Raw genomic sequence first — 288,358 nt, forward strand, 5'->3', positions numbered from 1 at the left:
TTTACATCAAGAATGCATTTTTGAACTCTTGAAACCTCATGTTTGTTATATCAATGTTTAAGCCCCATCGCTTAGGCTCGTCAGCTAACACATTGATTACTGCACTTATTTTTCTCTTGTGTGTCCATGATTCCGGCAATACCCTTTCACAATTTTTAATGAAGTCGGTAGCGTGCAGTCCACCCTGCTTTTTGAGGGGATCGAAACGCTCCTTCTTCGCTAATATTTCAGCGCTATGTGCGTGGTATGACACATAGTGTTGATTTTCTCCTAATCGTTTCTCTAACTCATTTATCCTTGTAACTACTTGGCAAGTGGTAACTGATAACGTTTCCACTTCCTGCTTCCTTTCATTACACAAAACCGATTGTTTATTTACTTTGGCACCTATGTCAGATACTAAAGTATGTAAACTCGTTATTTTCCCTGCGTTCTCTTCTTGAGTTACTTGCACTTTTTCAGCTACTTTGCTCTCTGTTGTGGGACTAACAGTTTCTACCAGTTCCTGTTCGGTTCTCCTTACTTCAGTTTCGAAACGACTATTTATGTATCCTATCTTTGTTTGGGCTTACTCCACGTCACGCTTCAGATCACCGATTTCGGTACTCAATGCTACTACTTCTGCTCCAATTTTATCTACCTAGGTGTTAACAATTCCAATATTACTGTTAACAGTTTGAATTGCGCTATTATGGTCAGTTATTTTTGCTGATTGAGCATCCATTTTAGCATTCATTGTTGCCAACTGGGTATCTATTTTACTGATTAACAAACTGAACAAATCTTTTATATTTCCGGAAACAGTGTTCATACCATACTTGCAGATTCTCTTGTGCCCATTTTTCCACTCTTGCTTGCTGTGACGTAAATTCTCGCTACTGCTCTTGCAAGTTGACGCACACGAGAAAGAAGTGTAGGGGCAGAGCACCTCTAACTTCTCGCAGCACAATAAATAACTTTTCAGCCAATTTAATATCCAGATTAACAGTCGGCGTAATTGAATACGAATGGGTTCAGACATTGGTGTCAGTTGGCCGTTATACAACTCTCTTCGTATCTCTTATTTCCAGGGTTTCTTTCATATGCGGTTGCTATTCAAATCGCGATTGCTCGGAGTTGAAAACAAATTTCTTACTGAACGATAGGATAAGTCTGTATATCTCATCTACAAATATTCGGGCCGATCCACAGTTTGCTGTGCATCGTCACGTTGGCGCTTCGTCTGAAATTTCGTTATCTTACGCCATGCAGTTCTGTGGCACTGTTTGAAGTTATGCAACCATCCACTGCTTCCCTCTAAAGCACTGTAGTCTATGTAGAGCGCAATTGGATGTGCATAACGTAGTAGGTTGAAAGTTAGCTGTCTCATTTGTCATTAAGATTGTCAGGTAGTTTTAGCCATAATGTGAATGAAGTTGTAAATTTGATAAATGTGCTCGACCTCTGTTGTGTTGATATAATCGTCCGTGTGTGTTGGACAGTCTGGCGATGTACTTTGTTTGAGAAGGATGAAAGCTGGCCTGCCGTATAGCGGAGGCAATATTATTTAAAAAGGGATTTTGTTCTAACATTTTACGAGGAGAGAAAACGAGACTGTATGAGCGTAAGACTGATAAATCCAGTTGTTAACATAATCCAATTATTTATGTATTTATATGTAACTCTGTAGTGTCTTATTGTTAGAACACTGTGTATGGTTAAAATTTGCTGCAGAAATTTTACAGTGAAGCACATGGATTTGTCTGATAGCTCAAATAAGTGTCTAGGAAAGCAGTTGTACACAATAGAGTTATTAAGAAATATTTTTGCTTACTTGTCTAGGTGTGAGAAATTTATGAAAAGGTGTAATATTGTTATTCCATAATGAAGCAGAGTTATATTTGGAGTCTTTGTTCTCGTTTATTAGTCGTAAAGTTCAATTTCTCATTTTTCATTCTTTACTTTCGTGATTGTGTTTTGTATACCCGCACTTCATATAGAGAGTTGTGTGCGGAGAGGGATTTGTATGAAAATTGTTTAGATACTGTCTTGCATTACACATCGCAAGTACAGTAAATGAAATTCGATTTTTGACAGTCTCATCATTATCCTAATAGTGATACGTTCCAGAGCAGACAAGCGTTCCCTGCGCACAGGTGTGCCAATAAATGTAATTGCCATCAGAGCTCATGTCCACTGTAAAGCACAGTGCCTGTAAGAGTACTTTTGTTAAAATATCAGTATCGGTTCTGGCGCTTAATACCAGTAACAGATTTCAGTATATTCCTATCTTGTGAATTTTCAAGCGATTTTATCAGAAACACAGATGCGTTAATTTTTATGTTATTGTCTCTGTAATTACAATAACAGCTGTAGTACTGTAACTGTTTACAGGACTAAGATAAATATTAGCTATTTTCAGGACCAATATTTTAATTAAATCATTTGTTTTGCAGTGAGATAGCATATGTAAATTTAATTGAAAACGGGTTGCTTTCTCGCAGAATTGTTTGATGTAACGGTTAGTCTGGATTCCCCATATATCAAAATACGTTTTACATATTTCTTAGATACCAACTAGGCACTTACAAACATGAGTTTAGAAATATAACAACAAATTTTCTGCTGGCGACCTTTTCTGCCAGGATACATATTTATATGGTAGTCTGCTGATTTTTGCAGTCAGATAAAGATCTGTTCTGAAACCACAAATTAAAATTTCAATTATATGCTTTGGCTTACCAATTACTTTCAAGATTTGTGACGCAACAATTGATGTTGTTGTACTCTCTGTGCCATTAGAGTAACACTGTTTATTTTGCGTATTTATTGCCATTGAACAATATAGACTAATTATCTGGAGAACAGCTAAAGTTTACTTGTGAAGGACTAGAAATTTTGTGTATTTTCTGCAATTTTGAACACTGGTTTCTCGTAAGTATTTTACAGACTGTATTACAAATGAGAGTGTCTCATTTTATGCATTTGTGCTTAGAATAAGTGTTTTTTGCAAGTGATATTTGCTATTGCTAATGACAACTCTCCTGTTAAAATTGTTCTTCTTTATTGAGTCTTGAAGTATTATATTGTTAGATAGACAGTGACTTTTTATGGTACATACTACTTTGTGTCCTTTACTGAAGTGCAGGTATTCCATTGCGACAGTGATATTATAAAAAGCTTGGATTTGCACGTATTCAGCGAATTTTGTGAATGATAATTTAAATAATTTCTGTTTTCATTAATATTTATAGGAATTGATTTTAGTAGTTATCTAGGCAGTGCACATCTTCTGTGTGTCAGAGTTTCTTTCTTGTTTGCTGTGTTACTGTAACTGCATTGAAATATCTAAGACTACCAGAGACAGGTCAAATGTCAGAGCTGCAGCTGATGCAACTTCTGGTAATTCTGTAGACAGAGAAGGCATAATTAAACAGGGATCCTCTCACAATATTGATTTAACTGAGACAGATAGGACAATGCCTGACTGAATTGGTCAGGATAATTTGTCATTATTAGACATGGAGCAAAAAAGTGCAGATGGGGATTCTGCTTTGGAAACTGAGTTTGTAGGATGTAATTTGTCACAACAGTCATATTTCGTAGTTAAAGATTCAGGTTCTGCCTCCGCTACTGTTGACTCTACCCCTTCGCATAGTAATGCCAAAGATGGGAACAATGATATTTTGCAAAGTATTCTAAAGGTATAATCAGAGCACAATAAAGAACATGACAAAAAACTTATGAAGGTGTTATCAGAATAAAAGGAAGAACAGGATAGAAAATTTGCAGATCGTGATAGAAATTTGAAGAACGTGACAGAAGTGATTAATGAATATGCTTAGAAAGAGACTAAGTGCTTCAAGGCTGAGAAGAAACAGATTAGGCACGATGTACATGACGAGTTCAGCCCCGTAATAAATGAGGCACATGCATCTAATGACTCATTTGTCTATACAGCGAATACCTCCATTCACACCACAGAAATCATAGGTTGTGAACCGGTTAGTGAGCAAAATGAATAATATGAGGCTATTAGTAACCAAAATAAGGAAAAGATGTTGGTTGAAACCGATCATAATTGACGCTATGAGGAAATCAGTGTTTTTGACTGGATAACTATTACATGCCTGGGTCAGATGATGACAGTGAATTTGAGACATCCACGAGCAGTAGGAAACATAACTACTTATGTGGTAATGGATTTTGGTGACAGTTTCCTTGGAGAAGTATTTTGCGACATGGATTCAGAGGAGAGACGAATAAGGTTTGTCCAGTTTCATGGTATTACATATATCTTGTTGGAAGAGAAGGCAGACATTAAGCCATCTTACAGTGTCAATTTCTGTTGGAAAAGTTTTTTATCAGCGGTATTAGACTCGCCTTGCCCTATTTCAGTTACGATTTAGGTAGTTTTCAGTAAATGTCAGGGATCAGCTGTCCATCATTTCCATTCCAACGAACCAAAATTAAGGGTGTTACTACTGGTAAAACTATAGAAGTTAAGAAACAGATTTCATTTGCCAAGGTCATCAGTTTTCTACCAATATATTCATTGTGCCCCTTCGTTCTACGGAAAGGATACTAGGTGTTGATTTCTTGACTGAATACAAGGCTATTCTAAACTTAAACGATGCTAAGGCGAAAGCTGAAGTTGATGGCAGGTTAGTCTGTTTGCAGTTCCAGGATTGGCTTTGAAAGGAGGAAGAAGAAATGAACTGTTTGAAATTTTTATTTTCGTCAAAATCACAACCTCCCACTGAACCTATCAGTCATAAATCAATTACATTTCGCGAAATGGAACAGTCTTTTGATATCTCTGAAATGATACATGTTAAAGTAGACAGTGTGTACAGAAAGCTTCTGAAGCAGATAGGCAGGAGCTATTGGATATCATGCAGTCACATTGTGCAGTCTTTGTGAACAAACTGGTACCATATGAAATTTTCTGTGTGAATTTAAAGTCAAGGAGCACACGAAGTTCTTTGGTACACCTTATGCTATTCCATTGATACACGAGGAAAAAGGAAAAAATGAGATTCAGTGTAGGTAAAGGATCAATCTCTCTATGGTAGATACATAAAAAAATGGCTCTGAGCACTATGGGACTTAATTTCTGAGGTCATCAGTCCCCTAGAACTTAGAACTACTTAAACCTAACTAACCTAAGGACGTCACACACATCCATGCCCGAGGCAGGATTCGAACCAGCGACCGTAGCGGTCGCCCGGTTCCAGACTGTAGCGCCTAGAACCACTCGGCCACACAATGGATACATCAACTGGCGACATATGCCTTCTCGAAATGGCCCTATTTCGTCTCTTATTTCATGGTGCACTCCACTTCTTCTATTGTCCCATTTCGGTCATAGTTGTAAATGACTCTCTCCCCAAGTATATTCAAGTAAGTTTTGGAACTAGTTGACCTTCCACTAAAAAAAATTGTTTTCCTAACTGGTACATATGTAATTTGCTATGAATTTTTGGTAGTTTGGGAATGATGTTTTTAGAGGTCTACTGTATCGATGCTATTTTGAAAATACTTGAAATTAACAATTCTCAGCTATTGACTATTCGTGTTATAGAGATATTAATTGACAATTTCAACCGAATATGTATATTTTGAGACACTGGACACTGCATAAAGAATGACACTGATAGCGTATACTATGACATTTATGTAAAAAAAAAAAATACTGAAACCAAATGGTAAGAAATGATGTGATTATGATGTAGCTGTACTTTTGTGATGGAATAATATGTTGATATTATTCAGTATTGTAAATGGTTCTTATGCTGAGCAGTAATGAAGGAATAATATGTATTTTATTATGATGTATATCTGTGTGAAGACATTTTTTCAAGATTAAGTGTTTCAGGAAGCCAATGAGGAGCAGAAGATGATGTTATTGCAGTAGTGGCGATGTATGGGGGTGTTTTATGGATTATTACTCCAGGTATCCAATTAGGGGTGTATTAACTTTACAGGTGCATTGTGTAACAGTGGAATCAGGAACCAAAATACATTTAACATGAACATTTTTCTTTCAGTACTTTACTCTGTATGTATGTCATTGTGATAATAGAGCTACGTTGTGGCGGATACTGATCTTTGAATTTTCAGGAACTTGCATCTTGTTAATGAAAATATTGTTAACATCAGTCATGACAACGGTTTTGTAGTCATAAAGATACCAGTGAATTTGACAAATGCTATGATGATGTTCCACCTAAGATTTTAGTTCCAATAGTATAAAAAATTGGCTGAAACATGAGTGACATTAACTGTTGTCTAATATGGTTTCCTATTCTGAGAGTGTGTTTACAATAATTTGCTATTTTGATGCTTACCATTCTTATTCTTGATGTTATTGTACATGAGATATAGGGTAGTTACCATTCTGACCACACAGATGAATGTACCTCATTTAAGAAACTGGATCAAAGTCTTTTCATTTATCTGAGAAATTTTAAAAAATGGAGATACGTATTCAAGACTGACATTTAATACCAGGTTGATGATCAACTCAAAGCCACATCTCAACTAGAATTGTATTGAAACAAATGTCTGTCTTTTTGCAGATGCAGATACTGTATCCATGAAAAATTCCAGTGTGTGCATGTAAATAATAAGCCACCAGCAATTCAAAAACAGCAATGATTTGATATTGTTGCGAACACATCCAGATAGCAGCGCGCATTAACACGTCACTCGCGCGATACGAAGAACGGCGCTGGCCCCGGATCGAATCTGGCCAGCAGAGGAGGGCCATCGTGGATGCGGTTTTTAGGCGGTTTTCCACATCAGAGCAGGTGAATAACAGGTTATTACCCATGTCACAACTCAATTATAAGATTAGCAAATGTTTAGAATAACATTTATACACTTTATCATCGGATAACACTAGAACGGTGCTCGTCAAATATTTGCTCAAGAGCCTCGGACCGCACATATGCCGATCTTATTATTAACTGGTCGTCTATGTAATTCAGTATTTCATGAGGCCCCAATGGACTAGCTATAGTAAGGGCGTGATACGACGGCCGCCGACCGCCAGGTGCAGATCGTAGGAAGTCGGCACCATTCAGAAGCTTCACGTTTGCTGTTCTCTGTATCGAATTGCTACCACCCTCAGCTATGTAATTGCCTCACGAACTGTTTTTGTGTTGCCTGTGTGAGTGGATTATTAACTGATTAATAACAGTAATTTTACTTTTATCTGAACGCCTTACGCAGTCAGAGACGTGATTCAATATGTTTGTTAAATGTTTTGATCGTCATTTTTCTTCTACTTACTGTATTTCATTACAACAGCCTTAATATAATACCAAATTCCTTGCTACAAACAAATAACACGCATTCACAAATTCACATTACTTACATGTCAAAATTTACACCACAGCAGCTGACTGGACGCGTCGCGCATGCCCTTGAGTTGTCAACACTGGAAGACTTATAGTATATTATCATTCCCCCTCTCACATCGCGTAACTCCGCAGTTGCCGCGCTGCTTACCCCTCTGGCCCTGAGGTGAGAGATCAGTTTTAAATAGCTCACGGCCGAATTGACCAACGTCATCTACAATTAGACGTATCTTAAAACATTACTATCTCTCTTAAGTATTTTTGTTTGTTAGTGATCAGGAAAACAACACTCTTAAGAATGTCAAAGAGTGGCAAGACATCAAACAGGCCGACTTGGAGCAGGAGAGGCACCACATAACATTTTAATTTTCACTGTCTATACTTTTGCAAATAAATCCATAAAACTTTGTCAGCACGACCAGGAAGGAAAGATTGAGGATTCACACTCATAGCAGTGGAAGTTCAAAAACATCACAAAATAATTTTTTTACGTGTGAAATTTCATCATTTTTTACTTACTACTGGCTACATTTGTTGGTATAAGTACACATTTCTTCATAAATAAGAGAGATTGTTTGTGAATTTTGCACAGCATATAAACCATACTTACAGGTCTATGAAACTATAGAATTTTTCAAGTCTGTTAAAAAGTATGGGAATGATTGAGCTAATGAACTATAAAATTTGAGTCATTTCTAAACATGGAGTTTAAAATGTAAAAGCCCATTCATTTTTTCATACATTAAATAAATTCTAGAGTTTCATAGCCATTTAAGTATGGTTTGAATGCTGTACAAAATTCACCGAAGAATCTGTTTTTCTTAATGAAGAAAATGTACCTATACCGACAAAGGAAGCCAATAGAAAGTCAAAAAAATGTTGAAATTTCATATGTTATAACATTAATTTTGGATGGATATCTCTTATTTTTATATCTTTTCTTATGTATATTTCTTCTTTAGTGAGTTATTATAGAGAGGATTATATATCAGGAGAGAAGAGTTACACTGCTATGAGTGTCAGTCCTGAATCCTTCCTGGTCTTGTTGACAATTTTTTCTGAATTTATTTGAAAAAGTATAAACAGTGGAAATTAAAATGTCCTGTGGTGCCTCTCCCGCCCCAAGTCGGGCAGTCTGACGTCCTACCCACCCTTAAAGTTAGTTGACGTGCTCGGATTCGGGTGTTAGTTGCGAGATACATATTATTATAAAATACGACTGAGAACCACGGACTGCACGAATACTTGTTTGGGGCCGTCTGTGGCCCAGGGGCCTCAGTTTGACGACCACCGCACTAGACACAGGCAGTTGGGGTACACAGATTCTGTTCTGACGGAAACGGCTGGTGGCAGGAAGGACATCAGACCACCCTCTACCACTAACGTCGCCAAATGTAAAAATTAAAATGGTGACCCCATGGAGATACGGTATAAAGGCTAGGAAAAAGAAGTGAGTGTTGTATACCACCTCGCACACAACGGTAAGGTGAGGTGGGCAACAGAGTGGCGCGGCAACTGTCGTAGGAAAGCTGGACAGGGGCAGAAGTGATTAGTGTGCAAGTAACACAGTACGCAAAAGGTTTAGTTAACCTTTATTTATCCAAGTGACGCTAATATCCGTCACCTGGATAACACAATCCACGCACATTTGCGTGGTAGAATTAAAAAATTTTACCGTTGCACACATTTCGCTTGATCGTACTTTTTGTAATAAGCATAGATGTGGAACTGAGTCAGATGCTTTTCGAAATCAAGAAATACTGCACCTACCCACCCGACTGACTTCATGCAAAGCTATCAGTACGTCATGTGAGAAAAATGTGAATTGGGTTTCGCATGATCTATATTTTCGGAATCCCTGCTGACTGGCATGGAGGTCATTTTGTTCGAGATATTATGTTTAAGCTTACGATATTTTCATCGATGTCACGCATATTGGACGGTAGTTTTGAGGATCATTTCTTCTAAACCTCTTGTAAACAGGTGTGATCTGTGCTTTCTTCTAACTACTGAGCGCAGTTTTGTTTTCGAGGGATCTACGATAGACTATAGTTGAAACAGTAGCTAACTTATACGCAAATTCACTATAGGATCTGACAGGGATTCCGTCAGGCCTTAGAGCTCTGTTCAACTTTAACTATCGCAGATGTTTCTCAACACCACTGACTCTAACACATGTTTCGCTCATCTTTTCAGTGCTACGAAAATTAAATTGGGGCAGTTCTTCTTGCTTTTCCTTTGTAAAGGAACTTCTTATAACTTCTTTCACCTTTTACTTTGCTACCATCAGGTTCTGTTCCTATCCCATTCTCGAGTGACTGTCACTAACAGGCTTTACATACAGTCATAATTTATTTGAGTTTTCTGCCAAATCATTTACAATATTCTGCTACAGAAGACCTTGAAGGCTCCACGCATTCCTCTTTTGACAGCCAAAAGCTTTTCATTCAGCACCTCGCCGTCTATAGTCCTATGCTTTGTTTTACCTGTATTATACATCAGTCTGTGTATCTTTAGAAGTTTCTTCACAATGATGGTGTGCCAGGGGGATTGCTCCCATTATGATCTGGTCTACTAGGTACACATCTGTCCAGTGTGTTGTCAACTATTCTTTCAAATTAGACCCATAGTTCCGCTGCATGCTTCTACCCTGTGCTGAAAGTTTCAATTTCCTCATTGAGATATGACTCTAGTTAGCTGTCCTCTGTATTTTGTTAATCATTGTTGTCACGATTGTCTCATGGTCACTGATACCAGTTTCAGTGCGGACATCCTCAAAGAGGTCCGGCTAATTTGTTGCCATTACATTTAATATTTTTCCTTATCGGTGGTGCTTTGGTTGAGATTGTGCATGATGTCATTATCTGTTCCATGCTGCAGTATCTTTTAGGCGCGTGAATAATCTCTTGTTTGATTTTCAGCCGCAAATTACTGTCTTCATTAAACCAGGTGCCCAGGTACTACTCAGAGATTTCCACTTCAGCGAACTGCAAATCTCCAGCTTGCAGTGGGTCTCCATTCACGTCTTCCTGGACAACCTCGTCACTTCCGTCTTCTGAGCGTTGGTTTTCAGGACGACTTCGATTTCGTTTTGGGCTAGGCCTCCTCTGTTTCTATAATCCCAGATTCCGAATCTGCCAGGGCTGCGATGTCATCAGAATATGCATTTTTCACAGTTCCATTTAAATCTTAATTATTACGTAGGAAATTATGTGATCAAAATTAATAGAACTTGTATTGGAAGTGCTGCAGTGTAGTAAGATGTTGCCAAGTGAGTCACGATATCCTCTATATTTACCGAATGTCGAAGATGTTATGACGAACGTCCGTCAATTATTTAGTAAAAGATAAGACAAAAATGCAGCGAATCCCGCAGAGATGCGTTTCAATAACTGGCCCAATGAACTCAGTATGCTACGCGCGACAAATAAAAACATAAAGCTGACAATGTTAAATAGTCTTATTGTCGCATGCTTAACGACATCCGCCTAGCTGTCCGACTGGTTTGGAGAGTTCCTAGCAAACAGTACACCACAGAAATCTGCAGATGTAAAAGTAACTAGAGGCATACCCGAAGCGACTGTTATTAGTCCACTACTTTTGGCAGCATACATAGATGAGTTAGTGACTAACCCTGAATGTTCCTTGACGGTTTCCGCGGAGATTGCTGTTACATATAGAGACGTTACTGCGCTAGAACATTTTAGGGAAATGCACAAAGACCTGCAGTCGCTCGACGCTTCGTACGGCGATTGCCAGTTGAGTCTCAGGATAAACAAATGTAACGTACTGCGAATAAATGGGCAGTAAGACCCATTGTTGTTTGATTACACGGGTGCAGACTACTCACTGGAAGTAATCACATCGATGAAATATATAGGAGAGGCGTACGGAGTGACTGAAAGTGCAACAACGACATAAAACTCATAGCAGATGAGGCAGATGCCACACTGGCACTCATTGGAGGAATCCTCAGAAAATCTAGCCCAGACACGAAGGAGATAGTCTCACAAGCCTCTTTCTGCCAACACTTGAATACTGCTGGTCAGTATCGGATCCATATCAGACAAGATTCATAAATAAAATAGAGAAGATGCAAGGAAGAGCAGCTACGTTTCGTTGCAGGTTCTTTTAGTAAACACGAAAGCGTCACAGACATGATTCATCCAAACTACTGTTTCCTCCTACGTGTATCTCGCGGAAAGACCATGAAAATAAAATAAGAGAACTTCGAACTCACACGGGATGCCTACCAAGAATGTTTCTTCCAGCGAACCTGTCGCCACTTGCCCAGGAGAGTAAGGAAGTGAAAGTGGTACACATCCTACCCTCCGCCACATGCCGTAAGGTACCTTGCTGACTGTAGATGGTGATGAAAATGTAGAGACTGTTGACTATGGAATCATTTCTATTACTGTACTTACATCACCTATGTGCTACTTCGAATATTATGTCGTATGTGTCACCTGTTCTCATGGCTAATCCCACACACAAATGTAGTCTTTTCTGTTTCCCTTATCACTATTAGTACTTCAATTTATCGAGGAAAGAAGGAAGTACAAAAACGTTCAGGGAAATTCAGAAATACAAGTCGCTGAGGAATGAAATTAACAGGAAGTGCAGAGACGCAAGGACGTAATGGCTACATGAAAAACGTGAAGTAATCGAAAAAGATATCGAAAAGACTGACTCAGAATATAAGAAAGTATAAATAACCTTAGTTTAAATTAAAGGCAAGGCTGGTAACATTAAGAGTGCAACGGAAATTCCACTGTTAAATGCAGAGGAGAGAGCAGATTGGTGGAAAGAGTACACTGAAAACCTCTATGACGGCGGAGATTGATGTGATAGAAGGACAAACAGGTGTAGATATAGATGAGATAGGATATACAGTATTAGAAACAGAATTTAAGAAAACTATGGAGGACTTACGATCAAATAATGCAGAAAGAACAGATAATGTTCCATCTATATTTCTAAAGTCAATGGTGGAAGTGGCAACAAAACGACTATTTGCGTTGGTGTGCAGAATGTATGAGTCTGGTGACATGCCATCTGACTTTAGGAAAAATATCATCCACACAACTCCGAAGACTGCAAGAACTGACAAGTGCGAGAATTATCGCACAATCAGCTAAACAGATCGTGCATCCAAGTTTCTTACAAGAATAATGTATAGAAGAATGGAAAAGAACATTGAGGATGTATTAGATGACAATAAGTTTGGCTACAGCAAAGGTAAAGGCACAAGCGGAAATTCTGACGTGGCGGTTGAAAATGGAAGCAAGGCATGGTCATAGGATTTGTTGTCTGGAAAAAGCGTTCGAGAATGTAAAATCGTGCAATATGTTCAAAATTCTGAGAAAAATAGGGGTAAGCTGCGGTGAGAGACAAGTAATGTACACTACTGGCCATTAAAATTGCTACACCAGGAAGAAATGCAGATGATAAACGGGTATTCATTGCACAAATATTTTATACTAGAACTGACAAGTGATTACATTTCCACGCAATTTGGGTGCGTAGATCCTGAGAAATCAGTACCCAGAACAACAACTTCTGGCTGTAATAACGGCCTTGATACGCTCTGGGCATTGAGTCAAACAGGGCTTCGATGGCGTGTACAGGTACAGCTGTCACGCAGCTTCAACACGATACCACAGTTCATCAAGAGCAGTGACTGGCGTATTGTGACGAACCAGTTGCTCGGCCACCATTGACCAGACGTTTTCAATTGGTGAGAGATCTGGAGAATTTGCTGACCAGGACAGCAGTCGAACATTTTCTGTATCCAGAAAGGTCCGTACAGGACCTGCAACATGCATTCGTGCATTATCCTGCTGAAATGTAGGGTTTTGCATGGATCGAATGAAGGGTAGAGCCACGGGTCGTAACACATCTGAAATGTAACGCCGTCAATGGGAACAAAATGTGACCAAGACGTGTAACCAATGGCACCCCATACCATCACGACGGGTGATACACCAGTATGGCGATGACAAATACACGCTTCCAATGTGCGTTCACCGCGATGTCGCCAAACACGGATACGACCATCATGATGCTGTAAACAGAACCTGGATTCATCCGAAAAAATGACGATTTGCCATTCGTGCACCCAGGTTCTTCGTTGAGTACACCATCGCAGGGGCTTCTGTCTGTGATGCAGCGTCAAGGGTAACCGCACCGATGGTCTCCGAGCTGATAGTTCATGCTGCTGCAAACGTCGTCGAACTGTTCGTGCAGATGGTTGTTGTCTTGCGAACGTGCCCATCTGTTGACTCAGGGATGGAGACGTGGCTGCACGATCCGTTACAGCCATGCGGATAAGATGCCTGTCATCTTGCTTGCTAGTGATACGAGGCCGTTGGGATCCAGCACGGCGTTGCGTATTACCCTCCTGAACCCACCGATTCCATATTCTGCTAAGAGTCATTGGATCTCGACCAACGCGAGCAGCAATGTCGGGATACCATAAACCCCAATCGCGATGGGCTACAATCCGACCTTTATCAAAACCGGAAACGTGATGGTACGTACTTCTCCTCCTTATGGTACGTATTTCTCCTTCTTACACGAGGCATCACAACAACGTTTCACCAGGCAACGCCGGTCAACTACTGTTTGTGTATGAGAAATCGGTTGGAAACTTTCCCCATGTCAGCACGTTGTAAGTGTCGCCACCGGCGCCAACCTTGTGTGAATGCTCTGAAAAGCTAATCATCTGCATATTACAGCATCTTCTTCCTGTCGGTTAAATTTCCCGTCTGTAGCACGTCATCTTCGTGTGTAGCAGATTTAATGGCCAGTAGTGTACAACACGTACAAGAGCCAAAAGGTAATAATAATAAGGGCGGACGACCAAGAACCAATTGCTCGGATTACAAAGGCTGTAAGACAGGGATTTAGTCTTTGGCCCCTACTGTTTAATCTGCACATTGAAGGAGCGATGATGAAAATAAAAGAAAGGTCTACGAGTGGAAATAAAGTTCAAGGTGAAAGGAAACTCAACGATACGATTCGCTTAGGACATTGCTATTCTGCGTGAAAGTGAAGAAGAATTACATGATCTGCTGAATGGAGTGAACAGTCTAATGAGTACAGAATATGGATTGAGAGTAAATCGAAGACAGACAAAAGTAATGTGAGGTAGGAGGAATGAGAACAGTGACAAAGTTAACACCAGGACTGACGGTCACGAAGTATATAAGTTTAAGGAATTCTGCTACCTAGGTAGCAAAATAACCAATAACGGACGGACCAAGGAGGACATGAATATCAGACCAGCACTGGACATTGCTATTCTGTGTGAAAGTGAAGAAGAATTACATGATCTGCTGAATGGAGTGAACAGTATAATGAGTACAGAATATGGATTGAGAGTAAATCGAAGACAGACAAAAGTAATGTGAGGTAGGAGGAATGAGAACAGTGACAAAGTTAACACCAGGATTGACGGTCACGAAGTATATAAGTTTAAGGAATTCTGCTACCTAGGTAGCAAAATAACCAATAACGGACGGACCAAGGAGGACATCAATATCAGACCAGCACTGTCAAAAAAGGGGATTCCTGGCCAAAAGTAGTCTACTAATATCAAACAGAGACCTTACTTTGAGGAAGACGTTTCTGAGGATGTACGTTTGGAGCACAGCATTGTGTGGGAATGGAATATGGACTGTGGGAAAACCATTGAGATGTGGTGCTACAGACGAATGTTGAAAATTAGGTGGCCTGATAAGGTAAAGAAGGAGGAGGTTCTGCACAGAACCGGAGAGGAAAGGAGTATGTGGGAAACACTGAGAAGAAGAAGTGACAGGATGATAGCTCATCTGTTAAGACACCAGGGACTGACTTCCATTGTACTAGAGGGAGCTGTAGAGGGCAAGAACTGTAGAGGAAGACATAGATTGAAATATATCCAGCAAATAATTGAGGACTTAGGTTTCAAGTGCTACTCTGAGATGAAGAGGTTAAAGAGGAGCGTAATTCGTGGTGGGCCACATCAAAGCAGTCAGGAGACTGATGACTCAAAAATATATGTTCGCTATTCACTATTCATCACTCACGTTTGGTTTCTATCAGTTTTATACTCCAGTCAGTCAGAACATTATGACCACCGACATACTATCGATATAAGCCAGTCCAGCTGGCGAGGAGTGAGTGCTTCTCAGACACAAGTACTGTGCATGTAGCATCAGTGAGCGCCCCGTCTGCGTGTAGAATGGGGAAGGCATGTGATCTGTCTGAATTTGAGTGGGCACACTGTAATGGCCCAGAGGCTCGGCACGAGCATTTGGAAACCTACATGACTTGGGTGTTCGAGGAGTGCCATGGTGAGTGTCTTCAACACATGACGAAACAGCGGTGAAACCACGTCCAGACGTCGTTGGGTTGGGCGGCCACCCTTCGTTACAGATGTCGGAAGTCGTAGGCTGGGCTGAATGGTAAAAACAGGAGAGGCGGTGTACTGTGGCGGAAATAGCTTCAGACTTTAATGCTGGGCAGAGTGCAAGTGTGTCTGAGCCCGCAGTGCACCGAACACTCCTAGTGATGAGCCTCCACAGCCGACGACCCATGCATGTGAAAATGTTAACACCACGACAGCGGCAACTACGATTTAAATGTGCAGGTGACCATCGTCAATAGACGTTGATGCAGTGGCAGAGCGTTGCATAGCCTGATGAGTCATGATACCCTCTTCATTATGGGAGGGCGCGGATCCGTCGTCTTCCAGGCCAACAGCTCCTTGACACCTGTACTGCAGGACAGAGATAACCTGGTGGCATTGTGCTCTGGGGAACATTCACGTGGGCATCCATGGGTCCAGTGGAGCTCGTGCATGGAACCATGAAGGACAGGGAGTATCATACACTGGCTGCAGACCACTTACACCCCTTCACGACGATCATGTATCTACATCTACATCTACATTTATACTCCGCAAGCCACCCAACGGTGTGTGGAGGAGGGCACTTTATGTGCCACTGTCATTACCTCCCTTTCCTGTTCCAGTCGCATATGGTTCGCGGGAAGAACGCCTGCCGGAAAGCCTCCGTGCGCGCTCGAATCTCTCTAATTTTATATTCGTCATCTCCTCGGGAGGTATAAGTAGGGGGAAGCAATATATTCAATACCTCATCCAGAAATGCACCCTCTCGAAACCTGGACAGCAAGCTACATCGCGATGCAGAGCGCCTCTCTTGCAGAGTTTGCCACTTGAGTTTGCTAAACAACTCCGTAAAGCTATCACGCTTACCAAATAACCCTGTGACGAAACGCCCCGCTCTTCTTTGGATCCTCTCTACCTCCTCTGTCAACACGACTTGGTACGGATCCCACACTGATGAGCAATACTCAAGTATAGGTCGAACGAGTGTTTTGTAAGTCATCTCCTTTGTTGATGGACTACATTTTCTAAGGACTTTCCCAATGAATCTCACCCTGGCACCCGCCTTACCAACAATTAATTTTATTTGATCATTCCACTTCAAATTGTTCCGTACGCATACTCCCCGATATTTTACAGAATAACTGCTACCAGTGTTTGTTCCGCTATCATATAATCATACAATAGCCGCAAGGAACTTCAGACACTATGTACTAGGTCATTTATATACATTGTGTAAAGCAATGGTCTCGTGATGGCAGTGGCGTTTTTCAACAAGATAATGCACCACGTCACAAGGCCATGAGTGTGATGTTCGGGGGACACAATGGTGAGATCCAGTTGATATGCTGGCCCTCAATATCGCCATATCTGAACCCAATCGAACACATATCGGATGTGACTGAATGCTGAGTCAGAACGCATCTCTCCCTCCCCGGAATTTTCAGAAATTAGGTGACGCGTGCATGCAGATGTGGTGCCAGCTCTCTCCACCGACCTGCCAAGGCCTCATTGCTTCTGGCCCATAATGCGTCACCACTGTTATCCTCGGCAAAGGTGGACATGTAGGTTATTAAGTAAATGGTCATAATGTTCTGGCTGATCTATGGATGTATAGAGTTCATTTAGAAGTTATATTTGAACCTGTAAGAAGTCACAATATCATAATCCAACTTCCCTCTTTCCATAACCAATAATCAGTCTGTAACTGTGTCTTCGATGTGGGAACGAGACTCTCAGTGTAGCCTTATCACAGGTTTTTCCACAGCAATGCTTGCAAGCTCACTTACTGGCTCTCTGGTGAACACACACTATGTACACCCACTGAACTAAGCTGCGCCTGACACGACCACCTCCAGATCTCTCCAGCCACAATTCAAGGTTCGCCCCTCACAGGTTCACTTTCGCCAGTACCTTCCAGCTGCTCCACTCAAGCTCTCCAGCATAGTTTTCTGCACAAGCATTGCATGGAAAAAGGGTATTCCGGAGAATCCGTTGAACTACAGCGTAGGTGATTATTTCCAGGAACATTCTTTTTCTGTAAGTGCTGAACCAGCAAGAGATGCAGGACACCTTGCGTGAAGCAGCAGGGAGGTACCGGAGTAAGTGAATCGGTGGGCAGCGATTGTCAATCATGTCTTCATAGAATGAGCCACACAGTCGAGCACACGGTACTGCGGCCCTCCACAAGAGTCTATCAATATTTAACTGTACATTAGATGTTCACAAAGTTTACTCAATGAAAGTCACAAGTTGGGATAAATTTCTAGGTGAAGATTTTGTCCACGAACATCAGAGCTATTTGGCTCGATGTCTTGACGGAATCATACCAAAATCCGTGCTTGGAATTGTAAGATTAAAACCAGCCGTATGACATTATATGTTTGTAATTTTGAAGCTGAAACGATTTCCATTTGATACGTTGTTGTTATTGTGGCCTTCAGTCTGAAGACTGGTTTGATGCAGCTCTCTATGCTACTGCGTCCCGTGCAAGCATCTTCATCTCCAAGTAACTACTGCAACCTAATCTTTCAGAATCTGCTTACTGTATTCACCTCTTGGTCTCCCTCTACGATTTTTAACCCCCGCACTTCTCTCCAGTAATAAATTGGTGATTCCTTGATTTCTCATAATCTGTCCTATCAACCGATCCCTTCTTTTAGTCAAGTTTTGCCCCAAATTTCTTTTCTCTCCAGTCCTATTCAGTACCTCTCCATTAGTTATGTGAAGTAGCCGTCTTCAGTGTTCTTCTGTAGCACCAATTTGAAAACATTTTATTCTCTTCTTGTCTAAACTTCATATCGTCAACGTTTTACTTCCACACTTGGCTACACTCCATACAAATACTTTCAGAAAAGACGTCCTAACACTTGAATCAATATTCGATGTTACCCAAATACTTTTTGTCTCATTGCAACCCCACACTTTATATCCTTTCTGCTAAGGCCATCATCAGCTATTTTGCTGCTTCAATAGCAAAATTCATCTATTACTTCGTTTCTTGTTTCCTAATCTAATACCCTTAGCATCACCTGATTTAGCTGAACTACATTCTATTACCCATGTTTTACTTTTGATGATGTTCATCTTATACCCACGTCTGAAGACACTGTCCTTTCCGTTCAGCTGCTCTTCCAAGCCGTTTGTTGTCGCTGACAGAATTACGATGTATCGGCTAATCTCAATGTTTTTATTTCTTCTACCTGAACTTTAATTCCTTCTCCAATTTTTTGTTTTTTGTTTCCTTTACTGCTTGCTCAGTATAGAGATTGAATAACATCAAGGATAAGCTACAACACTGTCTGACTTCCTTCTCAACGACTGTTTTTTTTTTTCATGCTCCTCCACTCTTACAACCGCTGTCTGGTTTCTGCACAAGTTGTAAACGGCCTTTCGCTCTATGAATTTTATCACTGCTATTTTCAGAATTTTAAAGAGAATATTCCAGTCAACATTGTGAAAAACTTTCTTTACGTTTAGAAATGCTCTAGATGGTTTGTCTATCCTTAACTTCTCTTCTAGGGTAATTCGTAGGGTAAGTATTTGTTTATCGTGTGCTTACATTTCTTCCGAATCCAAATTAATTTCTGAAGTCGGCTTCTACCAGTTTTTCCATTCTTCTGTAGAGAATTCGTGTTTCTATTTTGCAATCATGAGTTATCATACTGGTACTTTATAACAATCACAAATATATGTGAAGATGATATCTGTTTTTTCGGACATGTCCGAAAGAACAGATACCATCGGTGACCATGCAGTTCGTTAGAATGAAATTACAGTGAAATGAACACCCCTACCTGCGTACAGGCGTTGATGTAAGTCAACGGGGACAGTTTAAAATGTGGGCCCCGACAGGAACTCGAACCCGGGATCTCCTGCTTACGTGGCAGACGCTGTATCCACCTGAGCCACCGAGGACACAGAGAATAGTGCCACTGGCACGCCTCCCGTGAGACCCACATTCGCGGTCGGTTGACGTTGTGAAGTGATCCTGGGCCTCGACTTCAGTTACGTAGCTTTAATTCGACATGGTACCATGGTACTATAGGTTTTAATTTTTAATGTTGACTGTGCCTTACTCTGGCATGTTATAGTAATTTTATGCTTCTGAAGAAGGCTAGATTATTCTTGCCAAAACCTGGGTAAAGACCAGAAAATTTTTGCAACTGAGGCGAATTTTCCGATATATTACAATGCAAAGAATTAAAATGGAAACGTTTTTCAATGTGTATTAAATGGAGAGAAGAGTACTCTTTTCATCGTCTCCGGTTCATGTCCTCTAAAGATGAGAAGGAAACTGCATATTATATTGCAGGTCTTAATTCTAGCATATGTTAAGTTTAGTCAACTAGAATTTTGATAAATCAGTCTTATCGACAACAAATTTGAACGAATTATATATATATTTCAACATTAATATCGCTTCTAATCTGCCGTGCAGTAAACTTGACTTCTTCTGTTTAAAACAAATGAAATAGATCAGTTCAACGATACATCAACATAGCACAAAGAACTCTTTTGTTTGAAAGAAATTAAGTTAATTAATTAATTAATTAATTAATTTGTTGACACTGTTAATATTTGCGGCCATTATTTCAAATTTGGTGTTTCAGTTATTTTCTCCATGTGCACAATAGTAAATATTATTAATCTTCTGCAACAGAATATTTTGTTTTTAACCAAACATCTGTAGTCCCCCGCCCCCCCACCCTCATGAACCATGGACCTTGCCGTTGGTGGGGAGCCTTGCGTGTCTCAGCGATACAGATTGCCGTACCGTAGGTGCAACCACAACGGGGGGGTATCTGTTGAGAGGCCAGACAAACGTGTGGTTCCTGAAGAGGGGCAGCAGCCTTTTCAGTAGTTGCAGGGGCAACAGTCTGGATGATTGACTGATCTGACCTTGTAACACTAACCAAAACGGCCTTGCTGTGCTGGTACTGCGAACGGCTGAAAGCAAGGGGAAACTACAGCCGTAATTTTTCCCGAGGGCATGCAGCTTTACTGTATGGTTAAATGATGATGGCGTCCTCTTGGCTAAAATATTCCGGAGTTAAAATAGTCCCCCATTCGGATCTCCGGGCGAGGACTACTCAAGAGGATGTCATTATCAGGAGAAAGAAAACTGGCGTTCTACGGATCGGAGAGTGGAATGTCAGATCCCTTAATCGGGCAGGTAGGTTAGAAAATTTAAAAAGGGAAATGGATAGGTTGAAGTTAGATATAGTGGGAATTAGTGAAGTTCGGTGGCAGGAGGAACAAGACTTCTGGTCAGGTGACTACAGGGTTATAAACACAAAATGAAATAGGGGTAATGCAGGAGTAGGTTTAATAATGAATAGGAAAATAGGAATGCGGGTAAGCTACTACAAACAGCATAGTGAACGCATTATTGTGGCCCACGCCTACGACAGTAGTACAATGTTATATGCCGACTAGCTCTGCAGATAATGAAGAAATTGAAGAAATGTATGATGAAATAAAGGAAATTATTCAGATACTGAAGGGAGACGAAAATTTGATAATCATGGGTGACTGGAATATGAGAGTAGGAAAAGGGAGAGAATGAAACGTAGTAGGTGAATATGGACTGGGGCTAAGAAATGAAAGAGGAAGCCGCTTGGTAGAATTTTGCACAGAGCATAACTTAATCATAGCTAACACTTGGTTCAAGAATCATGAAAGAGGGCTGTATACATGGAAGAAGCCTGGAGATACTGACAGGTTTCAGATAGATTATATAATGGTAAGACAGAGATTTAGGAACCAGGTTTTAAATTGTAAGACATTTTCAGGGGCAGATGTGGATTCTGACCACAATCTGTTGGTTATGAACTGTAGATTAAAACTGAAGAAACTACAAAAAGGGGGGAATATAAGGAGATGGGACCTGGATAAACTGACTAAACCAGAGGTCGTACAGAGTTTCAGGGAGAGCATAAGGGAACAATTGACAAGAATGGGGGAAAGAAATACAGTAGAAGAAGAATGGGTAGCTTTGAGGGATGAAGTAGTGAAGGCAGCAGAGGATCAAGTAGGTAAAAGGACGAGGGCTAGTAGAAATCCTTGGGTAACAGAAGAAATATTGAATTTAATTGATGAAAGGAGAAAATATAAAAATGCAGTAAGTGAAACAGGCAAAAAGGAATACAAACGTCTCAAAAATGAGGTCGACAGGAAGTGCAAAATGGCTAAGCAGGGATGGCTAGAGGACAAATGTAAGGATGTTGAGGCTTATCTCACTAGGGGTAAGATAGATACCGTCTACAGGAAAATTAAAGAGACCTTTGGAGAAAAGAATACCACTTGTATGAATATCAAGAGATCAGATGGAAACCCAGTTCTAAGCAAAGAAGGGAAAGCAGAAAGATGGAAGGAGTATATAGAGGGTCTATACAAGGGCGATGTACTTGAGGACAATATTATGGAAATGGAAGAGGATGTAGATGAATATGAAATGGGAGATATGATAATGCGTGAAGAATTTGACAGAGCACTGAAAGACCTGAGTCGAAACAAGGCCCCGGGAGTAGAAAACATTCCATTACAACTACTGATGGTCTTGGGAGAGCCAGTCATGACAAAACTCTACCATCTGGTGAGCAAGACGTATGAGACAGGCGAAATACCCACAGACATCAAGAAGAATATAATAATTCCAATCCAAAAGAAAGCAGGTGTTAACAGATGTGAAAAAACTATCAGTTTAATAAGTCACGGCTGCAAAATACTAGTAGAAGCCGATTTTGGGGAAGATCAGTTTGGATTCCGTAGAAATATCGGAACACGTGAGGCAATACTGACCATACGACTTATCTTAGAAGCTAAATTAAGGAAAGGCAAACCTACGTTTCTCGCATTTGTAGACTTAGAGAAAGCTTTTGACAATGTTGACTGGAATAATCTCTTTCAAATTCTGAAGGTGGCAGGGGTAAAATACAGGTAGCGAGAGACTATTTACAATTTGTACAGAAACCAGATGGAGTTATAAGAGTCGAGGGACATGAAAGGGAAGCAGTGGTTGGGAAGGGAGTGAGACAGGGTTGTAGCCTCTCCCCGATGTTATTCAATCTCTATATTGAGCAAGCACTGAAGGAATCAAAAGAAAAACTCGGAGTAGGTATTAAAATCCATGGAGAAGAAATAAAAACTTTGAGGTTCGCCGATGACATTGTAATTCTGTCGGAGACAGCAAAGGACTTGGAAGATCAGTTGAACGGAATAGACAGTGCCTTGAAAGGAGGGTATAAGATGAACATCAACAAAAACAAAACGAGGATAATGGAACGTAGTCGAATTAAGTCGGGTGATGCTGAGGAAATTAGATTGGGAAATGAGACACTTAAAGTAGTAAAGGAGTTTTGCTATTTGGGGAGCAAAGTAACTGATGATGGTCGAAGTAGTGTGGATATAAAATGTAGACTGGCAATGGCAAGGAAAGCATTTCTGAAGAAGAGAAATTTGTTAACATCGAGTATAGATTTCGGTGTCAGGAAGTCGTTTCTGAAAGTATTTGTATGGAGTGTAGCCATGTATGGAAGTGAAACATGGACGATAAATAGTTTGGAAAGAAGAGAATAGAAGCTTTTGAAATGTGGTGCTACAGAAGAATGCTGAAGATTAGATGGGTAGATCACATAACTAATGAGGAAGTACTGAATAGGATTGGGGAGAAGAGAAGTTTGTGGCACAACTTGACTAGAAGAAGGGATCGGTTGGTAGGACATGTTCTGAGGCATCAAGGGATCACCAATTTGGTATTGGAGGGCAGCGCGGAGGGTAAAAATCGTAGAGGGAGATCAAGTGATGAATACACCAAACAGATACAGAAGGATGTAGGTTGTAGTAGGTACTGGGAGATGAAGAAGCTTGCACAAGATAGAGTAGCATGGAGAGCTGCATCAAACCAGTCTCAGGACTGAAGACCACAACAATGAACATCTGTAGTCAATGAAATAAACGATAATTGTTTGATTCTGTACAGTTTGATATGAGTCGTATGGTGTTTCGTGGTGCATATTTAGGCTATTTAACTATTTACAGTTACACAGTTGTTATTTATCATTACCATACTATCATGAAAACAACAGTGTTTTCGTATACCCACTGCCACACTATACTTACTTGGAAATTCATATTACGGTCATCCAACATCTACAGAAGAGCCAAGGGTACACAAAAAGGATAGCAAATACAAAAGATAAGTGATGTCATAAAAATGTGTGCTGTTAAAGAATTATCTCTATTTTATAGTTTACTTATGATGCCTAATACAAATAACTAAAACATGTTTGATTGAAACATAATAATTACTCAGCTGTGAAAGTTCATTGATATTTACTCTCATACACAAATGAAAATAATTTATTAATATTGTTTAAACTAAATATATGCGTTTTCTGACAGACAAATGTATACTGCATTTTCCATTTTTTCAACTCTTTATTTATTTGAAAAAAAAAAATCTCAAGGATGTGTTGATAATGGTTTAACAATGTATCAACAGTTGTATTATATGACAATGGACTACTAAATCCAAGGAAACATAGTTCAGCATTCTCTTTGAGAGGTAGGATTCAGGTCTGAGATAAAATCAAGCAGACAGTTTCAATAAACATGGAAGTTGTAATTATTATAGTTTTTAATTTCTTTGGTGGAATTATACAACAATAAATTGTATGTTCCTACGTAATCAGCTCTGAAGAGCAACCTGAGAATATTATTTTTATGTTGAGGAGAGTACACAACATTAAGGAGAATTGTATCACGTGTTCACTATTGTTTTCTGGAGATGTAGACATTGCATTTCATGTTTGACATACCAAGTACTTGTTGTAGAACGGTCTATATTTTTCTGAAATCCAGTATTCCACATATGTGGAATCTCATCTGAAGTGGATAACAACGCCCTGAAATTAAAAATATCTGTGATGCGCTGAGATTAATGTTTAACTACTCGCATAAGAAGAGTTACAAATTTGATACTACAATTTTGACCTTATGATTGGCCTTCAGTATTTCACTACATAATTTTAATGTCATTTCCAAGATGAGAGCATCAAATGGCTGAGTACTTATACCCATGTACCCAAGTTGGAGCATTTTGTACCTTCTTTGACCATATTCACTTTTGTTGAAAGTTTCGTATTATTATCACAGCAAATTACCGGATCAGCTTTCAGTTGGCTCAAGAAGTGGAAATGTACAGAAAAATTTCACTTAGTCTACCAGATGTTTCTTCAGCGTGGTTCATCCTATTAATTCTTAGCTCATCATATATTGTGAGATGCTCATGAACTCACATGAACTGCTGCCAGCTAGACTTTCGTTACAGCTTCTGGTGGGCGAGAACAACCACAGAGCTTTTGACACCAATAATGTCATAAGATACTACTTTAAATCACGTGTTGCAGGTAGACAGCTACTGTGTAGCTACATCTGAGAATGGGTCTCACATCAGAATGACACGTGGTGTTAAGTCTCAAAGCAACTGATATCTTCTACTAATACTGTATAATAAGCAGGAAGACTCCATAGAGTAATTTTCGTAAGACATTTTTGAGTGTACATCTACTCACTCAACACAACAATACACACATTCCTGAGCTTTCCATTGCTGTTCGTTCCTCACATGGACTGAACAGCAACTGTGATCAATATCTTACCACCACTTCTGGAAATGAAAATTTTCGTCTTATTTAATTACTTGTTACCTTCTTAGTTTTCACACAACTGCTTAGCCACTCCTTATACAGATTTGCAATATTAATCTTGACAATAAAACTTTAAGCATAAATGACACTACAAATTTGTATTGTACAAGCCTTGTGTGTCATTCCACCCTGATTTAAACATGCATTGCAGTAATGTCCTTTTGTGGTTAAATGATTTTAATTTGCTGTGTATACAAATATTACAGCAATGCTACAATACGTTCAGTATATTATTACAGAGAGCACTTTGTGAACTGTTTAAAATAGCAGTGAAACGTAATTGAATCATATCGAGAGATAAAAAGGAATTCTACGGCATTCCAAGGTTCACAACGTTTAAGATGCAAACTGATGTTAAAAAGAATTATTGAACAAGTTAACATCTGCAGATTCTTGGGCTGTGACATACCACAGCTCGCCGAAGTGGATAATGAAAAAAACATTTAGAGATTTAATGTGACGTATGGTTCTATCAAAAGTACGAAAGGACACCATGCTAAAATTTTATAAAGTTATTGTAGTTCACTGTGGACTATATGAAAGTGAAAACTGGACTATGAACTCTAGCACACATTAGCCGACTCCAAGCAGCCGACATGAGATTGTTGAGAGCAGTCCAGGCAGTAACAAGAGGAGGCGAATGAAGAAACGAGATAATCTGGAGAAATGTAGGAATTTACAATTTAAATGAAAGGATTAAGGAATGAAAAGAACGTATAGAATGAGGGATTAACGTGCTGCAAAACAACTGCTGTAACAAAATTCTAAAGAAAGAATGAACGTTGGTAGACTCCACAGAAGATGACTGAATCAAGAAGTCGCAAAGTACTGATTGGTCTAATGCTTGAGGGAGACCATGAAGAAAAGAGAGAGATTTTATATTGTATTCAGATCTATATACACCCACGCACGGAACAATGGTCTTCGTTTTTACGGAATGTAAAAATTCATTATCTGTAAATCCAAAAAGCTATGGCACCGTTTTGAAATAATTACCTTTGTGGAAGATTTCTGCACCAAACATAAATATATTTCTTACTTTAGTTGTCTTTTTCTTGTCACTCTTCATTTTATACCCCTAAGTACACAGAGTGCGGTTCAATACTGAGTCCATTGCAGACTTAGAGTCTTCTCAGCCGAGATGGTAGTGTATATATATATATATATATATATATATATATATATATGATGTATGTGTCTCCAGACTGAAATCTATGACTCGCTCTATATTTACAGTGTGCCTATATCGCTACCGATCGCAGCCGTTGCGATGGATAGCGACCATTGTATTAGGATTATTTATAACTTTTGTTTTTATTTTTGACTTTTAATCCTCTGTTGAAAGGAACAGAGCGATTCGTTATGCGGCCTATTGCACAGTCAAACGTCCCAGTATCAGGCAGAGGAATTCTCAACTGGGACAAATATATTTCCCACGCATTTAGAACGAGATGATACGCTGGATGACTAGTGAAATCTGTTTATGTGTATTTCCGAAACATCACACGATGAAATGCAAAGCATTCTCTAGACACATCCCCAATCACACAATCAGACACTCTTCAGAATCGACTGCGTTCACGCAATTGTTCGTCTACTATAGATAAGTGCACAGAAGTTTCGCAACAGGAACTACGGCTATTGACTGTGCCGCGACCAGGCCTTTTACGATCGAAACCGAAGTTGTTTCGAAAAGGCGGTAACGTGTAAAGTTCTCGAGGTACTTATTATGTCAGTTTTAATTTGACGTTTTCCTCCTGCCCTCGAAATAAGACCCGCAGCACTAGTTTCGAGAAGAGGTAGAGCGCTGATATGACGCAGCACGACGCAGCCACCACGCAGGCAGCGACGTCTAGCAGCAGGTACTGGTACCAGGCCAGGTCCAGCGCGGCGGACCTCATGTGCGGCGCCCCCTGGTGCCTGATGACGTACTCCACCCAGTACACCGCCTCCTCCAGCGGCGGCCGGGGGCGGTCCCGGAACAGCTGCGACCGGTGTTTGGCGCGTTCGCGGAACCTGCAACAGAAACAACAACCTGAGCCCCACACAGGAAACAGCCTATCGTCTCCGTTATATTTGTTTTGCATAAGTTGGAATATCACGACATTACAGGTAACTCTCAATAATGATACTTTTCACATTTAGAAAGTAGGAAACAGAAAGTATCAACAAACAGGGGACAGAGGTGAATATTACTTCAGTGCTGTAGATTGAGAGAGAAAGAAATGGATAGATAGCACACGGTTCTGGGTCCACTAATGTTTTAACACGTTGTACACTACTGGCCATTAAAATTGCTACACCACGAAGATGGCGTGCTACAGACGCGAAATTTAACCGACAGGAAGCAGATGCTGTGATATGCAAATGATTAGCTTTTCAGAGCATTCACACAAGGTTGGCGTCGGTGGCGACACTTACAACGTGCTGACATGACGAAAGTTTCCAACCGATTTCTCATACACAAACAGCAGTTGACCAGTGTTGCCTGGTGAAACGTTGTTGTGATGCCTCGTGTAAGGAGAAGAAATGCGCACCATCACGTTTCCGACTTTGATAAAGGTCGGATTGTAGCCTATCGCGATTGCAGTTTATCGTATCGCGACATTGCTGCTCGCGTTGGAATATGGAATCTGTGGGTTCAGGAGGGTAATACTGAACGCCGTGCTGGATCCCAACGACCACGTATCACTAGGACTCAAGATGACAGGCATCTTATCCGCAACGGATCGTGCAGCCACGTCTCGATCCCTGAGTCAACAGATGAGCACGTTTGCAAGACAACAATCATCTGCACGAACAGTTCGCCGACGTTTGCAGCAGCATGGACTATGAGCTCGGAGACCATCGCTGCGGTTACCCTTCACGCTGCATCACAAACAGGAGCGCCTGCGATGGTGTACTCAACGACGAACCTGGGTGCACGAATGGCAAAACGTCACTTTTTCGGATGAATCCAGATTCTGTTTACAGCATCATGATGGTCGCATCCGTGTTTGGCGACATCACGGTGAACGCACATTGGGAGCGTGTATTCGTCATCGCCATACTGGCGTATCACCCGGCGTGATGGTATGGGGTGCTATTGGTTACACGTCTCGGTCACCGCTTGTTCACATTGACGGAACTTTGAACAGTGGACGTTACATTTCAGATGTGTTACGACCCGTGGCTCTACCCCTCATTCGATCCCTGCAAAACCCTACTTTTCGGCGGGATAATGCACGACCGCATGTTGCAGGTATTGTAACGGGCCTTTCTGGATACAGAAAATGTTCGACTGCTGCCCTGGCCAGCACATTCTACAGATCCCTCAGCAAATGAAAACGTCTTGTCAATGGTGGCCGAGCAACTGGCACGTCACAACAAGCCAGTCACTACTCTTGATGAACTGTGGTATCGTGTTGAAGCTGCATGGGCGGCTGTATCTGTACACGCCATCCAAGCTCTGTTTGACTCAGTGCCCAGGCGTATCAAAGCTGTTATTACGGCCAGAGGTGGTTGTTCTGGGTACTGGTTTCGCAGGATCTATGCACCCAAATTGCGTGAAAATGTAATCACATGTCAGTTCTAGTATAATATCTTTGCTCAATGAATACCCGTTAGTCATCTGCATTTCTTCTTGGTGTAGCAATTTTAATGGCCAGTAGTGTATATAAGCCGTCGAGTTATCGTGGCGGACAAGTCGCTAACAAAGCAGCTGATGCGATACAGCACTTATACGACAGCAGTGATACGACGCAGCCAGCATGAAGGTGGCGGTACCTGTGAGTAGGTACTGGTACCAGGCATGGTCCGTGGCGGTGGACCTCAGGTGCGCAATGCTGGAGGGATTTCCGTGTAATATATTTGAAAACTCCTCGGTTGGTTTTCGGAGGCATGTGCCACCGGCTGCCCACACACAGATAACGCAGTTCCTGCGCTTAAGTGGCCGGTGGTTTCGTGACAGCGGAGCTGTCAACTGACAGAGCTTCAGACGTGTTCCATCAGGTGTAGATCAGGCGAATTTGGTGGCCAAAAACATGAACGAGACTTCTTCGTTATCATGCTCGTCAAACCATTCAATACAACGATGTTTTTCTGTCTGTTTTCGTACAGTCACTAGCAGCGGCCTGTTCTCGTCCAGCCACTTTTTTCTTTGACCGTAGAGTTGGCGCATTACTGCACCCCTCCTCTGTACTTCCACCGTCTGAGGGTGGGACGGAACTTAATGCTCCACCACCACACCTGCAAGGTGCTAAGCTGGGCTGTTATTCAGCCGTTGCTTTGAATATCCTCTCACTTGCCCACCGAGACAGTTGGACCCGATCTGAACCGGTGGCGCTGTGTATAGGCAAAAAAAAAAAAAAAAAAAAAATCCGCCACTGTATGATGATTGTGGCCTTGCAGAGGCAGCTGCTATTGGGGAATACATTAATCGTGAAGGGACACACCTGCTCCACAATAATGGTCGTAATGGTTCATATATTCATACATACATACTCGGCAAGCCACTGTTCGGTGCATCGCTGAGAGTACCCTGTACCAATAGTAGACGCTTGCTTTCCTGTTGCATACGTAGACATCTACATCTACATTTATACTCCGCAAGCCACCCGACGGTGTGTGGCGGAGGGCACTTTACGTGCCACTGTCATTACCTCCCTTTCCTGTTCCAGTCGCGTATGGTTCGCGGGAAGAACGACTGTCTGAAAGCCTCCGTGAGCGCTCGAATCTCTCTACTTTTACATTCGTGATCTCCTCGGGAGGTATAAGTAGGTGGAAGCAATATATTCGATACCTCATCCAGAAACGCACCCTCTCGAAACCTGGCGAGCAAGCTACACCGCGATGCAGAGCGCCTCTCTTGCAGAGTCTGCCACTTGAGTTTATTAAACATCTCCGTAACGCTATCACGGTTACCAAATAACCCTTTGACGAAACGCGCCGCTCTTCTATGGATCTTCTCTATCTCCTCCGTCAAACCGATCTGGTACGGATCCCACACTGATGAGCAATACTCAAGTATAGGTCGAACGAGTGTTTTGTAAGCCACATCCTATGTTGATGGACTACATTTTCTAAGCACTCTCCCAATGAATCTCAACCTGGTACCCGCCTTACCAACAATTAATTTTATATGATCATTTCACTTCAAATCGTTCCGCACGCATACTCCCAGATATTTTACAGAAGTAACTGCTACCAGTGTTTGTTCCGCTATCATATAATCATCCAATAAAGGATCCTTCTTTCTATGTATTCGCAATACATTACATTTGTTTATGTTAAGAGTCAATTGCCACTCCCTGCACCAAGTGCCTATCCGCTGCAGATCTTCCTGCATTTCGCTACAATTTTCTAATGCTGCAACTTCTCTGTATACTACAGCATCATCCGCGAAAAGCCGCATGGAACTTCCGACACTATCTACCAGGTCATTTATATATATTGTGAAAAGCAATGGTCCCATAACACTCCCATGTGGCACGCCAGAGGTTACTTTAACGTCTGTAGACGTCTCTCCATTGATAACAACATGCTGTGTTCTGTTTGCTAAAAACTCTTCAATCCAGCCACACAGCTGGTCTGATATTCCGTAGGCTCTTACTTTGTTTATCAGGCGACAGTGCGGAACTGTATCGAACGCCTTCCGGAAGTCAAGAAAAATAGCATCTACCTGGGAGCCTGTATCTAATATTTTCTGGGTCTCATGAACAAATAAACCGAGTTGGGTCTCACACGATCGCTGTTTCCGGAATCCATGTTGATTCCTACATAGTAGATTCTGGGTTTCCAAAAACGACATGATACTCGAGCAAAAAACATGTTCTAAAATTCTACAACAGATCGACGTCAGAGATATAGGTCTATAGTTTTGCGCGTCTGCTCGACGACCCTTCTTGAAGACTGGGACTATCTGTGCTCTTTTCCAATCATTTGGAACCCTCCGTTCCTCTAGAGACTTGCGGTACACGGCTGTTAGAAGGGGGGCAAGTTCTTTCGCGTACTCTGTGTAGAATCGAATTGGTGTCCCGTCAGGTCCAGTGGACTTTCCTCTATTGAGTGATTCCAGTTGCTTTTCTATTCCTTGGACACTTATTTCGATGTCAGCCATTTTTTCGTTTGTGCGAGGATTTAGAGAAGGAACTGCAGTGCGGTCTTCCTCTGTGAAACAGCTTTGGAAAAGGGGTTTAGTATTTCAGCTTTACGCGTGTCATCCTCTGTTTCAATGCCATCATCATCCCGTAGTGTCTGGATATGCTGTTTCGAGCCACTTACTGATTTAACGTAAGACCAGAACTTCCTAGGATTTTCTGTCAAGTCGGTACATAGAATTTTACTTTCGAATTCACTGAACGCTTCACGCATAGCCCTCCTTACGCTAACTTTGACATCGTTTAGCTTCTGTTTGTCTAAGAGGTTTTGGCTGCGTTTAAACTTGGAGTGGAGCTCTCTTTGCTTTCGCAGTAGTTTCCTAACTTTGTTGTTGTACCACGGTGGGTTTTTCCCGTCCCTCACAGTTTTACTCGGCACGTACCTGTCTAAAACGCATTTTACGATTGCCTTGAACTTTTTCCATGAACACTCAACATTGTCAGTGTCGGAACAGAAATTTTCGTTTTGATCTGTTAGGTAGTCTGAAATCTGCCTTCTATTACTCTTGCTAAACAGATAAACCTTCCTCCCTTTTTTTATATCCCTATTAACTTCCATATTCAGGGATGCTGCAACGGCCTTATGATCACTGATTCCCTGTTCTGTACATACAGAGTCTGTCTACACAGACAGACAGAGAGAAAGAGAGAGAGAGAGAGAGAGAGAGAGAGAGAGAGAGAGAGAGAGAGAAACGACTGTCTATACAGCTCCGTATGATCTCTACTGGTAGCTTATCTTCGGCGTCTTTACGCAAAATCTACACTCCTGGAAATTGAAATAAGAACACCGTGAATTCATTGTCCCAGGAAGGGGAAACTTTATTGACACATTCCTGGGGTCAGATACATCACATGATCACACTGACTGAACCACAGGCACATAGACACAGGCAACAGAGCATGCACAATGTCGGCACTAGTACAGTGTATATCCACCTTTCACAGCAATGCAGGCTGCTATTCTCCCATGGAGACGATCGTAGAGATGCTGGATGTAGTCCTGTGGAACGGCTTGCCATGCCATTTCCACCTGGCGCCTCAGTTGGACCAGCGTTCGTGCTGGACGTGCAGACCGCGTGAGACGACGCTTCATCCAGTCCCAAACATGCTCAATGGGGGACAGATCCGGAGATCTTGCTGGCCAGGATAGTTGACTTACACCTTCTAGAGCACGTTGGGTGGCACGGGATACATGCGGACGTGCATTGTCCTGTTGGAACAGCAAGTTCCCTTGCCGGTCTAGGAATGGTAGACCGATGGGTTCGATGACGGTTTGGATGTACCGTGCACTATTCAGTGTCCCCTCGATGATCACCAGTGGTGTACGGCCAGTGTAGGAGATCGCTCCCCACACCATGATGCCGGGTGTTGGCCCTGTGTGCCTCGGTCGTATGCAGTCCTGATTGTGGCGCTCACCTGCACGGCGCCAAACACGCATACGACCATCATTGGCACCAAGGCAGAAGCGACTCTCATCGCTGAAGACGACACGTCTCCATTCGTCCCTCCATTCACGCCTGTCGCGACACCACTGGAGGCGGGCTGCACGATGTTGGGGCGTGAGCGGAAGACGGCCTAACGGTGTGCCGGCCGCGGTGGTCTAGCGGTTCTAGGCGCGCAGTCCGGTACCGCGCGACTGCTACGGTCGCAGGTTCGAATCCTGCCTCGGGCATGGATGTTTGTGATGTCCTTAGGTTAGTTAGGTTTAAGTAGTTCTTAGTTCTAGGGGACTGATGACCGCAGATGTTAAGTCCCATAGTACTCAGAACCATTTGAACCATTTGAACCTAACGGTGTGCGGGACCGTAGCCCAGCTTCATGGAGACGGTTGCGAATGGTCCTCGCCGATACCCCAGGAGCAACAGTGTCCCTAATTTGCTGGGAAGTGGCGGTGCGGTCCCCTACGGCACTGCGTAGGATCCTACGGTCTTGGCGTGCATCCGTGCGTCGCTGCGGTCCGGTCCCAGGTCGACGGGCACGTGCACCTTCCGCCGACCACTGGCGACAACATCGATGTACTGTGGAGACCTCACGCCCCACGTGTTGAGCAATTCGGCGGTACGTCCACTCGGCCTCCCGCATGCCCACTATACGCCCTCGCTCAAAGTCCGTCAACTGCACATACGGTTCACGTCCACGCTGTCGCGGCATGCTACCAGTGTTAAAGACTGCGATGGAGCTCCGTATGCCACGGCAAACTGGCTGACACTGACGGCGGCGGTGCACAAATGCTGCGCAGGTAGCGCCATTCGACGGCCAACACCGCGGTTCCTGGTGTGTCCGCTGTGCCGTGCGTGTGATCATTGCTTGTACAGCCCTCTCGCAGTGTCCGGAGCAAGTATGGTGGGTCTGACACACCGGTGTCAATGTGTTCTTTTTTCCATTTCCAGGAGTGTATGTGGGCGAGAGTAGGATCGCTATGCAGGCAGCTTCAAACCTATATCGACCATTCGCCTCTCCTACCACGATCCTCGCAAGCTCGTTCCATTTAATATCGCTTTGCGATGTTATGGCCAGATTTTTAAACGGCGTTCCTTCGATTTGCGCCACATTTGCCTTGGAAGCCCAAGTGAATGTCCCCCATAGCACAATACTGCCACTCCATGTGAACAGCCGAGGCGTAGTGTATTTTTTTGATCAGCCATTCACCTGCATCGTGTGTCTACCTGGAGTAACAAAAACGCGATTCATTCCATCGGGCGACCATTTCCATTGAACCACGGTTCAATGTCGATCGTCGTGTGCCCACTGAAATGTTAATTACCGATGTCGTCCACTCATTATGGGAATACGTGAGGTTCGCCTGCTACAGAACCCCATGTCCAACAGTGTGCTTTGAATGGTGTCCTCAGAAACACATTTGCCTGCACCAGCATTGTAATGTGGCATCGTACTTGTCACAGATCGCAGCCTACTATGCTTTACTTCAAGCCTCCGCCCTCCAAATTTGGTGATAAAGTAAGGACATTCAGGAGTTTGTCACCTACCCGTGATTTCTCCGTCCTGCAGCCACATTCCACAGAAGCTCACGACAGATACTACACAGACACCATACCAGCTTCGCCATCTCCGACATGCTGGTACCCAGGCGCAGGGCCATGGCAGTCACCCTTACATCACAATGGATATACCCACCTGCTCTCCGTACCGTCACTAGAATGATTCCCCACTTGGCTCTGCTCCACTTATATACTCCTGTCATCTTGTAACTTTTGTAAGAACCCATCGCTCTTACTAAAACTCCAGAAATATCTGAGTTTAATCTGTTAGTCCGTAGAGGATGGTATAAGAGGAGTACAGTATGATTGGCTGTGTTTTTGCATCTGAGGTATGCGGAGATTAAGACAACCCTTCTTTGGACTCTCTTAGTGAGTACTCGTGTAGGATTCTTTCAGTCAGCCAGTCAGCAACAGCCGGCAGAGATACACGCAGAAACAGGGTTGTAACCGATTTTGTGACTTTTACGACTTCCCAACTGGGATCGAATTTTTATGATATAATCTGTGAGCTTTAATAGTTTACTTTCTTGAGTTTCTGAGTGTTAATTTAATATCTAATAGCCACAGTTTCGTTAACGTCGGAAAAAAATCGATTTTATGACATATTACAAGTTCCTAATCACGGGCGAATTATATAGTTTCGCCTTAGTGCTTCGGTGGTTAGGTTTTTGAATCTCTGTGTATTGAACTAATTGACTAGACACAGTGCCGATAGTTCGATTATATGGGTACTTTAGTTTTCCACGTTCTTTAGTATGGATAGAGACTGTGATTGTTTTGTGCTGATGCGAGCAGAGTTGGTGACACTTCGCTCTCAGCTCCATGCTGTACTGGCTTCAAATACACAGCTTGAGACTGCAGTAGATGGGCACCACTGTTGTGGGCCAGCCGTGGATCCAATGGACGTCAAGTCCGTCAGAGTCCTCCCGTCGACAACCAAACATGCTGTAAGGTGACGAAGAGCGTAGCGGCAAAGGAAGTTCTAAGAAGATCAATCATCAGGAGTTGGAGTATGCAGGACCGATGACTCGATCCCGGACTAGGACGACGTAACACCGAGACGCTGTTCTCTTAAGAAGAAAACAATGTCGCAAAATAAGCTGAGTAGCACAGTCACTGTGGTGTAGTGGATGTGATACTAGACTGTTGCACGGAGGGTCGTGAGTTCAAAACTCACCTGAACTGTAAAATCTTAATTTCTATATTCGGTTCGAGTACATTCTAGAAGTATTTGAGAATCATTGTACTGGAATGTTCTGTAACTGTATATATAGCGTATGTGTTCTGGCCGGAGGGAGTTCGCTCCACGCTCTTGTATGTGCAAGTGCTGAATAAACCTTCGTTAAGTGAAGTTAGTGTTCGTCATTCATCTAATTACACCTTCTTCTACGTGACAGTATAAACCAATGATTCGTCCAGGAATCAACTTATAATGTGTTCAAAAATGTTCAAAGACCAACATGGATGCGTTTCAACATCAGATGAGCAATCGATGGACCAATTGCGCTGGATGCTAGGTGCTTTGTGAAACCATATTTTTTCTTCAAGAATATGAATTTGGCGCCCCATGAAATTGTGCCGTACGGGACAGATACGCCGGTTTGCCCCTCTCCCTTCTCTTCCCCTTCCCCTTCCCCTCCGCCCTACGGATCCGGGCCGTAGCTCGGCGGTCGGCACGTCTGACTGCTATCCGACGTACTCGTGTTCAGTTCCCGACACTACCAAGCACTGTCCTCTGGTAGGTACAGTCAGCCTCGAAGCTGCAACCGAGGATCTACTCAAAGCCGACATACCCGACAACGGTCGGGAACACAGTGTGCGCACCCCGTGCCCCTTCATGTTGTTGTTGATGTTGCTGTTGTGCTGTTCATGCAGATGTCGATAGTAGTCTCTCCTGTGCAAACCTCTTCATCTCTGCATGACTAGCGCATCCTACATTTACTTCAACCCGTTTACTGTATTCAAGCTGGGACTCCGTCTACAGTTCTTACCCGCACACACTTACTTCCGTTTTCAAATTGATCGTTTCTTGATGCCTGAAAATCTGTCCTATCAGCCTATCCCTTCTTTTTGTTAAAATATGCTGTAAATGTTTGTTCTGTACCTCCTCATTTCTTATTCAGTGGTCACAGTCTAATCTCCAACGTTCTTCTGCAGCACCGCAAATCGGAAGTACATGAAATGCATTCGCAATTGCCAATATGGAAAGCTATCAGTTGTATGATGGAACGACAGCAATGGAAATTTGTGCAGGGCCGCGACTCGAAGCCGGATTTCCCGCTTATCGAGAGCGGTCGCCTTACCATTAGGCTATCCGAGGACGGCTCACGGCAAGAAGCAAACTTCCATACAAAGTCAGCCATGTATATACAACGCGCACTCGTACGTCCACTTCGTACATTCCCGTACATGCATGGCATTTTACTTTAAAGTCGCTTGTCCGATGTCGGCAGATAAATACAATAGTGCAGTGCCTGTGTTATTCCAAATTACCGATCACTGTTCCTTTGGACAAGTGTTATTCCGAATTGCGATGTAAAGTTCCTTAGGACATGCGTGCGTATCCAAAGGAGCGTTGTACCGTAATTCGGAATACACAGGTACTGCAATATCCTACATATCAGAAGCTTCTACTCTCTTGTTGTCTGAACTGTTTATCGCCCACTTCGATACGAAACTTCACTCCAGTCTAATCCTTTCTAAACACTTAATTTGGTACTATGTAATCCAGTGGCTTTGTCAAGCATAAAACGAACGCGGCAAGGTCACAGCGTCCGTCCAGACCAATCATCGGCACAAAGGTACAGACGGTCATAAAATTAATCCTCTAAGTCTGATCACAGATGCAAACTCCAAATAATATTACGAGTAAACGGATACCTAACTCAGACCAGTCGATTAATTAATAAACAATTGATCATACTTAAGTACTGAACTGATTCTACTAAATTAATTTTCCCAAATCGACAGTCTACATAGAGAACCATCGGTTGGAGGGGGCAGGGTAAATTTAACATTCCCCGTTTAATAATTCAGAAAACGCCTAAGATGGCGAAATCTAGCTTAGTTTTCTGGCCGTTATTTCGAATCATCGATGCAGTCACAAATTGTCGGAGACACACACCGTTCTCCCGCATTTTGAGAATTCGTTCCACTTCAGGTCTGGCAACTTGAGGGTCGTAAGTCGACCACTGCGGGCGGCCAGGACGGCAGCAACGAATGACTCGGAGCACTATGGGACTAAGGTCATCAGTCCACTAGAACTTAGAACTACTTAAACCTAACTAACCTAAGGACATCACACACATCCATGCCGGAGGCAGGATTCGAACCTGCGACCGTAGCGGTCGCGCGGTTCCAGACTGAAGCGCCCAGAACCGCTCAACCACTCGGCCGGCTCGGCAGCAACGGTTCCACGTCTCACACCAGTTATGCCTTTTCGTGTACTGGGGACGTGCATCAGCTCTTCCCCCACTCCACTGCAGCTTCCTGAGGTGTCAACAACGCGACGTTCAGTGTACGGCAGTTACCACCGTTTAGTGGCTAGTGCTTCCCATTACCTTGGGAACGGTGTAGGTTAGTCATCGGCGAATCACTCGAGATATTTAGAGCTACCAAGCACATCACAATTGCAGTGGTCACGACACTACCACCACTACGTCTGCGCGGCAGTTCACTGGCGCTGCAGATGGACATGTTGCGTGCCGACCCCTGTTGCTGTCATCGTGAGCGCGAGCTGTGGTTAGTTTCTTCTGTTATACTGGTATCTCTTATTTCATTTCTGTGCTGTCTCTTGTAAGAGATCTTTATTCTGAAGACGGTTTTATTGTCTTAACTTGTGTACTTTCAAATTGTTCTACAGCAGTTCTTTTTCTCGTCAGCGGTTACATTCCGAGAGTGATAATTTATGGAGACTTGTGACAGCACTAACTCTCATTTAATTTTTCATTTTCGAATGTATGTTCGTCCAGATTATCCTGACTTCCATTATCTGTAACTTCCCTATTGCCCCTTTCGTAAATCAGTTCCTTATTAGGAGATGAAATACATGCTGTAAGGAACAAAGTCCAATGCCTGGGACGGAAGATCCGCAGGTCAGTGATCTGCTAGCGAACAATGTTAGTCGATCCTTCTTTGTCAAGCCTCTGCAGTTACATCCACCAACACCCGGAGACTAGAATTAGATGCTAAGAAATTTCTCTTTTTCAATAATGCTTTCCTTGTTGGTGCCAGTGCACATTTTATGTGGTGTCATCGCCAGACACCACACTTGCTAGGTGGTAACCTTTAAATCGGCCGCGGTCAGTTAGTATACGTCGGACCCGCGTGTCGCCACTATCAGTGATTGCAGACCGAGCGCCGCCACACGGCAGGTCTAGTCTAGAGAGACTTCCTAGCACTCGTCCCAGTTGTGCAGCCGACTTTGCTAGCGATGGTTCACTGTCTACATACACTCTCATTTGCAGAGACGACAGTTTAGCATAGCCTTCCGCTACGTCATTTGCTACGACCTAGCAAGGCGCCATATTCAGTTACTATAATTACTACAAGAATGTATTCTGAAGAGATAATATTGTGAATCACGTACCGTCAAGAGCGACGTTCATCATTAATGGATTAAAGTTATCAAACTAATTACGTCCGCTTTCTGAATTCTCATTCCCTGTCATGTTCCAGACCTCACGTCAGTATAGTTCTTCCCTCCTCACGCCAGCCTGCGTGAGCTAAAACGCGTGCATTTCGGCCTCCACTCGTAACACGGTGTTGGCTCTTCTGCTAACACAAAATTTTGTATCCTATGTACTTCTGCCATTGTCAGTTATTTTGGTGCCTAAATAGCGAAACTCATCGACTAGTCATACTGTCTCGTTTCCTAATCTAATTCTCTTAGTATCGCCAAATTTTATTCCACTAAACTTCATTTCCTTTTCTTGATGTTCATCTAATAACCTGTTTCTAACACGGTGTTCACACCTTTCATCCCCCTTCCAAGTCGTTTGCTGTGTGTGACAGAACTGCAATCTAACAGACAAACCTAGAAGTTTTTATTTCTTCTCCCTGAACTTTAATTGCCTTTCCAAATTTCTTTTTTGTTGCCTTCCTTGCTTGCTCAATGGATATAGTCTAGTCATACTCTATACGTTATTAATCTCCAATCATCATCAATGAAAATCATAATGTGAAATCACACATTCGCGCTTTCATCTAGTGAAAAATAAATATGGCTGTGGTCCATGGAATTCTTCTATTCCTATTGTTTCGTCCAATACTACGTTGGACATCCTCAGAGGTACGGCTGGTCCTGTTGAGTCCTGCCGACTGACGAGTCGGGCGTCGGAGAGCGACCTAAATACCGAGGAAAGTGGGCGTGGTCTAGCTCGCACATAGTAGCAGAGAGAAAACTAGTCAAAGATAAAATGTAACTATCGATAATAGTCCGTCATAGATACAAATCTCTCATCGATTCTATAACGCCACTGTTCATATCTCGTTTAATTTCAAGGCCTCTTCTTGTCTATTAAAATTATCTTCATGTTTATAAATTTCAATAGCCTACCTATACAGTCGTGGATAATAGTTCGTGGTAGCACTTAAAACTGTAGTTTCAGAAAACTTAACTACATGGTCACCTGACTGAAGTGCATGTTCCGCAACGGCCGATTTATCTATTTTTCCCAGTCAGCAAAGACTTTTATGCTCCTTTACCCTCGTATTCACACTTCTTTTCGTAGTACCAATGTAGACCTTGCCACAAGTACACGGAATTTTATACACACTGCTAGATGATAATGGTGGCCTTCTATCTTTAACAGAATTAAGTACTTGTCCTTGTACTCTCCCCGTAGAGTCTTCTAATCGTGCAATGAAACTACAGTTTTGAGTGCTACCACGAACTATTATCCACGACTGTATAGGGAGGCCATTGAAATTTATAAACATGAAGATAATTTTAATAGACAAGAAGAATCCTTGAAATTAAGCGAGATATGGACAGTGGCGTTACAGAATCGATAAGTGATTTGTATCTATGACGGACTATTATCGATAGTTACATTTTATCTGTGACTAGTTTTCTCTCTGCTACTATGTGCAAGCTAGACCACGCCCACTTTCCTCGGTATTTAGGCCGCTCTCCGACGCCCGACTCGAACCTCCCGCAAACTCGATCCTCCTCATCCTCTTGTCTCACCCATCCTCTCCCACCCCGCCCGCTGCCGCGCCTGTATTCCCACGTCCCACCCGGTCTCCATCTCTCCACCCTCCTCACCCTCTCCCGAGGTGGCTTCCGCCAGCTCCCCTTCCTGATGATGTCCTCCTCCCCTCCATCTACCCCTCCTACCAACTTTGATCCTCCCTCCTTCTTCCTATGTCTGTTCCTTTGGGCACCCTCCCTCCCTCCTTTCTCCCTCCTCCCTTTCTCCCCACTCCTCCCCTGGGCCTCCCCTCCCCTGTCCCTCTACTCCTCCTCCCATCTCCTCAGCCATTGGCATCTTTGTTCTCCCCTCTCCACCCCCCTCAACCTTCTTCCCCTCTTGGCAGGTCCCCGGACTCGCACACGCTACGTGGACTTTCGCACGCCGGAGATCATCGCCATCAGTGTCTCGTGTGTGTGCCTTCGTTTTGTGTTTTTAGTGTCTGCCGTCACGCTTCTCCGTTCACTTGTGTCGTCGGATTCATCAGTGTTATGTGCGCCGTGTCAACGTGTTTTCAGTGTCGTTATCGTCGAGTGTGAACGGCTCCGTGTTTTTTGTGTATCTGTGACCACTACTTTTTGCCCATCACTATGTTCTTTCTAATTCTCCATTCTGTGTACTGTTATTGTTACCACTATGGCTGAAGAGCGGCGTAGCATGCCGCTGACAGCCTACCTGATTGTTCAGGTATTGAAATTACAATAAAGAAAAAAAAAAAGGAGCCCGACTCGTCAGTCGGCAGGACTCAGCAGGACCAGCCATACCTCTGAGGATGTCCAACGTAGTACTGGACGAAACGTTAGGAATAGAAGAATTCCATGGACCACGGCCATATAACCTGTAAGGATTATCAACAACAGTTCCATCCGGTTGTGAAAGCCTTCATTAAGTGATGAAAAATAAATAAATAAATCCCAAGAATGAGAGAAGACATGGCCTGAATCACACCAAAGCAGCGACTGAGTCCAGTTACTGTACATTGCTGCACCATCGAGACATCATCAGATTTTCATAACAACAACAACTGTTTTGGAAAATATCAGTTTCATTGAAATTTGGAGTAATATAAAAAATACAGTAAAGGTGCGTTCACGCGATGTTTTTTTTCTGTTCAGCTTCGCGCGCACCAACATTTCCGAAAGTGCAACTACGCATGCGCATTTGTGTACACCACATTTCCTCGAAATGGAGACCGTGCGTAAAAGCGCATTGTTTTGCGGGAAGGTTCGGTGGGAAACTCTTGCGCTGTGTAGCAGACGTCAGACAGCTGCCGCCCATGTGTGTTTCGTGGTGCAGTGTAGTGTGTTGCTTTAAAGCGGTTTCTGTTCAATAATGTCCGTTGACTACAAAGAAAGCTCGCTTAAGTCTGTAGATGCTTACAGTTGTGGTGAGCGTACTGTAAGACCTTCAGTACACACACCATCAGATTATTTGACCTGTCGCTCTAACGAACTAGGCGAGTGTCAGCAATATGTCTCGTGGTCTTATCGTGGCGTGTTTATCTTCTGCCGTTAGGTCAGACGACAGAAATGCCACTTGCACGCTTAGAGTAGCAGATTGACGGTGACCAAATTTAAACAGAACTTAATTAATTTTCACACACATTTATTAAAATAATAACAAGTATAAAAATTACTTAACTTGGTTCTGGATCCATATTTACAATTGACAATCTGAAGTTCCCTTGGTATTGGTACATTAATCTTAGTCTCACATACATCTCTGATACTTGACAAAAGTGTCTATACATTTATCTTCATGGCTATGTACAGGAATATGGTAATCTTATCAGGCGCAGACTGAAACTTGACTATAGACTGGTACCGACAAATGTAGAACTCGTACAGACTGGTACAGACTAATGCAGACTGTAAGAGACTGGTGCAGACAAATGTAGACCGACTAATCGGAGGTCTATACACTTGTTATAATACCTCGCGCTTTCATGTATCACTGTGCGAGTGTGATCCACGAGGAGAAAAGGTTCTACGTTAGCAGCAATCTCATTGACTGCGTTACATATTATTACGCGGATCGGTGGAAGCAGAATTTGTTCCGTCTCTATGGCAACGCCATCTCGTAGTGCGGAGACAGACGAGCGCTGCGCTTGCGCTGTTGTGCTTAGTGGGGCGCCCTCTATTGGAAAAGTTGTGTACGCACTGACTACGCGGAACTATGTACTCAACAGTCATACGGAATGCTGCTCTAAGGATTACGCGAATAAAAATTTGAAGCGTGGTGCGATGAGCGTCTTCGATCATGTTAGCGCAAAGACTAAGTCTCGAAGCAGGAAGAAACAACCTATAAACCTATGAAAATTGTTTATAAATACTTTGGACAAATATTAATGTTATGGCAACTTAATAGCAGAACATTTGAAGACGTAACGGCTGTGCTCACCGCAGTTCCAGTTCTTTCGGACTTGCATGCATCGTAATTCGGAATAATACAGGCACTGTAACACCGTAACATTTGAAGAGCCTGACATCTGGACGAAAGAAAATACGGGACAGGTAGAACTTCTCAATCTACACTACCCGTACTAGAGATAGAAATCAACAGCCCTGATGATGTAAAAAAATACACAATTGCAAAACACAACCTCCAGCCTAGTGGGTCCTGGTGTCTACGGCAGTACCTAATTTATCGAGCATGAGTTAGGTGTGTGTGGCTCGTGTTCGTGCCATTCCTTATTTTACATCGGGTTTTTAACGTACTGCCGCCTCGTTATGTTAATTTTCAATTATTGGTGTCACTGAGTTCCTGCCTTGCCTGACCGTGAGCGGCACCAGCAGCGCTTATCGATATAGGCCCTGCCGTATTATCTTTGCTGGACTGTTATTACTTTCCGGTCGTCGAGAGTTGTTAGTTCGGACCTGGCACGGTTTGAGTTGGCACGCGGCACAAGTTCAGTCGGGGCGCGGCAGCAGTGAGGTCCGGACCGCCTTCACTCGCCCGACGGTTGCCGACACACATGATTGGAGTGGCGACGACTTTGGTTGGTCGTCGGTCGGTCGTCTTGCCGGACGACGTGTATTTGACTCGCGATCGCATATGGGTTGGTTGTGTGTGCCGACTCGTGATTCGTCCCTGTTATCATAGAGACACTGCCATTAGCATTGTCTGGTTGTTCGTGCAGGTGTTCGTGGAACTGTGTGATTTTGATTGACAAGTTGTTTTAAATGTTGTCGGCGTACTGGCTCTGAGGAGTGGGTCGTTTGGCGAGGAGCAGTGTGAACTATCGGCGGGGCGTAGTTTCACCGGGGCCCGCTGACAGTCTCTACGCGGACAGTGTAGCTACGAGATCCGTGGCTCACCGACCCTGGACACGAAAGTTGAGTTTTGATTTAACCTACCAGCAAGTCAAGACTGTTCACATTGTGTCGTTTGGAGTTCGTTGTCGGCTGTTGGGATATTCCAGCGAGCAACAATGTGGTTTTCAAGTTGGAAAATTGTAGCCACCCTCCGGTGGAGTTTCACTGTACTTGGTTATTTTGAATTGAAGTGCACCAACGGAATCTTCTGCCTTGTGGCCGCTAACGTACCGGTTACCGGCCCCGGCCGTTGACTTAAATTTCAGGCAGTGTAGTTTCCTCATCGTGTTGTTGCTGTCCCGCATGGTCTGTAGTTTAACAGCTCCGTGTATGATTGGTTGTGGGCGCCAATATCTGTGTTTTAATCTGCCAGAAAGTTTCGTATCAGCGAACACTCCGCTGCAGAGTGAAAATCTCATTCTGGAAACACCCCAGGCTGTGGCTAAGCCATGTCTCCGCAATATCCTTTCTTTCAGGAGTGCTAGTTCTGCAAGGTTCGTAGGAGAGCTTCTGTAAAGTTTGGAAGGTAGGAGGCGAGGTACTGGCAGAAGTAAAGCTGTGAGTACCGGGCGTGAGTCGTGCTTGGGTAGCTCAGTTGGTAGAGCGCTTGTCCGCGAAAGGCAAAGGTCCCGAGTTCGAGTCTCGGTCCGGCACACAGTTTTAATCTGCCAGGAAGTTTCTTCTTCTACGTTGTTCCTTTGAACTACCTGTTGTGTCCTGGTATGGTGAAGTGGAAGTTATCTTGTCGGTGGGTCCGTTGACTGTCGGTTGGTTGGGTTGTCGCCAGATCCAGAATGGTTGGCCTGACTGCCTCTCTCACCTAAGCGAGCATTAGTGTTTGAATTACAGGCCGACCCCCGAACATCTGTGCGCTCTTATGTGTACTGCCTTTTTTTTTTAAATTTGTTCTTGTTGTTGGTACTTGTATGGCTTCTAGCCGGTTTTGTGTTTTAAACTAGAGGTGTTTTACTCTTATGGCCTTCTGCCGAGTTTAAACTACTGTTTAAAGTACTCTTTCAGGACCGCATTTAAAAAAAATTGAATTTTTAAGTCTTCGGCTTTCAGCCGATTTCAATTTAACTTGTTTACTTCGGCCTAACTGAAGAACTGTTTTAACCCTCTAACGGTAAGTTTGGGGTTGGATCCGACCCCACCGAGTCTGTTTTGTTTATAACTCCCCGCTCCCTTTTCTGAGAGCGCTGTGGTTCCAGCTACCCTACCAGCCAGTCGTCCCGAGAACGCCGAGGAGGCCACGTCAGTCTGGTGAGTGACGTGCAGCTACCCTCTCTATCCGAAACCTACATTACCCGCGCTCGGGTTGGATCCGACCCCACCTTACTGTTTACGTCACACTTATTAGTTTCTATTGTGGGGAGGATTCAACCCCATATTGATGTTTATATTACATCTAAGTTTTGTTTTCTCTTCTAGTGTCTTACTAAAATGGCGCATCAACTCCTTAGAACTCCTGAGGAGATATACAACGAGTTTCTCCGACAGGAGGCTGAGTCAGAGGATGGCGACAATATCGATGCAGAAAACTGTTCAGAAACCACCTATTACATTATATGTACAAAGACATTTATTATTGAGAACTTTATATTTCGAAACTGCTGACACTATAATTATTTTCTACAAGTAGTAAGAGATGTTTCTCATTTAGTTCCTATCTGTAGAATTTCTAAAGCATTCAAGTTTCTAGTTGATGACTGAATCTATTGATTTTTTAATTTTGTAGAGAATATTTCTATTAAGGTATTTTTTTGTAATCAAATTCCTATTTTTTTCCAAAGTACTTTATCTTCTTACTTATTGACTATAAAAATAAAAAAACTTGTTATAACAAATATTATATGTGTTCAATTGATAATAAAACTTTTTCCCATTATTCATTTCTTATTTTACCCCGAAAAATCGATATTTGGAGGGTGGGGTCTGATCCAACCCCACCTTACCGTTTATGTCAGGAAACTTCACCTTACCGTTAGAGGGTTAAGATAAGACTTGCCTTTCAAATTTCTGATTATGGTTGCGTTTTAAGTTATTGGCCTTCAGCCGTTTTTAAATTAAAGTGGCTTTCAGCCGGTAATTAAGTCCCAAAGATTAAAGATCTGTGTTTAAAAAAAATTTTTTGCTCTTGTTATATTTGATGAAATAATAAAATTGTATGTTCGAGTGTAACTGACACACCCTTATTTGGGCCTCTTTCCACAATTTATTCTGTCCGTCCTGTCCTGCTGGTTAAGGAGGGCATTTCAATGTGGATGTGAACCTATATATAATATCTCTTGCATTAAACTGTGTAAACAATTTTTTATAAAACGAAAATGACGTAATACATAATGGATATAAAAGTACAGGTTGTAGACGCATGGTTGACGAGATATGGAAGTTTGGGTCTGTCTGCGAGACGTGCACGGATAGCCAAATGGTAAGGGACCGCTCGCGATAAGTGGGAAATATGGGTTCGTGTCCCTATCCGGCACAAATTTTCATTGTCACCATTCCATTACACATCTGACGATAGTCCGTATTCGCAACTGCGAATACATTGGGAAGAAGAAAAGTGGGAAGTGGTGCACGAAGTTCCCCCGTCACACACAGTAACGTGGCCTGCAGAGTACACATGTTGAAGTAGGTGTAGATGTTGTTGTTGTTGTTGTGGTCTTCAGTCGTGAGACTGGTTTGAAGTAGCTCTCCATGCTACTCTATCCTGTGCAAGCTTCTTCATCTGCCAGTACCTATTGCCGCCTACATCCTTCTGAATCTGCTTAGTGTATTCATCTCTTGGTCTCCCTCTACGGTTTTTACCCTCCACGCTGCCCTCCAATACTAAATTGGTGATCCCTCGATGTCTCAAAACATGTCCTACCAACCGATCCCTTCTTCTAGTCAAGTTGTGCCACAAGCTCCTCTTCTCCCCAATACCTCCTCATTAGTTATGTGATCTACCCATCTAATCTTTAGCATTCTTCTGTAGCACCACATTTCGAAAGCTTCTATTCTCTTTTTGTCCAAACTATTTATCGTCCATGTTTCACATGGCTACACTCCATACAATTACTTTCAGAAACGATTTCCTGACACTTAAATCTATACTCCATGTTAACAAATTTTTCTTCTTCAGAAACGCTTTCCTTGCCATTGCCAGTCTACATTTTATATCCTCTCTACTTCGACCATCATCAGTTATTTTGCTCCCCAAATAGCAAAATCCCTTTACTACTTTAAGTGTCTCATTTCCCAATCTAATTCCCTCAGCATGACCCGACTTAAGTCGACTACATTCCATAATCCTTGTTTTGCTTTTGATGATGTTCATCTTACACCCTCCTTTCAAGACACTGTCCATTCCGTTCAACTGCTCTTCCAAGTCCTTTGCTGTTTCTGACAGGATTACAATGTCATTGGCGAACCTCAAAATTTTTATTTCTTCTCCATGGATTTTAATACCTACTCCGAACTTTTCTTTTGTTTCCTTTACTGCTTTCTCAATATACAGATTGAAGAACATCGAGGAGAGGCTACAACCCTGTCTCACTCCCTTCCCAACCGCTGCTTCCCTTTCATGCCCCTCGACTCTTATAACTGCCATCTGCTTTCTGTACAATTTGTAAATGGCCTTTCGCTCCCTGTATTTTACCTCTGCCACCTTCAGAATTTGAAAGAGAGTATTCCAGCCAACATTGTCAAAAGCTTTCTCTAAAGTCTACAAATGCTAGAAACGTAGGTTTGCCTTTTCTTAATCTAGCTTCTAAGATAAGCCGTAGGGTCAGTACTGCCTCACGTGTTGCAATATTTCTACGGAATCCAAACTGATCTTCCCCGAGGTCGGCTTCGGTGTAGATATAGATGTGTAAAATTTTAAACTTCAATTACGCGGCTGTTTGGCTAACGCGAAAGTCTGAAGTGTCTTTTGAGGTTCAACGCTATCCTCTACTAGAGACGGAGGGACCCCCAAATGAAGGAAAGGAAGGGAAACATTAAAGCGGCAGCACGATCCTGGGTTGACAATTCTAGGGTCACCTCCCCGCGGTCCTCACCTGGAGTCGCTGAGCAGCCGCTGGAGCGCCTCGCGGAACGAGCGGTCGTCGATGTCGTCGTAGAGCAGCTGGAGGCCGCTGCCGGCGGCGACCGCCCTGGCCGAGTTGACGAACTGGTCCGAGAACAGCGGCAGCGTCAGAGTCGGCACCCCCGCAGCCACCGCCTCCTGCATGCCCAGCAGCCCGCCGTGCGATATGAAGAGCCGCACGTTGGGGTCATCTGCAAGGCAGGGCGATCTTCTGCAGGCAAGGTGCCAGGCAAAGTGCTACGGAAGCGTCTCTTCCGTCTTGGTAGCGCACCTTACATACTCCCTTTGTCAGAAAAGTTCCAGGACAGGCATTTTTTATTCCTGAGTTTGCAATATTAAAAGGGAACAAATGTTGCTTTTGTGTTACCAGGTGTGTGTGCGTCCTTGAAATGACCTTGGCCATGCTTCCGCACAAACTCACTAGGTGGCATGCCTGTGCTTAGCAACACACTGTTTGGGTTCTAGGCGCATTACTTACAGTGACACAGTGGATGCTCAATCTGAGCATAGAGTGAACATCTGCGTTAAGCTTGTAAGTAGGCTGTTTAGGTAACGTCACGTAGTACTCTGTATGACAATCACTGGCTGTGCTGTGTGGAGTCTGTGGCTGGATGGCATTATTGAAATATTCGCTATTGTAGTGTTGGGCAGTTGGATGTGAACAGCGTTGTAGCGTTGTACAGTTGGAGGTGAGCCGCTAGCAGTTGTGGATGTGGGGAGAGAGATGGCAGAGTTTTGAGAGCGGATGATCTGGAATTGTGTCCATCAGAGACAGTAAATTTGTAAGACTGGATGTCATGAACTGATATATATATTACGACTTTTGAACACTATTAAGGTAAATACATTGTTTGTTCTCTATCAAAATCTTTCATTTGCTAAGTATGCCTATCAGTAGTTACTGCCTTCAGTAGTTAGAATCTTTTATTTAGCTGGCAGTATTGGCGCTCGCTGTATTGCAGTAGTTCGATTAACGAAGATTTTTGTGAGGTAAGTGATCCATGAAAGGTATAGGTTATTGTTAGTCAGGTCCATTCTTTTGTGGAGATTATTGAAAGTCAGTTTGCATTGCGCTAAAAATATTGTGTTAGTTTAGTGTTGATCAGAATAAGTAAAGAGAGAAATGTCTGAGTACGTTCAGTTATGCTCAGCTGTTTGAAAATAAAATTACGTAAGAGGTTTACCAGCACAGTAGTTCATAAATTTTTCTAATGGGACGTTTCAAGCTTCGGAAAACACCTAGTGAAACCTGGATAGTGGTGAAGCAAGCGTATGCAGGCGAGGGACATACAAGATTTCGTGTTTGACAGTGTCACAAAAGGTTTCGTGAAGGCAGAGATTCGGTGCAAGACGATCTCACAGCTTGGCGGCGTCCGTCTAGAACAGATACCGATGCAAATGTGGTTCAAATGGCTCTGAGCACTATGGGACTTAACATCGGAGGTCATCAGCCCCCCAGAACTTAGAACTACTTAAACCTAACTAACGTAAGTACATCACACACACCCATGCCTGAGGCAGGATTCTAACCTGCGACCGTAGCAGTCGCGCGGTTCCGGACTGAAGCGCCTAGAACCGCTAAGCCACCGCGGCCGGCGCAAATGTGAAGCGTCTAAGGCAGTCATTGCAAGAAAACCGTCACGTAACTGTGCTTGCGACATCAGAAGAACTAGGCACCTTGCCATGTTTCGCGCGAGTCGCCCCGTCCGAAGTTGGAGTCCTCCCTCGGTCATTGGTGTGTGTGTTGTCCTTAGGATAAGTTAGTTTGAGTTATATTAACTAGTGTGCAAGCCGATGACCTCAGCAGTTTGGTCCCATAGGAACTTACCACAAATTTCCAATTTAAGAAGAACCTAATGTGAATCGTGATGTGTGTCTTAAGATTTGATGCGAAAATTTAGCGAAACAGAAACTTAATGCAATATTCATCCCTCACCTACTATCTGTCGAACAGGAAGAAGAAGGACGAAGAATTTCTGTTGAACTACTGGATAGAGCAAGATGTAATTCTACATCTGTGTCGAAGATTATTGTGAGGGATGAAAATTGGTTCTGCCAGAATGACTCTCACACGAGGGGTGAAAGTGCTGAACGTCGGAGTCCTGGATTACCAGCTTCAAAAGAAGTATAGTGACAACCTGCCAGAACAAAGACAATGTTGATCGCATTCTTTGAGAGTAAAGGATTAGTTCTCCAGCAGTACGTTCCTCCATGTCAAACAATGAATTGAACTCTTTACATCAAAATCTTTAAATGTTTGCGACAAGCATTTCGACGTCGCCGCCGTGATTTGTGACATTATCAGGATTGGTTCTTACTGTATGACAATATAAGACCCCATACTGCTTTGTCTGTTACCGAGTATCTGGCCAGACATTCTGTTATTGCCATCCCACATCCACCACATTTGCCCGACGTCCCATCTTCCGATTTTTTCTTGCTTCCGTGAATGAAAAGGCGACTGAAAGGAAGGCTTCGTGAAAATATCGCAAGCAACCAACGGGCTATGACAAATGAACTTACATGCATTGCACTCGAATATTTCCCTGCTTGCTTCCAAGACCTCCAGAAACGTTGGTCTTCATACATACATATTTAAATTAGACGAAGGTGGGACACAGCTGGTATACTTTTTACTAAAAGTGAAACTCCTCCGGCTGTACTTAAGATTTTATATTTATTCGGCAACTGGTTTCGACGCTGCATCAACGTCATCTTCAGGTCCGTACACTTTGATGAAATCAACTGTGTGTGACTCAGTACTAGAAGTCCGCAGTGAGACCCACACGTGTTCTACATACAACGTCGAAACTAGTTGCCGAATAAATATACAATCTTAAGTACAGCTAGAGTAGTTTGATTTTGAATAAAATAAGCATTGGTAGTTCTGTACAGGTAGCCACGGGGACTATTTCGGTAGGATCTAGTATTGTTACTTGGGAAATAAAAAAAAAGAGGAACACCTCTCCTGGGGGTATTCTGACGAAGTAAGAGTGCATTCAGGTCTACATATGGAGGATGGACCAAAATACGTAAAACTCAAAGACACAAGACATCACAATACCTAAAGTGGTGTAGAAAACCTGTTTGCATTTAAAAAGGCCTCCAGACGTCTCGGAATGGATAACAACAGGTGTTTAATGGTTTTAACGGTAATCGTGTGCTATCTCTTCCTCCAAAACACTTGCCACTTCAGGTAACGATATTTCAGGTGAATAGAGATCAAGTAGCCTTTCTCTCCAAAGCAAACCACAAATACTCAATAATATTGTGATCTGGCGACTGTGAAGGCGAAAATTCATCCTTGTGCTCACGAAACCAGCCTTGGATGGTGCGAACCGTCTCAGCAGAGGCCATATCACCTTCGAACACAGCATCATCACTAGAGACGAAATATTGTACCATGCGACGGGTCTAGTCAGCCAAAATGGCGAGACAATGTTCGGCAGAAATGGAGCTTTGCAGAGTACCCGTAGTTCCCACAGAATACAACAATATGGCTGCACAAAACACCTCGGAAACCCTCTCATGTTTCAGTTTTGAAACGTAAATTCAGCCAGAAGTTGGAAACAGTGTGAAACGAGACTCATCTGGCCAAATGACGTTCTTCCACTGCTCTATAGTCCAGGTTTCATGGCTTCGGCATGACGTTTTCATGTTTTGGACATTTGCATTATTGACGAGTGGTTTTGAATTTCCAGCTCGCCCTGCAGATCCCTGCTTAAGGAGCTGCCTTCTTGTTGTTTCGGTGCTGACAGGCTTCGCGAGTGCGACGTTCAGTTCCGCAGCGACTTATGCAGCTGTTTCCCTCTTACTTTCCGTCGCAAGCCTCGTGAACGGTACTATGTCACGATCACTTGACGCACAGTTTCGTCCACGTTGTGACCTAGCGCGTGATATTTTTTCACTTTCGTTGTATGTGGTATAAATCTTCCCACACGGTGCCTCTGGAGGCACCAAAAACTTCAGCTCCCTTTTTTACGGAAGCACCTTCCATAAGACCACCAACACTTTGCCCGCGTTTGAATTCGCTTAGCTCCGACACAACGTACTCATAAGTACACAGAACACAGTTCTGACCACTACTGACACTCGCAACATGTTGAGAACACCGCACAGGTGTTGTTCATGGTCAGATGCAATTTGTGTTCAAGCATGGATTTCTCGCTGTGTTTTCATATTTTTGTCCATCACCTGTATATGACTCTCATCATACTGCTGATGACATACTTTGGTCAAGTCGTGTGTTACTCAGCTCAACTACATCTACACCAGATGATATATTACGAGGCAACTAGACAAAACTCCAATTTTTCTAAATTTCTCGCAGTAATGTTATAATAATCACTGTTTAAATCTAATTCAAGCGTATCTTTAAAAGTCTCAAATAATACTTCAAAACTCAGGCTGAACGGAAAATTCACAAAGTCAAAAATTTTCAAACTATTTTTAATTTGATACGTTTTTCAAAAATCAACCTAAGCAATATATTTAGAATTGAAAAATGTAAAAAATACGTGAAAAAACGCTTATTTATCTACATTCTTGAACTAAACCAAACAAAAACTCAAATTATTATAAAAATCAATAAAAATAAAGAAAGCTTAAATAGTTTATTTGCCAACAAAAATTAAAGCCTGGAAATAATTGAACAAAAATTCAGAACGAAACAAAAAGGAAGAAAATGTAGACCCACCGTTGGTTTGAACTAGTCAGTAACGAAGGGAGGAACCGAAAAAGTAGTGCAGTGAGTGAATAAAAACAAATAGTGAAGTGTGAATAGTCAGAGTGATACAATGACTGAATATAAATCGAAAATAAAGAGTGAAAAGTATGTAAAGTGTACTTAGTGTATTTGTTAATAGAAAGTTGGGCAATGCTCAAACGTAAAGGAGGAGCAGATCTTGCCATTCCTGAAGCAAAGCAGTGAAAACAAAAACGACAGTGAAAAACCGAAACATATGAAGAGTGCGAAGTACGTTATAAGTTCCCAACGAATGAGAATGAGCACCGTGAGAAGCAGAGAAATCGAAGAACAATGAAATGAACGGACTGAAGAATCAATTGCGATGCAGTCTTATAGTAAAAGACGGCAGTCTTGAAAATATCACCCCACGACAAGCGCGCACGCCGACAAGTAAACACTACAACCTAAAAAATGAAACATTCCACTACCACAAACATGTTGTAATCGGAAAAATGGATAACATCTGCCAGTTTTGCAACGCGAAAAAAATTCAGTAGAGAAACACAAGGACTCTGTTGCGTGAATCGAAAATTCGATTGCCACCACTGGAGCCACCTCTGCAGGAAATTTTACGTTACATGATGGGGTATACTCCAGAATCAAAACACGTTCCTCAAAATATGAAAGCACACAACGCGTGCTTCCAAATGGCATCTGTAGGTGTCACTTCGATCAACGTTAGCACAGATGAAATGGATTATGTTTCCCCATCCAAGTACAAATCTATCATAACTTGGGACTATTACCACCACTACTCATAGAAGACCACAAATTTCTGCAAGTATATTTAATCAGAAATGAAGAAACAGAAACTGATCAACCATGCACAAATACCAGTGGATTGAGACGACAAGTAGTCCAAGATATGCAGAGAGTCTTACAGAAGTACAGTCAACTGATTCACACATTCAGGATAGCACTAGATCACATGATTTTTGATGACCACAAAATTATAATTCGAGCCTTGAAAGACCAGTTGGAGAACTCGTACGTCGATTTAATTCATCTCGGAGACACGAAGTCGCCATCGTAATTGTGGACAATGAAATCTCAAGGCGTGACATAATTGTATAACGAAGAAGACGAGGACTATAACGCATTTCAGAGACACACCGTTCATATGATGCCTTCCAATATCCATTAATATTTCTGTACGGAGGGGACGGAAATCATTTTAATGTCAAACAAATCAAACCTGAAACAGGCGTAGAAATAAGCAAAATATTCACTTCCAAGGGGTTCTATGCTTACCACTTAATGATCAAAGAGTGATGGAAAATGTACAAAAACCGCACTTGAACGACACACAAACCGGAGTTGATGGCTATCCCAAATATAGAAGACAATCACCCAAAAATCTTAAGTACAGCTGGAGAAATTTCATTTTTATTAAAAATTATACCAGATGTGTCCCACCTTCATCCAATTTAAATATGGATGTACGAAGACAAAAACACTGGCTTCACACCAAAAATACGAATACGAGGCAGCGACGCACTGGAAATAGATAATCAACACATACTTTCCAAGATGTTCCAAGCACACATAAACGTAGTATACTGCAGTTCAGTGAAATCCATCATATACGCCTGTAAGTATAGAAGCAAAGGCAGTGACATGGCAGTATTTCAGATAACCAAAGACAGTGACACACACAAAAAAAAAAACAGAGCCGACAGAATCCTCTTGTACCAAAATGGGAAGATACATCAACAGTAATGAAGCAGTGTGGCGCATTTTCGGTTTTCCCATGCACGAACGCGAACCAAGTGTACAAGATGTAGCAGTGGATTTGGAGAACAGGTAGAGAGTTTACTTCACAGAAGACACCGCCAGATAAATTGCAAGCGAACAACCTCAGAACACAACATTAACTAGTTTTTACCAACTGTGTCAAACGAATCCATTCGCCAAAACATTACTATATGTGGACGTCCCTACCTATAATACATGGAACACAAGACAAATCTTTCAACGACGAGTACAAGGAATTCCAGTAGTTGATCATCCAGGAGCCATGAAAACTGGCGCACTAGACCGAGTACACACCGTACATCCGAAAAACACCGAATGTTTCTGTCTCCGGATGTTGCTATGCGAAATACGGGGACCAACAAGATACATAGATATCAACACTGCTGACGGTTGCCTATGCCAGATGTACAGAGAAACAGGCCAACGATTAGGTCCACTGGAAAACAACAACCTCTGCAAATAAACAACACAAGAAGCCCCAATCAAGGCCTCAGCTGAATAAATTCGCCATAATTCTAATAACATGTAACCCATCAAATCCAAAACAACTATGGGACTCCAGAATGAGATTTTCACTCTGCAGCGGAGTGTGCGCTGATATGAAACTTCCTGGCAGGTTAAAACTGTGTGCCGAGTTCGAATCACGGTTCGGCACACAGTTTTAATCTGCCAGGAAGTTTCAACTATGAGACTCCTTCAAAAAGGATATGAATGATGACGTACTGTACCAAATCGAAATCAACCACGACACCTTCAATGAAGCACTCATTCGCCTAGAAGACAATTGTTCAGCAATAAACAACGAGACCTCAGTACAACTTGGTATTCAAGCACCATAAAAAGATGCTGCCCAAGAATGCCTCCCGTGGAGAAGACGTCATCACCTGGCTTCAACCTCCCTCGCAGACAATGGTCCACACTAAACAGAATCCGAACCAACCATGGGAATTGTGCAGCCTCCCACTTCAAAAGTGGTACGTAATTTCAACACTTGAGTGTTACTGAGGTGCTACACAGCAGACGATCCAGCACAGCATCACCGAATGCAGGACAAGAAAGTATAATTTTATATTAAAAATGAAGAAATTCCTCCAGCTGTATTTAAGGTGTTGATTTCACTTTGGCAACTAGTTTCAACGCTGTAACGTCATCTTCAGGCCCAACACTTGTTGACGTCAACTGCGTGCGGCTGATACTGGAAGTCAGTGGTGAGATATGGACGTCCATATCTCACCACTGACTTCTAGTATCGGCCACACGCAGTTGACGTCAGTAAGTGTTGGGCCTGAAGATGACGTTGTTACAACGTTGAAACTAGTTGCCAAAATAAAATCGACACCTTCAATACAACTGGAGGAATTTCTTCATTTTTAATATAAATTTAAACTAGCTGATGTCCCACTGTCTCCATTTCAACTATGGATGAACGAAGAAAGTATAATGGCAGTGCTAATGAATTTGCTCTCGCGACTCCACAAACTATAGACTGCATTCGTAATCTATACATACAAGTGTAAATTTCAATCATGGCAGATGTTGTATCTCCAGCCACACGCTAAGTAAATAAATAAGTGTGCCAAACTTCGAAATTACGAAGGAAAAAAGCTACAACATAAACGAACTACTTCAATACATTGCTGACAACGAACCACTTCTCATCGACAATCAAAAGGAAACTTACAACGTTATCATGGGCCACATCGACAACAACAATGGCGGAATTATTTACTTGTCGCACCAGGCGGCAGTGGGTAAACGTTTCTAACAACTCCATTACTGGCGAACATACGTGCTAAACAAACATCGCACTTCCACAGGCATCATCCGTCGTTGCAGTCACAATTATGGAAGGACGAACTGCCCATTCCGCCCTATAAGTACCGTTGAATATATCGAAAGAACAAAGCCCGGAACGTAAAATCTCAAGAGCATTTGGACGGGGTGAATTAAAACAAGCTAAAATTATCTTCTGGGACGAGTGCACAATGGCACATAGAAAAACCACTCGAAACCATGGACAGAACATAGCAAGACTTGCGAGGGAACTCTGAAGCAATGGCAAGAGCTCTATTCATACTTCCAGGAGATTTTCGACAAGCCCTTCCAGTTATCCCCAAGCAGTCGAGATCAATGCATGCTTTAGAAAATCACATCTCTGGCCACACATACAAATACTGCAGCTAACAAGAAATATGAGAGTTGAACTATCGAAAGACGAAACAGCAGAACATTTTGCTCAACAGCTTCTACAAGTAGGCAAAGGCACATATCCTACTGACCAGATGACAGGCCTTATTAAAGTCAGCAGTGATTTCTGCAACATAGCCATCGCTGAAAAAACGAACTCATCGACCAAATTTATCCAAACAATGTTCACAACTATATCGATTCGGACTGCCTATTTGAAATGGTAATTTTGGCAACTAAATATAATATTGTCGATGACGTCAACATAAATATTGAAAAGAAAATTCCCGTTGAAGATAGAATGTACAAATCGATCGAGACGATAATAAACGTTGAAGAAAGTGTGACCTTCCGTACAGAATTTCTAAACTCTTTGCAAGTATCAGGACTGTCACTACACTGTCTTCGACATAAAATTGTATCTCCTCTCACACTACTCAGAAATATCTACTCACCAAAACTATGTAATGGAACAGCTATCGGATAACATCACTGAAGCCGAAATGATGACTGGTAAGTATAAAGGACACACACCATTTATCACTAGAATACAACTGATGTCTACTGGACTGCTATTCAAATTTAAAAGACTGCAATTTTCAATCAAATTAACATACAGTTTTACAATTAACAAAGCGCAAGGATAAACTTTAAAATATTGTGGCAGCAACTTCAAAGAATCCTTCTTCTCTCAAGGTCAACTATACGAGAGTGGGAAATTGGAAAAATTTATATATATATATATATATATATATATATATATATATATATATATATATATATATATATATATATATATATATATATATACCGGATAACAAAATGAAAAATGTTGTTTGTGAACAATTATTGTAAATAGTTAGAACATTTTTCAATATCTTTTTTACCTCTTATACTTTAAAGTTTATCCTTTCATTGCAACTACCACACAATCTTTCATCAACACCGTGAGCGAAGTAGGGTACGGCAGCTAGTTCATTACAGGCAGAGGCTTCTTAAAATAGCTGTAAGATGTCCCTTACTCAGAACATCGTTCTGTGGGATCCACTTCTGAGCTCTGACGTTCGGCGGCAGTCCCGGGAGGTTGACCGGGTCGGCTTTCCAGAGAACGCGTTGGGGTACGGACGCGAAGGCGTCCACAATCGCTTTGAACTTCTCCGGGTCGAAGGTCTCAACTCGCACCATCGATCCCAAGCTGAAGTAGATCACACCGTGTGGACTGTCGTCCAGGAACTTCTGTATGTCCTACGCAAAAGAAACAATCTATGTACACGATATGCTCCCATGTTTTCGTATTTTCCTTAACGTCTGAAAAGCTTATTGTTAAGTAGGTAGATCCCTTTGTCCAATGAAAGAACAAACATGTAGCTCACAGGTGTTTCAATGATAGTACAACTATGCCTTTAATATAACGCTTAAATCGTAGAAGTTCGTATAAAACACAGGATGCTTCACAAACGAAGCGGCCAAATACACCACCTAACGGAGGCAGCTGACGCAGCTGAAATTGTAAGAGACTGATGCTAATTATGAACATTAAAGTACATAAGCCTAGCAACACACAAAAAAGGAAGGGCACGTTGGGTTTAATGTCCAATCGATGCACACATCGCTGGCCGGTGTGGACGAGCGGTTCTAGGAGCTTCAGTCTGGAACCACGCGACCGCTACGGTCACAGGTTCGAATCCTGCCTCGGGCATGAATGTGTGTGTGATGTCCTTAGGTTAGTTAGGTTTAATTAGTTCTAAGTTCTAGGGGACTGATGACCACAGATGTTAAGTCCCATAGGGCTCAGAGCCATTTGAACCAATTTTCTTGATGCACACGTCACTAGAAACTCAGCACAAACTTGGGAAGGAAAGAGATAGTATGCTTTACTGATGAACCATTCCAGCGTTTGCATAAAGCGATTTAGCAAAATCCGAGTGTCGTTGGTCGTAAGGGTATACGAACCACCGTCCTCCGGAATGTTAGTGCCGTGTGTCAGCGCTGCAACAACTCGCTCGGTGGATTTGGAAGACTCATCCAGTGCGAGACACACATATATCGAGTTACGTGTTGTTTAATGTATAAGCAACACAGGAAAGTTGACTGCCAAAAAGATATTACGAACAATATTACTTGCGCATGCGTTTAGAGAAGAGGTAAAATTTTTGTGTACTATCTCTTTGGAAATGACTTTTAGTTGTCTTTCATTATGTATAGTTGTCTAGTATTAATAGATGTACACTGTTACACTGATCTAGATGTCATGTGCTTTAGACACAAATAATAATCATCATCATCATCTTCTTCTTCTTCTTCTTCTTCTTCTTCTTGTTCATCATAATGTTCCTTCCGCCAGCCGAAAAGTAGTCCGTTGGTTCGCCTTTTAGTTCTTTCATGTGCAGTTATCATCTAATTTAATTTTCGATGCCCCCCACACAATACTTCTGTGGACGTTATAAAACACCTTAACTGATAGATTTTCCTCCTGAAACAATGCATAAAATCAAAAGAAGGAAACACGAAAAATGCAGAGCAATTTCCCTTACCTTCTGATTAAGAGTAAAGTCATATGACATTGTAGACGGTGAGACGTTGACCGACACGGACAACCGACTAGACGGGGAACATTCCTTTCTCTGACAGCAGTTGCACCTTTATGTGAATGGTGTCTTAAGTGCAACCTTTACATTGACATTATAATGGGTACGTCTGAAGTTTAGAGTCTTATTCTGTGCTGTTATAGGCGTTGAAACAGAATGGCCGGCCGGTGTGGCCGAGTGGTTCTAGGCACTTCAGCCTGGAACCGCGCACCCGCTACGGTCGCAGGTTCTAATCCTGCCTCGGGCATGGATGTGAGTGATGTCCTTAGTTTAGTTAGGTTTAAGTAGTTCTATGTTCTACGGGACTGATGCCCTCAAAAGTTAAGTTCCATAGTGCTTAGAGCCATTTGAACCATTTTTCATAAATTTTAGTTCAATCTGCTCGCTCTTCCATCTTCTTCCGTTCTTCAATATATATGTCATGCTGATGTTCTAAGAACTGCGTCAGTCGAATCGCTTCTTCAACTCACCCTTTGTCTCTGGCTTCACTCCAGAGTGGGGTTCAACAGCCGTAAAGTATTTGTAAAATGCATTTTAATCATCAGCTATTTGTTTGTCCCACTAGTCATCTACCGGTTTCTGTTATTAACCATCACCCAGGATGTCTATCACGATCAACATTAAAAAATAGCAAAACTCAACAAATATGGGTGCAAAATTCCATTTGTATACTTACAGGGTACAACAGATTAGCAAAAAACATCACATAATACTTTGAAGCTGAACAATATCGAAATTATCCAGTGAAATTGTACAAACATCTGACAATTATGTCAGGTGTTTGTACAATTTCACTGGATATGTCAGGTGTTTGAACAGTTTCACTAGATAATTTCGACATCTTCAGCTTCAAAGTAATATGTGATGTTTTTAAATAATCTGTTGTAACGTGTAAGTATACGAATGGAATTTTGCATCCATATATTTGTAGAGTTTTGCAATTTTTGTACGCACTGTACTTTCATAATTTTTTAATGTTGATGTTGATGAGCATCCTGGATGATGTTTAATAACCGAAACTGGTAGATGACTTATGGTACGATGTTTAAATGCATTTTATATAACAAAAAAAGTATTTACAGAGGTAGGCACTTGCTGGAAATGAGGCACAAAGAATATCTGATGGCCACTTGCTGTCCACCTCAGTAATTTGTCCCACCACTTTATGCACAAGCTGCTCTGAAGCCGCCATCGATCTAGATCGAGGGACATAACGTACTGGGAGATGCCATGCAGAAAATGCGCAGCTGGCACCGGTCTGGTCAGTGGAACATACGTAGCGCTTTCTCTACTTCTTGGTGGGCCTTGCAGAAGAATCGTTTTTTTGGATGTAGTAAAAGTTTTACTGTAGTTGCCAAAAACAGAAAACAGTCTCCGTTGCGAGTGGTTTATTAATAATGGCGTGTTTCGTGAGGTTAAAACATCTTCAGATTATCCGTAATTAGTAACAACGATATTGTCACATAACAGTTAATTCGCGAACCTATCTAGCACCTATCAATAGGATAGCTAAGCTAAAGGTGAGAAGTAAAGTGATTCATTTCCCTTGAACAGCGCAGAGCCAGCCGCCGTGGCTGAGCGGTTCTAGGCGCTTCGGGCCGGAACCGGGCTGCTATTACGGTCGCAGGTTCGAATCCTGCCTCTGGTATGGATGTGTGTGATGTTCTTAGGTTAGTTAGGTTTAGGTAGTTCTAAGTCTAAGGGACTGATGACCTCAGATGTCCCATAGTGCTTACAAGGGAACATCCCCATCGCACCCCCCTCAGATTTAGTTATAAGTTGGCACAGTGGATAGGCCTTGAAAAACTGAACACAGATCAATCGAGAAAACAGGAAGAAGTTCTGTGGAACTATGAAAAAATAAACAAAATATACAAACTGAGTAATTCATGCTCAATATAAGCAATATTAAGGAGAGTGTGAGCTCAGGAGCGCCGTGGTCCCGTGGTTAGCGTGAGCAGCAGCGGGACGGAAGGTCTTTGGTTCAAATCTTCCCTCGACTGAAAATTTTACTTTCTTTAATTTTCGCAAAGTTATGATCTGTCCGTTCGTTTATTGACGTCTCTGTTCACTGTAATAAGTTTAGTCTCTGTATTTTGCGATCGCACCGCAAAACCGTGCGATTAGTTGTGTGGTGTCACCGCCAGACACCACACTTGCTAGGTGGTAGTTTAAATCGGCCGCGGTCCATGTAGTACATGTCGGACCCGCGTGTCGCCACTGTGATCGCAGACCTAGCGCCACCACCAAGGCAGGTCTCGTGATACGAGAGTGGACTCGACCCCAGTTGTACGAGAACCAAACTACCGCCCAGTTGTACGCGAACCTAGCTATCGCCCAGTTGGACGAAGCCTTTCTCTCTCATTAGCCGAGAGACAGAATAGCCATCAGCTAAGTTAATGGCTACGAACTAGCAAGGAGCCATTTGTATCAGTGCCTATAGCTTACGAGTATTCAAGAGAGATGTATTCCAAGGAATTAATAAAAGATAAGTAAAAAGCATCTACATACTTTTCTTCGTATTCATTTATAAGTTCTCATGTTCCAGACTTCACGCCCGTCTGTTTTATGCTGTGCGTGCACTATCGGCCCCAGCATTAGTCTAGCGTGCCTTTCTTTTGGCTACTACCGTGTGGCGTAACAGTCTTGTTACGTCACTACAAGTTGACGAAAGGACGTGCCTCTCCAATGGGAACCGAAAACATTTGATCGCAAGGTCATAGGTCAACCGATTCCTCCACAGGAAAACACGTCTGATATATTCTATACGACACTGGTGACTGCATGTGCGTCACATGACAGGAATATGTTGTCGACCAACCTAACTAGTACACTTGGCGAATGGGTAAAATGATCTTCTACCTTGCCCGATTTAGGTTTTCTTGTGGATGTGATAATCACTCCCAAAAAAGTGATGAAAACATAAGAGTTTGTCACATAAACGAAAACAAAAAGTTTTCACTCGAGGGAAGACTCGAACCAAGGACCTCTCATTCCGCAGCTCGTCACGCTAACCACAGGACCACGGCGCTCCTGAGCTCACCACTCCCCGACATTCCTTATCTTGCACATGGACTACTCAGTTTGTATATTTTGCTTATTTTTTCATAATTCCACAGAACTTCTTCCTGTTTTCTCGATCGATCAGTGTTCAGTTTTTCAAGGGCTATCCACTGTGCCAACTTATAACTAAATCTAAGGGGGATGCGATGGGGAGGTTCCCATGTTAGAGCCATTTGAAAAGTGCAGAACGCATTTGTCACATTTAAAAGCTGATGTTACGATGGCGTTAAAGCGAAAACCGCAATCGCCAAATATGGGCACAGGAAAGCCTGGATTGTTATGTGAAAATCTCTAAATTAAAGACGTAAAATTACAGCATAAATAAGAAATTAAATCTGCGGGAGCGCAGGACTAGAAACTAAATACGCGATTCAAAGACAGGTTGGTGGTTACAGCCATGAATCACACTGGTAAATAAACACTGTACTAGACGACGTATATGCTGGACGGAGTGGGTCGCGTAGTAGACTGACGTTAATGAAACCACCCAGTGTCGGCGATGATAGTAAAGACAAATTGAAATAAGGTATGTGCTTAACAGGGCCAATGATGGAATGAATGAAATATTCTTAAAAATTTAAAAGCAAACAAACCGGTGGTAACACGGAAACTAACTCCTTCACTGAAGTGCCAACCGCATTACTGGCCATTAAAATTGCAGATGATAAACGGGTATTCATTGGACGAATATATTATACTAGAACTGACATGTGATTACATCTTCACGCAATTTGCGTGCATAGATCCTGAGAAATCAGTACCCAGAATAACCGCCTCTGGCCGTAATAACGGCCTTGATACGCTTGGGCATTGGGTCAAACACAGTTGGATAGCGTGTGCACGTTCAGCTGCCCATGAAGCTTCAACACGATACCACAGTTCATCAAGAGTAGTGACTGGCGTATTGTGACGATCCAGTTGCTCGGTCACCACTGACTAGACGTTTCCAATTGGTGACAGATGTGGAGAATGTGCTGGCCATGGCAGCAGTCGAACATTTTCTGTATGCAGAAAGGTCCGTCCAGGACCTGCAACATGCGGTCGTGCATTATCCTGCTGAAATGTAGGGTTTCGCAGGGATCGAATGAAGGGTAGAGCCACGGGTCGTAACACATCTGAAATGTAACGTCCACTGTTCAAAGTGCCGTCAGTGCGAACAAGAGGTGACCGAGACGTGTAACCAATGGCACCCCATACCATCACGTCGGTTGATATGCCAGTATGGCGATAACGAATACAAGCTTCCAATGTGCGTTCACCGCGATGTCGCCAAACACGAATGCGACCATCATGATGCTGTAAACAGAACCTGGATTCATCCGAAAAAATGACGTTTTGCCATTCGTGCACCCAGGTTCGTCGTTGAGTACACCATCACAGGCGCTCCTGTCTGTGATGCAGCGTAAAGGGTAACAGCAGCCAGGTCTCCGAGCTGATAGTCCGTGCTGTTACAAACGTCGTCGAACTGTTCGTGCAGATGATTGTTGTCTTGCAAACGTCCCCATCTGTTGACTCAGGGATCGAGACGTGGCTGCACGATCCGTTATAGCCATGGGGATAAGATGACTGTCATCTCGACTGCTAGTGATACGAGGCCAGCACGGCGTTTCGTATTATCCTCCTGAACACACTGATTCCATATTTTGCTAACAGTCATTGGATCTCGACGAACGCGAGCAACAATGTCGCGATACGTTAAACCGCAATCGCGATAGGCTACAATCCGACCTTTATCAAAGTCGGAAACGTGATGGTACGCATTTCTTCTTCTTACACGAGGCATCACAACAACGTTTCACCAGGCAACGCCAGTCAACTGCTGTTTTTGTATGAGAAAACTTTCCTCATGTCAGCACGTTGTAGGTGTCCCCACCGGCGCCAACCTTGTGTGAATGCTCTGAAAAGCTAATCATTTGCATATCACAGCATCTTCTTCCTGTCGTTTAAATTTCGCGCCTGTAGCACGTCATCTTCGTGGTGTAGCAATTTTAATGGCCAGTAGTGTATTAAGATGAACCGAAACGTCAATGTAAATGAATATGGAGAAGGAGGATGGGATGGTGGTGTGAGTATAAGAGGGGAAAGGATAGCGAATGCTAAATAATCAAAGGGAGAAGGGGGAAGGGAAAAAAACCCACACAAAAGCTTAAAAGATTTTGGGGTGATAGGAAAACCGAACATGAAGCGACGATGGCAGGAGACAAAGGCAGAAAACGAAGAAAGGAATCTATCTAAATTTTGATAAAGCAGACATAATGGTATGGTAGACAATTTAGTTTTCTGTGCCCATCTGATCATCGAGGCTCAAGTTTTCCAACTGCTTGAGAAATTTAGTTATCTCTACTTCTTTGAAAAGGATAATTTCTTTCCTTTTAGATATTATATGTAGGACCTGGAGAGAATCTTACTTCGTTCACAATGGCCGCTAACCCGAAAGCCCTAAAAAAACGCAGTGAGAATAAATTTTTCTCTTTCTTTCGCTGAACATCTTAGGGCTAGTGTTCATTGTTAACACTTGCAACAGAGTTTTCTGTTTTTGAAATTTCGTACTTCTGTTACTGCATCAGACTTAAATGGAGTGGAATAACCTGTATTTAATATAGGTGGCTATTTCTTAATATGTGGGTTCCGGTGCAGTCGTTTTAGAATAATAGAAGGATGAGAATTCGTTGTTATTTATTGTACAAAGCCCAGTGCACTGCTCCCGTGAACTTCAACGGTGTACAAATGTCTCTTCCACCTGTTTCACTTCTCTCACAAATATAACAGATTTCACATAATGAGGCAATAGTTACAACTAAGTGTTCACCGGGCTTCAGTTACATGTTCTCACAAGAGAATTACCGCAAGTGACAGTCAACTTTACCTCTGCCAGGCTTAGTGTCTGAGGTCGTGCAGCATGTTAAATTTCAGTACAACATTTTCATAAGCCATCGTGATAACTTCTGATCTTCTTGTACTGGAAGAATACTGCCTATTGGATCATAAAGTATCTGATTCAATATAATTAAAATTACTTGTACTACAGTAGACCTATGTCCAGTTTGCCCTGAACTAAAAAAGGGAACGCGTCAGACATGGCTAACCTATTTGGCTTCTGTGTGGCAGGTGACATGGGTACAACCTATAATGAAAGACTCGTAAGATATTTTGGCTCAATACCCACCTGTTTCTGAGAAACCCACACCTAAAGTTCATGACGAGCAGTCGAATCAAAATTGACGCGATAGATAGGTAATTGAAAACAGTATTTTTCATCATCGCACATGGGGTCAGCAAACGCATATTTTTGCTATAAATGGAGGTAAACGCTATTTAGCGTTGGCGTAAGAATCTGGATGGGAGGGGGATGGGGGACAGGGTGTCAGTGTTCGGTTCCCAAATGTATTGAGCCCCTTTTTTCGTTTGTATTTCTTCCTGCATCGAAACTGATGGGAATGGGAGGGTTAATAAGGCTGGTATATCAATAACGAATAAACAAATTTCTCAAAGGGTGTGGATTAGTAAAGAATTAATATTTTCGTTCTGGTTACTTTTCAATGTCTCTTTCACTCACTCTATTACATATTCTCATTTTCCGTCGAACAACTAGTTCGATGACACTTGTCATATAAACATTTCAAGCAAATGTAGTAGTAGCACAAACAGTATCTAATGAATGCAGTCTTGCTGCAATAACATCGTTGTTTCCGCAGAGCCGATGGAAAACATATCTGATTTACATTTTAAAATATTTCGTTTCCGAGAATTAATACTGATCCGTACCACGCCGCTGACAATCGTAAACAAACGTCGTGCTGTCGGCTTCTGAGATCGCTCGTGACGAATTCGCAACAGTCTTGCTCGGAATTATTTTTATACAACTAGCCACAACATTATGACCACATACCCACAACCAATATAAGGTCCTCCGGGTATCTGTACCGTCATATGATGAGCAATGGCTGCTAGTCAGACACACGCACGGTACATCTAGTATCAGTAAACGTGCTGTCCGTGTGTAGAATGGGGAAACCGCACGATCTATCTGAGTTTGACCGAGGGCAGAGTGTGATGGCCTGGAGGCTCGGCACGAGCATTCTGGGAACTGCACGACTTATCGGGTGTTCTAGGAGTGCTGTAGTGAATGTCTTCAACACATGGCGAAACCGAGGTGAAACCACATCCAGATATCGTGGGGTTCGGCGACCACCCCTCATTACAGATGTCAGACTGCTATAACAGGACAGGCGGCGAACTGTGGTGTAATTAATATCAGACTTCAATGCTGGGCAGTGTATAAGTGTGTCTGAACACACAGTCCACCGAACACTGCTAACGATTGACCTCCGCTGCCGAAGACCCATGCATGAGCCAATGTTAACACCACGACATCGGCAACTGGGACTGAAATGGGTCCGTGCCCATCGGCACTCTAGTACCTTCCGCCGCGGAAGTCGAACACGCGGCAGAACAAATGGACGTGGTCAGCCCATAGAGGGCTCCTCCTCCGCGGCGGCTATTCCACGCAGCGATGGCGTCACCGCTAAGCCACGTGCAGACAGCGGCCAATAGCCGCTCCCTCCGGTTGCGTATATAGGGACCCACTCTGCCCTAGTACAGCTCGTGTGTGTGCCTTCGTTTGTGTTTAGTGTTTGTTCGCCGTCACGCCACCCCTGTTCACGTGTACCGTCGCCATCATCCCTGTTATGTGCGCCGTGTCAACTAGTGTCAGTGATGTTTTCTCGTCCAGCGTGAACGGCTCCATGTTTTTTTTGTTTTTTAAGTGTCTACATTTTTTGCCCACCGTTTAGATTGTATTCTCTGTGCCACCTACATGTATTACGTATTGTACAACTCAAGGCTGAAGAGCGGCGTACCCTGCTGCTGACAGCCCGCCTTGTGTAAGGTGATCAAAATCACAATAAAGAAAAAAAAAAAACCTAGTCCAGCCAGTCTGGTACTCGCTCTGGATTTCGTTTCTATCTCGGCGGTACTGCGTTCTGGTCGTTGCTCGTTGTTGACATTTGCCTGGCTCTGGTTCCGAGTGGGTTTACGTTTGGTGTTTGGTGTTGTGGTTTCCACAAGCCTCCGTTGTTTATCTCTTCCTTGTTGTGTCGCTCATAGTGGGTCGTGGTCGGCTGTTGTCAGTTGTCGTTGGTCTGTCGCCCGACTCGTCCCGTGTTTACCCGGTGCTGCGTGCTCCAGCGCCGGCGGCTTCCCCACCTGGCGGCTCCGATCCGCAGCCCAAGGCGTTCCCGCTGTTGGTTGTGGTTACTACACTTGGCGACGAGGTAAACGGAGCATAGGAGTATGGAAGGGAAATTACTCACTCACGTAGAGCAACAGCAGCAGCTCATGCGACAGCAGCAGCAGCAGCAGCAGCAATTGGAGGTCTTACAGACCTCACTGCAGTTGCTCGCGGACAGGGTCAATAAGCGGGATTCCCTCCCACCTCTTTCCCCAGGTGCTCCGCTTTCAGACACGTTCCCACGTCCACCGTCGTTCCCACCGTTCAAGACGCGTCGCCGCTGTTACCCGTGGCAAAGGTGGACATATCGGGTCTGTTCTGGATGATCGGTGTAAGTCGTTTGAGAATTTATTTGCCTACTTCGTTACTATTCCTTACATACCTTTTCAACACTTCTGTTCCTAAGAAGTAAGAAGTGGTAAAAACTACCAATGAAAAAGAAAACTGCAGAATGCATTTTCGAATCGAACACAGGTCCTCCGTTCCTCAGCCAGTTGCCTTAGCCGTCATGCCAGCGGCGTTTCTGTTGAACAGTGTTCACGTTATGGCCACATGAGCGGCCGTTGTAAAGGGTTTTTTCCTCTATTTCTAACACAACATGCGTTTTCCGATCCTATAACTACGGTGAAAAATATACAGTTGAGTCAATTCTAGGTCGCTCGTGCTTCGTGAAACGGTTGGGTACTGAGACTAAGTACATTATTGCCTTTCATTTTAGATTCTACACGATTGATTTGCCAAATATGAGACGAATCTGTTGGCCGAAACTGAGGTCTTAAAAAAAAAAAAAAAAAAAAAAAAAAAACGGTGGGTAGGGAAAGCTCTTGCAGAGATACAGGTGCGAATAAAGCCTAGCCAAGTAAATAGCCGCGGATCAATTGACGCGAAAATAACATCGGTAAACGGCACCGAAGGCGGAAGAAGAACATTCTCAGAGAGGGCGGAAGAATTGGCTCTGAGGCTTACACACACATACACTGATGAGCTGAAACATTTAACCACCTGAATGAGATTTTCACTCTGCAGTGTGCGCTGATATGAAACTTCCTAACAGATTAAAAATGTGTGCCCGTCCGAGACTCGAACTCGGGACTTTTGCATTTCGCGGGAAAGTGCTCTACCGACTGAGCTACCCAAGCACGACTCACGGCCCGTCCTCACAGCTTCAATTCTGCCAGTACATCGTCTCCTACCTTCCAAACTTCACAGAAGCTCTCCTGCGAACCTTGCAGAACTAGCACTCCTGAAAGAAAGGATACTGCGGAGACATGGCTTAGCCACAGCCTGGGGGATGTTTCCAGAATGATATTTTCACTCTGCAGCGGAGTGTGCGCTGATATCAAACTTCCTGGCAGATTAAAACTGTGTGCCCGACCGAGAGTGCTAGTTCTGCAAGGTTCGCAGGAGAGCTTCTGTAAAGTTTGGAAGGTAGGAGACAAGATACTATCAGAAGTAAAGCTGTGAGACCGGGCGTGAGTCGTGCTTCGGTAGCTCAGATGGTAGAGCACTTGCCCGCGAAAGGCACAGGTCCCGAGTTCGAGTCTCGGTCGGGCACACAGTTTTAATCTGCCAGGAAGTTTCATTTAACCACCTGTTTAACAGCTTGTTTGTCCGTCTTTGGAACGAAATACTGACTTTGTGTATCAAGGATCCGACAGTTTGTTGATAGGTTTGTGGAGGAATGTGGCTTCAAATGGCCCTGAGCCCTAATGGAACTTAACTGCTGAGGTCATCAGTTCCCTAGAACTTAGAACTACTTAAACCTAACTGACCTAAGGACATCACACACATCCATGCTGGAGGCAGGATTCGAACCTGCGACAGTAGCGGTCGCGCGGTTCCAGACTGTAGCGCCTAGAACCGCTCGGAGGAATGTGGCGTTAGAGGTCTACGCTCAGGTCATATAAGTCATGTAAACAACGGGCCGCTGATTTCTGTACGCAGTGATGGCGCCCAACAGCGACTCAGAGGGTTCAATAGCATTTACATCAAGCGAAATTGGCCAAAGCATCAACGTCAGTTCACTATAGCGCTCCTCAAACCACTTAGCACGTTCTGGCTCCGAGTCACGGACAATTGTACTGCTGAAAGATGACATCGCCGTCGGGGCAGACACGAAGCGTGAAAGGATGCTGGTGGTTCGCTGCTATCAGCGTATCCTCGATAACCACCAGAGATCCCATGCAACATAAAAGAATGTCTTCCACAGGATACTACTGCTCCCACCAGCCTACGTCGGTGGCGCGCTGCACGTTTCGAGCCGCCGTTCACCTCCATGATGGCGTCTGCGGAGACGACCATCGACCTAGTGTTCCAAAAATGTGATTCACCCAAACAATGGACTCGTTTTCATTGATAAACCGTCTAATTGCGATGGTCCCGTGCCCACTGCAGCAGTAATTGGCGATTTCGTTGGGTTATCGTGTGAACATGTAGGGATGGTCTGCTGCGGAGCTCCATGTTCAACAATGTACGATGAACGGTGTTCCCCGAAACACTTATAAGTGCACCAGCACTTCTTTCGGTAGAGATACCACAGATCACCATCTATCCTACTTTACAGAGCAGACAAGCTTCCAAATCCCACAATCTGCGAAGAGAAGAGTCGTGGACGTCCAAACATTTAGCACCTAGTAGTAGTTTCACTGTCGTCCTGCTTCTTTCCGTAGCTGTTCACGACCGTAGCACATCAACATTCGACCAGCTTCGCAGTTTTCGAGATACTGCCTAATAACAATCTGCCCTTTCCCAAAGTCGGTTATCTCAATAGGCTTACCGATCTGCGGCCTATATCTTCGGTTACATACTTTTGCTACCGCATCAAGTGCACACAATGCCACCAAGCGGCAAGCAACGTTGCTGTGTGCAGTGGTCATACTGTTTTGGCTTATCAGTGTATCCCGTGTATCCCCGCCCCTCCCCCCCCCCAAAAAAAAAGCATAATATGAAGAAAAAGCACGTATGCATGATGCAAATACTTTCAGAAAGAACTACCCGAAGTGGTAACAGGTAACGGGGATCCAGCATAACTCTGGGCTGTGCGCACAGGTCTTCGGATTCTTGGTTGGCGGAGGGGGTGCGGGGGGCTGTACTGGCAAACAAGGTGTAGTGGGAGGCATTTGGAGGCCTTCAAGCAGTAGAAAGTAGAAATGAGAGCAACACATTGGTCGATGAAACCACGTCTAACGTATAAGCTAAGAAGCGTTAATATCTAGACACACTTGTTGCTTCTTGGTATACTATCTTGGACACTACTTCAGAACGAACTGTAGTGACACAGAAAAGCAGAACATTCAGATTCTTTCGTTACACGAGACGCGATTTACAGGTTCAAACATCTTTCACTCAGAGAGTTGCAAAATGTTCAAAGGGAAACGTGGTCGAAGCATCGTAGTGTATCTTACGGAGATCGGCATAGCATTCTATATTCACAAACCAGTAGCAGACCCCAAACCCTCTGCAGACAGACTCTCTGCTGCCACATTGAAATGTGGAAAAAAAAGCTACACGTTGTTCAGTGCCCACGCATGCATAAAAGAAAATAACTGAAGACACATTAAAAATGCAGTCATATCCTAGGAGCAGGTAGGGAGCTAATTACAAAGAAGCCAGACTGGGAACGTCAAAATTCTAGTGTGCGATTTGAACGCACAAGTTGGAAAGGAACTACAGTTTCGAAATATCGTTGGCATCTACACGCCGTACAGTAGAACAAATAAAAATGGCAGAAGACATGTTTGCGGGTGTGGTGGCTTTGATCTTAAACTTGCACCTACTTATTTTAAAAGTCATACCAAGTGGGAAAAAACTAGGCGCTCTCCACGAGAATATTTTGGTGAATTCCAGTTGGACCACGTCGCAATACTTGCAGGATTTGAGTGACACTGCCGGAAATCAGTGTCCAACAGCAGCACGGCATTCGTCAGTAGCTCAGCGCCTGACGTAATTGCCTTGTAATTATAAAGTCACTGGTTCGAATCTGGATGGTAGCTTTTTTTCATCTTTTAATTCGACATTTGTTAACAAAGGCAAATATCACATTGACAGATATGGTATCCTGACTTTTAATCAAAATAACGTCTTATTTAATTATATTTGCATGAAAATTCCAGTATTCACAGTAAATTAAAATTTGATTCAAAAATGCGAAACATCAAATTAGCAAAGCAAATACTGTTATATTTCTAGAGATGATTACTGCACACAATTTTTCTCATTCAAAAAGGCGTTTAGCATGTCTGTATTACATTTTAATATCTGACATACATCTATTAGGGTTAATTAAAATGTTCATAACTTTCATTAAAATTATGATTCGATATTTGTTAATTAACATTTCCCTTTTTAACTGTTATGGAAGTAAAAAAAAATGTGTCAATAGCCAGGTTCGTTCCATAGACTTACGAGACGCACAGAGCTACCGACAAATTCTTTGTCATTGTTTATTTATTTATTGTTTAGCTAATTCAGCCTTTACAAGATGTACCCTCTTTAACCTTAAGCTAACAAATACAATTTCAGCCGCTGTTTCCACGCTGTCTCCTGCTGTTCTCTAAATGAAGCCTGCAACTCTCTTCATTTCCTTATCACAGCGGTCGGCCGGTCTTCCCTCCAACTTGCTGCCACTTTTGTCTGTCTTCCACCATTTTTCCGTGCGATGAATCCTGCTAGTTTCCGCTTTAGAGCCTTTACCATTTCCCAAACATCGTGAACTCCTGTTATCAGTCTTATCTCTTCACTTATTTTCCTATTTTTCTCATGAGGACCTGGAAGTGACATTTCCATAGCTCCTTGAGCTCGTTTAAATCCAATTTCACAGCCATATGTTACACAGCAAGAACACACCGAAAATAAACTTCCTTAAAAAGTTTCTTGGCATATTAGATTTAAAAACCGCTTCGTGTCTTCCATAAGCCTTACAACCTTGTTGGTTTCTGGAAAATTTGCATATTTAAATCTTCTTGGATATTAATTAACTGACCACTATAAACATATTCGTCAACTTTCTTTAGACAGTTGTTGTTCAGTATTATTTGTATTGCTGTTAACCTACTTATACATTGCATTTATTTTAGACAGATTTATATGAAGGTCAATTTTTCCCAGCTGCCTGATAAATCCTTTATAGAGGATTGCAGTTTTGTGATGCTGTTGGCTGTGACTGCTATATAATCTGCAAATCTCAAGTTAGTGAGTCTTTTTTCGCATTCATTCTAATTTCTGTTTCCTTCTAATTCAAAAATGTGTGTGAAATGTTATGGGACTTAACTGCTAAGGTCATCAGTCCCTAAGCTTACACACTACATAACCTAAATTATCCTAAGGACAAACACACACACCCATGCGCGAGGGGGGACTTGAACCTCCGCCGGGACCTGCCGCACAGTCCAGCACTGCAGCGCCTCAGACCGCTCCGCTAATCCCGCGAGGCTCCTTCTAATTATTTTTGCACACAGCCCTGTCAAGAACTGTTATAAATAGTTTCGGGGACTTAGGGTTCCCTCGCTTTACTCCTCTTTCACTGGAAAACTCCTTTCTGTGTTTTCCTCTGCCGACAGGAGCCGTCGAGGTATCATATATGTTACATAATGTGTTTATGTATTTTGTTTCGGCCCCTCCCGCCGGAGGTTCGAGTCCTCCCTCGGGCATGGGTGTGTGTGTTGTTCTTAGCTTAAGTTAGTTTTAGTGTGTAAGTCTAGGGACCGATGACCTTAGCAGTTTGGTCCCTTAGGAATTCACACATTTTATTTTGTTTCCACACCTTGTTCTGTCAGTGCCTGTGTAACAGCAATGTGACTGAAACAATGAAAGGCGTTTTCAAAAGGCTGCAAAACTATGTATAGTGCCATTTAGTATTCATTGGCTGGACTAGTTGCTTCACGCATGGAGTGTGTATGATCAACTGTGCTACAAGCAGTGCGTACTCATGCTTGTTCTAGGGGTTGTGCTTTATCCGCAATAGCGCTGATGCGATTTTTCAAGACTTTAGTGAAAATCTGTAAGTAAGAGGAAGTAAACTGATGGGACGGTAATTCTCCAAGGATACAAACAAGAAGTATAGAAGTGGCAGGAATCCAAAACCATCTACACAAAACACTTCATAATTACTAGAAAATCTTATTTCAGTTAAGGGAAGGAACATAACTTGATTCTTACGCTTCCTGTGCCTCCTACATACAAGCACTACTCGCAGAACGCAGGCTAAGTATTGGTTTGCTATTACTCTGTACTGATGCTCTCATACTCTGCGACCGTACTGTGCCGACCAGCGATGGGCGGCTGGTTAAGACAGCGATGACAGGGGTCGCTGAACTCTGTCTTCCTGGAGGTGTGGCGCTGCCTGCTCATTCCTTAGGCACGCGGGTCAGCGCCTTCTTAATGCGGTTTCGCGGAGCTGCGCTGGTCGGCGTGCTGTCGATGCTCTAGGACTGCAAACTACCTTTTTTTATACGATCACTAAAGATTGTAACCACGTGTTTTTCTATTTCTTCATCAATAAGCTTAGGCATCTCAATCATCAGACCGCCATGACACTTTGCAACCCTGCATTTCATTTATAGCTTTCCTTATTTCATTCGGGAGTTTTTCTGGGACTTTTTCATTTTCTTTTACGTAACATGCTTTTAGTGATACACCAGTTTTCTCATATAGTTTGCTGGTATAATTATATGCTGTACAATTTCTTCTGTATCTGTTGTGCGCCGTTTATCGAAATCAGTTGCTATTATTTACTTTATACCAATCATAAGCTTTTGTTTAATTTACTTGCAGCTCCTTCTATTCTCTGTTCCTGATTTTATACCATTGTATATAACTTTTAAGGAACTGCACTCGAAAATCTTCTAATACACTACTGGCCATTAAAAATGCTACACCAAGAAGAAATGCAGATGATAAACGGGTATTCATTGGACGAATATATTATACTAGAACTGACATGTGATTACATTTTCACACAATTTGGGAGCATAGATCCTGAGAAATCAATACCCAGAACAACCACCTCTGGCCGTAATAACGGCCTTGATACGCCTGATCATTGAGTCAAACAGAGCTAGGATGGCGTGCACAGGTACAGCTGCCCATGCAACTTCAACACGATAACACAGTTCATCAAGAGTAGTGACTGGAGTATTGCGACGAGCCAGTTGCTCGGCCACCATTGACCAGACGTTTGCAATTGGGGAGAGATCTGGAGAATGTGCTGGTCAGGGCAGCAGTCGAACATTTTCTGTATCCAAAAAGGCCCATACAGGAACTGCAACGTCTGGTCGTGCATTATCCTGCTGAAATATAGGGTTTCGCAAGCATCGAATGAAGGGTAGAGCCGCGGGTCGTAACACATCTCACATGTAACGTCCACTGTTCGAAGTGCCGTCAGTGCTAACAAGAGGTGACCGAGACGTAACCAATGGCACCCCATACCATCACGTCGGGTGATGCGCCGGTATGTGGAAGACGAATACACGCTTCCAATGTCCGTTCGCCGCGATGTCAGCAAACACGGATGCGACCATCATGATGCTGTAAACAGAGCCTGGATTCATCCGAAAAATGGACTTTTGCCATTCGTGCACCCAGGTTCGTCGTTGAGTACACCATCGCAGGCGCTCCTGTCTGTGATGCAGCGTGAAGGGTATCCGCAGCAACGGTCTCCGAGCTGATAGTCCATGCTGGCGCAAACGTCGTCGAACTGTTCGTGCAGATGGTTGTTGTCTTGCAAACGTCCCCATCTGTTGACTCAGGGATCGAGGTGTGGCTGTACGATCCGTTACAGCCATGCGGGTAAGATGCCTGACATCTCGACTGCTAATGATACGAGGTCGTTGGGATCCAGCACGGCGTTCCGTATTACCCTCCTGAACCCACCGATTCCATATTCTGCTAACAGTCATTGGATCTCGACCAACGCGAGCAGCCATGTCGCAATACGTTAAACCGCAATCGCGATAGGCTACAATCCGACCTTTATCAAAGTCGGAGACGTGATGGTACGCGTTTCACCTCCTTACACGAGGCATCACAACAACGTTTCACCAGGCAACGCCGGTCAACTGCTCTTTGTGTATGAGAAATCGGTTGGAAGCTTTCCTCATGTCAGCACGTTGTAGGTGTCGCCACCGGCGCCAACCTCGTGTAAATGCTCTAAAAAGCATGTCACAGCATCTTCTTCCTGTTGGTTAAATTTCGCTTCTGTAGCACGTCATCTTCGTGGTGTAGCAGTGGTGTGGCCAGTAGTGTATTCGAACAGAAATTTTTCTGGGCCCTGATCTTGAGATCCTGTAAGTCTGAAGAACGTTGAAGACGTCAGAACAGTTGAGGGTAAACCACAGCTTCTGCGCGTAAAGATTAGATTGTTTCTATCATATAACTTAAGAATAAAGTTGTAAGAATCGACCCTGAAAAACTATGGGGAAATAAAGCTAATTTTCAACATCTGTTACAATAAATAGAATCACAGGCCTGGCAGGATATGGGGAAAGATGTGGCGCATGTCGGAAAAGAGGTAGCGTCTTTACGACCGAACTGACGGAAGAGCAATGGCCTATAAGGTCAGTACTCAGACAGAGGAATAGGTGAGCTCTTAGTGTACAAAGAAGTACGGAAACAGGCTGCAAAATCGCTCCACAAGCCAAAAGAACCGAAATCACACAATAATTCGAGAGCTTTGAGTCATAATTCGAAAGGATCAGCAACAGGTACTTTCATGGGACTTTCGAGCACCATATACAGGATGGTCCATTGATAGTGACCGGGCCAAATATCTCACGAAATAAGCATTAAACGAAAAAACTACAAAGAACAAAACTCGTCTAGCTTGAAGGAAAAAACCAGATTTCGCTATGGTTGGCCCGCTAGATGGCGCTGCCATAGGCCAAACGGATATCAACTGCATTTTTTAAAAATAGGAACTCCCATTTTTATTACATATTCGTGTAGTACGTAAAGAAATATGAATGTTTTAGTTGGAGCACTTTCTTCGCTTTGTGATAGATTGCACTGTAATAGTCACAAACGTATAAGTACGTGGAATCACGTAACATTCCACCAGTGCGGACGGTATTTGCTTCGTGATACATTCATTACCCGTGTAAAATAGACCGTTTGCAAATTGCGGATAAGGTCGATATCGTTTTGATGTATGGATATTGTGTCAAAATGCCCAACGGGCGTGTGCTATGTATGCTGCTCGGTATCCTCGACGACATCATCCAAGTGTCCGGACCGTTCGCCGGATAGTCACGTTATTTAAGGAAACAGGAAGTGTTAAGCCACATGTGAAACGTCAACCACTACCTACAACAAATGATGATGCCCAAGTAGATTATTTAGCTGGTGTCGAGGCTAATCCACACATCAGTAGCAGACAAATTGCGCGAGAATCGGGAATCTCAAAAACGTCGGTGCTGAGAATGCTACATCAACATCGATTGCACCCGTACCATATTTCTATGCACCAGGAATTGCAGCCGGCCGCAGTGGTCTAGCGGTTCTGGCGCTGCAGTCTGGAACCGCGGGACTGCTACGGTCGCAGGTTCGTATCCTGCCTCGGGCATGGGTGTGTGTGATGTCCTTAGGTTAGTTAGGTTTAAGTAGTTCTAAGTTCTAGGGGACTTATGACCTAAGATGTTGAGTCCCATAGTGCTCAGAGCCATTTGAACCATTTTTTTGAATTGCATGGCGACGACTTTGAACGTCGTGTACAGTTCCGCCACTGGGCACAAGAGAAATTACGGGCCGATGACAGATTTTTTGCACGCATTCTATATAGCGACGAAGCGTCATTCACCAACAGCGGTAACGTAAACCGGCATAATATGCACTGTTGGGCAACGGCAAATCCACGATGGCTGCAAGTGGAACATCAGCGACCTTCGCGGGTTAATGTATGATGCGAAATTATGAGAGGAAGGATAATTGGCCCCCATTTTATCGATGGCAATCTAAATGCTGCAGTGTATGCTGATTTCCTACGTAATGTTCTACCGATGTTCCTTCAGGATGTTTCACTGCACGACAGAATGGCGATGTACTTCCAACATGATGGATGTCTGGCACATAGCTCGCGTGCGGTTGAAGCGGTATTGAATAGCATATTTCATGACAGGTGGATTGGTCGTCGAAGCACCGCACGTTCTCCGGATCTGACGTACCCGGATTTCTTTCTGTGGGGAAAGATGAAGGAAATTTGCTATCGCGATCCACCGACAACGCCTGACAACATGCGTCAGCGCATTGTCAATGCATGTGCGAACATTACGGAAGGCGAACTACTCGCTGTGGAGAAGAATGTCGTTACACGTATTGGCAAATACATTGCGGTTGACGGTCATCATTTTGAGCATTTATTGCATTAATGTGGTATTTGCAGGTAATCACGCTGTAACAGCATGCGTTCTCAGAAATGATAAGTTCACAAAGGTACATGTATCACATTGGAACAACCGAAATAAAACGTTCAAACGTACCTACGTTCTGTATTTTAATTTAAAAAACCTACCTGTTACCAACCGTTCGTCTAAAAATGTGAGCCGTATGATTGTGACTATTACAGCGCCATCTATCACGAAGCGAATTAAAGTGGTCCAACTAAAACATTCATATTTCTTTACGTACTACACGAATATGTAATAAAGAATGGGGGTTCCTATTTTAAACAACGCAGTTGATAGCCGTTTGACCTATGGCAGCGCCATCTACCGGGCCAATCATAGCGCCATCTGGTTTCCCCCTTCAAGCTAGACAAGTTTCGTTCTTTGTAGTTTTTTCGTTTGACACTTATTTCGTGAGATATTTGGCCCGGTCACGATCAATGGACCACCCCGTATATTGCAATCAATCAGCAAGTTTGACCTTCGAGAGGGGCGGGAGGAAACTGGTAGTGAACAATAAAGCAAAAGTATGAGAGTCTAGGCAAGTGCAGCGAGGCACTGATTAACTGCCAATAACCAAGAGGAATATGGCCGAGAATCGTCTCAGCAAATAAAGAGTTCGGCTCCTTCTGCTCCTGACGGAATCATGAGGGTAAACCCGGAACTGAAGAAGAAGAAAGCCATCAGGGAAGACTCGATCGCAGTAGAAATGTTGGAAAATTGAAGAGGAATACCCATTAATGTTCTGAATCGAAAAATAGAAAATATTTGCGAAAGTGGAAAAGTAATTGGCGATTGGAAAACAACATTGATTCGCCCTTTATACAAAAAGATAGACAGAACAGACGTAAAGGATTACTGCGTTACTTCCATCGTACCTCTGACTCAGGGTAGTAAGTTATCAAATTACCAAACATCAAGCTGGATTCAGGAAAGTGGTGTCCTGCGTCGAGCAGGTCTGCGGTCTGAAAAGTGTGCTAGAAAATTACGTCTCTAAGGATAGGTAATCGTCTCCGTCAAGTCGAAGGAAGCTTATGATTCGGTAAATCGAAAAGTATAGTTTGACACCTTAATAGAGTTTGGAATGGACCCAAAAACTGAACAAATTGCCAGGCAAGTCCTAACAAAGACACATTCAAAAGTAAGATTCATGGGAGGAGAGCACAAAGTATTCTTAATTAAAACTGAGGTGCGCAAATGTGACGTACTCTCCCCCGTTCTCTTTACGTTGGTATTAGAGAATGTTACCTGAAAACGGGAAAAGGAATTAGCTGGGAAGTGCTTACTGAACGAAGTTCACATTGGAGGTTCAAAGAACGGTTTTGTAATGGAGTGCCTCGCATTTGCCGATGACTTTATGAACCTATTAAGAAACACAGAGAAGCTCTGAAACAGATGAATACCTTGAAGGAACAAGCAGGTAAAGCTATCGAGACAGTGCCTCATCACTTAACGACAGAGAACAAATAAAAAGAAAATGTGGACTGTTTCAGATACCATTGTGAAACATTACAGGTGGAAATTCTTGGAAAAGAAGCGAACGACAGCAGAAGAGATAAGATTGCCATTGGTTTCCGTACGCAGTATAAGACAGAGACAATCTCAGCTAAAGCTAAACTTGGTTACTATAACACGATGATGTACGCAAGAGAATGCCTTCGTTCGATGGGGAAGTCTCGACAGAGAGAAGCCGAGGATGAGAGTGAAATGATGGCATTACTGGCAGAGAGATTCCCATCTGTGGGTATTCGGTCGCCTGGTGCAAGTTTTTTTACTGTACGCCACTTCGCCGATTTGCGCCTCGATGATGATGATGATGATGAGGAGGACAACACAACACACAGCCATCGAGAGCTAATAAAATCTGCCATCCGACCGCGAATAGAACCTGGGCCCCACCACATGGCAGTCAGCTGTGCCCCTCTTTTTTCCAGCATTCGAAATTGTTCTCGTCATCTGATCGGGGCGGACATCGCTTATTCATCATATTAAGATCTTCACTGACTACGTCATTCACTCAGTCTTTTCATTACACAGGGCAGCCAGCTCCTCGGTCGAACATGCCGAGTTACCGCGTCGCCTGCCACTCAGCTATCGATCAAGTTTTAGCCAACAGTCTACGAGGAGTAATGGGTCCTAAGATTACAGAATGATAGTAGAGACAGTGAGGAAGAGGAAAGTCATACAGGGGAAATGGACGGCTGGTGGAGATCATAAAGAAAACAACGACTAAGTTGACATGTGTGTGAATTCCTAAGGGGCGAAACTGCTGAGGTTATCGGTCCCTAGAGTTACACATTACTTAAACTAACATATCTACATCTACATCTGTACTCCGCAAGCCACCTAATGGTGTGTGGCGGAGGGTACTTTGAATACCTCTGTCGGTTCTCCCTTCTATTCCAGTCTCGTATTGTTCGTGGAAAGAAAGATTGTCGGTATGCCTCTGTGTGGGCTCTAATCTCTCTAATTTTATCCTCATGGTCTCTTCGGTCCTCGGTGACGGTATGTTCTCGAAACTTCAACAAAAGCCCGTACCGAGCTACTGAGCGTCTCTCCTGCAGAGCCTTCCACTGTAGTTTATCTATCATCTCCGTAACGCTTTCGCAATTGCTAATTGATCCTGTAACGAAGCGCGCTGCTGTCCGTTGGATCTTCTCTATCTCTTCTATCAACCCTATCTGGTAAGGATCCCACACTGCTGAGCAGTATTCAAGCAATGGGCGAACAAGCGTACCGTAACCTACTTCCTTTATTTTCGGATTGCATTTCCTTACGATTCTTCCAATGAATCTCAGTCTGGCATCTGCTTTACCAGCGATCAACTTTATATGATCATTCCATTTTAAATCACTCCTAATGCGTACTCCCAGATAATTTATGGAATTAAGTGCTTCCAGTTTCTCACCTGCTATATTGTAGCTAAATGATAAAGAATCTTTCTTTCTATGCATTCGCAGCACATTACACTTGTCTACATTGAGACTCAATTGCCATTCCCTGCACCATGCGTCAATTCGTTGCAGATCCTCCTGCATTTCAGTACAATTTTCCATAGCTACAACATCTCGATATACCACAGCATCATCCGAAAAAAGCCTCAGTGAACTTCAGATGTTATCCACAAGGTCATTTATGTATATTGTGAATAGCAACGGTCCTACGACACTCCCCTGCGGCACACTTAAAATCACTCTTACTTCGGAAGACTTCTCTCCATTGAGCATGACATGCTGCGTTCTGTTATCTAGGAACTCTTCAATCCAATCACACAATTGGTCTGATAGTCCATATGTTCTTACTTTGTTCATTAAACGACTGTGGGGAACTGTATCGAACGCCTTGCGAAAGTCAAGAAACACGGCATCTGCCTGGGAACCCGTGTCTATGGCCGTCTGAGTCTCGTGGACGAATAGCGCGAGCTGGGTTTCACACGATCGTCTTTTTCGAAACCCATGCTGATTCCTACAGAGTAGATTTCTGGTCTCCAGAAAAGTCAGTATACTCGAACATAATACGTGTTCCAAAATTCTACAAGTGATCGACGTTAGAGATATAGGTCTATAGTTCTGCACATCTGTTCGACGTCCCTTCTTGAAAACGGGGATGACCTGTGCCCTTTTCGAATCCTTTGGAACGCTACGCTCTTCTAGAGATATGCTAACAACAAGACACACCCAAGCCCGACGGAAGACTCGAAACTGCGGTAAGAGGTGCCGCGCAATGCGTGGCATGGCGCCTGTAACTGCGCGTCCACTCCGCGCGGCAATGGCTGAACTTCTACGGACATCTGTTCAGGACGGATGTAACGTGACTAACGAACAGACTTTTTAACGTACTGAGCAACACACCTGAAGTCACTGATAAATGGTTCAAGGAAGTAAGGAAGATCCTCAAAAGTATCGGACTGTATCAGGAAGATGTTTCTAATCGATCAGACTGCGGGTAACTGATCAACAGCTTTAAGGGCTTCCGCGATGAGCAAAAACAGAATAGTCTGTGGACGAGGGAGAGAATTCAGGCGACTAGAGAGAGGATGCAGCGCTTCCTAGTTACAAACCATTATTCCAGAGGTGACTCATAGTTATTTGACGTGATCTCCAATGGCCCTAGATGAAAAAGAGGCACTTAAGCATTGTAAATTGCCTAATATAGTTGTTATTTATGAAATCCTTTCCATTATGACCTGAACTGCAAACATCGCCGCACAGCTACTCATACCAATAGATTTTTCTCACGAGCTCGGCCGGTCCCAATCCCACTGCTCTCGGCTACGTGAGCATCTCTGTGCTCACCTATCAGTGGGAATAACCAGAACAGTCAGCTCTCCATAACTGCAGCTCTGTACCCCAGCAAGAGATGTCTATAATGGGTGTTGAAATCCAGTTGTAACACATCTTTCCCCTTCCAAAAGCCCTTCAGATGGTGCACAGTAAGATGATTTCTAGTATAAAAGACTTGAATTTTGGGGACTGATCGGTTTATTAGCAACAGTAGGACTGCGATGCACACAGTTCCACATCATGTACCATGAAACAACTGTTTCAGAGGAAAGTAAGTTTCTTATCAAGTTTTACATGGAGGACGCTAGTTGGAGTGATTCCAACATTAGACCGAGAGCGTTCGTAGCCAGTATAAAAGTCATCGAAAGTCCACACAATAGAGCCGGAATAGATGCGATGCAAGCAGACAGCGTCAGTTGCCACCCGTATGTTCCAGTACCGTTGACGCAACCAGTCGCACCCTACATTGCTGATTCAGGTGAATAATGCTCCCCTGTGCTATATTACGATTAAACTATGTATCTTGCATTTAGTTGAAGTGAAATTAATAAGAATCCTTCACATGCCAATGCATTGCCATGAGAACGATCACACCGGATCTAAAAGATGGCCCCCAAATATTATCTTCGAAGGTGGCCGCTAAGACAGAAACATCACGATGGCTGCATGTAACTAACGTCAAATTGGCGTGTAATGAACAAGACGCTTGGATATGCAGATGACTAGCATTTTAGCCGAACTGCACAAACGAGGCAACGCCATATATGTTATGCGCATAAGGACAGGTTATGCAATATAGTGGGGTAACAAAAGTCGTGGGATACCTCCTGATATGTGACGGACCTCCTTTTTCGCGTCGCACTGCAGCACTTCGACGAGCCGTGGACTTAACAAGTCTCTGGAAGTCCCCTGCAGAAATATCGAGCCATGCTGCCTTTACAGCCGTCCATAATTGGAAAGTACTGCCGGTACAGCATTTTGTGGACATACTAAACCCTCGATTATGTCCCATAAATGTTCGATGAAATTCATGACAGCCGATCTGAGTGGCCAAATCATACGCTCGAACTGTCCAGAGTGTTCTTCAAACCAATCGGGGACAACTGTGGCCTGTGGCAGGCGTATTGGCATGCTTAAAATTCGCATTGTTGTTTGGGAATATTACTTCCATGAATGGTTGAAAATGATCTTCAAGTAGTCGAACATCCAGAGAACCCATTCCATACCATTTAAACATAGCTCACACCATTATGGAGCCACCATGAGCTTGCACAGTGCGTTATTGACAACTTGGGCCATGGCTTCGTGGGATCTGCGCCACACTCGAACCTCACTATCAGCTCTTACTAACTGAAATCGGGCTCATCTGACCAGATCACTGTTTTTCAGGCATCTAGGGTCCAACCGATATGGTCACGAGCCCGGGAGAGCCCTGCAGGCTATGTCGTGGTGTTAGCAAAGGCACTTCCATCGATCCTGCTGCCATAGCCCATTAACGCTATATTTCGCCGCAATGTTTTAACGGACACGTTCGTCGTAAGTTTCACATAGATTTCTGCGGTTGTTTCACGCAGTGTTGGTTGTCTGTTAGCGCTGACAACTCTAGTCAAACGCCACTGCTCTAGGCCGTTAAGTGAAGTTCTTCGGCCACTCCGTTTTGTGCGTGAGGGGCAATGCCTGAAATATGTTATTCTCGGCACGCTATTGACACTGTGGATCACGGAATATTGAATTCCCTACGATTTCTGTAATGGTATGTTCAAATGGCTCTGAGCACTATGGGACTCAACTTCTGAGGTCATTAGTCCCCTAGGACTTAGAACTAGTTAAACCTAACTAACCTAAGGACATCACAAACATCCATGCCCGAGACAGCAAAGGACTTGGAAGAGCAGTTGAACGGAATGGATGGTGTCTTGAAGGGAGGATATAAGATGAACATCAACAGAAGCAAAACGAGGATAATGGAATGTAGTCGAATTAAGTCGGGTGATGCTGAGGGAATTAGATTCGGAAATGAGACACTTAAAGTAGTAAAGGAGGTTTGCTATTTGGGGAGCAAAATAACTGATGATGGTCGAAGTAGAGAAGATATAAAATGTAGACTGGCAATGGCAAGGAAAGCGTTTCTGAAGAGAAATTTGTTAACATGGAGTATAGATTTAAGTGTCGGGAAGTCGTTTCTGAAAGTATTTGTATGGAGTGTAGATATGTATGGAAGTGAAACATGGACGATAAATAGTTTGGACAAGAAGAGAATAGAAGCTTTCGAAATGTGGTGCTACAGAAGAATGCTGAAGATTACATGGGTAGATCACATAACTAATGATGAAGTATTGAATAGAATTGGGGAGAAGAGGAGTATGTGGCACAACTTGACAAAAAGAAGGGACCGGTTAGTAGGACATGTTCTGAGGCATCAAGGGATCATAAATTTAACATTGGAGGGCAGCGTGGAGGGCAAAAATCGTAGAGGGAGACCAAGAGATGAATACACTAAGCAGATTCAGAAGGATGTGGGTTGCAGTAAGTACTGGGAGATGAAGAAGCTTGCACAGGATAGGGTAGCATGGAGAGCTGCATCAAACCAGTCTCAGGACCGAAGACCACAACAACAACAATAGGGTCTGTGGCTGTGCCCTGCCTTCTACGTCTCCAGGACATCATATTTCAACAAGATAACGCAACACCGCATGCTACCGGTGCTGTCTTGCCCTACCTCGATACACAGGGTGTTCTACTGTTGCCTTCTGGATCTCTTAACCACCGAAAACGTCTGGTCTCGGGGTACCGGGAGAGGTGCACACAACCATTCACCAACCTCTACGATTCAAGAATTCTGGTGTAGAGGTGAAATAGCAAGAGCTGATTTAGATGTGTCTGTCACACAAGTTCACTACGACTAGATTCCCAGCTGCGTTAGACCTGTTGCTGCAGCTCTGGTACTGATTACCCGCAAATCACATACAAAGGTAGTAGTATGTTATTCCTACGATGCTGTGCACGCAGGATAAATAAAATTTCCTTTATTGCTAGCCTTGCTGATGTTACATTTTCAGTTGGCAATAGTGTACTCACGTCTGGCAATGGTTTGGGCTCTTCCAAGTGCAGTCCGCCCACCTCGACGAAGGCGGGCACTGTGGGGAGAGGCTGGTCCATGCTCCAGTGGCTGTTCACCAGCACCAGGCTCGTGTTCCGGAACACGTGTTCTAGTGGAGGCGTGTCCTCACCGAACACTTCCCGCACTTTGCTGTCGACGCGTGCGTCCGTCGCCCACCAGTCCAGGATGCGGAACGCCTGGTGCATCACTGTGCCGTAGACTCTCTCCCAGAAGCTGAACGGCGCCTTTAGAGCGAGGTCGTATTGTTCTGTGTAGGCAGGATGCTCAGGATTACCAACCTGCAAAAGAGAAACGGAAATGTACTGGGTGGTTACAAAATACGAGTGGTGTTCAGTAAGTAATGCAACACTTTTTTTCTCATTCAGTTTCAGTTAAATGCAGTATTTGTTGTGGGACGTTGTGGAATATTCCTGCTTCACACCCTATAGTTCCGTGAAGTTCCAATGGGTGGCGACGCTATACGTTTTGCGTGTGTGTGTGTGTGTGTGTGTGTGTGTGTGTGAATGTGTTAGGGCTTATGGGCTCTCAACGTCGAGGTCATCAGCGCCTTGACACACATTAAAAGGAACGATTGTGGACAGATCTAATAAAACTGAAGCACACACGCAAAGGAAGCAGGAAAAGAAGGAAAATGCTACATAAGAAAGTAGAACGTAAGGAAAGGGAAAACGTAGCAGCAAGAATGCCACAGGAAATTGTCATTGGCTGGCCACTTATATAAAATATAGGCGAGCTTGTAACACAGTGAGCAAATTAAGACCCTCTCCCTAAAATCTTTGTAAAAACATTTGACATGGCACAGAACTTTAAAACTTCAACCACATTCGTCGAACTATACGTTGTGTTCAGTAAGTAATGTAACACTTTTTTTTCTCAGCCAGTTTCAATTGAAAAAATGCAGTATTTGTTGTGGGACGTCGTGGAATATTCCTGCTTCAGACCCTATAGTTTCATGAAGTTCCAATGGGTGCCGACGATATACGTGGGCTTCAAAATGGCGTCTGTAACGGAGGTACATTCCAAGCCGAGATATGTAAATGAGTTTCTTTCGGCGGAAAACCACAGCGTAGCAAATGTTCACATGAGCTTGCAGAATGTCTACGGAGACCTCTGAGTGAACAAAAGCACGGTGAGTCGTCTGTTATCATCGCAACAAGGTCGCGCAAACCTGTTCGATCTCGTGCGTGCCGTGCAGCCGCACGCAGATGTGACTCCTGCAGTGTTGGAGCGTGCGCACGCCTTCATTCGCGGTGGACGACGGAACGCAGTCAAACAATTGGCTGCTGAAATGGGCGTCTCTGTTGGTTGTGTTGCCACAAACTTCCTCCAATTGGAATGAACGCCCGCTGGGTTTCTCGCGGCGTAATAGAAGACCACAAAGAGCAACGAGGGATCATCTGTGCGGAATTTCTTGCGCGTTTCGAGGATGATCGTGACAATTTTCTGTCGACTATCATCATAGGTGGCGAAACATGGGTTCATCACTTCGAACCGGAAGAAAACGGTAATCCGTGGAGTGGCGGCGCACCATCGCTCCTCCGAAGGAAAAGTTCAAAAACCACCCTCAGCCGGTGAAGTTATGGCGACGGTCTTCTGGAAGTTTGAAGTGCTTATTGTGTATGATGCCCTTCATGGTGCAATTATCAACTCTGAAATCAATTGTATTACCCTCGGAAAATTGAAGAAACTACTTCAGCCTGTTCGTCGCCACAGAACTGCGAACGAACTTCTCCTTCTCCATGATAACACATGGCCTCAGACAAGTCTGTGCACCCGCCAGGAGCAAGCAGAATTTCATTGGACTGTTCTCAAAAATGGTTCAAATGGCTCTGAGCACTATGGGACTTAACTTCTGTGGTCATCAGTCCCCTAGAACTTAGAACTACTTAAACCTAACTAACCTAAGGACATCACACACATCCATGCCCGAGGCAGGATTCGAACCTGCGACCGTAGCAGTCGCGCGGTTCCGGACTGAGCGCCTTAACCGCGAGACCACCGCGGCTGGCGACTGTTCTCCCTTACACACCTTACAGCCCGCATCTCGCACTTTCGACCACCATCAGTTTACCCAATGAAGCATTACATGAATGGTGGGGAGCATATTGATACAGCAAGACGTTGGGTTCGACGTCGACCAGTAGAGTTGTACAATGCAGGCACACAGTAAGGTGGCGTAATGCTGTCGCATTGAATGGAGATTATATTGAAAAATAGGCTCTTGTAGCTAAAAGAGTGAGGAATAATATGATGTATTGGAATCCTGAATAAAGCCTATCTGCTTTCAGAAAACAGTGTTGCATTACTTATTGAACGCCCCTCGCCTTAAGGGGAAGACGGTAACTTCACGTTACATATTTCTCTTCAGAACGTATCTAGAGCCGAATCAGGCTAACTTTACAAGATGCCAGTTTTGTAGTTGAAAGATGGAAAGATAAATTTTTGAATAAATTTCTCTCGTGTCACGTCTGTGGTCACAAACTTGTAGGTCCTCAGACTACCGGTTTCGGTAAGCAATGACCATCTTCAGATCTGTTTTATAAAAACATGTCCTAATATACTGGAGCCATACTGGCATCGTCAAACATATATAAATAATAGTACGGTTGGTCCTGGCGGAGGTTCGAGTCCTTCCTCGGGCATGGGTGTGTGTGTTTGTCCTTAGGATAATTTAGGTTAAGTAGTGTGTAAGCTTAGGGACTGATGACCTTAGCAGTTAAGTCCCATAAGATTTCACAAACATTTGAACATTTGCACATAAATAATAGTATACACAAGAGTATTCTTGTCAACAGCACTACTGGTCGAAACAAACTGCCGTACAGTCATTATGCGGCAGTTTGTTTTGAACGTTACTGCTACTTGAGGCGTGGCGCCATACATTGCTCCTGTCTAGAGAATGACTCATGCGTGCACAGTGACAGATAGTCTGCAGCGGGTTCAGTCGAGTAAGTAGTTCTAATTTTCATCTGTTAGAGGACAGTAGCGCACAGAGACATTCAAATGGTTCAAATGGCCCTGAGCACTATGGGACTCAACTGCTGTGGTCATAAGTCCCCTAGAATTTAGAACTACTTAAACCTAACTAACCTAAGGACATCACACACATCCATGCCCGAGGCAGGATTCGAACCTGTGACCGTAGCGGTCGTGCGGTTCCAGACTGTAGCGCCTTTAACCGCTCGGCCACTCCGGCCGGCAGAGACATTCAAGAAACAGGTTAAGGGAATGTTTTTGTGAATTGTTCTGTTTATTTCTTGAAGGTTTTTTTGTTTATTTATGTTTGTACAGTTTTGTATATGCTTCTAGTAGTGTGAATGATGCGTGAATGTGGTCTAAAGTAAATATGTAGATCATTGTTCTCCTGATGAACGCTGTACGGTCTAGTGTGAGAAAGCTTTAAGACAGTGTGAACGCAGACGACGGGGAATTTTGTATCATAATATGCAAAATAAGTTTATGGTAAAAGGAAAGCTAATTCGAGTGCAAATGAAAATAGTTAATAACGCAAAGTATAAACAAAATATCAGAATGTTAAATATTTATTTCGGGAAAAAGTACATTCGAAAGTGTGTTATTTGTTGATTGGTAAGTCATGAAAATCCCGGTCTAACGTGGGAGAATAATGTTTTTCTATTGGCCTCAAAGAAAACTGACCAATCAGAATGAAGTATTCTTGACGCGTCTTTTCTCTTGGAGATATAGCATGCTTAAAGTAGTCTAGAGTCGGGGCCCAGCCCCGACCTCCGAAGGAAGTTATAATTTGCCGATTTCAGTTGTACTACATATTTCAAAAGTGTTTTAAAGTGAAGGAATATTTATTCCGGTGAGTTTCTCAGAAGGTATGGATTTTTTAATTAATTCTGTGTATAAGAAACGACAGTGATTCCGCGTGACATATTCAGCAGATCGGTGACTAAAAACTTGAGTGCATTAGACATCGATAAACTTAATAGTATGGCGAGCATTTTAATTTAAAAACAATCCGTGCTTAGTAGCTGTTCAGATTTCGGAAAATAGTTACCATAAACTTGCTAAGGCGAATGAAAGGGTTTGTGCATGACTGTGTTAAGATTAGCACGGGCTTGGTAGCGAACGTGTACATTATCAAGGTTCACAATATATCGACGTTTTGCCAGTATTTCCACCTTTCATTCAAACTTAAGACCATTTCCAGATTCTTTGAACAGTTACGTTGTATGGAGCCTGCTGCGAGTTGTAGTACGGTTAATCTCTTCTCGGCTTTCCTACTGGTGATCAGCTGTAACGAGTTCACAGGTAGGTGCAGGTAAAGGACGAAATAAACTGCGCCGCCGCATACTGACAAGATGACTCTTGTGCAAACTACTATTTATACATGTGTGTGACTATGATGACGCTGATTTTTTGTTTAGCTTTTGACGATGCCACTATGGCTCCAGTATATTAGGACGTGTATTTTATAAAGCAGATCTGAAGATGGTCATCGCTGACCGAAACCGGTAGTCTGAGGACCTACAAGTTTGTGACCATACATGTGAAATAAAAGAAATTTATTCTACATTTTCGGGTCATTGTTCCATTCGCGACCATGTCACACCCTGTGCTGATAAATTTTAGTTGTTCATTTGGCACACATATATCGAAATATATCTTTTTATTTGCTGGCTTTATGAAGTTGATGCCAAGCTATAAACACTGACGAAAACTTTTAATAGGCCTCGAAAGTAAAACAACTGAGGATGTTTTTTATTTTATTTTTATGGACATAATGGTAAGGTTGCACTGTAGACACTCGCGTTATTATTTTTTCTATGTTGAATTATGTTATGACAGTTCCATGAGAAGGTTCTCCACATATCGTTGTTGGGATAGACTGATGAGCAAAACATTATGGCCACCTGTTTAATAGCTTGTTTGTCAGTCTTTGAAACGAAATACGTCACTGATTCTGCAGGGATCCGACAGTTTGTTGGTAGGTTTGTGGAGGTATGTAGGATTAGATGTTTATGTACAGGTCATGTAATTCGCGTAAATAACGGGCTGCTGATTTGCGTACTCGGTGATGGTGCCCGATAGCGACGCAGATTGATGCCTTACAATTTACATCAGGCGAATTTGATCACCGAGACATCAACGTGAGTTCACTATAATGCTCTTCAAATCACTGTTCTGGCTCCGGGGACGGTCAATTATACTGCTCAAAGATGACATCAGCGTCGGGGAAGACATCAATCATGAAGAGATGCAGATGGTTCGCAGCTCACAGCGTGTTTTGGTTTACTACCAAAGGCCCCATGCAAGCGCAGGAGAATGTCTCCCATAGCATAGTACTGCTCCCACCAGCCTGCGTCCGCGGCGCACTGTACGGTTCCAGCCGCCGTTCACCTCGGTGACGGCGTTCGTAGAGAGGACCAGTGACCATTTTAGCAAAAATGTGATTCACCCGAAGAAACGACACGTTTCCAATGGTGTGCCGGCGAATCACGATGGTTCCATTCCCGCTGCTGTCGTAACTGACGGTGTGCTTGGGTCAACATGTGGTGGTGTGCTGTGGAGCTCCATGTTCTACATCTACATCTACATTGATACTCCGCAAGCCACCCAACGGTGTGTGGCGGAGGGCACTTTACGTGCCACTGTCATTACCTCCCTTTCCTGTTCCAGTCGCGTATGGTTCGGGAGAAGAACGACTGTCTGAAAGCCTCCGTGCGCGCTCTAATCTCTCTAATTTTACATTCGTGATCTCCTCGGGAGGTATAAGTAGGGGGAAGCAATATATTCGATACCTCATCCAGAAACGCATCCTCTCGAAACCTGGCGAGCAAGCTACACCGCGATGCAGAGCGCCTCTCTTGCAGAGTCTGCCACTTGAGTTTATTAAACATCTCCGTAACGCTATCACGGTTACCAAATAACCCTGTGACTAAACGCGCCGCTCTTCTTTGAATCTTCACTATCTCCTCCGTCAGACCGATCTGGTACGGATCCCACACTGATGAGCAATACTCAAGTATAGGTCGAACGAGTGTTTTGTAAGCCACCTCCTTTGTTGATGGACTACATTTTCTAAGCACTCTCCCAATGAATCTCAACCTGGTACCCGCCTTACCAACAATTAATTTTATATGATCATTCCACTTCAAATCGTTCCGCACGCATACTCCCAGATATTTTACAGAAGTAACTGCTACCAGTGTTTGTTCCGCTATCATATAATCATACAATAAAGGATCCTTCTTTCTATGTATTCGCAATACATTACATTTGTCTATGTTAAGGGTCAGTTGCCACTCCCTGCACCAAGTGCCTGTCCGCTGCAGATCTTCCTACATTTCGCTACAATTTTCTAATGCTGCAACTTCTCTGTATACTACAGCATCATCCGCGAAAAGCCGCATGGAACTTCCGACACTATCTACTAAGTCATTTATATGTATTGTGAAAAGCAATGGTCCCATAACACTCCCCTGTGGCACGCCAGAGGTTACTTTAACGTCTGTAGACGTCTCTCCATTGATAACAACATGCTGTGTTCTGTTTGCTAAAAACTCTTCAATCCAGCCACACAGCTGGTCTGATATTCCGTAGGCTCTTACTTTGTTTATCAGGCGACAGTGCGGAACTGTATCGAACGCCTTCCGGAAGTCAAGAAAAATAGCATCTACCTGGGAGCCTGTATCTAATATTTTCTGGGTCTCATGAACAAATAAGGCGAGTTGGGTCTCACACGATCGCTGTTTCCGGAATCCATGTTGATTCCTACATAGTAGATTCTGGGTTTCCAGAAATGACATGATACTCGAGCAAAAAACATGTTCTAAAATTCTACAAGAGATCGACGTAAGAGATATAGGTCTATAGTTTTGCGCATCTGCTCGACGACCCTTCTTGAAGACTGGGACTATCTGTGCTCTTTTCCAATCATTTGGAACCCTCCGTTCCTCTAGAGACTTGCGGTACACGGCTGTTAGAAGGGGGGCAAGTTCTTTCGCGTACTCTGTGTAGAATCGAATTGGTATCCCGTCAGGTCCAGTGGACTTTCCTCTATTGAGTGATTCCAGTTGCTTTTCTATTCCTTGGACACTTATTTCGATGTCAGCCATTTTTTCGTTTGTGCGAGGATTTAGAGAAGGAACTGCAGTGCGGTCTTCCTCTGTGAAACAGCTTTGGAAAAAGGTGTTTAGTATTTCAGCTTTACGCGTGTCATCCTCTGTTTCAATGCCATCATCAACAGTGTACGATGAATGGTGCCCTTCGAAACGCTTGTGTGTGCACTGAATTGTGCTATTTCTGCAGAGATCCATCCTTCTTTACAGGGCAGACAAGTCTCGGAACCGCAAGTTCTGTGACGAGTCCTGGACGTCCAACCGTTTAGCGCCTAGTGGTTGTTTCACTGTCCTACCTCTTTCCCAGATGCTCAGGACAGTAGCATGTGAACATTCGACCAGTTTCGCCGTTTTCGGGAGGTTCGTTCACAGGCTGTGCGTAATAATAATCTGCCCTTTGTCAAAGTCGCTTACCTAAATGGATTTCCCCATTTGAAGCCCATATCTTCGCTAGGGTGATTCCCCGTCCGTGTCTACTCCGCTCGAATACTTTGGCTATCTCGTCTCGTGCCCGCCGTACCACCAGGCGGTATGGAACGTCGCGATGGGCGATGGTCATAATGTTCTGGCTAACCAGTGTAGTCATGTGTTTATGCGTATGATGTACGGGTTGCTTGAGGAAGAGTGGTGCTACGGAAAGTGATAGCGATTGAAAGTTTATTTCATCAGCGTCTCTCGGTTGTTCATGAATTCGACTTTCTTCATAAAAAATCAAAATTACAGATAAAATGTTTAAGAGATTTTGAGAGATAGGTAATGCAATGAATCATAAGGGAAGATGTACGCACCCTGTCGTGGACGGTCGGCAACGCGTTGCTGGAGGTGATCCCCACGAGGGGGGCGCCGAACTTGTGAGCGAACGCCGCCAGGCAGTCGACGTGGAAGAACTCGGAGATGACGACGTCGTAGTGGCCGCCCGACGTGGCCAGCTGCCGCACTTCGGGCATATCCAGCGTCTCCAGACACATGCCCTTGGTGAACGACTTGAGTAGCACCAGGCCCTTCAAGGGGGGCTGCAGCGCCTTCACGAAGTCCATCGTCATCTGAAATTCATTTTTATGTTACCTTACTCCCTAGTTTACTGTTTATCAGGTCCCATGAAGAACTCCTACACGGTGGGGCAAATGAAAGTGGCCCGAAGAACAGATATACACGGAACAAGGAAATAAAGCAGAGTAAAGTACTAACCTTACTATAGCATATGTTGAACACTATTCATCTATTGGCACTTTTGGGTTCTGGTGAGCAAGTGGCTGAAGGCGGATCCAAGCTGGGCTGCTGGAACTGCTCCAGTCTCATCCGAAATGTTCTGCTGCAGTTCTTGAAGACTATGAGGGTTGTTGCGGTACGTCTTACACCTGAGAGCCCCCTCACACAGAGTAATCGCACACTGACAGTTCAGATGACCTGGGTGGCCAGGTAGGGCCGTGATCAGACTGTCATCTACTAACAACTCTGTCAGGTATGAAGACTGGGTAAATGTGTCCCAAGGTTCGGCCAGTTGTATGGGCAGTTACTCCATCCTTTTGGAAGCAACTGTAGGACTTTTACTCCACCGCTAATGCTGACACAAACGGTTTCAAATGTCGGCAATGTAGCGCACCGGTCAGCGTCTGACGAAAGAAGATGGGACCAAAAATGAGGCGTGCTGATACTGCACATCAAACCCCAACTTTCTGATGATGGAATGGTGGAAGTCATACAGATTCTCCACTGCCTGTGAGTCTGTGAATTGACAACCATTCAGGTGAAACCAGGCTTCATCAGACGTAAAGAACATATCCGTGTCCAAGCCATTGATTGTTACCTCAGACCGAGCAAGATGGCGCAGTGGCTAGCACACTGAAGTCGCATTCGTGAGGGCGACGGTTCAATCCCGCGTCCATCCTGATTTAGGCTTTCTGTGATTTCCCTAAATCGCTCTAGGCAAATGCCGGGATGGTTACTTTGAAAGGGCACGGCCAACTTCCTTCCCCGTCCTTCCCTAATCCGATGAGACTGATGACCTCGCTGTCTGGTCTTCTCCCCGAAACAACCCAACCCAACCCTTGTTACCTCAGTCAAGAGCCAATCACAAAATTGGAGGCGCTGAGGAGCATCTGGCGGTTATATTGCATGAACACTACACAGTAGGGATGTATATGCAGGTCCAGATGGGGTATTCGTCCGCATGATCGACGTGATATGCCGGTCTCTCGCGACAGGTGTGACGTTGATTTCGTAGGACTGTAAAGCATTTTCTGGTGAGCTGCACCCACATTTCCTGGTTTGCGGCCAAGTTTTGGAATGTTTTTAGACTTGTTCAAAACAGATCCTGTCTGACATCATTTTGGGACTAAACGTTGCATGGAACTCTTTGCTGGCACTTTGGTACCATTAAACTTCTCATCAACCAACGGACCTCACCATTTCCACGACTTTGTTGTCACGTAACTTTTAACAACGAAAACGCACTGCTCCACTGTGAATACCAATGTACTTTTTACACTGCTCCACTCATACTGACACAGCTCGCACTACGGTCTCAACCGGTGTGAATCACGTTGCGTGCGTACATGTGGTGTGCGTGCCACGCAGTGTGGCTGTATGCTTACATTCACGTCCAGGCCACTTTTATTTCCCCCACCCTGTACTTTAGCTTACAAACTACATGATCATTCAAAAAAAAAAAGAACAGATTTCAGTTGCTTATTACGGACAAACTATGAAAGACAGAAATACACTGTGCGTGTCACTCGATAGTGGAAGGCTCAAAGACACTATACCACACACACAAAATGAGCATCAAGCGTTGCTCGAGAATTATTGAAACGTTAGTCGATTTCATTCCAACATGAATTAACATGTTCCTGTTTATTGGGTCGACAGCCTCGACAATTCGATTTCTCAGCCCTTGAAGAGTAGCTGCCACAGGTGGGACAAAAATCGCTAGGTGTGAGATTTGGCGATCTGGGAGACCAAAAGCAATGAACAATATATCTCTGTACACCTGTTCCAACTCAACGTTTGGGGATGGTGTTCTTAAGATAACGCTGCACTTCAAGGTGAAAGTCAGGCAGGGTGCCGTCATGCTTAAATATGAAATCATTGGAATCTTGATGAAATTGAGAAAATTCAGTTTTTTAGCATGTTCAGGTACGACACTCCTGTCACTCCGTAAAAAAGAAAAGTACATAAGCTCTTCTGAACAGAAACGGCACAAAACACATTCAGTTTCGCTGAGTCTCTTTCATGATCGACGACGACGTCAGGATTTTGTGACCCCCAAATTATAATATTATGGCGGTGTAGTTTACCCGACAGATGAAACATTGATTCGTCCGAAAAGCGGAAACGTTTGGAAAGAAACGTCCTCTGCCATATCCTGGAGAACTGAAATGCAAAACGAGTACTTTTGATTATGGTCGTCGGCACGCAGGTGCTGCAGTAACTGCAACTCGGCTTCATGTGGAAACGTCGTTTCAGAACATACCACAGTGGTGTCTGAGGAAGTTGAAGTTCCTGGCCTACCCGTCTTCTGAACTTCCGAGGGCCCCGTGTGATCGCGCTTCGGAAACGCTCGACATTTTCATGAGACCTGCGTGGCCGACCAGCGCTTTCCCCTTTTCATATGCGACCAACTTCAAAGAAATTTGTATGCCAGTAATGCTTGTGCAGAGGCGCCGTATTGCTGAATCGACGGTGTAATGCACAATGGATAGACATCACACAAATACCAACACACAAAATGATTTCTGGAGTAGTCGACATGTTGCTACAATCAGCGCAGCTTCGTCGGAACTTAGAACCTTGCTCTATCCAGTAACGTGAGCAATGTGGCTCTATGTTTTATAGTTTGTCTCTAATAAACAATTGACATCTATTACTTCCTTTTGAATCACTCAGTACACAGAGGATGTTTGTCTTAACTTGGGACAACTAAATATCTCGAAAACGACGCATCGTACGAAAAAAAGGTTATGGGCGAAAAGTTAAGGGGACATCTGTGTATGTGCTACAACTGGTCACCTCCTAACCATCTCTCCTGCGTGGGTGGGGTTAACATTGTATTTTCAAATGGGAACCCCCCATTTGCATATTCATACTACGCCAAAAAAGTACGGTTTACTCAAACCATTCTTTCCCAGTAGTAGTAGATGGCACTGTAATCGAAATCAAGCACCCCGATGGTGACAGGCAAGGGTCTCACCGAAATCGAGCATGCCTATGGGAAGAAAGACTGTCACATCCATGTCACTGTTTTGGATCGCGCTAAACGCAGTTTCTAACCAACTATTGAAACTGCTGACCATATTGTACTGTACAATCAAATTTGCAACACTAAAGTAAATTTCGAACATAAACGTCAACCGTTAGAGCACAACGTTACATTTGCATCATAAGTGACATGTAGCATCAAAAACATCGGGTCATAATTGCAAAAACAGCTACACTAGATATAACTGCGTCATACACCACCAAGTGAAAGCAATGATTTGAGTAGACGGTAGGTATTGTTTGGTGTAGAATATGAATAGACAAAAGAAGGGGGTTTCCGGTATGCTCCAGTCACGCTGGAGGAGAGGTTAGGAGACGGCCAGTTGTCCCCTTTACTAACAACATTTCACCGATAACATTTTTTCCGTACAACACATCGGTTTCGAGAAATTTCGCTGGCTCAAGTTAACAGACACCCTGTATAAGAACCTTTTAGAAATGTAAAAGCCCCTAAATTTCGAGGTCTGTAATCAGTTAGAGACAAGTGAAAACTTGAAAACCACTACTGCTAATAATAACAACAACAACAATAATGATAATAATAATAATAATAATAGTAACCAGAAGGTGACAGTGAAGGAGCATGAGAAATAGAATAGCATGAGGAGAAGGAGAACGAGAAAGAGAAGAAGGTTATGTAGGGGAAGAGGAAAGGGTAGGGGAATGAGAAGAAGGAAGAGAAGAAAGGGAGGAAACGAGGAGAAAAGTGAAGCAAAGAAGGAGAAAAGAAGAGAGGGAGAGAAGCACAGAAGAGGATAAAGATAACCTGTAAAAATAAACCCTAGTTCAGTACCTCAAAGCGACGTTGATTATTCGAGGACAAGAGTATTGAATATACCAAGACTTGGTGATAAGGTTAAAATACAAAAAAAGGGATAAATCATCTTTCCATACACTAAAACATATTTGGGCCACAGAAATGAATTGCTGAATGAAGTACCACACATGTAAAGTACTTTTAAACGAATGCGTGACGTCTGTTCTTTTGGACAGACACCAGGCGGAATACGCAGCTGCTATAAATTACATGTAAACTGAAGGTGGAGGGGATACATGTAATGTATCTAAGCTACGGACTCCGCGTGGTGTCTGTTCTTTTGGACGCGTGCAAAAGAACACACACCACACATTCTTACAAATATCTAACTTCATCTCCATGGGCAAAAATTCCACGTTCTTCAATGCGGATGCACAATTATGTCCGACCTCCTGCGGGAATCTCGGAGTAGCGAGCATGGAGGACATGGACAGGGGCTGTGGACAGCTGGCGCTAGGTGGCAGTGCGGATCGGCCGACAGGAGTGCCGAAATACTCGGCGCAGTGGCGAGAAAAACTAGTTTCCGGGTGGCGCAGTGGTTAACACAACTGCCTACTAAACAGAACATTCCGGTTTTGAATCCCGGTGTGGGTCATATTGTTAACTGGCATCACTAGTGCCGGCCGCTGTGACCGAGCGGTTCTAGGCGCTTCAGTCCGGAATCGCGCTGCTGCTACGGTCGCAGGTACAAATCCTGCCTCGGGCATGTCTGTGTGTGATATCCTTAGGTTAGTTAGATTTACGTAGTTCTATAAGACTGATGATCTCAGATGTTGAGTCCCATAGTGCTCAGAGCTATTTGAACCATTTGAGCATCAGTAGTCCTTTCCCGCTACTTTCCCTCCTCCACTTTTAATTTATACATAAATTATTAATCCTTACACAATTAGTTTTTATACCAGTTACCGAAGTACGCAATAATGTTCCACAAAACTTAAAAAAGAGTTTTGGTTTATCATTTAAAAGTGGACAGAAAAGCACTCCGTCTTCAGGCTACAAGTGGCCCGTCGGGACCATCCGACCGCCGTGTCATCCTCACTAATGATGCGGATAGGAGGGGCGTGTGGTCAGCTCACCGCTCTCCCGGTCGTTACGATGGTTTTCTTTGACCGGAGCCACTACTATTCGGTCGAGTAGCTTCTCAGTTGGCATCACGAGGCTGAGAGCACCCCGAAAAATGTCAACAGCGCATGGCGGCCCGGATGGTCACCCATCCAAGTGCCGGCCACGCACTTCGGTGATCTGACGGGAACCGGTGTAGCCACTGCGGCAAGGCCGTTGCCTACAAAAATGGATAGAAGCTTCATGTAAATTATTACAGAAGAAAGGCATCACTATTCCTGTCAATATGTGAGTAACCAACAGACAATTGGCGCTTGCAGAAATGTATCCTTGCAAACCCTCAAGAATAATGCTGAAACAGTCAGTAGGGCAATAGAAGCTGACTGCCTCCTCTTTTCAGCCCGTGATCGATCGCTAAATTAAGACGACAGTGAAAATCCTGTCACGCTTTGCGCGAAAGCGTTGCGCAGTGTCTTTAGTATGCCCGTCTGTCACGTCATGTCGCACTTTTCAGCCCTTATCGCATAGTCAGTAAGTAAAGATGTCTAAACAATAGTGTCTCCCACCAAGTGTGAAGTACTGCTAAGGGGTTTCGCCCGGTGTCCTGGAGTCCACATACCATAGCTGTCATGTGTTTCTTTCTTCATGACAGTTCCCATTCGCACACTCTAGGTGCAACGAAGACCCTCAAGCAGCGTTCGATAACCCAACATACAGCACAGACTAAGTTCCCTCTGATTTCGTCATTTCACTCACGTGGACCGCTGCCTATGAGTACAAGATTTTGGAAAACTTTCGCTCGCTCGCCCCACAGGGCGAAAGCTCGCTGTTTGACCTGAACGCATCTTTCACTGCAGCTACTCCAGAATGCTATTAAATCTGTGCTAAGAGTTCTAGCTTTTCATTGCTAAATAGTCCAACTTACATTCCAGAACACGTCAAAATATATCCTGTTTTATTGCTAAGGCATTCCAGTACCTTTAATGTGTCAAAATTTACAGTTTTTATGTAAATGACATGACCATTTTTGTTACGACATTGGGCGCTTCATTTTTAAAGCCCCTGGACTTATACTTCCATAACTACACTCATGCTTCAAATGCCTCTGAGCACAATGGGACTTAACATCTGAGGTCATCAGTCCCCTAGACTTTTAACTACTTAAACCTAACTACCCTAAAAACATCACACACATACATGCCCGAGGCAGCACACACATGCATGCCCGTAGCAGCCTCGTGGTTCCAGACTGAAGCGCCTAGAACCGCTCGGCCACTGCGGTCGGCTAACTACACTCATGGAACTTCCTGGCAGATTAAAACTGTGTGCTCGACCGAGACTCGAACTCGGGAGCTTTGCCTTTCGCGGTCAAGTGCTCTACCAAGGTTCGCAGGAGAGCTTCTGTAAAGTTTGGAAGGTAGGAGACGAGATACCGGCAGAAGTAAAGCTGTGAGTACCGGGCGTGAGTCGTGCTTCGGTAGCTCAGATGGTAGAGCACTTGCCCGCGAAAGGCAAAGGTCCCGAGTTCGAGTCTCGGTCGGGCACACAGTTTTAATCTGCCAGGAAGTTTCATATCAGTGCACAATCCGCTGCAGAGTGAAAATCTCATTCTGGCAACTACACTTATGTTCAGAAGAAACAAAACACCTTGAACGACTAGAGATACAACATTCATATTCACAGGACATGTACATTGGTATGTTCTGCAGAAATGATTAGCATTTCAGTCACCTCGGTTCAGCATGTGTCCTGTTGCCTAGTAGGCACAGGGTCCGCCATACGTCCTAATAATTTGTTCCACACGTACAAGGCGCGAACGGCACCGTGTGATATATCCGTCCATGCTGCATTCACCTGCTTTCAAAGTTCATCTGTGTTGGTTGGCACTGGATCACAGTGCTGCATCCGTCGTTTCGCCATATCTCACACATTTTAAATTCGCGGCAAGTCCGGTGATGTGGCGGACCAGAGCAAAAGACTGACACTCTGTGACACCAAGGTGGCACGTGTTCGTACAGTAACATGTGGTCGTGCATTGTCTTGTTGAAAAATGGCGTTTCGGGTGTTGTGCAGAAAGGGTATGGCTACCAGTCGCAGGATGTCATTCGCGTAGGTCACATTGGTCAGTGTCCTGGACACTCTCCAGCTGTGATTTGGTTGTAACCAGTAGCACCCCACACCATAAGGTCCTGAGTTGGCGCTGTACATCTTGTGTGAATGCAGTTGTCGTGGTGCCGCTCCCCCTATCTGTGGCGAACCAAAATGCACCGGTCATTTTCAAACAAACAGAGGCCATTCCCGTCCTCGCTGATGTCATTCCATACAACATTGCCGTCTAGCATGTTTCTGCAAATCTGTCAGAGGTAGGCAGATAAGTGGACGACGTGCACGTAACCCATGCGGTAAAAACGGCGACTGACTCTCACATCCGATAGTGTAGGATGTGTGTTCACAGTTCCACTGTTGCGCCAGAGCCAAGGAGGACACAGATCTGCCCAGCAATGCCACTCGGATTAGGTGTTGACCTTCGCGAGGAGGGGGTGTGGGGGTGGGGCGGTGAGCGGAGCGGGGCTCGGGAGGTCTGGGTGGTGCGATCTGCCCCATCTCGTCGTGTTCTACGGACCTCCGTGAACCATTCTGCACACACCCGTTGCACTAGCAAACTTCCTTCCGCAGGAACTGCAGTTTCCCGGAAGAATGTATCACATTCTCTCGTCAATAACCTGCCCTTCTTTCAGAATCACTGATTTGTCGGTCCGCTCCGCGCATATGTCTGCGAGGAATCTTGCACATCTGCTCAAGTCACACTGATCCATTACCTTTGGCTTATAGCGAGAGCGAGAGCCGCAGGCTCATCCTACAGGTAGATGGTGTCGCGCCGCGATGTCGATGTTGACCTTGCATCCGCGGACCGACATGGTTCAGATGCTAATCATTTCTGCAGAACATACTATTGTACACGTCCCTTGAATATGACGGTCCTGTCACTAGTTCTGTTTTTTTTCTGACGCTTCACCACAGCAAAAAGTAAGCTATATTTTTCTCTACTTTTCATTTTCTGTAACCATACCGTACATATCTAAAATTAAAATTTTTAAGTCCTCTTACGTAAACAATATTTAAATATCTCTTGTATCATACAGTTATAGCTGAATTAAATTACTTGAATGTACAGTGAAGAGCCAAAGAAACTGTTACATTTGCCTCATATCGTTTAGGTCAGACCCCAGCACGCAGAAGTGCCGCAAGACTACGTGGCATGGACTCGACAGGTCTGTAGGAATGCTGGAGGCAATTGACACCTTGAATCCTGCAGGTCTGTCCATAACTACGTAAGAGTACGACAGAGCGGTGATCTCTTCTGAACAGCACAATGAATGCCATCCCAGATATGCTCAGTAATGTTTATGTTTGGGGAGTTTGGTGGCCTGCGGAACTGCTTAAAGTCAGAAGAGTGTTCCTCGAGTCATTAGCCGTGTGGGGTGTTGCATTGTCCACCTGGGATTGCCAAAGTCCGTCGAAATTCACAATGGACATGAATGAATGCAGGTGATTAGAGAGAATGCTTACGTCCGTGTCACCTATCAGAATCGTGTCTAGATGTATCAGGGGTCCCACACCACTCCAACTGCACACGCCCCATTACAGAGCCTCCAACGGCTTCAACAGTCCAGTGCTGACATGCAGGGTCCATGGATTCATGAGATTGTCTCCATCCCAATACACGTCCATCCGCAGCTCCATGTAATTTGAAACAAGGCTCGTCGGACCAGGCAACATGTTTCCAGTGATCAACAGCCCAATATCGGTTTTGACAGGCCCAGACTGGATGTAAAGCTTTGTGTGGTGCAGTCATCGAGGGTACACGAGTGGGCCTTCGGCTCCGAAAGCCCATATGAAAGATGTTTCGTTGAATGATTCGCACGCTGACACTTGTTGATGGCGCAGCATTAAAAAATGCAGCAATTTGCTGAAGAGCTGCACTTTTGTCACGTTGAACGATTCTCTTCAGTCGTCGTTGGTCCCATTCTTGCAGGATCTTTTTCCGGCCGCAGCGATATCGGAGATCTGATGTTTTGGCGAATTCCTGATATTCACGGTACACTCGTGGAATTGTCGTACGGGAAAATCACCACTTCACCGCTACCTCTGAGGTTCTGTGTCCCATCGCTCATGCGGCGACTTTTACACCGCGTTCAAACTCGCTTGAATCTCGCTACCGATAAAATTTGGAGAACCGTCATTTGAGGATGATTGCAGAACGGTTCTGTTGCCTGCAAGATACATTGCGAGTAAGGAGCACAATTATAAGATACGGGAAATTAGGGTCATATGGAGGCATTTTTCCCTCATTCTGCACTGAAGCCCCAAAGAAACTGGTATAGGAATGCGTATTCAAATACACAGATATGTAAGACAGATTACAGCGCTGCGGACAGCAACGCCTGTATAACACAACAAGTGTCTAACGCAGTTGCTAGAGCGGTTACTGCTGCTGTAGTGGCAGGTTATCAAGATTTAAGTGAGCCTTAACGTGGTGTCATAGTCGGTGCACAACTGATGGGGCACAGCAGCTTCGAGGTAGCGATAAAGTGGGGATCTTCCCGTACGACCATTTCGCGAGTTAACCGTGAATATTAGGAATCTGGCAAAACATCAAATCTCCGACATCGCTGCGGCCGGAGAAAGATCCTGCAAGAACGGGACCAATGACGACTGAAGAGAATCGTTCAGCATGGCAGAAGTGCAATCCTTCCGCAAACTGCTGCAGATTTCCATGTTGGGCCATCAACAATTGCCAACGTGCTAACCATTCAACGAAACATCGCCGATATAGGCTTTCGGAACCAAAGGCCCACTCGTGTACTCTTGATGACAGCACGACATAAAGATTTATGCCTCGCCTGGGCCCATCAAAATCGGCATAGGACTGTTGATGACTGGAAATATGTTGCCTGGTCGGACGAGTCTCCTTTGAAATTGTATCGAACGGATGGAAATATACGGGTATGGAGAGAACCTCATGAATCCAAGAACCCTGCATGTCAGCAGGGGACTGTTCAAGGTGGTGAAGGCTTTGTAATGGTGTGCGGCGTGTGCAGTTGCAGTGATATGGGACCCCTCATACGTGTAGACACGACTTACAGGTGACACGTACGTAAGCGTCCTGTCTGATCAGTTGCATCCACTTTTGTCCATCGTACCGGGTGACCAAAAAGTCAGTATAAATTTGAAAACTGAATAAATCGCGGAATAATGTAGATAGAGTGGTACAAATTGACACACATGCTTGGAATGACATGGGGTTTTATTAGAAACAAAAAAATACAAACGTGGAAAAAATGTCCGACAGATGGCGCTTCATCTGATCAGAATAATTAGCATAACAAAGTAAGACAAAGCAAAGGTGATGTTCTTTACAGGAAATGCTCAATATGTCCAGCATCATTCCTCAACAGTAGCTGTAGTCGAGGAATAATGTTGTGAACAGCACTGTAAAGCGTCTCCGAAGTTATGGTGAGGCATTGACGTCGGATGTTGTCTTTCAGCATCCCTAGAGATGTCGGTCGATCACGATACACTTGCGACTTTAGGTAACCCCAAAGCCAATAATCGCACGGACTGAGGTCTGGGGACTTGGCAGGCCAAGCATGACGAAAGTGGCGGCTGAGCACACGATCATCACCAAAAGACGCGCGCAACAGATCTTTCACGCGTCTAGCAATATGGGGTGTTTTTTTTTGTTCTAATATAACCCCGTGTCATTCCAAGCATGTGTGTCAATTTGTACCTCTCTATCTACATTATTCCGTGGTTTATTAAGGTTTCAAATTTATGCTGACTTTTTGATCACCCTGTATATTCCGAAGGACTTGGGCAATTCCAGCAGGACAATGCGACATCCCACACGTCCAGAATCGCTACAGAGTGGCTCCAGGAACACTCATCTGAGTTTAAACACTACAGGTGGCCACCAGACATGAATATTATTGAGGATATCTGGGATGCCTTGGAACGTGCTCTTCAGAGGAGATCTCCCTCCTTCGTACTCCGACGGATTTATGCACAGCTTTGCAGGATTAATGGGGTCAGTTCCTTCCAGCACTACTACAGACATCAGTCGGGTCCATGTCACGTTGCATTGCGGCACTTCAGCGTGCTCACGGAGACCCTACACGATGTTAGGTAGGTGTACCAGTTCCTTTGGCTCTTCAATGTGTTAGCGAGTTGAACAGGAAATGACTAGTAGTGGTATTGTGTGCCCTCCACCTCGCGTCGCACGGCGGATCGCGGAGTATCGATGTAGATGTAGATGTTCTGCGCATTTGGTGCGGTTAAAAGGTGCAAATTACAAATACTTTTGCCGGACGTAATCGGAAAGAAGTCCACTTACGTTGTTGTGCAGTTGCGGCATCCTGCCTTGGAGACTTATGAAGTTGTAGTTCTTGATGGGAGTCTTGGGCGGGTGGTGTCCGAGCACGGTGACGTTGTGCCCCCTGACGGCCAGCTCCAGGAAGAGCGGGCGGAACATGAGGAAGTGGCTGAGCCCGGGGAACCAGATGGGCGCCAGGATGTTGGCCGCCTGGCCGTCGTCTGCCAGCAGCAGGCCCGCCACGACGCTGAAGGCCACGAACCACGCCCACATGGCGGCCGCTCACCTGAGGACACGAGCGGGCGCTGTCTTGAGCGCCTCTGCAAGAAATATGCACACAGGAAGAGGGAAAGGTCCGACAGTGAATGGTTACCATACAGTTTCTGTTATTCGTATATTCACCCTCCGCATCACAACCAATTCCCTTCCGATTCTTTCCACAAATAGCTTGCCTGCAGAAACTGCATTTTACGAAATATTCCTTAGGATTGAGGACTCAGTGTATCAGTCTCTTAAAAGGTAATTCGTTTCGGGAATCAGGAGAGCCACTTTTCAATCACGCTTTTCGGCATCTACCGGGTGATCAGAAAGTCAGTATAATGTAGATAGAGAGGTAAAAATTGACACACAAGCTTGGAATGACATGGGGTTTTATTAGAACAAAAAAAAGCAAAGTTCACACAATGTTCGACAGATGCGCGTCGTTTGGTGGTGATCGTGTGCTCAGCCGCCACTTGGCCTCCCAGGTCCCCAGACCTCAGTCCGTGCAATTATTGGCTTTGGGGTTACGGGAAGTCGCAAGTGTATCGTGATCGACCGACATCTCTAGGGATGCTGAAAGACAATATCCGACCCCAATGCCTCACCATAACTCCGGACATGCTTTACAGTGTTGATCACAACATTATTCCTCGACTACAGCTGTTATTGAGAAATGATAGTGGACATATTGAGCATTTCCTATAAATAACATCTTTGCTTCGTCTTACTTTGTTATGCTAATTATTGCTATTCTGATCAGATGAAGCGCCATCTGTCGGACACTTTTTGAAGTTTTGTATTTTTTTGGTTCTAATAATACCCCGTGTCATTCCAAGCATGTGTGTCAATTTGTACCTCCATATCTACATTATTCCGTGATTTATTCAGTTTTCAAGTTTAAACTGACTTTTTGATCACCTGGTACATATGAATAAGAATATCTACACCGATGAGCGAAAACATTATGAGCACCTGCTTAACAGACTGTTCGGACGAAGTGTATCACTGATACAGCATATCAGGGATCCGACTCTTTGTTGGTAGGTTTGTGGAGGTATCTGGCACTAGATGTCCAACCACAGGTAACGTAAATCGCGTAAATAACGGGCCAGTGATTTGCGTACGCGGTGGTGGCGCCCGATAACGATCCATATCGGTCCCGTAGGATTTACATCAGGCGAATTTGGTCGCCGAGATATCAACATGAGATCACTTTAATGTTCCTGAAGCTAATGCAAACGTTTATGGCTCTGAGACACGGATGAATATATTGCAAAGTCATCAAGAACGAGGGGGCGTAAGTGGTTCGCAGCTGTCAAGAGTGTCTTCGATTACTAGGTCAGGTCCAATACAGAATGTCCCCCACAGCATAATACTGCTCCCACCAACCCCCGTCCGTGGCGTGCTGCTCGTTTCGAGCAGCCGTTCACCTCGGTGACGGCGTTTATGGAGACGGCCATCGACTTAGTGTAGCCTAAATGCGATTCATCCGAAGAGCCGACACGTTTCCATTGATCGACGGTCGAATTACGATGGTCCTGTGCCCACTGCAATGGTAACTGACGATTTCGTTGGGTCAACATATGAACATGTAGGCGTGGACTGCTGCGAAGCTCCATGTTCAACAATGTACGATGAACGGCGTGGTCCGAAACACTTGTGTGTGCACCAGCATTGTGCTCTTTCGGTAGAGATCGCACACGTCGCCATATATCCTACTTAACAGAGCTGACGAGCATCCGAACCCCATGTTCTGTGAGGACTCGTGGACTTCCAACGATTTAGCGCCTGGTGGTAGCTTCACTGCCCTTCTGTCTCTTTCCATAGGTGCTTACGACAGTAGCACGTGAACATTCGACCAGCTTCACCGTTTTCGAGATACTCTTTCACACGCTCTGGGTAATAATAACCTGCCATTTGTCAAAGTCGATTATCTCAATCTATTTCCCCACCTGCAGCCCATATCTTCGCTACGATGATTCCCCGTCCGTGTCTAACATACTTTTGTTACGCCGTCACGTGCCCGCAACGCCACCACGCGGCATCCAACGTCGCGGTGGGCAGTGGTCATATGGCTTTGGGCTCATCAGTGTATACAGTTCCTGTATATTCACCTTGTAGATCACAACAATTTTTCATCGTATTCTTCGCACAAACATATTTCCAGTAGAAACTGCATTTTACGCAATTTTTCTTATCAAAGAGAACTCAATATCTCACCCACTTGGAAGGTACAGCTCCGCTTCTGGAATCAATGGGGCGACTTTTCAGTCACATGTTTCGGTACATATGAATAAGAATATCTACGTATTAAAATAATTGCTTAAGATCATGACTCTTTATTAACCATCGTAAGAATGTCCACAAAGTCATATTTTCTCAAGGAAAATTCAGGACTGATTAACATGAGTAAAGTTTGGAAGCGTTTCCATGACGGAATTGGGAAATAAATTCGTACATCTTTTTAACATGTGTGGAGTAGACGAGGAGAGAAGACCGAAAAAAAACCGTAACAAATGAAGTAAAAGTTTTTTTCGGCATCTGTCATGGTATAAGCAATAGCTTCTCTTACACTGAAATTAGCACTAGCAGAGCAAAAGGCGCCAGTTAAATGACTAGCGGCAACACAAAGAATTGTAACGAAGAGATTGAAAAAACCAGTCAACCGTAGCAAAACAAAGGTTTATTAGCGCTAATAAACCTTTATTTTGAAACGGGTGGGCTGATTTGTTTAACGTCTTCAGATTTAGACATTTGCTGATTCGCAGCCATGTTTCAGATTTTAAAAATTTTAATGTTCCTTACGTCAGATGGTAAAAATGGAACCTCATAGCATCGTTTTGTTCTCCGTTTATCAATCCGTTTGTTAAGACGTCCTCCTCTCAGGAACGGGTAGGGATGTCAAGTCCAGTATATGTCAAATGCTAAAGTCTACGGCCCCTTGCCACAGGAAAAATTTTAAGCTTCTAAGTCAATGTACCCAAAAAATACATCCGTTTACCTAACATATCTTCACATTCGCAAACTCAGTCATCAAAAGCTGTAGGGTACGTCCCATTCATCTAAAATCGTGAAGCTTGGCAAGAAGCAAGCATTAACACAGTACAAGCGAAGGAAAATATCCGATAATTGGTCGTGCGGTAGCGTTCTCGCTTCCCACGCCCGCGTTCCCGGGTTCGATTCCCGGCGGGGTCAGGGATTTTCTCTGCCTCGTGATGACTGCGTGTTGTGTGATGTCCTTAGGTTAGTTAGGTTTAAGTAGTTCTAAGTTCTAGGGGACTGATGACCATAGATGTTAAGTCCCATAGTGCTCAGAGCCATTTGAACCGATAATTGTTAATTTGTAATTATATCACATAAAAATATTTGTTTGCTATTTGTTGCCCTTTTCTGTGGAATATTTGGGGGTACCAAGTTCATAGTTATGCCTACAATACTGTGTTGGCGATTGCTGCCCAAACATCGTTTCCACGTACACAATAATTTTTCTACCACGCAAACAGTTGGGGTTACACTCGTCTGGTAAGCGACGTTCCCGGAGGGGATTGGGGAGGGGGGGGGGTGTCCACTGAGGGCGTAAGCGCACAGTAACCCTGGGTTCGGTGTGGGGCGGCGGTGGGGTGGTTGGACTGCTGTGGCCTGTTGTGGGGTTGTGAACCACTGAGGGCTATGGCGGGACGAAGCCGCTCCGTCGTTTCTAGGTCCTCGGTTTAATACATACATACATATGCCTAGAGTGCCTTGAATGAGGTTTTCACTCTGCGCCGGAGTGTGCGCTGATATGAAACTTCCTGGCAGATTAAAACTGTGTGCCGTACCGAGACTCGAACTCGGGACCATTGCCTTTCGCGGGCAAGTGCTCTACCAACTGAGCTTCCCGAGTTCGAGCCTCGGTCCGGCACACTGTTTTAATCTGCCAGGAAGTATCCTACAGTGCCTTGCTGATGCAAAAAATTGCAGCTTCTAAATCACAGCATTCAAAAGATACAGCCATTTCTATCACATATCATTTTCACACTCGCAAGCTCACCCATCACGACCTACAGATAAACTATCTGTATACTTAATTAAGTGCGCATGGAACTCGCAGAGTGCGAGTCCTAGTTGCACTTGCCCGGTTTTTTAAAGGTACTTTTCTTTCTGCAACTTGTCGCTGGTCTACATCTAAACTGATACTCAACAAGCCGCCGTACGATGTCTGACGGAGAGTACGTCTTACTCCGCAGGCTTTCCGCATTTCGGTAGTTTTCTGGCGTTGTAACCTTCCTACAGACAATTGGATCGTCTGCGAACAGCCTTCTGGCGCTGTCCACTGGATCATTTTCTCTGATCACGCAGAGCGTTATGACCACCGACCTGCTATCGATATAAGCCCGTCCAGGTGATGGCAGCGTCACGTGGCGAGGAGTGACTGGTTGCCAAACACACACACTGTGCATATAGTATCAGTGAACGTCCTGTCCGTTTGCAGAATGGGCAAGGCACGTGATGTATCTGAGTTTGACCGAGGGCATACTGTGATGGGCCGGTAGCTCGGCATGAGCATTTCGGAAACTGTTATATAGCTAGAGAAGGCCGAAATGCACGCTATAAGCTCACGCAGGATGGCGTGAGGTCTGAAACAGGATACGTAATGAATGCTATAAAGAAAAGTACGTAGCTTCTGGAATACTTAACTTTAATCCATCATTTGTATACATCGTTCTTGATGAGACATGCTTCATACGATAACTAGCAATTGCTATGGCGCCTTGCTAGGTCGTAGCCATTGACTTAGCTGAAGGCTATTCTATCTTCTCTGCAAATAGACGAGGCTTCGTCAGTGTTGCATCGCTAGCTAAGTCGTCCGTACAACTGGGGCGAGTGCTAGTACGTCTCTCTAGACCTGCCGTGTGGCGGCGCTCGGTCTGCAATTACTGACAGTGGCGACACGCGGGTCCGTCGTATACTAGCGGACCGCGGCCGATTTAAAAGCTACCACCTAGCAAGTGTGGTGTCTGGCGGCGACACCACAGAAACTGCACGACTTTTCGGGTGTTCGAGAACTGCTGTGGTGAGCGTCTTCAGCATGTGGCGAAACCAAAGTGAAACAACATCCAGACATCGTGGAGTTGGCCGAGCACCTCTCATCACAAATGTCAGATGTCAGACTTGTAAAACAGGACAGACGGCGAACTGTGGCCGAACTGACATCAGACTTTAATGTTGCCCAGAGTATAAGTGTGTCCGAACACACAGTGCACCGTACACTCCTAACGAAGGACCACCGCAACCGACGACCCATGCATGTGCCAATGCTAACACAACAACATCGGCAACTGCGACTGAAATGGATCGGTGACCATCTGCACTGGAGGACGGCTTATTGGCAGAGTGTTACATCGTCTTCCAGGGGAACAGCTCTTTCACACCTGTACGACATGACGGAAACAAGCTGGCGGCGGCTCCATTATGCTCTGAGAACATTCACGTTTCCATTCGTGGTTCCAATGGAGCTGGTGCAATGTACCATGACGGCCAAGGGGTATCGTACAGAGGTTGCAGCTCACTTACAACCGTTCGTGACGATCATATTTCCCGACGGCAGTGGCATTTTTCAGCAAGATAATGTGCCATGTGACAAGACCAGGAGTGTGATGGAGTGGTTCGAGGAACACAGTGGCGTATTCCAAATGATGTGTTGGCCTCCCTACTCCCCAGATCTGAACCTGATCGAACACATCGTGATTGAACGTGACGTCAGAGCTCATTGGCCCCCTCCCCGGAATTTACGGGAATCAGGTGACTTGTGTGTGCAGATGTCGTGCCAGCTACCTCCAACGACCTACCAAGGCCTCACTGCTTCCATGCCAAGACGCGTCGCTACTGTAATCCGTGAAAAAAAGAGGGGGGGGGGGGGGGGTGCTAGCGTTAAGTACGAGAAGCTGAGTTCTGTCTCCCAGAATGTGCTGAATAAAATCTGGTACGATACTCGGTTCCTGATGACGTAATTTCTGTAAATTACACTTATGCTGTGGATTGTTGAATGCAATATTTTACGCTGCCTACTAGCGGATGATGGGGTGCCGGTGGGGCAAACATACCGCTCTTCAACCAAAGTATTCATAGTTCATAATATTCAATCAACATAATTCAATGGCAAAACATTTACATTTGGTTTTAAAATTAATAAAAAGGCGATTTGCTTTAACAGAATTGAAATTAAAGTCTAACATGTCTTCATTTTTTAATAATTGTTTCAGACCTGAAATTTTTCTGGAGGAAGGAAAATTTTTTTGGTTCTTCTAATTCTCTTTGGGGATTTTTAATGGTTTTAGATGCATGGTTTGTACAAATATATGTATCCTTTTTGGCTTCTTTTGGTTGACTAAAATAATTTTGAAATACTCCCTGTTGTAATAAACAAATAAATACAGCGATAATTCAGTAATTACCAAGGAAAATAATAATAATAATAATAATATTCAGTTACACCGTGTGAATTGTGGTGGTAAGAAGCTTCTGTTCACTACTAAATTCAATTGTTGATATCTTTTCAGTGACGCCCAACAGGTGGGAGCACTTGTACATAATGAAAAGATTTAAGATTCACAGATGCGTTCGTAAGGCTTCCGTTGAGGAACATTAACTGTAATACTAAGGTACACAAATGGAGTCAGAGGGTCTCAAAGCGTTGGAAACGAAAAGAACTAAAAGTAAGACTAAAATGAGAAGCTTATATGAAAATTGTCGCTGAAAAATGATGACCTTCAAATGAAATATTGAACATTCACTAACAGTTGAAGGACCTGCGGTTGGAAAGGATAGTTATTGGGAGGAGGGGATGGGAGCATTAGGCTCTCTATAGAGTTCTGTTGCGTATGTACAATTGTAGGAGTCCATTCTGTTGCAACTACGGAGATGAGGGCAGGTCATAGGATGGATAGCAGGATGCAGAAGAGAGTAAGAGACTGGGCTGTATGGAGAACGGCAATATGATGAGGAAATCAATACGGATCCATCAAGAACATGGGCTTCACAGAAGATACGAGGGTTGGTACTTCAATAGTGGCAACTATTTATTTACAGCTCGTACAAAATAGATACGTTTTTCACAGTTTTATTGACCTTCAAAGTAGTCACCAGCATTGTGTATAACCCGTTGCCAGCGATATGTGAGTCGTAGGATACTCTTAGCAGTGCCAGTTGTGTTGACAGTTGGAGCGGCGCGGTTTATTGCCCGACGAATTGGTAAAAGTTCTGAAGCGAATGCCGTGAAGTGTTTCCTTCAGTTTAGAAATCGACTTGAACTCACTAGGGCTTAATTCAGGTGAGTGCAGTAGGTGGTATAGCACTTAGCAGCTCCATCAGTCAAACAAATCAGTAACAGCTTGCACTGTACGTGCTTGAGCATTGTCCTGCAAAATGATGGTCAGGTCCTGCAGAAAGTGTCATAACTTCTGTCCCTAAGCTTGCCGTAGGTTGTGTTCCAAAAATAAACAGCACAGGGACAGAAGTGATAACACTTTCTACAGGACCTGACCATCATTTTGCAGCACAATGTTTAAACAAATACAGTGCAAGCTGTTACTGACTTGTTTGACTGATGGTGCTGCTAAGTGCTTTACCACGATTTCTAAACCGAAGGAAACACTTCACGGCATTCGCTTCAGAACTGCTACCAATTCGTCGGGCAATAAACAGCGCCGCTCCAACTGTCAACACAACTGGCACTGCTAAGAGTATCTTGCGACTTCCACATCGCTGGCAGTGGGCTACACACAATGCTGGTGACTACTTTGAAGATCAGTAAAACTCTGAAACACGTACCTATTTTATACGAGCTGTAAATAAATAATTGGCGCTATTAAAGTTTCAACCCTCGTAATTACATTTAACAGTAGATACAAACACTCTAAAGATACTAACACTTTTGTATTTACTGCAAGAATTTTCTCTTTGGAATTTTCTCTCCTGGCAAATAAAAACTTTGTCCTGGAGCGGGAATCGAACCTGTAACCTTTCGCGGACAAGTGCTCTACCGTATAGCTGTCCAAACACTACTGCTCATTTCCTGTAGGGTGAACATCAATAACACCGACAAACTGCAGGGAGTGATTCCTGATTGGAAATGAAGGAAGGAAAGGTTCCTGACGGGAAATGGTGGAAGCAAAGCCTTTTGAACATGTGTCTGGAAACGCAGTAGATGGCGCTGACCGTGTGCCATAAGTTCCTTGAGCTTTGCAGTCTGTGAGACTGACGCAGTGAACTGTAAGCAGCATAATGGTCCGGTATTCATGTGGGAACAAGCAGAGGTGATGTTTGTGTACGGCCAAACACATGGAAACGATTTCACAGACGCCAGCCTCATCACACAACATTTCATGTCCTTTTTGGACGTTTGGGTGATAACGGGTCCTTTCGGACGGACGAAAGCGCTGGGAGGTGGCGGATTGTGCGTACATCAGATATGGAGGACCGAGTTTTACCGGATATTGAGACGAATCCTAGAGCTAGCTTCAAATATCTGGAGTACGGCACCCATGCACTTTCGTCTGTCTGAAATGAACTATGATCGCACCAACACCAAAAAAGGGCTTGAAATGTTATGAGATGTGGTTGGTTTTTATGAGTTTTGGAATAGTTGTGCTGCCTCTCGACCGTTTCCAATTCTTTGGCCGTACGCAAACACCATCTCGGCTCGTTCCCGACATGAATACCGAAACCATTCTGCTGCTTACAGTACGTTGCGTCAATCACACAGCCTGCAACACACGAGGAAGACACGGCACGTGGTCAGAGAAAACTTTCATTCGTCAGCGCCATCTACCGTGGCAACTGTTGTGACGTAACAAGACTGTTACGCCACACGGTAGTAGCCAAAAGAAAGGCACGCTAGACTAATGCTGTGGCCGATAGTGCACGAACGGCAATATAGCAGACGGGCGTGAAGTCTGGAACATGAGAACTTATGAATGAATAAGAAGAAAAGTATGTAGATGCTTTTTACTTAACTTTTATTTATTCCTTGGAATACATCTCTCTCGATTACTCGTAAGCTATAGGCACTGATACAAATGGCTCCTTGCTAGTTCGTAGCCATTAACTTCTGATGGCTATTCTGTCTCTCGGCTAATGAGAGAGAAAGGCTTCGTACAACTGGGCGATAGCTAGGTTCGCGTACAACTGGGCGGTAGCTTGGTTCTCGTACAACTGGGGTCGAGTCCACTCTCGTATCACGAGACCTGCCTAGGTGGTGGCGCTAGGTCTGCGATCACAGTGGCGACACGCGGGTCCGACATGTACTACATGGACCGCGGCCGATTTAAACTACCACCTAGCAAGTGTGGTGTCTGGCGGTGACACCACAGCAACGATGCAGTTCCAAACACATCTTCATAGGACGTTCTTTTCTCCATTTCCAGTCAGGATCCGCCCTGCAGTTTGCCGGTTTTATTAATGTTCACTCTGTACATATCCTGGGGAAACAAGCGAACCTGACGGCGGCATATGGCAGGAGCACTAGAAAGAACTGGTCGTATCTAGTGAAGCCAGATGTGAGGCAGTGTAACCAAACAGACAAAAGGAGCGAAATTTGACGCACTATATTAACGCAAAAGACTATTTCTAATCACCGGTAAAAAGTATTAAGCAATGTTAATTAATCTCCGTAGAAGGGAGAATATAAGAGCCGACATTTTGAAAGACATTTTTCTTCTTTGGAGTGTCATGATTGAGTACGCTGGTGTCAGACTAGTGCATAATTTTATGTTTATTTCCTTAACTTTTAGTAAGAGCTGGACAATTTATTGTGTTACATTCAGGGAGAAAAAGTGCCTATTGTACGTAAATTTAGGTATAAGTTCAATATTAACAGTTAATGTCCTCCTTTTGTGTATATTTCTTTAAGAGGGACCCAGAAGCTCAGAACATCTGGAAATTAAGTGATTAGGTCAGACCAGACGAAACTACAATCATACGACTATGAATGTGGGATCTTTGGTGGATTGTGGAGATGGCTCATCGGAGGTACAATAAATGAAATATTAGTGCACTTTATTACATTTATGAATAAAAAGATTTACTTAACTTGATAGAATCCTTTGCCACAGGAGTGCGTGATAACTTAACAACTTTCACTGCTTATTAAAGCATTACGCGATGCACTAATTAACAAATTGTTCTCATGAAGTGTACTGTGCTATAGTGGTTAGTACACTGGACTCGTATTCTGGAGGATGACGGTTCAATGCCGAGTCCAGCCATACTAATTTAGGTTTTCTGTGATTTCCCTAAGTCACTCTAGACAAATACCGGGATGGTTCTTTGAAAGGGCACGGCCGAATTTCTTCCCTAATCCGATGGGACAGGCGACCTTGCTGTTTGATCCCCTCTCCCGAGTCGACCAACAATGGAGTATACTGTTCTACATTTACAAAAGCACATTTCCTTCTGAGAGTTGAATAACTCTTCAGGCCTACTCGATGATACCGACTGCTCCAGGTGAGGGGCGTCGTCTCCCATACATCATTGCGGACTACAGCGAGACCTTGCAGCGTCTGCGGTATCGATGTGCGTTGCCAATATTGACGTGCTGCAGTGATCCTTAGACAATACCACAACAGCTATTTCTCGTTTGAAGTAATGAATGTGATTTTTTATCACTTACTGATCGTCGTGAGTAATTATTCAAATCGAGTGCATAAGCTTTTCTTTTAAAACTCAATTAGCAAATTTCCAATTCTATGCCAACAAAGAGGAACTATTGAACGATTGCCTTTGGCTTCTGATTTGCTTCTTTGCGTTTAGTTTCGCCCGATTGTACTGTATTCCTTTGCGTCGAACTCACATAGGTAGATCATTACCAGACTGTATGCACTTGCTTTTCAACGAAGACATTTACTTTTGCTACCTTCCTTGATTTAATGCTTTGAATATCGTAAATAATGGTTCAAATGGCTCTGAGCACTATGGGACTTAACTTCTGAGGTCATCAGTCCCCTATAACTTAGAACTACTTAAACCTAACTAACCTAAGGACATCACACACACCCATGCCCGAGGCAGGATTCGAACCTGCGACAGTTGCGGTCGCGCGATTCCAGACTGTAGCGCCTAGAACCGCTCGGCCACTCCGGCCGCCTGAATATCATGATAGTTTACATTTGACAATAGTTCTACACAGCACTGCAATACAGTTTCAAAACCTTTGGCGCGCCATAATAAGCTTAACACTTATGGAGACCGTCGAACAGGTCCTAGCGCCCTCTGCGAACGTAACAGTATTCCTGGATTTGTGTTTTCCAGTACCCCTTAAAAAACGGAATTATAGTTGTTTAGTCACTGCACTGACTGCAAATTATTGTTTTTTGGTATTGGTTTAATAATGTCTGCCCTCCAGCCATCGAAAATATTCTAAATGAGGAAGGTGAATTACAGTTTGTGAGGTAAAGATCATTATTATATGTTGCTTTTATAAATAACACATAATGAGACGGAACTATCGTTTCCGCCTGATTACTGTACCACATTGTACTCTGTAATAGTTGTTTTATATCACGTATTAGTCAGTGTTGTATTGTGTACTGTGGTGTTATGCGAGCCTCTGGAAAAGGGATGAAAGTCACTGTGTTAATTTATTTACTTATTTCATCATCTACATCCTTTCACTTGTCCTTATTATGTTGCTACAAATTACAGAATGACTTTGTTTTGACTGTGGGTTCGTCTGCAGAACAGACGTAGGACAGAGATGCAAGTTTTACTTGGATTTTGGTGCCCATCTAACTCTTGTGGGGAACTGACGAAGATGCACCTGTAGCCTTCGAGGACTGGTAGGATCCCCCTCCCGCTCCCCCTCAGGGAAGAGAAGAGTGACCGTCCGGGGCGCTCTGTCATTTTTCGGGATTCGGTTCATGGTGTGGCTAGAGGATGGACAGCAGGTATGACGGGCTCCGTCATGCAGTTTCCAAAAGTGGAAGAGGATAAATATATTATTGTTAAGATTAATAAACCGTTCTTTTTCAGTAAAATTATGTGGCGATCACTTTTGTAGTAATTTTACAGAGAAATTCAGTGGTTAGAAGTTTGGTATTTTGTCGAGAGCATGGAGCAAAATTGAATACAGCAATACAAAGTCAATATTAAGGTGCCTTGAGCTGTTTTAGTTTCATCTGAATTGGTCATCAATTACCTTGACTTTGATGGTTAACGTAAATTAGTTCGCCAAATATTAGACGAATTTTTCTTATAGTGTCGACCTCACCCAGTGTGTTCGGCTCAACCATGTGGTCGCCATTGTACAACAAAAGATAGCAGAGATTTTAGTACGATTTCTGGTTACGGAGTTTCGATGTGAATTATGTGAGATACTTAAGTCAACTGACGTAGGAAATTCCTTGCTAATTCTTTATTTCTGGTCTACCCTGTCACGTGAGCAGTTCTGCGAGGAGACTCCACCACCTGCATGCTGAATCAGGTTCAGACAGGAAATGCTTGTGAAGTTAATCTTGTCACGAAACCGAGAACAATCCACATGGGTGAGAAAATATGAGATTCGTTGATTTCCGACTACCCAGACAGAGTTGGGTGCACGTATCAATGGGCAAAGGACGTTCTTGAGGTAATTCAGTCTAGCATTTGCCTGCGTCTCGTGTGAAGCTTTGATTATGTTCCAAGAACGGTTGTATAAGGCGAGTTCCAATGTACCGCTTTGACTTCCAACGTGGTGCTGGCTCCATAGTCACTGTAAAATGGTCGTTCTTGTTGAAATTGATATTAGAACAAATACGTGCGAGTGAAGAATTTAGTAGAATGTAATAAATTTTATATGTTCCTCCCATGTCCCACATTATGATATTGCATCGCGTGTCGCCTGCGAAATCGAATAGCGCCACTAATTGAGCTCAGTTGCTATTTAATTCGCAGCATTTCCAGTGGATTTTGAATGGATGACGGACATGAAATGCATGTGAGAACAGTAGAAAGAACAGTGACAACGTAATATTCCTTCCCTGTTCCCGTGCATATTTTAAATTACGAGACCGCTACGTTAGAGGTAGGCGCCATCAGCGCGATAAAAGCCAATAAATGATGTTCCATTTTTAAATGAGTCATGACTTCGATGACACAACGATATCCACATTGAATTGAGAATCTTTTGTTTCCTAGTCTATAAATTTCAGCCCCAAAATGACGCCTGATAGGAACCCTGATTAGTTAGCTCAACTGATGAATTGCAAGGAATCAGTAAATAATTTTGGTAAATTCAGCGAAAAATATATCGTGTCTTACTCTAAGGCAAATATCCACTAACTTACTTGGTTGCTTGAGCCCTCCCACGCACATTTCTTTGTGCGCAAATTAAAATAAATATTTTGGACCGACTATTTTTTTATGAAATCCGAAGCATTAAATCAAGTCAGGTAGCAGAGGCAAATGTCCTCATTTGGAAGCAAGTGCATACGGTCTGCCAACGATCGCCCTACATGTTCGGCGCAAAGGAGTACAGTACAGTCGGACGTAACTAAATGCAGAGGAGCAAATCAGAAACGAACGGTAATCGTTCACTCTTTACAAATAATGCAAAGAGTCGAGTGCATCGACACTGCATTGAAGTGTTTAACCCGTGTGCGGTGGTTGTTGCTTACACCGGCCTCTTAATGTCTTGGGAAAGGACCCATTGATTCATTTCACAGTGAACATTTATTTCAGTTCTATTGGTGACCATTGTTGTTGTTTCTTCTTCAACTTCATGATCGGCACGCCATGGGTAGTTCCATTTTCGGAGATGACAACAACCTTGCTCATAGAGCTGCAGGGATACGTTCCTATTTACTAACACTCAGAATCCCTATGACATTGCGTCTGGTCCGATCTTGATCCCATGCAAAATGTCTGGGACTGTCTGCAGTAAGTATCTGTATTGTGTCTAATTAGCTTGGAGTTGCGTGTGACGTGCCTGGAAAGACTCGTGTAATCTCTCTCGCAGAACTCAGTCAACCTCATGCTACTGGCGAGGTTACTCGCGCAGCAGTCTAATTCCGGTAACGGATGCTTATAACCTACAGTAAATGAGAGGATCTGGTAGAATATACTTAGTATGCAAGATGGCAATATTTTTTTTTTCGAAAACAAGCCAGTAGCTCACGATTTACTGCATGTAGCAATCTTACCTATAGAGAAAATTTTGTCACAAGGACGTCGGACATTATATTATGAGCACAAGAGCTTAACACTCTGGTCGACTGTTCTGATTCGTAAATGCTTGTCACCATCTAAAATTAAGAACTCTTGCGAATTTAATATGGGGTCTGAATATGGAGCTATTTAAATACAAGGGGCGATTAAAAAAAAATTCCGTTAGACCGCGTCGCTGCAGTAGATATGCAAAGAAGCGCAACTCTGAAGCAGGTATATAAGCACCGACATGTGTGCAGGGAAGAGCGTGACATTCGTGTCTTTACGACGTGTACGCTGTATATGCATAAACGTCAACTATGGCGACATTATTACCAAATGCGGCCAAACGGGAGCAGTGTCTTGTTATGGCATTATTTTCTTGGCTCCCGAAGGAAAAACACCGATATGCACCCATCGGAGAAGGAAGAATATGTATGAGGCAGCATTTCTGTCGAAAACCACGGTTGCATAATGGAATGCCAAGGGTTTCTGCTGCTTCACGATGACGCACGTCCCTGTATCGCAAATGTCGTAACGCAGAAGTTAGGCCAACTCAAGTGGCAGACTCTGGAGCACCCGCCCTACCGTCCTAACCTCTCTCCGTGCGATCACCACGCCTTCGCTCCCTTAAAAAAAGCCCTGAAGGGTCGAAGATTCCTTTCGGACGAGGATGTGCAGCAGGCAGCTACGGACTTCTTCAAGCAGCGGGACGGGCTGTCTTACTACACGGGCGCCTTCAACCTGGCGCCTCTGTGAGATGTGTCAATGCTCACGGCAATTTTGCCATATCACCATACCGAATCTGGACTTCACGGCCTTCGAACGGAACTTTTTTGATCGTCCGTTATATGCAATATACCTGAATAAAAAGACATTATTCCGAAACGTAGACAAGGAAAGCACTTTGTAACTGTATTTTTTTACTCTGCAATAATTAAGTGGACAATTCTGTGAGGCATAAGGAAGTTTCCCACAAATTTCGGGTGCGAAACATTCACTGGGCTTTGCTACCGGTCAGATTTGGGTTTTCCGTGCCTTTCCTTAAATGGTCAACGTTAATTCGGGGCTACTTTCATCGAAGGTACGACGATTTTCCTCCACATCCTTTCGCAATCCAGTCTTGTGCTCCGTTCTAATGACCTAGTCATCGACGGGTCAAAGCATAATATTCCTCTTCCTCTCTTTTATTTTTTTATTTAAGAACTCAAGGGGTAAGGAATGTGTCTGATAGATCGGAAAATTTGTGCAGCAACTAGTTGTTTTTAATGTAAGCAAAAATTCTCAGAAATAAAAGGCAAAACAAAAAAAATAGGAATTTAGCGACAGAATTCATAAATTAGTACAAGAGGCGTACGAAATCATACAGAAGGCAGACAATGTGAAATATGACAGTTCGAGAATGTGTAGATTCAAGAGCACCCACAGGTAACAGTCAAATACTTCATTGTACTGAACAGTTTGTTAGTAAGCCTCGGGAAAATATTACCGCCATTAAACTAATTCACATAAATCGTTGGAAATGGGATATAATCAGGTCAAAAATATCTTGAAGAGATCCTTGAAAAGGTGTTATCAGGGCAGAAAGATTTTATAGAACGTTGAAAACCTTTTAAAAATGTAGAGGAAACAAGGAAGTATAAGTAGATACAAAATCTTAGAAGCAGTAGACGGGATAAAAGTCATTTCAACAAACCAAAAAATTGAGGATACTAGTAGTGGGCAGTTTTGGCTAGAAATAGCAATAAATTAAAAATTAGAAAACTCGGAGTGCAGATAGGAAAACCCAAGCAGATACGTCTGTCCCAGAGGTTACTCTTATGTACGATAGCGCCCCATTGAGAGCGACAGATTGAGTTCCGTCTACGTGGAAGTCCTTAAGGGGACGTGAACTATCTTTTGTTTTAAAAAATCTATTTTTTTTAAATTGCATTTTTGGATCCATAAAAGTATTTATGATCCACCTCTGCAATGGCTTTTCCGAATACGGAACGGAAATATTTGTTATTCGCTGTTGAACAAAAAAATACACCTGCCTGAAATCGGCTTTTTTCACGTACCAGTTGTTTTCTTTCGGAGGACGAGTTATTATACCGGTGCTTGGGAGCACACACACAGAATTCAAATGAAAGTTTGAACGCGTGTGTTTGGAAGCTAACCCCCAAGCATTTGCATTCTGGTGCGAAGACTGTAGAGATTGCGACTTTCCTGGCAGTGAGCAGATTCAACGAAGGGTATTCAGCAATTCTAAATACCATGACAACAATGGACGTCACCCTGGGACTCTTCTATTCGAAGCAGTTCGCCAAGCATTCGGACGACCACCGGATTCAAGGGGCCGAAAATCGCTGTCACCGGCCGTACGAGCGGCTGTGGAACAGTGCAGGATGGCCCAGATCGAGCAGAACGCCCTCTATGAGAAAGAGGAACGACTAGTTTATGGACCCGGAATAGCAGATTGAACGTAAGTTGCATAATATTGCATTATATGTAATCAATACTTCAATTGCGTTTTTCTCGAAATGACTTTCTTTTTATCGCGCGGTACGGTAACTTCAAATCTACTGAACCGATTGGCATGATTCTTTGTTTCTGACGAAGCTAACTAAATTGTCTAGGAGTTGTACCACTTTTATTCCGATCCATCAACTATAAATATTTTTACTTGGCCGACAAAGTCGAAAAATCTATGAATAAACCCTATTTTTTTCAAATGGCCGCCATTTTTTTCCTATGGTCCAAACAGCTTAAGCGAGGTACAACTCCTAAAGAATCTTATACAATTCGCTAACGTCAACTCAGTTTTGATTTCAGACAAGCCGGCTGACCTGTGACACACCGCGCGTGGAGGTCTACATCGAAATTTCATTTCGTTCCGACGGCACTTCCGCCTTTGCTCTTCGACATTTCCGGTTGAAAAAATTCCAGTTTGTAGAGGAAATATCAGTAAGCATTTTGACCAAATTTGACACTGATATCTATAACACATCCCAGAAAAAAAGTCCTCAAAGAACATGCTTCTGCGGACCAAAGATATTAAACCTCCTCTTAATGCGGTCACGAAGCTTGTCTGATGCGCCGTAATTTCTTATTATGCTCACTACGTGACAGTAAAGAGCTACTTTGAATGGCTTCCCAAAATCAAGAAGCACGACGTCAACCTGGGTGCAGTTATCTGCTACCCTGTGGTATCATGGTACGAAAGCCACGAGATGGGAATCTGTTTCGATACCCACAGAGGTAGTTTCCGTTATCAAATACAGTTGTAATATACGATCATTGGACGTGTTCCACAAAGCTACAACACACTGCTTTCGTCGATATAATTACGTGCTTTAGTTCGATATCACTTCGTGTAAAATACAATGTGCAACGCGTCTTCCTGGTTTTTTCGAATGCTTCGTTGCTCTGCCGAACTGTGACGAACATCTACTAAAAGAGGAGCAAGTGATTTCACATAAGTGTATAGAATTGTATTGGTATCTCGGAAGATCCAGTTACCTTTCCTTTGATGAATGATTTCACTTGAGCTTATATTACACGACCAATTACCTCATTTTCTGTAGTTTCACTGTTCCGGTAACACTCGGTGTTTTACAACGTGATTATGGTTATATAAAAACTGGAAGTAAAATAAAAAGCTCAACGATCAGGCGTATTTGACCACCCCAGCGTTGACGTCACGTCGTGTCTTCCTGTGCGCATGGCATTATTTGGAATGGGTATTGAGGGTTATGGGGTCAGATTTCCACAACTTGGGGCCACCACTTTTCATTAAAGCAGTCCCTCACTTCACCGCCCCGGGTGTGTGCACCCCGTTCCAGTCATCCTAACAAGGAAAAATCCGCAGCAGTGCTGAGAACTCAATCCCGATCATCCGCGTGGCAATCAGACGCACTCATCTCTCTGTTACGGACGCTTGCCGTATCGTAAGCATACATTGTGTGATAGACCTATGAGATTAAAGCGTCATAAGTGTGGCATTACTATATTAGGTTATCAACCTTTCTTTTGCCGCTTGTGTAGATGGTGAGTGCTTCTGTCTGTAAATGGTTCAAATGGCTCTGAGCACTATAGGACTTTAGTTCTGAGATCATCGGTCCCCTAGAACTTTGAACTACTTAAACCTAACTAGCCTAAGGACATCACACACATCCATGCCCGAGGCAGGATTCGAAACTGCGATCGTAGCGGTTGCGCAGTTCCAGACTGAAACGCCTAGAACCGCTCGGCCACACTGGCCGGCGCTTCTATCTGTAAGACATCGTCATCAAAACGAAACAAGTTAACTGTAATATAGCTAATATTTGAGACCATTTGTGTGACACTTGAGCCCACTACGTTGTCGTGCAAAGTTTAAGACCAAACGGAACGGAAAACCTTGAACAGTGGTAGGTAAATAAAAACAAGAAAAAATGTTATTGAAGCGTCCTCTTCGTTCGTGTGCTGTAACAATCCTTGAAGATAACTAGAGAGCAAGGCCGAAGTTATCAGCACTCTTGAGTGAATAAAGCGGCTTATGTGCTAAAACTAGCGAAGCGGAATAAGTCGATGGGATGGAGAGATTCAAAATGAGAATGCCAAGCAAACAGTAAAACTTATGTAATGTGTGTTACCAGCCTAAATTCTGATGTGCAAAGAGCTCGCAGAGTAATTTACGACCGACGCAGTGCGCGTTAGTGTGGCCATGTGTTCATAACAAGTGAGAGATTCTTTGAGTAAATAAAGTTTCACGTATAGAGTGTAAAAACTACGTACATAGATTTGCTGAGGTACTAGAGGAGATAGCAAGAAACACTTTTGTTAAGTAACACAAATGTCACAGGTGCACCTTTCCGTCGCTAGGTGCCCTTGAAGGAGCTGATGCTCCTTTACACTCTCAGACCAACCTCGTGTTTCAGAAACAATGGCTGCAGCTCCAACTAAACCGGTAATCAGCTGTTCTGGAGTGTCTATCGGTGCCTCCTATAACAAACACTTCATCTCCTGCACCACAAAAACTCAGCTGGAGTGAGGTCTGGTAGAAGTGAGCCACCTTACTAGCCAGACCCACCACTACAACTACACCAGTGGCGGAAAACGTGGTCTAAATGTTTTCTGTCGTCAACGGCGAAGTGCGGTAGGGCCATACTGGAATCGTAATAGCTGCCTGACTGCTAGCAGGACATTCTCCAGCACTCTATATCTACCTCTGCATCAATACTCGCAAGCCAGATAACGGCGTGTGGCGGATGTTACTTCTGCTACCATTAATGTATACCCTCTACCCTGTTCCACTCGCGAATGGCGGGTGGGAAGAATGATTGTTGACAAACGTCTGTATTGGCCCTAAGTTATTATACGAGAAATATGTCGGAGAAATCAAAGTGTTGGCCGACTCTTATCGGAAAGCGCTCTCTCGAAATTTCCGTACTAAACCTCTCCGTGCTGCACGGCGCATCTCTAGTAGCTTTTGCCACTGGCGTTTGTTGAGCACCTCTGTAATGCTTTCGCGCCGACTACACGATTCTGTGAGGAAACCCGCCGCTGTTCTTTGGACCTTCTCTGTCTCTTCTATCAGTCTTACCTCGTAAGGGTCACAGCAAGATGGACAGAGTACACGAATCGGCCGAACAAGGGCCTTGTAAGCCGCTTCCTTCGCGAATGAGTTACATTTCCTAAAGGCTCTTTCTAGGAATGGATGGTTACTCATAGATAAATCTGGTAGATACTATTTCCAGCGTTTCTTTATCGATAGTGTAGTTGTACAGTAGTGGACTTCCATTCCTATGTACATACGCAGTGTGTTACTTCTTACCTTCAGGGTCACGCGACGGAGGCTGCGCCGTTCATCAAACCTTCTGGCGTTGATACTTTCTTATAGAAAACCACATCATCTGCGAACCATCATAAACAGGTTCCAACGCTTTGTACTAGATCATTTACAGACACTGTCTGGATTCGCTTTCGGGAGGACTACGGTTCAAATCCCGCGTCCGGCCATCCTGATTTAGGTTTTCCGTGATTTCCCTAAATAGTTCGAGGCAGATGCTAGGCCGGCTTCCTTCCCCATCTGTTACGGCGCAAAGTCAAGGGCCGGCACGCCAGTCGTGAACGATAGAGAAGAGACGGCTGTGAGAAGAAGTCAGCCAATCGCACTCTGGCCGACCCCTCTCCAGGACGACAATGCGACAGCAGCGGCCCCTATCTGAAGAGGACGTAAGAGCCGCGACCGACTGGCGGCGCCCCAGTGGAATGGCAGCTTCAAGACTGGTGACATGGATAGAAGCGTCGACGCTCGGTACTTCGCTTGCACACTCTGTTATACTGAAGTGATTGCTTATTTTGTATCTCGCCCTTTGCCTGCGATACATCTGTGTAATTCTCAAAAGATAATTATTGTCTCTTTTCTTTTTGTAATGAAACTCATTAATACGACTTGTTTGATTTGATTGTCTAGCGAACAAAGCACGAAGGATTCCTAGACACCTCATATTTGACGAACATGCAGACATAATACCATCCTTCCCTAATCCGATGGGACCGATGATCTCGCTGTTTGGTCCCCTCCCCAAAATCAACCAACCAACCAACGAACAGCCGGCCGGTGTGGCCAAGCGGTTCTAGACGCTTCAGTCTGGAACCGCGGGACCACTACAGTCGCAGGTTCAAATCCTGCCTCGGGCATGGATGCGTGTGATGTCCTTAGGTTAGTTAGGTTTAAGTAGTTCCAAGTTCTAGGGGACTGATGACCTCATATGTTAAGTCCCATAGCGCTCAGAGCCATTTTTTTGAACCAACATACACTGTAAACAGTAACGATCCTATTACACTTCCTTGGTGTACTCCGTCAATGAGCATTACATCTGTCGATTTTGTTTCGTTAAGAGCTACCTGCAAGGAACTGATGAACCCAGTCGCTGGTCTGGTCCGATACTCGGTAGGTTCGTACTTTTTTGTCGGTGTGAAATGCCTTTCTATAGTCAAGGCACACAATATGGAACCGAGCGCTGTTATTTACAGCGCTATGGATCTCGTATCTACATCTACGTCTACTTAGGAAGTCCACAAGCCATCGTACGGTGTGTGGTGGAAAGTACCCTGCACCACCACCAGTCGCGTCCTTTCCTGTTTCATTTGCAGGTAGAGTGAGGAAAATACGACTATCTGTATGCCTCCGTATAAGCCCTAACTTCTCGTATCTTATCTTCGCGGTCCTTACGCGAAATGTATAAGGTGTGCATCTTTGCTTCCGCCGTTTGCCGATATGTGGCGACAACGGCAAGTAGCGGTCGAAGGAAACAGATCGCAGACGTCAGGCCTCGGTGAACATAACCTCATTCAAACATTAGTCAATTTCTGTCTGTAATAAATGATGACTAACTGAAAATTCAGCTGCCGACAGGTGTTGTTGATATACCTCGATGTGGACAGCTGAAAACGTGTGCCCCGACCGGGACTCGAACCCGGGATCTCCTCTTACGGGAATCGCCAAAGCGTGCGCGAGTAATGAGTGGTTGGGCAGATGTTTATAAGGTACAATACAAATGTAGAATTGAGGACAGTTGGGAATGTGAGTCTCACGGGAAGCGTGCAAGGGATAAGTCCCTGCAGTCGCGCTTTCATCTGTGTCCTCGGTGGCTCAGATGGATCCGCCGGCACGGTAACTCAGCGTGTTCGGTCAGAAGGTTAGCTGCCCTCTGTAATAAAAAAACTGAGTTAATGGATCAACAACGAACTGAAACAGGTGTCATGCGACGTCCGCCCCGAGCAGATACAGCGAAGGAAACGAGCAAAATGGGATTAAAAAAAAAAAAAAAACATGGGTAGAGCGTCTGCCATGTAAGCAGGAGATCCCGGGTTCGAGTCCCGATCGGGGCACACATTTTCAGCTGTCCACATCGAGGTATATCAACAACACCTGTCGGCAGCTGAGGTTTTCAGTTAGTCATCATTTATTCCAGGGAAAAGCTGCACGGTCATCAACAGTAAATGTTCTTTCAAGAACAAGTTACTGTCTTCGTATAAAATTACTGTCTGCATCATAAAATCTTGATTGAACATGTCAGGTTACGAGCCTAATTCTCGTCATTTGCGGGAGATGTTACTGTTTTGTTTTAATATAAAGGAAAGCAGCCGAGTCTCATCGAATGCTCTCAAGTACATATGGTGAGCACGCTATTAGCCAAAGAACGTGTCGAGAGTGGTTGGCTCTGAGCACTATGGGACTCAACTGCTGAGGTCATTAGTCCCGTAGAACTCAGAACTAGTTAAACCTAACTAACCTAAGGACATCACAAACATCCATGCCCGAGGCAGGAATCGAACCTGCGACCGTAGCGGTCTTGCGGTTCCAGACTGCAGCGCCTTTAACCGCACGGCCACTTCGGCCGGCTTCGAGAGTGGTTTCAACGCTTCAAGAACGGTGATTGTAACGTCGTAGACCGGCAGAGTGGTGCAAGAGAGAATGTTTTCGAAGATGCAGTAGTGGAGACATTGCTGAGAGAAGACTCGCGTCAAACTGGAGAAGAATTGGCACGATTAGTGGGACTGACACAGTAAGCCATTTCGAAATGTCTCAAGGCTATGGGCACGATTCAGAAAGAAGGAACTTGTGTCCCGTGTGAGCTGAAACCAAGAGACGTTGAACGGCGTTTGTGTGTTTGTGAACAGTTGCTTCAAAGGCAAAAATTGAAGGGATTTCTGCATCGCATTGTGACCGGGGACGAAACATGGGGTCATTACGATAACTCTAGACGCAAAAAATAATGGGGATATCCCAGCCATGGTTCCAAGTCGACGGTCAAACCGAATATTCACGGCTCCAAGATCATGGTCTGCATTTGGTGGGACCAGCTCGGCGTCGTGTACTATGACGTGTTAAGCCCAAGTGAAACAATCACAGTTGCTCGTTATCGAACGCAATTAATGCGTTTGAGCAGAGCATTAAAAGACGAACGGCCGCAATACAGCGAGAGGCACGTAGGTCTCTAGAAGAGTGTAGCGTTCCAAAAGATTGGAAAACGGCACAGGTGATCCCCGTTTTCAAGAAGGGACGTCGAACAGATGTGCAGAACTATAGACCTGTATCTCTAACGTCTATCAGTTGTAGAATTTTGGAACACGTATTATGTTCGAGTATAATGACTCTTCTGGAGACTAGAAATCTACTCTGTAGGAATCAGCAATGGTTTCGAAAAAGACGATCATGTGAAATCCAGCTCGTGTTATTCGTCCACGAGACTCAGAGGGCCATAGACACGGGTTCCCAGGTAGATGCAGTGTTTCTTGACTTCAGCAAGGCGTTCGATACAGTTCCCCACAGTCGTTTAATGAACAAAGTAAGAGCATATGGGCTATCAGACCAATTGTGTCATTGGATTGAGGAGTTCCTAGTTAACAGAACGCAGCATGTCATTCTCAGTGGAGAGAAGTCTTCCGAAGTAAGAGTGATTTCAGGTGTGCCGCAGGGGAGTGTCGTAGGACCGTTGCTATTCACAATATACATAAATGACCTGGTGGATGACATCGGAAGTTCACTGAGGCTTTTTGCAGATGATGCTGTGGTGTATCGAGAGGTTGTAACAATGGAAAATTGTACTGAAATGCAGGAGGATCTGCAGCGAATTGACGCATGGTGCAGGGAATGGCAATTTAATCTCAATGTAGACAAGTGTAATGTGGTGCGAATACATAGAAAGATAGATCCCTTATCATTTAGCTACAAAATAGCAGGTCAACAACTGGAAGCAGTTAATTCCATAAATCATCTGGGAGTACGCATTAGGAGTGATTTAAAATGGAATGATCGTATAAAGTTGATCGTCGGTAAAGCAGATGCCAGACTGAGATTCATTGGAAGAATCCTAAGGAAAAGCAATCCGAAAACAAAGGAAGTAGGTTACAGTACGCTTGTTCGCCCACTGCTTGGGATCCGTACCAGATAGGGTTGATAGAGGAGATAGAGGAGATCCAACGGAGAGCAGCGCGCTTCGTTAGAGGATCATTTAGTAATCGGGAAAGCGTTACGGAGATGATAGATAAACTCCAGTGGAAGACTCTGCAGGAGAGACGCTCAGTAGCTCGGTTCGGGCTTTTGTTAAAGTTTCGAGAACATACATTCACCGAAGAGTCAAGCAGTATATTGCTCCCTCCTACGTATATCTCGCGAAGAGACCATGAGGATAAAATCAGAGAGATTAGAGCCCACACAGAAGCATACCGACAATCCTTCTTTCCACGAACGACTGGAATAGAAGGGAGAACCGATAGAGGTACTCAGGGTACCCTACGCCACACACCGTCAGGTGGCTTGCGGAGTATGGATGTAGAAGTAGACGTAGATGTAGAAAGTGGTTTTGTAGCACAACGCTCGACTCCACGTTGCAAAAGAGGTCAAAACGTACTTGGAAACGTTGAAATGGGAAGCCTTACCCCTCCCGCCGTATTCTCCAGACATCCCTCTGACTACCACCAGTTCAGATCAATGGTGCAAGACCTGGCTGACCAACACTTCCGATCTCATGAAGAAGTCACAAATTGGATCGATTCGTGGATCGCTTTAAAAGATGAACAACTTTTTCGACGCGGGATTCGTACACTGCTCGAAAGATGGGAGAAATTAGTGGCCAGCGATGGAAAATACTTTGAACGATACATCTGTAACCAATTTGTTTCATTAAAGCCTCAAATGTTGGGGAAAAAACGGCGGAAGCGAAGTTGTACAACTTGTATGTTGGCGGCCGTAGGATCATTCTGCAGTCAGCTTTAAATGCCCGTTCTATAAATTTTCCCAATAGTGTTCTTCGAAAAGAACGTCGCCCTCCCAGCAGGGATTCCCATTTGAGATCCCAAAGCATCTCCGTAGCACCTGCACGTTGTTTGAACTTATCGGTAACAAATTTACCACCCCACCTCTTAACTGCTTCAACGTCACCCTTTAATCTGCTCGAGCAATACTCAAGAACAGGTAGCACTTGCGTCCCACATGCGGCCTCCTTTACAGGTGAACCACAGTTTCCTAATATTCTCCCAACAACCCCAAGTCGACCATTCGCCTTTCCAACCACAGACTTCGCATCCTTGTACCTAATATTTAAACAACGTGACTATGTTGGCAGGCTGGAGTGGCCGAGCGGTTCTAGGCGCTACAGTCTGGAACCACGCGATCGCTACCATCGCAGGTTCGAATCCTGACTCGGGCATGGATGTGTGTGATGTCCTTGGGTTAGTTAGGTTTAAGTAGTTCTAAGTTCTAGGGGACTGATGACCTCAGAAGTTAAGTCCCACAGTGCTCAGAGCCATTTGAACCATTTTGACTATGTTAAGTAGGACAGTATTAATGCAGCATCTGGACATTACTGCTTTGCTTTTCCTACTCACTCCCGTTAAACATTCGAGGAGGAACACAGCAAGCTGAGTTTCGCGTGATCTCTGTTTGCGGAATCCATGTTGATTATTATGGAGCAAATTTTCGTTCTCCAAAAACCTCACAATTTTTGAGGATAAAACGTGTTCCATAATTCAACAACAGATTGATATTATCGATATAGGCCTATAATTATGGGAATCTGTCCTATGACCCGTCTCGAAAACGGAAATGAGCTGCGCTTTTTTGCAGTCACTAGGTTTCTTCGTTGTTCCAGCAAACTACGATAAATTTCCGGTATGCCTTACAGGAGGAAGATCCTACAGTTTTATCCACCGAGTGAGTTAGGCAAAACATACGACCCAATCAGATGCCTGAACAACTCACAAAATGGTTAAAATGGCTCTGAGCACTATGGGACTTAACTTCAAAATCGCTCTGAGCGCTATGGGACTTAACATCTGTGGTCATCAGTCCCCTAGAACTTAGAACTACTTAAACCTAACTAGCCTAAGGACATCACACATAACCATGCCCGAGGCAGGAGTCGAACCTGCGACTGTAGCGGTCCCGCGGTTCCAGACTGTAGGGCCTAGAGCCGCTCGGCCACTCCGGCCGTCAAAAACTCAGACATTTATGGTAAATTTCTGTTGATGGTAGAACACGCGATTTGCTTTCGAATTTCTCAACTTCCAGACATGGCTATTTGGCTGTAGAAACCACCAACACGCCAGTTGTGCATTAATGTAAATAGCCGAAATTTTCATCATCATTTCTAAAAGGATTATCGTTACACGGCAGTGTAAACAGCGTCCCTGAACATAATTAGGGTCAAAATCTTCATAGACACATACTAGGGAAACGGCGCATCTGTGACATTTCTTTCACGATAAAATAGTCCCCTCAAAATACTTTAGATTCTTTTACACCATTCACCGACGAGCCAAAATATGATTACCACCTCGAGGGAGAATGCTGCCTCTGGTGTTGCGGACACGTGTCACGGCGAGGGAACTATATAAACGGACCAGAGGTGAACGGGGAACAGCTCTAGCGATCATACAAATACAAATGGTGAAAGTCACTGTCATAAGTGAGTTTCACAAAGGGCGGATTGTTACGGTCTCGCGCTATGGAGTGAGCATATCTGAAACGCCGAAGGTGGTCCGCTGTTCACATGTGGATGTGGTTGGAATGGAGTGAAGAGGAAGGGTGGCCTAGCAAGGGATCGGTTCTCTTACATCTGGTAGGAGGGTGGACTTCATGGTCGGGTAAGGGAAGGCGACTAAATTTCCTTTGGGACAGGACGTAGAGAGTTTGGAGGTGTAGCGTAAGAGGAATGTGGTGCTAGAGGTGCAGCCGAGTACCGGGATCAGGGAGGGGGGGGGGGAGGGGGGGGGGCAGAACTAGCGGGTAGTTGGTGTCAAGTTTACAGGTAACGTAGCATGCTCGGAGTTGTTGAAGCTGGTAGGGTAGGGCGGGGATTTTTATAAGTTTTTGGAGGATTCGGGTGGGGAAGGGTAAAAGAATCCGAAAGGCTAGACGGATTGGAGGGCGTTCAAGGATCTACAGCGATTCATAGGAGGATGGTGAAAGGGTGCAACCGCATATTCGGCTAGTTCGTAGTTTAAGTAATTTTAGTGTATTGTGGGTTATCTGCTGAATCGGTTGTAGATTGGGCTCCCATGTTAGTCGGCGATCAAGCATTAGTCTGAAGTAATTACTGTGTTAGTTAGCTAGATCGGACGGCCGTAAATGGTAAGGTAAAAATTGTGGGGGTGAAACCCGCTGGTGGCTCTGCCTACAATTACTGCCTGCGTTTTGTAAGGGTTGATTTTGAGGAGCCACTGATTGCACCAGGAGGTGAACTGATTTAGTTCTGGAGGCACCACTGGGATTTCTAGAGGCTAGGGCAGAGGGCGAGGAATGCAGTATCATCGGCATAGAAGAAGAACAAGACGAAATGGATTTGGCACATTGGCTTGGTGTTTCATGTTCCGTGAATCATTTGAACGCTACATCTTAATGGTGTGGCACGTGTCATTTTACAACAACGTCACGCAGCGCACCTTAACTTGTAAATATGGCTACATGTTCACCACTTACAAGAATATTCAGGGTGGCCCAAAAGTCTGTAAACATCTGAAAGCACGCAATTCACGGAATAATGTGTGTAGAAAGCTAAAACTACACAATCATGCCTGAAGTGACATGGAGTTTTATTTGAACCTTAAGCGAGTACCAACAGACGGTGCCAGACTGCAACATGTCGGTGAGGCCGCATAAGAATCATGAGTAAAATGATTTGTAGTGAGAGAAGGAGACAGATGCGCCAGCAGTCGCGGCATGTTGAATTTACCAGGAAAGGCTAGGTTAGTAAAGATTTACTATCAGACTGGAGAATCTGCTACTGCAGCTGTATGATGATATCACCGTAAGAAGGCGCTGTGACAAGTGTCGCTGTGAAGAAAATTATCACGAAGTTCGAAGCCACGGCTTGTGTAGACGATCAGCCCTGTAGTGGACGACCAGAAACAAGTGTACCGCCGTTCGTACAGTTCAGGAACGAATGGAGACTTTAGCTGGTTCATCTCCGCATGTCGCACCAGCATTCCAAGCACTACTGTTCGGAGAACACTCAGCCGTAGCCTCCAGTGCTATCCGTACAAAATCCAGTGCCATCATAAACTATTAGCCTCTGATTTTATGACGCGAAGAGCATTTGCAGTGTGGGCACTTTAAAAAAAATGGGGGGGGGGTGATGATAACCGGTTGTCTAACGCGTTCTGGACCGACGAAGCCCGTTTTACACTCCGAGTGTCTGTCAACACCCAAGACTGCAGAATTTGGGCTACCGAAAATCCGAGAGCTGTCGAAATCCCTCCGCATGACGAGAAAGTCAACGTATGGTGTGGAATTACCACTTCTACCACGACTGCAACCGTTTTCTTCGAAGAAATGTGGGGAGCTGCTTTCAAACTGTCAGTCTGACGAGAGCGAGGTACGCTCATACGTTACAGAGTAGCAATATCCCTAGCCTGGCTGGTAAACACCTGGCGGAAGGTTCGGCTCTAATGCAGGGTACCGCTCCACCCCATACTGCTGCACGCGTTAAGGTCTCCTGCGCACATCGTTGGGTGCGAATTGCTTGATGAGCCGCCACTTTCATCATACTTAGCCTCCCAGGTCCACAGATCTTAATCCGCGTATTATCGGTTGTGGGGTTACCTGACGTCGCAAATCTACCGCGATCGTCCGACCTCATGACGGATGCTAAAAGAGAAGATCCGACATCAGTTTCTCATCATACGAAGTGATGTGCTGCACGGTTCTGTTCACATTGTCCCTCGACTACAGATATTATTAATGAATGATGGCGGACATGTTAGGCATTTTGAGCAGTACCGACTCGTTCGTATTTGAATTGTCCGTCTCGTCATCCCCAGTTGGTGGCTTCACGTTGGGTTTCGTACAGGGCGATGCTGGGCTAGGGAGCGGTCGGAGGAGGGCACGGAAGCGAGAATGGAGTGCGAAAGACGCCGGCGTTTGGACGGAGGCCGTCCCAGGTCCAGGCGAGAAGTGGAAAGGTGATCCCGACCCGTCTTGGAGTGAATTTTCCTCTGGAACAGGGCGTGCGGGTTGATGTGTGTGCGCTTGAGCTTACGGTTTTCTCTTGGCACAGAGTTATGGGTTTTGCTTGGCGGCTGTTTCTGGCTCGGCAACAAACGTGTAAGCTTGCGAACGTGTGACCTTAATAGCGTCCGATGGGTTGAGATTGTTCATTCTGATTCATTTGTTTCATGGGAGTGTCGGTTGATTTCTCCTAGTAGCGGAAACTGCCTTATTCGGTCTGTAAGAATGTCGCCTCATCGCATTCCAGCCCTTCTTGTCCTCCATACTTCCTATTATAGCGATCTCGGATGAAGTCGTTGGTTAACTGTGTCCCACATATTTGCCCGTGTTCAGCAGTGTTCATGGAATTTTAATTAATCTGTGTTTTCTCTGCCGTTTTCTTCGATTATTGTTATTGATTATACTGAGTATTGTGCCTGTAGTTTTAGTCTGCTTGATTGTCTTACTGTGGGTTCACTGAGTGCGTGAGTGTGGTACCGGCAAAGAGCAGCCCCAAACGCACGTTTAGTGTGTTTCAGTATCAAGACTGTGGTGGTTAACTTGCTTGTTTTGGTCTTATTGGAACCAAAACCCGATCTAACGCGTTTTGAATGGGACATCGATCCAGGATCCCTTCTGAGAGCTGCCGTAAGGCTCTCAAAGTTATGTATTTTTAAAGTATAATCTGTATTGTTTTCTTGCAGGTTATTATTGGGCTGGAGAACCTGACTAACTTTAGAACTCAATCTCACCTCGAGTAAATTCAAATGATTACTTGCTTAAAACGTGTAACGTGAAAATTAGAGCTGTTGTTCTATTTGTAATTTAAGTGTGGCATGCCCTGGGCATTTAGGAGGTTTTATTTGTTTCTAATCTGGTTTTATTCCGTTACTCGTAGTTGGCGTCTGGGTCGAATTTTCTTTGAAAATTGTGCTGCCAGTCTGTTTAAAATATAAAAGCGATAGTATCCTCAGTGTCTAAAAGCATTACTTGTTTCAATTTCATCTTGCTGTACTTTTCTATTCAACAGATCGGCCCTTGTGGGGACCACAACTTTAAAACTTAGCCTCCCTTCTAGAATGTAGTAGGCCACTGTGCCATACGCTTCGAAATATTACCACTTAAAGCCTATAGACACCATCTGGTCAGAAGTTTCGGCATTTCTCTAACTGTTACTTTGTTTAAAAAAACAGTTCGCTAAAAATTTATGACCTTGAAATTACATTGAATTCGCCATTAGGGCGAGTTTAGTTTTAAGTCTAAATCTGCTTCTTGGGTTAATGTTTATCGGCCCATGGTGCCGTATCTTTTTTAATAGTTTGTACGTTTGTGTTACCTTTTAAAGATTTTCGCATTTTTCTAATCAATCGGCCACCGAGCTTCAATATCAAGCTATCAATTGACTGCAATTTATTGGGGCATTGTGCCGTACTTCTACAGGTTTTATTACTTAAAGCCTGTAGCTGGCTTTGCTAAGAGATTTTGTATTTCTCTTACTTATTTTATTTTTATTTAAAGGGGCCCATGCGATCGGAAACTTCAGTTTTAAACCGGCCCGGTCAGACATTGCTTTGGTCGCGGAATTACCAGATCTAAATAACTGAATGACCTTATGCCGTTCCTTGTCAGTTGTAGAGGCTATCTTACGCCAAAAAAATTTGAGTAACATTGCACAGTGTCTACGCCATTTTTCTAATTCTTAATTTTGGACCTTAATTAAGAACCCTAACTTGTTCCATTCCTCTTTGCGATATATATAGCCTGGATGTTCCAATTCACATTTGTTATAAAGAAGATCGTCTTTACAAAAAATAAATTGTTATGCGAATTGTAGCTTTTGTATCATATGAGGCGCCATCTGTTGATCATTTTGTGCACTTTTTTTTTGCTTCAGTAAAACCTCATGTCATTTCAAGCGTGTGTGTCAATTTTTAGCTCTCTACCAACATTATTCTGTGAAGTACTGAATATTCAAATGTTAACGGACTTTTCGGTCAGCCTGTATATATACATATACAGACGTGAGTTTGCGATTCCTGCCCACCACCTTTTACAAATTACAATAATAGAAATTCTTCTACATGGTAGGAGGAGTCGCCAACGAGAAACTTTTTCATTTTGTTTTCAAATTTTACTTCCCTCTCTGTCAGACATTTTCTATCCCTAGGTAAGTTATCAAAAATTTTGGTTGTAGCAGTGCGTACTTCTTTATGTTAAAGACAACGTTAATTTGGAGTAATGAATGTCATTTTTTCTACTGGTACTGTGACTATGTATCTCATTGTTCCTTTCGAAATGCAGTGGATTACTTACTGTACACTTTATGACGGAATGAGTACAATGTGAAGCAGTAGTCCCAATGACTAATTCCTTAAATACATGCCCAAAGATGATCTTGAGTGGGCACCAAATATTATTCTTACAGTCTGTTTTAGAGCAATGAACGCTTTTTATCTTAAACATGAGTCGTCACAGAATATTTTCCCGTGTGACATTTTTGAATGAGACTACGTAAATGTGTCACGTAACGTATAGCGTGTGTCTGTATGGTTGCCCAATGCTGTCTCCGCAATGGAATTCTCAAATGATTAAGAACGCAGTGCCGTTGACAACGTACGGCTACGGGTTTCCATAAAATGAAGAATCATGTAGTAGTTCTACGTCACTTCAGTTTAGGAAATCAAACCAATTACTTCAGTCGGGATGTTACTGGAATAAATGGTAACTTGGATATCAAAAATGATTTATTCTTGAAAAACATGTAGAGCGCAAAAAGTGTATAAATGTGAAGTACGCAATATCGGATTCTATCCTGAGTGTAATTTCGAGATTGGCATCTTTCTGTAGACCACACCTAATTTTGTTAGACGGACTGATTAGTGGTGAGAAACAGAAGAGCCACACCCCGACTGGCGCTTTCTGGAAAACCTCAGTGGGCGAGCACATGGAACTCATTTACTGTGAGTGTTTCCCTGACCGTTGAACTGAAGTGCACATATCAACTACAGCACAGTACGGGCAGCACTTATACTGCACCAACGATCTGCTCATTTGGTTGTTTGCCACTATGTAGATGACGTAAGTGGCGTACCCGTAATTCTCTGGTTTCACAGTGGACGCAGTATGCCGTCTGAAAACTACTACTAGGACTTAACTTACCTCAGTACGAGATAGAACACACGTCAAGATTCCTGTTTGCTCTCTGGATGGGAACAGAAATTCTTCTGTAAAGAATCAGTTCAATCTGTCAGACTCCACTCAAGTAAACAGACTAGTAACTCTGTTCCTAGAGAAATGACTTCATGCACACCTCGTGGCGAAGACAACACTTCTCAAAATCTAAACCTGTCATTCTCCATTGTGGCTCTCGCCAGCGAACTTTCCAAGCCGATCCCTAGAGGGAAGTACCTTCAATCAGTTCCCACAGGGAAGTGTCTCCACTTCATACACCTGCTACCTCCTGGACACATCACGTCTATGTTTGAGCTCAGGTGACGAATCCCAGTGGCCGTTACAGAAACAACGATAGAGAAACATTCTCTCACTACATAGGCCATGAATATGCGAGCCAATCACGTGAAGCACATACTCATTTTGGAAGACTGTGTGACAATTTACATTTTCCCTCCGACATGCTTAGCAGTCTGCCAATCAGACGCACGTCTCTGCTTTTCGGTGGGAAGCGTGCCCTGGCTCTTAACGTGAGAAGCTGATGACCATCGTTTGCGACCCCACACATTCATTTGCACTAAAATGGATATGTTTTTGCTTTGCTCCGCCGCCGATGCTCTTCCACCAGGTACGCTGTTTTAAATATTTTTCGGCCCACCGGAGTGCAACCTCCCACCCATACTGTCCACACTAAGGCCGTTCTGTAGCCTCCAGCGTTACAAACTGCCGCCTCCTTACCCTGCTCTCTCTCAGGGCAGTGAGTGTCCACTCCTGCAGAACACAGCAACACTCCTCCCAGCCCATATTTAACCCGTAGCAGTTTCTGAGGAATGTGTTGCTCACGTTGCCCTTTCTGTCAGTGCTCAGCTATGAATAATTCCCAGACGTATAGTGCTACAGAAATTGTTAGTATGTGGTGCTACCCAGTATCCGCCAATGAAACGATTTATAATCTAATAAGTTTCCTTTAATTTACGTCTAGGGTCACAAACTTTTTGTCCTAATGTACATTAGGACTTTGTTGTATAAAACAGATCTGATGATAGTCATTATAGACCGAAACAGGTTCAAATGGTTCAAATGGCTTTGAGCACTATGGGACTTAACTTCTAAGGTCATCAGTCCCCTAGAACTTAGAACTACTTAAACCTAAGTAACCTAAGGACATCAACACATCCATGCCCGAGGCAGGATTCGAACCTGCGTCCGTAGCAGCCGCGCGGTTCCGGACTGTAGTGCCAAGAACCGCTCAAACACCACGGCCGGAGCCGAAACCGGTATTCTGTTAACAAAAGGTTTGTGACCATAGACGTAAATTAAAAGGAAACTTATTGTATATACGGGTCACTGTTTTATTCGCGACATTGTCGCAGCTTGGGATTAATAATCTGATTGTGCATCGTAAACAGTGATCTAATGCTGAAAAAAATCGAAAAAATTTACATAATATTAAATGTATGGTGGATAAAGCTGCCACCTTACAGTCAAATTGTTGATTTGTCCAGTGAACTGAAGTGCAAATGTGGCTTAACTAAGCTATTTTTGAAGTTACAAATGTATTTACTGACCATCTGTCTTACACATATCGTTCGTGTAGTACCTTTAGATGTTCACAACTAATATTTTGGGTCTGTCTGAAACTGGGAGTGAGACCATTCACAGAAAACCAGTCAATGGTATTTTTAAGAATATTTTATGTAAATTGTCGGTGGAAAGGGCATAAAGGAAAGGAAAGGGAAGGCAGTATTGACGTCAGCTGCATTGGAACTTTATGCAGAATCGGCGACGATGAGTAACAATAAGTGACGGGATGTGATTCAAACCGAAGATCACGTGCTTACTAGGCAGCTGGGTTAACCACTGTGCCATCCGGACACAGTATTTACCGCAGTTGTGCAGAATGTTTCTGCACACCTCCCAGCTGACCCACACGCCCACCTAGCGCCAGCTATCCACAGTTCGCGTCAATGCCCCCTCGCTTGCTACTTTGAGGTTCCTTCAGGAGATCGAACGTAGCTGTGCCTTCGCACTGAAAGTCGTATATTCATTGGTCACTGAGGTGAATCAATTATACGAGGGTGAGTCAAACGAAAACCTTAAATTTGTACTAACCAATCGAAATTTCGCGTCGTTATCCCGTAAGTTGGTAAGCGTGTTACAAACAGCTTGCAGAATGGCCTGATGGTGGCAGCATAGTGCAGATGCGCACATATCGTTGCAGTATCAGTATAAAGATGGCCGCCCCACTTGCGACTTGCACCAGGGAAGAACAGCGTTCTGTTATTCGGTTTTTGCTTAGTGAAGGTGTGAAACCTATTGAAATTCATCGACGAATGAAAGTTCAGTACGGTGATGCATGTTTGTCATAGCAGCAAGTCTACGAATGGAGTAGGAAGTTCGCAAATGGTGTGACTTCAGTGGAAGATGTTACTAGTCCAGGTCAGGCACAACGAGATGTAACTCCACAGAACATTGCAGCAGTTGAAGCCATAGTGGAGGAAAACCGCTGAGTGACTCTGAATGACATTGCAGCATAGCATGTTTACAGATTAGTCATGGGTCAGGGCACCACATAGTGCATGATGTGCTCCAGTTTCACAAAGTGTCTGCAAGATGGGTGCCACGACAGCTGACTCCTGAAATGCGAGAACGACATGTTGATGCTTGTGAATGACTTCTTCGGCGCTTTGAAGGAGAAGGTGATGGCTTCCTTGCAAGAATCCTTACTGGTGACGAAACCTGGGTTCACTTGCACCAAATGGAAACGAAGAGAGCGAGCAATGAATGGCGCCATTCCTCATCACCAAAACCAAAGATGTTCCGAACTGAACCATCAGCACGGAAGGTTATGCTGACTCTCTTTTGGGACGAAAAAGGCGTCATTTTGGAGTATAACACGCCTAGAGGGACCACTGTCACCAGTGGGTGACACAAAAATCTCCTAAAAAATCATCTGCGGCCTGCAATCAAATGAAAGCGACGTGGATTGCTGTCAGCAGGTGTCCTTTTGCAACATGACAATGCAAGGCCCCACACTGCCCGTACAACAGTTGCAACAATCACAGACCTGCATTTTGAGTGTCTTTCGCATCCACCATACTCACCAGACCTTGCCCCAAGTGATTTCCATTTGATTGGAACAAAAAAAGACGCAATGGGAGGAAAGGAGCTACGTTATGATGAAGAGGTACACCACGTGGTGCATGGGTGGTCGCGCAGACTACCAAAAGAATTTTTTTCTAAAGGAATTTATGCACTTTGTAAGGACTGGAGGACTTGCATTGAGCGTGGAGGAGTTGTTGTTGTTGTGGTCTTCAGTCCTGAGACTGGTTTGATGCTAGTCTATCCTGTGCAAGCTTCTTCATCTCCCAGTAACTACTGCAACCTACATCCTTCTGAATATGATTAGTGTATTCATCTCTTGGTCTCCGATTTTTACCCTCCACGCTGCCTCCAGTAATAAATTTGTGATTCCTTGATGTCTCAGAACATGTCCTACCAACCGATCCCTTCTTCTAGTGAAGTTGTGCCACAAATTTCTCTTCTCCCCAGTCCTATTCAATACCTCCTCATTAGTTATATGATCTACTCATCTAATCTGCAGCATTCTTCTGTAGCACCACATTTCGAAAGCTTCTATTCTCTTCTTGTCCAAACTATTTATCGTCCATGTTTCATTTCCATACATGGCTACACTCCATACAAATACTTTCAGTAACGACTTCCTGACACTTAAATCTATACTCGATGTTAACAAATTTCTCTTCTTCAGAAACGCTTTCCTTTCCATTGCCAGTCTACATTTTATATCCTCTCAACTTCGACACTCATCAGTTATTTTTCTCCCCAAATAGCAAAACTCCTTTACTACTTTAAGTGTCTCATTTCCTAATCTAATTCCCTCAGCATCACCCGACTTAATTCAAGGAGATTATGCTGAAAAGTGATACAGCTTTGTGCCACTTCTGCACACTAAATAATATTTAAAAAAATATTTAAGGTTTTCATTTGACTCACCCTCGTAGGAATGCGAGGTGTCTGTTTTTCGTACACGTTAGAAAGATCCGCAGCTGTGATACACATTATGTAAATTGGAGGGGATGGAGGAGAAAAGAAAGGGAAGGGACGGAACTACTGATACCAGCTGCACCGGAATTTTAGGGGAATCAGTGGCGATGAGTGAAAATGTTTGCTGAACCGTAATTCGAACCCAGGATCTCCTGTTTACTATTCAGCTGCGTTAACCACTGTGGCATGTGGACACAGCGTTTATCGCAAATGCGCGGACTACCTTGGCAGTCTTCACAGCCGACTAACACTCCTTCCTAGCGCCATATACCTGCATTCCTCATCCATGACTTCCGTGCTCGCTTCTCTGATTCCCGCAGGGAGTCGGTCATGCCCAAAAGAACAGATACCACACTGTCATACAATTTAAGAACATTCTTTACCATATCTTCAGCTTCTGTGTGTAAGCTTGATTGATTACAATACTAATACCATCCACAAAAAGAACTATAAGACAGAAGTTCCGTTAAACATGTCTCGTAAACTAGCAAGGACCTGACGCATCCATACCACGCAGAATCGCTGCTGTACTGTTATCCAAAGGAGAACCTATATATTGCTAAGCAGGTGGTCATAGTAATCGGTACATCAGCTTATAATGGGAGTATATTCGTTAAAACATGAACAGTAAATGGAAAACGGTGTGAGCTTCAGCTGCTCCTATTATAAAATAAATATTCATAGGCTGCCTTCAACTCTACAGAGTCGAAAGGATTACAAGTTGAGCCGTGCGTGGCTCGTGTTCCCGCCACCATGTACTTCACACTCTGTTTGTAACGTACTTTCCCCTCACTACGTTAATTTAAATTACTACTGTCACTGAGTTGCTGCTCTGCCTGACCGTGAGCGGCGCTAGCACTAGCAGCGCGTATCGATACATCCCCTCTCGTAGTATCTTTGCTCGACTGCTATTACTCCCCGGTCGTTGTCTGTCGTAAACGAGTTCGGGTCGCTAGTTTGGGCTGCCAGTCAGTTGCAACGCGTCTGGAGCGCAGTCTGGACCTGCAAGTCGGGGAGTTGCAATGCGGCACTAGTGCAGTCGGGTTGGAGCAGCAGTGAGGTCTGCGTCGACATGGCTCGCCCCACCATTGCCGCCACGCATCACTTGAACCGGGCCACGGTCTTGGTGGATCGTCGGTCGGTCGTCCTACCGGATGACGCGTTTTGGCTTGTCGAACATTCCTGAGTCGGCTGTGTGTGTGTGTGTATGTGTGTGTGTGTGTGTGTGTGTGTGTGTGTGTCTGTGTGTGTATGTGCATTGACTCTCGATTTGTCTTCGTGCGTGCTTAGTTACTATGTTGTCGGCATTCTCAGAGGAGTCGGTCGGTTGCTGCGAACCAGGAAGTTCGCGCGGTGCAGCTGGTTGGGTCCGCAGGCGGTCCCTGTACAGCGTCGGAGCGTGTGTGGAGCTGTCCGATCGCTACGAGCCTCGTGGTTCACCGACCCAGGACGTCAAAGTTGAGTAGTGGTTTCAACTACCCAAGCCACGTCCATTCATGTTGTGGTGGTTCGTTTCGGTGGTTCTCTGTTGTGGATGTTTTCCTGTGAGCAATATCGAGTGTTTGGATTGCTGAAATTTAGCTGCCATGTGGTGGAATTAACTATGTTGGTTGTTTACAATTCAACTGCACCAGCGGAATTTTCTGCCTTGTGGCCGTTAGTGTTCCGGTTACCTGCCCTGACCACTAACGTAATTTCAGGCAGTGTCCTTTCCTCACCTGTTGTCGCTGTCCAACAAGGTGTGCGGTTTTGACAGCTTAATACATGTACATATTTGATTGTGGATAATCATGTCGTAACATTTTGTGTTTGAAGTCTCATGTACCGATTGGTGGCAAGCAAATCGTTTGCGGATCGATCCGTGGCTGTCCCTTGGTTGGGTTCCGACACTTCAAGCGTAGTCGGGCTTACCATCTGTCTCATCTAAGTGAACGAGGGCAGACCGACCCCCTGGAGGCTGCTGTTGTCTTTACTGTCTCTCTCAACGATGTTTAATTGTCTGTTTATAATCTATCATAGCCAATCATAAAAAAATCTTGGTTTTACTGTGTTTTATGTCAGTAAGTTAGAATTCCGGCAAGTGGGTATTTGCTGAAAGGTTATTGCCGTTATGTTGTGTTTTCTTTTAATCGGGTTTCAGCTATTTAAAACTTAAGGCTTATGGTTATTTTTTTTTAATTTTGGAGAATTAATTGTGGGCCTTCAGCCTTGGAACCTTATTCTTAAAATTACCTTTCAAGCTTAAACATTGCGGCCTTCTACCTTTGAAAGGTTATCGTAATTTATTTTAAAATCTTGAAAATTTTATTGTGGGCCTTCAGCCGTTTGTATTGCATCTTGTTTATGATTGTCTATCCACCACCGCCTTGAGGATTTCAGCCTAGCTGTGAAATATATATACACTCCTGGAAATTGAAATAAGAACACCGTGAATTCATTGTCCCAGGAAGGGGAAACTTTATTGACACATTCCTGGAGTCAGATACATCACATGATCACACTGACAGAACCACAGGCACATAGACACAGGCAACAGAGCATGCACAATGTCGGCACTAGTACAGTGTATATCCACCTTTCGCAGCAATGCAGGCTGCTATTCTCCCATGGAGACGATCGTAGAGATGCTGGATGTAGTCCTGTGGAACGGCTTGCCATGCCATTTCCACCTGGCGCCTCAGTTGGACCAGCGTTCGTGCTGGACGTGCAGACCGCATGAGACGACGCTTCATCCAGTCCCAAACATGCTCAATGGGGGACAGATCAGGAGATCTTGCTGGCCAGGGTAGTTGACTTACACCTTCTAGAGCACGTTGGGTGGCACGGGATACATGCGGACGTCCATTGTCCTGTTGGAACAGCAAGTTCCCTTGCGGGTCTAGGAATGGTAGAACGATGGGTTCGATGACGGTTTGGATGTACTGTGCACTAGTCAGTGTCCCCTCGACGATCACCAGTGGTGTACGGCCAGTGTAGGAGATCGCTCCCCACACCATGATGCCGGGTGTTGGCCCTGTGTGCCTCGGTCGTATGCAGCCTGATTGTGGCGCTCACCTGCACGGCGCCAAACACGCATACGACCATCATTGGCACCAAGGCAGAAGCGACTCTCATCGCTGAAGACGACACGTCTCCATTCGTCCCTCCATTCACGCCTGTCGCGACACCACTGGAGGCGGGCTGCACGATGTTGGGGCGTGAGCGGAAGACGGCCTAACGGTGTGCGGGACCGTAGCCCAGCTTCATGGAGACGGTTGCGAATGGTCCTCGCCGATACGCCAGGAGCAACAGTGTCCCTAATTTGCTGGGAAGTGGCGGTGCGGTCCCCTACGGCACTGCGTAGGATCCTACGGTCTTGGCGTGCATCCGTGCGTCGCTGCGGTCCGGTCCCAGGTCGACGGGCACGTGCACCTTCCGCCGACCACTGGCGACAACATCGATGTACTGTGGAGACCTCACGCCCCACGTGTTGAGCAATTTGGCGGTACGTCCACCCGGCCTCCCGCATGCCCACTATACGCCCTCGCTCAAAGTCCGTCAACTGCACATACGGTTCACGTCCACGCTGTCGCGGCATGCTACCAGTGTTAAAGACTGCGATGGAGCTCCGTATGCCACGGCAAACTGGCTGACACTGACGGCGGCGGTGCACAAATGCTGCGCAGCTAGCGCCATTCGACGGCCAACACCGCGGTTCCTGGTGTGTCCGCTGTGCCGTGCGTGTGATCATTGCTTGTACAGCCCTCTCGCAGTGTCCGGAGCAAGTATGGTGGGTCTGACACACCGATGTCAATGTGTTCTTTTTTCCATTTCCAGGAGTGTATTTTAATTATTTTATTTGTAATTGTAACTGCATGTTTCCAGTCACTTGAAATTTGCGTGGTTGATTTTTAAGATTTCTTGTTTGGAGGTCTTCAGCCGTGAAAGATTTGGAGTTTGAAACTCGCAGTTGTAAAAGTTCGGCTATGTGCCGCTTCGATTGTAAATGTGTTATTAAATTACAATTTTAGGGTGGAACTGACCCCAACCTTATTGGGCCCTTTCCAAAATCCTAATCACCTGTTCTGCCCAACGGATTTAGCGGGCGTATGACAAGTACAGGTTGCCTTTTTCCACCGAGTTCAAACTTTAGGGATCGATGAGAGGATACGGAACAAAAAAGGTCGAAAGAACTTACATCCGAAAATACATGGTTTCCAGACCCTTCATTTAATCCCACTTTGTTACAGAGACTGCGGTCTAATACGCGCTGCACCATGCAGCCACTGTTACAGTGTGCCTGGTTTCCTGCTAGAGGGAGGTACAGTTCCTCATACGTCATGCCCTAGCGCCCTCTACTGCCATAGTAATTGTTAATGTTGCCTCCGGTTCACTTCTCTTGCTGATTCACCTTTTAGTGGATGTGATACAGTGTTGTACACAATGGATCCGCATTCGAACTGAGAGCTCGCCGACATGGTGTTTACTTACGGAAAAGCAAAATGCAACGGGCGGTGGACAGCAAGGTTGTAACAAGAGACCTATCCCGGGTTTCGCAGTTTGTCTGTCAGCGTCGTTTCAGGAAGCAGAAAACCATGAAGGACGTCCGCGAAATATTGAGACACCAGACTTGGAGGAAAAAGTGATTAACACTGTGGAAGGTGACCGCCGTGTCAATACTAGGCAAGTGCTCTGCCATTACAGGTAAGGGCCGTGTGGAACATTCCTAATCACAATTGTTACTACCCTCATTACTTCAGCGTGTGCAGGGCTTATTACCGACACACTTTCTACATAGGGAGCAGTTTTGTCACTGGCTTCTTCACCAAGCTACCACAGTTCCGGGATTTGTGTCATCCATCCTATTCACAAATGAGGCCACCTTTACTTTCATAACAGCCATCTGTGAGACGGCATCCGGAATCCCCATGGTATGGTGGCACCGAATCATCAGCGACGGTGCGAAATGTGTGGGCCGGGATAATTGTCGGCCGTATTTTGGAAGCAATCTTCTTTCCACGTCGCGTAACACGCCGGAACTACCTGCGTTTCTTGCGGGTGACTTTCCTGCCGCTGCTGGAAGAAGTGCCATTGATGACTTGAAGGGTTACGTGGCTGCTACATGATGGTGCTCCAGCCCACATCGCCGTCAACATCGGGACGCGTCTCAGTCGTGTCTTCCGTGGTACACGCATCAGATGAGGGTTCAAAAATGTGTGTGAAATCTTATGGGACTTAACGGTTAAGGTCGTCAGTCCCTAAGCTTACACATTACTTAACCTAAATTATCCTAAGGACAAACACACACACCAATGCCCGAGGGAGGACTCGAACCTCCGCCGGGACCAGCCGCACTGTCCATGACTGCACCGCGTGAGACCGCTCGGCTAACCCCGCGCGGCTCAGACGAGTGGATCCAGTTGCATGGGCTAATTGTTCACTTGATCTACACTACTGGCCATTAACATTTCTGCACCACGAAGATGACGTGCTACAGACGCTAAATTTAACTGGCAGGAAGAAGATGCTGTGATATGCAAATGTATAGCTTTTCAGAGCATTCACACAAGACTGGCGCCGGTGGCGACACCTACAACGTGCTGACATGAGGAAAGTTTCCAACCGATTTCTCATACACAAACAACAGTTGACGGCGTTGCCTGGTGAAACGTTGTTGTGATGTCTTGTGTAGGCAGGAGAAATGCGTACCATTACGTTTCCGACTTTGATAAAGGTCGGATTATAGTCTATCACGATTGCGGTTTATCGTATCGTGACATTGCTGCTCGCATTTGTCGAGATCCACTGACTATTAGCAGAATATGGAATCGGTGGGTTCAGGAGGGTAATACGGAACGCCGTGCTGGATCCCAACGGCCTCGTATCACTAGCAGTCGAGGTGACAGGCATCTTATCCACATGGCTGTAACGGATCGGGCAGCTACGTCTGGATCCCAGAGTCAACAAATGGGGACGTTTGCAAGACAACAACCATCTGCACGAACAGTTCGAAGACCTTTGCAGCAGCAGGGACTATCAGCTCGAAGACCGTGGCTGCGGTTACCCTTGACGCTGCATCACAGACAGGAGCGCCTGCGATGGTGTACTCAACGACGAACCTGGGTGCACGAATGGCAAAACGTCATTCTTTCGGGTGAATCCAGGTTCTGTTAACAGCATTATGATGGTCGCAACCCTTTTTTGGCGACATCGCGGGGAACGCACATTGGACGTGTTTATTCGTCATCTCCATACTGGCTTATCATCCGGCGTGATGGTATGGGGTGCCATTGGTTACACGTCGCGGTCATCTCTTGTTCGCATCGACGGCACTTTGAACATTGGACTTTACATTTTAGATGTGTTACGACAGGCGGCCGGTGTGGCCGAACGGTTCTAGGTGCTTCAGTCTGGAACCACGCCACCGCTACGGTCGCAGGTTCGAATCCTGCCTTGGGCATGGATGTGTGTGATGTGCTTAGGTTAGTTAGGCTTAAGTAGTTCCAAGTTCTAGGGGACTGATGACTTCAGATGTTAAGTTCCATAGTGCTCAGAGCCATATGAACGATTTTTTTTTTTTTTTTTGCGTTACACGTGGCTCTACACTTCATTCGATCCCTGCGAAACCTTACATTTCAGCAGGATAATGTAGACCACATGTTGCAGGTCCTGTACGGGCCTTTCTGGATACAGAATATGTCCGACTGCTGGCCTGGCCAGCATATTCTCCAGATCTCTCACCAACTGAAAACGTCTGGTCAATGGTGGGCGAGCAACTGGCTCGTCACAATACGCCAGTCACTACTCTTGATGAACTGTGGTATCATGTTGAAGCTGCATGGGCAGCTGTACCTGTACACGCCATCCAAGCTCTGTTTGACTCAATGCCCAGACGTATCAAGGTCGTTATTAGGGCCAGAGGTGGTTATTCTGGGTACTGATTTCTCAGGATCTATGCACCCAAATTGCGTGAAAATGTAATCACATGTCAGTTCTAGTATAATATATTTGTCCACTGAATACCCGTTTATCATCTGCATTTCTTATTGGTGTAGCAATTTTAATGGCCAGTAGTGTATATAAATTGGTGGGGATGGAGGAGAAAAGGAAGGGGAGGAACGGAACTACTGATATTAGCGGCACCGGAATTTTATATGAATCAGTGGCGATGAGTGAAAATATGTGCTGAACCGTAGTTCGAACCCAGGATCTCCTGCTTACTATTCAGTTGCTTAACCACTGTGGTATCTGGAAACAGAGTTTATCGCAACTGCGCAGACTATGTTGCCACTCCCCCCACACGACCCACACTCCCTCCTAGCGCCACCTGTCTGCTGTCCTCATCCAAGACTTCCGTGCTCGCTACTCTCAGATTCCCGCAGGGGGTCGGACATGCCCAAAAGAACAGATACCACACTGTCATACAATTTAACAACATTGTTTACCATATCTTCAGCTTCTATGTATAAGCTTGATTGTTTACAATACTAATACCATCAACAAAAAGAACTATTAGACAGAAGTTCCGTTAAACATGTCTCGTAAACTAGCAAGGACCTGACGCATCCATGCCACGCAGAATCGCTGCTGTACTGTGATCCAAAGGTGAACCTATATATTGCTAAGCAGGTCCTCTTAGTATTCGGTACATCAGTGTATAATGGGAGTACCTTCGTTAAAACATGAACAGCAAATGGAAAACGGTGTGAGCCTCAGCTGCTCCCATTATAAAATAAATATTCATAGGCTGCTTTCAACTCTACACAGTCGAAAGGATTACAAGTACAGGGTGGCATTTTCCACTTTAGGCATTGATGGATCAGAGGGTACGGAACATAAAAGTTCGAATGAACTTACGTCCGAAAATACATGGTTTCCATGCTAGAGACCCTTTATTTAATCCCACTTAGTTACATAGAATCCGGTCTAATACGCGCTGTACCACGGAGCCATTGTTACAGTGTGCCTGGTTTCCTCCTAGAGGGTGGTACAGTTCCTCATACGTCATACCCTAGCACCCTCTACTGCCATAGTAATTGTTAATGTTGCGTCCGGTTCACTTCTCTTGCTGATTCACCTTGTATTGGATGTAATACAGTGTTGTGCGCAATGGTTCCGCATTCGAACTGAGAGCTCGCTGACGTGGTATTTACTTACGGAAAGGCAAATGGCAACGGGCGGTGGACAGCAAGGTTGTAACAAGAGAGCTATCCCCGGGTTTCGCCGTTTGAGTCAGCGTTGTTTCAGGAAGCAGAAAATCATGAAGGACGTCTGCGAAATATTGAGACACCGGACTTGGAGGAAAATGTGATTAACACTGTGGAAGGCGACCGCCATCTGAATACCAGGCAATTGGCCTGCCGTTACGAGGTAACCCGGAGGACCGTGTGGAACATTCTCCATCACCATTGTTACTACCATTATCATTTATGTGGAGTGGTATTTTCAGCTTTAATAACTGTGGTGTCACCGCCAGACACCACACTTGCTAGGTGGTAGCTTAAATCGGCCGCGGTCCATTGAGTACATGTCGGACCCGCGTGTCGCCACTTTCAGTGATAGCAGACCGAGCGCCACCACAAGGCAGGTCTCGAGATACGGACGAGCACTCGCCCCCAGTTGTACGGCGACATTGCTAGCGACTATACGGACGAAGCCTTTCCTCTCATTTGCCAAGAGACAGTTAGAATAGCCTTCAGCTCAGTCCATGGCTACGACCTAGCAAGGCGCCATTAGCCTTACATAGTTTGAGAGTTATCGTATAAACGTCTCAAGAAGAACGTTGTAAACCAACAAAGAATAAAGTTAAGTATTCGAGGAGCTGCATACTTTTCTTATTAGAATCAATAGTTATCCTGTTCCAGACTTCACGCCAGTCGGCGTGTGTGTACGCGTGCCTTTCTTTCGGCTACCCGTCACTGTGGACTGGCTGCCTTTACAGTCCACATCATTGGCGACGAGGGAAAAGTGTTCTTTCTGATTGCTTACATTTACTTGTGTCATGGCTTCGCCAGATGTACTGTCCGAATTTTATCGCTTGCAGAATCAGCAGACGCAGGCGTTATTGGATGCCCTTGGACAGCTCGTCCAGGGTCAACGTGCCATTCAAACCGATGCGGCAGTCGCCGCTTCATCGCTGCCGCCGCCACAACATGCAGTTGCACCGCAGTTTCGCCAGTTTGATCAAACCCATGAGACATGGACTGAATGGTCCCGCCAGTTTGGATTTCATCTCGCCGCCTACAGAATTCAAGGTAATGAGCGGCAGCCGTTTTTGCTTTCGTGTGTAGGTGTGTCCACCTACCGTGTGATAGTGAAATTGTTTCCCCGACGCGACGTAGCAACTCTGTCCTACGAGGAAATTTTGTCGGCATTGGACGCCTATTTCAAAGAAACAGTAAATGTCGTTGCAAAAAGGTATACTTTCTTTTGTACAAAACGTACGGCCGGTCAAACTAATAGGGAGTGGGTTGCAACTTTGCAAGGACTTACTAGGGACTGTGCATTTGAATGTGACTGTGGACTTTCTTATTCAGATACAATGGTACGTGATGCAATAGCACAGAACGTTTCTGATGTTCGTATATGGGAGCAAATTTTGAAACTAGTTAATCCCTCCCTTCAACAAGTGATAGACATATTGGATAGACAAGACACACTTGACTGTGCTCAGGAATCTTTTGAAACTTCGCCAGCCGTGTGTAACATTGACCGGCCCGCTGGGTGCGCTGCGCGGCCCAGTAACCTGCCCTCGCGCACTTCGACGCAGCTGCCGCCACGCTCTAAACCAGGTGTGCCGCGCCAGCACACAAATGCAGTGAAATCATGCCCGCGGTGTGCTACTAGGCATTCATGTGAACATTGCCCGTCACGCCGAGGTATTTGCTTTTTCTGTAATAGGAAAGGACATGTTCAAAGTGTTTGCCAGAAAAAGCTCAGATCAGACAATCACAACCATTCCAGGCCATTCGCTTCGCGCCGGAATCGAACCAAGGACACTCAGGCTCGTGGACCTTCGCCCATGGACATTCATGTAGTTACTTCCACCCCGTCCAGTGCCACTCTCTCTAACAGTGACTGTGTTAGTCCCACAAAAAGTGTGCGTCGACGTCGCCGGAAATCACGTAATTAGCAAGTGATTCTGTACGAGTGTCTGTTCCAATTGCACAAAACAGTCGCTCTTGTCGTCAGCAGGACAATAAACTTTTTGTAGATTTGGACTTTAATGGCAAGGTCATACCATTCCAGCTCGATACCGGAGCTGCAGTTTCATTGCTCAATCACGAGACGTACAAACAACTGGGCAAACATCCGTTGCGTGCCGCACCTGTTAAGTTACATAGTTATTCAGGACAGAATATACCTGTGTTAGGACAGTGCAGCCTTCTTGCCACATACAAGGGACAAACAAAACTTGTGTCATTTTATGTTCTTCGTTCTTCTACTGCAGTGAACTTGTTTGGTTTAGATTTATTTCAGTTGTTTAACATGTCTATTGTAAATCAGGTCCTATCAGTGAATCAGACTGTGCCTTCAGACAGTGTTTCTCGGCTATGTGACGAATTTGCAGACATTTTTGCACCGGGCTTAGGTTGCACTAAAAACTATGAAGCACATTTGGAACTGAAAGTCAACGCGCAACCGAAATTTTTCAGAGCGCGCAATGTTCCCCATGCATTGCGTGATGAGGTCGCAAGAACATTAAACGATTTCGAATCACAAGGTGTGAGTGAATGTGCGCAAAGCCTCTTCCATTTCAGCTCCGCTTCATAGCTTACGCCGTACAGGTGTTCCGTTTCTCTGGACGACGGAATGCGAACGCGCCGTTCGCCAGTTGAAATCGGCGTTGCTTTCTAATACTTGCCTTACGCCATTCGATCCCCAGAAACCCCTTTTGTTGATGGTAGATGCATCGGATTTCGGGATCGGTGCTGTGCTTGCGCACAAAGTTGGCTCGCATGATCGCCCTATTGCCGTTGCGTCCAAATTGCTCTCGTCTGCGCAAACAAATTACTCGCAGATAGAGAAAGAAGCTTTGGCTCTCGTGTTTGGTGTTACTAAGTTCCATGATCTCTTGTATGGTCGTCACTTTACCATCATCACAGACCACAAACCTTTGACGTCGCTTTTTCATCCGAACAAGCCTGTACCTCCACGTACAGCGCAGAAATTCATTCGCTGGTCTATTTTCCTCTCGCAGTACCGCTACGATATCTTGTATCGGTCCACTGCTCAGCACGGAAACGCCGATGCGTTGTCCCGTTTGCCTGTTGCTGGGGATACAGCATTCGATTCTTCCGAACTTGCTTGCATGTTCATTGATTCGGAAACCGATGAAGTGGTCGAATCGTTTCCGATTGATTTTCGTCGTGTAGCTACAGCCACAGCTGCTGACCCTGTCCTTGCTACCGTTTTGCGTTTTGTTGCTACGCAATGGCCTTTGTCAAAGTCTCGGATCGAGGATCCGTTGGTTCGCCGATTTTTTGCTCACAAGGAGAGACTTTTTGTTCGACGTGGTGTTTTGTTGTTGCGTTCTGATAATAATCAGTCCAGAGTCGTGGTCCCACGTTCGTTACAGTCCTCTGTTTTACGGCTTCTTCACCAAGGACATTGGGGTATAGTGCGAACGAAACAACTTGCTCGTCAGCACTGTACTTGGTTCGAAATCGATGCTGCGATTACGAATATGTGTTCTTCTTGCTTGGCGTGTGCCGAACAACAATCCGCACTGCCGCGGAAAGTCTTTGCATGGCCAAAAGCCACTTCCCCTTGGCAACGCTTGCACATCGATTTTGCTGGTCCGTTCTGGAATGCTCGATGGTTGGTTCTCGTAGATGCCTTCAGTAATTTTCCTTTTGTTGTCCGGATGTCTTCCACGATGTCCTCTGCCACCATCCAAGCGTTGTCTGCTATCTTTTGCATTGAAGGTCTTCCGCAGACTTTTGTTTCCGACAATGGCCCACAATTCATGTCCGCAGAATTTCAGTCATTCTGCCAGGCCAATGGTATTCAACATCTGACGTCCGCGCCGTTTTCGCCTCAGTCAAACGGTGCCGCTGAACGATTGGTCCGGACTTTCAAGACACAGATGTTGAAGTTGAAAGAGTCGCATTCTCGGGAGGACGCGTTGTTGCTCTTTTTGTCTTCGTATCGCTCTCAGCCCCGCGATGGTCGCTCGCCGGCTGAGTTGCTCCACGGTCGTCCTCATCGAACCTTGATGTCTTTGCTGCATCCGCCGCATCAGGTCCCTATGCAGCGGCAGACTTCTGCTTTTGCTCCAGGCGACGTTGTATTTTATCGCAACTATCGCGGTTCACGGCGTTGGCTCGCAGGGCGCATTCTTCGCTGCCTCGGCCGCGCGATGTATTTGGTTTTGGGGGCCTCTGTTGAGGTGCGTAGGCATCTCAATCAGCTGCGCCTCTGTCGTCGCACGGGTTCTGCCGCTCCCCGTCTGCTTTCAGCGACGGTGCCGTCCGGTCAGCGCCCTGGGGACCCATCTACTGGCTCGCCTCATCCCCAGGTGTTACCGACGCTGCCTTCCATTTTGCCCCATGGCGACGCGCCGCCGCAGCCGCCGCCGCCGCAGCCGCCTGTTCTCCCGCCGGCGCCGCCCGCATTCGACGCTTCGCTGCAGCCGGCCAGCGCCTCCCTGGGTCACGCGCCGCCGATCGCTTCCCGTGACCAGCTGTCCTCCGCCACGGATCTCTTGCCCGCTCCGGACCGCATGGCGTCTTCGCGCGTCGGATACCCCGACGCAATGGAGGTCGACCCTTCGGCCCCTCCTGTCTCTTTACGGGCGCATACACCGCATGTTGACGTGCACCCTGGACTAGGTTTTCAGGCGTTTCCTAGCTCCCCTCGGACCGAATGGCCGGGTGCGGGTGGCACAGCCTCGCCTGTTGTTAGGCTCCCCACCTCATCGAATACGTCAACATGGGGTCCTCCCCACGGCGGGCGGAAGCCTTATAACACGACCGTTCGCCGATTTGCGGGGGAGGAATGTGGTGTCACCGCCAGACACCACACTTGCTAGGTGGTAGCTTAAATCGGCCGCGGTCCATTTAGCACATGTCGGACCCGCGTGTCGCCACTGTGTGATCGCAGACCTAGCGCCACCACAAGGCAGGTCTCGAGATACGGAAGAGCACTCGCCCCCAGTTGTACGACGACATTGCTAGCGACTATACGGACGAAGCCTTTCCTCTCATTTGCCGAGAGACAGTTAGAATAGCCTTCAGTTCAGTCCATGGCTACGACCTAGCAAGGCGCCATTAGCCTTACATAGTTTGAGAGTTATCGTATATCTCAAGAAGAACGTTGTAAACCAACAAAGAATAAAGTTAAGTATTCGAGGAGCTGCATACTTTTCTTATTAGAATCAATAGTTATCCTGTTCCAGACTTCACGCCAGTCGGCGTGTGTGTACGCGTGCCTTTCTTTCGGCTACCCGTCACTGTGGACTGGCTGCCTTAGCAGTCCACATCAATAACAGTCATCTGTGGGACGGTATGCAGAATCCCCATGGTATGGCGACAGCGAATCATCAAGCGACGGTGCAGCGAAATGTGTGGGCTGGGATAATAGTCGACCGTATTTTGGAAGTAATCTTCCTGCCAAGTCGCCTAACAGGCCGGAATTACCTGCGTTTCTTGCGGGTGACTTTCCTTCCCCTGCTGGAAGAAGTGCCAGTGATGATTTGAAGGGTTACATGGCTGCTACATGATGGTGCTCCAGCCCACTTCGCCGTCAACATCCGGACGCGTCCCAGTCGTGTCTTCTATGGTCCACGGATTAGACGAGGGGTCCAGTTGCATGAGTTGATTGTTCACTGGATGTCAATCCGTGCGATTTCTGGTTATGAGGCCATCTCAAAAACATCATGTATGTAGAGCCCATACCAGATGTGGAGACACTGAACCAGTGTATTCATGCTGCCCTTGACTCTGTTCGGATGCAGCCTGGCCAACGTGAATCTGTGAGATAGAACATGCTACGGCGAGTACACGCATGGCACATGGAAATCATTTTCAAGACACACTGTAACTGTGGATGCATGTACAGCGCATGTTAGACTGCAGGCTCTGTAACAGTATATGACTGAATTAAAGGTATCTAGCATGGAAACCATGCATTTCCGGACATAAGTTCATTAGACCTATTTTGTTCCGTATCCCCTTATCCATGAATCCCTAGAGTTGGTACACGGTGGAAAAAATCGCCCTGTGTATTAGTTGTAATAGAAGCAAAAGAAAAATTGTGTTTAAACGCAATGTGGTGCAATATACCAGACCTTGACTGCCGCCAGGCAAGGGATTAATGGGTAAATACGTGTTTGGAAGGGAGAGAAAAAAAATGGTTCAAATGGCTCTGAGCACTATGGGACTTAACATCTAAGGTCATCAGTCCCCTAGAACTTAGAACTACTTAAACCTAACTAACCTAAGGACATCACACACATCCATGCCCGAGGCAGGATTCGAACCTGCGACCGTAGCGATCGCGCGGTTCCAGACTGAAGCGCCTAGAACCGCTCGGCCACCAACGGCCGGCGGAAGGGAGAGAGTTTAAACATATTGAATCTTGTTGTGCCGTAACAGCTGACAACTTCACGCTAGCGACTCTTGTCGGACACGCTAAATGCCTCGTCATCAAATTAGCGACGCTCATGTGTGTAGTGACTAAATTATCGCCATACTTAACTGGTGCCATATTCGGCTGAGCAGCTAATAGCTATGTGCCGTAAACGATTGTTGTTGCTTCTTGTAGCAACCCGCTGGGTCCTCTACTATTTTAACTCTGGCCATTAGTGATTCATCTTCTAAACGAGACGCTACGGGTCATTAATCTCGTACTGGTGTTGCAGCCATGTTAGGAAAACTTTTTATTCGCCAAGATCGCAAGGAAAGATACATCGATTACTAGTTTCGACCAATTAAATGGCCATCTTCAGATCTGAAAGTATACTGAAGGCTACAGTTCAATACACATAACACAAAGAATAGACGACATTAAAGACTTCATAATAGTTCTAAGAGAGCATACAACACAGTAGAAAGCAATGCCTGCATCGACTGAAGCAAGGCGCTTTGTCACAATCACATTTACAGTTTCAAACTGTAAGATAAAGTCGGATAAAATTTTTGGAAATGATCCAAAGTTTTCGGTAAAAAATTGAACATAAGGAGTTTTGGAATAACACATACCTTAAAAATTTGGATACAATATATATTTATTAGATACGCTCTGCACCATTTCACTGTGTAGTGTAACAGATACTTCACGCTGATATAATGAGACAACATAAGAAGCAATACTGTCGGTTGACAGTATCGGATGAAGCTATCCAGCAGACACCAGTAGGCACACTGACCGATATTGTGTACAATAGAGTAATGTGCTCTACATCTGCCGCGCGGGATTAGCCGAGTGGTCTCAGGTGCTGCAGTCATGGACTGTGCGACTGGTCCCGGCGGAGGTTGGTGTCTTCCCTCGGGCGTGGGTGTGCGTATATGTCCTTAGGATACTTTACGTTAAGTAGTGTGTAAGCTTAGGGACTGATGACCTTAGCAGTTAAGTCACATAAGATTTCACACACATTTGAACTTTTTTTTTTTTTGCTCTAGATCTCATATTTATAAATACTGCATATTTTCTTATCCGGTAAAAGTAGTGTATGTTTACTGAACTGCTACATGGCAGGATACGTATTGGTGTCAACAGGATAGCTTTCTATCCTTTGTGTTGTGAGTATTAGCATCAGCCTTCTGTATACTTTCAGATCTGAAGATTCCCATTTAACTGATCGAAACTAGTAATCGATGTTTCCTTTCTTCCAGTACTGGCCAGTAAAAAGTTTTCCTAAAGAATACTACAACACTATGCTTAAAGATCGCCACCTACAGCAATGACATTGTTAGGTGGTTATACTGTTGCACTAACTTTATATACGCAAATACTGTTAAATTTTTGTTTACGAATACAGATGCACAACGCAGTTTAGCAGTGATGAAATGAACTTCGACAAGATTCGAAGACATTTTTCCCCATTTTTCCTTATTTCAGTATGTAAACGACAAAAAAGCGCTTCTAAGAGTTACATCCCTGTAGCAGCGCTGTACTGTGACCACCAGTTGATGAACTCTACCCACCAAGCCGTCTGTACCGACCGAGACCTGTGTCGTCCCACACAGTGGTATGGGGTGCATGGGGGCGGAGCACCGGTCTCGCGGCCGCTGCCAGTATTCACGACCTAGAGCTGTTGCTGCTCGATCAAATAACTGCTTAGCTGGGATCAAGAGGCTGGATGCACGTCGTTCCAGTCCACCCACCAAGGAAAAAGCCTTGGCAGTACAAGTATGGTACCATGGTCCTTCACAAAGCGGTCAACGCCCAACGTAGTTATAGAGGCGATCAAGGTTGTGACCCATAGTCCTATTGAATCGTTCGTTTCTGAAACAACACTTCTCCACTCAGTCATATTTTCCAAGAAATCTTCTGTAAGGGAGAATATAGTGAGCAGAGATATGGCTTTTTTAGGGTTATCTGCAGTCATCTGCTGAGAGTTTTTCCGGGTTGTGTGAACGTGGTCCATGGAACTTTTCAATCCCTGAGTCTTGCAGACTCGGCAAGACTCATCACAACCAGGAGCACCTCCGAAGATGTCCAACGTAGCCTTGGACGAAACGTCAGGGATTGAAGAGTTCCATGGACCACGGCCATACAACCCGTAAAAATTCTCAGCAGCTGAAACATCCGTTCGTGAAAGCCTTCATTGTGTGATTATCTGCACCCATTTTCAAGAAAAACAGAACATCTTGAACGAGTAGACAGGGGACGTTAATATTCGCAGGACATGTACTTTGATGTGTTCTGCAGAAATTATTAGCCTTTGAACCATGTCGGCTGGTGGGTGCCAGGTCAACGTCGATGTCGCCGCCTAACACCACCTACCGGTAAACTGTGGCTACGGCTCTCGTTGTCGTCACAAACCGAAGGTAATGGATCAGTGTGACTTGAGCAGACATGCAGAATGCCTCGCAGGCGCATGCGCGATCCGCTCTGCCAAATCAGTGATACTGCCCTCCCTATGGACTGACGTCTTGTGTGGAATCCGAACAGCGCAGAACAGGTGTGGTTTTCGACAGACATGCTGCCCCATACACATTTTTCATTCTCCGATGAATGTCTACCGCTGTTTGTCCTTCGGCAACCAAGAAAAGAATAAAACGGTGGTCCTATTACAATGTAATTGGTGATGACGTTGCCGTAGTTGACGTTCCCGCATTTATCGCGGACACATCGAAAACACACGAATGCCACACTAATCCCTGGCCTACATATCGCTGCCTACAATGATCAGCCAGAACGTTATGACCAGCTGTCTAATAGCCGGTATGTCCAACTCTGGTACGGATAACAGCGGTGACGCGTCGTTGCATGGAAGCAATGAGGCCTTGGTAAGTCGCTGGAGGTGAGTTGGCACCACATCTGCACACACAAGTTACCTAATTCCCGTAAACTCCGGGTAGGGTGGCGGTCAGCTCTGACGCCACGCTCATTCACATCCCACATGTGTTCGATCAGGCTCAGATATGGCGAATTGGGGGGCCAGCACATCACTTGAAACGTGCCACTGTGTTCCTGAACCACTGCATCAGTCGTTCTCAGATCTTTTGAAAACGACTGGGACACTACCGAAAGAAATGTGCGTCTTGCAATGCATCACCGACTAGGTTCCCTGAGTTGTAGACGGCTGTTGAACGGTCACGAATCGGAAACGTTCCCTAGCGCTTCCAATGCCTCTTGGAAGGCATTTCAGGACGTATCGACGCCACCCCTGCGGCCGAAACTACCGCTACACTTTAAAATATAACGGTGACTACTTAACAGCTCTGTCGTGTATAACATCAAGGATTGTTTTTCCACCTGATGCTGACGCGATTACACGAACCACACTGTTCCTTTCTCTTATATCTTATCACCGGTTTTCACATTGCCACCATAGTACAAAATGGGACTTAGGACAATAACGTAAACAAAATATTTGAGACAAAACATAAGGGCCGGAAATAACTTTTCCACGCCATACGAAACATCAGAAAACTAACGCACGGAGATCCTGAGAGGAGAAGGTTCTTAAACAGCCAAAGAAAACAGTAAATATAAAAGAAAACTAATTGTAAACTGCAGTGCACAACAACGGTTATTGTTCCCTTCCGCTCTGTAGAGTTGCCAGCTCAGCTGCGCGTGCTAATGCAAAACATGAAAACTGACTGTCAAAACAGGCAGCCCACTATTGCTCAGTCATGCAATCCGCGAACGACAGTCACACTGACTTGTTGCTTATAACTTGCCGAGCAAGCGCCCGCAATAGCGTTAACTCAGCCTTGTCCTGCGGGCGGTATTCAAAGTGACTATGTAGACTTTCCCGGCGTATTAGTATATCAAATTCTTGTCGGGTTTCCAGCCGGATCAGACTGTCATCTGTGCACAATATTTGAGCCGTCCACCTGGCCGCCATCATCAGGTGAGAAAAGCTACGGTGCTCTCGCCGATAACTGATTCCACTCGCAAATGACTTCATTGTTGTCCTTCCGATTCCGATAAAGGTACAGTCATTTGCGAGTGGTATTAGTTATCGGCAAGAGCAGCGTAGCTTTTCTCACCTGATGATGGCGGCTAGGTGGACCGCTGAAATATTGTGCTCAGATGACAGTTTGATCCGGCTGGAAACCCGACAAGAATTTGATGCGGTATCCGAAGTATTTGCCGAAATTTTCTTTCAGATATTACTCACTGCTACGCCTTTGCGTACGACGAAACTGGTCCCAGCGATACAGAATGTGAGTCACGTATCGCTGTATTTTTTGCAATGACACGTCTCAATCTTTCCTGTTGTCTACCGATTCAGGAGAAGAGAGTAAATAAAAATATTTATAGTTCCATAGTACTTGAGGAGGAACTCACCGGCATACTGGGAAGGCGGCGAACATTACTAATGTTGTTCATGGCTAGTCTTTGACCGATTAGAGGATATGCAGGTGTTGGACAATCGCGGAAACACCGCGAGAGTTGCACTCTTGAACATGAATGCAGATGATAGCCACGCTTGCAAGTTGCACTGTTGTATCTGACAATGAACAGGGCCTGCGCATTGTCCCCAATACGTTTCAAGTGTCTGCTGTGATCAAAATAGTGTTCTTTGCAGTCATGAGTGTATTATATCGGAGCTAAGTGTGCAAATTGTTGGCCGTCATAAGGTGGGTCCTTCTGTAACCAAGCCAGCCAAAGTGTTTGATGTTTCGAGAAGCACCGTATCGAAGATCTATACCGCATGCAAGAAAGCGGAAAAACATCATCCTCTAAGTCAGAACGTCAAAGAAAATATGTGTTGAGTGAATGATGTCAATGAAGAGCATTGTGACGGCAGTTGCAAAAGTCGCTGCAGATCCGAATGTCGCACTCGCGAACCCTGTCAGCAGCAGAACTACACGAAGGGAGGTCATTATGCAACGAATTGGAGGGCGAGCTGAAATTCCAAAACCACTCAGCAGTGCAAATGCCATAACAGGGAAACGTGGTGCCGAATTCATAAAACCAAGACTATCGAGCAGTGGAACAAAATCTTTTGGTCGGATGAGTCTTGTTTGATACTGTTTCCAACTTCTGGGCGACTTTGAAGAGGGTTACGATTTGGGCAACCATATCGTGCTATTCCATGCGCCCCCTGGTTACGATGCAAGGTCAAATTATTGCCAATAGTTACGTGATCATTTTGACTGATCAGTCCATCCCATGGTACATGGTTGCTGCCCGGTGGTAGGCTGTGTTCCAAGATGACAGGTTCCGTTCATACAGCTCGCATCGTCCAGGACTGGTTGAATCTTCGTATCTCCCTTGGCCTCCACAGTTACCAGATCTCAATATTATTGAATCGTTTGGCCTGCTTTGGAGAGAAAGGCTCGGGATCCTTATCCACCTTTCTTCATAGTCACCTAAACATGCCACTATTTTCCAGGAAAGACGCCGTAAGATACCCTTGAACAACACGAATGACCTGTATTTACCTACTCCGAGACGTCTGGAACCAATTTTCAATGTCCTTGGGTTTCTTACATCCTGCTGAGCATGATTGAGCCTTGTGGTTTTGATCTTTCCATATTTTTGTGCACCCCCTGCAAGAAAACCCGCACCGTACAAATACAGATGTGCCGTGCTAAAAATTGCTGTAGCGTAGTGTGAAGCAGTCTCCCTCCGTTTCTGGCGGTGGCGCCGCTGTGACAATCGCAGCTTTGGTGTCTCCCTCTGGTGGGAAAGGGTAAAGGCTGCCTGTTCACGTGCATTTAAGGGGCGCTATGAGCTCGACAAGGGGTCAGTCTGGGTCAGTCTCTCGTCCCCAGCTTGCTACTCTGTCTCTCGTCTGCAATTGTTGGGCAGCTAGTGTTTGTCTGTCGTTCGGAGCTGCCTCTGTCATGTTTGTCGGATTCGGTGTGTTAACGAATTTATTACTCGGAGTGTAACGGCCTAATTCCTGAAATATGTTTTTATCTTGCCTTGAGAGGCGGTATATGTGTACTGTAGAGCATGTTAACTCGTTTTGCCAACCTTGTATAATTTTATATAAGATTGCACTTCATGGGTTTTTATTTAAATGGTCATTTTAATATATAAGGTTGCCACCCTTCCACTGTAAGACTTTTCTTAGAAATTAAAATCAAGTTACACCTTCGGTGGCAAGTTCATCTTTTAATTTTAGTGTTTTGTACCATTTCCATCCCTCCTACGGGGTGCATACTTTGTCTGCTTGTCTGAATTGTTAAAACTTTTACTTTAAGGTAATCTGGTGTGTTGCAGATTTGCACCAGTGTAGTCTTTCAGAGGTTGTTGTGAGCGGTCGTGACTACGGCCGTGTCCAAAGGGAGCGGCAAGGTTCTCAGCCCGAAAGCTCATACACTCAAAAAAATTTTTTTTTCTTTCTGCCTCTGAATAAATTGTAACTTGATATTTAGAAGATGCTTCCTGTTTATAATTTCAAATCTGTTTCTAAAAAAAAAAAAAAAAAAAAAAAAAAAGAGATAGAAAATGTTTTAGGAAAAAATTCCCATTTGTTAAAGGCAATTTGATTTAGATTCCATCAGTTACTCCCTGGCAACTACTTCCACGCTCACATAGTGTGATTAAATGTGTTAATGTTCTTGGAATCGCTAGTAAATAAAATAAATTTTTAAGAATATTCTTTGAAATTAAACCCACAGATCAACAGAGGTATTTGAAGAAGTATGCATAAAAACACTTACTTCAGTATTCATCTAGATCTACATCCTACTCCACAAGCCACGTAACGGTGTGTGGCGGAGAGTACTTTCGTTACCACTATCTGATCCCTACGACGCTGTTCCACTCGCGAATAGTGCGTGGGAAGAATGATTACAGGTAATCCTCTGTATTGGCTCCAATTTCTCGAATTTTCTTCTCGTGGTCAATCGCGAGATGTATGTAGGGGGAAGTAACATGTCGTCCGACTCCTCCTGAAAAGTGCTTTCCCGAAATTTCAATAGTAAATCTCTCGGTGATGCACAACGTCACCCTTGTAACGTCTGCCAGTGGAGTTTCTTCAGCATCTCCGTAACGCTCTCTCGCCACCTAAACGATCAAGTGACGAGACGCGCCGCTCTTCGTTGGATCTTCTCTGACTCCTCTATCAGTCCTACCTAATGGGGATCCCAGATAGATGAACAGTACTCAAGAATCGGGCGAACAACCGCCTTATAAGCCACTCCTTTCGTACATGAGCTGCAGTTCCTTAAGACTCTTCCGATAAATCTGTGTCTGGTATCTGCTTTTCCCACTATCTGTTTTATGTAGTCATTCCACTTAACGTCGCTCTAGATACATACGACTAGATATTTTGCGGCAGATGCTCTCTCCAGCTATTTGTCGTCAATAGTGTAGCTGTCCAGCAGTGGATTTCTTTTCCTCTTTATGCGCAATACATTTATTTACGTTGAGGGTCAGCTGCCAGGGCCTGCACCATTCATCAATACTCTGCAGGTCGTTCTGCAAATTCTTATTATCTTCCGGCGTTGCTACTTTGGCATAGACAACCGTTGCTAATTTGGCATAGACAACTGTATCATCTGCGAATATCCTTAAAGGGCATCCGACGCTTTCTACTAGATCGTTTATATATATTGTAAACAGCAACGGTCCTATCACACTTCCTTGTGCTATTCCGGATATTACCTTTATATCTGTCGATTTCCCCCATGACATTGAAATTCTGTCAGACACAGCAAAGGATCTGGAAGAGCAGCTGAACGGGATGGACAGTGTCTTGAAAGGAGGATATAAGATGAACATCAACAAAAGCAAAACGAGGATAATGGAATGTAGTCGGATTAAATCGGGTGATGCTGAGGGAATTAGATTAGGGAATGAGACGCTTAAAGTAGTAAATGAGTTTTGCTTTTTGGGGAGCAAAATAAGTGATGACGGTCGAAGTAGAGAGGATATAAAATGTAGACTGGCAATGGCAAGGAAAGCGTTTCTGAAGAAGAGAAATTTGTTAACATCGAGTATAGATTTAAGTGGCAGGAAGTCGTTTCTGAAAGTATTTGTATGGAATGTAGCCATGTATGGAAGCGAAACGTGGACCATAAATAGTTTAGACAAGAAGAGAATAGAAGCTTTCGAAATGTGATGCTACAGAAGAATGCTGAAGATTAGATGGGTAGATCACATAACTAATGAGGAGGTACTGAATAGAATTGCGGAGAAGAGAAATTTGTGGCACAACTTGACTAGAATAGGGGATCGGTTGATAGGACATGTTCTGAGGCCTCAAGGGATCACCAATTTAGCAGTGGAGGGCAGGTGGAAGGTAAAAATCGTAGGGGCAGACCAAGAGATGAATATACTAAACACATTCAGAAGGATGCAGGTTGCAGTAGGTACTGAGAGATGAAGAAGCTTGACAGGATAGAGTAGCATGAAGAGCTGCATCAAACCAGTCTCTGGACTGAAGACCACAACAACAACTGTCGATTTAGTTCCGTTAAGAGCGACGTGTTGAGTTCTATCTGCAAGAAAATCTTGAGTCCAATCGCAGGTCTGCTCTGATACTCCGTAAGCTCGTAATTTTTTCATTAAACGGCAATGCGGGACGGTGTCAAATGCCTTATTGAAATTAAGGAACACAGCATCAGTCTGAGCGCCGTTTTCCACCGCGCTGTGGATCTCGTGGAGGAACAGAGCAACCTGAGTTTCGCAAGATCTCTGTTTGCGGAATTCATGTTGATTTTTGTAGAGGAGATGTTTATTCTCCAAGAACGTCACAATTCGTGACCATAGAACATGTTCCATAATTCTAAAACAGATTGACATCAACGATACAAGTCCTTAATTGTGTGGATCTGTCTTACGGCCTAGTGTTAAAGAACAGTTACCGAGTGGCTAAGCCAGTGATTTCACAGAACTTGGGGCTACTACGAGTATGTTTACAGCAGAAAATGAAACATACAGACGCCAGATTACATACAAAGCAAAGAAACTGCATCCATTGTTGGTTCATAGGTTAACGAGAAATTTATTGAAACAAGAAATAAAAGGAAATAAAAAGAGATTTTAAAAATATGATGATATGTTAACAAACATTTCAGTGTGACACATACTACAGACGTGATGAATAATGATGAAGATTATTGTAAGCTAGTTCTGTTACAGATTTCTCATTCCCTGAAAGAGCACCAATCACCGGTTAAATCTATCTTTGTTTTCGTTTCTTGTTAGTCCTGTATAAGTCGTTACTCAGAAGAACTGACATTTGAGTTTCTCTATCAGTTCACTGAAAAGTGCTCTTTAGATACGCAGCAAAAATAAAATGAAATAACATCTACATCTACATCTACGTCCATACTCCATAAGCCACCTGACGGTGTGTCGCGGAGGGTACTTTGAGTACCTCTATCGGTTCTCCCTTCTATTCCAGTCTCGTATTGTTCGTGGAAAGAAAGATTGTCGGTATGCATCTGTGTGGGCTCCAATCTCGCTGATATTATCCTCATGGTCTCTTCGCGAGATATACGTAGGAGGGAGCATTATACTGCTTGACTCTTCGGTGAAGGTATGTTCTCGAAACTTCATCAAAACCCCGTACCGAGCTACTGAGCGTCTCTCCTGCAGAGTCTTCCACTGGAGTTTATCTATCATCTCCGTAACGCTTTCGCGATTACTAAATGATCCTGTAACAAAGCGCGCTTCTCTCCGTTGGATCTTCTCTATCTCTTCTATCAATCCTATCTGGTACGGATCCCACACTGGTGAGCAATATTCAAGCAGTGGGCGAACAAGCGTACTGTAACCTACTTCCTTTGTTTTCGGATTGCACTTCCTTAGGATTCTTCCAATGAATCTCAGTCTGGCGTCTGCTTTACCGACGATCAACTTTATATGATCATTCCATTTTAAATCACTCCTAATGCGTACTCCCAGATAATTTATGGAATTAACTGCTTCCAGTTGCTGACCTATTTTGTAGCTAAATGATAAGGGATCTATCTTTCTATGTATTCGCACCACATTACACTTGTCTATATTGAGATTCAATTGCCATTTCCTGCACCATGCGTCAATTCGCTGCAAATCCTCCTGCATTTCAGTACAATTTCCCATTGTTACAACCTCTCGATACACCACAGCATCAGCTGCAAAAAGCCTCAGTGAACTTCCGATGTCATCCACCAGTTCATTTATGTATATTGTGAATAGCAACGGTCCTATGACACTCCCCTGCGGCACACCTGAAATCTCTCTTACTTCGGAAGACTTCTCTCCGTTGAGAATGACATGCTGCGTTCTGTTATCTAGAAACCATTCAATCCAATCACCCAATTGGTCTGATAGTCCACATGCACTTACTTTGTTCATTAAACGACTGTGGAGAACTGTATCGAACGCCTTGCGGAAATCAAGAAACACGGCATCTACCTGGGAACCTGACTCTATGGCTCTCTGAGTCTCGTAGACCAATAGCGCGAGCTGGGTTTCAAACGATCGTCTTTTTCGAAACCCATGCTGATTCCTACAGAGTAGATCTCTAGTCTCCAGAAAAGTCATTATACTCGAACACAATACGTGTTCCAAAATTCTACAACTGATTGACGTTAGAGATAGAGGTTTATAGTTCTGCACATCTGTTCGACGTACCTTCTTCAAAACGGGGATGAACAATACTCAAGAATCGGGCGAACAAACGCCTTATAAGCCACTCCTTTCGTGTATGACCTGCATTTCCTTAAGACTCTTCCGATGAATCTGTGTCTGGTATCTGCTTTTCCCACTGTCTGTTTTGTGTGGCCATTCCACTTAAGGTCGCTCTGGATAGATACGACTAGATATTTTACGGCAGACGCTGTCTCCAGCTGTTTGTCGTCAATAGTGTAGCTGTACAATAGTGGATTTCTTTTCCTATTTATGAGCAATATGATACATTTATTTACGTCGAGGGTCAATTGCCAGAGCCTGCACCATTCATCAGTTCTCTGCAGGTCGTTCTGAAAATTCTTACTATCGTCTGGCGTTGCTACTTTGGTACAGACAACTGCATCATCTGCGAATAGCCTTAAAGAGCATCCGCGCTTTCCACGCGACCATTTATATACAATAATGGCAATTAAAATTGCTACACGAAGAAGAAATTCAGATGACAAACGGGTATTAATTGGACAAATATATTATACTAGAACTGACATGTGATTACATTTTCACGCAATTTGGGTGCATAGATCCTCAGAAATCAGTACCCAGAACAACTACCTCTGGCCGTAATAACGGCCTTGATACACCTGGGCATTGAGTCAAACAGTTCGGATGGCTTGTACAGGAACAGCTGCCCATGCAGCTTCAACACGATACCACTGTTCACCGAGAGTAGAGACTGGCGTATTGTGACGAGCCAGATGCTCGGCCACCAGTGACCAGACGTTTTCAATTGGTGACAGATCTGGAGAATGTGCTGGCCAGGGCAGCAGTCGAACAATTTCTCTATCCAGAATTGCCCGTACAGGACCTGCAACATGCGGTCGTGCACTATCCTGCTGAAAAGTATAAGGTTTCGCAGGGATCGAATGAACGGTAGAGCCACGGGTCGTAACACATCTGAAATGTAACGTCCACTGTTCAAAGTGTCGTCAATGCGAACAAGAGGTGACCGAGACGTGTAATCAATGGCATCCCATACCATCACGCTCGGTGATACGCCAGTATGGCGATAACGAATACACGCTTCCGATGTGCGTTCACCTCGATGTCGCCGAACACGGATGCGACCATCATGATGTTGTTAACAGAACCTGGATTCATCCGAAAAAATGACGTTTTGCCATTCGTGCACCCAGGTTCGTGGTTGAGTACATCATCGCAGGCGCTCGTGTCTGTGATGCAGCGTCAAGGGTAACCGCATCCATGGTCTCCGAGCTGATAGTCCATGCTGCTGCAAACGTCGTCGAACTGTTCGTGCAGATGGTTGTTGTCTTGCAAACGTGCCTACTGATGACTCAGGGATCAAGACGCGACTGCACGATCCGTTACAGCCATTCAGATAATATGCCTGTCATCTCGCTTGCTATTGATAGGAGGCCGCTGGGATCCAGCACGGTGTTCCGTATTACCCTCCTGACCCCACCGATTCCATATTCTGCTAACAGTCATTGGATCTCGAACAACGGGAGCAGCAACGTCGCGATACGATAAACCGCAATCGCGATAGGCTACAATCCAACCTTTATCAAAGTCTGAAACGTGATGGTACACCTTTCTCCTCCTTACATATCACAACAACGTTTCACCAGGCAACGCCGGTCAAGTACTGTTTGTGTATGAGAAATCGCTTGGAAACTTTCGTCATGTCAGCACACTGTAGGTGTCGTCACCGGCGCCAACCTTGTGTGAATGCTCTGAAAAGCTAATCATTTGCGTATCACAGCATCTTCTTCCTGTCGGTTAAATTTCGCGTCTGTAGCACGCCATCTTCGTGGTGTAGCAATTTTAATGGGCAGTAGTGAATAATGCTTCTGAGACTTGTACGTGGAGGAAGAAGAAGAATCATTACATGTCTCAGAAATTTATATGGTGTTTTATGTTTCATCCAATGACCTTCACTGAATGACGATGGAAAAAGCTGCTGCATCGCCAACATCGGGTATCGGGTCAACAGTTACAGAAGAACAGTATTACCGAGACACGGCTACTACTTTTATCATTATCACACTCAAAGACAAAAAAAAAAAAAGAAAAATAACATGAGGGAATTATCTGAGTGGGGTGGAAATCGGTATACTAGCGTACATGTACAGACAAAAGAGTAATTACAATTCCAGAAAAATTGAATGCTTAATTCAAGAGTAAGGGTTTTACAAATTGAGCATGTCAATAACGTGGTGGTCGATCTCTGGTAATTATGCAAGTAGTTATACGGCTTTGCATAGAATGGTAGAGTTTTTGGATGTTCTCCTGATGGATACAATGCCAAAAGCTGTCCAGTCGGGTTTGGTCGTTACGGACGTCACACGACATCCGTTAAAATTCGTTTGTTAATCCTTCCACTCAGTTTTTTTATTACAGAGGCCAACCAGCTCCATGGTCGAACACGCTGAGGTAGATCGTCAAAATACGGAGCTGGCTGGAGGGCGTTGCCCATAAAGCTCCAAACGCTCTCAACTGGGGAGAGATCCAGCGACACTGCTGGCAAAGGTAGAGTTTGGCAAGCACGAAGACAAGCTATAGAAATTCTCGCCGTGTGCGGGTGGACAGTATCTCACTGAAATGGAAACCCAGGATGGCTTGCCAAGAAGGGCAACATAGAGGGATTTAGAAAATCGTCGACGGACCGCTGCGCTGTAAGGGTTCCGCGATGACAAATAAAAGGAGTCCTGCTACGAAGAGAGATGGCACCTCAGACCATCGCACCCGGCTGTCATGTTGGTACCCGACCGTCGTCGGGGGCGTCTGCAGACACGTCTACGCAAATAGAGCACGTCTGTCCTCGAAGTCACGTTACTGCATTCGTTGTAGTACGTAGATAGTACGTTCCGTCCGGGAAGAATACAGTCGCTTGTCCACTGTCATGTTGCCTCACTCGAAGAAAGCGATCATTTATGTCACCAAGCGCCAAACGTCTGCTTAGGGACCGCATGTGAGGCGGTGCTCACCGTCGTTCAGAGTTTGGGACTGAGGGCATAACGGTGAATTCGCTACTTGACTCGCTTGGAGTCAGGATCGGGTCACATTTTTACCATTAACCGCTACGTAGCGCATTGCACGTCTCTCTGTGCCTATGAAAATGTAGTGTGTCGACAGCCATACCACATGTCAATGGACATATGGATGCGTACTGTCGCTAGGATTGGTGTGCCTTCCGGTCGTTGGTGCCCGATAGATGTCGCTCGTCGTGGCTGGTCTGGGCTCCAACATCTGAACGTAGCTGTATTCGATAAACAAAGCATGTTTATTGTGAAGTGTCTAGTGGTAAATATGCAGCACCACCACTGGCGCCATTTGAGAAACTGGTGCCAGTTCTTCTATTAAGATTCCTGTCAGACACGGCCAAGAAGCCTGGTATTGGCGAATAAATACGAAATAACAGTGCGTGTGTTATTAAGAAGTACGATACTATGTTCCTTCGAACATGCATGTATGTCCGAAGGAACATTGCATGGTACTTCTTAATAACACACGCACTATTATTTCGTGAAAGAGTCTTTGGTACACCTTGAATATATTAAGGGATCGCGTGGTAGGGCACATCTTGAGGTTTCAAGAAGTCATGGGCGATAAAAATTGTGGAGGAAGGCCAAGTCTTTGGACTGAAGATTACAACAACAACAACAACACCAACACGGTTATCCCCACAAAAACGGAGTCGACTTCGTTTTAACCTACCCTCAAGTGACGTTAGCGATACCTTGAACTGGTCAAGTATCACGAATGACGTGCATGGGGTGAGGGAAGGGGAGGGGATGTAGGGGGAGGGGATACAGGCTTACAACGTTTCTAGTTTCAAGGATGAATAGAAACGATGTAAAGGTAAAACAAATTCCCATAGTGTACTCACAACAATTTGAATGCTTTGGGAGTAGCTGGACACTTAATTCGACGGAACATTTGCCATTCCCATTTAGTTCATTAAAACATTTGGTGCATAGAAAACATTCAGGTACCTTCGCAACTAAGTGAATCACTAAGTGCAGACAGGAAACACACCATAATTTTCAAAATTCTTTTTTTTTTTGCATTAAAAAAGTCCATCTGGTTAGCCGCATCGTTTACTGCAGATACGGAACTTACACACAGTCAATAAAGCGGTGCTACCAATACTTATAATTTGCCGCTTACTGCAAAAAGTAATAGAGATACGGGGATTTTATCATAATCAGAAGGGAACTGAGAAAACAGGAACAATTTGACACTGTTAGTGAGATGACAGAATTCATACTTCATTCTTCGTAGAAGAAAGACAGTTTTGGTTTTGTTCTCATCAAAACAGAAGACTGTGCTGATTACATTACTAAGTGGCCAAAGTTCTGCAACAAAGCTTGCCTTAGTAATGACTTAAGCCTGAGGCTTTTAATTTATATTCCATATTGTTTGCTGAAGAAAGGTTACAAGTCCAGCTGCAAATAAATTTAAGCTACTGCTAGCACAAAGTTGGGCATGAAGTACATTATCTAAAGTATTGTACAACCGCATGTTTTTAGACAGTGTACAATAATTTTGATTTTGAGTTTTTGAATTAAGTAGCTTTCTGTCTCTACTGTAAAATTTGTAAAAGTGGATCTGCTACTATTCTGCAGTTAGCAATTCAAGTGCATGTTCATTTTTTCCTGACATTTTCGTATACTTCAATATAAACATTCCACTTGTCAAGCATTCATGATAATAGCAAAGTCTTTTAAGGTAATGATCTTACTGTGAAAGTTTCATATTTGTTTTTTATTTACCTTCGGCAGTAGTTTATATTTAGGATTTAGTTCACCGACGACTGGGTCTGAAAATCTCTACAAACATTAGTAACATGTGTCGCACGTAAATAATCTTGGAGTGGTACCGCCACGATATACGTAGCTGAGTACCGCTACATCGTGAAGAGACAAGTGTTTATAAGTTGGATATGACTGGAAGCATTCACTCACACGTATCCTGACGTACAGTGCAGATACTTTCCCGAAAACGGAAGACTTGTTAGCGGCTAATGTGACGTGACAATTTCGCGCTGCAAACGACAAGTGAAGCTGCACGAATCTCACTATTCTCACCGACGCCCAGTATCAATCATTCGTATATCTCATTTACGAGTATAATCACTAGACATGATTAACAAAGCACAGCTTATAAACAAGCCAGAAAGATACCGAGAGTATGGTTGCTGTTCCGAAATCAACAGCCAGCTAATAGTCTAAACAGCTGAAACAGATGAGGAAAATTTTCAAAAGTTCTAAATTTATAAATAACCATAAAAAGATATAAAACACAATAAATCCCAATATCTTATAAAAGTTTTTGTATGTATCTACGTAGCTTCAATATCTCCTTCTAAACTACTGGGTCTATTTCAACCAAACTTGATAGCCATGTCACTATCTCAAGAGAAGCACAGCAGCGGTAGGAACTACTTAACTCTCAGAGAGGTAGCGGCGGGGAGGGGGGGGGGGGAGGGAGGAGAAAAGCGTAACCCATGGTGCACAAATACCCGGACTATAGTCATCCAGTATTTGTGAACTGAGGCACCTAGCAACTTACAACAAAGTTTACACCTAATAGCAAACCTTAAGTGTAAACACTTAATAGCAAACCTTACCCCCCCATGAACCATGGACCTTGCCGTTGGTGGGGAGGCTTGCGTGCCTCAGCGATACAGATGGCCGTACCGTAGGTGCAACCACAACGGAGGGTATCTGTTGAGAGGCCAGACAAATATGTGGTTCCTGAAGAGGGGCAGCAGCCTTTTCAGTAGTTGCAGAGGCAACAGTCTGGATGATTGACTGATATGGCCTTGTAACATTAACCAAAACGGCCTTGCTGTGCTGGTACTGCGAACGGCTGAAAGCAAGGGGAAACTACAGCCGTAATTTTTCCCGAGGCATGCAGCTTTACTGTATGATTAAATGATGATGGCGTCCTCTTGGATAAAATATTCCGGAGGTAAAATAGTCCCCCATTCGGATCTCCGGGCGGGGACTACTCAAGAGGACGTCGTTATCAAGAGAAAGAAAACTGGCGTTCTACGGATCGGAGCGTGGAATGTCAGATCCCTTAATCGGGCAGGTAGGTTAGAAAATTTAAAAAGGGAAATGGATAGGTTGAAGTTAGATACAGTGGGAATTAGTGAAGTTCAGTGGCAGGAGGAACAAGAGTTTTGGTCAAGTGATTACAGGGTTATAAATACAAAATCAAATAGAGGTAATGCAGGAGTAGGTTTAATAATGAATAGGAAAATAGGAGTGCGGGTTAGCTACTACAAACAGCATAGTGAACGCATTATTGTGGCCAAGATAGACACAAAGCCCATGCCTACTACATTAGTATAAGTTTATATGCCAACTAGCTCTGCAGATGATGAAGAAATTGATGAAATGTTTGACGAGTTAAAAGAAATTATTCAGGTAGTGAAGGGAGACGAAAATTTAATAGTCATGGATGACTGGAATTCGTCAGTAGGAAAAGGGAGAGAAGGAAACGTAGTAGGTGAATATGGATTGGGGGGAAGAAATGAAAGAGGAAGCCGCCTTGTAGAATTTTGCACAGAGCATAACTTAATCATAGCTAACACTTGGTTCAAGAATCATAAAAGAAGGTTGTATACCTGGAAGAATCCTGGAGATACTAAAAGATATCGGATAGATTATATAATAGTAAGACAGAGATTTAGGAACCAGGTTTTAAATTGTAAGACATTTCCAGGGGCAGATATGGATTCTGACCACAATCTCTTGGTTATGGACTGCAGATTGAAACTGAAGAAACTGCAAAAAGTTGGAAGTTAAGGAGATGGGACCTGGATAAACTGAAAGAACCAGAGGTTGTAGAGAGTTTCAGGGAGAGCACAAGGAATGGAGGAAAGAAATACAGTAGAAGAAGAATGGGTAGCTCTGAGGGATGAAGTAGTGACAGCAGCAAACGATGAAGTAGGTAAAAAGACGAGGGCTAATAGAAATCCTTGGGTAACAGAAGAAATATTGAATTTAATTGATGAAAGGAGAAAATACAAAAATGCAGTAAATGAAGCAGACAAAAAGGAATACAAACGTCTCAAAAATGAGATCGACAGGAAGTGCAAAATGGCTAAGCAGGGATGGCTAGAGGACAAATGTAAGGATGTAGAGGCTTGTCTCACTAGGGGTAAGATAGATACTGCCTACAGGAAAATTAAAGAGACCTTTGGAGAGAAGAGAACCACTTGTATGAATATCAAGAGCTCAGATGGCAACCCAGTTCTAAGCAAAGAAGGGAAGGCAGAAAGGTGGAAGGAGTATATAGAGGGTTTATACAAGGGCGATGTACTTGAGGACAATATTATGGAAATGGAAGAGCATGTAGATGAAGATGAAATGGGAGATACGATACTGCGTGTAGAGTTTGACAAAGCACTGAAAGACCTGAGTCGAAACAAGGCCCCAGGAGTAGACAACATTCCATTAGAACTACTGACGGCCTTGGGAGAGCCAGTCTTGACAAAACTCTACCATCTGGTGAGCAAGATGTATGAGACAGGTGAAATACCCTCAGACTTCAAGTAAAATATAATAATTCCAATCCCAAAGAAAGCAGGTTCCGTAGAAATGTTGGAACACGTGAGGCAATACTAACCTTACGACTTATCTTAGAAGAAAGATTAAGAAAAGGCAAACCTACGTTTCTAGCATTTGTAGACTTAGAGAAAGCTTTTGACAATGTTGACTGGAATACTCTCTTTCACATTCTAAAGGTGGCAGGGGTAAAATACAGGGAGCGAAAGGCTATTTACAATTTGTACAGAAACCAGATGGCAGTTATAAGAGTCGAGGGGCATGAAAGGGAAGCAGTGGTTGGGAAGGGAGTGAGACAGGGTTGTAGCCTCTCCCCGATGTTATTCAATCTGTATATGGAGCAAGCAGTAAAGGAAACAAAAGAAAAATTCGGAGTAGGTATTAAAATTCATGGAGAAGAAGTAAAAACTTTGAGGTTCGCCGATGACATTGTAATTCTGTCAGAGACAGTAAAGGACTTGGAAGAGCAGTTGAACGGAATGGACAGTGTCTTGAAAGGAGGATATGAGATGAACATCAACAAAAGCAAAACGAGGATAATGGAATGTAGTCAAGATAAATCGGGTGATGCTGAGGGAATTAGATTAGGAAATGAGACACTTAAAATATTAAAGGAGTTTTGCTATTTAGGGAGTAAAATAACTGATGATGGTCGAAGTAGAGAGGATATAAAATGTAGACTGGCGATGGCAAGGAAATCGTTTCTGAAGAAGAGAAATTTGTTAACATCGAGTATAGATTTAAGTGCCAGGAAATCGTTTTTGAAAGTATTTGTATGGAGTGTAGCCATGTATGGAAGTGAAACATGGACGATAACTAGTATGGACAAGAAGAGAATAGAAGCTTTCGAAATGTGGTGCTACAGAAGAATGCTGAAGATAAGGTGGGTAGATCACGTAACTAATGAGGAGGTATTGAATAGGATTGGGGAGAAGAGTAGTTTGCGGCACAACTTGACTAGAAGAAGGGATCGGTTGGTAGGACATGTTTTGAGGCTTCAAGGGATCACAAATTTAGCATTGGAGGGCAGCGTGGAGGGTAAAAATCGTAGAGGGAGACCAAGAGATGAATACACTAAGCAGATTCAGAAGGATGTAGGTTGCAGTAGGTACTGGGAGATGAAGAAGTTTGCACAGGATAGAGTAGCATGGAGAGTTGCATCAAACCAGTCTCAGGACTGAAGACCACAACAACAACAACAGCAAACCTTAAAGAAATTTAAGGAGATGGGACCTGGATAAACTGAAAGAACCAGAGGTTGTACAGAGTTTCAGGGAGAGCTTAAAGGAACAATTGACAGGAAAGGTGGAAAGAAATACAGTAGAAGAAGAATGGGTAGCTTTGAGGAATGAAATAGTGAAGGCAGCATAGGATCAAGTAGGTAAAAAGACGAGGGTTAATAGAAATCCTTGGGTAACAGTAGAGATATGGAATTTAATCGATGAAAGGAGAAAATACAAAAATACACCAAGTGAAGCAGGCAAAAAGGAATACAAACGTCTCAAAAATGAGACCGACAGGAAGTGCAAAATGGCTAAGCAGGGATGGCTAGAGGACAAATGTAAGGATGTAGAGGCTTATCTCATGAGGGGTAAGTTAGATACCGCCTACAGGAAAATTAAAGAGACCTTTGGAGAAAAGAGAACAACTTGCATGAATATCAAGAGGTCATATGGAAACCCAGTTCTAAGCAAAGAAGGGAAAGCAGAAAGGTGGAAGGAGTATATAGAGGGTCTATACAGGGGCGATGTTCTTCAAGACAATATTATGGAAATGGAAGAGGAGGTAGATGAAGATGAAATGGGAGATATGATACTACGTGAAGAGTTTGACAGAGCACTGAAAGACCTAAGTCAAACAAGGCACCGGGAGTAGACAACATTCCATTAGGACTACTGACGACCTTGGGAGAGCCAGTCCTGAAAAAACTCTACCAGCTGGTGAGCAAGATGTATGGCACAGGTGAAATTCTCACAGGCTTCAAGAAGAATATAATAATTCCAATCCCGAAGAAAGCAGGTGTTGGCAGATGTGAAAATTACCGAACTATCAGTTTAATATGTCACAGCTGCAAAATACTAATGCGAATTCTTTACAGACGAATGGAAAAACTGGTAGAAGCCGACCTCGGGGAAGATCAGTTTGGATTCCGTAGAAATGTTGGAACGCGTGAGGCAATACTTACCCTACGACTTATCTTAGAAGAAAGATTAAGGAAAGGCATTTGTAGACTTAGAGAAATCTTTTGACAATGTTAACTGGAATACTCTCTTTCAAATTCTGAAGGTGGCAGGGGTAAAATACTGGGAGCGAAAGGCTATTTACAATTTGTTTAGAAAGCGGTTGGTAGGACATGTTCTGAGGCATCAAGGGGTCACCAATTTAGTACTGGAAGGCAGCGTGGAGGGTAAAAATCGTAGAGGGAGACCAAGAGATGAATACACTAAGCAGATTCAGAAGGATGTAGGTTGCAGTAGGTACTGGGAGATGAAGAGGCTTGCACAGGATAGAGTAGCATGGAAAGCTGCATCAAACCAGTCTCAGCACTGAAGACCACCACAACAACAACAACAGCAAACATTCACAAAACCTCTTCCCGCCGACACCTCTCACAAAGTGATGAAAAGAAAAAAGTTTATCGATTACTACATTCTCTGTTCATGCAGCAAAGCTGCACTTCTTCACTATTACCTCTGTTCGCAACGTATTTCGCAGAAGGTATTCGCATGTTCCACTGCATGTACTTGCGAAATTATATTATTGTGTGACACATAGTTCAGGAAATATGACATCATAAACTCTGAGAAGTGTGAAATACTAGGTTATATTAAAACGGAGATCGAATTACACAGAATAATCCTCACCCGGTGTTTGATAATGAGACTATTTATCGATTCCCAACAAACTTCTAACCATTTCATACCCCTTCTAAACTTTTTCCCCCCTACACGGTAACGTCAGATATTCAACACATTAATACATTTGTACAGGAATCAGAAGTGTAAAGCCGTTTTATAGACGGTTGTTCGACTCTTTAAAGACTGGGAGACGAGAGGGATTTACTGTTGGCAGGTTGCTTACCATCCAGAAAGAAGCACCGAACGGTCAAAGACCACTTACATTACATAGGGCTGAGAATGAAAAGGGGATAACATTGAAGCATTACTCAGGAACCCCTAGAGAAATTTCAACCATATCTGTTACATATATGAATTATTATTTGTATAAAAATACTTTGGGAATAAGATTCCCCTCTAACACTACGGATGGGGTATGGATGAGAAGGGGTGAAATAAAAACGTGCGAAAAGGCCTTGTTGGTATTTATTTCTTGTATTTAGTTGGCTTGTAATACATTTAAAAGTATGAAGTGCAGTTTGTCTCTTATTCGTGCCGTTCAGTGTGTCAACCAGGTCGAGGGAATGAGGACTGCAACGAGCGAATGATTTTGTCAACGTGTTTCGTGACCTAAGATCGAGCTACACAGTTGAATTCCTGCCATGTGTCTTATGGTGTAAAGCAGGAGAAAATCAAATATATATGTGTCCAATATGTGTTGTCATAATTACAGTGCAGCTATTGACAGACGTCCAGTATGGGTTGTAATCATCGCGTGGCAGCGAAACATATCGATTAGTTCTAATTTTGACTACCAGGTGCAAGTCTGGCGCTGTGAATGCAAGAAACACGTGTAGAAATGTTTCCATGTGTAATGGATTACGAATAGGACGTGGCTAGAAAAGGTCAAACAAATGAGAAAGGCATATTCTTGATTTAATTATTAAGCAGCGCGTACAAAATTTGTTCAACATGAGTACCGGAGACGTCGACGATATGTTGCACCCGTAAAAGGACGTTATCGACAGTTGCTCGCAGCAGTTCCTGTGGAATCTAATCAACCTGTTCCTGTATACTGGCCTTCAGATCAGGTAGAGATCGAACGTGTCCCTGGTAATCGCGTTCTTTTAGACATGGCTAGAGCAAATAGTCACATGGATTGAGACCAGGTAATACTGCAGGTCATGCATCTGGAAAACCTCTGGAGATAACACATTCATAGAAGACAGCACTCTTTCACTGGGCGAGGGACGTGAGGTGTTTCCCATCTTGCATGAAAACAGTGGTTTTCACGCAGTTGCGCTCTCCCAAAGCAGGAATTACATGCTGTACAAGTAGGTCTCAATAACGTGCAGACGTAACGGTGCATCTGAAAGCCCTCTAGGTGTGTGATCTTCTAAGAAGAACGGACCGAGGATAAAACTGCTTGTGAATCCACACCACACAGTCAGATACGGCGAGTGCAGTGGTTCTTTCTGCACAACACGCGGATTAACTGCACTCTAAATTCGGCAGTTCTGTGTATTCACTGAATCCTGAAGTGTGAAATGTGCCTCCTCACTCCGTAGAATATTTCCAGGTCATCATCTCCGATCTGTGTCAGAAACCGAAGTGCAAATTCAGAACGTTGCTGGGTATCATAAGGTTTTAGTTCATGCACCATCTGTATCCCGTACTTGTTCCAGTGTAAAATAGACCGCAGAACTTTCCGTACTGTTGACCAAGGGATGGACAATTCTCGTGACACTGCGTGAGGAGTAGCACTACTCGGGGCACGTGGTCAGTTACAGTAACAGCAGCCTAGTCAATACCTTCAATTGGGATACGACGCCTACCTTTTCCAAGCGCCACATGAAGCTCACCCTAGTTTTCAAATTTCTTTATCTTCTTGTGTAAACGATTTAAAGACATCGGGCCTCTCCTCATACGTTTCATTCGTCAATACTCTCTCAATGCATCACTGTAATTGCTGCCGTTCACATAAAACAGTTTCACTGACAGCACACGGTCTCTCTCTTCTCAATAGCCATACCGTTCACTCACGTTATGGCTTGTCAAAAGACAACGTGGATAACATACCGTCATACAGACAGATTTCCACCTGGTGGCTCAAACCAGAACAAATTTTTTTTCCAATGTAAATGGGTTCCACGCTAATGTATTAGCATATCTATCATGTTTCGCTGCCATAATATAATTACAGCCCATACTGGACCTCCATGAGTACCTGTACTTTAATTATAACCACCTGTTATGTCACACATGCATATGTTGAACGTCTTCTCCTAAGCCTCTGGATCGATTTCAGTCAAACTTGGTACACACATTATCTTCCATCCGGAAACAAATCCTATGGGCTAAAAGCCAAGTACCCCCCTCCAGGGCTGGTACGAGGGAGGCAGGTAATAACGAGGTGATAGACAGAGAAAGGGGGAAGAGGAAATGATAGAGAAAGGGGAGTGAGGAGCATGGCAGGCAGGGACAGAAGGGGTGATAGAGGGGCGGGAAGGAGATGGACAGATGGAGATGAGGAGGTGGGAAGAGAGGGGGGAAGAGGAGATGAACTAATAGAAGAATGGAATAAATAAATACCCGACCAACGACGGGTTTCTCATATAGTATATTGTAAATAGTTCTGGAACTCTACTGACTTCCAATATATTAACGAATGACGGAATAGCTATTTTAAAAGAAATCGTTAAACGAAAAGTACCCCCAAGAAGCATGACATGATTTACCACCAGCTGAAAATCCATTAAAAGCTGTAACATCAGAAGAAGTAAATACCGCACTTAAAACTAGGAACAACGGCAAAGCAAAGGAGCCTGACGAATCATCGGCTGAACTTCTAAATTCTAAAATATAATGGCGCACTGAACAATCTTATCTTAATAAAAGGAATAATACCTGGATGAAATGACCCAACGCCCTCTACCAAAACAAAGGGTATGTAGCTGATTGTGAAGACTGTCATGCGATAAAGGTAACATCACAAATACTGAAGGTGCGAAAAGAATGTTTGCAAACAAATTGCATAAGCTAACAAAAACTACGTCCAATCAATGTGATTTTGCCAGCGGGGCGGGAACTATAATCTATATTCGTAAAGTTAAAATCCTAATGGACAGACACATGTACATTCTCAAACACATGTGTGAGCACTTCAAGACAAAAGTTGTCAAACCTGAAGATGTCAATTGAGGTAAAATTTGGGGTCCATCAAGGATCTGCTTTAAGACAACTACTATTCAGTCTAGGCATGAACTATGTCACAGAACATCTACAGAAACCATCTCCGTGAACATTTTCGTATGCCGAGGACATTGTTCTAATAACAGAATCTGTTGATTGGTTGGTTGGTTGGTTGGTTGGTTTGGGAAAGGAGAACAGACAGCGTGGTCATCGGTCTCATCGGATTAGGGAAGGATGGGGAAGGAAGTCGGCCGTGCCCTTTCAGAGGAACCATCCCGGCATTTGCCTGGAGTGATTTAGGGAAATCACGGAAAACCTAAATCAGGATGGCCGGATGCGGGATTGAACCGTCGTCCTCCCGAATGCGAGTCCAGTGTCTAACCACTGCGCCACCTCGCTCGGTGTACAGAATCTGTACCAGAATTTTAAGACTGTCTGAAACGAGGACGTACGCGAAAGTGACCAAAACTGTGAAAAATTTTTTATTGGAACCTCATTTACTATACGGTATTGAAATTTAAGTTTCTGAATACTACGTTCCAGTCCCACTCCTAAGCGTGATAAAAATAATAATTAACAAAAGTTTCCATGGCGCGACGCCCCTTTGTTGTTCTAGATTTCCCCGTATTATTTATTCCTACTATGTTTTCTTCCGGTTTTATGCAATCGCAATGTAGGGAATATTTCGATGTTTAGCACATCCAGAACTTCCACAAAAGTGTGTGCAAGGAAAAACTCAAAATCCTAATGAATGTTACAACTGCTGATGAGGTTGCAGCGTATGATGCTTGCTTCTCTTTTAACTATGCTAAGCTTGGCAGACTAAGGACTCTACAGAGACTAGGATTTTATCTAGGAGGTTTCACACGTCGACACTGAAGGAAATCAAGAACAGGAGAATTGATGCAGCTGACATTGTTGTTACTTAGTTTGAAAATCAGGTTAACCTAAGACGACAAACAAACAAAAGAATGTTTGGAGATGAAGAGGAGAATACATATGGTTTGCACTAGTTCACCCAGATAAGGTAAGGCCTAATACAAATACCGTCAAACCTTAGATTCAGGTTTATCTTAACTTACATTTTGGCGACTTTATGTACATTTTCCTCACAAACCCCTGACATTATAGTACACAAATTTGGCATGCAATTAGTCATTACTGTAGTAAAACATTCTGTGGAAGGAATTTTCATTTACTACGGTAGTAAGACATTTGTGTAAGAGAAAAGTCGTAAGATTTGGTATATTTTTTCACAGAAGTTTGGAGAGCTGCAAAAATCTTGCAAAAGAAGATATTAATACTCTGTTCCACAGATATTTGTAATAATGGTCTATCGAACTTTTTGCAAAAATACATTAATTTCGTTGTGAGAGATTTTTCAAAAAAAGGAACATTTGTACTCACGCTGTTGAAAAAATTTCAGCTGTTTATAATCAAAAACGTATAACTTCAATAAGCATTAAGACGTGTGTGTGTGTGTGTATCCATATAATGTTCCTTAATAAGTGTGCCAAATTTAGTTACACTGTCTCGAAAACTTTGCATTTAATAAGGTTGTTTTCGAAGAATTTCAACTGCTCATACACCCCCCCCCCCCCCCTCCTTAATGCTTGGTGCACGGCGCTAGAACTTCTACGACTAGTAGGACCACTGTGTATGAACTGCCACAAATCGGAACAACATCTAAATACCTTTACAAAACCAATCGGTCAGCTGGAGTGCCTCGGATCGGTGATAACATCCACAGCTTCTAAGGGTAAGGTCATTGAAAAATCTTATAAGAATTAATTGTTTTAAGTTGGGGGTGACTAACAGGAGGCATCTGAATGTGGAAGTAACTAGCAAAGTTAAAGGAAGAACGTGTGAGAAGACCAGCTGTAAGCTACCGTTCAGAGTGGTGGTCATGAGCACGTCAGATGAACGGGAGCTCCAGGTTACAGAGTTTGGTCTGGACGACTTACCCTAAAAGAAGTAAGACCCGACCACACCAGAGGCTTGCTTCAGGCGCTATAGTGCGATTAAAATGGCTCTAAGCACTATGGGGCTTGACATCTGAGGTCATCAGTCCCCTGGACTTAGAACTACTTAAACCTAACTAACCTAAGGACATCACAAACATCCATGCCCGAGGCAGGATTCGAACTTGCGACCGTAGCAGCAGCGCGGTTCCAGACTGAAGCGCCTAGAACCGCTCGGTCACAGCGGCCGGCAGCGCGATTAAAATTACTTGGTGTAACGCGGAGCAATGTTCTAAGTGGCCGCCGCGACGTATGCCAGAAATGCCAGATGCTCGCCCGACCACTGATTATAAGCTCCCAATGACTGAAATGCGGCAGACGACGCGTTTTGTAGCCCTGAATCTGGACTCGTGTCCTGAGCTAACCACTACCTCGTGATGTGCGGCGTATCCGAGAAAACGGCGGTCAGCAATCTGCGGCAGAATTAAAATCGTTTTGTTCACGGTGGTTCAAGCTAAGTTTTACGAGCAACATCAAGACAGAAAATTAATTTTAAGCGCCGAAGCGAACTGTAACATCTCGCTGTTGCTACGCGAGCTGACACGATACCGACCGGTGAGGAGTAGTGCTTGGAACTGATTTACAGGTTATAGGCGACAGAGGCAGATTCGGACGAAAAATGAATGATACGAAGAAAAATAAGAGCAGATGGAAAGGTCAATACGATGGCGACAATGATACGACCAAGGAAAAAGATGACAAATTACATTGAAACCAATTAACTGAAAATAATAATAGTGATTTTACTAAAGATTTAAAAAAATAATATTATCAGCCTGCGAGATTCACGACTTGCAGGACAGGCCGTTACGTTTATTAGTTTATCGAACCAGCATCACGATCATTAGCTGCGTTCAAAAAGTTTGATTTCATGTTTCGCCGTATGAAGTTTACCTGCTGTAATTTGATGTCTGTGATACTAATACTTGAATATGTGAAGCCGAACTGCGTCTTCTGCGAAGGAATCCAGTAGTTTTGGCTAGCGGTGTGTACGAAATGTACGTTAACATTGTTTCTTGTGTGATGGTTTGTGTGTGTCTATCGAGTGTGATGAAATACGAAATAAAAGGGCCGGACCCAGGGTTCGGGATCCAAAAGCAACAATAAAAAAGGGCAGATGAGGAACTGGAAGTGAACTGACCATTTGCTGTGGCATTTTGGCAACGTCGTACAGTTCGGGAGTGACGTTGAACGCTCAGAGTGGAGGAAGACACCTCCACCCCGTGGAGTGGCAACTATCAAGATATTTTAATCGCCGGCCGGAGTGGCCGAGCGGTTCTGGGCGCTACAGTGTGGAACCGCGCGACCGCTATAAACAGTGGGAGAGCTACAAGAGAATCGCCTACGCCGGTGCGGGCATGCCGTGCACTGTAAACCGAACTATATGACAAAAACAGTACTAGACTGAAAAGAACCGAAAAGAGACCTTGGGCGTCCACCGAATACATGGATCAGGACCGTAAAGAACGATCTGATGACGATAGGACTGTATCGTGAAATGTTGGAAATCTTTTCAAAATGGCGCAGCCCAGACAAGGAGCGCCAACCCCAAGAGACGTAGGAAATGAGTACGATATTGCAATGACAGCGTTATTCCCAATTACGATCGTGCATGCATGCCCGAAGGAAGAGGCACTGCGACCATTGCAGCCTTTATGAAATACATGAAATGTATTCGCGGTTGCGAATAAGGACAACCATAGCTGAATACTGGAATAACGACAATGACAATGTGTGCTGGAGCGGGACTCGAACCCGGATTTGCGAGTTATAGCGAGCAGCCACCTTAGCATTCGGCTATCTGTGCACAAGTGATGGCAAGACCCGTTCTTCTATATGCCGTCAAGCATACGTCTACGGAAACGTACATAACTGATAATGGACGTACAAGTACAGGTTGTACACACAGGGTTTACGACACGTGAAAGTTTGGGTCTGGACATGAGCCAAGCCTAATGGCAAGGCAACCGCCCGCGATTAGCGGGAAATTCTATTTCGTGATCCAGTCTGGCACAAGTTTCATTGTCAATTCTATTGTACAGCTGGTGGTTGTCCACAATGGAAACGGGGAACACATTTCATTTACACGAGATAAGGTACGGAAGGAGTAGCGGCTGACAAAAGAAAGTTACACGGTTTGCTCTGTGAAGTAAGGAGGACAGCAGGAGAGTGGTTGACTCACGTGTGGCCCGCAGATGAGGAACGCACGCGGGTGCGTGTGGTGAGGCAGGGCAGGCAGGCTCTCCGGCCGTCCGCGGCGGCGACTGCGGACCGCGCAAAACAGCTACGACGAGTGTGGCCGGCCGCGACCCTCGCTTCTAATATCGGCACAAGGTCGCCATGGGGGCCAAGGCGCGTTCGACGCAACGTCACGGCGTGACGCTGCCGCCAGATGTGGACCACGTGTGTGGACGCACGGCCACACGGCATGACTGGGCGCTTCTGTTTCGTGACCGAGCGACAGGCGTTCAAGTTCAGCGGTCTGCCTTCCGCGCTGACGGCGCCCCGAGAACTGCAGAACTGGCCAACACTTGCCAGGCAGCAGGCAGACGCAGGCTCTTGTCGCAGAACGAGCCCCGGCACGGTCCTTCCCACGATTCTATGTTTTATACTAAAAAACTAGAAACCCACCTCGATTGCGAAAGAAGCACCTAGTGTTAACCTAGGTTTCTGCTTAGATAACACTGGTTTCACAAGTACCTAAGAAGACCTTTGTCAATGATTAAAAGAACACCATAGCTATACATTTATAAACGAAAAAAAGGAAAACACAAACAGTACATATGTACAAAGTCAAAACCACTACTTAATGGTGTACGCTCCACCTCACACCGGCCTATGTTCGATGGGTCATGACCCGCCATAAACTGCAGCTACAGAAGATTATCATCGAACATAGGCCGGTGTGAGGTGGAGCGTACACCATTAAGTAGTGGTTTTGACTTTGTACATATGTACTGTTTGTGTTTTCCTTTTTTTCGTTTATAAATGTATAGCTATGGTGTTCTTTTAATCATTGACAAAGGTCTTCTTAGGCACTTGTGGGTTTTATTGTTCCGAAAGAGGTGTAGTTATCTACACCGAAACCTAGGGTAACACTAGGCGCTTTTTTCACAATCGAGGCGGGTTTCTAGTTTTTTAATATATTAACCAACGATTGCTGACGCGCTGCGATGTTGAAGGTTCTTACATCCTATGTTTTGTTTGGATTGCACTTCCGTGCAGAACTCAGATGGAAGCTGTTGTCAAACAACGATGCGCATCACAGCCCTCCCCTTGGACATAACATGTCTGTGCGGATTGTGCGTGTTAGAGTCTCGGTCCGGCAGACAGTTTTAATCTGCCAGGAAGTTTCAAACCAGCGCTCACTCCGCTGCAGAATGAAAATTCCATTCTGGAAACAACCCTCTGGCTGTGGCTAAGCCATGTCTCCCCAATATCCTTTCTTACAGGAGTGCTATTCTTGCAAGTTCCGCGGAAGAACCTGTGTGAAGTTTGGAAGGTAGGAAGCGAAGTACTGACGAATGTAAAGCTGTGAGAACTGGTCGTGAGTTGTGCTATAAGCTTTGTTCGAACTGAACAATCTAGTTTCGAATATTAAATCTCTTCTTAACTTCCATGTGCAGTGTTACGTGGCTTTATGCTTAATTACAGACTTACTATTTTATCAGTTGATTTGTTTTCACCACGTAACGCCCGCTGTTTACATCCTTCTTCGTTCCTGAGCGATGTATCACTTTTCGTTCTGACGCCACAACTCTTCCTTTCCTATATCTTCACTACTTTTTTTCTATATAAATGATGAACTATTGGTTTCGCATTTTAACAACTTTTTAATAATTGTGGAAAAATTACAGGCATCGGGTCCCATCTAATCTGTCGCCCGCCTATACGTTTTACATGAACCTTTCAAGACTCGATCGATCTGTTTACAAAGAGAAAGCAGAATATCTCTTCCTCTGACGTTGTCCAACAACGACCTAGGAAGATCGACGCCATCGCGGCCCAGGCTCTTCCATGGCTCGCGGAAGTTTGCAGCATTCGTTTTATTCCTTGCCCACTTGCCGCTACGTCGAACTTTCGTGGTGATCGTTGGGCAACGTCTACCACGTTATCTGCAACATAAATAAACTTTCTTCCCACAGTATTTCTGAAAACCCAAAAACAAACTTACAGAACATAATAATAATAATTGTTCTTACAATTATTCGTATAAGTCTTGGTCGATTTAATGAGGGGTGGTACAGTCCTAAGCCTTGTGACACCACACATGCTTGCTAAAACAAATAAATAAATTGACAAAATATACATCGTACGCAATGCAGAATTCATTTAATATCCTTTTCCTCCTGTATTGTCCAGCACTTTATGCCTTATCATCAGTGTTTTAGCGTTCCACACCTCAGTCGGTGAAAACGGAACCCTCATAGGATCACTTTGTCTTCCTGTCTGTCTCTCTATCCTACTGTTAAGTTTCTTTTTTCTCAGGAACCGGTTGACATATCAAGTTGAAATGTATGTCAGACACTAGAGTCTACAGCACCTTCACGGTACAAAAATTTTGAGCTTTTAAGTCAGTGAAATCAAACGATACGGCCACACACGTCACATATTTTAATATCCGTAGATTCACTCATCGAAACCTTTACACTGATCAGCCAGAACAGTATGACCACCTACCTAATAGCCGGTATGTCCACCTTTATCACGGATAACAGCGGCGACACAACGTGGCTTGGCACTAATGAGGACGTTGTAGGTCTCTGGAGGGACCTGCCACCACACCTGCACCCACAAGTCACCCGTAAATTCTGGGAAGGGGAGCGATGAGTTCTGACGCCACATTCAGTCACATCCCAGACGTGTTCCATTGGGTTCGCATCTGGTGAGCTGAGGGGCGAGTCGCTGTTTTTCTCGAACCACTCCATCACACTCCTGGCCTTGTAACATGGCTCATTATCTTGTTGAAAAATGCCACTCTCGTTGGGAAACAAGATAGTCACGAAGTTGTGTACGCCGTCTGGAAACAGTGTACGATACTCCCTGGCTGTCATCGTGTATCGCACGACCTCCATTCGACCCACGGATGCCCACGTGAATGTTCCCCTGAGCATAATGGAGCCGCCACCAGCTTGTCCCCGGCGCACAGTACAGGTGCCTAGGAGCCGTTTCCCTGCAAAAAGACGGATTCGCATCCTCCCATCGGCATGATGAAGAAAGTATCGCGATTCATCTGACCATGCAACATTCTGCCACTGCGCCAACGTCCTGTGCCGATGGTCACGTGCCCATTTCAGTCGTAGCTGCCAACATCGTGGTGTTAACATCGGCACACGCATGGATCGTCAGCTGCAGAGGCTCATCGCTAGAACCGTTCGGTGCACTGTGTGTTCAGACACTGTTGTACTCTGCCCAGCATTAAAGTCTGATGTAAGCATCACCACATTTCGCCCCCACTCCTGTTTCACCAGTCTACCCAGCCTACGACGTCCGACATCTGTAATGCGGGGTGGCCGCCCAACCCCTGGACGTCTGGACGTGGTTTCGCCTGCGTTTCGCCACGTGTTGAAGACATTCACCACAGTAGGCCCTACTCCTCGAACACCCGAGCACCGAGCGGGGTTGTTAGTTTATCGCCTCAATGTACCGTCGTGCGTACCTGGACAACTATTCGTCAGTTTTGTTTGTGTCTTCCTGTGTGTCCATCGTTGTTTGGTTCGTAGCGTCATTTGTTGTGTGTGTACGTTTGCAGCGGCGTAGTCCCCTCATAATGTGCGAAGAAAAGATACAGTCAGCTTCAGTTTCGGTAACTCCAGCACGGTTCGCTGGATATTCATGATTGGCTCGCTTATACAATTCATGTAAAATCTGATCAGGTTCATACTGCCTATATTGATTCTTATAACTAAGTCTTTTTCGTAAAGTTTTTGAATCCACTGCAAGTAGATAGGTTGCTTTGCGTCATAGTTCCCAATTTCCATGTAAGTATCGAAATGGTTCCATAACTACGGTGCTTCTTGCTAAATGGATTTGTATCAATGTCCAACTGTTCAGTCTCCAGCTGGTAGTTGACAGTGCACATAAGAAAATGTTGCTCCGTTATGATGACGCGAGAGGTATGCAAATGCTGGTCCGCTCAACATCGGTTGCAATGTTACAGCGGAATCTGCTCAGTGGAGGTGGTAGTCAAACTAATTGTCTTCCCATCTACAGGTCTGTGGTTACATATTCATAGCACTTGTAGTGGGTAAGTCGGGACATCATTTCTCTGTGAAAGTGGATCTCTTAGCTCTAACTGCCCGCGGTGGGTATTTGCGTTGAAGTTCTGTTACACTACTGTAGAAAACTGACGTTAGCTGATATCGTTTTGTAATATTTCTGCCTTTACGGTCATCAAAGTCAGGTACAAGAAGCTCTTTTTAGAACTGTTCAGAAGGCAGCAGCCGCAAGATGACGAACGTGGTCTGAGAAACCAATGACAGTTTTGTAAATCCTCGTCGCCAGTTTTGTAAGCCGTCATCGCCACTTTTGTAAAGGCCTTGTCGCTACTGCTGTGGAGGCCGAGTTGCCACTGTTGTTACGATAGGCTGACTTTGTAACTTTGCGATACGTACGCCGCTGAGACAGTTTCTCCCTGCCACTATTACACAGCTGTAAGGCCCAGGGCCAGGTAAAACGATAGGAGAACGCAGGTTCTACAGCACTCCAACAAGTTAGTAACAGTCACACAAATGTGTTAAAAAGGTTCACTTTTCTTTGTGACTTGTTGAGTAATGAAGTCTGCAACACTGCTTCAAATGTTGTTTGTTGTTGTCTTCAGTCCTGAGGCTGGTTTGATGCAGCTCTCCATGCTACTCTATCCTGTGCAAGCTTCTTCATCTCACAGTGCCGACTACAACCTATATCTCTCTGAATCTGCTTAGTGTATTCATCTCTTGGTCTCCCTCTACGATTTTTACCCTCCACGCTGCCCTCCAATTCTAAATTGTAGATACCTTGATGCCTCAGAATATGTCTTACCAAGCGATCCCTTCTTCTAGTCGTGCCACAAGCTCCTCTTCTCCCCAATCCTATTCAATACCTCCTCATTAGTTAAGTGATCTACCCATCTAATCTTCAGCATTCTTCTGTAGCACCACATTTCGAAAGCTTCTATTCTCTTCCGGTCCAAACTATTTATCGTCCATGTTCCACTTCCATACATGGCCACACTCCATACAAATACTTTGAGAAACGACTTCCTGACACTTAAATCTATACTCGATGTTAACAAATTTCTCTTCTTCAGAAACGCTTTCCTTGCCACTGCCAGTCTACATTTTATATCCTCTCTACTTCGACCATCATCAGTTATTTTTCTCCCCAAATAGCAAAGCTCCTTTACTACTTTAAGTGTCTCATTTCCTAATCTAATTCCCTCAGCATCACCTGACTTAATTCGACTACATTCCATTATCCTCGTTTTGCTTTTATTGATGTTCCTCTTATATCCTCCTTTCAAGACACTATCCATTCGGTTCATCTGCTCTTCCAAGGCCTTTGCTGTCGCTGACAGAATTACAATGTCATCGGCAAACCTCAAACTTTTTATTTCTTCTCCATGGATTTTAATACCTACTCTGAATTTTTCTTTTGTTTCCTTCACTGCTTGCTTAATATATAGATTGAATAACATCGGGGATAAGCTACAACCCTGTCTCACTCCCTTCCCAACCACTGCTTCCCTCTCATGCCCCTCAACTTTTGTAACTGCCATCTGGTTTCTGTACAAATTGTAAATACCCTGTCGTTCCCTGTATTTTACCCCTGCCATCTTCAGAATTTGAAAGAGAGTATTCAAGTCAACATTGTCAAAAGCTTTCTCTAAGTCTACAAATGCTAGAAACGTAGGTTTGCCTTTCCTTAATCTAGTTTCTAAGATAAGTCGTAGGGTGAGTATTGCCTCACGTGTTCCAATATTTCTACAGAATCCAAACTGATCTTCCCCGAGGTCGGCTTCTACCAGTTTTTCCATTCGTCTGTAAAGAATTCGCGTTAGTACTCGTATTTTGCAGCCGTGACTTATTAAACTGAGAGTTCGGTAATTTTCACATCTGTCACAACCTGCTTTTTTTAGGATTGGAATTATTATATTCTTCTTGAAGTCTGAGGGTATTTCGCCTGTCTCATACATCTTGCTCACAAAATGGTAGAGTTTTGTCAGGAATGGCTCTCCCAAGGCTGTCAGTAGTTCTAATGGAATGTTGTCTACCCCTGGGACCTTATTTCGACTTAGATCTTTTAAGTGCTCTTCACGCAGTATCGTATCTCCCACTTCATCTTCATCTACATCCTGTTCCATTTCCATAATATTGTCCTCAAGTACATCGCCCTTGTATAGACCTTGTATATACTCCTTCCACCTTTCTGCTTTCCCTTCTTTGCTTAGAACTGGGTTTCCATCTGAGCTCTTGATATTCGTACAAGTGGTTCTCTTTTCTCCAAAGGTCTCTTTAATTTACCTGTAGGCAGTATCTATCTTACCCCTAGAGAGATAAGCCTCTACATCCTACATCCTTACATTTGTCCTCTAGCCATCCCTTCTTAGCCATTTTGCACTTCCTGTCGATCTCATTTTTGAGACGTTTGTATTCCTTTTTGCCTGCTTCATTTACTGCATTTTTATATTTTGTCCTTTCATCAATCAAATTCAATATTACTTTTGTTACCCGAGGATTTCTACTAGCCCTCATGTTTTTACCTACCTGATCCCCTGCTGTCTTCTCTACTTCATCCCTCAAAGCTACCCATTCTTCTTCTACTGTATTTCTTTCCCCCTTTCCTGTCAATTGTTCCCTTATGCTCTTCCTGTAACTCTGTACAACCTCTGGTTCTTTCAGTTTATCCAGGTCCCATCTTCTTAAATTCCCACCTTTTTGCACTTTCTTCAGTTTTAATCTACAGTTCATAACCAATAGATCGTGTCAGAGTCCACATCTGCCCCTGGAAATGTCTTACAATTTAAAACCTGGTTCCTAAATCTCTGTCTTACCATTATATGATCTATCTGAAACCTGTCAGTATCTCCAGGCTTCTTCCATGTATACAACCTTCTTATATGATTCTTGAACAACACAAAAAATGGCTAAGTGCAAATAGTCGTAGGTACAAAGCAAATGCAGTTTACAAGAACGGTCTGTTCACTTCTAAGAGTTCACTAAACGACGTCCACTTTTTAAGTCAGTACTGGACGATGGTCTATAACCAAGTGGGCGAGAGCTGCTCTTCTGTCTTCCGAGTGGGCTTCTATCCGTTGTCGTCCAGTCATTGGCGGATTGTACTCTGCCAGTAGTTGGATGAGGCGAAGTCGATATCTTCAGCCCCAGCGCCGCCCGTGGAGCTGGTGGAACTCGCCCAAGTGACGAGTCCGTATGGCACTGCCACCACTCGCATCTTTGCGCTGGTGGTGCTTTTGCCCTGGCTGTGTCTTGTTCGGACGACACAGCAGAGAGACGGTTTGTTCGGTATGCGTATCGTGAGAAAGATCGCCTACATTGTGGAACTTTCCCGCGAGTGGCTGCTGCGTTCGGAAGCTGCACGCCAAAATGCTAATCTTCTGTTGTTAATATTAGAGAAATTAAAACAACACATTTATTTGCATTTGAGTGTAAAGCCTCTCTCAGTAGCGTGCTATCATTCCATTATTTTGCAAGCACGAATAACCTGCAGAATAATAAGCATCTGCTGAACGAAAAGGCAGACGAAGCACTTCGGTGATCATAGGATAGCGCATAACTTGGATGGCGGGCGAAGTGGTTGCGCTGTAGGAACATAGCTGCTTCGGCAATGTCGAAGGACAGACATATCTGCCGCGGTTGGCATCAAGTTGAGACTATTAGCAATGTATGGTTATTTGGACAGTGTAATAGTAATTACTGAAATACGCAGTTCACATTATTTTGTTGAAGAATGGGAATTTGAGTCTAAAGTGGAATGTAACTGGGCAGTTTCTCGTGTTCTGCTAAAAAAAAGCGAGTGGTATCCCGTATAAACGAACTAATTGGAAATTAGTTTCTAAAATATTTCTTCCTTGCTAAGAGTTTCTTACAGCCTCAAGATAAAGTATTCACGACCTACGTGCTGTTTCCTGCGCAGGGGGCAACAACTGTAGAAGACTGCAGATTGGTGAACATTATTCAGAACTTAGGCATTCCACTCAGGACGGTGGAAGCAACTAGGCTCCTCGCATGTGCTGCAATGTTAGCACAAATGAGATCAGTGACACGTCATCTGTGGTAACGCAGAGTAGGTATGGATGAGAGATATTTTCGAGAGAAAGGATTTACAATACGCTCTCACGTATGTGTCACCCTCACTCTCTCCCTCTCTCCTTCAACTTGCCGCAGTTTCTACTGCTCGCGAGGTTGGTGCTACGTTGGTGCAATGGACAACAGGCGGATACGCGGCCTACTGGTCCCGATTTTCGCCTTCGCCCTCGCATCATGGTGCTGAAATTATTGTTGTCATATCGGCAGAGTTTGCAGTCTAATGTAAGAGACGAGACGTCGTACTCGGGGTGGTGGGGAGTCGGATACGTCTAGTCTTCATCGAGCCCTCCCTGAAGTAACGTTGTTGATTGATGTGCCTCGTTGTGCTGATGCTAGCTTGCCTGATGGGGTTGATAGTGCGAGAACAGTTTCTGAGGTCACTACTGTTTCTCCTAATATTCCTCCTGCACTTGAGGTAACATTTCTGGGAGTGTGGCGAAGTCGTTGAGCCTTCCGATGTTTGACTGATTCAACAGAAGCAAATTCAGGAGTTCGTAAAATTCCCTTGACGTCATCCATTGAGGTGAGTTACGAACGACCAGCTCTTGTTACTCCAATGGAGGCGATTGGTGGGCGTGAAATCCTACCTGTCGACCCAGATGTTGCGATACCTGACCCTTCTCTCATGTGTCGAGCTGAATTGCAAGGATTCTATCCTACGCCGTGGACCTCTGTGGCTCCTCGATTGTCACCCACTTTGTTTCATAATCAAGAAGCGCCTACGGCGCCGACTGCCGATGCTGTATTATCTCATAGTCCACGTAAACAATGGTTCAAATGGCTCTGAGCACTATGGGACTTAACATCTATGGTTATCAGCCCCCTAGAACTAGAAACTAAGGACAGCACAGAACACCCACGTAAACAACGCATCCAAACAGAGAGGGCGTAAAAAGAAGAAAAATAAAGATTCCAACGACGGGGATGAGAGCCTCTTCGCACCCCTCTGATTCGTCCATAGGACGTAAGTTTCTTCATTCTCTTTTAGCCACCGTACCGGACGTACGTAAGACCGTTCTCGATTTCATAAGGTAGAGGTGATTTATTTGTTACGGAAAAGTCCGCAAAATACTTTGATAGGTGATGATTTAACTGTGTGTCGCGTCCTGCAGATCACTCTCCCAAATTTAATTTCTGTCGGGAACTGAATGATTTAGTTCGTTCCTTGAAACTGCAAGATGTTTGGGTCTGCAAATAACCGACTCTTGTCAAATATTCCTATTTCACTGTTACTTCTAGCACTAGACTTGACAGAGTCTGTTTATTGATAGGAAGTGTGATAGGATTTTGGCTGTCGATGCCATCCCCTCAGCTTTACTGACCACTGTGCACTGACTGTCACTTTAAATCACACGCGACGGTCAGTGAAATCGCCTTGGATGCTGAATGTGGCGCACCTTAAGGATCCCTCTCTGGATGACGTGATACGGGAAGTGTGGGACTGTTGTCTCCGTTCAACTGTCTCCGTTCAACTGTCTGGCACGCCTCTATTCTGGAATGGGGGGATCAGCTGGCAAATCCGAAGCTCAGACCAACGCTGATACGATTCTGCGCTGATACAGCTCGGGAATTTCAGAGGTTGCATAAATTCTACTACTCTCTTATGCGATATTTATGAGAGTGCTCATCAGGCTCCGCTACGGATTGCAGGCGTCAGGCGTCTTAAGGTGCAATTATTACGGTCGAAGCAGCGTCAAATGGAAGGGTTAAGGCTGCGATCCAAAGCACATTCGTGGTAGCTACTGAATTGACTTCTTTACATCATGTAATTCGACATTAGACACGTCGTCGACGTTTGTGTATCACGTCTCTCAAGACAGAGACGGCAATGTTGTGACTGCACAAAAGCGCATCTTTCATGCTCTAGATCAGTTAGGCTGTATGAGGATACAGTTCCTGCCGATAGACCATTTGATTTATTTGTTCATGCTCTGGGTCGTAGACTTTCACATGCTCACAATGCTGCGTTTTTAGAAGCTTTTCAATATGGAGATATCTATGACCTTCTCGCAAATCGCCGGGGTTAGATGTTCTGTCTATGGAGTTTCATGTACGATTTTAGCCTTTATTGGGTACTGTTCTACTTTTACACTGCTTTTGAACGATGTGTTGAGAGGACGGTTTGTGCTCGACTCGTTTAAAGTTAGCTAAATGGTGTTAATTCCTAAGTGTACTGATCGGCAACAATTCATAAATTTCGCCCGGATACCTTATTAAATTATTTCGATTGTAAGATAGCGCGGAAGGTGGTGAATCGCTGGCTGTCTGCGTTGCTGGGGTAAGTTGTTGCTGTCCATCAAAGCTGTATTCCTGGCCGTGCTATTCTGACCCCAGTAGCAGACGGGAGTATTGACAGTTGGTGTTACTTTTGCTCCTGGAGCTCTGCCGTTTTTGTATTTTGACAAGGCATTCGACTGTCAGTCACGGCTTCCTGTTGCACGTACTGGAAGACGTTGGGTTCACAAACGACGCGCGCAGGGTCGAGTATAGTTTGTTTGCAGGTATCCTAGCAGCGGTGACTGTCAATGGCCAACTGACACCCCTATTGCCAACCGTAGGGGTTTTCCTCAGGAAAGTCCACTTTCCATGTCATTGTTTGTTAACTCACTTCAGCCCCTTCTTCGAAGAACCGTCGCTCAGTTACAAGGATTGACGCTCTTGGGAGTGACGATCTCGATGCGCGCATACGCCGATGATGTGATGGTGTTTCTGAGTTCTCCCACTGACGTTCCAGTGTTCAAGGCTACGTTGGATGTCTTTTACCTTGTATCAGGTGACGGCATGGACGAAGCCAAATATCGATTGCTGAAATTGCCGGGTTTCGATAATGCTGTCGTTTCGTGGGTGATGGTGGTCGATAGACAGAAATAATTGACCGCTCTCCATAACAAATGGTTACACATAATTGGAAGTCGGTTACGGAGAAGATACAAGCAGCAGCCCTGGAACATGAACTGCGTTCACTTAAGCTGCGCCAGAAACTTCGGATTCTGGATAACTATGTCTTTTGCAAAGCCTATTACTTCGCTCAGATCTTTCCCCTTCCCGCGATGATGACTAGGAACCGGAAACAGCTCTCTAGTCGTTTTCCATAGAAGTATCACATTTTTAGACTACGATACGAGGCGGTTGCTCTTACGCGTTCTCTCGGTGGTTTGGGACTTTCCGATATCCAAATGAAAGTGTCTTTGTTGTTTTTTCGGCGCACCGTTCTGACTCTCTCTCCCGCAATCCTCACATCACGTTTCGGTTATTGTACGGTCTGTGTGACCTGGCGGTCTCGATTTGTCTGTCGATGTCGGTCCACTGAGTTTCCAGTTAAAACACGTCCGTGATTTTTATATTGCCGTCAGTTATTTCGGGGCTGATGTTCTATAGAGGGAGCATCTCACTACCACATTGTATGACGCCGGTTGAACGGGCATCACCGCAAACGTCTTGGTAGCCGGTGTGGTTTCATCGTAGCGTTCCTGTTCTGCCAATGGCGGTGGCGTCCTCGTGGAATCACGAGGTACGCAATCTGTTATCCACCAATGAGCGCCTTTTTCGTATTGGACTTAGTGACATGGATCAGTGTAGCTACTGTTCCACCATAGACACCCCACAACATAATTACCTGTCATGTTCATGAAGCGAACTGACACTATCTTAAAAAACAATCAGCGTTTCTAGCTCGATGCGTTGAAACTGTCTTTTCGGTTGATATCCTATTGTATCCAGACTCTCCTAATTTCCTAGGTCAAGTCAAATACCATTGCATGGTTGTTATGCCACCACGTTGATTACACTGCAGATGAACGTGGCGATAGAGACCCACTCGCCTTCCACCAATACGTGGCCACTGCATACTGGAAGTGTTTGCGCCTGCCACGGTATCGCGAATTATTCGCCAAAATGTTGAATCATGTATTTCGTCGCGAAGGTGCTGGTTCAGTTAACCCGTCCTTGCGGTATTCTCGTCATTGTCACTTTTCAGGAGTATTGTTGCTTAGTTTATTTCATTTGTGGTCCTGTTTGTATTGTTTTTTCTATAATTAACAAAAATAAAATATAAACAAAAAATGTTGCAGACAGCAACCGGAAAATAATTATTTTTTCTATTTTAAATGGGGGAGCCATATAGGATGAACTTCGATTCTGTTTCTTTATCTTGTGTAGTAAGATGAAAGGATTCAAAAAAAGAAAGAGAATAAGAAAAAAATGTAAAAACGGCCGGTACCATGTGAGGGACCAGCACAGTGACAGGAGGGAGGGAGGGGGAGGAGGTAAACATCGTGCCCAGGCCTCGGGATTCGAACACTGCCCGCCTTGTCTCCACCCTCCCTGAAGCTGTGTGTATCTTTTCTGCCAGAAAAAAAAGATGGTAGAGAGGTGGATAGTAGTGGAATGAACAGCAGGTATCCATAGGTCGCTGGTCCAAATCCTGCGCGATCAAAAACTTTAAACTTTTCAACTCTTCCCTTCTCATCAGTAAATAAGCTACACGTTAATCTTACCAAATGTTGTGACACTTTCGTGACAAAGCGGCAATTAAGATAGATTCAGCAGCCGCACGGAGTGGCCGCGCGGTTTAAGGCGCCATGTCGTGGATCGCACGGCCCCTCCCGCAGGAGGTTCGAGTCCTCCCTCGGCATGAGTGTGTGTGTTGTTCTTCCCATACGTTAGTTTAAGTAGTGTAAGCCTAGGGACCGATGTCCTCAGCAGTTTGGTGCCTTGGGAATTCACACACATTTGAACATTTGAACGGATTCAGCACATGGAAGTTATTCTCTGTGTATATGCTACTCTGTAAGGTAGGCATCCCTGTTGACATTTCTTGCTGCTGTGCTAGTGAATCGGTAGCAGCCACGTATTTTATTAAAATGCCTCGAGAAAATGGGAAGCTGAGGATAATCTTGCATTTTTGTTGTATAGCAATGGAAAAAAACAGAAACGGTCACGCAGCCTAGAACCCGAGAGGTCGTGGTGTCTGATCTCGGTGAGAGCAGTGATTTTTCAGTCTTCGTTTTAACCTAGCCTTCACCTGTCAATCATGTGAGGAATTCGCAGAAACAACACGGGGTTCGATTTCCGCATTAAATGCCGTGTCAGCTTTCGCCGGTTCTAAAAGTGGATTAGGTTAGAGACACGCGAGTCACAGAAGTTGTGACCAACAGAAAAAATTGCGCCAGGCTATTGAGCCGCACGAAATTATTATTGCTGTCATCGATATACAGTATGTAATTAAATTTGTATGGGACCCTTAGAGCGCCACTCTTACTCGCACTTGTCCACTTTTTTGTTATTATTCTGCCTTATATGTTGCTAGCAGCCATTTTTTGCTGGTAGTAGTGCACCAATGATCATACAGGTTCTCACAGATTCTAGTGTTGTCATCTTGTTTACTGTTGTATTAGATGTATTAAGGGACCTGTGTTGTTTGCGGTTTCTGTTTTAACTATTAAAACGCATGGTAATACCCTTATTATTATCCACGACAAAAACAAAAAAATTCTGCTGTCAGCTCCTGTGTTATTGTCAAGCACATGTTATTGTCATAAACGTACTGATAGCAGAATATGTATATACACATAGCGAGATGTGGCGCTGTTATCGATTTGGGGTATTATCTCTGTACAAAGAGGATGACACGCTTCCACAATTATCTTCAGTGTTTATCTTCAGACGCAAATCTCAGCGCAGTGAAGTTCTGGAGAAGATGGTTGGATCACATCATTCACATGTTATACGCGATTCAGATCAGGAGAGCGAGCTGGTCACTGCTTATCGTTGAAGATAAATGACGTCGGCTTTCAGTATTAATTTTGTTACATAACACTGCTAACAATCTGCGTGGTGTCTGTTTGTTCTAAGTCGCGTCTCCTTACGACTTTCGCGCAACGGCGCTCTGAGCATGTTTTTTTAGGGAATTGACTAGTTTGAACATGGGACCTGTTGCTGGTAAGGAGACGCCAGACTACACATGACATGTAGAATTCAGAAGAGTTCAGTGAGACTAGCGATGATATAATCAAATACTTAATGATTTCAGCGTCAGCTCAACTGCACTCCCTGTAAAAGAATCTTAATACTAACTAAATTTAGTGGAAGGGGTTAAAGGCTTTCCTATTTTTAGTTAGCTGGTAAAAAAACGTTGAAAAAGCAGTTAAGTTTACCATTGGAATTTTTATTCTTCTCACATTGTTTATAAATTGTACTATTGATAAAATGAAATATTTTAATACAGGATGATAAAAGTGCGTTCAACAAAAATGTGAACGAATATTCCCTGAATGGGTTTCCAAGTTCTATAATGGATCGAAGGATGACCTATGACATATCACATCTATGATCTAGGTTTAAATTAAGTTTCATAAAAGGGAAAACTATAAAAAATGGATCCTCAATCATCTTTAATTATTTATTTAACTTGTCGTAAATTACAGTGGCTGATGTGGCTTCTCAATAATTATATAACACAAAAATCATTGCGTTTCAGATTTTAACTTCAAGTAGCAAATGTGAATGCCACGAATAATGTTAAGTAATATCACGAGTTGATTACTTAGTGTTGTTCGTCTCATCGTTCTTTTGTGTTCGAGCGCCACCCATCCTTATCACTTAGCCCTGGGACGACACAAGAAATATACCAATGATTGTGTTATCAACATGGTGCTTTGCTGAATGGAGATGTGTCCTAATGTATTTTTTGGTTCGCTACATTTTCTTAAATTAGATAGGTCCACGAGATGATGCAGTTCTACACGCATGAAACCCTTAATGGAAAAGCTGGTGAAAGTGACAGGTTGCAGCTATTTATGTATTTCAATAAACTGAATGTTGGCGTTTAAAGTTGCGAACTTAGCCTGAAGATGATGAATGGGAAACTCGTCGAAACGTTGCCACAGAACAAGGCATTGACTCCGCTGGTAACTCAATAGGACTCTAACAGAGTGAAGTTAGTTTTCATCTTTTATGGTCAGTGGTACACTTTCTCCAACATGTTTCTGAAGCAAGTCTCCATCCCACTATTAAACAATCAATGGTTCGTTTCTTTTGTACTTTCCCGAATCATTTTGTACGCCACACGCATGGATAATATTGTAATTTGGTCTTGGGGAGTGTATTCTAAGCACTGGATCAAATTTGTAGCAAATTTTCTAGAAAAAAAAATCAGTGATGTTCTTCACGAATTGTAATCATAATGAGTGAGCAGACAAGGTAAGAGAAATCAGGACTGGTAGGGAGGCATACAGACAAGAATGTGTGCCACCAGCAGAGTAACGTGCCCTACACCATGCACAGAACGTATATGTTTGTGGATGTAGGTGTAGATGAAAAGGACGGGGCCGAGATCTCCCGTCTCCGTCTCTATAACCTCATATGCTACGGGGCGTTGAATCTATGTCCCTTTCAGTTGTTTATAGTTTCAAAGCAATGATCTTTTGTAACGACTATACTTCTCAAAAAGATGATCGAAACACGACCATTACCTAGACACGACGTCATATTCGTCTTTGTACATACGATTTTAGGTTTACGCGCAAAAAAATATGAAAGTAATGAGTACCTGTTTAGAGGACGATTAATTTATCACCTGTGACGTACAGCACGTAAGTACCAACAGAGCTACGCAAATTGATCTCCATCAGTCAAAGCGCAGCCAGTTCTCTCGGAAGCACAGAATTACTGAGGTTTAAAAGCTCACCTTGATATTAACTTCATTACACACTGGCATGTTGTAATTAAATTCAAATTCAAATGAAAATATTTCGATGAACTAAACGTAACCGTTAACGCAAATGACGCTAATGCTCTTCTGGAAATGCACGAGTTTGCATTGCGCGATCCGATTATAAACCAGGCACGCGGCGATCAGCGTATTCAACGCAGGAAACGCTCCTGTTAAGGGCGCATATATCCGCTCTTTCCCTTAATACTGAGTTGACTCAGGAAGAAAACATACACTGCTGGTAAAGAATTAGTCGTTTTAAAAAGGGACTTTATGACATAGACGTTTTGCCGTGTTTGAGAGTAGTATCTAACGTATAAATGGTAATTCTGTAAAACATTACGCAGCTACATGGTCCAGTTATATTAATGTGACCACCGCCAATGTTCGACGTCAGTGTCCAATGACCACTCGCAGGCGGCAGGGTACTTAAAGCGTGTCCGGGGGGTGGGGGGGGGGGACGCGGTAAACAGTGCAGCCGTTGTCGCAGTGCGCAAGCGGAGCGATTTATGTGTCGTCCGAGATGGCGTTATCATCGGCTTTTGGGCCACGGGTGGAAGCATTTTCGAAACGGCTAAGTTTGTAAGCTATTCGCATGCCATCATGGTTAAAAGCATACCATGCATGGCCAAATGGCGCTATCCAAAGCCGAGGTAACTTGTGGTCCACCGTGGACCATACACAGTGAAACGTCCGCTAAACCCGCTAGGCAGGTGATTAGGATTGTGGAAAGGGCCAAATAAGGTGTCGGTCAGGTTCATTCAAAATTGTAATTTATTGTAATTTAATAACACCTTTAAACCAAAGCGACACGTAGCCGAACCTTTAGAACCACGAGTTTCAAAGAGGCAATTATTTCACGGTTGAAGGCCCCCAAACAAGAATTCTTTAAGCAAGAAGGCAAGAAGATATACGTCAAGTGGTAAAAACATGCAGTTAAAATTGCAAATATATATATACAGCGAGGATGAGAGCCTCAAGGCAAGGGTGAATAGACAAACATAAACAAGATGCAATACAAACGGCTGAAGGCCAACAGTAAAATTTTCAATATTTTAAAATAAATTTCCATAACCTTTCAAAATCAGAAGGCCGCAATTTTTTTTAATAAGGATGTAAGTGGCTGAAGGCCCGCAATTGATTTTCCAAAATTCAAAAATACATAAAAACCAGTAATAGCAAGAATTTTTTTAAGTCATTGGCTATGATAGATTATAAACAGCCAATTAAACACCTGCGAGAAGAACAATAAAGAAAACGGCACTCAGAAGCCTCCAGGAAGGTCGGTCTGCCCTCGTTCACTTAGGTAAGACAGGTGGTGAACCCAACCAGGGAGCAGCCACGGACCGACCGACAAAACGACTTGCTTACCACCAATCGATACATGAGAACTCAAACACAAAAGGTTTCGAAAGTGATTATGCACGATGAAATATATATTACCTGTCAAAACTACACACAATGTTGGACAGCGACAACAGATGATGAAAGGTCCCTGCCTAAAATTACGTTAGCGGCCAGGGCAGGTACTCGGAACACCAACGGCCGCAAGGCAGAAAATTCCGCTGGTGCACTTGAATTGTAGTCAACCAATATAGTTAATTACACCACATGGTGGCTAAATTTCAGCAATAGAAACACTCGGTTTTGCTCACAGGAAAAGCTCTCCAATAGCGAACCACCGAAACGCACCACATACCATGTATGCACGTGGCTTGGTTACTTGAAACCAGCACTCAACTTTGACGTCCTGGGTCAGTGAACCACAAAGCTCGTAGCGATTGGACAGCTCCACACATGCTGCGACACTGCGCAGGGGCCACCAGCAGACACAGGCGACTGCAGCGCGCAGAGATATCCTCCCTGATCCGTAGAAACCAACCGAATACCCTCACAATGCCGACAACATCTAAAATAGTCGTCAGTGGAAAGAACGCCAACTACACACACACACAACCTGACAAACACTGCACGAAGACTTGAACGATACCAACAGTAACTAAGCACGCAGGAAGACAAATCGGGAGGCGATACACACAAACAAAGCTGACTCATGAACGATCGGCGAGCCAAAACGCGTCGTTCGGTAGGACGACCGACCGACGATCGACCAAGACCGTGGCCTGGCTCAAGTGATGCGTGGCGGCAATGGGCGGGCGAGCCATGTCGACGCAGACCTCACTGCTCCAAACCGACTGCACGAGTGCCGCATTGCAACTCCCCGACTGGAAGGAACGGACTGCGCTCCAGACGCGTTCCAACTGACTGGCAGCCCGAACCCGCTACCTGAACTCACTTGCGACAGACAACGACCAGGAAGTAATAGCAGTCAAGCGAGGATACTGAGAGAGGGGATATATCCATATCATGGAGGTAAGAATAAGGTCTTATGGCGCTACGTATCCCAGCCGTACTGCGTTTTGAAGCCATGGGGGCGTGGCTCGCTGCCATGACACTCTGACCAAAACATTGCCAGTGTGCTGTAGCGCTGCGTGTATTACAGTCGCTAATTGCACCATATACGCATGTAACGTCATCAGATTGATTGTTTCAAAGTTTTTGTTTAAAATAAAACCTCGTAAAGGCAAAATTCCGCGTTTCTTCTGATTAAAAATAGTTTTTAATGTAATATTACGAATAGCTAGCCTTCAATGTAAACGTTACAATTTTGTTAATTCAGTAATAAACGTGTATCACAAACTAAATAATAGAAACTGAAAACTAAGTTAGCTATACCCTCCCTCCAAAGCCCCATAAATACATCTTGTTTGTAATACGTACTGGGACATTTCAGTTACGTTACACTACTGGGAAACACTGTTCATTACCACCAATATCTACTGAAATACGGTACATAGAATGGCAAATCTACACAGTGTCCTGTTTAGGCCTATACTTTACGCCAGTTAATGTAGTGTTAGCTTTTAATCTGGTACATGATGAAGACAAAGTGAGTTACTCAACACTTCGATTATCGACGATACGTACGTATTATACTGAAACGTGAACTTGAAAACTAAGAATTTAATTCTTTGAATTAACATACCTTTTGCAAATGTTTTGGGTGTGTAGGGAAAACTGATGGTACAGCATTTTCTCGGAGCCTTACTGTTGAAAGGGAAGTTCGGTCTATGTCCTCTTCTCGGAAATGCTGAGAACATATAGTGCTCCATTTACACACACGCCAATTCTTCCTCCTCACAGCATTCTCCCACAGAGCTTTCCGACTTTCATTTTTAGGAAATCTAAAATCATACAGGACAAAAACACGCTATAGTACAGTTACCGTTGTAGCACACGTTCATTCACAATGAAGTTGTAAAAACACACTTAACGAGACAACTTACACATGAAATGTTATTCCCTTTGAGTTCGCATCACAATCAGAACGATTCGTACATCCGAACACCACACAAGTCACCATAATAGCGCAAAATCCTTCCAAAAGCGAGCGACAAGCCTATGCGCACAAGCTTACAGCAGCAATGTTTTGGTCGGATTGAGATGGCTACCCTCGGCTTCACATAACTTCACAGCTGTGACGTCACGGCATCTCCCTCTATTCTTACCTCCATGATCCATATGTGCTGCTAACGCCGCTCACGGTCAGACAAAGCAGCAACTCAGTGACAGCAGTAATTTCAATTAACGTAGTGAGGTGGAAGTACGTTAAAAACAGGGTGTACAATACATGGTGGCGAGAATACGAGCAACGCACGGCTCACACAGCATAAGGATGAAGTACGGTTGCGGAGAAGTGTACGGGAGAATAGACGTGCAACTGTTTGGGAACTGACCAGCCAGGTGAAGCAGGTTATCAACAGTGTCTCCTCAACGACTGTTCAGTGAACGTTGCTGTGTGTGGGTCTTTGCAGCAGGGGCCTGGTTCATGCAGCCATGCTGACTGTTGTTCATCGGAGACGAAAGATGGAATTGCGTGCCAGTAGCGTAACTGGACGTCCAATACGTGGCGACAGGTGACCTTTCCAGACTGATCACGTTTTATGCTCTGTCGGAGAGATGGCCGTTGGCGTGTATGGTGCTGCAGTTATCGTCGTAAGGGTCCATTTCGGAGGTGGGAGCGTCATAGTCTGGGGATCGTCTTCGTGGCATTCCCTGGGTGATCTCGTCATTCTGGGAGCCACAGTGGATCAACACGAGTACGTATCTATCCTTAGGCACCATGTCCACTCTTACATGCAGTTTGTTTTTCCTCAGCACGATGGCATCTACCAGCACGATAATGCAACGTGTCACACAGCTCGTAGTGTACCTGCATGGTATAACGGTACTTTGCGGGCAGGCGTGTCGATTAGCATCATATTAATTAAAATCGGGGAAGAATTAAAAAGGGGAAAGTAATACGAAACTTTAATAACTGCACAGTATTACTAAGAAGCAATATAATGAAAAGTAATAAAAAGCAAATTAGTAAAGACAAAGATATAGGGGCGCGTTTGTTTTTAATACATATAAAAGAACATGTAACACATTATTGAGCTCTCTACCTTCAGTTATCGCGATCGGGTTAGTCGATGAAAAAGTGGTACGCGACTGCGAAATTTGTTAAGGAGATTATTTAAAGAGTCTTCAAGCACGTTTAAAATACACTACGTGTGACGAAGTGATCAGAGACGTTTATTGTCGGGTGAAGTGAAAATGAATTCGACAACATAATTCGAACTTTGTGTTAGGTGGGAAAAATAGTCTTGGGAAACTATTATGGTTGTGGAACCCACGAAAGTTGTGCGCAACGGAAAGCTATAGTTTACGTAATTCTGCATTTTATAAAATGGTGCAACGCGTGTGCGCGGAACATTAATAGAATCTTATCCTTGGACGGTTGCTGGGGTAACTGATACAAACAACGCGCCAGCATAAAAAAATAGTTCGCTTATTAACTACCAGATATTAATTAACGGGGACCTAAAATACTAAAAAAGAAGAATAGGATCATCACCTCCAATCCCGATTCATATTTCATATTTAATTAGTGAAAAGATAAGTGTTAATAAACAAACTACATTTCAGTTTTATCCACGATTTTGGCTTCATTACGTAGTCTGGACTACATGATAAACAATATCTGTGGAAGTTGTATGCAACATATAGTCATAATATTTAGCTAACCAATATTGTGGGACACCAAAATTGTAAATGCATGAAATTGTTCTTACAGCGGATGTATAATGTGTGAGTGCGACGAACTGTATTGAGAAACTGAACATCCATTACGTACTTGCACGTTTATCTGCGAAAATAATCCTTGTCGGTACATCAGCATAGAGTTCGAATAGAATCGCTGGAACATTGTAAACCATTCAGATTAATCGAACATCTAAATACACATAATGCTTATATCACCAGGATGTGTTCTTTCTCCTCACCCCCGTGGCAGTAATTGAATTAAGAGTCAGCCGGGAAATACATTTAAATCAATTGACGACCATTGAGCTAGCGCCACGAATTTTCAAACGTCCACTGCCATGTATGAAGGCGAGTGACACCACGAGTGCTAACGTCGATCGAGGGGTGTCGTCGTGATCGTATTGAATGACATTGAGCGGTTACAGTGGTTGGAAGAGCGCCAGGGTAGGTTTACTATGCTCCCCTGGCCACCTAACTACCCCAGCCGTGAATATGTGGGACCGCTTCGCTCGGACTGTACGCTCCATGGATTCTCTCCCGAGAAACCCAGCGCAGCCGACCACGACACCGGAGTCGACACTGCTTCGCGTTGTTGTCGGTACGTTCCAGAACCTCACTGCACTCTCCCTGGACGCCGCACACCAAAATGTGGTCATTCAGGCTTTTGATATGTGACCTCGTCAATGTGATTGGACCGTCTATTGAACATAGCAGTGTTGTTGGCAATAGCTTGACTAATGAAGGAGAAGAAGAAACTGACCTTCTTTTAATACCAAACAACCGATTTCGGCAGCTGTGCTCCGTCATCAGGAGAGGTACAAACTACACAAATCGTTTATTGGAGCCCACCTACTTTGTTTGCCAGAACCGCATTGTCTTTCCTTGTTGTTGCGTGGAAAATTTCGATTATAAGTGCTGTTACGTAACTTAAGAAGTGCAGCTGATCTCCTTTGGAAGGCATATTAAAGAACTCTCACAATCTTACCAAAATATGTGTATTTTAAGAATTTTCAAGGCACAAAATGGGTGATGAATATTTTGTGATAACTGAAATTTGTGCGGCGCCGGAACTAAAAGTCAGGCCTATTACATTTTAGCGAACACTCACGTTAATCTTTTTAAGTATTCTGCACATTTATCTATTTTTAGTAAGATGCATTCTGCTTGTTCTTGAAAACATCAATGCAAACATCGCATGTTTGTTCTCAATATAAAGCCTCAGTGTCATCAAGTTCTCAAGCAACTGTCGATATTTAATTGGAATGAGTAAATTTCTTAATAATCTTCGTTCATGTGGACATATAATTTTGCCATGACAAGCATTTGCCTTTAATGGGGAATCACAAGCATTTGCTTTGTTTCCTTTTCCTGCTCTCAGTTTTTCCACACGGCTGTATTATACTTTCCTGGCACGCTTAATGTAAATTGTTAAGCACTGTGAAGTTATCAGTCTCCAGGAAGACTGTTTAAAAAATGACGAAAATCGTTGCCTATGTAGCACTATTATACTGTGATAGCTTCTCCATCAGAAAGGCACCTGCCAATTTCAAGGAGAACTGTTTAAAAAAATGATTACAAAGTTTCCCTATATAGCTCTATTATATCGTGATAACCTCTCCATCAGAAAGAAAAATGCTCAATCACTAGTGCATCCTACTGAAAATCTGTAAACCTGTATAGTGACTCTATATATTTTGTATGTATTCAGACACTATTGTCAAGCCACAGAACAACTGCAACACAATATCAGGACGGAGATTACGAAGCAGCAGTTGTCCAAAATGCATGATTTATTTAATTTGTTTAGGAAAGACAGACTCCCATTATCGAATTCTATAAACGAGGAAAGATGACTCATTATTTCACATGATTTCACATACTAACACACGTGTATTCAATACCCGTTCTTATTCAACATACAGTATACACTGATGAGCCAAAACATTATCGTGTTGTCCCACCTTTGGACAGCAACACAGCAGTGATTCTGCGTACCACGGATTCAACAAGTAGTTGGTGCGTTTGCAGAGGTTTGTGGCACCAGATGCCTTCACACAGGTCAGACGGGTCACGTGGTTCAGGAGTGGGCGGTTAGTGGACGCGGAGCTGGCGCCAGATAGAGTCCCTGTGTGTATCATCGCATTCAGATAAGCCGAATTTGATGGCCAAGACATCAGCGTGGGGTCGCTATCATGCTACTCAGACCATTGTAGCACGATTTTGACCTTGTGATTTGGACAGTTATCGTGTTGGAAGATACCGTCGATGTTGCGGAAGACATCAGGTATAAGGGGTTACAGGTGGTCCCTAATGACACTGACGTAGTCCACAGCAGTCATCGTACCTCCGATTACTACCGCAGGTCTCATGGGAGCCCAGCTGAATGTGCCTCAGAACATTATACCGCTCCCACCGGCCTGCGTTTGTAGCGCGGGACACGTTTCCCGTTCGCCTGGATGACGACGTATGCGAACACGGCCGTCGATCTGGTTTGACAATAAACGGAATTCATCCGACAAGGCGACACAATTCCAGTGGTCGGCGGTCCAATCTCGATGATTCCTTGCCCGCTGTAATCGTAACTGACGAAGTTGTTGATCAACGTGGGAACACGTAGCGCTCTTCTGCTGTGAAACACCTTGTTCAACACTGTGCACTGATCTGTGTGCTCCAAAACACGTGTGCCTACGCCTGCGCTGTGCTCTGTCATCTGCTACAGATCGCCGCCTGTCCTCCTTTAGAGAGCGGAAAAGCCTGTGATCCCTGTGTTCTGTGATAAGGTATGGTCCAACTTCTTGTCGCCTACTTGTGGTTTCAGCATCCTTCAACCGCTTTCCATAAATGCTGATGACAGTAGCACTCGAGCAGCCGACCAGCTTCGCCTATTCCGAGATGCTCGCTCCCAACCACCGGGCCATAACAGTATGGTTAAGAAGGCAGATTTCCGTATTTGCGCCATTTATCATCGCTAGAATCACTCACCAATCGTCTCTGCTCCGCTTACACACTTGTGTTACTGCGTCACGTGTCCTCAGCACCACTATAACTATTATTTAAACTAGTTGTCACTTGACAGGCAACGGGCTGCACTGCGTTGCCACTTCGCTCTGCTGAGCTGACTAAGGCATTGTGCCAGCCAGTCCTCAGCGAGCCGTTGTAGACGTGCGGCTGAGAGATTTGAGTGACTTGTAGCTTCGCGTGTTCACGATGTCTGAAGAAAGCAGTCGCAAGAGAGGGAGGCCGAGGCTGCACACTCCTCGGAAACCACCAAAAAGTGGCGGACATGGCGTCGTTATACGCATTCAGGCGCGTGAATACGTGTGTTCCTTAAGGGAGTATTTTGAGAGAGGGAGGGATGCAGCAGGGCCTCTCGTTCCTTTGGATAAGGTGGTGGAGCGAACTGCAGCCGCTCTTCAAGTTAGCGAACGATCAGTAGTAAGAATCTGCAAGGAGAAATTCACGAAAGAAGGCTCAAGTGAATCATCTAAATTGGAGACACTTGGGAAAAAGAGGCGACTAGAGAAGAGGGTCACAAAACTTGAATCTTTTCAGGAAGATGCCATTCGTCGTCAAATATACGCTTTTTATTCGAGGAAGGAGTATCCAACACTCAAAAAACTACATGCTACCCTCACAGTGGCTGACCTGTTTCTGGGTAGTAAATCGTCTTTGTTACGAGTCGTGAAAATGTTAGGATTCCGCTATAAATCCATCTCTGGCAGAAAGTTACTTATGGAACGCCAAGATATTGCAGCTTGGCGATGCCGCTTTCTTAGACAATTAGTGGGGACAAATTTTGATGATATCGTTTGGCTTGATGAAACGTGAGTGAATGCAGGACACAGTTTTAAAAAAGGCTGGACAGACGGTACCATCAGCGGTAGTATGGCAGCTTCGATCGGCAGAGGAAAAAGGATAATTGTAGCACATGCTGGAAATTCAAAAGGTTTCATTCCAAATTGTCTGCTGCTATTCAGTTCAAATAAGACCTCCGACTACCACGAAGAGATGAGCCACAATACATTTGTGAAATGGTTTGAAGACTGTGTGCTCCAGAACTTAACAAAAAATTCTATCATTGTTATGGATAACGCTCCTTATCACTCAGTAATACAAGATAAAGCATCCACAAAGGCAACGAGGAAAAAAAAACATTGTTAGCTGGCTACAGAAACATAAGGTACAGTTCGACAGTAATTTGATAAGGGCAGAATTATTAGAACTTGTATCGCAACACAAGCCAAAGAACCCCATTTACATTGTGGGTGAAGTAGCAAAAAAATACGGGCATAAAGTGCTCAGATTGCCTCCTTACCATTGCCATTTCAACGCAATAGAGCTGATTTGGACTCAGGTTAAACGGCATATTGCTGCAGAAAATAAGAAATTCACATTAACCGAAGTGGAATGCCTTTTGAAAGTGGCTGTTGAAATTGTGACATCGGAAGACTGGCAGAAGATAGTGCATCACGTGAAAGGAGTGATACAGGACGCATGGAACAGTGAAGGTATCTTACAACAAAGTGTCGAAGACTTGATTATATCTGTCAATACGAGCAGCGAGACGGACAGTTCCACTGACTCTGACCCTGAATTAAGCGGTGTTTTCGCATTGTCTAATTAGTGTGTAGTGTACTTACTGCCATTATATTGTGTTTGTGAATTTATTTATATTATTTTTTTCTTGTTGTAAGACTAATAAATACTGTTTGGCCAGCTCTCGTCATCTCCTTACGGTAAGTTAGACTGAATTTTAATTCTATTTCATTTTGTATATACACCAAGCTGTTATTCAATGTGTGTAATAGATTTCTAAAGAAGAAAACTTTTCCAGACGCGAAAATTTCTCACACTTCAATAGTTAATGTAACAACAGCCCTAATTAAAATTAAGAAAAGATATTTGATATACTTGTAGATACCACTGAGACCGATACTGTACGTAAATTTCAAAATATTTACATAATATTTATAGGAGATAGAGATTTTAAACGTCATACTTGTTCCGAGTTCAGTAGAGATAGGGTTGCTTAAAAACGCTGTTTTCAGAAATTTATATGCAGGAAACGTAATGCACTACGAAAACTTTTAAGGATTCTTTGCCGAGTGCATTATTTTGGTAATTAATGGAAAAAATATTTTGTTGTGACACCAATAGTTTTTCAGTAATGACGAGATAAGTCAGAAGCTGTTTGCGAATTCGAGAATTTAAATGGTTTCAAACAAATTTCCGTAACTATTGTCCTAATTAAAATTAAGAATAGATATTTAACAGATTGAGAGACATTGTAGAGATATACATCATATGTGGGATTGAAATTTTTTGCTTACTTTTTGTAGAAGATACAGGCTTTAAAACGATTTTCTATCGCCGGGGGTTGCGATGCGCTGAGGCGGCTGCCTCCAGCCAGTGCTTGACGTAACAACGCCGCAACTTCGCAGCTCAAACGTCAAGTGACATCTACTTTAAATCAGACTTTCGGCAGCATACAGCCTCATGGCGGGCAGTGGTCATAATGTTTTGGCTCATCTGTGTACCTACCTTGAAAGTACTATGCCAATAAGAGTAGTCAAAAGTTTGCAAGCTGCAAAAATTCGTTGTCAGGAGTATACCAGAGTCTTCATTTTACGTGTACCATAGTATAACGATCGGATTTACTGGTGACACTTGACAGTCGCACCAAACTCTGTTCACTGACAAACTAACATCCACTGCCAGTCACCTGCAAAAGATCGTTAACATCCTGTTTCATATACTCAAGTGGCGACCAACGATACGGCTGTCAAGTCAAGGACCTTGGCAACCTCAAACCTGCCGTTCTCCTAAACTACAATGATTTGCATGTATTGAGATTTGTTGGAACACCAAAACATTTTCTGGTGTAGCAACTCACATGCATAAGCCTAGGTAACTAGTTTACTATGATTAACACTTGATCCACAACCTCCAAAATTATGCTCCCTTCATGATTCATAAATTGCAAACTAGGGACATAAAAACATTTTCAATGGCATTGAGGGTAGTGGCTTGTTTTCCGAAGAGCATCCATAAAGCGGACACGGAAATCGTCAAACAACGCTTCTGTCTTTTCGTTTAACACATCGATTCGTTTTCCTCGTAAAGAACAATATATTTCCATTTCCTCTAATTAGGAACCATTCCTCTTCTTCTAAATGCTACGTTTTTCAAATTGTTGTGATGTTTCGTAGCGAATGATGCTCATTCTTCTGCAGCTTTGCTATCTATGAACCATTCTCTTTATAATTATCTCCACTGAACCTTAAATATCTCCATATCCGCATCCAGTGACGCCTGTGATCTGAGGATGACACGGCGGCCGGTCGGTACCGTTGGGCCTTCCAAGGCCTGTTCGGACGGAGTTTTGTTTAGTTTTTTAGAACCTTAAATGTACAGGTATTCTAATATGTTCGAGTGGACAGCTGCATCGGTGATAGCCCTGATGTACAGGGCGTTACAATCTTCAGTGGGTGATTGGTAGTGCATTTTTGTTAATCAGTGAACACAGTTTCGTGTGACTGTCAAGTGCCACCAGTATTTCCGATCGTTATACAATGTTATACGTAAAATGGACTAGCAAACTCTTAAAACGCGTTTCTGCAACTTGGAAATCTTTGACTGTGCCTATGCTGTATGGAGAACATACAGAGGTATCCAATATATGTATGTTAGCATTTGAAAACATGCGAAATATTGTGTCATGTTTTCCTTGTTTGTAGAACGTAATATTGAGATCATGTCTTCCCGAAACATCTGTGTTTTCCAAAGTAAATAAATCACACATCTGGAGAACTGGTGCGTCAGAATCACCGTTCTGATGTACAGAGATCACTCGTTAATAATTACACACTTGCACCACATGACGTCTTCCTCGTCTCACCACTTCCGATTTGCAGCCAGAGACTTTTCTTCCAGCTTTTGTTCCACAGGTAAAGGAATCGTCTGAAGCCGGAACAAAAGAGACAGCGTCCAGGTCTAGGAGTCCAGCTAGCACTGAACGTCAGCGTTGCTTCTGAGTGACGCACGGCGAGGCGCTTCTTCTGGTGCGACATACCTGCTGCACTGAGAGCGTTCCGGTACAGTCCAGCGGAAACGTCCGACAAAACCACGGGTAGCCTAGCTGTGTATGGTCGGATGCTGTCGCGCAGCAACAGGACATCTTTCAGCAACCAATCCCGGGTGTTTTCCTCGCAATCGCCGCTTTCGACATTTCCAGCGTAGCTCAGAATTGACGGTCTCTTCATGGATGAGGAAATCAACCACCCTGCGTTTCCCAGAAGGCAGCAACCATAACTTTCTTCGCAGATACTTACTATTTGGAACGGTAGAGTGATGTTCTCTCGACATGGATGATTTTTTTTCGCCTCAGGTACCACAAGTTTTGCTCTCTGTGACTATACTAATTTAACGGTTCAGACCCGTCTCCGGCCATCCAGTTTAGGTTTTCAGTGATTTCCCTAAATGCCGGGATGGTTCCTATAAAAGGGCATCACATAAATAGTCTCTAACTTAAGACACTACTTCTTGCCCACTAAACTCTAGCTCCAGTACTTCATAAATATTTTACGATTATTCTTCTGGTAAAATCGTTTACATAACGTGTCTTTACTGTGATTTACTTTCAAAGAAAAGTTTATTTCCTCTTATGCTACCCGACCGCTACTCCAGACCTATCCGAAACTATTCTTACTAAAGTTTGCAGCTTTTGTTTCCAAACACTGCAAGTAGAGTTCCGGCCATGGAGAACGTGGGAATAGAATACAACAGCACCACATATGGAACGGAGACGGTGGACAACCGTGGCATACACTGCCCCATGGACATCCCAGATTGAATTAAACTCTGTGATAGAATGAATATGGGGTTGAGACAAATGAAGATGCAATGATGTACAGTATCAGCGAAAACCAGCGACTACAATCAGTAAAGTTACTTCCGACTTCGATTTTGCAAAGGAGTCATTACCCTACTGTTTGAAAGGATTTTAGCAGCGGTTAGCACACTGGACTCGTGTTCGGAACGACGATGGTTCAAACCCGCGTCCCGTCATCCAGTTTAGGTTTCCCGCGATTTCCCTAAATGCCGGGTTGGTTCCTGTGAAGGGGCATCATCAGAGCTTGTGTTCCGTCTCTAACGACCTCGATGTTGACAGGACGTTAAACCCAATCTTCCTTTCTTTCGTTCTTCAAAAGATTTCGTTTTGAAGATTCCTCTTTAAGAAGTCGTATATTTTCAAAATACGGCAGTTACAGCCGATAGTGATTACACCGATGTTGCTGATGTTGTGGTCTTCAGTCCAGAGCTGTCCATATGCAATTCTCCATGCCAGTTTATGCTGTGCAAGCCTCTTTTCATCTTTGAATAACTACTGCAGGGTACGTCCATTTGAAGCTGCTTACTCAATTCTTGCCTATATCTCCCTCTACAGTTTTAACCTTCACACTTCCCTCTACTACCAAACTTGCTAACTGCTTGTTCGTTGAAGCTTCGTGATGTGTCCTGTCAACCGATTCCTTCTTTTATTCAAGCTGTGCCATAAATTTACTTTCTTCTCAGCTCGATCCTGTACCTACGCATTAGCTGTTCGATCTACCTATTTAATCTCGAGCTTCCTTCTGAAGCACGACATTTTGAAAGCTTCTGTTATCTTCTTGTCTAAATTGCTCATCTTCCACGTTTCACTATCGTCCGAGGCCACGTTTCAGACGTTCTTTCGGCCTCTGCGATGGAGGCCAGAACCGCAACAACCAGCGTTGGAATCTCGTATTTTCTTTTGGGTGGCAGAGGAAAAGCATTTGAGACACACCGCGGCTCAAAATGGAGACGTAAAGACCTCAAGAGGTAGCATTAAACGCGTCAGTGAAACCACCGGTTCCCGTGGGGCGATTCTCTCACGTTTCACGGTCGGAAACTACAGTTCGCATTGTAGTGAGAACAGTTATTAAGTACATGACAATGTTTTACACTGCCAACACGGCCCGGGCGATTTAACCCACTGAGCGTCGTCTGGCGCCTTTGAAGTATACTGCGGTGGCAATTTTTACTCTTGCAAACAGGGTGTAACAGCTAGGAACAGTCCAAACCATTAGACTAAATTTGAATGTGATCCGAAGCAGCAAAGGTTTCTTACGCTGTTTTAACCTTCCTGTTTCACATCGTCCTGTGGCGAGATCAGGAGGAATGAAACACTGATATGTGTGTGAATAGATCAGTAAGCTCCCTCTAAGACCTCCCAATTCGGAGTCATCTTCGATGCACCGAAGCACCTTTGTTGAGCACGTCAAAAATGTACTGTCAGGGACTTCGACAACCATTTAGCTGAGTGGTAGCTCGTGGCCGCTCTAGCGCCTGAGGACAGGCTACGCATTCGACACCCTGTTTGTCAGCCCTGATGAGTTACTGCAGCCGTGAGGCACCACACAGCTAAACACATCAGATGAACTCGCAATTGCTTATAATGACTACCATCAGCTGTAGAATGGAATGGCGACAGTGAAAATTTGTGCCGGACCGGGTCTCGAACGCGGATTTCCGCTTATCATAAGAGATCGCCTTACCATACATGATCTGACTGCAATATCTGTAGATTCCATCATGAACTTCCTATAGTAATTACTTTTTTCCAAGAATGGCTGTAATTCCTAACTTGTCTGTGGTTTTTGTAAACTTTGCACTGTGCGTACAGATCTTGGCTCTGTTGTCGCACCATCCTGGCTAATCAGGTGTCTTAAGCATTTCACTTTCCTTGATGCAGAATGGTATTTTCCAACAAAAATGGTTCGAATGGCTCTGAGCACTAGTAGACTTAACATCTGAGGTCATCAGCCCCCTTGAACATAGAACTACTTAAACCTAACTAAACTAAGGACATCAGACACATCCATGCCCGAGGCAGGATAAGAACCTGCGACCGTAGCGGTCGCATGGTTCCAGACTGAAGCGCCTTGAATCGCTCGACCACACCGGCCGCCATTTTTCAACACTTAGGCTCAAGTGTGCTGAATGCAGCCTCATTCAAACTTCTTGTAACTGTCACACGTGTTTCTCGATATCTTTTGCAAACACAATAGTATCATACAGGTACACCACGCAATACTTCAGCTCTAAATCCTTTAAAACTTCTTCCAGCAACCGTTGAAATGTATCTGGTACAATTTTTAAACCGAACAGCATTCACCGACACTGGTAGTGACCGAAAGGAGCTTTAAAGACAATCTTCCGTCAGTTCTTCAGCACCACGTCAGGTCTATTGTGGGAAATTATTTACACTCTTCCAAGATATCCAGGATTTCTACAATATTTCATATTGGATATGCACCTGTAGTTGTCCTGATGTTCAAGTACGAAAAGTCACAACAGAACCTATATTTCTTCATATCATCTGATAATTTGTTTGGTGCTATTGTGATCAGTGCTGCTCATGGTCTAGTAATTCCCTCAATAATGCCATCATTAATATGCTACATAATGAATTATTTCATAATTGGTTCAAATGATGCGGTACACTATATGGTGCATGGGGGCTTAATTAAATATAATGCAAATATTTTTAATTTTAGTAGCTGTTTGTCCGGTTACGCAGTCTCGTAACCGGTTGGCCCTGACTAGTATTAGTACGCAATCTAACTGCATAGAATAGCAACAAAGAATGAAAGGAAATTTCCGTTACCACAATTAATTAATTAAGTCCCCAGCAACTAGAAAAGCTACGAAACAAAAACTACGGAACAACAAAGCACAAGTGTAACTGTTCTGTGTGTGGAAGTGTGATTCAACGCACACATCTGGCACGGTTCTTCCTCAATAAGACAAGATATTTTGAATACCATTTACACTGAATTAATTAAATAAAACTGAAATACTATAATTGCACATAGAAACCCGAATTACAGTCTAATACATGAACACAAGCCAGATGCTTTGTTGACTGAACCTGTGACCAAGAGACATTGTTAGTTAGGAAATTTGAAATAAAAAAAAAAGCTTTTTTACCTTCATATATATTGACGAAAAATACACTGAGTGATCATTACAACATCTCCATTCGAACAACATCCGCTGTCTAGCCCATCAAAACAACTGCACACGACATGGCCCCAACTAGTACAGCTATCGACATCCTCTCAGCAAAGCACTAACCACCACAACTTCTCATCAAGCACTGCCAGTGGAGGCGGCGGAATAAAACTCTTTGGCGCAATCTCTGGCGCTGTGACTCAGTGTAGCCACCTTTCAATGGGTAGGATACATTTGTGTCTTATCTCCAGTTGGAATGCTGTGTTGTGGCGGTGGGGTTGCCAGGAATGGACCACAAGGAATAAATAGGTCCTCAGCTTCTAAGAAGAGCAACTCCAATGCTACTTTCTCAACTACTTCCACATGTTCCATACTTACACGTAATCTAGTCGTTCTGGCGGTTTGCTTACGGCTTGGGTCGAAATTAGACCTATCTAGATCATACTCATCTAGAAGCGCGGGGTAGGCCCATGATCTAGGGCGCAGGTCCACCGATGGAGGTTCGAGACCTCCCTCGGGCATGGGGGCCTGCCTTGTCCTTAGCGTAAGTTTAAGTTAGATTAAGTAGAGTGTAAGCCTAGTGACCGATGACCTCAGCAGTTTGGTCCCATACGAACTTAACACAAATTTCCAATTTAGAACTTCTAAATCGGCTACTAATAATCCTTTCGACAAATTCATTTCATTGGCGCCAAAATTATCCACACTGATCAGAACCACTCATTCACTGTCCATTTCCTGTATGCGTAGAAAACTCCTGGAAACAAAAAATTGTGCTGCAACTAATTCGTCACATTCCTACAATTTTTCTACCATACACATTACATTTACAGGTAGTTCCATTGCCATGTTGACACAGAGTAACTTCCTGTGCCTTGCGGCATTTTAGCATGCGAATGGATTCTTAATGACATCGTACACGGTTTAGCCGTTTGTCCTTCACGACAAGCAAACCTTGTGACAGTGCTTGGTTGGCAAAATGTTCCCACAGTTGCAACAAAGTCCCATGAAGTTCCACCATGGATGGACAAAGTTCAATTGTTTTATACACTAAACCCAACCCTAGTATCACACTTACATGATGCAAAATTTCCGTGCTCTCTCCGAACTGTTTTGCTCGAACCTGAAACCTTAATATTGCTGAACCTACAGACCCCAAACCACTACCTTCAAATCCACGTAACCAATAATACAGACGAAGCTGATGCCCTATGTTTCCATGCCTGCAGTATAATTATGCTCACTTCGTACTGACCTGTCAGCTCATAGGTATTGGTGTCAATCTTTCTTATTCAATCGACAAAATTTTCTGCTGACTCATAACGGTTCTGCAATGCGCCATTTAACTGTTCACGAAAGAATCTGCAGCTGTCGTATTTCTTATGACGCTGCACCAGTACCTAGAATGTAAGTGCATTTGTTAAATCTTTGTGAAACATAACATGTCATTCCATCCCCAGTCAGGCGGAAGCTGGTCATCTGCAGCAACTGCCCATCCATCCAGAAACCCGACTCGTAGCTGACAACAGGAAGTCTATGAACACTATCCTCCTCTGCCTTACCCGGAACGCGACTAACCTGATTAGCGCGAGCTTACTTTAATGAGAATGTGATGCTGACTCAGGCCTGAGCGAGGGAGGCGTGCCGTGGCTGGACGAGGCCGCCGCGACTACCAGTACTGACATGCATCTTACTGTGTGATCTGACCCAGGCACAAACTGCAGACCCAACAATGCAGGAGGCCTGCGGTGGATGGAAGTTAGCCCAATAGGTGACAGTACACTACTGGCCATTAAAAAAATGGTTCAAATGGCTCTGAGCACTAGGGGACTCAAATCTGAGGTCATCAGTCCCGTAGAACTTAGAACTACGGAAACCTAACTAACCTAAGGACATCACACACATCCATGCCCGAGGCAGGATCCGAACCTGCGACCTGAGCGCCTAGAACCGCTCGGCCACACTGGCCGGCTTGGCCATTAAAATTGCTATACCAAGAACAAATGCAGACGATAAACGGGTATTCATTGGACGAATATATTACACTAGAACTGACATATGATTACATTTTCACGCAATGTGGGTGCATAGATCCTGAGAAATCAGTACCCTGAACAACCACCTCTGGCCGTAATAACGGCCTTGATACGCCTGGGCATTGAGTCAAACAGAGCGTCGATGGCGTGTACAGGTACAGCTGCCCATGCAGCTTCATCACTATACCACAGTTCATCAAGAGTTGTGACTGGCGTGTAGTGACGAGCCAGTTGCTCGGCCACCATTGCTGGTCAGGGCAGCAGTCGAACGTTTTCTGTGTTCAGAAAGGCCCTTACAGAATCTGCAACATGCGCTCGTGCATTATCCTGCTGAAATGTAGGATTTCACAGTGATCGAATGAAGGGTAGAGCCACGGGTCGCAACACATCTGAAATGTAACGTCCACTGTTCAAAGTGCCGTCAATGCGAACAAGAGGTGACCGGGGCGTGTAACGAATGGCACCCAATACCATCACGCCTTGTGATACGCCAGCAAGGCGATGACGAATACACGCTTCCAATGTGCGTTCACCGCGATGTCGCGAAACACAGTTGCTACCATCATGATGCTGTAAACAGAACCTCGATTCATCCGAAAAAATTACGTTTTACCATTTGTGCACCCAGGTTCGTCGTTGAGTACACCATCGGAGGCTCTCCTGTCTGTGATGCAGCGTCAAGGGTAACCGCAGCCGTGGTCTCGGAGCTGATAGTCAGTGCTGCTGCAAACGTCGTCGAACTGTTCGTGCAGATGGCTGTTGTCTTGCGAACGTCCCCATCTGTTGATTCAGGGATCGAGACTTGGCTGCACGATCCTTTACAGCCATGCGGATAAGATGCCTGTCATCTCGACGACTAGTGATACGAGGCCGTTGAGATCCAGCACGGCGTTCCGTATTGCCCTCCTGAACCCATCGATTCCATATTTTGCTAACAGTCATTGGATCTCGACCAACGCGAGCAGCAATGTCGCGATACGATAAACCGCAATCGCGATGGGCTACAATACGACCTTTATCAAAGTCGGAAACGTGATGGTACGCATTTCTTCTCCTTACACGAGGAATACAACAATGTTTCACCAGGCAACGCCGGTCAACTGCTGTTTGTGTATGAGAAATCGGTTGGAAACTTTCCTCGTGTCAGCACGTTGTAGGTGTCGCCACCGGCGCCAACATTGTGTGAATGTTCTGAAAAACAAATCATTTGCATATCACAGCATCTTCTTCCTGTCGGTTAAATTTCGCGTTTGTAGCACGTCATTTTCGTGGTGTAGCAATTTTAATGGCCAGTAGTTTAACAAAGTCAGCGCCATTCGGACTTAGCACGCATAGCAGACCTTCAGCTAGCGATGGCAGCTCGATGACCCATTTCGTAACGATGTCTGGCATAGTATTTTGCTTGGAGCTGGCTCCTGGTGCAGACTGGTACTACTTGTCCTAAGTGGACGATCTTTACAGGGTCCAGCGGGTTGTGTTTCGGCTTTCAAAATTTTCAAATGTGTGTGAATTCTTAAGGGACCAAACTGCAGAGGTCATCGGTCCCTAGACTTACACACTACTTAAACTAACTTAAACAAACCCATGCTAAGAACAACACATACAACCATGCCCGAGGGAGGACTGGAACCCCCGGAGGGAGTTTCGGCTTTCTTCGTGCTGTTTTCACAGTCACACAGCTCAGCCCACCTGCCTCGATAGGCTTCTTGTCTGCTCATTGACCCTTCACTCTGTCACAGCTCAGCCCACCTGCCTCGATAGGCTTCTTGTCTGCTCATTGACCCTTCACTCTGTCGTGGCACGTACTATCTAGGTCTGTGGTTCCCAACATGAGGGTGACTACCCCTTGAGGGGTAAAATGAAATTCTCTGAGGGGTAAAAGTTAAAAGATTCGATTTTGTTTTAGTTGCGAAACTAAATTGTATTCAAAAGCTCATTACTATTCACACACTTTTATAAGACACTAATCCTGATTATATGAGTTATCAATAATTAGTTTTTCTCGATTAGTAACATTAATGCGGTGGAGGTCACAGTTTCCTCACGTAGTCCACCCACTACACATACATGTTGTGCTTTGTCCCGTGCATCGCTGATGATGAAAGTGAGAGACATACATAACAAATGCTAAATATGTCAAGAAAACGTCTTCTCAAACTTCTAGACAGTACCTGCAATAGTCCAGAAATTGCTTCATTACTCACTTCGAAACACATAAATGAATTAACTGACAGCACGACTCAGCAGTACTACATTAGGGCTACTGCTGTCCATTATAATTATCCGGGCTGTTATGCCGTGGTCGGTTGGTGAATTCTTTGTCAAATCCCAACGTTTCGTCCCCGTCTGCGGGAGACATCTTCAAGGGGGTCTGTAGCTCGGTAGAAGGTCCAACACACCCACTGGCTCGCTGCTAGGTGTGTTGGACCTTCCATCGAGCTACAGACTCCCTTGAAGGTGTCTCCCGCAGACGGGAACGAAACGTTGGGATTTGACAAAGAATTCACCAACCGAGCACGGCATAACAGTCCGGATAATTATAATGGACATGACATTTCCGGCTGCGAAAGCCTACATTTTAGTATAAGGACTACTACACAGTATGATTGTTATTATTATTATTATTATTATTGTTAGTGACTGTGATCAGACACAAAGTAGTTACAACCTGAAGTCTTCCAATCTCTGTCAGTTCAGAAGTAAGGAGTGCAGGAATCAGGCGATTTACGAACGTAAAGTGCACACATTTTAACTTGGTTGGTTTTGAATGGGATGCAGTGTGCAGGTCAAGCAAGTGCCGCAATGGAGAGGAGTAATGCAGGGGAAGTACGTTTTGTAACAAGTGCCTACCCGCACTGTGGATAGTTGGCTTTCTCATCTGAGAAGGAGTCGTGGGTGGCACTTGCGATGCACCACGAATTTCTTCGTCGTTCATTCTAACACACATACATACACACACACACGCACACACACACACACACACACACACAAACTAAATATCATTCTTCTTTCATCATTCTGACATTCTGAAAATAAAAGTGTTCCAAGAAAAGTCCTTTAGTCTACAGTTTACTTAGGTTCAAAAATTGGTGATAATATGGATGAGGATGGTGGGGAGGGCAACAGATTGCAGGCGGAAGGGCGGGGGTACCAGCTAATGTCTAATTACACGCAGAGGTAACAATTCTTTATTGAACATAATGAGAATTACCCACACGAAAGAATGGTGTTTTATCTACACAGTCTATTTTTTCACGTAATCTCCATCCCGTTCTACGGCCTTCCTCTAGCGCGAAACAAGGTCGTTTAAGCCCTGTCGGTACTACTCTTGTCCTGGTGGTGGAGCCAGTGCTTCACTGTGTGGATCACCTCCTCATCGTCCTCAAATGTCTTCCACGAATGGCATCCTTTAATGGCCCAAACAGGTGGAATGACAGCATCAGCTCACTGTAACATGTCAGGTGTGAAAGCCGTGGGTGATCTCCACGACCGCTGAAAATTGTGGAGCTGCGTCGAACCGCCTCCTGATGACCTCGACCTCCGTTCCCAGCGACTAACTGTACTTCTGTCGACGGAAGATGCTCCATAGACTTTGCAAAAGCGGTTGTGAATACCCCCCACAGTTTCTTTCTCTGCAGTGAGAAATTCAATGAAGGCACATTGCTTGTAACGTACATCACCCACAAACGCCATTTTGGAACCGTCCTGCAGCTACGCTATCTGTCGGAAGTGACGGAAACTTGGCGTGCTCACCCAGGAGACTTCAAATAATACATATGTAACGTTTCGCACTAGTAGCATTGTTTTCGGTGAGACAAAAAAAAAAAAAAATGCGGCGCTTTACTTCCTGGGCTTGACTTGTGGTTCTTCGAAGGGATTTTCCTGGCGCTTTGGATTTCAGGCAAATCTTGACAAAATAACACATTTCGAAGTCTGATATGGCCATCACTGTCTGAATCGCCGCCACGCGCTCACGTAACAGACCATAACAAAATATAACTGAATTTTAATTTTAAAAGGTCCCAATACTCCGTCAAATAAAAATTAAATGTTATAAAATGGAAGATTCTATTTAATCGATTTTTAGGGACTGAATTTTGAATAATGGCCCTATATGATGTTGACAGTTAACCTATTGTCATTACTAGATCAATTTTGAAATACCAGACTAGTTTTTTGTGATTTTTAGGCAAAATTTTCAGTCCTCGAAACTGCGATACACAAGGAAATGAAATTTGGACTGTATAATTTTAACAATAACAAAAAGCAGTTTGTTAAGTTTGAACAAAAAAATTGTTCAAATGGCTCTGAGCACCACGGGACTTAACTGCTGTGGTCATCAGTCCCCTAGAACTTAGAACTACTTAAACCTAACTAACCTAAAGACATCACACACATCCATGCCCGAGGCAGGATTCGAACCTGCGACCGTAGCGGTCGCGCGGTTCCAGACTGAAGCGCCTAGAGCCGCTTGGCCACTCCGGCCACCGAGTTTGAACAAAATCGGAGAATAACTAATTAGGTTCTTTAGATTCATGGGAGTAAGTATTTCGTAATGTTCTGCTGGCAGGTTGGGTCACCGCCAAAGCTGATAACAGGTGCGCTGATAACAGGTGCGCAAAAAAAAAAAAAAACGAACGAATCTCCTGCAGCTTCTGGACCGGAGGCGTTCAATTCTCGATTCTTTACTGCACCTGTGATAACATGGAATAAGTTGGTACGTTGCAAGGGGTTGGACAAAAATATGGAAACACGAATAATTCAGCACGTTACCATAACTAACACTGTGTATGAAGAGTGTTGGCATTCAAAACACATTCGAGGTGTGTGTGTGTGAAATCTTATGGGACTTAACTGCTAAGGTCACCAGTCCCTAAGCTTACACACTACTTAACCTAAATTATCCGCTTCGGTCGCAGGTTCGAATCCTGCCTCGGGCAGGGATGTGTGTGATGTCCTTAGGTTAGTTAGGTTTAATTAGTCCTAAGTTCTAGGCGACTGATGACCTCAGACGTTAAGTCGCATAGTGCTCAGAGCCATTTTTGAACCTAAATTATCCTAAGGACAAACTCACACACCCATGCCCGAGGGAGGACTAACCTCCGCCGGGACCAGCCGCACAGTCCCTGACTGCAGCGCCTAAGACCGTTCGGCTAATCCCGCGCGGCACATTCGAGGTGTTCCGAAGTGGATAAACAAAGGTCCTTTATATTTTTAAAGGGAAACGTATACAGTTCTTCCTGTAAAACATAGGCATTTTCTGATAACGATGATGGAGTTGGGTAGCGATCACACATCCTCCTCTCGAAAGTAGACCACAAAGGTTTAATAATACTGCGATCTGCTGAGTATGGTGGACAGGAGAGATGGGAAAATTCGTCCTCGTGCTCACTAAACCGGTCCTGGATTATGCGAGCCAGGTGAACAAGAGCCCTGTCAGCCTGGAACGCAGCATCACCATTGGAGGACAAACATTATACCATAGTATGAACATAAACAGCCAAAATGATCACGTAGTTCGAGTCAGTGATGCGACATTGCAGAATGATCGTGGGGCCCATGGAATACCGCCATATGGCTGTCCAAATCATAGCCGAAATCCGCCATGTGTCACTCGTTGGACATAAACTCGGCCAGAAGTCAGGAACAGTGCGAAACAACACTCATCCGACCAAACTACTTCTTTCCATTGCTCCACAGTCCAAGTTCTATAGTCTCGGCACCAGTTTTCCTCTTACAAGCATTTGTAATTGGAGGAGTGGTTTTGGAGTTCCATCTCGCCCTGCAATTCCCATCTTGTGGAGCTCCCGTAGTGTTGTTTTCGTGTTGACAGGGTTCACGAATGCGCCATTCAGTTTTGTAGTGACTTCCGCAGCTGTCGTCCTGTTATTGTTCATTGAAATCGTCCTCAATGGCCGTGTGTAACAGTCACTCAACAGACACTTTCATACACATTGAGACATGGCAGATAACGTTTTTCGGCATTCTCTCTATGTGGCACAAGTCTTCGACACGGTGCCTCTTGCGTTTCAAATACTTCGGCTCCCTTGGCTACGGAAACACCAAATATACCAGCACCAACAATATCCCCATGTTGGAATTCACTTAGCTCCGACATAACGCGCTCATAACTGCAAAGAACACTGTTCTGACCATGGCATACACTTGCAAGGTATTGAGGAAATTACACAGTCGCCGTTCGTGGTCGCTTACAACAGCGAAACCTGCAGGCTCGCCTAACATGTGCATTTGTGTTCAAGCACGTATTTCTCGCGGTGTTTCAATATGTGTGCTCGGTCTGTCGATAGTTCTGATCCGGCAGCGATTTTCCTGTAGGAGAAGCAGGCTCGACGGCCCAGTCCTTCCACCGTGTGAGTGGTATGAATGCGGCTCCTTTCGCATGAACACCTACCGCTCAGGCATCTCACACCATCCTCTTGTCACATCTGTCTGCTCCGTCGGTCACAGGTCTCTTCCGCTAAGGCAAAGCATGGCAGTGGTGCAACACATGTATTTATTAATTGCAATAATGAATGCCCATCAATAGCTTATTTAAGTCGCATGGCATCTATTTATTTCAATGGTTTCTCTCTCAAAAAATGGTTCAAATGGTTCTGAGCACTATGGGACTCAACTGTGGAGGTCATTAGTCCCCTAGAACTAGTTAAACCTAACTAACCTAAGGACATCACAAACATCCATGCCCGAGGCAGGATTCGAACCTGCGACCGCAGCGGTCTTGCGGTTCCAGACTGCAACGCCTTTAACCGCACGGCCACTTCGGCCGGCTCTATCTCAAGCCAAATCAGTTCTACGCCCTGACAGTAAATGACTCTTACAATAACTGAACCATTCCAAGTTGCCTCTCCTTAGCACAAATGTACACGTAATTGTCTGTATCTATTTACACCCTGCATTTATCCTTCATAGTGTACCGTCTCTTTTCTTCCCTCAGTCAAATAATAACAATTATCTTCTCCACATGCTGTCGCTGCTGTTGTACACTTCTTTGACTAAAGTCCAGATTATTTTACCCTTCAAATGTCTCGATTACGTCTCTTTTCTCTTGATACATCATCTGTGTCCACAAATATTTGTTCTCTTGATAAATCTCCAAACCGAGCGAGGTGGCGCAGTGGTTAGACACTGGACTCACATTCGGGAGGACGACGGTTCAATCCCACGTCCGGCCATCCTGATTTAGGTTTTCCGTGATTTCCCTAAATCGCTCCAGGCAAACGCCGGGGTGGTTCCTTTCCAAGGGCACGGCCGACTTCCTTCCCTAATCCGATGAGACCGATGACCTCGCTGTCTGGTCTTCTTCCCCAAAACAACAACAACAACAAGATAAATCTTCTGCGTTCATAACTTTTAGTTCAATCTTCTCGCTCTTCCATCTTCTCCCGATCTACAGTCTTTGTTCCGCTTCTTCAGTGTTTTAATGTTCTATATATACACACACTAAAACTTCCTGGCAGATTAAAACTGTGTGCCCGACTGAGACTCGAACTCGGGACCTTTGCCTTTCGCGGGCAAGTGCTCTACCCGCGAAAGGCAAAGGTCCCGAGTTCGAGTCTCGGTCGGGCACACAGTTTTAATCTGCCAGGAAGTTTCATATCAGCGCACACTCCGCTGCAGAGTGAAAATCTCATTCTGGAAACATACCCTAGGCTGTGGCTAAGCCATGTCTCCGCAATATCCTTTCTTTCAGGAGTGCTAGTTCTGCAAGGTTCGCAGGAGAGCTTCTGTAAAGTTTGGAAGGTAGGAGACGAGCTACTGGCGAAAGTAAAGCTGTGAGTACCAGGCGTGAGTCGTGCTTCGGTAGCTCAGTTGGTAGAGCACTTGCCCACGAAAGTGCGGCTCTCGCAGCCGAGCGAAGCAGACGTGCGGTGTGTGCTCTCCGCTGTCAGAGAGGGCCCGCGCGCCTTGTTTACTTTTTTCGGCCGACACTAACGTGACGCCGTAGCGCTACAAGACCATGGCAAACCAATACAGAAGATCAACCTTGAAATTCACATTTCGGAACGACTTTACCCGACCAAAGGCGCTCGAAGTCGAACGCTTTTTAAAAGAGGAAGCCAAGATCCCGGCTGCCGACATTGTCGGCATTCACTTTTCGATCGTCAGTAGCACGGTCTATGTAAAGCTCATAAACGAAACTACATGCGACAAGGTGCTTCGTGAGATGAAACAAGAACTCCGCTTCTGCCACGCAGATGGGAATGTTGGCAACGTCGAGGTCGGCCATGCCGCAATGGGACTGCGGACTATCCGCATATTCGAACTTCCATTTGAACTCCCAGCGGCAGAAGTTGTAGCGGCGCTCCGCCCCTACGGCACGGTACACGAACACGTGGCTGAAAAATGGACCCAGTTTAAGACGTATCCAGTACTCAATGGAGTACGCCAAGTGCGCATAGATCTCCAACGACACGTGCCATCCTATCTACAGATAGGAGGATGCCGGGCCATAGTTATTTATGACGGCCAGCCGAAGACGTGTTCCGGATGCGGCAAAGAAGGACACCTTCGTTCCGAGTGCCTCCAGCGTCGGATCACACAACTCCCACCGAAGGACGTTGCGCCACCAGCGGCGAAGACTGTTCTACCCGTGACTTACGCGGCGGCGCTCACGACGTTCTCCACACAACAGACACGGCCGACCGCTTCAGCGGTACAAGAATCACTTTCCACGGACAAAAACCTGGATGATCCGCCGACCTGGCCAGTGGTGGGAAATAGTACTACGACTCTGGAGCTACCGAACGCGACAGACATTGACGCCGGCAAGATGGCAATTGATTCCCTTATTGTACCGACCGAAGCGTTTGTTCCGGCGGAGCGTGAGTCAGTGCCGTCTTCTGACAATGAAGGCCATGTACGGAAACAGCGATCACCGAAACGCCGAAAGCGCCGTCGTCGGACCGTGTCGGAACACAGCGGTTCGCATTCGGCCGGGGAAGAGCAACTAACCACTCAAGAAGCCAGCCGCGAAGCTGAGGCTGTTTCCACTGACTCCAACCTTGCAGAACAGACAGAAAAACATGCAGCTTTCGAACATCAGCCCATTGACAGAAACAGTGAGCAGCGGGAAGGTACCAGTGCAGGCAGCGAAGTCGCCCGGTCCCTTACTACCAAACATTCCGAGGCTATGGAACATGAACAGACATCCGCGCCCGCTTCGTGGGCCGAGGACGTCGAGACACAAGATCCCGACCCGCGGCCAGCTGAGGCGCCGCCGGATCATGCAGCATAAGCAGCACAAGGAGGACCGCGTTTGGCGGGGGGTGACATCACTTCCGATGTTCGCTTCTCTCCAACTTCAACATGGATAACCTCGCCCAAACAACGCGTTGCCAGGCTTACCGCCTGGTGACAATGAATATCAACATGATCAGTTCTCCTGTCAAGATCCAACTTTTGATAGAAACCATACGAGCCATGGGAGTTGACTTTGCTTTCCTACAAGAAGTGAAAACGACTGCACTCCCGCACTTTTACGGTTACGCCACACATGTGACGCCCGGAAGCCCTGCAGACACCGGAGTGGCAATATTAGTGCGTGAAGGTATTGAAGTTACCGACGTCACGTTTCTTCCCTACGCGAGAGGAATAGCATTTACGGCACTCAACACCCGATTCATTATAGTTTACGCGCCGTCGGGTACCACAAGACGTCACGACCGCGCCAGATTCTACTCCACAGATGTCGCTCCCCTTTTCCTTGGACGATACGAGCACAGCGTCTTCGCCGGCGATTTTAATTGCGTACTTCACCCCAAGGACCAAATCCCACATTACATGCCTTGTCCGGAACTGGGTGCGATGATCCAAGAACTTCACTTGTGCGACACGTGGGAAAAAGTCCACGGTAACCGCTCTGGCCACACTCATCTTACCAGTCATTCGGCCAGCCGACTTGACCGCATATATGTGTCACAAGATCTCACAGACGGTGTGGTGGACGCCGAATTATGGCCTCAAGCCTATTCCGATCACAGTGCCTATATCTGCACTATACACCTACGCCCCCAACAAGTCTGGCGCAGCAATGGCTTTTGGAAGCTCAACATAACTCATCTCCAGGACCTGGATTGCCGTCGGCAAGTTGCAGCAACGTGGACTGACTGTGAACGCCGCCACCCACGATACACCTCGACCCTGGAGTGGTGGCTCCTCTGTGCCAAACCAGCAATCCGTAGGACACTTATGCGTTATGGCAAGGACGTGACTGCGTGGCATCGACAGACCCTCGATTTTTACTACGCGGCACTCAGGGACCTCGACGTCTTACCCCCTTCCCCGGAGAGACAACATGACCAAAGCAGAATCAAGGCTAACATACTATCATTGACGAAGCGTCGACTAGAAGGTGCAGTAGTCCGCTCGCGACGGCACGACCGAACGGTTGCAGAGGAACCCACTATGCACCACGTTGTGGCGGATAAGCGCCGACAACGTCAACATTTAATCACACAACTCAGGACACACGACGGTCGCTTATGTACGACCCAAGCAACCATAGTAAAGGCGGTGGAGGATCATTTTCGTCATCTTTACAAGGAAAGAACCGTCATTGACGAGGCCACTACTGAAGTGTTACAGCAGATAACCCGTACTATCGACGAGGCTACCGTGAATGCACTAACAGAGGAAATCTCACTCGAAGAAGTCGAAGACGCCGTGGACAAAGGTGCGGCCAATAAATCTCCTGGACCTGATGGATTGCCCATCGAATTCTACCGGACTTTCCGTGACATCATGATGCCTCGCTGGGTTATAATGTTCCGCGAACTTATGTCTCCAGACTGTGTTGTGCCGCCAGCGTTTGTAGAAGGTCTCCTCATACCAGTACACAAGCCAGGTGGAGGGCTATCGATTAACGACTATCGGCCGCTTACAATGTTGAACGCCGATTACAAGATTTTCACCAGGATTATGGTGAGCCGTATTAAGACGACTTTGCCGATGATCCTCGCTCCAGAACAGACGTCGCAGGGGGGAGAAGCCAACATACACATGGCCACCGGTGACTGCAGGGACTTAATAGCGATCGCTTCTGCGTGCCGTCTGAGAGCGGCGATCGTCTCCGTCGATTTCCACCGCGCCTTTGATAGAGTGCACCACAACTTCCTCCTACGAGTGATGGACTGTATGGGATTCCCCCCGGGCCTCATCGACACCCTACGGCGTCTTTGGACCGCAGCCAGCTCACACGTTCAGGTCAATGGAAGGACGGTAGGACCAGTACCCATTAAGAGGTCTCTACGACAGGGTTGTCCCCTTTCTACCTACCTTTATGCAATCGCACTCGAGCCACTCCTTGGGGGCCTTAACCACCGCCTATCTGGTATCACGCTGCGGGACGTCACCTTTCGCTATAGGACATACGCTGACGACCTGCTACTGCTGGTTCGTTCCAATGACGAAGTTCAAAGCGTACTAACCTGGATTGAGCGATACGGACAGGCCGCAGGCAGTCTTCTGAACATCAACAAGTCGGCGGCGTTGGACATTGGACGTGGTCTCGGACCGGAAGCCCTCGCTCCCCTCCCACCAGTTTCTGATCTGCGATATTTGGGAATCACGTTCAAGAAAGATGTACGTAAAACAGCTGCAGCAAACTACCGACGGTTATTACAGATCATACGCGCAATGGTGCGACAGAACCTACTCCGGGACTTGAATCTGCTACAACGTGTTGAATACCTGAACCTCTACGTGGCATCAAAACTCAACCACGTGGCACAGGTCCTCCCACTACCGCTGCAGATAGGTCGCCGGCTTCAGGCGGCCTTCAGTTACTACGTTTCCGCAGGTCATATCTTTAAAGTACGATATGACACTCTTACCCTCCCAGTGCACAAAGGAGGGCTGGGATTGGTCAACGTCAGGGCGAGAGCAGCTGCTCTTTACATGAGCAACATGAGGAAACGATGGAAAAGTCAATATGCCTCTCTCACGGGTCGTTTACTGCAGGTTCTGATGCCAGCCTCTAACGTCCCGCCGGTGTCGGTGGCGCACGTCGCACCACAGCTCTCCCATGTGTCGACCTTCATTCTTGATTACAGCTATGTCAGCTCGAACCTCTCCGCCACACGTCCACCAAAGGCGAAAGATTTTTATACCAACCTTCTGCGGGCTGTTCACCATAACGTGGTGGAAAACAAGTACCCTACGGTTCACTGGCCAAGAGTGTGGAAAACGATACACCACCACTTTCTGTCATCCACGGTGCGTTCGAAGTGGTATCAGATCGCCAACAAAAAATATGCCACACGCCAGCGACTTCACACTATTGGACTGGCAGACTCCCCTTATTGCCCAGATTGTCACCTTTTGGATACCGATGAACATCGTTTTACTTGCGCATCATCGTCCGGAGTTTGGCGACTAACACAGAAGATATTGGCTTGTTACCTCCGGGTCACACCTGATATGATTGACCCGCAGACCCTACTCTGTCCCGATGAAACTTACTTTCCGGCTGCAAAATATCATGCGCTTACATGGTTCAAAGGACTTACCGTCGCCTACATCTTTAACGACGGAGAGAAAGAGCAGCTTGATTACTGGTGGTTCCTACAAAATGCTCACAACGCCCTCGAACGCACACCGAAATACCGTACGCTCTTCGCAAATTATTTACGCAGCGTTTTCGTTAACCCCCCACTCAGCTGGGGAGTGCCAGGCTGTGGTTAATGTGCTGTGCCGCATCACACTAACGGCTCTGCCTTGCCAGCCATGACCAAAGGAAGAGACAAGCTGCTGCAAGGATACTGTTTCCTTGAGGCACTAGCGAAGCAGAATGCCTCCGTTGCAGATGCCCTTCAAAGGCGCTATTGGAGATTTCAGATAACGATGCCAAGGCTCCGTGGAACCAGTTACATTATTGAAGAACCTTTTAGTTAGAATTACAACAGTGGTTTATATTTTATTTTTTTGATTACTCTTTTATGCCACCTTTGTTGTTGTAACACTTACTTGTAACACTTAGTTACTAGAATTCTCATTTGTACACGCTCCCTAAATGTAATCATATAAAAAAAAAGTGGCAACGGATAGCCCTAACCTTGATTCCCATACTTCCCCTGGTCTATAGGCAGCTCTCTGGGGTGGGTTTACTCAGGAGCTAACGCCTGAAGTGGATCCAATTTTTTTTGTTATAGGATGACAAGTGGCGGTGGCACTTAGGTTGTTTTATTTTTTTATTTATTTATTTTTTTAGTTCCATTTTCCTAAGGGGCTTCTTAAGGGAAGAAAGTGGTTCAACAAGGGGGTAAAAAAAAAGAAAAAAAGGGGTAGAAATCAAAAACTTAAAAAAAAAACAAAAAAAAATAAAAAAAATAAAAAAAAATACAAAAATAAAAAAAAATAAAAGAAAAACAAAAAAAAGATGGTAGGAAAAAAAATAAAAAAAAAGAAAATAAAAAAAATAAAAAAAACAAAAAAAAAGTCTCGGACGGGCACACAGTTTTAATCTGCCAGGAAGTTTCATATCAGCGCACACTCCGCTGCAGAGTGAAAATCTCATTCTGGATACACACACTAAATTGAAAATACCAGCCCAACAATATTATTATGTCATGATGTTTCCAGAAAATTCTTCGTCACCCTCAGGCTGACGTTCTAAGAACTGTGTCAGTCGAATCGCTTCTTCAAGTCATCCTTCCTCTCTGGCTTCACTCCACTCCTCACTGTTCGAACCTAGCTCGAAAAAGATATTCCTTCCGTAATAACCGCACGCGAAAACTCCCACAAATGCGACTCCCTCGCTGTCTCTCCTCACTTTTTTTTAAATTAACAGGATAACTTTTAACCTACAGGACCATAGTATTTTCTGTTCCATTGATATTACGTATAATTTGTATTAAATCAACACAAACCACATATTTGCAGGCAACATTTCAATTTTAGGATTTGTGCACATAACGAAGAATCAATAACGTACGTATTGCAAGTACATCAAATCGTTATTAAATCATTCTCCACATCTCGAATGATACTATACTAATTTCCAATAGAAAACAGTCTCCGACACAAACTGAACAGAGGAAGTACGACAACAGGACTAAAGAGTAATTACCGTAAGGTAAACCTTCCGGGATGTAAGGTAGTGGTCCATGAAACTCTTCAGCTCCTAACGTTTCGTCCAGAGCTCTGGACGAAACGTTAGGAGCTGAAGAGTTTCATGGACCACTACCTTACATCCCGGAAGGTTTACCAGAAGATATGTCATCCGGTCGTGAAAGCCTTCATACAATTACCGTAAGACCAAAATAATGTAAAATCGGAATACCAGTAGGAAAATCCCAAAGATTAATGACATCGTTATAGGAACACTTCACGAATCTGTATACTATGGACAAAAACGTTAAATGGATGGATACTTCAAGAGGTAAGCAGGAGGATAAAAATTTCTTTAAGGCGTCTGAGAGAGTGGAGGACGTTTTCAGAAACAAATGGCCAATGTTCCATAAAATAAAAAATATGTATATAATTAGTGTATACTGTCAGTACTATCATCCAGAGTGAAACATGGGTGTACGGCGTCAAACAGCTCAAAAGTTGAGGATCGTCCAACGAGCTGTGGAAAGAAATGTTGAGCATAACAAAAAGAAAAAAAAAAGACCAGTATTGAAAATGTGACAGCTACAGTTTCGAAACTGAAACTGAGTTGAGCTTGGTATAGAAGATGGAGCAACGAGATAATGTGTAGAATTCCTCCTTATAAGGAAATACCTACAAGATTACAAAAGTGGATTGAACACATGAAGAAACAACCGAAACTAACTTAGATTCGAAAAACCGAAGATCGGAATGTTCAGAAAGGCCTGTAAGAAGCCTACAGCTAGCAATGAACGAAAAATGGTCGATGAGGATGGGACTTTCTGCAAGAAATTAATCAGTAGCGTCTCTTTACGAATTCTAAAATGGCGTATTCAGATTGATCGAAGTTATGCTGGAAAGCTTTCTACATTTGCGATGTATATGTTTGTCCACAGCGTAGTTTTAGTCTTGAGGACGCATTACTCGTATTTGTGAATCAGTTGTTATCTGAAGCCAGGCACATTGTGACGTCACACCCTACCTGCGACTGTGGCGGCTTCACTGACAGCGTCCCCTGCTCTCTGTGCCACGTCCCTCTTGCCCATCAATTGTTTTAGCGCTACAGTATTAGACTACCGCTCAACTCGTAACGACCACAACCTTTTTACACAGTTCGTTAATGTGTTCTTATCACTCTTGTACTGTGGTGGCGTGTTAATCCGAGTACGCTTTGCTTTTGGGTAGAAAAGACAGAGTGAGCCACTGTACTAACGTCACGGTGCTTTCTATTAGACATCCTGCTGCGCTGACGCTCAGTTACACTTACCGTCCAGCACACCAGAAATGGTTAAAAGTACAGTGTTTATATTGGAGTATATGTTATTTATTCTTAACGCAAAACTAGTCTCGAAAAGTTCCAGGCGTGTTTTGAGCCAAATTATTATTCAAAATCGAATGAGTGTGTGCGGCGACGGGTGGCTATTTTTATGAATTTTATGTTGTTTATATAAATGTTTGGTTTGTAGAATGTAAAACCAGTTCCTATTATTTAGAATGTTATTTATGCTGTCTTTCGCCGTTCTCAACACTGGCTCTCTAACTACAATATTGGCAACCAGAAAGTGATTAGCAAACGTGAAGCCTGTAATCAGAATTCCTAGTGCCTGTCTGGGATTTATAATCAAAAACAGTCGTGAAAAAACGTCCTGTATTCTGAAAGTCGCAGATGAAGACAAAAGAATCCACACAATCTAACTAACAGAGCAGTTCAGAGTCTAATGCGCTGATGCCACTATAACTGTCCAAATTAAATATTTAAATGAATACTCGCCACAATTTGATGATTAGGTTCATCAAACGCCACGCTAACTAATGGTAGAATGTTTGTCCCGCGGCGGCACGTGAAAATAGCACACACGCAAACTGAATATAGATAATTAAAGTTATCCCAGAATTAACACTTCTCTCGAAAATGATTTCATGTTTACACGTATCTCGAGTAACTTAATACGGCATCCGAGGCTGTTTGTAGCAATGATACCGACGCGACGCGACTCCCGACACAGATGGCGTGCTATTCAGCGTCTGGAGAGAACTGGGGCCTTGCTTCCTCGCGCAGTGTTCTTATATATAAAGCCGCGGTGCGGACGGCTAAGGGAACGCCTGGTCAAATCGGCTCTCCCGACAAGCCGCTGGGCTAGTAATGCACCACATTAAGTTATTGAATAAATCATAGGTTCTTTTGCTCATGGCCGATGAATCTCTCAATTTAAATGTGCATTCAACACACAGGTAAGTAATCATAATAAAAGTTTGAAGTGGCTAAGTTAAATATTTTGGGCGAGAGAATTAATTTAATTACACTGCACGCAGTAGACGAGCTCTGAACTGGCCCTTTGGAGATACGCTATCGCTATAGTTTTATAGGTATTCAAATGAAACTTCTCACATCCTTATGGTTATAGCGGATCTCCATTCTACTTAAATATAAACATCCTAGCCTTATTTATTAGCCTACTTAATCTATCTTGCTTCCTTAAGTTTTAAGACAAAAACCAGAAAATCATGAATTTCAACTAAAATCTTAATTTGTGAGATCCAGAAGACTGTTTCTATTAAATGATTATGAAAAAGGAATCTAATCATAAATTTTGAAGTCTCTAGCTCTTTTCTGTTGCCAATGATTTTTACAGAAAAACGTCCAAATTTCGAAAATGGTTAAAGTTATTGAACTGATATTCAACACATATTAATTTAGTATTACTCCTGACATGCTAGAAACATTTTAGGTTGTTTACTTGATTTTTAAAGTATTGCGCAACATTTATGACGTCAGAGCTAGTTACAGCGAACTGGCTGGCACACAATGGAAAGACTGATGTGAATTTACTATGGCGTGAGTAGGCTGCTTCCCTACAAGTGGAACAAGGTACGACACGAACCTATACGACGAAAAGTATTTTCTACTTAACTTCTCTAACAGTAAGGCTTGGTACTGTTTGTGTGCAAACAGAAAACGACGTTCGAAAACTCAAAATCTTGCATCTCTCAGAGAGGCGTATTACAGCTTAATCCCTCATATTGGAATCTCAGCTGACATAAAGATCTCGCAAGGAATATGAGTCCTGCAAAATTCTACTTAACTCGTAAAAATCTTAACCTCGCATTAGCTTAGGCGAAAATTAAACGATACCTTTAAGGAGTCTTCTGATGTATCGTAATAAATCGTTATCATTTGTTCAGTGCGATAAACTACCTCGCGAGAAATATCAACATCCTTGCCTGCCTAGGTAGCTGTCCGGCCAGCGCGGCGGGTTGCAAACCGCAGGGGACCGCGTTCCATTCCCGACCGGATCGGAGATTTTCTCCGATCGGGAACTGGGTGTGCGTTGTGCTCATGTTTCTACCATCATAATTGGCATTACACTATTGACATGGCGCATGGGCACGTCCTGAAACACAGTAAATAGGGTAGCAAACAGTGTTATGAGTTCCGCCTCGAGCACCGAGCAGGAAAGTTGTCGTTAGTTTACCGCCTCACCGCAGTGTCACCCGCGCGCCTGGACAGCTCTTACTTACAAGGGAACCTCCCCATCGCACCCCCCTCAGATTTAGTTATAAGTTGACACAGCGGATAGGCCTTGAAAAACTGAACACAGATCAATCGAGAAAACAGGAAGAAGTTGTGTGGAACTATGAAAAATATAAGCAAAATTTACAAACTGAGCAGTCCACGCGCAAGATATGCAACATCAAGGATAATCTGAGTTCAGGAGCGCCGTTGCCCTGTGGTTAGTGTGAGCAACTGCAGAATGGGAGATCCTTGGTTCAAGTCTTCCCTCGAGTGAACAGTTTAATTTTTTATTTTCAGACAATTATTATCTATCCGTACGTCCGTCCGATACGAGGCAACTGCGCCGTAGTATGGGGACGGCAAGTGAAATACTCTGTGAAAAGATTCTATGATTTTGCAAAGCTGCACAGGTACACAGAGCAATATTGTTTACGTGATCGTGTGTCAATTATCAAAGTTCAGGCACTCACACATAATCAACTTCGCTCTCCAAAATTCCAGGACATGTTCAGATTTGCTTGGACATATGCAGGATTTGACGGTCTACACACGGAAAAATTTGAAAACGTTAAAAACATATGTTTTGACAGAGCACAGGGAAAACTGTGAGACTGTGAAACTGTTGCATTCATTTGTTGCAGTTTATGTGACAAACTCTTATGTTTTCATCACTTTTTTTGGATTGATTATCACAGCCACAAGAAAACTTAAATCGGGAAAGGTAGAAGATTCTTTTTACCCATTCACCAAGTGTGCAAGTTAGGTGGGTCGACAACATATTCCTGTCATGTGACGCACATGCCGTCACCAGTGTCGTATAGAATATATCAGACGTGGAGGAATCGGTTGACCTATGACCTTGCGATGAACTGTTTTCGGTTCCCATTGGAGGGGCACGTCCTTTCGTCTACTAATCGCACGGTTTTGCGGTGCAGTCGCAAAACACAGACACTAAACTGATTACAGTGAACAGAGACGTCAATGAACGAAGGGACAGATCATAACTTTGCGAAAATAAAGAACGTTAATTTTTCACTCGAGGGAAGACTTGAGCCAAGGACCTCTCGCTCCGCAGCTGCTCACGCTAACCACGGGATGACGGCACTCCTGGGCTCACAATCTCCTTGATATTGCATATCTTTCCCATGGACTACTCAGTTTGTATATTTTACTTATTTTTTTCATAGTTCCTCACAACTTCTTCTTGTTTTCTCGATTGATCTGTGTTCAGTTTTTCAAGGCATATCCACTGTGCCAACTTATAACTAAATCTGAGGGAGGTGCGATGGGGAGGTTCCCTCATCAGTTGCCTGCAGATCTTTTCAATCGGCGTGTGGCTGTTATTGCCTCGCGCTTCTTCGACACTGGCGCTATCTGGTAACAGCACGGAAAACTGTGGAACGGATCACAGAGCGTACAGCGCTTATCGGAAGTGGTTGCACTCGGGTTAGAGACGAACTACATGGGCAACGGATCCAGAATTTTGGAACTGGCTGCCGTACAGCAAATTTCATCCGATGCGCGCTGCTTTTGCCTCACTTTGTGAAGCATTGGGACGTGTGCATCGGGTTTTTGACTAAGTAAATTTCCACGCGGACACTAAAGTATACAACCTGGTCCACGCTGGCGGCAGCCGAGTACGAGGACAATAACACCAAAGATATCCAACGAAGAGTTAATTCCCAAATAAAAGAAATTGCAAACTACAATGATTAACGCTGTAGATGTGATCTTAGCTGAATTCCAGAATAAATTAAAACCACAATTACATTGCAGCTTGGTGATAAAATATAGGCACTCGCTCTACGTCACGCAAGGCGTTATGGACTAAATGAAGCGCTGAGAATTGAAAACACCGCACTCAGAAAATAACTAGCGGTTTCAAACGCACCAGATGCCTAGGAACGATTTCAGTCCCTGGAGGAAGAAATAGCGGAACTCAAAACCGAAAATCAGAGACTACTCAGAAAATAAACCAATCTCACTTCCATTTGCAGCGGCTGCAGCTGCCGGCCCCATCGGAAAACCTAAAAGCAACGTACAAGAACACATTCAACTAACAAACACTTTGAAATATCAGCTATTCAGTTAACAGGATATCACCAAAAAATTATCATCTTGTGTGTGTATAGATCTCCCAATGGTAGTGTGGACGCTTTCATCAATAAATTAACAGAATGTATTGATAGTCTCAAGTACAAAGGTCAACATAATTCTGTGTCGGGACGTTAACATCAACACTAATATCATAAATGAGTCCAGCTGCGTTCTCATAAATATTCTTCCAAGATTTGGCATGTGCCTATTGCTCAATAGTGCAAGAAGGGTTACTACAATGACTACATCAGTAATTGACCATATGGCCACAAATATGGAGAGGGAAAAATGTGATGTAGCTATAAAAGATCTGTGATTATCAGACCATCTCTGTCAAATAACAACAGTAAAATCAGGCATTGAACCATTCCATAAACTACAAGCCTACAAGCGACATATATCAGAAATCAAAATGAAAGATTTTTCTAAAGAACTAGCAAAACAAAGCTGGGCTGAATGTATAAGGAAACCAACGTGAATATGAAATTCTCTAAATTCTCCACGTTATTTAAACTGAACACTGAAGAGGCATTTCCAAAAGTATGCATGTCTGTATCAACAGCTCACAAAAACAGATGGATAATAGCAGGTATTAAGAAGTTCTTCCAAACACTTAAATACCTCAGTTCCATGAAAAAGAGTCGCAATGATCCAGAATTGTTAAATTTCTATCATAGATACAAAAAGGTGCTGCTACAAATAAGTCATTTAATGGCAAAATAATATATAATACATAGAATAAAAGCAGAGAACTCTGAGATGTTATAAAAAAGGAAACGGGGAGAGGCAAACAAATGCAGAATAACATACTGCTTAGGGAGGGGGATAAGGTAATAAATGATCGACAACAGCAAACTATGTAAACGACCATTTTTCAAGTATTGCAGAGAAGTTACAGCAAAAATTCCCCAAAAACAAATATAACACCTGTAAATAACGTTGTAGTAAATACAATTATGTTACATCCAACCACAGAGAATGAACTCAATAAAACTGTTCAAAAACTGAAAAATAAAAACTCAGTAGGCTTAGATGAAGTGCCAATGGGTGTAGTGTCAAAATGAACAGAGATTATACAAGGCCCCTTAACAGATATAATAAATGCATCCTTCACATCAGGGACATTTCCAGGGCAGTTGAAACAGGCAAGAGTTGTACCTTTGCATAAGAAACGTAATGCAGAAGACATAGAAAATTACTGGTCCATGTCCCTGCTGTCAACATTCTCAAAAATAACAGAAGCAATTATGAAAGACATTATTGAATTATCTGAATAAATACAATCTTTTAAGCGAATCACAGTTTGGTTTCCGAAGTGGCAAAAATACAGTCAACCACAGTAGAATTCACAAAAGTTGTACTTGATGCTCTTGACAAAGATGAGTGCGTCACAGGCATATTTTTGGATCTTTCTAAGGCCTTCCATACAGTCGTCCACAAGATTCTATTAAATAAATTAGAAGCATTAGGAATAAGAGGGGTAGCTAATGATTGGTTTCGATCATACCTAGCAGATACAGTACAAAGAGTAACACATACTTAAAATAAATCTAAACATTTGGTAAAACACTTATTAGAACGAAAATAAATTAATATAGGGATTCCGCAAGGTAGAATATTAGGACCAATACTGTTTCTGATATACATCAATGACTTTCTCCGTAGTGTTACTCTCTTCGCTAATGACAGCAATATTATAGTCACCGAGAAAAATAAGAGAACTCCTTGTAGAGAAAGCAAATGAAACTCTCAAGGAAGTTTACGATTGCTCAATTTGAAATAAAGAACTCATGACAGGAATTTCAGTTTGAAGAGGGAAAATGACAATGTTAAATTAAATGTAGATGGCACTTCTATAGACTGTGTAACAAATGGAGAATTTCTAAGAATGAATATTGATTCTCAGTTGAAGTGGTATTAAACACACAAAGGTACTTACAACAGAATGTCATCAGCATGTTATGCCCTTAGAATCCTATCATCAGTGTGTAACATGCAGTGTCAATTAGTTATATACTATTCATATCAACAGTCAGTTCTTAGCTATGGCATTCTTGTTTGGGGAACAAATGTACCAAATATGAATACAGTTTTCAAACTCCAGAAAAGAGCCGTAAGAATAATAACCAAAAATGCTAGTCGAGCTCATTGTAAAGATCTGTTTAAAACACTGGGGATTTTAACTGCTCCATGTGAATACATTTACCAGTCAGTTGTACACATCAAAAATAACATTGGTAATTACTGCACAAATAGCTCTCTTCATGACCATGGAACAAGAGCTTTGCTCAACTTATATTTACCAAAAAAAACACATAAAACTCAAAACAGCATTTTCTATCAAGGAATAAAACTGTACAATAAATTACCAAAGGGATTAAAGAAACTGCGAAAATACACTTATTTAAAAAGGCAGCTAAAAAGCACCTGTTATGCAATACGTTCTATACCTTGAAGGATTACTTACATAAAACAGAGTAGGGGTTTGGTGAAAAAAAAAGTTATACAAATAAATAATGATAACGATTATAAAACATCCAACATTCCACATAACACCTTCACACTATGTTTTTTCATTTTTTATCCTTTTCTAGAAAAACTTACACCAACCTATGCATAGCACAGTGCTAATACCTCTTCCTCTTTCTAAGCTCAACATCTCACTCATCATAGAGGGATGCTGACTCAGTTTTTCAGGATAACAAATGGGAAGTTGCGGTACAGAAAATGGCCCAGAGACGTGTGTGTGTTTGTGTGTGTAGTGAGTGAAGTGTTATGAAAGAATGTGTGAATAGTGTGTGCAGCGACAGATAGTGAGATATGAGTGAACAGTGTGGCATTACATTATTTAATAAGTTATTTGTAAAAAAAAACGTATTGTATACCAGGAGTAAATCTATTGATTGTCTCTAACTAGAAGTCTGTAAATGTAGGTGTATACGAATTAGCTTATTTTAAGTTGGTCTACACTTGTAAATACTTTGACATGTGATATATCCTTGTAAAAAGAGATCTGTGGATGAATAAAGGTACTACTACTACTACCACTACTACTACTACTACTACTACTACTACAAAACCTGAACAGTGCAGCACGCTTTTCTTTAAATCAAAAAATAACCGAGATGCCAGGACCATTGGAGAAACCATCACTAAAACAAATAATCGCAAGCAAGAGAAATTAAAAATAAAATCAGTCACATCAATAGCAAACACTGTAACAATTGAAACTGAATCACAAGTAGACAAGAAAAAGATAATAGAAAAAACGGCACAGCTTAAGGACATTAGGTGTGAAGAACCCAAGAAGCTTTGACCTCTGCTGGCAGTGCACCATGGCTCAACATATTTAAATGAGCAGGAATTCTTAGAAGGACTACACGAAATGAACCTGAGTGAACACATTGCTAAAGGCGATTTCGATAGTGAGGTTTCAATAAAATTTAAAACAGAATCAAAATGCAAAAGAACAGTAAACAATATTTTAGAAGAATTACCAAGAGTACGATAATTGCTGCTTCAAAAAGAAAGGGTCATTATTCAGTTTTAATCTTTGTATATCAACGACTTTGTTGCTGTACAAAAATGTTTTAACTGTTGAGGCTTCGGTCACCCATCGAAACGTTGTGACAGAGATCCAGTATGCGGGAGATTTGCGAAACCGGGACACAAAAAGTCGGAATGCAGGGAGGAAAATCGTCTAGTTTGTATATCATGCAAACACAGGAATAGAACATGCCATAAAGCAGGGGTGCCAGACTGTCCTACTTAAAAACAGCTCTACGAAAGACAAATAGAGCGCACCGAGTACGATGTACTCGACAACGTTCATTAACAACGAGTGCTACCATAACTGTCATAAACCCAGTCCCATAACACACGTAGAAACAGACGTAACTAATAACACAAACAGTCAAAGGTACAAATCGCATTCAACTAGGATGAGAGGCTGGCGGCGAGCCGTTGCCTAGCGGCAGCACACGGGATTATTACAACCCTCAAATGCAGATACTAATACTAACGTAATGCCTCAGTTGTGGGAGACAATACAGTTTAGGTACTTCAACATTACCGTATATACAGTCGATATGGGCATGCAGGGTGCAACTGAATATTGAAGTGGCCAGGCACCTAAAATATGACATGGTTCATTGGGCCATCTTCCAGGCTGGTCTCCTTTTACAACTTCACGAAATGGAAGACGAAATACTACGATATAATACAGAAAAATGTAACGACACCCTTGAACATCTTGTGGATGAAGATGTCACAGACTTCACAAGATATATAACACAAAGAAAGACAATTGCGCACCACCATCACAACAAGTATAGTATGATACAACCGAATGTAGACCCTGTATTATAGCAGTTCGCTTTGTCTGTCACATCACGTAGAGTATGATACAACCGAATGTAGATCCTGTATTACACTAGTTCGTTTTATCTACAGGGGTAGTACATGCAGTCACTATAAAAACAAAATAGTAACGTAGCTAAACAAAAAGACACTTCCTGCACCGGCGCAGCACCAGACGCACATACAACAGTCAACTTTCATGAACAAGTCCCCAGTCGAGAACAAAAACGAGAAGTCACTATCGAGGGAAATGCTCAACGAAAACACATCAAACTCCACGCTACCAGAAACCATAAAGCAGGGAAAACATGCTATATTGCAAAATCATTCAAAATCGGAGCAACAAACGAACAGTCAAGAAAACCAACCAGACACAGCCGAGGACCCCAAGCTGAATACCGTTAATCACGAAAACTATGACAACTCATAAACTAACCTGCGCTAAGCGGATTGGAAAACAAGGACATACATATTTCAAACAGCTCCTCACTATGCAGTACGAACTAAGCACCAAAACTGCTTCCCAACTACAGAACGAACTGACAAGATGATCCTAAGAGCTGAAACTCTCCCAATGAACCCCAAAGAACTACGTAAGCTTTTAAGGGAGACATGTGCGCCAAGAGGTGAGGGCCTAAACGTAGGGAAAGTATACAAGGACTTCGTGAAGGCACATGGTCATGTGTTTCTGAATTTTAGAGAAACCACACCCAAACGTTTTTGTTTTACTCTATACCCCTCCTGAAGGTAATACAACAAAATTACCAGGGTAGTATCCTAGTAAGCGTGCAACTTATACGCAACAAAAGTAGACCTCGCCTGCGTTTCTGCCTTTCTATGAGGCGGGAAGATTTCAGGGCTCCCCTTACATTATATCACAACAGCAGGAACACCGAATGCGAAAGCCGTGATAATAGTAGTCAGTAAAAATCTCATAGTAACACAGATCACCCAGTTTTGCTCTGAACACATCGCCACATCAGAAATAACAGACGACGAGGATGTATGGCTTATGTCCTCTTATACGTTCAATATTCGTTAGATATAGAGCCTCACTTAGACAAAACAAAGAACATTGTACGACACTCAGAAAGAAAAAACATGCTCATTCTAACCGATATCAGCGCAAAGTCCCCCTTGTGGAACTCAGATGCGACTAACGTCAGAGGACAACTAATGCCTGACGTGGTAAATGAACACAACTTCATACTGAATAGAGAGGGACAGCACCTATCGCGGAGACGCCGGTGGCACGAGTAACACAGATCTTTCTCTAGGTAACTCAAAACCTCTTTCACCAGTCAACATATGGAGGATATTAGATAGAGCCACACAACAACCATACCGCGATCGTCATACCCACAGACAAATATGTGAATGCACGTAAATGGTCCATGAATAGCAGCATCTACTCATCGGAAGGGCCAACTGGTAAAAAGTTGGAGACATTGTTGAGGCATCGTCACTGTGCACTTTTCAAGGCAGTCTATATTACGAAACGCATGTTCTGACAGAGGTCCTACAAAGAACACAGGGAGCGGCTTTATCACGGGCAGAAACTGGGTTGGGGACAGAAACAACCGTGGTCGACAGACCTGTCAAGATTAAGCAAGGATTCACTGGACAAAAGAAAGTACTATCAACCAGCAAAAACATCTTCTGAAAGACAGATAAGACTTGATCTTTATCGTGACGCTAAACAGAAATACCAAAAACAACTAAAGACAACAAGGCAAGACTACTGGACCACTTTCGTCGAAACTGAATTACAAAAAAACATCTGGGGACAACCATTCAAGATAAAAATAGAACGAGTTTTGAATCCGACAGTCCTGTCGACACTAAAATAGGCGCTACGGTCGCAGGTTCGAATCCTGCCTCGGGCATGGATGTTTGTGATGTCCTTAGGTTAGTTAGGTTTAAGTAGTTGTAAGTTCTAGGGGACTAATGACCTCAGCAGTTGAGTCCCATAGTGCTCCGAGCCATTTGAACCATTTTTGAACTAAAATAGGTTGATAGCACAGTGACCAAAGCATGGAGAATCACAGTAGAATATCTCCTCCCAGATGACGACCCCACACTAGACGAACAACACACTGACCTAAGAGACAGGTTGGGACAGCCATACATCAGTGACAGTGTAGGCATACCATTACACGCGAAGAGGTCGCGACGGTAATCAGCAGGCTTGAAAGCCGAAAAGCACCCGTCTCAGACAAAATACCCTCACAAACACTAAAACAAACAGTAACACAAATCACGGCTTTTATTATGAACATGTCCAACGAGGTACTGCTAAAAGGCAGAATTCCAAACCTTTGGAAAACTGCTAATGTAGTAATAATCTGTAAGTCAAAAGAAAAGAGCAAACTAACCCCAAAACGTACCGACCGATCCGCCTCTTAAACACTCTAGGCAATGTACAGGAAGAGCTCCTGTGTGACCGCCTACAAACGCACAGACACCTCTTCGGCCGTACACTCCATCAATTCGGCTTCAGGGAAGGTACGTCAATAGAAGACGCCGTCAACCAAGCACTGACAGTAACAAATATCGTCAGCGGCAAATAGGCGGCCGCCATACTAATCGACATAGCCGGGGCTTTTGACAAAGTGTGGTGGCCGTCTCTCTTCGCCAGGTTACGGGAAATGAGGCTATCAGCCTCCCCCTAAAATAGTCTCCTCGTCTTCTGCAGAGGCAGAGTGGTGGGGTGGAGGGCTAGCACTCGGAAGATTATCAAGAGAATAACAAAAGGCTGTCTACAAGGCTCTATCTGTGGACCAATATTTTGGGATATCGCAATCGGACTCTTGCTGAACGGTGACGACAGTGTAAGAGCTGTGGAGGCGTACGCAGATGACCTGCTCCTACTGGTGTCAGCCAGCTCGAGAGCAGTACTAGAAACAAAATGCACGCAAATGCTTCAGAAAACGAACAAGAACTGGTGTTAAGAAAATAAAGTAAAAATAGCACTCACCAAAACTGTATATTTACTGCTCAAAGGGGTACTGCAGAGGAAACCAATTCTAAAATTACACAATACCAGCATACAGAGATAGCAGGCTATACGCTATCTAGGACCGCATCTTGACGAAAAACTGACTTTCAAGCAACATATCAAACTGATAATTGAAAAAGCCTCCAAAATTATGCACAGACTAGCAAGACTCAAAACAATGCAGTAGATATTACCTGTTAAGACGATAAGGACCCACAACATAGCGATATCTGAATTCATCGCGTTCTTTTCCGCTGGTGCGTTTGCTCACAGGCTGAACAAATAGACTAATAAGACAATTGCAAGACGAGGTCAACGTAATGTAGTCCTGAGAATGAGCGGAGCCTTCAACACCACGTCACTAGAGGCACTTTGCACTGTGATGGGGACTTGTCCCATAGACATAACAATAGTTTATAGAGCTGCACTTTCCTGGCTTAATAGGGACAGGCTCGATAAAGTCACCGAGATTACAGGAACCAACATATAAACAAAACACAAATGAAGCAATGGTGGATTAAGACATGGCAGAGAGAGTGGGACGCATCCGACAAGGGTCGCCAAGTACACGTTTTCTTCCCTGGCGTACGCGAAAGATTACAACTAAAACACGTCGACCCAAGCTGAGTGATGGGCCACGGGCCGTATCCGGTACACTTAAACCGTATGGGACCAACTAACGATGAAGTATGCGTTTCCGGAGAAACTGGGACACCACAACATGCCACACTATAATGCAACACGCAATCACGTGTGAGACCAATACAGAACGACAATGGAAATGGAAATGCCATGTGGCTTGGGCCTCCCGTCGGGTGGACCGTGCGCCTGGTGCAAGTCTTTCTAGTTGACACCACTTCGGCGATTTGCTTGTCGATGGGGATGAAATGATGATGATAGAGACAACACAACTGAGCGGAGAAAACCTCCGACCCAGCCGGGAATAGAACCCGGGCCGTTATGTATGACATTCCGTCGCGCTAACCACTCAGTTACCAGGGGCGGACAGAACGACAATGAAATCCCTTGAAAAACACGAAGTCCTGATGAATGAAACACAATAAATGGCATAGCCCGTATTGTGTCGAACACACAGCACGAAGAAAACAATCACCAAAACGTGTTAGGAAGGAGGCGTAGACAAGGACAAACAAACCACATGGGAGGACACAAGCACAATCACAGATTCCGAAACCGAGGTAGGAACTAACACACAAGTGATCATGACTCAGAAGGGATCAACACGCAAGGGATCCAGACCAGCAACACATAACACAGCATGCCGTAACACATGGCATAACACAACGCAAGGAGCGTAAAAATAGGACGATTTAACAGTGGGAAAACTTTGTGTGGAGAGACGAATCACGGAACACAATGCGGCGATCCAATGGCAGGGTGTGGGTATGGTGAATGCCCGGTCAACGTCATCTGCCAGCGTTTGTAGTGCCATCAGTAAAATTCGGAGGCGGTGGTGTTATGGTGTGATCGTGTTTTTCATGGAGAGGGCTTGAACTCCTTGTCGTTTTGCGTGGTACTATCTCAGCACAGGCCTACATTGATGTCTTAAGCGCCTTCTTGCGTCCCACTGTTGGAGAGCAATTCGGGGATGGCGATTGCATCTTTCAACACGACCGAGTACCTGCTCATAATGCACGGCCTGTGACGGAGTGGTTACACGATTATAACGTCCCTGCAATCGACTGACCTGCACAGAGTCCTGACGTGAATCCTAGAGATCACCTCTGTGATGTGATAGATCGCCGACTTCGTGCCAGGGCTGACCGACCGACATCGCTACCTCTCCTCAGTGCAGCACTGCGTGAGGAATGGTCTGCCATTCCCCAAGAAACCCTCCAGCACCTGATTGAACGTATGATTGCGAGAGTGGAGGCGGTCATCAAGGCTAAGGGTGGGCCAACACAATATTGAATTCCCGCATTACCCATGGAGGGCGCCACGAACTTATAAGTCATTTTCAGCCAGGTGTCCGAATACTTTTGATCGCATAGTGTATATCTATTTCACTGCTACTTCTCGCACTAGCCTTGTCAGATAGTATTTATCTGATAGGATGTGTGACAGGATGTTGGCTGTCGATGTCAGTCTTTCAGCTTCACTGGCCACTGTGCTGTGACTGTTACTTTAAATCGCACGCGACAGTCGGTGAAATTGTTTCGATCACACTGGATGCTGAATATGGCTCACTTCAAGGATACCTCTCTCGATGGGGGGAGTGTGATATCGTAGTCTTCGTTCAACTGCGCGATACGCCTATATTTTGGAATGGGGGGGGGGGGGGGATCAACTGGCAGAGCTGAGGCTAAGACAAACGTTGATACGATTCTGCGCTGATAGGGCGGGGGAGTTTCGGAGGAGGCAAGAACTGTACCACTCTGACTTATGTAATCTTTATGAGTGCGCATCAGGTTCCGCTACGGAATGCAGACATCAGGCGTGTAAAGGCGCAATAGTTACGGTTGACGCAGCGTCAAACGGAAGGGTTACTGATGCGATGCAAACCACGCTCCGTTGTAGCGGATGAATTGACTTCTTTACACCATGTAATTCGACATCAGGCACATCGTCGACGTTCGTGCATCACATCTGTCAAAACAGATGGCGGCCATGTTGTAACGGTACAAAAGGACATATTGCATTCTCTGCATCAATACTATGTTGGCCTGTATGATGTACCCGTTCCTGTTGATAAGTTACCCGATTTATTAATTAAGGCTCTCGATACACCTGCTCATAATGCTGCATTTTTAGAAGCTTTTCATCGTGACTATATCTATGACCTTCTCGCAAGTCACCAGGGTTGGATGGTGTGTCTAAAGAGTTTCATGTGCGTTTCTGGCCTTTGTTGGGCACTGCTTTTACTTTCCTTTTGAACGACATTTTGGAAGGTGGTTTTGTGCCAGACTCATTTGAAGTATGCAAAAATGTGTCAGTTCCCTAAAGTTCTGGTGACGCAGTAATTGATAAATTTCGCCCCATTACCTTATTAAATTTCAGTTATAAGACTGTGGCGAGGGCGACAAATAGGCGGAATAGACGGCTGTCTGCGTTGCTGGGGAAACTTGCTGATGACCATCAACGTTGTTTTTCTGATCAGACTGTTCTGACTCCGGTAGATGAGTTTCGTGATGTCATACCGGTAGCCGCTCTCATGTCTGTTCCTGGCAGCCTGGCATTTTTGAATTCTGAGAAAGCGTTCGACTGTTTCAGTCATGGCTTCCTGTTGTAGGGACTGGAAGCCGTTGGGTTCAAAATTGAAGCGCGCAGGATCTCGTATAATTTGTTTACTGTTATCCTAGCGTCGGTGGCTGTCACTGGCCATCTGACACCCACTGTTACCTTTCCTCAGGAAAGTTCCCTTTCCATGTCATAGCATATCTCACTTCAGTCCCTTCTTCGAAGAATCTTCGCTCAGTTACAGGGATGGACACTCATGGAGGGTGACGATCTCGATGCGCGCATAAGCGGATGATGTCATGGCGTTACTCCGCTTCAACCGTGATTTATTTTCAAAGAATATTCTTAAGAATTTATTTTATTTACTAGCGATTCATCAAGAACATTAACACATTTAATCACACTATTTAACCATGGAAGTAGCTGCCAGGGAGTAACTGATGAAATCATAACCAAATTCCTTTTAACAAATGGGAATTTTATTCACTTTAATAGTGCCTAAAAGCATTTTTTAAAAGAAACATATTTAAAATTATAATCAGAAAGAACCCTCTAAATATCAAAGTTACAATTTATCCAGATGCAGAAAGAAACAAGTTTCGACTGTATGAACTTTCGGGCAGAGAACCTTGCCGCTCCCTTTTGACACGGCCGTAGTTGCGACCGCTCACAACAGCCTCTGAAAGACAACACTGGTGCAAATCTGCAACACACCAGATAACTTTAAACTAAGAGTTTTAACAATTTACACAAACACACAAACTATGCACCCCCTGTAGGAGGGGTGGAAATGGTACAAAACAGTAACAATTAAACTATTAACCGTGCCACCGAAGGTGCAACTTGATTTTAACTTCTAAGAAAATTCTTTCGGTGAAAGGGTGGCAACTTTATATACTAAAATGACCATTTAAATAAAAGCCCATGAAATGAAATCTTATATAAAATTCTACAAAGTTGGCCAAACAATAATTAAGATGCTCTACAATACACAGATACTGCCTCTAGAGATCGACCCAACCGCCAATGACCATTGCCTGAGCAAACTCGAGCAGACTGGCGGCCTAACGCGCAGACTCAGATGCAGGAACTAAGCCCCGACCGGGCGACCACTCGCTGAGTTCTCTTACTGGCGGAGTGGAAAGACTCTAATTTTGCCGGCTTTAAAGGTCGATCCGGACATACTAGCACTCCGAACGACAGACAGCCCTAACTGCCTAACAAATGCGGACGAGAGACAGACTAGCAAGCTGGAGACGAGAGACTGACCCCGACAGACCGCTGGCGAGCTCATAGTGCCCCTTAAATGCACGTAAACAGACTACCTTTCCCCTTTCCCACCAGAGGGAGACACTATTGCTGCGATTGCCACAGCGGCGCCACCGCCAGAAACGGAGGGCGACTGCTTCACACAACGCGCTGAGGTGCGCTCTTCAAAACAGCAATTTTATTACCACGGCTCACCGTTCTCCCTCTGTGATTCCATTGTTCAAGGCTACGATGGATGTCTTTTGCCTCGTATATGGTGCCCGCATCAACAAATGCAAATGTAGATTAATGAAATTACGGGGTTTTGATAATGACTTCATTTCACGGGTGACAGTGGTCGGTAGACATAAATCTTTGTGTGTCATAATTGACCGTTCTCCACTCCAAATGGCTACACTTAACTGAAAGTCGTTTACGGAGAAGATAGAAGGAGCAATCCTGGAACATGAACGGCGTTCCCTTAAGCTGCTCCAGGAAGTTAGAATTCTGGATAGCTATGTTTTGTACAAAGCGTATTACATCGCTAAGATGTCCTGTCGTTTTTTACGGAAGTATCTTTTTAGACTACGATACGAGGTGGTGGCGTGTTCGAGTCCTCTCTGGGCTTGGGACCTTTCGATATTCAAAGCAAAGCATCCTTGTTGTTTGCTCACTGCACCGTGTTGACTATCTCTCACGCAATCCACACATTCACACCTCGATAATTTTACTAATCTGCGGAGGGGCAGTCTTGATCCGCCTATCGGTGTTGGCCAAGCGATTTTCCAGTTAAAACATATGCCTGTATTTTAAATTGCTGTCAGTCATTTTGCGGCTGATATTCTGCAGAGACAGCATCTCACTACCACAGTTTTGTTAATGAGTTGGATACGGACTGACTGTACGGCGGCGGTTGAACGGACGTCACCGCAAACTTGTTGGAAGACGGTGTTGTTTCATCGTAGCTTTCCTCTTTAACCAACGGCGGTGGCATCCTCGTGATATCACGCGGTACACAATCTTTTATCCACCGGTGAGCGCCTATTTCGTATTGGACTTTGTGTGCGTATCGGTGTAGTTGCTGTCCCACCATCGACACGCTACAACACATTACAGATTTACTTGTCACGGTCACGAACAGAACTGGCACTGGCTTAAAAAACAATTAGCATTTCTAACTCGAACTGAAGATAGTGGCTTTCCAGCTGTTATCCTATTGTACCCAGACTCCTCCTAAGTTTCCGATAGGTAAGTCAAATACCACTGTAAGGTTGTTAGGCCACCACGTTATTACATAGCAGATGCAGAGGGCGATAGGGACCCATTTACCTTCAACCACTATATGGCCGCTATGTATTGGAAGTGTTTGCGCCTGCCAAGCTATCACGACTTATTCTCCAGTATGTTGTAGCTTGTATCTCGTCGTCGTGAAGGTGCAGGTTGAGTCAACCAATCGTTGTGGTATTCTTGTCATGGTCACTTTTCAAGAGTATTTCTACGCAGTTTATTTAATTATATAGCCCTGTTTGTCTTGTTCTTCTTTTAAAATTAATAGAAAGAAAATAAACAAAAATTTATTGTAGGTAACGACTGGAAGAGATATCTTTCTGTGAGACCTTAACTTTTCTCGGCGAATTGAATGTTGAAATAACTTACGGGTTTGCTGCCGGGTGACGTCGTCGACCACCGCCGGTATTTCGACAGGAGCACACCCTGCCATTCTCAAGGCACAACTGCAAAGAGGAAGAAATGTGCACGGAAATTTAATACCTCGGTTCACAGAGGAGAAACAAGGAAGATACCACACACATAACAAGTGTCAACACAAACAAAGATAACCAACATCAGAAATATCGATAGTGACTATTAATCAACAGGTGAGGTAGCACTAATTCTGTCCCTCTGTTTTTTGATGAGAGACAGAGCCGGATTCCAAGCAGCATTTAAACAGAATCCACCATCTCTTTTAATAAGGTTGCTTGATAGTTTCATTTCAACAGCTTCCTTAATAACACTATCCCAATAGCTGGACGTGCAAGCCAGAATCTCCGTGTTGTTGTATTCCATAGGATGACCGGTGTCAAGGCAATGTTCTGCAATAGTGGATTTCCTCGGCTGCTGTACGCGTGTGTGACGCTTATGTTCAATACACCGGTCTTCCACAGTCCTAATTGCCTGACCAATATATGACATGCCGCAACTGCAAGGAATACGATAGACCCCAGCCTTACGCAAACCAAGATCATCTTTTATGGACGCCAACAGGGCCTTAATCTTAGAAGGTGGTCGAAAAACACACGTCACATCATATTTCCGCAAAATACGGCCAATCCTGTTGGAAATGCTTCCTGCGTAAGGCAAAAAGGCCGTAGACTCAGGTACCACTTCGTGGCTATCGTCACTTACCCGTTGCACAGAAGGCTGATAGCGCAACGCACGTTTGATCTGCCTCTCACTGTAACCATTCTGGCGAAAGGTGACTTCGAGATGTGATAGCTCAGCTGCCAAACTTTCAGGGTCTGAGATAACGTGGGCCCTGTGAACCAAGGTACGAAGTACTTCACGCTGAGCCGGATGGTGACAACTATCAGCTCGCAGATACAAGTCAGTGTGAATAGGCTTCCTATAAACAGAATGTCCCAACGTATCATCAGTCTTCCTTTTGACCAACACATCAAGGAAGGGAAGGCATCGATTCTTTTCCACCTCCATAGTGGATTGAATTCAAGTGTTCCAAAAACCGGTTTAAATTCTCACTACCATGAGGTCAAACAACAAAAGTATCGTCTACATATCTGAAAAAACACACAGGTTTCAAGGTCGTTGACTCCAATGCACGTTCCTCAAAGTCCTCCATAAACAAGTTGTCCACAATAGGTGACAACGGGCTTCCCATTGCAACTCCATCAGTCTGTTCGTACTACTGACCATTAAATAAAAAGTAAGTGGAAGTCAGCACAAGTCGAAACAAATTTGTTAACTCGACACCAAACTTAACCTCCATTAGCTGCAACGAATCAGAGAGAGGAACGCGAGTGAAAAGGGAAACCACATCAAAACTGACTAAAATATCAGAGTTATTCAAACGCAATCCCTGCAATCGACGTAAGAAATCTGCAGAGTTCTTAATGTGGTGCTCACACCTACCTACTAGTGGGCTCAACAAACTAGCAAGATGTTTAGCTACACGATATGTCGGAGCACCAATATTAGAAACAATAGGCCTCAACGGGACAGCCTCTTTATGGACCTTGGGGAGGCCATATAATCTAGGTGGTACAGCACAGTAAGAATTAAGACTCTTGATAGTCTCCTGTGACAAAGAACTTTTCTTCAGGAGGTTATTTGTCTTTCTCTTAACACTCTTAGTAGAGTCAGCACCGATTTTGCGATACGTCGAATCAGAAAGTAGACACTGCATCTTTTGAATGTAATCGTGCTTGTTCAACAAAACGGTGGCGTTTCCCTTGTCCGCAGGTAAAATAACAATAACAGGACCCATTCTGAGTAAACGTAAAGCAGCCGCCTCAGCTGCTGTAACGTTACAGTTGGGTGGACGGGCCCCAGTCAACACACGACAAGCTTCCCTCCTAACCTCTTCCGCAGCCTCGGAAGGTAGTTTATAATCAGCCTGTTCGATAGAACTAATAAAATTAACGACTGGCAAACTCTTAGGCGTCGGTGCGAAGTTCAAACCTTTTCCTAGCACAGACAAAGCTTCGTCGTCAGACGTTTTCTCCGTGAAATTGATCACAGAACGTCGAGAACCAAAATTAGAATTAGACACTGAGCCAAGGAAACGTTCAAACTTCGCCGAATGACGAGCAGTTCCAGATTGAAATTCCCAGTCAGGCTGCGCCCAAGAGACACCGTCCACCCAATCCCAAGAAAATTCAGAAATATTAGACGCCATCATTAAATGAAGCTGAAATAATTCCTTAGAAACAAAATATAATTGACGGCGAGTATAGTGGATCCCTTCACGAACAAGAGCTAGACCAGCACGTTGCTTGATGCTGTTGGCGGCAGGCGAATTAATATGATGCACAACCTTAGAAAACGTTGGAACACAGGGCCCACGTTATCTCAGACCCTGAAAGTTTGGCAGCTGAGCTATCACATCTCGAAGTCACCTTTCGCCAGAATGGTTACGGTGAGAGGCAGATCAAACGTGCGTTGCGCTATCAGCCTTCTGTGCAACGGGTGAGTGACGATAGCAACGAAGTGGTACCTGAGTCTACAGCCTTTTTGCCTTACGCAGGAAGCATTTCCAACAGGATTGGCCGTATTTTGCGGAAATATGATGTGACGTGTGTTTTTCGACCACCTTCTAAGATTAAGGCCCTGTTGGCGTCCATAAAAGATGATCTTGGTTTGCGTAAGGCTAGGGTCTATCATATTCCTTGCAGTTGCGACATGTCATATTTTGGTCAGACAATTAGGACTGTGGAAGACCGGTGTATTGAACATAAGCGTCACACACGCGTACAACAGCCGAGGAAATCCGCTATTGCAGAACATTGCCTTGACACCGGTCATCCTATGGAATACAACAACACGGAGATTCTGGCTTGCACGTCCAGCTATTGGGATAGTGTTATTAAGGAAGCTGTTGAAATGAAACTATCAAGCAACCTTATTAACAGAGATGGTGGATTCTGTTTAAATGCCGTTTGGAATCCGGCTCTGTCTCTCATCAAAAAACAGAGGGACAGAATTAGTGCTACCTCACCTGTTGATTAATAGTCACTATCGATATTTCTGATGTTGGTTATCTTTGTTTGTGTTGACACTTGTTATGTGTGTGGTATCTTCCTTGTTTCTCCTCTGTGAACCGAGGTATTAAATTTCCTTGCACATTTCTTCCTCCTTGCAGTTGTGCCTTGAGAATGGCAGGGTGCGCTCCTGTCGAAATATCGGCGGTGGTCGACGACGTTGCCCGGCAGCAAACCCATAAGTTAGTTGAAGATATATTTTTTTTTAAGTGGCGGAAGCCATGTACAACTAACTCTCTCTTTTTTGTGTAGCAAGCTGTAAGGATTCAGAAAAGAAAAAAAAGAAAAAAATTGGAAAAAAGGCCAGTACTGTGTGTAGGACCAGCACAGCGATAGGCGTTGGGGATGAGGGTGGAGGGGAAAACATCTTGGCCAGGCCGTGGTATTCGTCCTCAGCTCGTGGTCGTGCGGCAGCGTTCTCGCTTCCTGCGCCCGGGTTCCCGGGTTCGATTCCCGGCGGGGTCAGGGATTTTCTCTGCCTCGTGATGATTAGGTGTTGTATGATGTCCTTAGGTTAGTTAGGTTTAAGTTGTTGTAAGTTCTAGGGGACTAATGACCATAGATGTTAAGTCCCATACTGCTCAGAGCCATTTGAACCTTGGTATTCGAATCCTGTTCGGCTTAGCTCCGCCCAGCCTGAAGCTGACTGTTCTTTCATGCCAATACAAGCAAGCGTTTCCTTGATCATAAAAGAAGCAGTAAATGGCGTGCCTGGAAACCAAGAGAAGGGGTTATCGCTCGTCTTTCGGTCACCCCTTTAACGTCGCTTTGACATCTCAACAATGCGAATGCTCGCCATAAACCACTCACGGTTCGGATTCTACCTCAAACTGTAAATCCCCTTTCATTAACTGGATAATTGGGTCAGGTTGGGGCCACAAAAATCGTCGAAGTGGTGTCCACTAGAAAAAAAAGGGGGATTGCGTATTTGATTAGTAATTAAACCGTCCTCGGTCCCGGGTTCGAACCCCGTCATCGCTTTAATTTCCAAGAAAAATCATCGGCAATGACGGCCGAACACTTCTGGCATAAGAAGCCACAAAGGTTCGGGGCACTCTCTTGCCACTGAGATAGGAAACTGCCCCTAAACGTGGAAGAGTCTGCAATGATCGATGGCAAGAGGATGCAGACGCCAATGCAAACCAATGCATTAAAGAAACATAATGTGTATCCACAGAACATGTGGCCTGTAATTTAAGAACTGTCATTGAGCCGTGGTAAAAATTGCTGTTTTGAAGAGCGCGCCGCAGCGGATAGTGTGAAGCAGTCGCCCTCCGTTTCTGGCGATGGCGCCGCTGTGGCAGTCGCAGCTATGATGTCTCCCTCTGGTGGGAAAGGGGAAAGGTTGCCTGTTCACGTGCATTTAAGGGGCGCTATGAGCTCGCGAGTGGGTCAGTCTGGGTCAGTTTCTCGTCCGCAGCTTGCTAGTCTGTCTCTCGTCCGCATTTGTTAGGCAGTTAGTGTCTGTCTGTCGTTCGGAGTGCTAGTATGTCTGTCGTTCGAATCAACCTTTAAAGCCGGCAAAATGAGAGTCTTTCCACTCCGCCAGTAAGAGGACTCAGCGAGTGGTCACCCGGTCGGTGTTTCGTTGCTGCACCTGAGTCTGCACGTTAGGCCGCCAGTCTGCTGGAGTCTGCTCAGGCAATGGTCATTGGCGGTTGGATCGATCGGTTGGTCGGTCGCGCACTGAGACACAAGATGACTCGTCCGTCTTGAGCGTCGGCGCATGTGAGGTCGCCACGTGAGTCCAGTGGACCGCGGCGTATAGCGAGGGGTAGTGGTTTCGCGGTCGACACGAGTTTTACAGGAGTCAATCCACGACATCAGTCTGGCTGGTACGAGCTGCGACACCGTGAGACGGGAGATCGGCGCGCCTTCCTGCGTCCGTTGAAGCGGCTGGCAGCGGAGAGAGATTTGGGGGTGTTGCGCCAGGTCTTTTCGAGAAATCGCAGTTTATTAGAAGTTAAGTGATTGGTGATATGTTCTTTGATTTATTCTTGTTACATTCTACTTGATTTCTTGCTGAGGTCGCCAGCCGTTTTGCTTTGGCGTCGTCCCACCATTCTTCTCCGTTTGCCCACGCGCTGAAAGGTGGTTGTTTATAAATTGGGTGGTCCGTTTTTCCCTTGTGGAGTAGGGGAGGGTTAGAGCAACCAGGGGTTCGGGTTGTTCGGTAATCTCCTTATCAAATTAACGCACGTTAGTAGCTGCCTCTGTCATGTTTGTCGGATTTGGTGTGTTAACGAATTTATTCCTTGGAGTGCAACGGCCTAGTACGTGAAATATGTTTTGATCTTTGGAAACTTTGATATTATTGCCTATGATCTTGAGAGGCGATATCTGTGTACTGTAGAGCATCTTAACCATTGTTTGGCCAACCTTGTAGAATTTTATATAAGATTGCATTTCACGGGTTTTATTTAAATGGTCATTTTAGTATATAAAGTTGCCACCCTTTCACCGTAAGACTTTTCTTAGAAGTTAAAATCAAGTTGCTCCTTCGGTGGCAAGGTTAATATTTTAATTGTTAGTGTTTTGTACCATTTCCACCCCTCCTACAGAGGGTGCATAGTTTGTGTGTTTGTGTAAATTGTTAGAACTCTTAGTTTAAAGTTATCTGGTGTGTTGCAGATTTGCACCAGTGTAGTCTTTCAGAGGGTGTTGTGGGCGGTCGTAACTACGGCCGTGTCAAAAGGGAGCGGCAAGGTTCTCTGCCCGAAAGCTCATACAGTCAAAACTTCTTTCTTTCTGCCTCTGAATAAATTGTAACTTTGATATTTAGAGGGTGCTTTCTGATTATAATTTTAAATCTGTTTCTTCTAAAAAATGCTTTTAGGCACTATTAAAGTGAATAACATTCCCATTTGTTAAAAGGAATTTGGTTATGATTTCATCAGTTACTCCCTAGCAACTACTTCCATGCTTACATAGTGTGATTAAATGTGTTAATGTTCTTGATGAATCGCTAGTAAATAAAATAAATTCTTAAGAATATTCTTTGAAAGTAAATCACGGTTCAGTCTAGATGATCTCTCCATTGGCAAAAGAATTTTGGACTAGCCCCCATTCGGAACTGTGGGAGAGGATAACGTTCTATGAGTCGGGATGTGGAATGTCAGAATTTTGAAAATGGAAGGGAAGCTAGAAAGTCTGAAAACGGAAATGCTAAGTGTCAGTCTGTGTACAGTCGGGGTCAGTGAAGTGAAATGGAAAGAAGACAAAGATTTCTGCTCAGATGAGTATAGCAGCAGAATATGTTACAACGGGAGTAGGATTTATTATGAACAAGAAAGCAGGGCTGAAAGTGAATTCTGTGAACAGTTCAGTGATACGGTTATTCTCGTGAGAATTGACGGAAAACAAACACCGACAACGATTGTTCAGGTATACATGTCGACGGCACAAGAGAAGGTATGTAAGGATACTAAACGGGTAATTGAATACGTAAAGGGAGATGAAAATCTAATAGTCGTGAGGAACTGGAATGCGGTTATAGGGGAAAGAGTCGAAAACAGGCGTCACGGGTGAATATGAGATTGTTACAAGGAATGTGAGAGAAGAATAATTGGCTTCTACATCAAATTTCAGCTAGCAATTGCGAATAATGTGTTCAATAATCACAAGAGGAGAAGGTGTCCTTGGTTAATCACGGTCAGGCACAGATTCCGAAGTCAGATACTAGGTTGTAAGGCGTACGCAGGAGCGATATACACTCAGATCACAATATAATAGGGATGAAATTATGCTGAAGTTAAGAGACAAGCCAGGAAGAATCAATTCGCAAAGAAGTTCAATGCGAAACAACTAAGAAATCAAGAGACAGGCTTGAAAGTCTCAGAGGATATAGATACTGCGATAAGGAATAGCTCAGCAGGCTGTTCAGCTGAAGAGAAATGGACGACTCTGAAGTTGACAATCGCAGAAGTTGAAAAGAAAACCTTAGATATAAAGACGATCATTGAAAAAAGACGATAGGTATCAGAAGAAATACTTCAGTTAATCGACGAAAGAAGGAAGTACAAAAATGTTCAGGGAAATTCATAAATACAGAAACACAAGTTACTCAAGAATGAAACAAATAGGAAGTGCAGTGACGCTAAGGCGAAATGGCTGCAAGAAAAATTTAAAGAAATCGAAAGAGAAATGATTGTCGTAAGAACTGTCTCACCAAATAGAAAAGTCAAAATAGACTTCGGTGAAATTAAAAGCAAGAGTGGTAGCGTTAAGAGTGAAATGGGAATTCCATTGTTAAATACAGAGGAGAGGGAGGGTAGGTGAAAAGAATACATTGAAGGCCTCTATGAGGGTGTAGACTTGTCTGATGACGTCATATAAGGAGAAAGATGAGTCGACATAGAAGGGATAGGGGATCCAGTATTAGAATCAGAATTTAAAAGAGCTTTGGAAGATTTAAGATCGAATAAAGCAGAAGGGACAGGCAACGTACCATCAGAATTTCTAAAATCATGGGGAGAAGTGCCGATAAAACAACTGCTCACGTTGCTGGAGATATACTATCTGACTTTCGGAAAAAATATCATACATACAATACCAAAGATTGCAAGAGCCGACAAATGGAAGAATTATCCCTCAATCAGCTTAACAGCTCATGCATCCAAGTTTCTTAGAAAAATAATATGCAGAAGAATGAAAAGAAAATTGAGGACCTGTTAGATGACGATCAGTTTGGCTTTGGGAATGTACGTTTGGAGCACAGCCTTGTACAGTAGTGAAACATGAACTGTGGGATAACCGAATGCAGAGACATCACGGAATAATTTACGTGGTACTGGTGGGAGCTGTGGAGGATAAGAAGTGTAGAGGGAAACAGAGATTAGAATACATCCAGCAAATAATTGAGGACTTAGGTTGCAAGTGCTATTCTGAGGTGTAGGTGTTAGCACAGGATGGAAGAGTAATGACTCAAAAAAAATGAAGTACAGCAACAGTATGAATTATGAATAAATCTCTCTCTCTTTCTTTCTTTCTTTCTTTTCTGAGAACTAGTTGAACGTATATATATATATATATATATATATATATATATATATATATATATATATATGTGGCTTTCTAAGTCCTTTCTCTTCTAAGCAGTACGTCGTAGTCAAAACTGTAGATAGCTTGCCGTCTGGTCGTAATGTATAGGGAAAAAAAAGAACACGAGCTTTGAATGTCAACGACAATACGTAATTACAATTAAAATTTGTTATCAACTGTTATGTAATCAAATAAATTCTCAAAATTCCAATCTTGTTTCTGTTACCTTTTTCTCTGTCTTTTATGTTAACTAGCCGAGAATATTGAACAGATTCCCAATTATGTACGGGAGAGTGGGACTACAAGTTCCGATTTTTAGTTAACCTAAAAGTTCGTTAAGAATGCTTGATTTTAGTATTCATTCGATGCCATCAAAAGTAGCTTATGTCTGTAACTTTGATATTAAGACAGTTATTTAGGTTATTTGTTGTGAGATTTTTAGTAATAATTTTTTAATGTCTAAAGTTGTAAAATAACAACTTACTCCGACTTGGGGCAAATTGTTAACAAGCTGGGGTAAGTTGTTACCAAATTTGTTAAAGGTATTATTTGTGAAATAAAAAACAATAAATGATTAAACCATGCCTGTTTATTTAAGTAATAATCAATAATATCGTACGAATCATCAGATAAACATTTGTATGTTATATAACAAGTAACTATAATTTGTACATAAACAATTATTAACCCTTTAGTAATTAACAGCTTATCAAATAACTTGTAACTACTCAGCCTCGATAGTTCAGTTTTCAATCATATTGGCCTTGTCTTAAGCTGAAAATATCTATCATATTGCTGCCATAGGCACAAAAAATATATACCAACAATTAATTAATCATCAGAAGATATATCACAATTACAGTTTGGCCATAGGTATGTTAATAAGGCTTGATTCTGCCTACATCTGGAATGGGCCTTTTGTGGCGGCGTTCGTAGCGACAAACAATTCGCTGTAGAAACGGCTTACGAAGTCACCGCCACACTTTTAATAGCGGGCCGACCGGTCCGCTGGAACAGTGAACAGAAAGATGAAAACCAAACACTCTGATTAAATAAAAGTCGGTACTTATCTTTATTGACGAAGATACAGAAACACAGTAGTGAACTCCGTGTCTACAGAGATCTGTCTAGTTCGAGTCGGAGCGGCTAGGTCAGCGTCGGCTGACGACAAACAAAAACTCTGCTGCGATGAACACACAACTGACTAGCAAGTACACAATTCGGTGGCGAGTATACAACTGAGCGGCGAATACAGAACTGTCCTAGCGCTCGCGACTCCAGCGCTTAAGAACCCAGAAGCCAGCGGTGGCGCGCGCAGACTTGCGGCGATTTCCTGTCTCGCTGGCGCTGCTTATGCGGACGGCGTCCGGACTTTGATGCTGCCAACCTTTTGGCAGCGGGCTCGGGTGGCATTACTGGCTAGGATATAACAGGCCCAATTCTTACATTCTTGACACTGAAACCGTTCTTCCCCTCGGGAAACACCGACTGAAAACCGAGGTCAGGGTGCACGCCTGTGACCACGGGCGCAGCTTCTGGTACTGGACGGGACGGGGCGTCGGGACCCACGAAGAGAGGCAGCGTCTCCTGATGCTGCGTCGACGGCTGCTGAGTGGGCGCCGGACAAGGCGCTGCGGTGTCAGACTCCTTGGGGGTGCCCAAGGAAAGCGGCTGCAGGACAGGCTGCACAGCCACCGCTTGGGAAGGCGGCCCGGCTGAGGGGTCGACGTCCATCAGCTCCGAAGGCGGTGGCGACTGAAGAGGGACCGCAGGCGCCGGAGCGACCACCTGGGACGCTCCCGGATGAAGCTGCGCGGGAGGCATCAACGGGACGGGCTGTCGGCGTGGAAGCGGCGACGGCTGCTGCTGCTGCTGCCGCCCTGGGGGCGGCAGCGAAGTCGGAAGGCGCGGCTGGAACCCGCCGCGGACCAAATCTGTGGACAAAGAACGAGCGGCAGAATCCGGGCGGCCAGCGCGGCGCAACTGGTTCTGATGCCTCCTGTGCACCCCAGGAGCACCTTGAACAGTATAAAAACCGCGACCCTGGACACTTATCACGGTACCACGTTCCCAACGACGGCGACCGCGATAAACTCTGAAAAAAACGGCGTCGTTGCGCTGAAAACGCGTGCGATGCTCAGAAGCGGCGGGTCGATCCGGGGGGTGCAACAACCGTAGTAGGGTGCGATGACGACGGCCGTGGAGAAGCTCCGCAGGCGAAGGGCCGTCGCGTGGCGTGGTCCGGTACGACGACAGGAACGTGATGAGGGCCTGCTGACGAGAGTGCGTAGCACGAAGGCGGTCCATATGATCCTTGAATGTGCGTACAAAACGTTCCGCTGCACCATTCTATTGAGGGTGGAACGGCGGAGTAAGAACATGGCGAATGCCATTGGCAGAACAAAAACTTTCAAATTCAGCAGAGGTGAATTGTGGACCATTGTCAGACACTAAAACTTCTGGAAGACCCTCAATACAAAAAATTGAAGTCAACGCCTGTATAGTTTGTGCAGACGTTGTAGACTGCATGGGCACAACAAACGGAAAATTACTAAATGCATCTATCACGATGAGCCAACGAGAACGCCAATATGGACCAGCGAAATCAATATGTACTCGCCGCCAGGGACCGGCAGGGGATGCCCACTCAAAATAGCGTTGAGGCGGAGCAGCTTGGTGTGCGGCACACGTCGAACAATCTGTAGACATCTGCGTAATCTGCTTATCAATGCCGATCCATGTACAATGACGGCGGGCAAGCTGCTTGGTGCGGACCACTCCCCAATGACCTTGATGCAACAAGTCGAGGACCTTGGATTGGAGCACTTGGGGAACCACTACACGAAGCTGGTCATTCTCGGTGCGTAACAGCAAAACTCCGTGCGAAACAGACAACAGATGACGTTGCGGATAATAGCGACGAACCACAGGATCCGATATGTCCTTTGCCTTGGACGGCCAACCACGTTGAACAAAACTTAATAGTAAACTCAGATGAGGATCCGTAGCTGTCTCACGTGCCACCTGACGATAATCAATCGGAAAATCCCGGAGGGATTGATGCTCATCGGCGTCAATCTGATGGCAAGAGTCGTCAGAGGAATCGAAGACATCATCCGCAGCAATCGGCAATCTAGAAAGCGCGTCAGCGTTTGCATGCTGAGCTGTAGGGCGATACAGTATCTCATACTGGTACTGTGATAACAAAAGAGCCCAACGTTGTAGTCTCTGAGCTGTCCGCTGAGGAACTGGTTTAGACGGATGAAACAGTGACGTCAGGGGCTTGTGATCTGTTACTAAATAGAATGGTCTACCATAGAGGTAGTGATGGAATTTTGTGACACCGAACACAATAGCCAACGCTTCCTTGTCCAATTGGCTATAATTACACTGAGCTTTGTTTAGCAATTTAGATGCGAACGCAATAGGACGTTCGGTGTTACCGACTCGGTGAGACAACACAGCACCGAGGCCGAAAGAAGAGGCATCACAAGCTAACACCAGAGGCTTGTTAGGGTCGTAATGGACTAGACAACGATCATTCAATAAAGCCTCTTTAAGCTGCTGAAAGGCTGATTGGCAATCAGCTGACCACACAAACGGAACATTCTTACGGCGGAGACGATGCAACGGTGCAGCAATCTGTGATGCATTAGGTATAAACCTAATATAATATGTCAATTTGCCAAGAACTGCTTGCAATTCATGCAGATTGCGAGGGGCGGGCAAATCACGAATAGCTGCTAAATGTGACTGGGAGGGATGAATGCCTTGAGCATTAATAACATGTCCCAGATACTCCATCTCCGTAAGGAAAAATGAACATTTATCGATGTTGCAACGTAGGCCTGCCTGAGACAACACTGTAAACAAACACTCCAAATTACGGAAATGTTCAGCAGGCGTCCGACCGGACACAACAATATCGTCTAAATAGTTGCAACACGATGGCACAGTAGCCAGAAGTTGTGACAAAAAACAGCTGGAGCTGACGCACAACCAAAAGGCAAACGCAGAAAACGGAACAACCCCAACGACGTGTTTATGACAAAATACTGTTGTGATTGCTCGTCGAGGGGCAATTGCAAATATGCTTCACGGAGATCAATTTTGGAAAAGAAACGAGCTTCCCCTAACTTATCCATCAGCTCGTCCGGTCTAGGCAAAGGAAAAGAATCAATGACAGTCTGAGGATTAAATGTCGACTTAAAATCAGCACACAAACGTAACTTGCCAGACGGTTTCTTTATAATAACTAAGGGAGAAGCCCACTGGCTCGCTGAAACGGGTTGAATAACACCGTTGTTTTGCCAACGACGAAGTTCATCTTCTACAGGTGCCCGGAGGGCGTGAGGCACTGGACGAGCACGACAAAATCGAGGCTGAGCATTATCTTTTAACATAATATGAGCGGCAAAGTTCGCAGCACAACCTAGTTCGTCTTTAAATATGTCACTGTATTGTTTACACAAATCGGTTATGCTGTCTTGAGGAACAACAACAGAATTAATTTGCAACACATTGTCTTGGATAGACAGGCCAAACAAGTCAAAACAGTCTAATCCGAAAATGTTTACACTGTCTGTAGCGCGGAGCACTGTGAATGAAACTGTTTTTGTATTGCCACGGAATGTGGCTGGCACGCTACATACACCTAACACAGGAATTTGTTCTCCACTATAAGTAGCCAAAGAATGTTTTGCCGCTGAAAGTTTAGGGCGGCCGATAGCCGCATACGTAGCACTATTTATGAGAGTCACAGACGCATCAGTGTCTAATTGAAAATTGAAGGTCTTATCCTGGATGCGTAGCTTCACAAATAGTTTATTACACTGTCTCTGGATCGGTGCAGTGGAGGCGGAAGACACAAAATCAGCGCGTTTAGCGCGTGTTCGCTGCTTACGACAACTCGTGGGTTGGGCGGGTGGAACAACAACTCCCGCTTCACTTGCAGTCTGTACATTACTTCTGACAGCGTTTGAATTACGCTTGGGTCGCATAGCAGAGGGCTGGGTGGGTGGCTTATTGCGAACAAGTTTATTACCCACACGAACCGTGGAAGAGTCTTTAAATGCGACCTTCTGGGCGGGCTGGCTTTGAAGAACATGAATATCCATGGGCTGGGCAGCACTAGAATTGTTCTTGCGTTTACGCAAACAAACAGTCTGGATGTGTCCTTTCCTTTGACAAAAGTGACAAACCGCGTTTCTTAACGGGCAACGTTCACGAGGATGAGCAAGAACACACTTAGGGCAAGACTTAACTCTATCATTTTGCACACGCGGCTGACGAATGTGTTTAACATGACGCGGCCGGCTAGTGTTTACAGTCTGACTCTGCCGGTGGGGCCGCGGGCGTGACGTAACTTGCTTAGCACAGGCAATTTGAGAAATACATGGCTGATCTAACTCACACTCAGCATAGTCAAAAGTATCTTGGGCTTCAATGATGTTCATCACAGTCTCTAATGACGGGTCAGGCAACTTTAAGATAGCAGCACGAATACGAGAATCTGCAATGTTTTGAGTAATAGCGTCTCGTAACATGACATCACTGTAGGAAGCTCCACACACACAATTAAATCGGCACTGACGGGTGAGTCCCCGTAAATCTGTTAACCACTGTTTATTAGATTGATGTGGCAGTTTCTTTAATCTGAAGAACTAGAATCTGGCTGCTGCCACATGAACTCGCGACTCGAAATACTCAGCAAGCTTGTTAACAACAACGTCATAGTCTAAAACTTCTGGCTGGGATTCCGGGAACAACTTACAAAGTAGTCGATAGACTTCCACGCCTGCAGTGGAAATTAAATAAAGCTGCCGCTCAGTACCTGTGATTTTGTAGACTGTCATGTGCGCCTGCAACTGCGCGAAATATTCTCGCCATTCTTCTCTTGATGCATCAAAAGCACAGAAAGGTGGTGCTGCCTGTGCTTGTTCCTTTTGTGTTGGAGGATTAGCCGCTTGTTTGGCGATTTCTTCCACCAGACTTTGTATTTGCTAACTCTGTAACAAGATCAACTGTTGTAATTCGGCAGACATAGTGAACACAAATTAAACCAGCACCCAAAATTTTATCGGTATAATTAGTATAACCAGAAACAAGTTGAACCAGCCCTGCACACGAGTTCGGAAGTCCTCGTCGCCAGTTTTGTGGCGGCGTTCGCAGCGACAAACAATTCGCTGTAGAAACGGCTTACGAAGTCACCGCCACACTTTTAATAGCGGGCCGACCGGTCCGCTGGAACAGTGAACAGAAAGATGAAAACCCAAACACTCTGATTAAATAAAAGTCGGTACTTACCTTTATTGACGAAGATACAGAAACACAATAGTGAACTCCGTGTCTACAGAGATCTGTCTAGTTCGAGTCGGAACGGCTAGGTCAGCGTCGGCTGACGACAAACAAAAACTCTGCTGCGATGAACACACAACTGACTAGCAAGTACACAATTCGGTGGCGAGTATACAACTGAGCGGCGAATACAGAACTGTCCTAGCGCTCGCGACTCCAGCGCTTAAGAACCCAGAAGCCAGCGGTGGCGCGCGCAGACTTGCGGCGATTTCCTGTCTCGCTGGCGCTGCTTATGCGGACGGCGTCCGGACTTTGATGCTGCCAACCTTTTGGCAGCGGGCTCGGGTGGCATTACTGGCTAGGATATAACAGGCCCAATTCTTACATTCTTGACACTGAAACCGTTCTTCCCCAGAAAGTAAATTACAGTAACTGTCACAGCACACTAGACGATAATACTTTAAACTGTCCTCTTCACTCTCAGACCTTTCACTACTCGTTTGTAAAACCTGTCGTTTAGCAGATTTGCCGTTCCCCTGGCCTTTTCCATTTCCTTGTGTTGCTTTATCTTTCCCTTTTCCTTTATTTTTTTCTCACTTTTTTATTGTTGATGTTGACATTTCTTTTCTTGCTTTGCTCTTCTGCTAAGGTTTGTTTTATTGGAGTATCGGTTAAAATAGCGGATTTTCTAAGTCGTCTCTTGTTTGTTCCCATCTTTGACGGTGTCTTCGGAAAAGAACGTACTGCCTCTGGAGAGAAAGGGTCTTGATCTCCGAGGTGCCCTTCTACGATACCAGGAGGTACTGTGCAGATTAACAACCCCTGATTGCCCTGGCGCATCAACGATTTGTCTTGTATCTCTACTAATGTTTACAATTTCAGATGCATTAGCGTCTATGCTAGTAACAGTCCCTGATACTGCTTCCGACCTATTGGTGATGATGTCATGTGAAATGCCTAAAGCCACATCTGATGCTTTTACTAAAGCCAGAGGCGATCCGTAACATACGATGGAGCATAGTCGTTTTCTAGTAAAAAACGTTGGGATCATAAAGCCAAATGCCAGCTTTTCCGAAAGCCCTCATTACGTTTATCGGAGTCACTGAACGAGGTAGCCCGTACCTAAAAATTTCTAGGATCTCATACATCGACATTGTCTTGCAGAATTATTGCCTAGCCAATTGTCCTGAGCCTTTGTACAATAGCTTTTGAAAGGTGCATTTACTCCAACATCCAGCGGCTGTAGGCGGTGTGTACGATGAGGCGGGATTGGCAGCATTATAATGGAGTTTGATTTCGTTTTTTCCACCACACTGATATCAGTATGAGATTATCCTGCAACAAAAAAATTGGATCTGCAGGTGATGGTTTAGTATGTATGATAAAATGATCGATATATTTCACGAACTCCGTAGCTGTCATCCATCCTGAACTGTTTTCTGCGCCGATAGATTCCGGTGGTCCGCCTTTTATAAACAAATCCTTGTATTTAAGCCTTGGTAAAATAAACATGAGAGGAACTGCATGACCTAATGCATTTACTGCCAGTTCCACTGCAACCAATGTCACTCTTTAGCAGATACTATGGTTCCAACTTACTTCATTTCCTTCTTGGCAATAATTTTCCTCGGGTTCAGCACTGTGGTAACGCCTGTTTCATCTAAATTACATATTCTTGAAGGTGGAAGTTTATATTTATCCAACACTGTACTCAGCTTTGTAAAAAATTCGGTAACATGGTGTTTATTAAAAGATGTCGCCTTGCTGGCACTCGTTGACACCGGTGTTCTTATTGACAGGTGAGGATGTCTTTTTAAAAAACCAGTCATTCAGTCTGGACCAGCTGTTTTATTTTCACGCCACAGTGGTGGAATATTCTGAGCATTGAATTTCAGTTCACATTCGTACGCTAACTTTTTTACTGTTTCTGGTACAAGATCAAAGAAAATTGAAGCATACTGCAACAGATATTTCCTGTTCTTCAGTAAAGACCAATCTTACTTTTTTGTAACCAATCGCGTTATTTTCTACCCTAGATCTTAGCTTTTTGACGAACCTGTGTAAAGTCATATGACAAATATCTAATTCCTTGGCAACAGTTTTTTTTTCTGCCATCGTTGAGCGTTGCAACTGCTACTTTCTACATCAAATCCTATGACTCAGAACCTCGTGTTGTTTTTCGGGTACACATCGTCATATCAAAAAAGAAAATAATAACGATATATATATTCCATTGGTGGTACAAATGAATTGGGGCAAGTTGTTCCGAGGTCAGCCGGCCGTTATGGCCGAGCAGTTCTAGGCGCTACAGTCTGGAATCGCGCGACAGCTACGGTCGCAGGTTCGAATCCTGCCTCGGGCATGGATGTGTGTGATGTCCTTAGGTTAGTTAGGTTTAAGTAGTTCTAAGTTCTAGGGGACTGATGACATCAGAAGTTAAATCCTATAGTTCTCAGAGCCATTTTTTTGTTCCGAGGTCACAACATACCCCCGAAAAACGGAACATCCAGCCCCAATCACAAATGCTGAAATAAAAGCAAGATTTCGGTTACGTTACGAAACATCAGTAATTCACGCATTGTGTACCAAAACAGTAGATAAATCCTTACAATAAAACAATGAAACACTAAAGGCTACTCGCTAAAATTCGTGAGATAGATCAAAACGACCAAATACGAATGTATTTAATTACGTGAACCAGCGACGCACGTGCTGTCGTTCCGATGTTCCGGGACCACTAGCCTATTTACGATGGACGCCGTCGGTGCGCTGTGGCGTTTCATTTCACGACGTGTTTACTTCATATTCATATCTCTTTCCCTTGCAGAGTTACTTCAATCGGAACAACTTATCTCGGTAACTTCTAGCCCCGCTCTCCCCTGCTTAGTTTCATTAAAATCAGAAATTACGTTAAAAGTGAAACTCTTAACTTTGTTTTCTTTCGCTTGTAGATTACTGTATTCTTCGTAAGATCCTTTACCTTTTAGTAAATTCAGTTACTGATTCTGATTACTATGCCCGATTTAGGTAAATCGTGCAAATATTAACTCTCTGTCTAGCCGCCTTTATCTACGTCAACTAGCACATTGAATTGATATTGTATGATACTGAATTCGGAACTACCACATCTATCTACAATAACTACACTGAAGCGCGAAAGAAACTGGTATAGGCATCCATATTCAAATACAGAGGTATGTGAACAGGCAGAATACGGCGCTGCGGTCGACAGCACCTATATAAGACAAGTGTCTGGCACAGTTGTTAGATCGATTACTGCTCCTTACAATGACAGGTTATCAAGATAAGTAGGTTTGAACGTGGTGTTAAAGTCTGCGAACGAGCGATGGGACACAGCACCTCCGAGATAGCGAAGAAATTGGGATTTCCCTGTACCGCCATTTCACGAGTGACCCATGCATGTCACGAATCCGGTAAAACATCAAATCTCCGAAGTCGCAGCTTCCGGAAAAAGATCCTGCAAGAAAGGGAACAACGACGTCTAAAGAGAATCGTTCAACGAGACAGAAGTGCAACCATTCCGCAAATTGCTTCAGATTTCATTGCTGGGCCATCAACAAATTTCAGTGTGCGAACCATTCAACGAAACATCAGCGATATGGGCTTTCGGAGCCGAGGGCCCACTCGTGTCCCTTAATGACTGCGCTACACGAAGTTTTACACACCGACATTGGATTGTTGATGACTGGAAACATGTTGCCTGGTCGAACGAGTCTCGTTTCAAACTGTATCGAGCAGATGGGCGTGTACGGGTATGAAGAGAACCTCATCAATTCATGGACCCTGCATGTCAACAGGGGACTGTTCAAAACAATGTTCAAATGTGGGTGAAATCTTATGGGACTTAACTGCTAAGGTTATCAGTCCCTAAACTTACACACTACTTAACCTAAATTATCCTGAGGACAAACACACACAAAATGGTTCAAATGGCTCTGAGCACTATGGGACTTAACATCTGTGGTCATCAGTCCCCTAGAACTTAGAACTACTTAAACCTAACTAACCTAAGGACATCACACACATCTATGCCCGAGGCAGGATTCGAACCTGCGACCGTAGCGGTCACGCGGTTCCAGACTGAAGCGCCTTTAACCGCACGGCCACACCGGCCGGCCCAAACACACACACACCCATGCCCGAGGGAGGACTCGAATCTCCGTCGGGATCAGCCGCACAGTCTATGACTGCAGCGCCTTAGGCCGGGGGACTGTTCAAGCTGGTGGAGGCTCTGTAATGATGTGGGGCCTGTGCAGTTGCCGTGATATGGGACCACTGATACGTCTAGATACGACTCTGAACGATGACATGTACGTAAATAACCTGTCTGATCACCTGCATCTATTAATGTCCGTTGTGCATTCCGACGGATTTGGGCAATTCCAGTAGGACAATGCCTCACGCCAGACTTCCAGAATTGCTGCAGAGTGGCTCCAGGAACACTCTTCGGAGTTTAAACATTTTCACTGGCCACCAAACTACCTAGACATGAACATTATTGAGCCTGTCTGGGATACCTTGCAACGTGCTGTTCAGATGAGATCTTCACCCTCTCGTACTCTTATGGATTTATGGACAGCCCTGCAGGATTCATAATGTCAGTTTTCTCCATCACTACTTCAGACATTAGTCGAATCCACGTGTTGCGGCACTTCTGCTTGCTCGCGGGAGCCTACAGCATATTAGGCTGATGTACCAGTTTCTTTGGCTCTTCAGTGTATAATTTATAATGTTTTTGGAATACTTCATGCCCTGTGGATACGCTTTTGTATCTTTAATTCAGTGTTTTCCATAATTTCCTGTACCATCGCGACTTTTTGATTGTTGCCGACTCTTTCGCCTGCTGAGACAGTCTCGCATCTCAAAGGAAAGTGCTGAACCTCTATCCTCTCCTCTGCAGTCTTTTGACGAGGCCGTTGGTTGAATGAAGGGATCGCTAGACCGAAAGTCTTTGGTTCTTATATTTGTGGATAATTTCAAATTCCTTACCCAAAATTTCTTTTTCTTAAGCCATCTCGTCCTACAGTTAGTGGCTTTGAACTTCTACCTAGGGGAACGACAGTTCTTTTTCACTCCTCAAACAATACATATTTAGTCTTAAAAACCAACCTCAAAAGGAAAAATCTTACCTTTTTCAAACTAAAATCTTCCTCTGAAATTAATTTTATTCGCTACAAAAAACAAATGTTTGCAGTTTTGAGAACTGACACTTCTTTAATTTTTATTTATTTTTTAATTAAATTTCTTTCTTGTTTAAGACTCATAGTCTTCCTCCTCCGACGATGCAGAAATAAAAGTCAAATTCATCCTTCCCGACAGACTAAAATCCGTCCTATTTTAAATTTTAATTTTTTGGTCTTTTCTACAGGTGGCTTGAAAATGTTAAATTATGTTATATAGTAAGGTATTCTTGGTGTTGGTTTTTCTGTGTTCAGCGTACCGTCAAATGTCGACGGAATTTGTTAAGCGAGTCTTGCAAATCATAGAGTGAATAAAACAACTTAGCAATCTCCCTATTTGGCATTTACACATTTTCCATGTAAATTGTCCTTTTAAAATTGACACCATAGACGCCTTCAACGTCTCGCTTCGTATATAAGATGTTACAAGCCTGTAAAAGACTAATCTGGACAACAGACTAATTACTAAACAGTCATTGTCAAAAGATAATAACGTGGTCTAAGTTGGTGCACTCTAGTAAAGAGCCACTTGCCCTCGTGTGTATGAGCCCCTGTAGTGCTGGCTCTTAGTACTGGCTGTTGCCGGCGTTGGCTCGAGCCGTTTGTGCATATTAATGACGTCAGCCTCCTTGGCCGCGCCGCTTGCGGCCGTGTGCTGAACCTGATTGGCTGGCAGCTGTGCAGTTTACCTCAAGCACATTGCAAGACGCCAGAGCACGCACCTGGGGCTATCCCTGTCTTGCTTCGTCTCAAGGGCTGGAGTGCCGAAGAATTCAGCATTTATGATACATGTTTAACACGCTACTTGTTTACGGTACGTTATAAGTTATTGAAGAGAAACAGTGTGTGCAAAAATACACTGATGAGCCAAAACATTATGACCACCTTCTTAATAGCTCGTTTGGCTGTCTTTGCAACGAAATACGTCACTGATTCTGTATATCAGGCATCCGACAGTTGGTTGGTAGGTCTGTGGAGCTATGTGGCATTAGATGTCTACGCACAGGTCATGTACACTACTGGCCATTAAAATTGCTACACTACCAAGATGACGTGCTGCAGACGCGAAATTTAACCGACAGGAAGAAGATGCTGTGATATGCAAATGATTAGCTTTTCAGAGCATTCACACAAGGTTGGCGCCGGTGGCGACACCTACAACGTGCTGACATGAAAGTTTCCAACCGATTTCTCATACACAAACAGCAGTTGACCGGCGTTGCCTGGTGAAACGTTGTTGTGATGCCTCGTGTATGGAGGAGAAATGCGTACCACCACGTTTCCGACTTTGATAAAGGTCGGGTTGTAGCCTATCGCGATTGCGGTTTATCGTATCGCGACATTGCTGCTCGCGTTGGTCGAGATCCAATGACTGTTAGTAGAATATGGAATCGGTGGGTTCATGAGGGTAATACGGAACGCCGTGCTGGATCCCAACGGCCTCGTATCACTATCAGTCGAGATGACAGGCATCTTATCCGCATGTCTGTAACGGATCGTGCAGCCACGTCTCGATCCCTGAGTCAACAGATGGGGACGTTTGCAAGACAACAACCATCTGCACGAACAGTTCGACGACGTTTGCAGCAGGATGAACTATCAGCTTGGAGACCATGGCTGCGGTTACCCGTGACGCTGCATCACAGACAGGAGCGCCTGCGATGGTGTACTCAACCTGGGTGTACGAATGGCAAAACGCCATTTTTTCGGATGAATCACGTTCTGTTTACAGCATCGTGGTGGTCACATCCGCGTTTGGCAACATCGCGGTGAACGCACATTGGAAGCGTGTATTCCTCGTCACCATACTGGCGTAACGGTATGGGGAGCCATTGGTTACACGTCTCGGTCACCTCTCGTTCGCACTGACGGCACTTCGAACAGTGGACGTTACATTTCAGATGTGTTACGACCCGTGGTTCCAACCTTCATTCGATCCCTGCGAAACCCTACATTTCAGCAGGATAATGCACGACCGCATGTTGCAGGTCCTGAACTGGCCTTTCTGAATACAGCAAATGTTTGACTGCTGTCCTGGCCACCACATTCTCCAGATCTCTGACCAATTGAAAACGTCTGGTCAATGGTGGCCGAGCAACTGGCTCGTCACAATACGCCAGTCACTACTCTTGATGAACTGTGGTTTCGTGTTGAAGCTGCATGGGCAGCTGTACCTGTGCACGCTATCCAAGCTCTGTTTGACTCATTGCCCAGGCGTATCAAGGCCGTTATTACGGCCAGAGGTGGTTGTTCAGGGTACTGATTTCTCAGGATCTGTTGTTGTTGTTGTGGTCTTCAGTCCTGAGACTGGTTTGATGCAGCTCTCCATGCTACTCTATCCTGTGCAAGCTTTTTCATCTCCCAGTACCTACTGCAACCTACATCCTTCTGGATCTGCTTAGTGTATTCATCTCTTGGTCTCCCTCTACGATTTTTACCCTCCACGCTGCCCTCCAATACTAAATTGGTGATCCCTTGATGCCTCAGAACATGTCCTACCAACCGATCCCTTCATCTGGTCAAGTTGTGCCACAAACTTCTCTTCTCCCCAATCCTATTCAATACTTCCTCATTAGTTATGTGATCTACTCATCTTATCTTCAGCATTCTTCTGTAGCACCACATTTCGAAAGCTTCTATTCTCTTCTTGTCCAAACTATTTATCGTCCATGTTTCACTTCCATACATGGCTACACTCCATACGAATACTTTCATAAATGACTTCCTGACACTTAAATCAATACTGGATGTTAAGAAATTTCTATTCTTCAGAAACGCTTTCCTTGCCATTGCCAGCCTACATTTTATATCCTCTCTACTTCGACCATCATCAGTTATTTTGCTCCCCAAATAGCAAAACTCCTTTACTACTTTAAGTGCCTCATTTCCTAATCTAATTCCCTCAGCATCACCCGACTTAATTAGACTACATTCCATTATCCTTGTTTTGCTTTTGTTGATGTTCATTTTATATCCTCCTTTCAAGACACTGTCCATTCCATTCAACTCTCTTCCAAGTCCTTTGCTGTCTCTGACAGAATTACAATGTCATCGGCGAACCTCAAAGTTTTTATTTCTTCTCCATGAATTTTAATACCTACTTCGAATTTTTCTGTTGTTTCCTTTACTGCTTGCTCAATATACAGATTGAATAACATCGGGGAGAGGCTACAACCCTGTCTCACTCCCTTCCCAACCACTGCTTCTCTTTCATGTCCCTCGACTCTTATAACTGCCATCTGGTTTCTGTACAAATTGTAAACAGCCTTTCGCTCCCTGTATTTTACCCCTGCCACCTTTAGAATTTGAAAGAGAGTATTCCAGTCAACATTGTCAAAAGCTTTCTCTAAGTCTACAAATGCTAGAAACGTAGCTTTGCCTTTCCTTAATCTTTCTTCTAAGATAAGTCGTAAGGTCAGTATAGCCTCACGTGTTCCAGTGTTTCTACGGAATCCAAACTGATCTTCCCCGAGGTTGGCTTCTACTAGTTTTTCCATTCGTCTGTAAAGAATTCGTGTTAGTATTAAACTGATAGTTCGGTAATTTTCACATCTGTCAACACCTGCTTTCTTTGGGATTGGAATTATTATATTCTTCTTGAAGTCTGACGGTATTTCACCAGTCTCATACATCTTGCTCACCAGATGGTAGAGTTTTGTCAGGACTGGCTCTCCCAAGGCCGTCAGTAGTTCCAATGGAATGCTGTCTACTCCGGGGGCCTTGTTTCGACTCAGGTCTTTCAGTGCTCTGTCAAACTCTTCACGCAGTATCATATCTCCCATTTCATCTCTCAGGATCTATGCACCTAAATTGCGTGAAAATGTAATCACATGTCAGTTCTCGTATAATATATTTGTCCAATTAATACCCGTTTATCATCTACGTTTCTTCTTGGTGTAGCAATTTTAATGGAGAGTAGTGTAATTCGCGTAAATAACGAGCCGCTGGTTTGCGTACGCGGTGATGGCACCCGATAGCGACCTAGATAGGTTCAATAGAATTTACATCAGGTTAATTTCGTCCCCGAGACATCAACGTTAGTTCACTATAATGCTTCTCAAACCACTGCAGCACGATTCTGGCTCCGAGACACGGACAGTTATACTGCTGAAAAATTACATCACCGTCGGAGCAGACATCAAGCATGAAAGGACGCAGGTGATTCGAAGCAGTGAGCGTGTCTTCGATTACTACCACAGACCCCGTGGAAGCGCAGGAAAATCACTCCCAGAGCAAAACACATCTCCCACCAGCTTGCGCCCGTGGTGCACAGCACGTTTCGAGCCGTCGTTCATCTCGATGACGGCGTTTCTGGAGAAGACCATCGACCTAGTGTGGCAAAAATTTGATTCACCTGAAAAGCCGAAACCTTCGATTGATCGACAGTCGAATCCCGATTGCCCCGTGTCCACTGCAATCGTAATTGACGATGTCGTTGGGTCATCATGTAAACACGTAGGGGAGCTCAAAGTTCAACAGTGTACGATGAACGAGGAGTTGCGAAACACTGGTGAGTGCACCAGCATTGTGATCTTCCGGCAGAGATGCCATACATCACCATCTATCCTACTCTATGAGGAGACAAGCCTTTAACCCCCACGTTCTGTGAAGAGTCGTGGACGTCCAACAATTGAGGATCCAGTGGTGGTTTCACCATCCTTCCACCTCTTTCCGTAGATGCTCACGACAGTAGCACGTGAACATTCGACCATCTTCACCGTTTTCGAGATGCTCGTTGGCAGACACTGCGTAATAATAACCTGTCCTTTTTGAAACTCTCTTATCTCAATGGATTTCCCCATTTGCAGCAGTAGAGTCAGGGAAATGAAAAATAAACACCGTGGAAGCAACTGTCCTACGCGATTGACATTTATTCATTTGTAGTACACTCCGTGTGCTGTAGACCATCTCAATCAAAGGTTCATACTCATCTTCGCAGATGGTGATGGAAAACAATTTCACTTCCTTGTACTACAGCCTTCTGTAACTAAAATCGAGTTCTGCAGAAGTCGACTGAGGCTAGTACGGAAGTGTCGTCTGTAACGTTGTGAGAAGCTATTGCAACTGGTTGTTGTGAACGTGGGTGACGTGGCATCTCACGTTGGGAAGCAGCTACGAACCTGAACAGCAGAAGAGAACGAGTTGGATCTTCGCAATCTCCCACAGAACGTGAACCAATGTGACTCTAGATCACTTCCTGCGTCACAGGCTGAACAGAGAAAACGTACATTTAAATACTGATTTTTGAGGATACAGTAACGTATTTGGCGCTTTTTGTATTGAGCTAGTGTACCGTGAAAATGCTCAGTTTGAAGGCACTGGTGCATTAAAGATATACAGCGTGGTCAGAAACCGTGTGAAAAGCTTGTACGGGTGATGTGGGATAGGGCGCTTAAAATAATTGTTAAGAAAAGCATTCGATGTGTTGCGCCTTTTCCGATTTAATTCGCACTGAAGTCAGCCAGTTAGGCCGTTGCGTGCGCAAATTCAGTCTGCCAGAGACGATGTCGCCAAACGAGTTTTTCGTTTGGTTTCCTAAAACTGAACAACAGAGCTATACAAAAATTTGACAGGGCAGGATAGTAGTGACGGAGCCTGAGCCAAATGATGAGCAGTCTCGTGAGCTGTCATTTACACTGTGAGAACGATTGACACTAGTTGTGTCGGACAGCCGGCCGGAGTGGCCGAGCGGTTCTAGGTGCTACAAAAATGCTTCAAATGGCTCTGAGCACTATGGGACTTAACATCTGAGATCATCAGTCCCATAGGCTTAGAAGTACTTAAACCTAACTAACCTAAGGACATCACACACATCCATGCCCGAGGCAGGATTCGAACCTGCGACCATAGCGGCCGCGCGGTTCCAGACTGTAGCGCCTGGAGTCGCCCGGCCACTCTGGCCGGCTGACCTCGGAACAACTTGCCCCAATTCATTTGTACCACCAATGGAATGTAAATATCTTCCTTATTTTCTTTTTTGGTATGAGGATGTATAGCCGAAAAACAACACGAGCTGATGCAAAAAGCAGCAGATGCAGCTCTCAATGATGGCCGAGCGGTTCTAGGCGCTACAGTCTGGAACCGCGCTATCGCTATGGTCGCAGGTTCGAATCCTGCCTCGGGCATGGATGTGTGTGATGTCCATAGGTTAGTTAGGTTTAAGTAGTTCTAAGTTCTAGGGGACTGATGACTTCAGAAGTTAACTCCCATAGTTCTCAGAGCCATTTGAACCATTTGAGTCGGACAGGCTGCTTCAATTTCCGCGGGACGACTTGATTTTTTTTTTCGCAGTTATTTCTCAGCGCCACCTACCCTGCAACGCCCTTACAAGCTTTTCACAGAGTGTTGGTCATTAATAACCGCTTCAGCTGTATTTGGTCCTTTATTACGAGATCATTATCGGTTTCGTGGCGCTAAAAGCCACGTCTTCCGCTGAACATATGATTAAAACATATGAGCAGGAAAGCTCGGAATCTTTTTAGGCAACATTCGTTGTCCGTCAGAACAAAACACCGCTGAAAGACGGTATGTCATAGATTAAAAACTGCCAGATTCCAGTATAATGGATGGGTCCAAAACAAATCGTACCACAGTGATGGCTTCTCCAATCTATATGGAACCGCGTACTGGGGACGTCCTCTATGAAGCGTCGTCCTTGCCAACATGTCGGTGTAGAAATCAGATCGTACAACATAATCATCTGGACCAACGGCAGTTGGTACTACGGCCTTATATGCAAGCGTTTAAGCAGGCTTTTGGAAAAGGGTTGTTTGCGGGATCTGAAGCTCATGACTTACTCGACTTGTTGATTTCTGTGGGTTTCGCTGGGAAGCTGAGCGAACGTGATCGACTGTTCTCCTTGGACACACAAGAGCGACCAGGATTTTTGCCCCTGCAAATGCGGCCCTTCTCTTCACTCAGTTTATACCAGGCGTAAATGGAGACTGTATAGGGTGGTTTCCTGTGAAAGCGTGTGAAAAATGCTTCCTGAACAGCAGTTACCGACTCCCTTTTTGCTAACTGATGGACACACTAGATTTCTGTTGTGGCGTTCAAATTCAAATGGCTCTGAGCACTATGCGACTTAACTACTGAGGTCATCAGTCACCTAGAACTTAGAACTAATGAAACCTAACTAACCTAAGGACATCACACACATCCATGCCCGAGGCAGGATTCGAACCTGCGACCGTAGTGGTCGCTCGGCTCCAGACTGTAGCGCCTAGAACCATACGGCCACTCCGGCCGGCTGTTGTGGCGTATTTAGCATTTTGTACACCAGTTCTCTCTGCCAGGAACAGCCTGCAACAACAGAAGTGTACCTATACGTAAAAAAACTTCCAGAGATTATCTAGAAAAAGGTTAAAGTTTAAAGTGAATAAGCTGTGTGAGTTTTTGAAAGCGCTATAGTGAGAAACCTCCTTCTCGGTATGCTCTGTCATGACAAAAGGTCAGGAAACGGTTTATCGTAGATGACCTCTCAATGCAATCAAATGATTCGGAATACGAACTTCTCCAGCTCGGCAACAGTCTGTCTTCGTCTCCTCTAATCATGTGCGAGGAGTAACTTATAACACTCCGAACGTCTCACAATGTATCAACCAACTCCCGCCTCGTAATACAGAAACCCATTGATAAAAATTGCAGTCCTGCCCGTTATTGTCTCCTTTACCTTTACTAGCACTGAGCTGTGTTGCAGCTCGCGTTGGTGCCGTTCCTAGGTTGGCATCGTTTATATGGTATAGTTACGGTTGTCGTCTTCTTCTTCTGTTCATGGCGCCACTCTTTTTGCAAGCGTTGTCTGTCCGCTAGTGGCAGCAGCGGATGTTATCGATATCTAGTAACAGTGGTACTATCTGTGGGGCGACGTTGTGGTGTTTCCGTGTCGTGTGAGTCGGGAGTTAGGTTTGGGACGGACGAGCAGCCAGGTCCGCACGGCGCGGGAACACGCTGGGACCACTGGCCGCACGCATGCACTGCCGGATGGAAGGGCAGTAGTCGCGAGAGCTACAACCTCGTTGTCAACCGGACCCAGGGCGTTTGAGTGGGCCTTAACTCAAGTGAGATCTCGCCATTTGCTTGCGTGTTGCTGCTCGCAGTGTCGCCAAGACGAAGAGCAGCAAGTGGAGCATTTGGGGTAGGCGAACCTAATTAGCCTTCCTCCACTTCTTATTAATTATTGCTGCATTCTATATGTTATTATTTGCGAAGTTCAACCAGTGGTATTTTTCCTGCCTGGTGGCCGCTAACGCCCCAGTTAACTGCCTTGGACCTTAGTGTATGTGACGGCAGTGTACTTTTCCCCGACTTGCCGCTGCTGTCCGGTAAGACGTGTAGTTCGACAGCTTTCTTGACTTGTGGGCTGGGTGATGACTTTTTTTTCCTTCTCTGGTAGTAGTGGTTCCTTTCTGCTTCTGGATGCTCTAAACACTGGAGTCTGAAGGTGTAGTACTGACCGCCAATTCCGGCTTCAGTGTATTATTCCATCGTTGCATTGGTCATCACCCATTAGGTAGATTCGACGAATTATTATTGACCATGTGTTTAAACTGCCACTAGTCTGACTGGCAGGGCCTCCCTTGGTTTTGCTTCAGTTGAGACCTGGTACCAAGGAAGGCAGGATTGGGTAGTGTTGTGGACAGGGCCATAAACAATTATTGTTGGTTAGTCTATTTTTCAATCACATACACTTTATTTGGAAACAACAACAAATAAAAGATGACAATAAGCTAATAAGTGTTCCACAGCTGTAGGCCTTAATGACAACAAATTCAAACTATTTCTCAGCTGAAGGACCCAATAGCGATAATTTAAAACTGTTTCACGGCTGAAGGCCTGACTAGCAATCCTTTTAAGAACCAATTAAACATTTTCAAACTTGAAATAACAGTCATTAAAATATTTTAAAAAATCATCAATTCTGCCCAAACCAAGGGGAAAGGTGGGTCGTAGATGTTGCCCCAAGGATCGACCTGAGAGAGTCCCTCAAAACTTCGCAAGCGATTAGACAGGCAGCCAAGAGTTGCATTCTTTTTATGAGATGGTAACTCAGGCTAGTGGCAGTTTAAACGAATGGCCAATAATCATTTGCCGAATGTACCTGACATGTGATGACCAAAACAACGATGTAATAACACACCCAAGCCGGAACCGGCGGTCAGTACTACATCTTCAGACACCGGTGTTTAGAGCATTCGGAAGCAGAAAGGAACCACTACTACCAGAGAAGGAAAAAAAAAACGTCACCCAGCCCACAAATCAAGGAAGCTGTCGATGTACACGTCTTACCGGACAGCAGCGGCAAGTCGGGGAAAAGTACACTACCGTCACACACACTAACCTCCAAGGCAGGTAACTGGGGCGTTAGCGACCACCAGGCAGGAAGAATACCACTGTTTGAACTTCACAAATAAAGACATATAGAATGCAACAATAAATAATAAGAAGTGGAGGAAGGCTAATTAGGTTCGCCTACCCCAAACGCCCCACTCGCTGCTCTTCGTCTTGGCGACACTGCGAGCAGCAACACGCAAACACATGGCGAATCTCACAATGATGGAGGTTTCACTAATTGAATTAATGCCCACTCAAGTTAAACTTCCTGGACCCGGTTGACAACGAGGTTGTACCCCTCGCGACTACTGCCCTTCCATCCGGCAGTGGTCCCAGTGCGTTCTCGCGCTGTGCGGACCTGGCTGCTCGCCCGTCCCCAACCTAACTCCCGACTCACACGACACAGAAACACCACAACGTCGCCCCAAAGATAGTACCGCCGTTACTAGATATCGACAACCGCCGCTGCTGCCACTAGCGGACAGACAACGCTTGCCAACGGAGTGGCGCCAAGGAACAGAAGAAGACGACGACAACCGTAACTATACCAACAAAACGATGCCAACCTAGCAACGCCACCAACGCCAGATGCAGTACGGGTCAAGCACCTAAATAAACCATGCTCTCTTTTCGACAAGGCTAACTTTACTTTACAGAACTGACACGCCGTACCATAACTGTTGTCCCAACGCCTCCACAAAATCAAACTCAAGGTCAGTATACTAACGTTGGCTCTATTCTTCTGTAAACATTAATCCAGCAGTCTACGTGCAGCACAACTATTGGACACCTAATTTTGTTAGCAACAGTATCAGAAATGGGGAGAATGAACCTTTTTAGGTATCAGAAAACTAGCTCGTTTTCATGACTCTGTGTTAACTATTCACTTATAAAAATAAATTAAAGGTGGACCTCTTAGCTTTTTAATTCAAGTGTCGGTATCTGACTTTAATCTGTTTTTAAACAACATAGAAGGATGATTAATGATTTTCTGTTTCATCCTTTGTATTTTTGGATATTTCCTAGAGGCCATACATATTGTCCTCAGTAAAAATTAAAAACATCACAACAAAATTTTGAATATTTTTATCAGGCGGAGAGCTTATAAAAATGAAACAACGTTCTTGTAAATTTTTGACAATTTCGTTAAGAAACAAAATACGTTGGTTGGAACTTAAGTAGGAGAAACACTGCTGTGGCACCATGCAATGAAATGTACTATTGTCGCTCATAGCACACGTTGTTGACATACCTACCTTACCTCCGAGCGAATACACTTGCCCATCCCGCGTCACCGACGTGCGCACAATCGAGGGAAAAACAGTCACTTGTGAGCGAGCGGTCTAACGTAACGGTTTCACTATGTTTTCGAAACAGGAACAACGGAGCTGGATCAAGACTTAGTGTGCCAGAGGTCGTACAGGACGACAGTGTCATCAAGGTCTTCAAGAGGCGTGCGGGGAATCGGCATTGCCGTACAGAACAGTGGCACATAGGGTAAAAGCCTTCAACGAAGGTCGGCAAACTGTGGCATACATGCATGGGGAAGGGCGTCCTAGCGTCTCTGAAGAAGAAGTGCACTATGTTGCCGCATTAGTGGACAATGATCGACGCCATACGATTCGTGAGCTCGCCCCCGAAACCGGATTAGCGCATACGACTGTCCTTCGCAGCCTGAAAGAACGCCTGGGCATGCGAAAACTTGCATCACGATCGGTTCCGCATGACTTGACGGAAATGCAGAAATGGATGCGTTACGACGCTGCTCGGAGCGCTATGAGAGCGAAGGAGAGGCTTTCTTACGACGTGTCGGAACCCTGTATGAGACATGGGCCACATCGTACGAGCCAAAACTGAAACGCCAATCCAACGAATGGCGTCATTATGGGACGCCGCGAAAGTCGAAAGTTCGTCGGAGCACCAGTATGGTGAAAATTATGGTGATTCTCGTGTACGACTGTGATAGTGTTATCCTAACACATTACGTTCTTCCACGGCAGACCGTCAATGCACAGTATTACGGTTTCTTTTTGGAGCATCACCTGCGACCAACTTTGCAAAAGAAGCGGCGACATTTTCTGTGCAACCCACCCATAATTTTGCACGACAATGCGCGGGTGCATATAGCTCAAGCTGTGGCTAGTCTGTTCGGCCGATGGGACTGGAAAGTACTGTACCATCCACCATACTGCCCGGACTTAAGTCCTTGGGACTTTGATTTGATTCCGAAGATGAAGGAACCACTTCGTGGCATTCGCTTCACAACTGTTCCAGAGATTCGAGAGGCAGTAGATCGCTCCATTCGCACCATCAACAGGACAGGCTCTACTAACGGTATACTACGCCTTCCACATCGCTTGTAACGGGTTCTACACAACGCTGGTGACTACTTTGAAGGACAGTAAGAGGTGCAAACATGTAACCCTTTTGTACCGGTTGTGAATAAATGGTTGTCATATAACGAAGTGCAATATAACCGAAATTAATTATCTCCTTGCAATTATCTACAGTGGTCGCTTTCAGTCAACGTGACAGTGAAACATACATTCGACTCGCTATCCCCGGTCTTGGCTTTCTTGGAGCTGGCTGACGTATCATCAAACCCCTCTCGAACTGACGTATTCCAGCAAATTAAGGCGGTGACTGGCATTTTTTTAAAAAAATACTTATCTGTATTGAATTTTATAGTACTTGTTGCACAACGACACTTAAAGAATGGGGTATCTTTAAGTTTCAGAAGCATGGGAATTGATTTCTCGTTTGAAGCATTGTTCGTTACCACGGAAGAGATTCTAAACTTGGTATTATATTTGGTAACAAAAGTCTCTACCGAAATTGAAATATTTTCTGTGGTGTATATTTCTTCAGATTGGAACCAATTTGCAAGGTAAGACTTTAATCGAGTCTTCTCATCTACAAAATGGGCCGTGTGTGCATAGTGACTAATATGAGTTATAGTTGTCCATGCATGTTTGCCTTTGCAACAGTTTAGCCATTTTTACGAGGGCTATCCACAAAGTACATTACGTTTTGGAATTAAAAATAAATAAAGTTGTGGAAATTTTTTTTATTATATTCAGATGAAAGCCACACTTAAATACTACTTTTCTACATAGTTGCCATTTAAATTAAGGCACTTATCGTAGCGATGGACGAGCTTGGAAATTCCTTGGTCGTAAAATTCGTCCGCCTGCGCCTTCAACCACGTGGTTACCTCTTCTTGAAGCTGTGCGTCGTCATCAAAACGCTGCATAGCCAACCACTTCTTCATTGCTGGGAATAAGTGGTAATCGCTCGGTGCCAGGTCGGGACTGTACGGCGGATGAGTAAACAACTTCCACTTAAAAGATTCGAGAACTTCACGAGTGGCATTTGCCGTGTGGGCCCGGGCGTTGTCGTGAATCAGCAAGATCTTTGAGCCCAACTTTACCCTGCGCTTGTTTTGTATTGCTCTTCTGAGGTTGTGCAGAGTTTGGCAATACCTTTTAGAGTTTATTGTAGTGCCTCTTTCGAGGAAATCCACAAAAATCACACCTTTTCTGTCCCAACAGACAGTCGCCATCACCTTCCTTGCCGACATTGTCTGCATGCATTTCTTGGGTTTTTGGGGGGAATTTGTGTGCCTCCACTGCATTGACTGCAATTTTGTCTCGCAGTTCACATGCTTAACCCATGTTTCGTCATCAGTAACGATGCGATCGAGTAATGAGTCGCCATCTTTCTAGTAAGCGTCCAAAAACGTTAACGCTGCAGCCATTCGCTGATTATTGTGAATCTCTGTCAAGATTTTTGGTATTCATCTTGCACAAAACTTGTGGTAACCAAGCTTTTCGGTAATGATTTCGTGCAACAAACTTCGTGAAATCTGTGGAAAACTCATAGAGAGTTCCGTTATTGTGAAATTATGGTTGTCACGGACCGCGGCATCGACTTTTTCGACAAGTTCGGCCGTCACTATGCTGGGTCTTCCACTTCGCTCTTCGTCGTGAACGTTAGTTCGGCCATTTTTAAATTTTATGACCATTGACGCACTCCACCTTCAGTGATTATGTTGTCCCCATACACTTCACAAAGCTGCCGATAGATTTCTATCGGTGTACAGTTTTTTGCAGTAAGAAACCTTATTACAGCACGCACATCACACTTCGCGGCATTTTCAATTAACGTTGACATTTCAAACTGTCACAGTAACTCAACGGAGTACAGCACGAACCTCTCACTAGCACGGCAGGATGCCGACTGAGCGGCGGAATGCCATGACACCAAGATGGCCGCGCTAGCCCCGCCCCTAACGTAATGTACTTTGTGGATAGCCCTCGTAATTTGCCAAATAACTGGACGTTGGTTATATTTTAAAATTTGTGATTTATCATTTAGGCAAAACACATTTATTATTTTTTTAAATGTTGTGTATCTAACGTCATAATTTGATTTAATATGAATTTGAACGGGTCTCACAAGTGAGAATAGGTCATGATGAGGTGGGGAACCAAATGACAATGGCAGGCTGGATACAGATTCAAAATGGTTCAAATGGCTCTGAGCACTATGGGACTTAACATCTATGGTCATCAGTCCCCTAGAACTTAGAACTACGTAAACCTAACTAACCTAAGGACAGCACACAACAACCAGTCATCACGAGGCCGAGAAAATCCCTGACCCCGCCGGGAATCGAACCCGGGAACCCGGGCGTGGGAAGCGAGAACGCTACCGCACGACCACGAGCTGCGGACTGGATACAGATTAAGACTCCTTTTGATTTCCTGGAAGGAGAACTTCATCTGAAGCGGAAACAGGCGTCAGTGTGGATAATTTGTGGGAAAGCATTTCTCGAACTTGTGCAAGAGGACCGCCACTTCATGGCAGTCTTGAACGACTTCCTGACCAGCATACTTCCACAAACTGGATGCTTAGACTTAAGACATCTTTTCTAGTTTGCTGAGAGGAGACGCACTCATGCATGCTACAGCCAACTGAGCAAGTTCCAATGGGATCAAATTGTTGCCTTCCGAGTAGCGGGATGGTCCTTTCGGAGTACTGCTACTCAAGTTTGGCGCGATGCATCAGTTGTGCAATGATGATCAGGTGAACATTCTCACACCCATAGACGATGGACGTCCACGTAGCACAAACGCGCACCAGGATCATCGTATTATAAGGGCAGCAGTGGCATATCGTACATCTATCACAGTACAGACAAGAGGGCATGTGAGCCCAGACGCGTTAACATGAAGCGTTGCAAGCCGGTTATTAGCAGTGGGACTAAGGGGAATGCACAACTCTAGCCCGTCTTCCACTCACGCCACGGCATCGACGTGGACGGCTCAGAGGATCACTTCGCGCCGTGGTCTTCAGCGATGAAAGCAGATACTGCATGCACGAAAGTGGTGGTCGTTGCTCTAGCTGGTGAGTGCTGTCTCCAAAACACATTGGCTCCATCTCCAGGCGTTATGGTCTGGGCTTCGATAAGCTACAACTATCGGTCACCTATGGTTTTTCTGGAGGGGACGATGACCAGCGTTCAGTACGTGCAGAATGTTGTTATACCCGTTCCTTTGCCGTTCTTGCAACAGCAAGGTGATGTGTTATTTCAGCAGGATGATGCTCGTCTGCACACTGCCCGTGAACTTAACGTGCTCTGCAAGACATGCAGCAACTTCTCTGGCCAGCACGATCTCCGGACTTGCCACCAGTCGAGCTCGTGTGGGGTATTGAAGTGGGACGTGAGGTAACTCGTGTGACTCGACAACAAACAGCTCTCACAGAACTAAGTGAACAGGTGGCATGACGTATTCACAATCTGTATGACTGGATCCCAGAGTCAGCGCCTCCATCGCCGCCCATGGTGGCTACACCACGTACTAATGTGGGTGTTTCAGCATGCGTCGATAGCTGGTACCTCAGAACCGTTTGTACTATTTATCTGTAAAGATAATCATTTCACTTACTGCATATGTAGTGTTACAACAATACATATTGAGTGTATTGGAAATCTCTAGAACGGTGTAATATTTTTTTCCGGCAGTACACACACACACACACACACACATATATATATATATCAGACTTCTACAACTAATAAATGGGAGAGCTTACATGATATTTTGAACAGAAACCCATGTCTGGAAACATCACTCAAGAATACTACAGAGTGTGGAAGTTATAGGCTCTGGCGCCTTAAATGTATTTATAGACAAGAGGATTCAGTGAAACTTCCTGGCAGATTAAAACTGTGTGCCGGGCCGAGACTCGAACTCGTGACCTTTGCCTTTCGCAGGCAAGTGCTCTGCCAACTGAGCCACCCGTGCACGACTCACGCCCCGTCCTCACAGCTTTAATTCCGCCAGTACCTTCCGCTTTTACCTTCTGTGAAGTTTGGAAGGTAGGAGACGAGGTACTGGCGGAATTAAAGCTGTGAGTACCGGGCGTGAGTCGTGCTTCGGTAGCTCAGTTGGTAGAGCACTTGCCCGCGAAAGGCAAAGGTCCCGAGTTCGAGTCTCGGTCCGGCACACAGTTTTAATCTGCCAGGAAGTTTCATATCAGCGCACACTCCGCTGTAGAGTGAAAATTTCATTCTAAGGTGATTCAGTGATGATACAAAATTTCCTGGATGATGGAGAAGGATAAATGTATCAGTCTGAGTAAGGGTCTCTGTGCCGGAAACGAACGGACCAGAAGTTACAAACGAAAATGATCCTGATACCTCTGACAGTTTAATACATCTACCGGTACTTTTGTAGCTGAGACTGTAAGCCATGTAACTTCCATAGTTGGTACTACGGACCAAAACAAGAAAAATTGTCTAGTAAACATGGCCTCTAAAATGCATGTCTGAGGAGCTATGAGCACCTGTTCATCTTCGCTAGTGTGAAACACATCTACTCTATTGAAGGAGTGCTCGTAGTTTTTAAGGTATGCATTTTAGAGCCCATGTTTACTACACATTCTTTTTGTATTGGTTCATACTACCGCCCCTGAAAGTTATATACCCTACAACCATAGCAACAACATTACTGTTACGCGTATTCAACTGTTACATCTATCAGATCGATATTCACTTTTAACTTCCGACTCGTTCGCTTCCAATACAGAGCACTTACCTCAAATTGATGCATGTATCCTTCTCCATCATCCTTGAACGTAACATTACGGAATCACCCTACATATGCGAACATTTACAGCCGCCGGCGCTTATAACTTCGACGCTCTGTAGCTTCGCTGGATGACGTTTCCGGACATGGGTTGCTATTCAAAATATTATGTACTCACTTTCCTCTACAAGTCCTAGTAGTCTTAACATGTAACAGAAATTTTATATATATAAAATTATTCACGTGTGGACCCAACAGGATCACACGGGGTACAATCAAGTCGCTTTTGATGGCTGGCCTTCCTCTGTGTC

The 288,358-nt window shown here is 44.2% G+C and overlaps 1 protein-coding gene and 1 non-coding gene across 2 annotated transcripts; one reads left to right on the forward strand and one right to left on the reverse strand.

The window, feature by feature from the left end:
• Positions 1 to 24,355: 24,355 nt before the first annotated feature.
• LOC124797822 (UDP-glycosyltransferase UGT5-like) lies at positions 24,356 to 184,846 on the reverse strand. Its single transcript, XM_047260849.1, has 7 exons — positions 184,731 to 184,846; positions 105,127 to 105,391; positions 93,385 to 93,639; positions 85,466 to 85,786; positions 57,873 to 58,095; positions 48,133 to 48,352; positions 24,356 to 27,461 (listed from the first exon to the last, which is right to left on the reverse strand). The coding sequence occupies exons 2-7, from the start codon at positions 105,376 to 105,378 to the stop codon at positions 27,173 to 27,175; spliced, it is 1,560 nt and encodes a 519-aa protein (XP_047116805.1). The 5' UTR covers positions 105,379 to 105,391; positions 184,731 to 184,846; the 3' UTR covers positions 24,356 to 27,172.
• On the forward strand, positions 44,669 to 44,743 carry Trnas-cga. The gene has a single exon. It is a non-coding gene; the product is annotated as a tRNA-Ser (tRNA).
• Positions 184,847 to 288,358: the final 103,512 nt, after the last annotated feature.

This window comes from Schistocerca piceifrons, chromosome 5, assembly GCF_021461385.2.
Source record: "Schistocerca piceifrons isolate TAMUIC-IGC-003096 chromosome 5, iqSchPice1.1, whole genome shotgun sequence".
Taxonomy (NCBI): Eukaryota; Metazoa; Arthropoda; class Insecta; order Orthoptera; family Acrididae; genus Schistocerca; species Schistocerca piceifrons.

Excerpts from the sequence above, each read along its gene's own strand:
- LOC124797822 (XM_047260849.1), bottom strand. The coding sequence starts at position 105,378 with ATGTGGGCGTGGTTCGTGGCCTTCAGCGTCGTGGCGGGCCTGCTGCTG. Across the intron at positions 93,640-105,126 it reads TGCCGCAACTGCACAACAAC|ATGACGATGGACTTCGTGAA; the intron begins GTAAGTGGACTT and ends AATGAATTTCAG. Across the intron at positions 48,353-57,872 it reads CCCACAGAACGATGTTCTGA|ATGACCCCAACGTGCGGCTC; the intron begins GTAAGGGACATC and ends CCTGCCTTGCAG.